The sequence below is a fragment of the Diceros bicornis genome, chromosome 11 (assembly GCF_020826845.1).
Source record: "Diceros bicornis minor isolate mBicDic1 chromosome 11, mDicBic1.mat.cur, whole genome shotgun sequence".
NCBI classification, from domain to species: domain Eukaryota; kingdom Metazoa; phylum Chordata; class Mammalia; order Perissodactyla; family Rhinocerotidae; genus Diceros; species Diceros bicornis.
In genome coordinates, this window is record NC_080750.1 from 44,585,840 (window position 1) to 44,874,197 (window position 288,358).

At 36.3% G+C, this 288,358-nt stretch overlaps 1 protein-coding gene across 1 annotated transcript; it reads right to left on the reverse strand.

The window, feature by feature from the left end:
* Positions 1 to 28,630: 28,630 nt before the first annotated feature.
* On the reverse strand, positions 28,631 to 237,691 carry PDGFC (platelet derived growth factor C). Its single transcript, XM_058550249.1, has 6 exons — positions 236,706 to 237,691; positions 122,788 to 122,983; positions 82,073 to 82,253; positions 40,392 to 40,599; positions 35,539 to 35,756; positions 28,631 to 30,213 (listed from the first exon to the last, which is right to left on the reverse strand). The coding sequence occupies exons 1-6, from the start codon at positions 236,821 to 236,823 to the stop codon at positions 30,097 to 30,099; spliced, it is 1,038 nt and encodes a 345-aa protein (XP_058406232.1). The 5' UTR covers positions 236,824 to 237,691; the 3' UTR covers positions 28,631 to 30,096.
* Between the last annotated feature and the right edge of the window lie 50,667 nt (positions 237,692 to 288,358).

The following is a 288,358-nucleotide window of genomic DNA, read 5'->3' on the forward strand; positions in this document are numbered from 1 at the left end:
AAATCTGCCTCCAAGTCACTTTTCCCTTCCTTCCACTCCTTTACAAAACATCTCTTCTTAAAGTTCTCCTTCCTTCTTGATTTCATTATACAGTAGTATCCTTCACTCTTCCTGGTCTAGTGTTTGGACCCATAAGTGATTTATGCTGTATCACTTCTTCAACATTGCTCACACTGCTTTTGCTGCTTTCTGTTCCCTGTCCACCCTCACTTTCCCCTCAATTCTGTGTCCTCTGAGAAGTCTTACCTCACTATGTCATCCAGCAGGCTTTCCAACATGTGGCTATTGCAATTCATTTGACAGTTTAAGCATTTCCTTTTATCATCATTGTCATGAGTGTACATCTTACCTTTTGAACCAGATTTAACATTTTCTTGAGAGCAGTGTAGTAAATGTAGGTCATTTTCTTTATGCCTCTCCTCCTCCGCCACCAGTGTATAACACAACACTTTGCCTGTCATAGGCCTTCACTATATATTTGTTGAATGAGTAGTAGGTAATATTTAGTTAGAATTTTATACTAATTCACTAAAGAATTGGCAACCATATTTTAATGGAATCCTGTAACAAGTAAAATAAATTTATTATTAAAATACTTCTTAGGATACAAATTGTTGGATTTGCTCCCACCTTCATCATCCCCACCAAATATGCTGCATTTCTTTTTCTTTCCATATGTGTATTTTGTCAGGAGATCTTCTGGGAGCTTAGTCTCTGGTAAATAGCTTACTGTAACATAAATAAAAGGAAATAGATTCAAATTGCTAGAAAATTAAAAGTCTAACTTACCTCAAAGACAACTCTACTCCGGTAGCAAAAATAAAATAAAATGCAAACGTATAAACTTCTTTCATGAAAGCTTACATGAATATTGGAAACAACGGTCTGAAAATGAAGCATGAAGCCAGTTCCTTCCAAAGACAGGTTAGCACTATCATAAATCTTTCCATTTGTTCCTTAAATAATTCTCCATTTTATGCCCCTGGTTATCCAAGTGCTAACATCACGCTCGTCATGTCAGTGCCAACTTACTCTTGGCATGGTTAGAGAGTAGTTTTTGAAAGACTAGGTTTTACATGCTCCATTTGTAAGGCTAATTTATAAAGAATTAGGATACTAAGTAAGCACAATGGATAATAACTGAAGAAGATTAAGAAGGGATCCATGCATTCAAAGAGTTGCAATGAATCCATGAGCATCAATTCTCGAAATTAATTAAACTGTATTAAAGGATAGAATTCTGGATGGAATTCTAGATAAAAAAATTAGGAGCTATTTTCCAGATTGTCAGCTCACTGTGAGATGGAATGAAACTAGAGTCCTTGTAAATCACTCTTAGAACATGTTAGAGAACGTAAAATAGAGTCAAACATTACCACAAATAGGGATATGTCAAATGAGACAGTTTTTTTTTCAATCACATACACTAAAATTAAAGATTACAGAGCAGTGGGACCACTGGATTCTTTGAATGATCTATATTGATTCTGCAAATTATAAAGTATATATTAGATAACAATTCAAAAACTGATAGTAATTGGCATAAATCAAAAATAAATATTAAAATAATCATGATTAAATAATTATGATAAATTATCATCATTTTTATTAAAAAAAATTCTTTTCTGGACCGCTGCTTCTGAAAAGATGGAGTACAAATAATTTCTCTATTCCTCTAGGTAAGTACAGGTAATAACCCTGGATATTATATATAAAACAAACATAAGAATACTCTGAAAGTGGAGAGAAAAAAGTAAAGCAAGTAAGGTAGATCGAGATCTGAAGAATGACACGGTGATGACTGCCCTGGATTTTGTTTTTGCCCAGTGTACCTCAGACTGGGTATATGATGTGCTGGAGAAGCAGATAACATGGAAATGCCAATAAAGTCAGACACAAAAAGCCCAAGAAAAATCTGCTATCTCACCATAGGCAGAGAAAAAGGACATCCTAGAAAGACAGAGAACTTTTAGAACATAACCACGCTGCTTCCAGCCAAATAACACAGAAAAAGCTATGGTCCCTCCCCATTTCTGTCAACAAAGTCCAAGTGAAGAGCTTAGATTTCCACCCTCACCAGGCTATAACAAAACACCCTTCTCCTTTTGGGTGGTGTCAAAGAAGGCCTACTGGGGAGTCTGGATTTCCACCCCACCCGGTAGTGATGAGGCATACCTCCTCATCCTTGCTGGGGTGGTGTACAGGAGACCTACTGGAGAGTCACGACTTCCGCCATAACTCAGCAGTAATAGAACCACCTTCCACAGTGTCAGCGAGACCATGTGAAAAGCAGTAATGAGACGGCCCCTCCCTCCCAGCCAGAGTGTTATAAATAGAGGCCAACTGGGAAGTCTGAACTCCCACCTCAACCCACAGTAGCAAGAAGCCCCTGATTCCCCGGGTGTCATGGAGGCCAAGTGGAGAACCTAGACTTCCACTCCCACCTGACAGTAATGAAGCAGTGCTCTCTTCTCTTCCAAAGAAGTGTCAAGAGAGGTTTGCTAAAATACATGATTTAAATAAGATCCAGAATCTCATAACATTATACCAAAAATGTCCATATTTCAATAAAAAATCATTCATCTTAGCAAGAATCAGGAAGATCTCAACTTGAATGAGAAAAGACAATCAATAGACACCAATACCCAGATGACATAGATGTTTGAATACTCTGAGAAGAATTTCAAACAGCTGTCATTAAAACACTTCCGCAAGCAGTTTTGAACACGCTTGAAATGAACTTTAAAAATAGAAAGTTTTAGCAAAGAAATACAAGATATAAGGAAGAACCAAAGTAAAATTTTGGAATTTAAAAATACAAAAACTAAAATAAAAAGCCTCAATAGAATGGTAGAAATTATCCAATTTGAGCAACAGAGATCAAGTAAACTGAAAAAAAATACAAACCAGGACATGGGGGACTATAACAAAAAGTCTAACTTTTATGTCATCTGAGTCCCAGATGCAGAGGGGAAAGAGGATGGGACTGAAAAAGTATTCAAACAAAAAAATGGCTGAAAACTTCCCAAATTTGGCAAAAGACACGCTTACAGATTCAAGAAGCTGAGCAAACACTAAACAAGATAAACCCGAAGAAATCCATATCAAGACATAGCATAGTCAAACTTCTGAAAACCAAAGACAAAAACAAATCTTAAAAGTAGTCAGAGAGAAATGACACACTATCTATAGGGCAAAACCAACTTGAATGACAGGAGATTTCTCATGTGAAAGCATGGAAACCAGAAGGAAGTGGTACAGCATTTTTCAAGCACTAAAAGAAAAGAAGTGTCCATGCAGAATTCTATATCCAGTGAAAATATCCCTCAGAAATGAAGGAAAAATCAAGATATTCTCAGATGAAGGAAAACTGAGAATTAAAACTGTACCAGCAGACTTACCCTAAAAGAATACCTAAAGGAAATTCTCTAACCAGAAATAAAATGATAAAAGAAGGAATTTCGGAACACTAGGAAGAAAGAAAGAACAACACAAAGAGTAAAAATATAGGTGAATATCATAAATTTTTATTCTCTTGCGTTTTCTAAATTATATTTGATGACTGAAGCAAAAATTACAACATTGTCTAATGAGGTTCTCAATGTATGCAAAAAGAATTCTTAAGACAATTATACTACAAATGAAGGAATTATACTATAAATATAATATAATGACAAGTAGATTTCAACACTTCACTTGAACTAGTAAAATGTTGATACCAATAATCTCCACATGTAATAAAATGACATCGAACTATATACACACCTTGTGCCAATGCCAGTTTCCTGGTTTGATATCAAACTACAATTATATAAGATGTAACCATTGGGAGAAACTGGGTGAAGTATAGGAGACCTCTCTCTACTATCTTTGCTATGCCCTGTGAATGTATAATTATTTCAGAATAAAAAGCCTTTTTTTAAGTGCAAAAGTAGACAAGCTAAATCAAAACAAATGGCCGCAAAAAAATTAAGCTATTAAGGCCAAAAAAATAAATATGCAAAAATTTTTGACAACTATGTAAGTCCCATGGCAACACATATATGTAAAATTTCATAAACATAGTTTAAATGTTAATTACACTGAAAAGTGTACCTACAAAACAATAATTTTGTATTCTGCTAGAATTCCGTTAATTAGAATGCACCCTTGCAAATAACCTTTGGATTCTTGTTCCTCCGTAATCTCATCAATCTCTACTTACTACCTTGTATTAGTCAGAGTAGGCTAGATTCTGTTTCTGTAATAAGCAATCCCCAAATCTCACTGGCTCAAAGCTACAAATATTTCTTTCTTATTCATGTTACAACATGCATTAGATTGGCTGGGAACTCTGCTCTGCATCATCCTTCTGATGCATCTTGCTGGTGGAGCATGCTGATGGAGAAGCAATGATCTCTAATGTTGCCAGTCACTGTGATGGAGGGAAAGAGATGAAAAAGTCACTGGATAGATGGGGCTCCAGGCAAAGGTTTTGCTTGATTCAGTTTCTAAGCAACATCACCAATGTCCGCCTTTAAGCCCTGTTTTCTCCCTGTGTTAATTTCATCCTCAATTTGGTTATATGCCAATTACTATTGCCAGGGAAATAGAGTGAGCAGGGTCCATCCTTGGACCTATGATGGATATCACTTCCAACCAAACTTTAAGATTTAGATGGGGGAAGAATGTTCCCCAAAATAAATTCAAGGTACTCTTACCATAAAGAAGGGGAGATTGATTCTGGGAATAGATAACAAATGTCCACTATGACAAATAACTATGGCAAAATATTACATTACAGAGGGATATCTCTTTCAGTAGAATATGAGGTCCTTTATACCTGTGGCAATGAGTCATTTGTGTATACTTCCTGGCACAGACCACACAGTCTAGTACACAGTAGGTGACCAATAAGTCTTTATAGAAGGGCTGAATAAAGGAAGGAAGGGAGGGAAGGAGGGAGGGGAAAAAAGGATAAAAGGAAGGGGAAAATTGACAATGATTCATGATGGAATTAGATGGAATTTCGGTTTTATTTTTCCACTTTTTTTATTTCTTATGTCAAATTTTATAAAACAAAAGAAACACTAAAACATTTGTAGAAAACAGAAAATGTAACAAGAAATACAATATGTTGAAAATATTCACTTGAAATTAATCCACTAAAACATATACTATAACAATTTGCAAGTTATATTTTATGTTTAAGGTAGCAATTATCAGGGTACTATTCATCTGAAAAAATATGTGGCCAAATAACTAAATTAAATAAAGCATCACACTCGCCAGAAGGGATACTTCGAACACTTTCCCCTTGGATTTTGCATAGAACTGCTGCTCTAATATCACAAATTCACTTAAAATATGTACCATAGTTATAACTCAAATACACTTTTTTAAAATTGGTAACACCCACTACACACTGACAGCAGAAGAAAAGATGGCAATGAGAGCAAGCAGAGAAGACTAGAACAGGAATCTTTGGCCCTTGCAGAGGGTCAGCAAACAATCTAAACACTTTCATTCTATTCTTCCCTACTTAAGCTAGTTGAAAAGGATTCTGTGATTTGAAAATAAGAACGTCAGTTGACAAGTGCCTCCGTGAGATCTCAGAATTTGCGGAGGTCTGGCCACTCAAAGTGCAGGTGGACCACCTTGGACACGCATGTGGAAGTGTTTCATATATTTATTTCTCTTTTTTTCCCCCCGAGTCAGAAGGATGAAGAAGGCAAGCACATTGAAAGTATACCTTCCCAGACATCATTCAAGGGAATCCTTTTGTGTTTACAATCATTTAAACCTCAGCTACCACATTTAAGACAGAACCCAAACTCTGGCACCGTGATTGAGTGTTGCTTTTATAGCCGTGATATGTTAATGCTAGTGCCACAGAGCAAAATATTTATACAATGAGTCTTGTTCATGGCTTTTGTACTAGAAGGAATGCTGCACTGACTTCTTTAAGTGCCATCTTAAAATGATGGTAAAGGGAATTATAATGTACTTTAAACAAACATTTTGCTTTACATTTTCATAGGGGGCAAACATATGCATTAGTATGTTTTAAAGGGGCAAGCACCAAAGGGACTACTTTAAATTAAAGATCCTTTTCATCCTGGATCAGTAAAGCATGTTTGGACTTATGTGGATTTAACTCAAGTGTGCTATTATAGTATGATTAGTGTATAAGCTGACTTTGCACATCATGCCTAACTACTACCTCCATCCCCTAAATTTGCAGAATTTCAGTTAAGGATCACTCTGCTGTGTACATATAATGACTTCTAAAGTATATTGTAAAAGTAATTCGTATTTCCTAAACCTTTTTCTGAATTTCCATCAGACTCATCACTAATTTTATTGGCAATTGTTTCTTTCCCTTCGCACTCAGAGAGATCTCACTTAGACTGATCTTCCAAGAGATCAGTTCAGTCTACATTCCCTCCCCAGAGGTTGCAATGCATAAGCAGTTGACTGCTGAGTGGGCAGCAGGCCAGGGATCCACTGCACTCAGGTTGGACTATGGAAGGGGTATCTGATCCGAATCTGTGTCAGTGGATGCTATAGTGTGGCACCCAGATCCATCTTCTCAGGACTGAGGCACAGCTTACATGAGTCCTCTCTCTGCAATTGTCATTAGCTGAAGAGAACTGCCCTTTCCAAGAGTACATCCCATCTCTGTCATACACTGACTGTATGACATGGGGCAGTAAATGCTTAGGCCCCTGGTCCCGGCTCAGGACAACTGGGAAGGTCATTCCAGGTTTAGTGCTCCCAGAGGATTTGGCTGATGCTTTTATTGTGACTACATCACAGCCTTACTTCTCCCCCTGCACAATTCTGCCTCCTTCTGTCCCAGAGGTGTTGATCCTGAGAACACATGCCAATGAACCACATTCGTATAAATCTCTGTCTCACAGTTCACTTCCTGGAACTTGATCTGCAACATCTAATGTATCCACAACCTTGGGTGGCCTGGCTTTTACACAGATCTAGCCTCATCAGGATTTTTGTGTCTTGAGAATTTGAAACAAGACATAAGGAATTGATGGGTAATGGAACAGAGAGTTCTTGAAAATAGAGAGAGGCATGGGGGCAGCTGCATTGAACCAGTTTAAGTCAAATAAGCCGAAGAAGTCATTTGAGAAAAGAGAATAATGGAATTGATTCACCAAGAGAGACAGTGATGGGAGAGGTCATGTGTCCCCTGCGAGATGGAAAGTCTCTTTTCTACTTTAAGGTCCTGTTGTTCCAGGCTAATACTAATATCCTTTCAACAAATATCTATGAGACTGTAGACCTGGATGACTCCTCTCTTCACTTGAGTCAGCTTGAATCTGTTTCTTTTTTGCAACCCAAATAGCTTTGAGTAAAATATAATCCATAACATAAATATAGAATTTAAAATTTTTGCAAAGCTCTAGGCTAAGAAAGCATTACGTAGTCTCTTTTTGGGTCAAAAGTAAACCTTGAATCAAGGATTCAGGTGCAAATAATTTATGAAGGACAAAACCAGGAGAAACCAGTTTTCACTCAGGAGAAACCAGTCCAGGAGTGAGGAAACCAGGATGGGGAAGAGTAAAAAGCAAAGCAAAGGTGCAATTTTAGATGAAGCCCCAGATTTAGCCCTAGCTCAAAGGGAGTTCTGGAAAGGAAAGTACACCTTAGAGTTTATTCTGCCTCAGGGTAAAGAGACTGGGCTTTTTCATCTTTATACCAATCAGCCACTGGCTACAGATTGTGGGAGTGTGTGGGTGGGTGTGGGGGTGTGTGGGTGGGTGTGGGTGTGTGTGTGTGTTCTTGGGACATAGAGAGACTTCAGCTGGTATTCTGGCTTTCCATATGTGTGACATACTTCAGTGGCCAAGAGCAAACCTCTACATATGGCAAGTGCTTTGGCAGTGAAATGGAAGCTGGAGAATGGGTGCACAAAACTAGAGAAAGGGATCCCAGGGGTTCTGGGTGGGGCATCAAGAGGGGAACTATTTTTCTACTAAAACAAAATACCAGACAAGATTCTCAGAACTGGAATGATTATTACTATGTTGGTTTAAAAAAATGTCCACAACTGTTGTTCTTCGTTTCTTCAGGAAGTGGAGCTTAATTCCTCTTCTCTGAGTACAGTCTGGAATTCGCGACTCTGTTCTAACAAATACAATAAGGCAGAAGTGATGGTTTGTGACTTGCGGACTAGGTCATAAAAGGCAAAAATGGCTTCTTGTATTCTCTCTCTCTCTTTCTTGGATTGTTTGCTCTGGGGAAGCTGGGTATCATTTCGTGATCAAGAGAGGCCCATGTGGTAAGGAACTGAGGGGTCCCACCAACAGCCATAGGAATGAACTTGGAAGTGTATCCTCCAGCCCCACTCACGCCGTCAGACGATACAGCCCAGCCTATATCCTGACTGAATCCTTATCAGAGACTCTAAGCCAGAACCACCCAGCTAAGCCACTCCTGGTTTCCTGACCCCAGAAACTTTCTGAAATAACAAATATTCATTGCTTTAAGGTGCTAACTTTTGAGGGTAATTTGTTATACAGCAATACATAGTTAATAGAATCACTCAGCCTCTTGTTGGTAGGCCTGACTTTCTTTTAGGTGGCAAGGCAATTGATAGGTCATTTATTTTCAAATAGAATGCAGCAGAGCTGCAAGAATAAGCTGAATCCTCAAAAATGCAAGTAACTCTAGCTCTCCTAGTAGCTGACAGTCAAGAACCAATTCTTCCTCACCTAAACAATCTGAAATAGGGGATATCAGGAATTAAGTACTTTCAGAGAGAGAATAGAAAGCACAAGGCAACAGAGTTACCTCACAAGCATCTGAAAATGAGAAGGAACAAGTAAAATTATAGATTCCTGAGTATTGGCCTGTATGATGATAGGATAGCTAGATTAGAAGTTAAAATGTCTATGTGAGGTAGTGTCCTGTTTTGCCACTCAATGCCAGTAGTCTGATAACTTTCTCTATTCCTCAACAACCTCGTCTACAAAATGCAAGTAAGATGAGTTTACTAGGGGGTTGTGAGGATTACATGGGTCAATGGTTCTCATGGAAGGCTGAGGGCATTTGGTAAATGTACGGTGGCAGTTTTTGTTGTCAACTTGATTAGGGGAGCACTGCTGACATTTAGTGGATAGAACCAAGGCTGAGAGTGGTCAGCAGTGTGCAGGATGGAACAATCCTTCAGGAAGCAAAATTTTTCAAGGTCTATGTGATTTCCAATATCCTGTCACTCATTCATGTAGAGGGAAAGCCAGTTTATAATTATCTGAGCTTAGAATATTTTACATTTTATGTACATTTGCAAAGTTATTTTAAAAATGATTTATGAAATACCAAATTTTTCAGAAAACAGTTATAAAAATAAAATATCTATCTACCTATCTATCTATATAGATTTTTATATGTACTTTTTTTTAAGGAATTTTACCAAAAGATCCTTAGCATTTTGGAAATCATAGCCTTTGGAACATCACTCTAGATAGGAGCATAGCCAATAAAACCAACTTTATATGTCCACATTTGCAGCTGGCACAATCATAGTGATTCTAACCATTGGTGCAAATACTGGACTACTTCATTATAATTTCCAGTGGAGTAGAGTCTGAACATTTATATGTTGTTACATATATTAATTCATTATGCTTTTCCTTCTTTTCTGCTTTATATGTTAGGGCATTGCATTGACTTTTTAAAAAAATATTGTTCCTGTAGATAGATTTATTATCTCTGCTTCTTTTCAGGAATGTAAAGAGAATATTATAAATTATTTGTATTGGAAAAGAGGCACTAGGTCTACTATAATTGAGAAACACTGATTCTGGAAAAAAAGATTTTAAAACAAGAAAAAGCTATGCAAAGAAGCTATCATACATCTACAGTTCCTTATCTTCAATTCCTAAATCCAAAAAAATCCTGGAAGCCTTTTTAAATTTATTTGGCTACAAAACCTGACTTGAACTTAGCTTAATGGGTAGAAACACATAACCTAAACTGTCGTGAGGTTATTCATAAAATTTATTTATTTATTATGTACTTATTCATACATTTTGCTACAGAAATTTTAAAGTGTTTGGTGCTGCCTTGGATATTGATAGGGATGTTATGCAATATCCAGAATATGTCCCACCATTTTGTCTTCCAAAAATCTAAAATATTCTGAAATTCCAAAACATATCAGGCTTCTAGTATTTCAGAAAGGAGATTGTAGACTTGCACCATTATAAGTTACTAAGGTGCTGCTGTTGGAGCCCCAGACTTCTTATGTAGGTTTATTAAGAAGATGAGATCCTGAACTTAATCCTAACTTTATGATTTTAGGAGAGAATATTTAGAGTACCTGATATTTTGAATATAGCTAATCAATAGCTTACAGGAATGGAATATACTCAAAAGATATAATAACAGATCCCACCAAATTGTTGGATACATTAAGATCATAAATTAGGAAGGTACATTTTCCATAATTTAATGAGTAAGTTTCAAAGTGTGATTTCACGTTGTTTTTTTGTTTTTCTTTTTTTCCCAATGTTTACCAACTATTTATTATGTGTGAGGCCCTGGGGACGAGGCCCTGGGAATAAGACCTAGAAATCCACTTTAAGAAACTCTTAATTTAATGAGGGATGCATCATGAAAACAAAAGACTGCCATAGAATGTACTAAATGAAAAAATGGGGTCATGTGGATCATGTGCTGGTGCATCATAGAAGAGTAAAGATCAGGTGAGTAAAAACACATGATTCTCATCTAGAAGAATTTAGACTACTTTTTTCAATTTGAATCCTTCTTATTTTTGGAAATAGCCTTTCTGATATTTTCTTTTATGAATCCTAGTTAAAGAAATTCCTTGTTCCAGAAACCATCTATGTTTCAGTACTAGAAAAATAATAAGATGTAATGTTAAAAACAGTGATGTTTCAAATGGGTTCTGAGAATATAAAGGTTCTCAGGGAAGCCAATCATCGTGTATCTGGTAATATTACCAATCCTTGTGTTTTGTAGCCTCTCACATTTGCCCCTCAACCCCTTTGAGCCTAAAGCAAGACGTCCCCTTACCATTCAGTAGTCTTGAAACAATTTCCTAGAGTTTTCAAGGGCTCATCTACACTCTACCTTCTTTTTTCCTTTCAACAAATATGCCTATACCCATATCTCATGAGCCAGCAGGCCTCGTTTCTTCCTTCAAATCACCCCCTTGGTTTGTCATCCACTGACATGACCAAAGAGCTCTATGGCTACTTGGAACACAATTAATTATAAACCAAGATTAGATAAAGGCCTCTAAAAAATCCTAAAATGAAGGCTCAGTTATCTTGAACTTACACCATCCTATCAACCATAGAGAGCTGCAGATATGTGTAGATAGCCTGCACTGGTAGCTCACCATCTGTGATCAGAAGAAATCCCTTCTCAGAAAGCGTAGAGAAGATGCACTAGCATTATACACACCAGGACTCAATTCAATGAGAATATTCTGCAGTTCACAGTGAGAAGAGCAAGCAATTAAACAACCAGTCATGAGAACTTAGAATTCTAAGAATAATACACTAATGAAATACAAAGTTAGGTGTTAGGATACAGATAGCCGTTTGAATCCAATTAATAATAAAAATAATAACTGTGTGCATACAGTGTGCTAGGCACTAGGCTAAGCATTTCTCGTGGATTTTCTCATTTAATCCTTAGAAGAATTGAAAAGGCAGGTATTGTTGCTATCCTTCTCCTTTTTTTAGTTGAGGACTCTGAGACTTAGAGAAGTTAAGTGACTTTCTCAAGGTAATATGGCTGATAACTCATGTTGCTAAGATTTAAACTATTTTCTCTTTGACCCTAGAGCCCTAACTACACACCATTATGCTTGATTGCCTTTCACAATGCCTCTAAATACTGTCACTGGAAATATCTTCTTAGGGTGCAAAAAATTACTACAAGAAACATATTCTCCAAATACTAACAGTGAGATAGTAGTAAAGTATAGACAGATGCTAGACATCAATTTCATGGAAATTGTTAGCCATAAGACAGAAGTGAGCAAGACAGTGAGCCCAATTCATTCATGAAAGTTCGTTAAGAAGGTAGCTTAATATAGGAAATGCAGATTTCAGAGTTGAAAACTATTTAACAGAGGCTCTTTCTGGTTTCCAGACTTTTGTCGAGGGAAATGAAGCAATCTCACTTCTCATTTAGGTACAAAATGGAAAAGGAAATTCTCTTAGAAATACAATATTACTAATTTTACTCCCCATTGTAATGTACAATGATGAACTGCTATAATGGGAAAAAAATATCAGTATTTCCTAATTAGCAAGTGTTCCTCCCCATATTATAGTACCAAGAAACAGGAATAAAAAAAGTTAAATGGATCCAAAACTTTTAAAGTTGCTTTTTTAGGTTTTAGACTGTGCTTGCAGGCTTTAAGATAGGTTATAAATATATTGCAGAAAAGAATGTTAGGTATAGTGGGAGACACCAACATGAAAAACGCCAAATAGATAAATCTTGGATGCAAAGCATATCTTAAACATTTGATCTAATCTGTGTGTTTTATCCAAGGCAAAACTGAGTTACTTAAGATAAAACACAGATTCTAGAAGGTTTTGTCAAGGAAACATTAAACATGAATGTTTTAGAGCATTAAATTTATTTACTTTAGGTATTTAAATTTTTCTTTTGTTAACAGCTTTTTTGAGGTGTAAATGATAAACAAAAAACTGCACGTATTTAATGCATACAATTTAATGGAATTTAACATATGCATACACCCATGAAACCATCACCATGGTTAAAGTAATAAACATATCTGTTGGTTCCAGAAGTTTCCTCCTGCCTCCCTCCTTTTCTTAACCATGAATATTTTAGAGCACTAAATTTATTTACTTTGGGTATTTAAAAGTTTAAACTCTCATAATATTCTTGGTTTATGTTAATATTTTAATTTATTTATTCAGTTATTTATTCAACCAGTCAACAACATATATTGAGTATCCATTAAGGGTCAGACACAATTCCAAAATGTATTCAGCACTTTTAGAAAACAATATTTTATGTGGAATCCCTTCTTTCTAAACTTCATGTTATGCACACTTTGATATGGTGCTCACTTATGTGCATGCTGTGTGTGTGTGTGAAAGCGTGCGTGTGTTTGTGCATGCATATATGTGTCTGTGTCTAGTCAGAGTCTATGAATGGAATGTTAGTAAATCTACAAGGTCGTAAAGCAGTTTTTATTCCTCACTGCTGCTTGTGCAAAATACTGAGATTTTCTTGGCATTAAAAACACAACTTGTGAATGCAAAATTGCCAAGATTCTTGAAGGATGTTTTTCGCAGCCAGCGCCTGTCTTTCATTGTGGTTTACACCATCATTTTCCTCATTCTGCCTGAGGTTTTACAATTCTTCTCTGTTAAGCTATGATAGCCCTTTTAAGTTTATGTTATGGGTTTGTGGTATTACTGGCTAGATTAGGTCTATCCGTTGTTATAAAGGCTACACTAATACAGAATTAATTCCTCATATGACATATAAGAAGAAGAAATCATCTTCAATAAACTTTAGGGAAAACACAGGTACTTTTACTCCTGTATTAATGGCAAGCATCTAGCTACAACTACATGACAAAGTTGATCCATATCACCAATTGAATTACCCTGATTTTATTAAAATAATAATGAAAATTATCAAGCTAAACAGAGAGCAGAATAAACCTGAAGCTTAATGGGCTCCAAACTTGAACTAAAGCATTTTCTAAGAGATAAAAGAGAAAATCACTTATCTGGGCTAACATTCTGCGTACAAGAAACATGTGGATTACGCCCTTATTAGAAATTTATTTTAAAAAATTAACTTTCAACGTAGATAAAATCTTTGTGCAATAAAGACCCTCAAAAGAGGTCACACAACTTTATTTTATTGTCTTTTTGATATTATTCAGATATTGTGCACAATTCAAGTGTAGAAAAAGGATTTCTGCCTATGAAGAACATAGCTTGGACTGATAAAACACTCAATAATGCAAGAGACACCCTCCTCTCCAAAAAAACTACCTGCATTATTCGTATCATTATTATTACCAATAAATAACATACGTATGTTTTGCTATAATTTATTCATCATAGATTTAAAATATTAGCCAATCATCATCATATTTATCATAGGAATCAATTCATCGATAGATTCAAAGATGTTCACCTAATAACAAAAGTTATAAATAAAATTTTAACAAAAGGAGAAGATATAACTAAATGATGGTATATTTATTTTCCAAAAATATGAAGAAACTGTTCAATTTATGAAACTTTAAATGACATGGGGAAAATGATTCTCATATAGTATTAATGGCAAAAAGCAGGGGAAAATTCTTAACATTATGAAACCAAATTTATAAGAGGTAATGGGAAAGAAGTATGCCAAGAGTTAACATTGGGGAAAATATTTTATTAATCAAAATCTAATCAACACTCTGAAATTTGCATTCAGTGATAGGCTTTATCGAGGGAAACTCTTCTTGCTGTTGTCATATGTGCTTCATACTGAAAAATGAAATTTCACATGTAAATTTTGTATTTGAATGGTTTGAAGGATGTGTGTGTACTTTTTGAAATAAGTATGAAACCCAATTCTAAGTTGAAAAACATCCCATCAGGGACACAACTTATTAAGAAGTTAGAAACCCATCGGGGTCATGCTCCAGGCAAGAATTCTTTTCCTATTTTATCCTTTTCTAAATCTGGACTATGTTGCCTGAGCCATATGGTTTTCCTCTGAGCACATGGTGAGGGCTACTATCTTAGGGTTTGGGGAGGCTGGGAGAAGAGGGCCTCAACATCCGAACATGTGAAAATTAGGTGGTTGCAATGTTGGAGGTGAGTCCAAAATTGACCAGAGGTTAATGTGCTTAAGCTTTTGTTGCACTCTCTGTCATCTCTCCCATAATTTCACCAAAGAAGTTTCTGTTTTCTTTCTTAGTAATTATCGCTGACATACATCTGGCAACTTAATCCATGAGAATCTTCCTGTAGCTTTGTAAGTCAAATTCACCTTGCCTTGAAGCATCCTTGAACTTTAAATTTTAAATGTAGTTGGGCTGCTAGCCTGATTCCCACAGGCTCTTATATGTAGGGACTGCTTTCACTGGAACTAAAATACAAATTAACAACTGCAGTGCTGATAAAAGAGATGATCTTTACGTAAAACATCCCACTTCCCACTGTGTGGCCTTTTCCAACAGATCAGGTTTACTGTATGCTTCAGCCACAGATTCAAGCTTATTCCCATCACTATTCTTATAAATGTAGAATTTTAAAAATCATTACCATGTTGTTTGTCTTCTAGCTCCCTCTGTGACATCACTGATTCTTAACATTTTCTGAATTGACAATGTTAGAAAAGGGTCAATAAGTGTGTTTACAAAATGTCTACATACAACATCATGATGTTCACAGGTCATTTCAAGTGCATCCATGGACCTCAGTCTAAGAGTGCTTGCTCTAAATACTAAAACGTATGAACAGATTTCTGTAGCAGAATTTTAAAATAAGAACACACTCCAATTGAGAGCTATGCTGATGTCCTGAGAAAATTCTGTAACTGAATCCTGTTTTCCCATTGATTTACATTGCAATTTCAGAATGCATATCTAAATAACTTGTTTTTATGGAAAGATATAATACAAAGACACTCAGACACAAATATCCCTGAAAAACAGTAACTTTCCAAGATCACATTATCAATAAACAATAAATTCTGAAATTGAAAAGCCTGTTGAGATGCAGGATGCGGAAATTTATCTTAAGGAAGTAATTCTCCATGGATTTTTTTTAAACAAAAATTGAATTTGTTCATTCTTCACATCTATACTGTGTAGGAAATCGATCTCAAAATACATCTGGGTATATACGTTTTACAAGTACTGGAAGGGATCTCTGGCAGGTGGTTTGGCAACACTTGAATAGATTGCAACTTGAGACAGCAAGAGATTAAATAGAAGACTTTGAAAAGTACAGGTAATCTCTTAGAAAGAACTTCAGTGGAGCAAATGCCCGGGAACACAGGTAAGAGTATCTTTTCGACTGAAATTTCTGTATGTGAACACACAGAATATGGCCAAAATGAGGATTGAAATGGTAATTTCAAATAGTAATAGTAAAGAGAAATACAATTTTATGACTATGACAAAAACGAATACAATGATACAGATGAAAGGAGCATGGAAGTACAAGAGTATACTTCGTTTAAAGAAGCAAAAAGAAGGAGAGTATTTCGGCAAAGAAAAGAAGATCAAAGGGAACATGTCGCTGGACTATGCTATAGATGACTGTGCCATCTAAGGGGCTTGGGAATGTTTGTCTTCTGTAGATTACTAAACAGGCGCTGAGGCAAAATGTAATATTGAGGAGGATCTCAATTTAAGAAACATTTACTGGGTGCCCATTCTATGGTAGGCTCAGGACTAGTGCAAACGTTATAGTCAGCGCTCCATATCCAAAGATTCTGCATCCACGGATTCAACCAACCATGCATTGAAAGGTCTACGATGGTTGCGCCTGTACTGAACATGTACGGATTTTTGTTTGTTTGTTTGTTTGTTTAGTGAGAAAGATTGGCCCTAAGCTAACATCCGCGGCCAATCTTCCTCATTTTGCTTAAGGAAGATTGGCCCTAAGCTAAAATCTGTGCCAATCTTCTTCTTTTTTATATGTGGGTCGCTGCCACAGTATGACTGGATGAGTGGTGTAGGTCCACGTCTGGGATCTGAACCTGTGAACCCAGGCTACCAAAGAGGAGAGCATGAACTTAACCACTACGCCACCAGGCCAGCCCTTGTACAGACTTTTTAAATTGTCATTATTCCCTAAACAATACAGTATGACAACTATTTACATAGTATTTACACTGTATTAGGTAGTATAAGTAATCTAGACATGATTTAAAATATGTGGGAGGATGTGCAAAGGTTATATGCAAATACTACGTCATTTTATATAAAGGGCTTGAGCATCCACAGATTTTGGAATCTGTGAGGGTCCTGGAACCAAACTGCCATGGATATTGAGGGAGGACTGTACATCAAGGACAACCAGTGCCTCCTTGAGGCTGGCCACAATCTGCTAAAGGGAGAATAAGTCAAATGTCACAGTCGCAGGTGCCTATAAGGCACAAATGATTACTTGACACCTACTGTGTACCAGCCCTTTCGCATAACATGTTACTTACATAATCTAATTCTCAGTAGTAGTGGTCTTCTGATCTCTGCATTACGCAGGATCAAAGTGGGAAATCAAAATCATTAATAAATTGCTAAAGCTTATGTAGTTAGTGCCAGAACTGAGAGTTGACTCCAAAGCCCCAGCAAACAACACAACCTAACTGTTGTATAAGGCAATGTATGAAGCATACATTTAATAGAAGCATTAAAAATCTATGAAGGCATTACAGGGGAAGTGACATTTGAGCTAGGTCTGAAGTGATAGATTTTTGCAATAAAAGAAAAGGGGAAAGACATTTAAGTCAGAATAAATGGCATCTATGAAGGTACTGAGCTGAGGCAATGCATGGTGGAAGAAGCAACTGAAAGAGTGGATTCAATAGAGTGTCAAGACCAGGATCACCATAAAGCTGTGTGAACTTTACTGCATAATGTGACACAAGAGATTCTTGAGGAAGGGAAGGATCGGTGTTGAGATGCATCTTTACAGAACTAAAAAGTCCTTTGTGTGTTTGGTGGGATGGGGGACTGGAGAAGGGGCAGAGGTAGTGCTGAGAGAGTAATAATGGGCAAGAGGAAAGATCAATTAAGAAATTGATAATAAAGTTTGAAAGACAATGAAAGTCTAGGCTGAAGAATTGAGAGTGGGTACTGAAAGATCCAATTCAACAATGAAATTGACACTGCCAGGTGGTTGATAAGATGCACAATGGGGTTGGAGAGGGAGGTGTTTAGGATGCTTCCCAAGTTAATAACTTGGTAGATACCATTAACCAACTAACAGAAACAAAAGAAGAGAAGGAGGTGTGAGAAGAGGGAGTGAGTAAATATGGAAGTGAGTCATATGGAGTAAAAAATGACCAGCATATGGCTGGTAGTTGAAGTCATGCAAGTGCAGGGTTTGAGCCAGGAAAAGCATAAAAAGAACCAAGAGTGGATAGACAGAAATCAGCACAGGAGACGGAAATGCAATGCTCAGATCACGGAAGAGAATCAAGAATAAAGGTGTACTGGGAAACAAGAAATAAAGCGTTTCAAGAAAGAGGGTGGTTAGTAGCATCACATATGTTTACCAACAGCCACACAATATAATATCTTATATTTCTTTTTTGGAAGTCAGTTGCATCAGCATAGGGTATCAGAGTCCTGACTTGTAACATGGTGGTTGTAGTTGACCATAAGCTCAATGTACACCAGTGCCTGGATGACTCTACCATATCAGAGCTTCTCAAACTTAATGTGGACATGAATCACTTGGGGGCTTGTTAAAATACAGAGTCCAATTCAGTAGGTGGAGCCAAACATTCTGCATTTCTAACAAACTCAAGGTGATGCTAATATTACTAGAGTGTGAACCCCACTTTTATTACAAGGTGCTAGACCAGCTAATGCAAACGTAGGCTGCTTTAACAGGAACACCACATCTGAATCAAAAGAGGTGCTTGTCTCAGCGCTCTTTGTAATTTGTGATGCAATTTTATGACAAGTAGTTAACACAGAGCACAATAAAGCCTTGAGATATGAAGTTTGGTATGAGCACTGGTAATCTTTACTTGCAGAAGGCAATACATGGGAGGAATTGTCTTCCAGTATTTGAAGCAGATAGTCTTAACTGTTACAAAGGTCAGAACCTGGACTGATGAATGGAAGTTACAGGGAAACAGATTCTTTTTCTAACTGTCCAACAGAATCCTGACCCACGGAGTAGTGTCTTTCCTCTCTGTGAATGTTTTCAAGCTAAGATTTCAATGTAAGTGCTAGAAGAAACCTGGAGATCATCTAGTTTAAACTACTCACTGATCGAACAGATGATGAACAGAGGCAGAAGTTTATAGGTAACACTCAAGTTATGTTGTAAAACTAGTTATTATGTTGAAGACTTGATGACCGCAAAGGCCATTTTTAACTCCAAAAATTATCTTTTCCAGGTAGTGGCCTGGTGGGCGCAGTGGTTAAGTGCTCACGCTCTGTTTCGGCCGCCCGGGGTTTGCAGGCTCGGGGCGCGCACCCATGAGCCACTTGTCAAGCCATGCTGTGGCGGCATCCCATATAAAGTAGAGGAAGATGGGCACAGATGTTAGCCCAGGGCCAGTTTTCCTCAGCAAAAAGACAAAGATCGGCATCGGATGTTAGCTCAGGGCTGATCTTGCTCACAAAAAAAAAAAAAAAAATTATCTTTTCCGTTCATAAACTGGAGCAGTTATATACAACTCTTAATTCTAGGAGCCTATTTTATGGTCAACTTGTTAAGCAAACAAAAAGGAAATTTAGTGTATTTTTTGGGGAGAGGGGGTGAGTTTCTGAGCAATATCAGGACTTTGCATCTGTAATATCAAGCCACTGTCCAGGCACTTAACCATGGATTACACAGAAGTAAATAGTTGCAAATCATCTCATTGACCAACTGAAACCATGAGAGGTTTAGAAAAGTAATTTTGATATTGATTTTTACATTTATTTATTCAAAATTCATCAAGCAATTACCTGATGTGAGATCTTAGGCTGGTTATTGAAGTTATTGATGAATTTACATCAGTGAGATGACTGTGGGACTGAGGGCTGCCTGTGAAACTTGGGAAGAGGGCTCGGTTGAAAGGTTCAAGCCATTCCTTGTCAAAGTATTTAAGTACCTTTGAACCAAAAGTTGATCAGCTGTAACTGCAGGATGATGAGTTGGCACATTATTAACTTTATGCATCCCTCATCATGCCGGATGGAAATAGCAATAGTCTGGGGATGGAGGATACAGGGTTTCATGACCTATTTTGATTCCAGGATTTGGCTGGACACCGATGGTCTAGGTTTTCCTAAATTGATACAGGTAAATATCTTTGATACAGTTCAAGACTAAAAATGAAGCTTGCTTTATAGAAAGAAGAGCATAGGCTTTGTCTATTCATAGGCTAATTTTAAAAGCAGAAGCATGTGCGTGCAAAAGAGTTTGCTTTCTCCCATGAATAGAAACCAAATATGAACCTCATAATTTTTTTCAAATGTTTTTACATGTCTGTGTGTGATGTCAAGCAATTATTCAGTCATGTCACATTCCCACTTCCTGACTCGATCTCCAGCTGCAAAAATTAAGATGAAAAACTTTCCACAAAAGTAATCATTACAAAGTATTTAAGGATCTTTGAATAAAAGGCAGTTTAAAAACAAATCATTATGATTTATTACCATGCCCGTTTAGACTGCAACAAGACTTACGTCTTGTTAACAACAATTTGTATGCCTTTATTCCACAATGATGACACAATATATTGTCAAAACAGTAAGCCTTATGTAATACAGTAAGATTTTGATGTAGCAAATCATTCACATTAAGCCATGAAAATATATGATGATAATCAAAATTTATTGGTTGAATTATTGTGTCTTCCAGAAGACTTCTAAAGATATTCAACATAGAATTGGTCAATATAAGTCTCTTCATTTTATACTTTTTGCTTGAGTTCAGTTTCTTCTCACAGTGGTAAAGTACAGTAGTTCCTCTGGCTCCAGAGTTTTGATGAGCTAAGCTGGAGGAAGCACATTTTGTTCCTTCTCTTATACTTTGGTTCAAAAGCTGGCAAATCATGTTTTCAGATCACAGTTTTAGGACTGAAAACAAAGCAAATCAAACTTTAGTCAATGAATTATTCATGTAATTCCTACTCTCCTTGTAATAGATTTCTTTCCTGATATATTTGACATGTAGTTGCTGATCTGTGAATACTCATTTGAAATTAAGATTGCCAGTGTGGAAATTTGGAAGATAATCACTACCATAAGTACTATCTTAAAAAAAAAAAAGCATCTGGATTAGGAGATATTAATTTTATTCCTTGTTCAAGTTAAAAATGGAACAGTAGGAATACATCTGATTTTCCAGATTTTGGAGGGGTTGCTTCTCAAAATTTGTCTATTGCTTATTATTATTAAATATATAGACCTTTTAGCTTTGTGAGAAACTAGGTTGTTTCATACAAAAGATACTTTGTAAACTTCTCTCTACCTGGGGATGTCATTGAAGCTGGTGGGGTATCTGTAAGTCCAGCAGGCACTTCTTCGAATAACTGTATTAAAACTGATAATTTTTTTTCTAGGATCTTTTGGTTAACAGGAAACTCAAACAGTGTTTAGTAGGTTGTCATGATTTTGACTTACTTATATCATAGGTGTCATTTACTGGGATTATACTAAGCTTTTAAACAGAGTTAAATTTTTTACTTCTTAGTAAAATATTTACTTATTAAATGGATTTAAGACCACTACAAAATTTATAATAATTTGATTTTTTTCTAAACAGATGAAAAACACTCATACAGAATTATTTTAAATTTAGCTTAGAAAATTATTGTCTTTTTTGTACCTGAGTGCTGTGGAAGACCTTCTCTCACAACAAATGAAAGGTGAGGTCTCAGTTTTCTCTACAAATGGACAGAATATCCACAGCTTACCTAGTACTGAGTAACGTTAATAATTTTTTAAATTAAATCTGTAACAAGACAAATATAGAATACAAAAGCTTTTATAGGATCATATAATATTTAGTTTCTAAGTATAAAAATGGAAATAGCTTATTTCAGTAGCAAAAAATAAATATTTAAATAAAATTTAAATTGTTAGAATCATAATAATTTTTGATATTAAAATATTTTCTGATACCAGGATGACAACAGTGAAGGGGAGCTGCATCACAGAAACAAAATGCCAAAAAATATACTAATAGATTCCAATGAAAGGGACATACTTCATGCTATAAACATTATAGGATGAGAGTTTAGGAATGGAAGAGTGGCTTATGGTGAGGCTTAGGATAACTCCTATTCCAACGTCTCTTTCCAAATATAGCACTGAAATAAAATTCTAAGCATCCTCACCAATACAGCTAACTTTGAGGAGAAGCAGTCAGAGGAGGTAGCATTGTCTTTTCTCTATTGTGAATAGAAGGGTAAAGGAAAGTGGTTTCTGGAGAGATTAGGACGAAACATGGAAATGGAAAGTGGGGGCTGATGCCATCAGATGAAAGCATAGCCTCAAAGTCTTCATGCTGAGTTATAAATAAGATGTGAAACCTATTTTATCTGTTCCCTTTCCTCACTCCATGAAGAATGGACGCACGCTTCTACCAGAGTGAATCCCTGCAAAGGATATTTTGAGAGCCAGCTGAGCAGAATTCTTTCATCAAAGGTTGCACATTTCTCCAAGTGCTTTTAACATCCTTCCTCCAAAAGACACAGAAAATTAAATAGAATATACTATCTCATCCTCAAACTGTAGTTCCGTTTGGCAAACAAGTTTTAGAAAAGTAAAAATGGAATTAAGACTTCACCCTTCCCACATCAGAGTAAACAGTGGTCTGGACACAAACTATGCATTATGTGAATGATCAGAAAAAAATTTTAAGGCATGGAAATTATGCAAATAACCTTATGTTATAAAAAGAAAGAGGAAGGAAGAAAGGGAGGACAAGAGAGAGGAAGAGAGAGAAGAAAAAACAAGTTTGGAAAGAAAAATAACCTAAAGAACAGAAGAAAATTTCCCAAAGTACTTCACATTATAAAAGAGTTTATTTAAATATCAACATAAAACATTTTTATTAAATGTTTTTAATGTTTTTGTATTAGTTGAATGTTTATTAAAACATAAATAACAAGAATAAGGATGGATGATTTTTTTTGTTTTTGTTTTTTGTGAGGAAGATCGGCCCTGAGCTAACATTCATTGCCAATCATCCTCCTTTTTTTTTTTTCCCCTTTTCTCCCCAAAGCCCCAGTAGATAGTTGTATGTCATAGCTGCACCTCCTTCTAGTTGCTGTATGTGGGACACGGCCTCAGCATGGCCTGACAAGTGGTGTGTCCGTGTGCGCCAGGGATCTGAACCCAGGCCGCCAGTAGCGGAGCGTGAACACTTAACTGCTAAGTCACAGGACCCGCCCCTAAGGATGGTTGTTGAAGAGCTGGGCTAAATTGTCAGAGAGCTTATTTCTTGTTCTTAACAGCGAACCAATATACACTGATTGAAATGAAAGCAAGTGCCTTTATTCACGCCTTTAATGTTTTCAATAACATTTTTTCACAACTTTGGTGGGATTGTTTAGAAAGGTTATATCTTGTGTTGAGGAAATGTTTTCCAAAGTACATTTTTTCTGTTCCATTTCAATGATTTGTCCGTAGTTTCAAATGAAGGTAAATATAGAAGTTCACTAAAAAATAGCATGCATGATATGACCTCGTTTTAAATGAAATAGTACCTATTAGTCAACCATTGCCAAATAATGCTGCATAACAAACACCATCAAAATCACAGTAGCTTACAACAAGAATCACTCATTTCTCATCCAAGTATCTGTAGGTTGCCTGGACTCAGCAGGACTTGACTCCATGGCATCAACTGGGTTCAAATATGCACCATGTGTCTTCTGAGACCAGTGAGATCTCCGGAGCATATTCTTCCCATGGTGATGGCAGGAGTCACAGAGCAAACCCATCTGTGCAAGCACATTTGAAGCCTTAGCACCTGTCACAGGCACTTGATCCTCTTGGTTAGAGCAAGACATATACTAAGGACCAAATTCAAATGGGAAAATATACTCCATCCACGATTAAGCCATGGCAAAGGTGTAGATGTTGAATACTACTACAGGAGACAGAACTGAGACTGATCGTTCCATCATACCACCCATTCATTTATCTATGTACCTATTGCATAGAGAGCAGATAGAAATGATGTACACTATGGTAATAAGAGTTTTAGATGATTTTTAAAAAAATTTTATTTCTTGATTTTTTTGGAGGGAAGGGCTTTATTTCTTAAATTCTGCAGTATATGCACCTATTTTTTAAAAAATGACTTTATCGAGTTATTTCAAAAACCAAAAAATTCACCATTTTGAAGTGAATAATTCATTGGTTTTTAGTATATTCACACAACTATCTCCACTATCTAATTTCAGAATATTTTCATCACTCCAAAAAGAAAACCCGTACCCATTAGCAGTCACTGCCTATTTATCCACTTCTCCCAGACCCTGGCAAACACTAAAATACTTTCTTTCTCTATGGATTTGTCTATCCTAAACATTTCATATAAATGGAATTCTACATTTTATGGCCTTTTGTGAATGGCTTCTCCAACCAGCATAATGTTTTCAGGGTTCATCCATGCTGTAGGGTGTATCAGTACTTCATTCATTTTTATTGCCTAATAATATTCCATTGTTATGGATATACCATATTTTGTTTACCCATTTATTAGTTGATGGACATTTGGGTGGTTTCTATTTCTTGACTATTATGAAAAATGCTACTATGAACTGTTGTGTGCAAGGTTTTCAATTCTCTTGAGTATATACCTAGGAGTGGAATTACTGATGCATATGTTAATTCCATGTTTAACATTTTGAAGAACTGCATAACCGTTTTCCAAAGTGGCCACAACATTTTACAATCTCACCAGTAACGTATAAGTGTTCCAATTTCTCCACATCCTCATCAACACTTATTATTGTCTGTCTTTTTGATTCTAGCCATTTTAGTGGGTGTAAACTGGTATCTTGTGATTTTAATTTGCATTTCCCTAATAACTAATGATGTTGGCTATCTTTTTATGTGCTTATTGGCCATTTGTATATCTTTTTTTGAGAAATGTGTTATTCAAGCCCTTTGCTCATTTTCAATTATCTTTTTATCGTTGAGTTGTAAGAGTTCTTTATATATTCTAGATACAAGACCCTAATCAGATATATGACTTGCTTATGTTTTCTCTCATTATGTGGGTTATCTTTCATTTTCTTTATGCTGTCTTTTGAAACACAAAAGTTTTTAATTTTGATAATGTCCAGTTTATCTATTTTTTCTTTTGTTGCTTGTGCTTTTGGTGTCATACCTGAGATATGATTGTCTAATGTAAGGTCATCAGAATTTTCTATGTCTTTCTAAGAGTTACTTATTTTTATCTCTTACGTTTACATCTTTAATTCATTTTGAGTTAATTTTTGTATATGGGGTCAGGTAAGGGTCCAAACTGATTTTTTTGGATGCGAATATGCAGTTGTCCTAGCACCATTTGTTGAAAAGAATACTCTCTCACCATTGAATTGTCTTGGCACTCTTGTCAAAGTCATATGGACCATAAATGGGAGGGTTTATTTCTGGATTCTCAATTCTATTCCATTGTTCTGTATGTCTAAACTTATTAAACTTACCACACTATTTTTATAGTTTTGTAGTAAGTTTTGAAATTGGGAAGTGTGAATCCTCCAACTTTGTAGTTCTTTGTCAAGGTTTTTTTTGGCTATTTTGGGTTCCTTGCATTTCCATATGAATTTTAGGACCAGCTTTCCAATTTCCATAAAAAAAACCAAGCCAGCTAAGATTGCATATATAATTTAAAAAAATGATAAAGCTATTAATCTTAAAAGATATACTTGCTACCAAAATACTAACTCTCTTCCCCTTTTACATAGATTTATAGATTTGCTATAATGGCTTAGCAGTTATGAAATAAATTGGATTATGCAAATGCTTTCTGAGGCAGAGTACAAAAGGATATAATTAACAATTGAGACAAGAGGAAAATCATTGAAATAGATAAGTGCAGTAACAGTTCTGCATGAAGAGAAAACAGCATGTGCTAGCACAGGGATGTGCAGGAACAGTGGTTTTCAGGAAACTATGAGAATTCACTAGAACTGTACATTAAGTTTGATGAGGCAAAATAAGTCAAAAGAGGTAAATGATGAGGAGATTATGAATCATCAATTACTTATATGTCTATATATTCCCATTTTAAAGATTTTTAAATTCTGACAAAAAATTTAATCATACTACAGAATAAGTATCCAAAATATGAATAATACATAAATGAATTAGTAAATCTCCTTAACTTTGCAAAGAAATGATATCTGAGATAGGATTGATAGGAAACTCATTAACTGGAAAATCCAACATACAGTTTCAAAACATTGTTAAAGAGGAAAATAATTGTACTATTTTACATCACAAAGAACAGAAATTTTTGCTGCACGTTGTAGTCATGTTGGTAGGTGCCTCAACATTATCAGTGGACCGGACTGATTAGAACTAAAAAGTAAGCAGCTCTCATCTACCAACTCTCTCATTTTTCTGATTAGGTAGCTGAACTTCAGAGATATTCAGGAACTCGAGGGTTCCTACTGTCATATTCAGTGCTATATTTTTTTTAAAAAGTCATTTATTCTTTTGTTTATTAGACTAGGAGTCTAGTGAGAAATCAAAATGAGGGCAGGTAATTATAAAACAATACGACAACATTTATAATTGAGATATTCCTGGGAGCATAGGAGAAACGGTCCCTAAGGATGTTGATGGGAATTAAGGAAGAAGAGCTTCACTGAACTGAGCTGAGACTTGAAAGGCTATTACTGAGATAGGTAAGTGTAGGCAGAGTGCTCCAAAGAGAACACAGCATGTGTCAGCACAGAGATGTGAGAGAATATTGGTGTTTTCAGGAAACCGTAAGTATTTACCAGAGCTGTATGTTAGGCTTGATGGTGAAAAATGAGCAGAAACAATGAGATTATAAAGGATTTTTCATGCCATGCAAAGAGTGAAAATTTAATCTTGTAGAGTTCCATTGCAAAATTTCCACCTAAGTGACATAATCAGATTTGTTCCAAGGACCCTTCAGCTAGTGGTGTGGAGGATGGATCAGAGAGGAGTGGGACTAGAGGCAGGAAGACTGGAAAAAGGAGAGTGTTGCATAACAGTAGTGACACATGGGGGTCTAAATTAGAGTAGCAGCTACAGAAATGGAGAGGTAGACACAAATACAAGAGAGGGAAAAGGCAAAGTTAATGGGATGTGCTGACTGATTACATATGAAGCGTGAAGGGAGAACAGGATGTAAAGCAAGTGATCTATTACATTTTCAATTTTCCTAGTTCTTCGTATAAATGTAAAGGATAGTGATATTTATAATTTTAAAATGCATTTAGAATATGTAATTAAAATGGATTAACATATGAGGATCCTTTTGGTGATAAGGGTATTACATAATATCAAGTGTATTATATTAATCGATACTAAGTAAGATTCGTAGTTCCTGCCTTACCTGAAACCCAATCACAAGCATAAGTAAATGTACCTGGATGAGTGATGCCCTGAGGAGAACTAAATCATGCCAGGATGTTACCTTGTACCTTTTCAAGGTGTATATAAGAATTATGAGTTGAGGAAGGGAATGTAGAAAAGAGATGTAGAAATGAAAAATGCAGACATGAAAGCCTGCCTCATGCCAATTAAGTCTTGTGCTTTTATTTTAATAAAAATCACAGGCAAAACAGTCCATCTCTTGGGACAAAGGCACGCATCACAGATAACACATACAAAACAGTTTGTGGTCAATACAGTCAATGCTTTCTGGAATTCTGAGAAATTATGGTCACATGTGCCATTAATGGGTTGATTCTTTTTAGTAAAATGCACAGCAAGATGTATGAGTGGGAAGGTATAAAGCAGGTAGGCCTCACACCCTTCCCACGCAAGGACTGGCAACCGCGTGTGGGATAGCTGCCTTTAGAGTGTAATTTCTTTTGGCTTTCAACATTTGATGAGTAAATGAAAAATAAATATTAAAAAAATAAAAGGGAAAGAAGGCATTCCATTCAAGGGTTGGAAATGCTGGATTAAACACAGTTACACAGGTTATTTACTGTAAGATTTAGTAGAGTCTTTACTATGCTAATGAGAGTTGTAAATTGCTAAGAGGAAGACACTGCATAGCATTTTCAGTGGAGGACAGTTAAGCTATGTCTAGTAGGCCTCTACAGGGTAGGGACAAAACGATGAAAAGGTAAGTCAGTAACATATATGTTCATTTTATTTATTTGTTTTTCATGTGGTTGGGTGCACGGTAGGACTGCCAGGAAAAGTACTGAAAAGGGGTATCACCTAGAACAGGAGTCTGAAGACAGCATGGCTCTGGGCCTTAGATATCACTGGCAAGTTGAAAGGTAGGGATTAGAGTGCTAAAGATACCAGCCCTGAAAAGAAATCTACATCTGAAATTGAGGATCCACACCTTGAAGTGTGTTATGTAAAATATGTTAGTCCATACACCAAATCAATTTATGCTCACTCCATTTAGCATTTGCCATTGGAAGTGAAGATATGAGTGGAAAGTTAGTTTTTTTCCCCGTAGTTTCATGCTACCATATAAGCCATCATTAAGCATTTCATAAATTGTAACTTCCAAGTCATTTGCAATTTAATTTACCAGAAGTCAGTATCAAGACCAGTGGGAAAAAGAAAACGACTGCTCAAAAGCACTAGAGACAAGAGGCCTCAACAGAAATGTTACATTTCTACCTGTCTTTTGAATGCCATTGGCTTTTGAATCATGAAAATCATGGTAACACAAAACTGTATCGCTTTCATTTTCTTGGAGTTCAAAAGACAACTCTTGCACACACACACTCAGTTTCTCCCCAAAATAGCCACGTTCTTTTATTTGGTGATTCAATACATTTTTAATCCAAATAGTCACCAGATATCCTAGGCACAATATTAAGCATTTTACAAGCAAAGTATTTTACTGATTTTCTTTTCAATTGCCAAAGAGTACAATAAGTGAATTGGTTAAAGGATATAACTTCTGTACATAAAAATATCCATGAATTTATACAAGTGTATGGAACAGAGTTTAAAGGTAATAAAACCAGAACATCACAATAAATAGGATGTGTTCCTACAGGACAGTAGAGTACGCTTTGTCAGGAAGCTGTCAAGTCTCTTTTTCAAGGTGCTTTATGTTCTTCTGAGCTAGGCTCACATTTCCCAAAATAAGGGTTAGGGGTTAGTAATGACTAGATCTGAACGCCTACTTTCATACGTTGCTTTTTATTTGCACCTCCAATAACAGGAGTGGAAGATATGATCATTTATTTTCCAAAAGTCTTTGCAACTTACCAAATTCTATTGATTTCCCACTTCAATGTTTTAAAACGCAGATTAATCTAAGCTCTAGCACCATACGAGAATGAAATACATGTATTTTTGTCAGAGCAACAATATTTTATATCATCTTTGTTCCTCTGGCTATAACAATTCTGTTTAGAAAAATTTACCAAGCTAAAAATAGTTGATCTAGGTTGTCATAAAAAAGAATATTAAATACCTTTGGTAAAAATAGATATATTTAACAAGATTAGAAAAGCAAACAGTTATAATGTCAAAAGGAGAATATAAAAATGTACACAATAAAACAAATAAACCAACTTATAGATAAAGTGAAGATAAGGCCACTCTTCTTTTCAGGTTTGTCTCTTCCAAACCATGAATGTAGTTCTTTTCTTCTAAATGGTAGAAATTTTAATAAGAAATATGGAAAATCCAGTCTTTCCTACCAGCATGACACAAGTTTAATTCATAGCAACATAGTTCCTTTTAAAAACCAAGTTTGTAGAACATAGAACACTCTGGTTTATATATGTGAATATAAGGAAAAAAATTCCAGATTTCTGTGATTTTAGGCCCAGAACATGGAGCTTGAGAGTTAAACAAGGCAACAGAATCAGGTGCTCATTTGCACAGTTTTTCCTGTACTGACATTAACCTAAGTCATATCAAGACAACTGAGACATAGAACACAGCTAGCTGAGGAAGCACATGGTAACTCTGTAACTGGCTAGTGACCTACAGCATTTCATTTTTTTCCACCGAAGACCTTTTTCTCCCGTCATGTGGGCCTCCTCTCAAAAGAGCTGTTGCACAACTCCTAATTACGTTTGGTGTCTCCTCTTAGAACACACTGTAAATCCTGAAGATGAAAGGTCCCTGAAGCAAACAACTGAGATTATGGATGAAGATAATGCGTAAGTTCTACAACAGGATCAGCCACTGAGCTGTACTGCTCTGGGAGAGGGCTGTGCGTGGTGAAGCAGTTATCCTCCAGAGTTCCCTCTGCACACACAGTCACACTCCTCATGGTGCTCCAGGGCCACGTCGGTGAGAGATTTATGCAATCCCCTGACACCATTCTTTGGTCTCAACTGAAGGACCTGAAAGGGAAGAATGTAAGCCACTTTTAAAATCAGCCAATGTCTGCAACTTTCGATTTCATGGACAAGTAAAATTTCAGAAAAGAGTCTTGGGCCCAACAAAGACTTGTAAATTGTAATTTCTTCCTAGTGAAGGCAGTATGCACACATTCCCCCATCCCTCAAGAAAATCATAAATGATCATCATTTCATGAAAGAAAGGACATTTTACTGCTAACAACTTGGAAAGATGCTGCCTCAGAATAAAGAAAAGTCTTTAAATTGACAGACTCACTATCTACTCTTTATTTTGCTCCTCTAATGATATGAGAGAATTACACCTTGATTAAGTACTTTGGAACCACTACTGCACAATTTGTTTTTCTGTCTGTTGCTTCCTTTCACTCATTCATTTATTCACACACTTAACAATATTTATACTTGAAGCAAAATGCACACAAGGACTGCAATACTGTGAAAAGAAGCATGACCACTCCACAGCTGAGTTTGCTCCATTATGCCACTCATCAATTTTCTTGGCCACACTTCAAGTCCTCTATAAACTTGATGAGATGGATTAGATGTACTTCATAGACATCAGCCTCCGTCACAGCTAACTTTCTGCAGCTGGATCCTACTGTGCAGTATACGGAGGTTTGGGAATAATAACAACACTGTCTCCATTAAATGAAGCTATTTGCAGCTTGGATTGTTGAGATTTTTAATAAAAACGTAGCAAAACAGACACTGATACTACTAAATACTACACATATTTCCTTTTAACACTGTGACAAAAGGACATAGCTATGTATTCTATTAAAGATTATCTGAAGCATTTGATAAGAACTACCTATTCAATGTGTATTACACATTGGTGAGGAAGATCAGTCCTGAGCTAACATCCATGCCAATCCTCCTTTTTTTTTGCTGAGGAAGGCTGGCCCTGGGCTAACATCCGTGCCCATCTTCCTCCACTTTATGTGGAACGCCACCACAGCATGGCTTGACAAGCAGTGCATCGGTTCACGCCCGGGATCCGAACCCCGGGCCACCAGCAGCGGAGTGCGTGCACTTAACTGCTACGCCACGGGGCCGGCCCCCATTTTATTTCTTATAATAGAAATGATAAAGTTTCAGAAGTTATATTTGTTTGTATTATGAACAAAGGCCAGAGCACATAATGTGAAGTCGTCTAGTTTCTCTTCTCTCTGGGTATGACGCAGATAACTTCACAGAGCAACTTCTAAAAGATATCATTCCTGGAAATTTTCATTAATCCAAAAAGGCACAAGTCAAGTCTTATGACTGCTCTATTTGAAGATTTAAAAAAGAAAAATAGAGAATGTGTACCTCACTTAGAGGATGTGGTCATATCAAAGGTTAATTAGCTAATATTTTTTGAATGCTTACTGGGTGCCAAGCACTATAATAATGTTTTTATATACTTTAACTTACAAGAATTCTATGAAGTAATTTACAGTTGTTACCCTTATTTTACACATGAGTGAATAGAAGCTTAGAAAGAATAAGTGACAGAGTCAGTATATGTACTTTGGCCAAATATGAATTCTTAAAGTTAGAGCGATAGATAATAATTTTACAGAGACTCAGAACATTACTAGTCATACATTCTATTTATTTAGTAACTTTCTTCCTAGAGACATAAACTGCCAAGTTTTGTCATAACTATGAAAAACAGTAAACTTTTAAAGTAGATTTTCTATTACATTTCACAATGTAGAATAAAAATTGCTAAGACTATGTAATTATAATGTGAAACTTAACCCAATGACAATTGAATATTATCTTATGTGTCAGTACTGACTTACTGTTTTTGAACAACTTAAGGTGGCATCAAAACTAACTACTCAAGACACTTTGTTACAAATAGTTTCTGGAATGAGGTTGGGTGGATAGATAAATTGCAATACTGGCATAGCCAATGTCTTTAATTCTTTTCTCCACTTGTATACATTTTCCCAGTTGGTAAGGGACAAAAATTACTATAAAAGGTAAAGGTTACAGAGGCCACCATATGTAGTCCTAACAGTCAGTCATGCCAGTCTACAATCCTACAATCCTTCCTTCCTCTAGCAGTGCTTACGTCAAGAGGCACTCACCAAATAAAAGCACCCCCCCCCCACAAAGGTTGACCAAACTCAATGAAAATGCTAAAAAAAATCCGAAAGGGTCAGGCCCGGTGGTGTAGTGGTTAAGTGCAGACGCTCAGCTGCGGCGGCCCGGGGGTTTGGACCCCGGGCCACACTGACGCACTGCTTGTCAAGCCATGCTGTGACGGCGTCCCATACAAAGTGGAGGAAGATGGGCAGAGATGTTAGCCCAGGGCCAGTCTTCCTCAGCAAAAAGAGGAGGATTGGCGACAGATGTTAGCTCAGGGCTGATCTTCCTCACACACACACACACACACACACACACACACACACACAAAAGCAAACGAGGGAATAATTCAGTTTTATTTGTAGTGACACGATGAATATAATTCAGCTTAACATTTAGGGAAGCTGGTATAATTGATACAGATGGAAAGAAAATTTAGAATTTCTAAGTTCTATCTTTTTTTCTGCCTTCTCCATGAGGTGGAATAATCTTCAAACTGAATACTGGAACAATGGTCATCGAAAAGAATCAAAGCCCAAGATGGGCTTCACTTTAAATGAGTTAAGTATCTAGATCCAGATTAATGGTATTCAACGGCAATGATTTTAGAACTATTTTAAAAAAATAGTTTCATTTATTTAGAAGTAGTACTAGACTCAGAACTTTTTTCCAAAATATAGGACTGAGAAAAATTTAGGCTTCAGGAATTATGAATTACACCAAACAAATAATCCTTTTGCATAGGGTAATTTGATTGTTAATAAAAAGACTACCACAGAAAAATTAATGATTCTCATAAAACAATTTAAAAAATTAAGACATTATTATGGAGATATTTGTGAGAAATGTGGAGTAGGTGACCATACAGTTACATTTCTACACACCCATACTTTACAGATATTTGTGGGAAACTTGCACTAGATGGTCATATAATTAGATAAACATCCATAGTTGTATGTGTGTGTGAATATATATATATAAATAAATAATGTATGTATTATCAACCCCACTCAAAGACTGGAGAATAATGGATTAATGTCATGCTGGAAGAAGGCCAGTGAATCTATAAGTACTGCCCCTGGCCTTTCCCTACACAAGAGTTTTATCTGAGACTTTAAAACAGATATTGCACACTCTGTGGCAACTTTCCGGATAACCCTAAATCTAATGTTATTTGAAAAGAAAGTTACAAGTACAGGATGGAGGAGGATATGCTTGACCTGAGGACAGATTTAGCTGACCAAAAGTATGATATTGATTCAGCATCTGATAAGCTTGTTTAAAAAAGCTAATAAAACTACTCTGGATTTTATAGCTCTTAGAAGGGTGGTTATAAACGCAAGACTTGTTAGCTAAATCAGGTCCCCAAATACACTTTGTTTAGTTAGGATCTGCTTTAGAAAGTTCAAAATTGAATGATTTTAGGTGGGAAAAGATCACCCTAGTTTCATTCCTATTCTCATGATATCCTTTTATATTATGCCAATCAACTCTAATATCTGCCTAGATATTAGGCATTTTTTTTTTTTTCGTGAGGAAGATCAGCCCTGAGCTAACATCCGATGTCAATCCTCCTCTGTTTTTGCTGAGGAAGACTGGCCTTGGGCTAACATCTGTGCCCATCTTCCTCCACTTTATAAGGGATGCCGCCACAGCATGGCTTGTCAAGGGGTGCATCGGTGTGCATCGGGGATCCGAACCTATGAACCCCAGGCCGCTGCAGTGGAGTGCCCGCACTTAACCACTGTGCCACCTGGCCAGCCCGATATTAGGCATTTTAATTCTAATCTGTTTTAGAACTACTATATTGAGGGTTTTTCCTTGGCTAGATTCCCTGTTGACGGAGTAGCAATAAGGCTGGCTGCTGGGCACAGCCTGGCTGGGGCTCCTTGAGCCGCCAAGCTCATGATTATCTACTTCCTGAAACTGGAGTGGAGACTGTTCCCAGCAGGAGGATCTTCAGAAGCACGTGGTGTAGAAATGAAAGTAGAACACAAGTAATGGCAATAAATAGTCCTATTTTTAATCACAGACTGCCAGTTTTGGATGTTACCTTCTAAACATTGCAATCTAGTAACGGTCATGGAATACCACAGCCAGGAAAAAACTGAGAGATTATCATATTGTACAGAGGTTAAGTATCCTGCTGATGGTAGATCTAGGATGTAAACAGAATCCCCTGTCTTCTGGAATCCAGTGTCTTTTTCCCTACTTTATCAGCTGTCAATACAATACTGGTGAAGGAGAGGACAACCAACCAGAAATGCAATTTATGACACTGTGCATGCTTAGATTACCTAATAGACAAGGGTTTCATTGATGTCTTCATGCACAGGAAAACTCATTTTATTTATTAAGTAGATATTTATTCTGCATTATTCTTTAATTTAGTGGAAAAAATAAAAAATAATGAAATGAGATCATATTGAAATGAAGTCAGAGGGCAGTTTTTGGCTTGGTATAATGTAAATGTGGTATAAAAATTAAAGTTGACTCCTCAAGAAGGGATTGCTTCCTGAAGTATGAATACTACATGAAGCTGTTGGAGAGAAGATGGGATATAATTAGGAATATTCCAGAACTAATGAAAATTTCAAGTGTATAAATTCTAAGGTTCCCAAGGCTCTGAAAGACAATAATTACTAACATTTAATATTATATTTTCCTTAATTCCATAGCATAGAGATAAAAGGATGAAGAATCCATAAAAAAGTTTAACATGTTATTTGGGGCATTTTGAATAGGAAGATTGGTATAATTATGAATATGTCTTGGGATTTATGTACCCAAATTGCCCCAAATGAAAAAATAAATATAAAGGTCTCCTTTCTCCAAAATAGACAACAATTTACCTCCAAGTTTGTCTTTAAAATATTTTCCCTTCATAATCCGAAAAGTTGAAAAGTTTCACTTATTTTTTTTCCCCATAGAAGAACACATTTTCTTTTTTGTATGAGAGATAAAAACTTCAGTGACCACCCATGATGTACTATCAGAGGACAGTACCATCAGAGGATAAGCTTTCCAAATCCTTAATGCCTGAGTTTTTGAATTAAATGTCCTAATTTAAAAAAATGAACTATTTCAAGAACCTTTTTTTCCCCATGAATGCTACATCTCCTTTCCAAACAAAAATCCATTTCAGGTACATTGTTTTATTATTTTTTTCAACACAAAACACCTGAAAAAGAACCCAAAAGGAACCCAAAACGAAAATGATATACCTACCTCGTGATATTTTTTAGTAACTTTGCTGGGGACACACTGACACTCATTGCAGTTGTGGAGACAACAGGCACAGTTCCCACCACAGCGTTTCACCAGGAGACAACCTGGCCAGAAAATGGTATCGGTTCTCTTTAGTTCTTCCCTTATGGACACCGAGAAGTTACGAGGTGTGCAGCTGTATAATCTTACCTCCTCTTTTAGAAGGTTCAGATCCACCACTACATGGCACAAAAGAAAGCAAAGGAAAAGAGATGTTCATGCTTTGAGCCTGGATGTATTTCATTAAACTCTTTTCATAAAGAAATCTAGCAATCTCATGAAGAATAACCCTCACAATATCCCTTCTTATTTTAACTAGGTTTTAAGGCTATGCAGCTTGCAAGTTGGACTTTGTATTTTGTAGTAAACAAAGCTTCATTATGACTTAGCGACCAATAAAGAGATGCCATTGTGCAATAAGAAGAACAGAGCCAACAAAACAGTTGAGAGCTATAAATAGGAAACTTTAGAGAGAAGACGAGGGCTACACCTTTTAACCTTAGGAAAAAAGTAAACAAGGAGAGCATTGGAGGGAAGAATAGAATGTGAGACGAAGAATGCTTTGACTAAAAAACAAATGCAAGTTTTAAAATGATTGCAAGCTCATGCAATTAATGAAGAACAATTTACAGAAACTTGTTGACAGAATGTTCTACAATCTTCCTGGCAATAAGAATTATAAAATGTAAAAAGAGAATGAAGAAAACGACTTTTTGAAGACAGCTGAGGGGACCAAGAGTGAAAAAAATGATACATTTTAAAAGAGCAGAAGTTGTTGGAAAGCACTGCTTTTGGTGCATTGAGTAATTTATGGTCTTTAAAATTTAGTTTAACTAGACTCCTTAAGATTTCTATTCTTCTCCTTCTATAGGTTAGAAGAAATGTCTAATTTATAACTATTGTCTCTATTCTTTTAGCAAGTTGGTTAACTATGTTGTGCTTTATTTTTTAAAAGAATACCTACTTGTGAAGACCAAACAAAATATCCTTTCATCAGATTGTTGCAAGTGAATTCTCAAAGAACCATTGTTTTTAACTACAAAATGATATTGCCTCCATTAAATTATATCAAAATAACATATCATGTTTAATATTCATTTATATATACCATACGAACAGTAGTTAAGTATGCTGAATAACCTATAATTCATCAGAGCTTTTTTTCTTCAAAAGTAAAGGTTTTATTAAAATTTAGAAATATTATCTAAAATATAATAAATCTGGTTAAATATCTTTTCACTAATATTAGAAACATTATAAACAAGAATTAAAAGAAAAGAAAAAATATATTCTGGTTAAAGATGGATTCAAATAATATTAATCACTATGTAATCTAGTTTTAAAAAAATAAGTGCCAATATTTTTTAACAGTTTTAAAATGACAAGGTAATTAAGAATGAAATGCTTATTTTCTTGGCTATGTTTTACTTGTATATGTGATCAAGTTTTTCTAAAATGTCAAAGGGAGTCAAAGTAAGTATTTTCAAGAAATATATGATAAATTATGTATATGCAATTGTAAATTATAAGCACATGTAAAGTATATGGTTGACTAAAACCTTGGTCAAGTACAGAGATACACCAAGGAAATGCTAATTCAATAGGTTTATTTCAACATCTGATTCTGGTAAAAATTATTTCTTCCAACTCAATAGAAAATCACTGTTTTATTTGAGCATTTAAAGAGCTCCTTTTCATCTGAAAAATAATCTTGTGAAAGGAAAGCTTTTAAATATTTAAGGGAAAATGAGTTCATTCTTTTGAGTGCAATAAAAGACCAATTTATCTCTAGTAAAATTAACGAGATAATTAGGTTAAATGATGTCATATATTTTACCTGATTTAATTTTGCTGAACTAATAGTATATGTACATATTGCTCTTTCCTTCTTAAAGCTATATATGAACTCATCTGAATATCTTCTCTAGATTTTACATATCTGGGCAAAGAAGGAGAAAACCTAAAACATGCACACACACACACAAGCTGGTTGCCAAAATTTTCAACGCTTATTTAAGATTTATACTTCTTTAGAATGTGAATGAAGCTCTTAGCTTTCAAAGGATATTCATCTACCTCAAATAGTTTTAAACACACTATTTCATGAAACAAGAAAATGAGACTGTATATGTTCTCTTTAAAATGTTTAGTTAACCACAATAAAAGGTTAGATAGATTTCCCAAGTGAACTAAGTTATGATACCTGCTACAATGTGAAAATTTAAACACACTTTCAACTTAGCTTCCACTCATTTATCATGTTTGACACAAAAGTCAAAAGCCCTTTTTAAGTACTAGTTAAGACTGACTTGCAAAATATGGTATTTTTTCTGCAGTAGTAAGGTATGAACGAAAAACTTGAACCAGGAGAAGAAAAGAAAAATAAAAAAACAGAAAAGCATTAATGCAGTCCACACTAGACTAAAAATACAATTAAGGATTTTAAATTTGGTATACATTATTTGAAATTTACAATTCCTACTTCTAAGGCTTCAACCTCATCTAAGCTTCATTAAAATAAGTCATGTAACTATAACTTCGTGTCATAAATTGTCCAAACATTGTGCGCAACTTCTAGGCAAAAAAAAGAGAGAGAGATGAAAGATTATGTCCCAACACATTTTTTTATAACTTAACTATAATATTATGGAAGCTTCCCTCTGCAAAATATTTGTAAAGTAAAATTCAGCCTTCAGATTCTTTATTTCCTTTTCATAACTACTTTCTGATACAATACATGCATTAATTTATCTTGCTGAAGGGTGATTTTGAGCATGTTACCAATGAAAGTTGTTATTTCTAATACAAATTTTTTTGTTCAGGTTCATCAATATTGCAAGTTTTACTAAAAAGGATAATACTAACCAAAAAAAAATTCTGGTAACATTTTACTTTGTTAATTGTTCATTCTTTTAAGATATTCAGCCCAAGGTTATTCCATTACTATAACGCAATCTGAGGGTGGTCTTTCTAAGATGAATGTGGTAACACTGTGATATGTTTATTCTGTGGAAAATCTATTTCGATGTCTAATTAGAAGCTTTTAAATGTTTTACTCCTCGTTCCTTTGTAGAAAGACTCTTGGGAGGGGAGCTGCTTTTGTCTATATAGATGTTATCCCACACCTGCATTTTAGTTTATGTAAAGTTCTAAAAATATACACTGCTTTTCTCACACTTACTGTATGCTTAAAAAGTTAATAGTTTTGGCAAACTGCAAAGGGCTTCAATTTGGAAAGTGCTAAATGAATATTTGAAAGATCTGGTTCAGTGCTGGATGCTTTTAAATACATGCCAGCCGCTGGCCAAATCTTCATTGAGCACCATGTGGAGAGGTACAGGCATAAAAGCATGGCTAGAAGGGAGATTTTTAGGCTGGAATCCTGAGATCAGCCGCCAAAAAACAAGATCTGAGTTTAGAACCCGGTTTACTACCCTTGTTTCTTACAGATCAACATGATAATCTACTTCAAATTTGCTAACAAAGGCTTTATTCATGGGTATTTCAGCTAGCCTTGCAGATCTTCATCTTCCTGTTCCTAAATGGGAAGGAAGGGAAGTGTTGTTCATAAGTTATTCATCAAGTTATTCATCAAGATCAAATCTTATAAATATGTAACAGCTTTCAGCATCTGGACAAGATTCCACTACCCATGTATTTGAACACTGATTTCAAATATTGCTGAAAGGAAACCACGACTGTTGGCAGAGCAAAATACCGTGGTTGGGCAAGTCTGAACATGACCTGCTGAGATTAAAGCTTCTGATCCAAACGGGCTACAGGGCTGCAACTCTTAGCAGGAAAGGGCAAGAATCGGGTTTCTTTCTGACAAGATTTAGAAGAACGAGTCTGGTGCAATCTGCCCTTGTGAATTGCTCAAATTAACTAAACATTGTTTCTTCTATATAAATTCTCCACACTGTCATTCCATTCTCTAAAGTGACCCTGGGTAGATTTCAACGTTTCTGACAGACTGAAGCAGATTTTTTGAGTGCATTATAATTATCCAGTTATTTCTATTACATTTTCATTTGTGTCTGATATGGATGCTTTTCAATTCGAATGTTACTAGGAAAATTAGCTAACCTTGGAGCAAACTCAGTTAACATTGTTTCCAATTTCTTAACCACATGGAATTAAGTTTAATTATCAACACTCGCACTCTTGAAGGGAGATATGCTCCCTGTCAAAAGTGATTATTTCAGAAGCAAATTTATATAGAGAAAAATTATCATGTTTTGGGTTCCTTTAGGTCATTACTTTCTTGCTATGAATCCTATCTTGAAAACTACTAGTTCTATTTTATGGTGAGTCATTATTTCCATATTATTTAGAAAAGTTTCTAGGCTTAAGAAATGAAAATTGATATAATCCCAACCCATGGGGACAAGGTAGATAATGATTTTGATAGAGCTTCCCCCTTTTCTAGCCCCAACTCTGGATTAGGAGCTATAATAATCTCTCTTGAATCTCTAAATCAATATACCCCAAATATTAGGTTTGAATAAGCTATGATTCCTGTGAAATGTAACAGTGGACTTCACCAGAATGATATTTTTAAATTAAAGAAATGATATGAATTTTCAGCAAAAGTATCTCTTTTAATCTTCCAAACCCAATGAGTTATAATTAAGTGCCTCCTTTTGTATGTATTCTTATTTAATACGTAAATATGCTCAAATGTTATGTAAATGGATTATTTAATATATCACTGAAGAATTTTAAACTTGACTCATTAGAAGATATGGCAGAAGAATCTGAAACACTAGCTGCTAAGAAATTAAATGAGGTTCTAATCTGAAGAGAGAGCTTACCTCTGGATTTTCTTCCAAAAACAAAAGCCTTGCCAAGAAGTTGCCAAGTTGGCCTATACAGATCTTCTAAGTCCAACTGCCATCTATCTGGTTCAAGATACCGAATAAGATCTTCCAAGGTACTAAAGGCAGTGACCGCGTTATTAAGCAGGTCCAGTGGCAAAGCTGAAGGGGGTAACACTGAAGGACTCACAGCTTCTGTGAATTGCTGAAAGTAAAACGAATCCTATGTTAACTATTTTAAAAATGACAATGTATTCCTTCTGGACTTAGGCACGAAGCTAGGTAGACCAAGGCCGAAAACACATGGGAAGTGAAACTGTATTCAACCCAAGTTAGAAGTAATTACTTTGCAAAGACTTCATGTAGATGAACTCTGATAGATTTTCTGGGCAGTCAATGCGAAAGACATTAACTTTCATTACCACAAACTATGGTGAATGTGGATATCTGTTGCTTAAATAAAAAAACAAAATGTTTCCATGGTTCAATTATGGACTTAAAATGGAAATTATAACACAGTTTACCAAATTTTTCTTTTGTTTTCCTCAATCTGGAAAATCACCTGGTAGTTATGCAAATGGCTGTCAGACAAATTAAAAATTTAAGGTAAAATAATAAACCCACAAAGAATTAGAACAAAATATAAGTGAAAAGCCTTTGACACTGGAGAAGAACATGTTAATCAAGAGAGAAAACAACCAAACCATAAAAGATACCTTTGATAAATTCGCCTACAATTTTTTTTAATTAACAGGATTAAAAGACAGGCACTGGGAGAACACCCTGGCAAACTATATAACTTTGGTCAGGTATCCAGAGTCAACAAAAAAAGACAAACGACACAATGGAAAATGGGCAAATTCCAGATAAGAAGCTTGAATGGCCAATAGGCATATAAAAACATGCTAAAATTCATTAGCTATCAGATAAACGCAAAACAAAGTGAGATATTATCTCGCATACAAAAAAGAGATACTATTTCACATACATGAGATTGGCAAGCATTTAAAAGAAAGGACTGCCAAGGATGTGGATAAATTGGAATTTCTCTGCTCTGCCTGCAGGAATGTAAACTGGTACAATCACTTTAATTGATGTAACTGATGTACACAGGATGCTAGAGTTGAAGATTTATATGTTCCATATCCTGTAATTCACTTTTGAAGTTTATATCTTTTTATTTTTTTTGTGCACATAAAAATATCTTCAATGATATTCATCAGTGTTGTCTGAAATAGAGAAAAACTGAAAACAACCTAAATGCCCACGTATAGAGCAATGGATTAAAATACATCATTTTAAATGGCAAGCAACTAAATGAGACAATAATTTCAATAAAAGTGCAATAAGAACATCCCTCCCCCCAATTTTTAAAGTGGACTAAGGGTAGGGAGTGGTGGATCAGACCTGAAATCAAAATAGGCAAAATAAATACATGAACAAATGCTAACTTTTAGTTTTTCATTATTTATTTTTATTTTTTATTTTTTTTGCACAGGAGGGGAGAGAAAGAGTATGGAATAAAACATTTATGTTGATTGATATTCATTATAGCGGTATTTACAATAAAAATTTGGGAAAAATCTAAATTTACAATAGAGGAACAGTTAATTACATTGTACTCATCAACTGAAATAGTGTACAGCCATTGAAAATGAGGTCCTCTAGGAGTTTACAAAATTAACAAAAGAAATGCCTATTACGTAGTAAATGACACAATAAACCAAGCTGTATAAATACAGCTCAATATACCATTATGTCAACATACATAAATTGAAACAAAAGAAAAAATCAAAAGTGCCTGAATGTCAAGAGTCTTCATCTATGGTTTAAATGAGAATATACATTCCATATATATTATTATATATGTAATATATAATATTATACATTCTACATATCTATATTTTCGACACCATCTATAATAAATACGGATTTCTTTTGGAGATCAGGTAAAAATAATAGCATTTGTTATAATAAAAAAACCTATTGTATCAGCTCTTCCTTTTCATCCTTATTACTTGGATCCTGGGCTAGATACTAAAACCATGTACTATATTTAGCAGCTTCTAACTTTGTCTCCTTGCCTCAATCTTTCCGTATTCCTTTTACTCTATGCTGCATAACCCTGGGTTAATCTACCTAAAATAAGTTATCACTGATCATATGATGAATTTGGACAAATGCCTAGAATGATTTCTCATCTGCAGGATAAGGATCCTTATAATCTGACCTTTGCTACCCTTTCCCTTCTAATCCTCTACTCATCAAAGACATGCACATTTTGTTCCAATCAATCTAGTCTCTTCACTAACTACTGCACATGTCATATTCATCTCAGACCTTGTACCTCCTCCCATGCTAAACACTGCAACCCTTTCCCGTATGCAAAACTCTCCCTCCTGTGATCCACATAATAAATCTTTACCATTTAAAATGTCCTTTCTTGAAACCCAACTCATCCATGAAAACCTTCTCAATAACAGGGCCAACACTGTCCCATATATCTCAATTGTGTCAATTGGAAAAAGATTCCCTCTCTGAGCTATCTTGTGGGCACATGGCTTGAAAAGCAGAAGCTGCTCTACAAATGAGAATAAGGACCACTGTTCTCTGGGGCAGGCACAGCCCCTGCTGGGGCTCAGAGCTTTGTGGGCACAGAGCCCCCTCTGCCCACGAGGGAGGCCATTTTTACAGAGCATAATCAGTAGAAATGAATGTGGCAGCCTTGGGTCAACACTGACTTCATTCTTATTTTAAAGATTTAATGTCAATAATGTCAAGATTCTGGCTAAAATACTAGTACTAAGATGTTTTCAATTATTCTATCCAACTTTTGAGTGTAGAAACTAAATTTAATATATTCCTATTTACTCCTAGTATTTTGTCCATGAAATGTAAAATTGCTTTAATAGAGAGTACTATTATGATTGATAACAATATGATGGATATAAATAAACAATTATCTAATAAAAGTTTTCATTGTTAATTTAACCAACTTGGTTAATATTGATTAAATTTATCATGTGAAAAGGTTAATGCGAGTATTTTGCAAACTTTTAAAATATAAGCCAAATGTATACATTTACATAAAGTGAATATTAAGGGTCAGTAATACTCAAAGAATAACTGAGTTATTACTCATGAGTATGACAATACAAAACTAGTCGAATGTGTCAATCTGCACACAGAGAGTAAAGGTATAGAAAGCTAACACAAAAAGTATGTATTATTCATTAAAGTGTCAGAGTATAGATGTATATTTAGGCATGACGTAAAATTGTTATTTGAGCTATTTTCAATTAGACAATAATCCAAGAATGAGTTTGCTTATTTTGCTTCCTCTTTGTTGGAGACTCTGCATAGAGCATTCCTTTTGAAGCAATGAAGAGTTTCAACCAAAATCAATATTGCTGCGATAAAGTTTAAAGTATTTATACAAAAGAAAAAAAACAAAATAAACCTGTAATATTGGACAAACAAAACATGCACATCTTGGGTTTAACAAAATATTAGAATATCAGTCCCTCTAAATGACAAAGATTAGAAGAAAACAACTTGGTCTATGTTACTCCATGCATATATTGGTTGATGTGATAAACCTCCAAGCTTTTAAATGTTTAAATTAAAATAAGATAAATTTAAAAAGGTAACCACACACACACACACACACACACACACACACACACAGCAGTCTCCACCCAAAAAACAGGAGGGGAGAATCAACTCACTTCCCCGGGATTCAAAGAATCAATCCCTGGACAGAACAGAGGAAGCAGTGCTGCTATTTAAGGGCTTTCTCATGACTGCCACCTCCACCCACTGGTTCAAGGAACTACCAAGTTGTTCACTTTCAAAGTTCTGCTTTTCTAAGTCGTATAAAGGGATTTGCAGAAAAAAGGGAGAGTAATGGAAAAAAGAAGTTAGAGGAAAAAATATCCTCTAATTTTTTTAAGTTTTAATTTTTCGTCTAACCCAAAACTGCTCTTTTCAGTACAGGCTCATTGCCTTTTCTCCCATATTTAGTGCCTAGAAAATTCTAACAATATCTTTGCTATTTAAAAATACTTATGATTGGGCTAAGTGCCTGGAATTGAAACGGATTTGCACATTCCCCACCTGCTATCTTTTTTTAGTCACCATGAAAATAGATACTTATTACTAAGTTATGGATTGCTCCATGACTATTTAGTGGATGACAATGGTCAGAAATGGAAAGCAGCGTTTCTTGGTGTTCTGTAATGTAAATAACTAAATCAACACCCCCATTTCAGTAAGCCAGAAAAAGGCTTTTCTAATATTACCTGCAGGGTAGCAGTGATAATCCGGGTGGATAACCTAGTCCTAGCCTAGACTCCATCAGGTACATTGCTTTGGAAGGAGAGATCACGAAAGAACAGAAAAGGGATCTGATATCTCTAAGCAACAAAACGTCATGTCAAACCACGCATTTCTAAAATGTCGGTACCATGTGCTAAGGATTCTATACAAAATGAAGTCTTTTAAATTCTTGGGTGAAAGTCATTTCGAATGACAGCATGATATGAGAGAAGAACCCTGATCAGGAGTCAAGGAACCTGGGCTGTAATCCTGGAGCCGCTCACATTTAGGAAACAGAATTTGGGTAAATACTGTAACCCCTCAGAGCCTCCCTTGCCTCCTCTGTAAAACACAGCTGCTAAACTCAGTGACCTTTAAGTTTCTTTTCAGCTTTTAAGAATTCTATGTAATTGCCAGATACACGAGGGTCCATTTTCTCCACATCCTCGCCAACACTTGGTATCTCTTGTCTTCTGGATGATAGCCATTCTAACAGGTGAGGCGATACCTCATGGTAGTTTTGATTTGCATTTCTTTGATGATTAGTGATGTTAAGCATCTTTTCATGTACTTTTGGCCATTTGTCTTCCTTGGAAAAATCTCTGTTCAGTTCCTCTGCCCATTTTTTAATCAGATTGTTTGGGGTTTTTTTTAGTTATTGAGTTGTATGAGTTCTTTATATATTTTGGATATTAACTTCTTATCTGATATATGGTTTGCAAATATTTTGTCCCATGCCACAGGTTGCCTTTTCATTTTGTTGACTATTTCCTTTGATGTGCGGAAGATTTTAGGTTGAGGTAGTCCTACTTGTTTGATTTTGCTTTTGTTGCTGTGCTTTTGGTGTCATTTCCAAAAAATCCTTATGTACTGTTGGTGGGAATGTAAATTTGTTCAGCCACTATGGAAAATAGTATGGAAGTTCTGGGAAAAATTAAAAATAGAGCTACCATATTATCCAGCAATCCCACTTCTGGGTATATATCCAAAGGAAATAAAAACAGGATACCAAAAAGATATCTGCGGGGCCGGCATGGTGTAGTTGTTAAGTTTGCACACTCCGCCTCGGCGGCCTAGTTCACCAGTTCGGGTCCTGGACACAGACCTACACCACTTGCCAGCCATGCTATGGTAGCAACCCACATGCAAGACAGAGGAAGATTGGCACAGATGTTAGCTAAGGGTTAATCTTCCTCAAGCAAAAAAAAAAAAGAGGAAAATTGGCAGTAGATGTTAGCTCAGGGCTAAGCTTCCTCAGCAGAAAAAAAAAAAAGAAAAAGATATCTGCCATCTCATGTTTAGTGCACAATAGCCAAGATATGGAAACAACCTACATATCTGCAACAGATGAATGAATAAAGAAGACATGGTATACATATATATATGTATATATATATATACATACATACACCATATTGCGCATATATATACCATATTGCGCATATATACATATATATACCATATTGTGCATATATACATATATATATACACACACAGTGAAATATTATTCAATCATGAGAAAGAAGGAAAAATCCTGCTATTTGTGACAACATGGATGGACCCTGAGGGCATTATGCTAAGTGAAGTAAGTCAGACACAGGAAGACAAATTCTGTATGATATCATGAATATGTGGGAACCAAAAAAAGCTGAAGTTGTAGAAACAGAGAGTAGAATGGTGGTTACCAGGGGTTGCGGGGGTGAGGGAAATGAGAAGATGCTGGTAAACGGGTACAAACTTTCAGTTTGAAGATAAGTGCTGGAGATCTAATACACAGCAATATGATTATAGTCAACAGTACTGTATTATATACTTCGAAGTTGCTAAGAGACTAGATGTTAAATGTTTTCACCACAAAAAGAAATGATAGGGCCGGCCCTGTGGCTTAGCGGTTAAGTGAGCGTGCTCCGTTACTGGCGGCCGGGGTTCCGATCCAGGGCACGCACCGACGCACCGCTTCTCCGGCCATGCTGAGGCCGCGTCCCACATACAGCAACTAGAAGGATGTGCAACTATGACATACAACTATCTACTGGGGCTTTGGGGAGAAAAATGGAAAAAAAGGAGGAGGATGGGCAATAGATGTTAGCTCAGAGCCGGTCTTCCTCAACAAAAAGAGGAGGACTAGCACGGATGTTAGCTCAGGGCTGATCTTCCTCACAAAAAAAAGAAAAAGAAATGATAATTATGTGATGTGATGGAGGTGTTAGCTAATGCTACGGTGGTAATCATATTGCAATATATAAATGTATCGAGTCAACACGTTGTACATCCTAAACTTACACAATGTTATATGTCAATTAAAAATAACAGAAAAAAAGAGTCTAATACAGTTTCAGCAAAATTATCTGGAAAGCTGCAAAAAACAAAACACACTACTTAGTAAGTGTGGCAGGGCTGAGCTCTCCATTCTTTTTTCTTTAAATCTTCCTTGTTGCTCCAGATTATCAGTGAATTTTGGGAAACACTGCCCTATGGTACAACCAACATAATTCAACATTGACTTTTTTTCTGCCCTGAGAGTGCATACAAGTTTACCTTGCCTTTTGAGAATCTAAATATCCCTAGAAAGGCGTATCTAGCTTATGAATGGAAGCTGTGTGGCTCTAAAAATTGGAAGAAAACAGGTTCATGTTTAGAGAACTGATATCAACATGTTTTCAAATACATATAGATACATGTTGTGTTATGGGCTGAATTGTGCCTCCCTAATATTCTTATGTTGAAGTCCTACCCTCCCCAGTACCTCAGAATGAGACTATATTTGGAGACAGGGCCTTTAAAGAGGTCATTCAGGTTAAATGAGGTCATTAGGGTGGGCCCTAGTCCAATATGACCGCACCTTGCAAGTAGAGGAAATGTGAACAGATACGCACAAAGATAAGACCACGTGAAGACACCAGGAGAAGACAGCCATCCACAAGCCAAAGAGGAAGGCCTCAGAAGAAACCAATCCTGCTGACATCTTGATCTCAAACTTTTAGCCTCCAGAACTGTGAGGAAATAAATTTCTGTTGTTTAAGCCACTCAGTCTGTGCCACTTTGTTATAGGAGCCCTAGCAAACTAATACATGCTGTCATCAACTTCTCAACTTAGTATCTATTATAGTGTTAAGGAAAGGTTAATAGGTTAATATTATACTATGTCCATTAAATCATTTAACAAACATTTATTAAAAAGTCGATGAGGTGGGCACTGTGAACAAACAGATCAAAATTCTTGCCCTTATGAAGCTTAACCTTTATAAGCCAAGTATTCTGTATCACAGGAGAGATTTGTCCCTTGCCAAAACAAAGCCAAATTGAGAATTTGCTATTATGGATCACACAGCCCAACAAGTATCACACAAATTCTGGTGAGCATGGACCACAAAAAGTGGACTTAATATGAAAGAATAACTGAAAAACAAATATATTTCTACTTTTATTACTGAAAAATAACTAGCAGCCCATGTGTTCGGACAAAGAAATGGCCATATAAATCAGTGTTACAAGCTCATGACAGCAAGTTTGGCTGCAAGAGTAAATTCCCTTATTGACTTCTCCAGCGTTACTTTTGAAAAATCAACAACTTAGTGTTTTTGTATTTTATTATGGCTACCTCAAATATTTTATGAATTCATTATCATCTTTTCCTTTTTCAGAAAAAGAAAAGCTGACTTCCTGTTTGGAATAGTACAATCTGAACTGCTTATAATTTCACAATAACCAGTTACTTATCTCTAAAAAACCATAGCTTGTCTTTTTATTAGGATTTTTGTGGTGAGTGCAATTTTAAAAATACAACGTTTACAATGAATCTTCCCTGGATAAATACACGCATACAAATGTTTACCTTGAGTAGCATAGCAACTGATGCAAAACTTTTGGGGCCTGGAAAGATTTATGTTGCAGCTTCCTTAGCCAATTGCATACAGTACATTTCAAACTGATAGGGAGCCTTTCATTTCGTTCATACCTAATAGAAGGGTTAGGAATGCAGATAAGGTTTTATTGTTGTAGTTATTAAAAACAAAACAACCAAATAATAATCCAGGTGTTGTAAGAGAAGAAGACAAGTGCGGTCTTATGTTACATCACTTCTTAAAGGTGTCTCCGATCTCATTTATATAATGTCAAGCTGATGATATATTGTATATAGGTCTGACTTTAAAGAGCTTAATAAGCAGACGGGGCATGCAGACAAAAATGCCTGCCAGGAACAACTGACGGGAGGTTTTGTAAAGACACAAGAATGCCCTGGAACAATTCATTAAAACATGCTTCTTTGTCCTTCCCTCTGTTCTTATCTGAATTCATCCAAAAAGTTATCTGGGTTGTGTTTTTAAATTATTTTTAAGCCAGCAGAGAAAAGCAAATGCTTGCATTCTTACTCAGGAACAGATGTTTTAATACTGTGTGGGCAATGCAGATTATACATTTAAGTGAGAAATCTTAGGGAAGGTGGCCAATTGCGTTCATCTCGAGTCTTAATATCGAGAGGTTCTTACTGAAAGAGCATGGTAATTGAATAAAACTTGACATCTCTATACAACCAATCACAGTGACAGTCCAGTATGAAAAGCGAACGATGTTTATCATCCAGCACTTAAAAGCAGTAATTTCAAGGCTCAAACCTGAAACTGACCTTCAAATGCCGTGAGTTTCATGGTTTCAGGCAAACCCTGAGTAGCCGCAGTATTCTGCCTGGGCCCAAATATGGAAAAAAAGATGACTAGCTTTGCTGAAAACGTTGTCTTAAAAAAAAGAAATGTTTATGTTCATAAGCACAGCTTCTTACTAAATTAGTGGAGAAATAACTGCTACCGGCTCCATTTTCCTGTCAGCACGAAACTTGAGAACTACCACATTCTGACTACATTTACAAATCATGACATCGTTACCCACAAATCCTCCTCGCCTAAAGTGTTAGGGGTCTGCAGACACCCCAGTTAAAAAATTTCACCCTAATGCCAGTGCCTTAGGTTGGAAGGTCTCAGTAGAAGCCAACCCTTTACCAGGGAGCAGGCTGATTGCGGGCTGGTGAATCAGAGTCAGTACACAGAGTTTTCCACTTCCTAGGTAAAATTGGGGATTAGAAGTAATAACCAATATAGAAAACTAGAATTCCTCGGGATGGCAAATAACATAGTTCCAAGCACATTTTCCACAATGGCATCTGCGGGAAGCCAAAATTGAGGGTTTTTTCCTACTAAGATTTTAAAACTTATTCCTCTGAATCAAAAAATGTGACAGGCCATAAAAAAGCTGAAACAACACCTAGACTTTTTTCCTAATCTTATTATGTCAAATGCTTGTGGATTTGCTTTGTTACAGTGCTCAAGAAATGATCAATAGTAAGGAATTTCAAATGAAAGAGAATGTAAACCAAGAACTGTTAGAAGAAAAACACACTTTCACTGAAACACTTGAATTAATGTGCACCTCAAACCAGAATCCCTAAAGACTCTTTCTTACAGCAATTTCTCTTTTAGTTCAATATTTATTTAACGTATCATTCAACAGCCATTAAGGGAAATTTGTGGAATGTTTTGTGGGAATCTAGCTGAGAAGTGGTGCCTATATTGGTATATATTTTCAATTATGTGTTCAATAAGTTGAATAGTCAGATAAAGAACCTCAACATCATTCAAATTTTGTATGGGTGGAAGACTTCATTTTGGTTAAGAAATACTAGTATAGTGTTATTTATTTTAAAATGGCTTGACAGTATAAAAAGTGTGAACAAGTAGCTGAAACTTGAGATAGTAATAAAAAAAATCCTTCAGCAGATTGCTTTGAGGGGAAAAATGAGATAATCTAATGGAAGTAATTAGCATATATGTAAAGTTTAAAGGTTACCAGCGGCCCCCCACACGGCTGAATTCAAGGGCCCATTTTCTCAGTCTTCATTCTAAATGACAGGTGATTTTGCAGGTTTTCTTCCTACCTCAATAGATGCTTCTCCTTAGCTCTGTTTGCTGCTTCCTCTTGATCACCTTACATCTACATGTTAGAGTGTTCCAAGGTTCATTGCTTGGACCCCTTCTATTTTCTGTCTACAGTCTTTCCTTTAGTAATCTCATACAGTTTCAAAGCACTACATGTGATTTACATGCTGACTACCATCAAATTCCTATTTGTAACCTGTATCTTTTTGCTATCTCAGTAAATGGCAACTCCATCATTTGAAGTCATCCTTTGCTCCTCTCCTTTGCTTACATCCCACGTCAAATTACCTTGGCTCTACCTTCAGACTAGGGTTAGAATCTGTGATATTTGTGATTTATAATAAGAAATATGTATTTGGTCTTTGTTCTTTCTGCATACAGCTCCTAAAACCCTTGTAATTTCCTAAGTGACAGAGGAATAAAGTTGTTTTTTGGTTATGTTAGTGACATGACTTTTGGACCCCATCTAAGGATGGGCGCTGATTGCCAGGAGAACCAGCCATGTGATTAGAGGGCTGGAATTTTCAGTCACCACCTCCCCACCTCCAAGGAGGGGAGAGGAGCTGGAGGGTGAGTCAACTGCCAATGGCTTATATTTAGTCAATCATGCCTATGTAATGAGGCCTCCACAAAAACCCAAAAGAACTGGGTTCAGAGAGCTTCTGGGTTGGTAAATACGTGGAGATTTGGGGAGAGAGGTGTGCCTGGAGAGGGCATGGAAGCTCCACATCCTTTCCCCATACCTTGCCCTATGCATCTCTTCCATCTGGCTGTTCCTGAGCTATATCTTTTTATAATAAATGGGTAATCTAGTAAGTAAAATGTTTCTCTGAGTTCTGTGAGCTGCTCTAGCAAATTAATCAAACCCAAAGAGGAGGTCCTGGGAACATCTCATTTATAGACAGCAGTATAGGTAGCAGCCTGGACTTATGATTGGCATCCTGAGTTAGAGGGGGTCATTGGAACCTCCAATTTGTAGCCCATCAGTCAGAGGTAACAGCCCGGGCTTGCAACTGGCATGTAAAGTGGGGGAGGCAGTCTTGTAGGAATGAACTCTTGACCTGTGGAATCTGATGCTATCTCTGGGTAGAGAATGTCACAGCTGAGTTCAAGTGTAGGACACCTAGCTGGTGTCTGGAGAATTGCTTGTTGGTGTGGGAACCTCCACCCCCTACAACATTGAAATTGGTCTCAGAATGCCGGAAAGAGAATCCGATCACTTTTCACCACCTCCACTGCTACCATCTTACAATCCAAGCCACCATCTGCAACAGTCTTGTAACTGGCCTCTCTGCTTTTGCCTTTGCCTTTGTTGACTGAATTAAATAGAGCTTTACACATTCTACCACAAAGAGTAGATAGAGTATAGTAAAAAACTATTTTTATTATTTTTTTCTAGAAATACATATCTGCTTTTAAACATTATACTAAAAAATGGCCTTTATTTTAAACATTCTGTAGATTACTCACAGTGGAACCTGATGGAAGAGATTTGTACAGATTTCATAAACTTCTGTTAACCCATTATGCTTTCTGAAATCTTTCTTGGGGTCCATTCTATATGGTCAGATAGAATTCATCCTCTCTTGGGGTCCATTCTATACGGTCAGAAGGCAATCATTAGCCCTCCTACAGACTGCAGATGACACCACCAATGTTCTGTTCTTCAGAGTAGGGGACCCATACCCACTAGCCAAAGAAAATTGAGCGTTTCTGTAAATTACATGATGAACAACTCATTTATGTGTCTATAGGGATAACCGTTCAAAGCAAGGATGATACCACCGACCTTAGAAAATTGTTTAAGGATTAAATAAAATAGTATAATTGAAAATTTTAATAAGCATTATACATACCTAGAAATTATCACACACATTTTTATTGTCTATTTCATTATCCCCATTATATCAATTTTAGTCAAGATAAACAATTATTTTTAAAATTTAGTTCATGATTTATGTTGGTTTGTGCTGTATGGAGTGACATTACCTATTTAGTCAGTGTTCATTGATATCCCCGCCCAACATTCTTATAACACTGACATGGCAAATCAGAGCTTGTCCTGCCTCACAGGGAAAATCCTTGTGCAAACTTCTTTCTCTGCTAAAACAGATTTATATTCAGTAGCTGTTCTAGGGGGAGAAACGGGCATTTCACAACAATGAGTTTAGTAAATGCAAGTCTAGGTATGTTTATGGCCATGAATAGCTTTATACTGAAGAAGTTTTAAAAAAAAATAAGTATAATAACATCCTTAGCTCGCATCTCTAATTTCAGTTCTTATTCTGAGTTCTTATTCCCTGCCTACAAAGTCTTTATATGTAACAAAACAAACAAAAACCCCACCAAAAATGTAGGATTTCACTAGTCAGGCTCACAGTGTAGTTGTTATCTCAATTACAGTATATGGGATTGTGTTAAAACATACTTCTATAAAGTCACTAGTCAGCATGCTCATTTCAATGATGGACGAAAATATGAACTTTTATTTTATCAAGTGCTAGGTCATTTCCTTTTACATTCTTTTTTTTTTGTGTGTGTGGAAGATCGGCGCTGAGGTAACATCTGCCAATCCTCCTCTTTTTTGCTGAGGAAGACTGGCCCTGGGCTAACACATTCATGCCCATCTTCCTCTACTTTTACATGGGACGCCGCCACAGCATGGCTTAATGAGTGGTGCGTCGGTGCGCGCCCGGGATCTGAACTGGCAAACCCTGGGCCACCACAGTGGAGCGTGTGCACTTAACAGCTTGCGCCACTGGGCCAGCCCCTCCTTTTACATTCTTAATCACTTTGTGATATTCCGATTACACTATAAAGTCTTCAATGCCTGTCCACAAATATGAACACCTCCAAAAAATAAAAGTATAAACAGTTATATATCCTTTCATCATGTTCTTTCATGCTGGTCACTACACTAAAATGAAATTGTGTCACATGGTCAGAATTCTGGGCACGTCAAAAAAATCACCCAAGGCAAAAAAAAACAAAGAATATTTTTGTGAAAAGTTGCTGCCATTATCCCCAAATATACCTGAGAAGCCTTTTCCTTCTGTTGATATAAGCAAAATATAGCTTTGAAAATAGAGGCAGATCAAAGTACAGTAGTCCCCTTTTATCCGCAGGGGATATGTTCCAAGATCCCCTGTAGATGTTCAAAACCGTGGATAGTACTGAATCCTATATAGCATATATCATGTTTTTTCCTATACATACATAACTTTGTGATAAGGTTTAATTTATAAATCAGGCATGGTGAGAGATTAACAACAATAACCAATAATAAAGTAGGATAATTATAACAATATACTGTAACAAAAGTTACTGTAGATCTTAGTAACCTCAGCATACAATTTTTTTTCTTTCCTTATTAAATGGAGAACTTTCACCATTTCACTTGAAGGAAGCACATCACTACTCTTGCGCTTTTGGGCTATCATTAACTAAAATCAGGGTTATTTGAACACAAGCACTGTGATACCATGACAGTCGATCTGATAACCCACCACTTCTAAGTGATCAATGGGCAGTAGCATATATAGCATGGATACGCTGGACAAAGGGATGATTCACATCCTGGGCAAGATGGAAAGGGAAGGTGTGAGATTTCATCACGTGACTCAGGCTCGCAATCTAAAACTTTTAACTTGTTTATTTCTAGAATTTTCCATTTAAAGTTTTTGGACTGCGTTTGACCATAGGTAACTAAAACTACAGAGAGTGAAACTGCAGATAAGGGAAGATTGCTGTAAAATCATTCCATGAACTGTATTATACTCCTATTCTGTGCTTGCACTGAGGTGATGAAGATGAATAACAGTCATTGTGGAGTTCTTATCTCTTGATAGACAAATCTGTGTCTCTGGGATAAGAACTAAAACAGTGGTTAAAAACTAAGTGCTCTGAGAGCAATTAGTTCTGCCTGGAGGAATTAAGGGGGACTATAAAGAAAAGATGAAAGTTAATCTAGAGCTTGGAGAATAAGAAAGTACTAATTATACAGATTAGAAGGGAGAAGCACTTCAGATTTTTACAAAGAAGCTGAGTTGAGAAAAAGAATGGTGTTGGATTAAGAGTAAGAGGAAGCATGTGGCTGAAGCAGTGCCACTGGGTAGGAGAGGGGAGGAGGGAGCTGAGGCTGGGGTTTGATGGGGGAGCCTTCGCGTGTGCCAAGCTATGGAATTCGGACTTTGTGTTCAAGTACGTGACTGTGGTGGAATCAACAGGAATTGGTAGCTGATGGAATAAGGAATAAGGGAGAGAAGAATCTAGCATGAAATTAAATATTTCTAGCTTGAGAGAATGGGTTGACAGTGATCTAATTATCCAGCACAGACAAAATAGGTAAGGATGGAAGAAAGAAAAAGTTCAGGTTGGGTCATTTTAAGAGGAGTTGTGGGTATTGACATGGATATGTCCAATGGACAACTTCAAACACTTCCCTGGCATTAAATATTGAGGACCGGCTAGGGATAGAGATTGATAGTCATTAACATATACATGTTAGTTAGAGCCATGGACTAAGACTACAAATAAAATGAGAAGATACTCAAGGAGAGAATGGGGATTTCCCAATATTTAGATGCTAGGCTGAGGCACAGGAGCCAGCACTGGTGCCTGAAATAGATAAGTCAAAGGGGCTAGAAGAAAACCTGCAGGCCCTGGGGGCATTAGTGATTTCACAGCCAAAGGAGAAAAGAGCTTTGAGAAGTTGAGAAGGGTAGCAACATTAAAATGATGGAAAGGCCAAGAGGAAAGAGGAATACAAATAGGCTACTATAGTTATTAAATAGGTAGTCTTTTGTGTCCTTAGATATAGTGAAGTTTCTTTCATTGGGGTAGGTAAGGAAGAAAGAGGGCCTTTAAGAAAAAGAAGTATAACATGGAGGAAGCGAGTAGAACTTATTTCATTAAGTTTGACTGTGAGAAAAAAAAAAAAAGAAGAAAGAATAATGGATTGATGGGAAGGAAAATTAGAAGAAGTTATTATTAATATAATAAGGGGAGAAATCTGTGTATATTTGCAATCAGAAAAGAAGAGGTCTAATGAAGAAAAGGAATTTGAAGACAGAGAAGAGTTAATATCCACTGTAGATAAAGACAGAGCAGGAATATCCTTCTCTGGGCTGGCCCGGTGGTGTAGCAGTTAAGTTTGCACGTTCCGCTTCGGCGGCCTGGGGTTCCCAGGTTCAGATCCTGGGCGCGGACCAATTCACCACTCATCAAGCCATGCTGAGGCAGTGTCCCATATAGAAGAGCTACAACTCCACAACTATGACACACAACTATGTACTGGGGCTTTGGGGAGAAAAAAGAAAAAAAAAGAGGAAGATTGGCAACAGATGTTAGCGCAGGGCCAATCTTCCTCAAAAAAAAAAAAATTAAAACAAAAAAGACCATCCTTCTCATAAACTGTATGCAGGAGCAAAATGTCACAGCATTTCTGAAGGACAATTGGACAATATTTTTCACAAACCTTAAAAACACCCATTTTCTAAGATTTTATAATTTCATATTCAGAATTTTATCGCAAGAAAATAATCACAGGTACAATGCAAGGATATTCATTGTAGCAATATTAATAGAGAGGCCTAAAAATAAAATAAAATAACAACTTAAATGTTCATAAAAGGAAGACTGCTAAATAAATGATTATACTGTGTGTATATACAATGGTCTACTATACTGTCAATAATTTTCGGTGTACATGGGAACAATGTAGAAATGAGCCTAAGAGCTTAGGGATATGATTACCCCTCTGAGCTAAACTATAAATCAAACAAGACATTTACGTGGTGCATAGGCAAAGAGACTAAGAACAATCAGCCTAAGATCTCCTTTGTCATTCCCTAACTTTAAGCTAATGAAGATCTAAAAATAGACCCTTCAGTCTCCACTCTGATATGCCAGGCACCTACTGGAATCATAACAGTCTTGAAAGGGAGCAGCTAGCATTAAGTAAAGGGATTATTGGACAACTATGTCAGTACCAGTGAGTGATTCTAAAAAGTGTAACATTCACATATTTACAGAAGGTAAAATTCTCCCAACCAGAATCAACTAACTGGATTAATAAAACAACCAGTGTTTTCTGTACGTAGAATTTAATGCATGGTCTGGGGAGGGTCAGAATACTCAGGGGACGCAAACTCAGTTAAGTTTAATAAAGTTCAAGTCAAATTTATAAGTATCTTCCCACACTTTTTTCTTTGTCTTGCTCTCTTGCTCTGGAATCACCTTTATTCCTCTCACCCCTACCTTGATCTCTAAAAGTCCTCACTGCTCCAGCAGATTTGAGAGACAGTACTGAGAGAGGAGACGTGAAACTGTTACTCTGTAGATAAGTAGGCACATCCATAACTAATAGGCTCTTTGATTATCCAACGTCATTTGCATGATATATAAATTCATTCAATGATTCAACATAACTGAGCACCTAATATGGGCCAGGCACTATTCTAGGTGCTGAGGATACAGTGGTGAACAAAATCAATAAATATTTCTGCCTTTATGGAGTATATACGTATTCTACTGAGGAGAAACAGACCTTAAACGAAATAAACAAAACCTACAGAATGTTAGCAGAATGTTAAATGGTGAGATGTATTACCGAAAAAAGTAAAGCAGGGAGGGCACAAGAGAGACGGAGATGGCCTCAGTGAGAAGGCGATAGTCAAGCACAACTTAAAGGAGAAGAGAGTAAGTCATGTGGCTTTCTGAGGAAGGTTACCCTGGGTATAGAGAAGAGCAGGGCAAATAATCGGAGGCAGGAAGAATGTCTGGTATATTCAAGGAACAGCAAGGAGGGGACACTGTGGCTGGATTGGAGGTCAGACTAGCAGGGGGCCAGATAATGAGGGACATTGTGGGCCACTGTATGGATTAAGAACTTACTCTGGGTGACTTGGGAGCAGAATTATCAGATAAAATACAGGATGCCCGGTTAAATTTGAATTTCAGATAAACAAATGGTTTCTTAGTACAAGTATGGCCCACATGTTACAAAATCATTCATTGTTTATCCGAAATTCACATTTAACTGGGCATCCTGTATTTTTATTTGCTAATTCTGGCAACCCTAGTGGGGGACCATTGAGAGTTTCAAGCAAAGGAGCGATATTATCTGACTTATGTTTGAAAAGGGTCATACTCACTGCCGTGCTGAAAAGAGACTACAGGAAGGCAGAAGTGGAAACAGGGAGACACTTAGGAGGTAGTTCTGATAATCGAAATGCAAAGGTCGAGGAAGCAGCTGGATATTCAAGAGAGGATTTTAGGTTAGATGTACTGGCTCGATGTATACGTTTGGGAGCCAATGGCTTACGGATAGTGTGAAAAGCCAGGAGACTGGATGAGATCGCCAGACGAGTGAGTGTTGAATAGGAAGAGGTGAGTACCATGGTTTCCAAATCTGGATCAAGTAATCTTGATTTAAAAAGGGAATGACCCTAGGAACAATCCCATAATTCCAGGTCAGAGAGAGGAGGAGGAACCAGTAAGGAGGCCTGAGAAGGAGCAGTCAGTGAGTGAGGTGGGAGGAAAATGGGGCGAGCCTGATGATCTGGAAACCAGATGAAAAAGTGTTCAGCGGGAGGAAATAAAGGAGCAGCTGTGTCAAACACTGATGACAGATCTGATAGGAGGAGGACTGAGATTTTCCACTGGATCTAGCAATATGCATTCATTAGAGACCTTAACAGGTGGCGATTTTGGTAGAGTGGTGGGGACGAAAACTTGACGAGTATGTGTTTAGGAGAGAATAACAGGAGAGCAACTGGAGACAGAAAACACAAAGAATTGTTCTGAGGAACTGCTGACAAGGAGAGCAGAGAAAAGGAGTGGTAGTTGGATGGGGATGTAGGATCAAGAGAAGGACATATTTTTATCAAGATTAAAGAAATAATTGCATATTTGTATGCTGAGGGGAATGGACCAAAAGAAAATCCAAAAAATTAAGATGGTGCAGGAGAGAGAGAGAAGCGTGGGAGAGCACCCCTTTGAGTAGAAGTAGACAAAGTAGAGACCGAGGAGATGGAATTAGCAGGCACTCTTATTCCCCACGGCTCAGTCAAGGTCGCAGGAAGGAAGGTCAGATGTTCGGGTACAGACGAGATAGGTGGGTAAAGAGCGTGGTGACAGCTTGTGGAAGTCCTTTTCTGATTGCTTGTATTCTTCTCAGGAAACAGGAAGCAAAATTATCATCTGAGAGTGAGGATGGGAGAAACGATGCTAAGAGGTTTGAAGAGAGGGAAATTGTAAAATGGTAGTCTTGGAGAGTGGGAGAGAGGATGGACAAAGAAACTGTAGAATGATTGTCCAGCAGCACTACAGTACATTTAAATAAAAAATAAATGTAATTTCAGTTAGAATGCCAACAGGATTTCATTCGTGGACACCATTCATCCTGTGGGGGCATGGTTTTGTGGTTGGGTATTTCAGGCGCGCTTGCCTCAGACGAGGAGTCTCAGAAATAAGGGTTCAAAGTAGGCAAATGCTGTGGTGATGAGGGCAAAGAAGAGCCCAGGGCAAACATTGAGCACAAAGGAAGACAAAGAAATGGTGAGCTCAGGGAAGAATGTCACGGCGTCCATATAGAATCACTACAACCTCCAAAGTGTCCTGAGATCAACGGGAACTTTCAGAATGTTGTTGCTGAGGCCCTTTAAGAACTTGACTATAAGTCATTCAACAAGAGTCCATACCAACCTATTTTAGAGATTTTTAAAGACAAAATGATACCAAAAGTTTGTTATAAAAAGAGTTAAGTTTCAATATCAGAAACTCAGCCAGACCAAAAATCCTTACTTGAATTGAGCATTTGGCTAATTTTGTCTTCACAGTGAATTCAATATGTTACTTCTTATTCAATGTGAAAAAATGCTGAAATTAAAATTCTAATTTTAACCATTTTCTAATCAATTAGCCTCAAAGAATACTATTTGGTCAAAAGTATTAACTTCATGAGGAACTTGAAACTTTCAGCATAAGCAGTAAAGTTTCAGACGAATCAGTTCTAAAGAAGCTTATTTAAGTCTGATAATATGAATATTCACTTTTTTGTCCAATTGTTTTTCACAAATGGTTACTTTAAAATAATTTATCTTTCTAAATGTCTTTCCTATTCACTGATGTGGAAATACTTTCTGGCTTCTGATGATTTTATGCAGAATATATGGAAATAATTATATACTAGTACCAGCAAAACTGTGGTTTTAGATGCTCTGATCAACTGTGGTTTCAGCTTGTGCTGCTGCTATTCACAATCTAGGAAGTGGTTAGTTTTGTTTTGGGGTTTAAAGTATAGAATTATATAATTGTTGACACTGGGCTAACCTCTTTCTTTGATATTCAGAGCATGGTATAATCCTGTATCAACCGGGTAAAGCAGCTTCTGAGTGAACTTTGGTAATACTTAGGTTTTATGGAGTCCACTGCTACAACCTGAAAGCATTTATTTCCTGTGCTAGCCAGACGGAATAAAGTTGGTAAGTTGTGAGGTTTTCCCTTTAACCAAATACAAAGTGCACACAGAAAAACTTATGAATCTTGAACAGCTGTCGAAAAATGTTTTTCTGATTTCACTACACAGTAATGTACAAAATAAGGGTGAGGTCCATAATTCTTCACTTAAAAACTATGCACTCTGAAATGGTAAATGATGCACACATTTGGTTTTGAAAAGTTTTATACAAAATTTTACATAAGACAAGAGACAGATAAACCAAAAGTATGTATGCGGTGTGTGGTGATGGTGGTGCAAAGACTGGCTATAATTACAAAATACTTTACGAATATAACCACAGAAGTGTATAACTTTTTCTAAGCTCTGCATGGGCACATATGCACACACACACACAAACACACACCATCTAGTACCACAAAAGCTGTTCTTACTGAAAATTACGTCACTTGAGGAATGGCTGACAAAATTGAGAATCCGAAGAAGCTGAGGGTATACAGCCTGAAGGAGTGAAGAATTTATGGGACATCACTTAGACTTGGAAAGGATATTTTGAGGCAAAACGGTATCATGGAAGGAACACAGAATTTTGAATCAGAAGATCTGGGCATGGACCCTGGATCCACTATTTATTATTTGTGGGTGTGATCAGGCAAATGACTGATTTTCTCTGTGTTTTAGAGTATTTATCTGTAAGACAAAGATAATAATGCATAAGCTACCTAATTTACTTGATTGTTTTGAAGCTCAAATAAGATGATGTGCATAAAAATATGTTATAAAGTAATAAGTGATTATGCATTATTAGTAATGGAAAAAGTCATAAAATTATTGCATGCAGTTTCAAAGGAAAGATTAGGACCAGTAAGAGGGAGTTAAGAGAAGAAAGATTTTTGTTTAATACAAGAAAGAAATTTCTAAAAATAATACTGGTTAAAAACAGAGTGGTCTCAACAGCTAGAAGACAATGAATTGACAAGTTTTGTGCCAAAGTTACAAAATCATTTTGTTTGGGAGGCAAAAGGATTGTGAATCACGTGGAAGATATGCAAAATTAATTTAAAGATTTCCTCAATTTTGGAACTCTATGAATTTAGATAGAGTAAAAATACTCAAATATTAATAACACAAAGATAGCCTTTGCCCTAAATTGGCCACCATGATCCATTGCTTTGTCTATTGCAAATTCTACCCACCCCAGATTTTCTAAATAAAAATATTAACTTTAAGAAGTAAACACAGGAATTTGTGCCAATTATTTACTCAGTTTTTAAAGATCATAATTACCTATTAAAAAAACATGTTAATGCATGTGAAAGTATTATGTAATTTGAAAGGCATGATATAAACTTAGGTATAGATATTGTGGTGCTATACTTAAGAAGAAATATCTTAAGAAGAAATATCAAGAATCTAAGAAATGCAGATGACATCATCTCATTGGCAGAAAGCAGCAATGACTTTTGACGAAAGTGAAAGAAGAAAAGTGCCAAAGCAGAACTGCATTTGAACACCAAGAAGACAAAAATCACGACTACAGAAGAACTACATAACTCTAACATAGACAATGAAGACACTGAAATTGTTAAAGATTTTGTTTATCTTGGTTCAGCCATCAATTTAAATGGAGACTGCAGCAAAGAAATTAAGAGAAGACTGAGACTTGGAAAGGCAGCAATGAAAGAATTAGGAAAGATCAAGCGTGAAGAGGTGTCATTAGAGACCAAGGCCAAGATTATCCTCACCCTTGTATTCCCAATTACTATGTACGAGTGTCAAGCTGGAAAGTGAAGAAGGTTGACAGGAAGAAAATTGATTCACTTGAAACACGGTGTTGGAGGAGAGTTCTATGGACTCTCTGGTAGCCCCCGACTGCCAGAAAGATGAACAAGTGGGTCCTAGAGCAAATTAAGAATGAACGGAGACAAAAATGACAAAACTGAGGCTGCCCTACTTTGGGCACATCATGAGAAGGCAAGATTCTTCGGAAAAGAAAATAACGCTGGGAAAAGTAAAAAGCAGCAGGAAAAGAGGAAGACCAAATACGAGAGGGATTGACTCCATAAAGGAAGCCATAGGCATGAGTCTACAGAAGCTGAGTAGGGCTGTTGAGGACATGACATTGTGGACATCACTCATTCACAGGGTCACCAGGAGTGGGAGTCGGCACACGACAACAAATACTTAAGAAATGGGTAATTCAATTAATCAACAGGGTGGGAACTTGGACATTCTTTATTATTTCATATGACCTGAATCTTTTCTCCCGTCTAACTTTTAAATTTTAGTTCCTATGCAAGTGTCAATTGCACATCTTGAAGGTGGCAGTGATTTCTCAGTCAAGCCACCAAGGGTTTTCCCAGGATCAGCGTTCACACTGGGCACAGGGCTGCTGCTCCCTGGCTTCAGGCTCCAGGCCTTTGGTTTATGACAACAGAGCAGCAGAGGCTGGCATTTGTCCAGCCGGTGCTACATATGACTGTGCTATTCGCTAGCAGAGGAACATTTGTCTGCCGCCAGAGCACCCATGAAAGATGTTATTTATCACTAATTCATTCACTTAAAATGTTGGAGTGCTTACTACATGCCAGGTACTCTGCTAGGAAGAGAGAATACAATAGTGAATAAGACAGTCTTGCATGGCTTAGATGTACTGCAGTCACTCCTGCAAAAAAAAGTATAAACATTATTGTTTATGTTCAATTTATGACACATTTGTTGGGAACTTGAAAATTTAAAAATGACTGTGTTGAGTTTTAAAACACCTATAAGAGCCCTCAACAATGAATTTTCTTTTTTATCAAGAATATAGTAACATCAGCTTTAGGAAATCAAGAAGCAAAACAGAGGAAATAACGTGAAAAATTTACTAAAATGACCTAAAAAAGAAAGGTTATTTAAAATAAGGCTTGAATTCTAAAACACTGATTCACATGTTAACTGGGGAAAAATCTGCTAAGTATAAAGCAGTGCAAACAAAGATTTTATAGCAGTTGTATAAGTCTTAAAAACAAAGTTCTACATATTAATTATTTAGTTTTAATTATTTAGCATTACATATACTGCAACAAAATTGCTCTAAAAGTAATAAAATATGTTACAGGTGGTAACTTAGATGCAATACAAACACAAGTCTTAAACATATTAAAAACACGTACTAGCTGCATGTTATACGTATGCACTGTAATACATATAGGTACGGTAGCAATGCGATAGCATATAACTGCTAGGATGGGCCAGAAAGCCTAGTCCCCATTTGGCCATTAACTTTCAAATCTGTTCTAGGAAGGCCTGGCAAACTTTGATATGCCTAATGAAATCCCCAGTTTATTATTCAAAGAGATCAAAAGGGATATATGAAAAGTGGTTTCACTATGGTTAACATCTGTAAATATTTTCTTTTAATCCCAAGGGTCAAGGAAAAAGCCTAGTGTCTTTGTGCTTAAAACAAATGTGACAGCAGACTGAAATTCTTAATGTTCTCAAAAGTAGAGCATCGGGGATGGGTGGGTGGGTGGGTAGGAAAATGATTAAATAAACATTAATTTCTGTATGATTTACAATTTGGATAGAAAATTTAAATATACAGATTTCACTTCAGCCACAATCCAAATGTATGAAGGAAAATACAATTATATTAATATAATTTATTTATAGTATGAATAAAATGGCAGTGTATTTGTGGGACACTTGAGCCAATTTGGAATTGAATTAAAACCTAAAAGTCACATTCCACGAGAAATATTTAATATTTAGCCTTACGTATATCCCAATGAAATTGTTCTAAAAGTAATAAATACGTTAGTAGCGGTAACCTTACACAGATGCAATACAAAGGTAAAATCACGGAGCAGATTTTTAAAAACAAAAACAAACACGTCAAGATCAGAAAACATAAGAAGAGCAGGGACCCGGATGAGCATGCACGAGCAGAGAAATGCTTTGAAACTACAGCATTTTACAAGGAAAATGTTTCAATTGAGTGACAAGGTATTTGTACCCAAAATGCTTTATCTTCAGGCAGAAATACCATTAATACACAGAGAGTAAATACCACTAAGGGCCCCATTTCATGCAGTGTGCATAGTTCAGGAAGCCTAGAGACCTGTCTAAACAATGAAATTTCCAAAACCTTTAAGCTGTGTTTCCAAACATACCATGGAGAGCACAGAGAACAAATTTCACACTCCTGCATTTTATAAATACTACCAGGAAACAGTTATCCATAAGCTGTAGCTCTAGCCTCTTCTGCGGTGTCACTGAAAACATAAAGCTAGCTGAAGGGCATGCAGGAGGCAATCTCTTTCACCTGTGCTTATGGCCATTGGCACCAGTTATGGGGGACAGGTGGATTCTAGACTGTTGATTCAAAACCCACTAATCGAACCTCAAATTCCTGCGCTAAAGGATTGATGAGTTCTTTAAAAGATAACTGGGAAAGCAAACTGAATCAATTATTGCAAACAAGTTGTCCATTTTAATATCATACAGTATAAGTAGGCATTCAACGAATAGTTCCTATCACCATTAAAGTATCAGTACAATTTCAAAAAGTGATCACCAAGGACAAGTTCCTAAAAGGAATAGGTTTTGAATAGGTCAACATTGATGGAAGACCTTCAATCTAGATTTTCCAAAATCCATTTTATGTTTTGCAGGAATCAATTTTTTAAAATCAATTTTGGAGATTACAAGAATGAATTTTTACATATTTTAGTATAATATGATATTTTTCCACAAAGGCATGTAAAATGGCCAAAAAGTGTACTCTTTCATTTACAAATGATACATCTTTTATAATCTAGGTCAGATTTTTCAAACTCAAGTTGTGACATATTTAGTGGGTTGTGAAATCAATTCAGTACTTCTTGACTAGCAGTCTTTAAAAAAAAAAAGAAATGGAAAAGAAAATATAACAGTGATTTCATATATTAAGGTTAAGTATTATTTCATAATATATACATAAACATATATATCACACTTTAAAATGTAATCGTGTGTGTGCACAAGCATGTGTGTAGGCAAGTGCATCATGATCATACTTTAAAATGTTTTCTTATTGTGGGGTCTTGGTCCAAAAGTTTTAAAAATATCAATTTAGAGAGACACTGGCTTGGAAGCAGAACACACCAGTAAATGTGACCTTAAAATAAAGGGAACACATGTTTTGTTGATTACCGCATGCTAAACCCTGAGCTAAGCATTTGGTATTTAATCCTCACAACAATGCTATATGGCAGAAACTCTTGTCATTCACATTCTGTAGGTAGGAAAACGTGCCCAGGGGTCTATAGGCAGATTAGCAGAAGAGTGAGAATTCAAGCGAGGTCTGTAGCACTCAGGGCCACAAGAACACAATCCCTTTGCAGTGAGGCTTCAGTAAAAATTTTTGGTCAAAGTCAGTGTCAAGGAACTACGGACCTTGACCACAGAACTTAGCACCCAAGAACTCAGAGGAGTAAACACTATTGCTAACATGGATGACATAATTTGTATCACAAAACCTTGTTATATTCAAGCATTAATGACTGTGTGTTGTATGTGGGTTATGACAACTTGTAAGGAAAATAAACCAGAGCTCACTTTAAATTGTATTTCTTCAGCTTGAACTGTTCAGTCATCGGGCAGCTGATACACCAGGGAAGTTGAAGCAGCTTAGCTACTTATAGCTTACGGACTCAACCACCCTTTCTCTTTAGTACAGGGAGATGATCAAATCGGAACATACCCTACATTAGAAGATCATGCTATATATCAGAAAGAAGCATACCTGATTTGAACTAAGGACTCATTTTAACTGAAAAAAGAGTTAAAAAACAAAAAAGCATAGCATTTTCCTAAGTAAGCATAGGATGGTAAAGTATAGACAAAATTCTGAAATATTAACTTTGAAAATACAAGTCAAGAAGTAGTTTAGGATAAAGGAGCATTTAGGGAAAAAGCAAAGAAAGAAAGGGTTGGGGGGAAGGAAAGAAGGAAAGAAAGAAAAAAACAAGGAAGGAAAGAAAAGGAAACTCTCCTCCTCCATTACTTTGCTGAATAATATTTTCCATGAGCCATTTTGCTTTTTCACTAAGATAAAAATATCTCTTCATACATCTTTGTCTGGAGTTCTATACAAAGGATGTTTCTCTAGTAGAAAACTCACTCTTTCAAACTCTAAGTAACTTCTAGGTAGCCATGCTATTCGCTGCAGCTTGAAAAATAATAAAGCCAAATCATAGGAAAAATTACAGAAGAGAATAAAAATGTATTAAATGTCTACACTGTGCCAGGCATATTGTTACCTACTTTGATATACATACCAAGGCACAGTTACCAATTACCTTTCTATTGGCCACATACATTTAATTTACAATTTTCCAATGATGCACTATCAGCAGTATCAATATTGAAATTGAACAAAGGACAACAGTCATTATCTTAACTGACCTCGTAGTAGTTTACCTAACTTTCCTATGTATGCAAAGCATGCTGCTTAATGATACCCATAACTCAGTGAATGCTATCAGCATCTTTTCTGCTTCTACCAGTTGAATTTTATACTTTCCAAGAGATAATTGTATTTCTTCCCCAAACTACTGATATCAGTAGTACATGTTATTGTAATTATCCTTATTTGAATATTATGTAACCCAATCAAATATGAGTTGTTGCCTCTTTGAAAACTTAGATGAATGGTTTGGAAGGACTCTATACAAAATGAGTTACTATAAAAAAAATGGCTATTCAATTAGAAATGAGAGAGACAACAGTAAAACATAGGAGGAAAAACCCCAGGGAATTCCTAAAGGAATTCTGTACTTAGAGTGCTTGAAAAGATACTTTTGAGTTTTCATTTTTACTTAAAGAAACCCAAACTGAAAGTCATAATTTAGGCATTACAGCTATGATTTTCAGAAGAAATACAACAAAACTCCAATCAGCATATCCCTACTTAAAGAAAAGGTCTTGACCCTACATGAAGAGTGGTGAAATTAAAATTAAATGTTTACAGAATATGTGTATCATTTTTATGATTCTCCACCTGAACTACTCTAGTCAACTAATGGAGCACTCATCAGCCCCTGATGTATTCATGAACTGGCTTCCACTGAATTGTAAACTTAAAAAATACCTTGAAAATATCTCACATATATTATCTTTTGCTTTTGAAATAGTTTAACTTATACATATTATACAGTTACATTTAATATGTAAATACTCTCACATACCATACCTGTTGGAACCAAATTATATAAATTTTGCATGAGAAGAGATTTAGTAGCATTAAAGTCATCAATCTACTCTGGAGAAATGAAGGGCTTTTTAAGCAATCAGTTCTGAATCTTGACATCCGTTTAAAGCTGTAGATTATATCTTGAGCTCTTAGCATCCTAAAACTTCATTAATCTCTGTCTCAGAGGCAGCAAAGCCTTATTCATGGATTTATTTATAGTGACTATTTATGTTTCACACATTCACTTTGAATCCCACATCAAGAGGAGTGATTTGTGGTATTATTTTTGATTTTGTAATCTGTAATCTATGATAGATGTTCTACTCTAAACTGCAAAAATGGTTCTGCACCACACTACAGAATTTTAGATGAAGACGATTATGAGGTCACCTAGGTCAGAATAAAAATTTCCCTCCCAGCCTAAGCTGATATTCTGAAGCCATTTTGTGATACAGAAATGCAGGCTCTCTCTTGCTATTCTCGATTGGGCCATTTTTAAAACTATGTATTAATCAAACATCCTTTTCACTTTTATTTATGAAAGTCTTTTCATATAATACTTTCATTTAATACCTCCTATGGTGGTGTGTATTTTTATATTATTCAAACTTCTCTTTGAGGTTGGTGGATTGCATTAATGTCACTTTCTAGGTTGTGATATTGTACTATATATAGTTATGCAAGATGTTACCATGGGGGAAAACTACGTGAAGGGTATACAGAATTTTCCTTACAAATGAATGTCAATTTACAATTATCTCAAAATAAAATGTTAAAAAGAGTTCTTATTGAGCAAAAGTTGATAAGAAGATATTACATACTATGATTGAAATTCATGGTTTGACTATAATTTTTCCTATTTATTTTCTCTAAATCTTAGGCAAATTGCATTCTTTCTCTGAGCATACTTCCTCCTAGGTAAAATGGAGATAATTTCTCATAGAATTATTATAAAGACTAAATAAGATAACACATATCAAGAACTCAATATAGTAGTAGGTATTAAAGAAATAGTGTGTACTATTATTATTTACGTAGGTAGTCTCGGTTTTTTTTTTTTTTTGTCAGCTTAATACAAACTTACAGTTAAAATACAAAATCATATATATTTCTAAGGCACATGACTGAATACTTACTTAAGCTAAATTACATCAAGCCACAGCCTTGCAACATAAACAAGGAAGTAAAAACCAGATGCAAAGGGCACCACAACAGAAGGTCCAAGATCTGACCAAAAGGCTACGCTCTCTTAAAGAGTTAAGATGCTTAAATTGCTCAGTGACATGGAATTCTACCATGCCAATCATGCCAAATAAAGACTGTGGCAAGCCAGAGGAAACAGTGAAGCCTTTGATGTAGGAATTGTATTAGAAGAGAAAACATAACCTGTGGATAAATGAAAAGCAAGATCCCCAAATTTGAGGAAATCAATTTAAATATGCAGTATGAATTCACACCTTCCCAATTAGTACTGTTCAATGACAAACTTTAGTCAAACGTACCCCTCTTGACACTTAGTCATAAAATACTAAACTTTTTTTGGAATTCCAAAAGGTGACTAAGCAGCACGTAAACAAATTCAAAGAGAAGTCAGTACCCTGCAGAAGAACAAATCTGAAAGGGATCTCCTGCCTTTCAAACAAAACATTGTACGCCTGGGTAGACTTGGAGTTCTTTCTATTACTTTTATCGCTAATGAGATTAGAATACCACAAAGCATCACTCATCATATTCCAAAAAGAAAGGAAAATATTCGTGTCAGAATGTTTGAGATGACTCTAAAGAATCTCATCCAAAGGATGTGTCATCTGTTTTAACACTGCCTCACTCAGGTATTGGAAATCAAGTCTTGGCATGCAGGGTTTCTCTGTTTCTCTAACAATTCAGGATCTTTCATGTGTCTTTTCCTAAAACAACCATTTACACTTAATGCTATTTCATTAATTTCGACCCGGCAGGAAAGTGCTTTTTTTCCACACTATCAGAATGTTATTCCCCTGGATGAAGGCATTTCCACTTTAGCAATGCTATAAAAAGGTAAAGCACAATTTCAGAGGAGGTATTAGACCCTTCACAGGCTGAGTTGGAGCTATCCACATTTATTTCCAATTCCTATCTCGGATTTTATTTTAGAGTCTTAGATAATTGCCACTTCAATGTCTTTCCTTCCAAAAGAAAAAAGTTTTTAATATAAACCTTGGCTTTTTTAAGCAAACCTGCTTTGGAAGTACTTAAGGTAATTCATACAGTCTTTTAAAGCAACAGATGACAGCCTTAATCCCTCTTCTGAATAACTACTTGCAGTGAAGAACACAAGGAAAGGTACTAGCCAGGTATTTCCACAATGGCTTTTATTCACACTTAAACAAAAGCTGACTTGACTTAACTAGAGTGGAAACACCTAGGCAGACACAGGATCTTTGCCCTGGAGCCATGACACAAAGACATCCTGGTGCAGCAATTTCCTCCCTTAGTTCCCCGGGGCCTTTGGTGTCTACAGGTAGTCACCCTGCAAACAGCTGCAAAATGGCATTCCCCATATATATTAGTCCTTAGATTTGTGCTTCCTTTTCCTTTCATTTTAAATATTATCAAGTGCCTACTATATTTCAGATACTGTGCACAAACTGCATAATTTCAAAGTAAAAATGCTATGGGTCTTTTTTGTGTGTATGTGTGAGGAAGATTAGCACTGAGCTAACATCTGCTGCCAATCCTCTTTTTGCTGAGGAAGATCTGCCCTGGGCTAACATCCGTGCCCATCTTCCTCCACTTCGTATGGGACACCGCCGTATGGGACACCCCACGAACTTAACTACTACTCCACAGGGCCAGCCCGTTATGGGTCTTTTGTATTCCGGAATGGTCCATTAAGTAGTTGTTAATAGGAGTCTTCCAATTAAGTCTTGTTTTCCTGGTTATGCTTGTTTTCTAATTTTATTTTCCTATTTCTTTGTATTAATTTTAGCCTTCAAAGTTTCCTTAATGACACAATTTTGAAAAATTCTTTGGCACTCAAAAGATTGTTAAGATACTCATGAGTAACTATAATTTTTCAGTGATGGAATTTGACTGATAAGTGAAATATGAGCAGTGAAATATTGACTCTATTCGCACTTTTACTTTTTTTTTTAACCTTGTGTTTACTTTGAAAATGACTTAAAGGAGCTATGTCTTGTTTGCATTTCAAAGGTAACTGTGTGGAGAAAGTACAATTTAACTCTCAATATTTATTACCACTATCATTTACTAAAAAAAAAAAAAATTGCTAAATTCTAATTTAGTTCACCAACTTCGCAAAACTTCTAAAGTATCCATGACATCTTAACCAACAGAAATAATACTTAGGTGTTTTAATAGGAAAACAAAGATGGTGACAGAAAATCTTGCATTTGTTTTTCCTTCCTCAATGATCTTTCTAATATATTTCCCAAACCAGTCCAGAGACAGCCTGGCTTTAAATAGAATTAGGAAAACCTTAATTAATATCCTCACTTCTAAGTACGTGACCTGCTCTGCATTTTAATCTGTAAAATGGTGGTAAAATTGCATTATGGGGATTAAATAATATAAAAGCACCCATCACAAGGCCTAGCATATCTTTCAACATATATTCATTCTATTCTGCCTGACTCAACTATTTCCAAGTTGGTTTCATTAAGCACTTCCTTTCCAAAATATGTTAGAATATATTTGCCTTCCAAAAATTAACCTCTTCAGAAATATATAACACTAAATGCACTTACCTTCTAAGACTGTCAAAGGATGTAAAAATTGATGGTTACATTATATATAAAATCAGATTTATGTGATTTGAAAGTAATCTTAAATTACAACACAAGTGTGTCATCTTAGTTAAAGAGATAGGTAAAATTTTCAAAGCTCTTGTTTATTTATTTATTTATTTTTTTGCAAGGAAGATCAGCCTTGAGCTAACATTTGATGCCAATCCTCCTCTTTTTTTTGCTGAGGAAGATTGGCTCTGGGCTAACTTCCTCTACTTTATATGGGACACCGCTGCAGCATAGCTTGACAAGTGGTGTGTCGGTGCACGCCTGGGATCCAAACCTGCGAACCTTCAGGCCGCCAAAGCGGAGCGCACGCGCTTTAACGGGTGCTCCAGCGGGCCAGCCCCAGAGCTCTAGTTTTTTAATGTTCAAAGCATTCAAATACATTAATAACATTACTCAAATAGATGAATATTTGAAGACTATTTATGAGGATAGCATTTTCTCAAATATATGGATCATATGATGAGTTACTTGGTTACAACTAACATGTATAATGAATGAGTCATGGTTGGTACCCTGGTGGATACTACTAGACATGATACTAATATTAAAACAGAGTTCAGGATATGTTAAACAGCTCTAATCAATATCAAGTCCTATCTATGCCTCTCTAATACTGAAAAAGTAAACATAATATTATATTACCATGCAGAGCAACTTCTAGAGAGGTTTATTTTATCTGCAATGGAAGGACAATGGAGAGTTGTTCCTGAAAGCCAATTACAGAGCACGGCACCTGACACACACTGTGTCCTCAATATATTGTGCAGTTTCTGAATATTTTGTTAATCAAATATAAACTTAGTCTTTGATAAGGACATTGTTATATGAACAAAGGAAAAAAAATGAAAAGATCATAATTTTAGCTCTGTTTTCTCATAAAATAATTGATTCTGATCGTAGTTTTAAAACGCATAATCTTTTAAGGCCAAAGAAAATTGGAAAGGAGCCAACAGTGATAAAATTTTGAAAACTAAAAAGCAGGCGGATGTGTAGTTATTGAATCGGTGAATCTGACAAAGTTTGGCAGAGGGCAAAGCCAGGAAACAACCTCATTTACATGACAGAACAACCAAAAAGCTCTAGGATCTGGTGGCATCGGGTACCCATGGAAGCGGGAATGACAGTGAGGCTAAAAGTAGGAGGGTGGTTGAAAACCATGACGCCATTTGGTTGAAAACCATTTGGGGTCAGACACCCCAAATCTATTTCCCTGCTGTGGTAGAAGACTTACTCCCTGTTCATATTTGCTCCCTGCACAGAAAAAAACTGAGGATTTATGGACTGGGGAACCCAAGCCGAGTTGGGAGCAGTGATAATATTCTGAATATGGGGCTATGGAGGAGGCTGAGTAAAAATGTTTATACTTAAAGCTGAGACTCTCAGTCTTAATCCACTCAGCTCTCATTTCAGAGAACTGGCAGCCAGAATTATCCCCTTAGAAAAGAGATTAAGGGAATCAGGGGGTTTTCAAGGAATTGACTCAGCCAGCTCACAATACAATAAAGACCATAGTCAGCAAGCCCATCCACATGCACAGAATGTCCAGTCAGCTTTCAAGTGGCCAACTCGAATTCTAGCCCTAGCCAAGTATTCATTTAACTTGGAGGGTTAAATAAAGGCATTTTCAGTTACGCAAGGTCACAAAAATTTTATCTCTGATGCTCCTTTTTCTCAGTAAATTCATGGGGGTTTTATTCTCTTCCCAAACAAGGAAAGAAACTGAGAGAGGAATACAAAAGATCCTGCAAACAGGGATCTAATGCAAGAAAATGGCAAAGGGAATCCTCAGGATAATGACGGAGGGAGATGCCCAGGATGACAGCTGTGCGGCAGGTCTAACGGGCAATCAGTCCAAACTGAAGCAGACCAGATTGTTTCAGCAGAGCTTTCTTCTGGAAGATAAAATTATTAGAAAACCTAATGTGTCTGATTGTATTGACAGGAGATTCACACAATTTGAGGAATGGTTTGGGGATGAATTGGTGACAAATATATAGAAAGCTAAGCAAATCAAAAACAACAAAATTCTAGGGAATACAAAACAAAAAAAGGGCAAGAAAGGAAGTGTAATCGTAGTATACTTCATGGCTCAGCTGTGAAAAATGATTACATACATGGCCACCATAACACAGACAACGAACTTGGATCTTGATATAATTAGGATATTAGAAGATGGGGTGATGGGGAGTATCTATAGGTATGGGAAAGGCAGGAGGGTAAAAGACAGTGAAAGTCTTATCTTTCAGAGTGTGAAGTCAGTCAATGAAGTCCATAGATAGTTCTTAAAACCAAAGAATTAAGAAGCAGCAACAAAAGCATGATACATGAAGGTACAGAGGTCAATTCTAAAAGAATCTGTTAAAAGAACTGAAAGTGCTTGCCTCCAAGGAGCAGGAAAATAGTTTGGGCAGGGGAAAGTGGGGGCAGCTGCTATTTTTGTAACAAGCCTAAGAGAAATATTTGCCTTTTAAAACTATGTGCAAGTATAACTCTGAGAAAAATTAAAATTACATGTAAAAAAGAGTGTGAAGAGAATGAAAGAATATTTCTTGATGGTTGGAACTGTCTTGTTTTACTCATAGTGTCTTAACACCTTGTAGAACGAATAAATGTCTAGTCTACAACTATGCCTCAGTACTATGCCATCTGTGAATTATCAGACAAGCTTAGTGTTGAACTAGAAAAGAAGGCAGATTGTCATTTATCCTAGTTCCATGGGTAACAGATACTGACAGTTGACAAAATTGGTAGGCTTTAATATATAGCTTAGAAGAGTCAGTACAACACATGCAAGAATTAAAAATAGAAATCTATCCATCTAATTCTATGAGAAAGTCCCATTCCTTTTGCAATCTTGAAAAATAGAGAACACATGGGCATGTCAGCTATTAAATATGCATGCAGAGTTTCCAATCTGTTCCATAATATATTCATGTTTGTTTGAATATGAAAAATATTTCCCCAACATCTTGTAGGAAAACTCAGCATCCTGCTCAGCTTTTAGTTTAGTCATTTCTCCTCCCAAATTCAGTGTGAGACTGTCTTGTATCAGAATCTCCAAACATGTTTGATGAAAACGCAGCTAACTGAGCACCACTCCAGACCAAGAGAATCATAATCTCTTCTCTGATAATATGCATTTTTAATAAGCTCGAGAGATTTTTATAATATAGTTGATATCAAATTTAGTATACTAGGTAACTCACAGGGTTTTTGTTTGTTTGATTGCTTATTTGTTTTTTCTTTGAGAGTTATGACATCCCTCTGCTCTCAACAATTGCCTCTCTTCCTTCTCAAAATCTTTCCAAACCACTTACATGACACTTATTCACATACTATCTTTATATAGGTATATTTTCTCCAAAATAAGGAAGTTCTCAGAAACCCTGAGGGCAATACCATTTACATCTCTGAATTTTCTCACAACAAAGCAACTCATCAAATATTCTTCAATAAATGTTGAAAGAATTAATGGGAAAATGGATGGGGCTAGTGAAGAAAAAGCATTCATTTTATCATTTTAAATTGCAACAAACTTACTTCTAGAGAACAATTCTCTCCATCAGGTTTAGGTTGCCTTTTCAACTCTAAACTTTTAAATCTTTGTGGCCTTAGATATAAAATATGAATCAATCAAACTTCAAGCTTTCAATTAGTCTAAATTCTTATTTACAATCCCCTTGCATACCAATTTAAAATGGTCTGTTGGCCTTTTACCATTACTGCAGTGGTACCAACTGCCTTTTTCTTTCTAACTACAAATCATACCATCTGTGCAATTCTTTCTTAGATAGCCAGGAATTAACTGGAACAAAAAAGAACCAGTAGAAATGGAAGAGAGGACATGATCTTCACGTGAAAGAAAGTACTGTGTCCACAGGGAAGAAGTTGGGTTGAAAAATGTATTAAACATTTCTTAGCCAAGTAAGAGTTTAGTAGCAGCAATTGTGTAATTTCTTTGATGCAGTGAAATACTGTCATCTCAAGACTCTCTGCATACATATACAAGTATATCACATATTTTAATAAAAATCAAATCATTCAAAAAGTGTTTCATACTATAGTATACACATACAGTATTTGAAATATTTCTTCCATTCTCTAAATAGCACCAAAAAAGTCTGAGAACAAATTTTTCTCTTAACTCTCTCTTAAGGTAAATAAAAATCTATTTTGAAAGGTTTAAATCCAAATTTTCGCTTGTTAAAATCAGTTTATATAAAAACATAGGAACGCAGTGCAATTTGTCATGAAGACATAATTTTTAAAAATCCTGAGTACATTCTGACACGTTTTTTTCTATGGGATTAGTGTTATGATATTACTCAAAGTATTTTTATTCCAGGCATGTTGCTTCTTTTCCTAAGAAAGTGAATCAATGAATTTGATACATTGTTTGAGAGCTGGTTGGAATTTTTCTTAACCGAAACAAAAAAGCAGATTTGGCCTTCAGTTAAGACTTTTCTTTACATGATATTAACAGTGAAATAATCTACTGGCATACGCCGGATGGGACGGAAAAGATATCCTCCCTCCTCCTCTCTCCCTCCAACTTCAAAATTCACTGAGCTGCTTTGTTCTCAGTATCCTGCATAATTAATAACTACTTTGGCAATCAGTCATGCATTCCTTAATGGCACCTCAGGCATCAAGTGTCCTTCTAAGCCTTCCCCCCAGAAACCATACACCCTTCTACAGTGCGCACTCCACGCACTGACTTCGCTCTGGACAAGTCATTAACAGAATCACTATTAAGGAGAAAACACATAGTTGAGGTTATAAAGTGGCTACCTTACTTAAATACTATTCTCTACTATTATTTAATGTCTGGATATAATTTTACTAACAAGAATAAAAAATATGTGACATCCAAACAACTGTCACTGATTATACATATTAAAAAAGGAAAAATAAAATCATAAAAATAATAGAAATTTGGAAGCAACATAAAAGAAGATGAGTTTCACTGAATTGTTGTGAGTTAGAGTCCAGTTCATTCATCATCCCATACTCCCTTGTGCAGGCAATAAAGACAAGAGGATTAAAATATATGGAGTCAATTGGCATGGCAGCTACAACATCTATTTCTCTCAATCTAAACTGATCCATTTATTAAATGGAAAATGAGAGTAAATAAATTGTTGAAAATATTATGTTGTTACTTCTTACCAAAACCCTTAGATCAAAACTCTTTAAAAATATAATAATAAAACCGTTTTTAAAAAAACAACTAAATGGTAGTTTAACTATCCTTCAAAATGTTAACCAGATTGAAGAAGAGGAAGAAAATACTCAAATCTCATATGTATAAATACATTTATAAATATATACATATTATAAGTAATATTATACTCAAGAAGAATAGTTTTATATATAAAAAAATAAAACCACTAAAAATTAAGATTTAGATTTGTATATTTTATTTCAAAAATAGGTATGGTTTTTTTAAGTTAAGTGTCTGACAAAAATATGCAATATTTTTACATTAAGGCTGAGATTTTTTTTTTAAATAAAACTTTCAATAAGGTCTTTTGATACTAGAAAAAAAGATGTTATTTTTCAGCCTTTGTAGGTTTCTTAACATTTTTAAATAATGGTGCTTATGCTATAGTATACAGAGTAAAACATACATAATCTATTATAAATTACTCCAAAATTAAACAAGAAATTTCCTTTTCTTTCTAAGAGAACTGAAATGTGTGCTGGGCTCTCAATGTGTGTGGCCTCCAAACAGAAACAAGCTTGCACTGTTTTATTTCAGTTTTGCTTCATTTCTTCCCAAACAATCTCTCACTGCTAATCTACCAGGTCTTTTTTTCTCTTTTAGCACGAAGGAAAAAAAAAAAAATCAAAGACATTATTAACTCCTTATGCACAATCACAAAAGCTGAATATATATCCTTTGGCATCAATTTGCATGAATTTATTTTTCATTATCTATCAATGGGGCATGACTGGGGAATATATATTTCCATAAACAATTCTCGAAAATAGCATTAAAATGCTAAAATGTAAAATTTATGTAACAAATCTAGTACTATTTTTTTAAAAAGCTACAAACAACTAGCTAGTTTTTTCTAAAGTAAAACTTAGCCTATAATACCAACTTAAAATAGTAAAATGGAAAGATAAATTTGATTTATATCTTATTCTAAGGTACCTGAGAATCAAGACAATTATACTGAAATCATAACATTACAAAGGAAACTATATCTGTAATAAAATATATAAAAAATTGTTAAATATTAGATCAGCATCACTTTATTCAAAATAATAAGTAATCCCTTGTTTAACTACATGCTCTATTATTCATCAGTTGAGGGAAAAAGAGTGGGTAAATCATCTTACACAGGTGAACATAATTTTTAATGGCAACATGTGTGGCAAAGACAGTTTGTAGAATTTTAACTAATGTATTAGAACTCTACCACTAAGACACATGGTAATCAGAACCACGGGATCTTAAAGGTCGGCTAGAATCAAATATCCATACACACTCCCAAAGAAGGCTGCTGTTATCTCCCTTTCTTGTAAAATATACAGAATATTAAAATAAACTTTTTCTGTAATTTGCCCCCGAAAAAACGTAATTAAACTCACTTAAAGTTTTTTTCTGTGTATGAATAGATGCAAAATATTCACTGGGTTAATTATAAAAAGCAGGTGAGGATGATTACACACATTAATGGTTATAATGTCATAAGTATGCACTAATTTCTTTAACTATCCTGGATGTTCCACCCCATCCCCCTCCCCAAAAGAAAACACCAAACCAATTTAATTCTTTATGTAGGGCAAGAATGGGTCCTTGGTAGTATAGCCTAATGTATCAGGACCAGGAGAATATCTGGTGTCATTGTGATTCTTCAGTTTTGTAGTTTATGAATCATCACCGTTGTGCAACAGCAAGAAAGATAACATACAGTAAATGAGAAGTTAGTGCAGCTCCACATGGGTTTTAGACCACTTTAAGGGGAAATGGCTGAATTTCTATGGAATATTAATGAGCAGCTGTAATGCGTCTGGCATTGTGCTAGGCACTCAGTAACAAACCTCAAAATAGGAAGTCAACAGTCTACTAAGGACTTGTGGTAAATATTAAGAAACCAAGACCAGTGGCCCCTAAGGTCCTATTTTGCAGGCGTGGGTTTGCAATCAGTGAGATCATTGCCTCTGGGGAACTGGATGTGCTAATTATGAAGTTCATCCCCGGCAAAAAAGAAAAAAACAAAAGTCTCAGAGATGATCCAGGGGTTAGAGGGGCACTTCCCCCTGAGCAAATGCCACAAGAACTTTTAAGTCTGCTCTCCAAAAGGCAAACTTTCTTTCCTTAGGCTTTCATTTATTGATACACAGATAAGATTGATGGATTGCTGCCCAGCTTGTAAGTATTGTGGAGGGGAAGTGGAGGGAGGCATGTGGGTTAGCAATATACAATGATAACTCAAAACACTCTGTAAGGCTTAAAAGCAAAATCACTTGTCAAATGTTCACTCATCAAAGGGCAGTGTGGCTGTGTGGGAGGAGAGATGGATATATGAAAATAAGACAAAGGATAGGTGAAGAAATGGCAGATAAACTGTCAAAGCAAACTTAAACCCAAAAGAATCAAAGCTTGTGAGAATGTAAAATTCATATATAAGTAATCACTCCAGAAAGCTATCTGGCAAAATTAAAATCACCAAGTCACACTTATAGGCAATGTAGGACCCTACCGTCATGTTCTCTTGTTTCTTCCAGCCCAAAAGCCTACTGTTTTCCGAAGCATAAGGCAGATTAATATAAGAACTCCTAGGCTACTACTCCACATATCTCCATTTCCTGCAGCCCATCACAGACTAATTTACTTGCCACACAAAACATGCATGGCTCAATAGATGTCAAGAGAATGTCAATCCTCAGGCCACCAAAGTCCACATTTACAATTTATCAAACTATTTCAATAACCATTTAAAAGTGTATTGAATTTAATTTTAATAATGCAACCAGTGATACACATTTTACCTAAAGTCTCTCAGATGCAGTTTCAGGTCTTAGTGACGGTAAATCTCTGGTAACAGGTCAAATCCAGGAGGCAGGGCCTTTCTCAGTCAAGAGGATGGGTGGTACTTTCAGTAGATCCTTGTGGTTTGTTATCTCATCACAAGGCTTATGAATCAGATATACATTTACAGATAAAAATACAAGTGTCAGTGAATCTTCTATTAGTTAAGCTGGGGTGACTGAGTTATATGATCCATCCAGCATTCAAGTATTTATTGAGAGCCTACAATGGGCCCAGAACTGAGCCAGGCACTATAAATTTCCTGTGTTTTTATCTTTACATATCTTATTTAATCCACACAACTCTTTGGGTTACACAACCAGATAACTATGCGGTCATAAAATCATAAAAAGACAACCCTTAGTGTCAGCATATATACATTTTAGCTTTCATGTCTTATTATGGAGCATGATAGTGGATGGCCATTTCTACTTATTTAAATTAACATAATATGAAGAGAATAGTTCGTTTAAAATACAAATATTTTCTCAGTTTAAAGTTTATTTATGTCACAGGTTTGGGATAAATAAAACCTCTGTTGTGATATGAGACCTACCATTATGTTTTATAGTAAAATTTAATTGTTTCATATTTAAGTATTGAAGAACATCAGATGTGCTAAAACCCAAACTGAAAATGTGGACTGTATAACTTTGTGAAAGTATAACCATGGCTCCCAAGGCCATCTTAGACTTTAAAAAAAAATTAAACTCATAAATTCTGTGAAACAGGATAATGTGAAAGTGTGTTAAATAGATTCTTAGTGGTTTTATTCAGACAAATAATCACAGTATGAAAGCATTACCTATCAATAGTACTTTTAAAAAAGTCCATCCTTTTCTACTATTAACATTTTTCATTTCTAGGTAAAATTATTAAATTTTATTAAATTTAAATAAAATATTAAATTAAGAAAAGTTTTGGAAATTAACAAAGGCAATGGTAGAGAATCTATACCGGCAAAAAGTACTTCATAATGGAACAGAGATACAGATAGCTTAAATAATCTATATGAGGAAATTGATCAGGAGTCACAATAGAAATTTATAGTACATATTTTAGAGAGATCTCCCTTAATGAATGATTCTGTTACTAAATGAATAAGTTATCTTTTTCAAACTTCAGTTTGCATTCTATTGTTTCTTTTTAGCTGAATCTCAAACAATACTTAAATGTCTTCATTTAATCAGTTGCTTAAATAATGTTCCACAGACTTGAGTTTGGGCACTCAAAAAGGGAAATTTCTGCTTAACATTATATATGAATATAAGATATAAAGTTAAATACTGATTCCATATTTTCTAATTTGCCATGAATTGCTAGCTTGCTGTGTGCATCATTTTTATACCCCATAAGAGTACACATGCTCATGCACACAGCTCACACCATGTTGTGTTCCCAGTGCACTTACTGATGTGCTAAAACTCCTGTCAAAATCATTAAAGGTATTAATTTTTATATTCTTCTAAATGGTGATATTATTGGTCATATTTAAAAAGTATACTAGATGACATCATCATATTTGTATAAGTACTTTTGAATTAGTATTACAAGCAGAATGTGATAAAAAGAGCAAAAGAATTTTTAATATTTGTGTTGTAATACAACAAATAGATACAAATGTTTGAAATAATACACAAAATAATGGGTACAAACAAAATGATACAACCAAAAATACAGTCACGTGTCACTTAACAATGGGGATACGTTCTGAGAAATGCGTCGTTGGGTGATTTCATCCTTATGTGAACAACATGGAGTGTATTCACACAAAACTAGATGGTATTGCCTACTATACACCTAAGCTATCTGATACTAATCTTATGGGACCACCATTGTACATATATGGTCCATCATTGACCAAAACATCATTATGTGGGGCATGACTGTACAATAACAATTATAATTAGACAAAATAGATTTCTTAAATTCCAGTGAGAATTTCAAAACTTCCTTTTTGGGGCACAAAGGACCATAAATATTATCTAAGCAGGATAAATATTAAGATAAATAGGAAAACAGAAATAACTACATTTTAAAATATATTTTACTAATACATTGATTTGAAAAGAATGAGTATTTATTACAGTTACCTTTACGCATAAAAAGATAAAAATAAAAATGTTATGTACATATTTATAAACAATACATCCAAAAACATAAATTTTTGATATGTATAGAAAAAAATGATGCCACCTTAAGGGGGAAAAAAAGTAAAACATCACATAAGATCATGGGCTTTTAGTACAATACTGACAGGAATTTAGCTAAAATGGTGTTAATGTCAAATAGTGCTGGCTTTCTAGCTCTGCAATATATTAATCCCCAAAAATACATGTGAATTTGAAAATACGAATGATCAGAGTACTGTGTAAGCTTTAAAATTAACATCTATAAAGTAAGAGTAACATTTAGCAAAATGCAAAAGAGTATTAAATAAGGAAAGGTCACTGAAAATGCTAGAAAACTAAAATCATATTTTATTATTTAATCTGATTCACATTTGAAATTAATTCAGGAAGACATTATATAGTCCAAATTTTGATGGCGATCCCTAAGTGGTAATAAATTTCCCAATTTTTTTCAAGAGAAAATGCTATCTAAAGTGTGTAATTTCTCATCAACACTGAAATACCAGACACTGAGTTGGGGGGTGAGGGGTATATTACAGTCTTCTAAATGTTGTAAAAAATATATTTTATTTCATTACACTGATAAGGTATTTAACACAGCTAATGAAGTACAGTGATGATATTCAAGTTATTTGTGATAACTACAGTGACATTTATGAAAAAAAATTCAAACGAGAGAAAGGTGTTTGTTTTTTGGTTTTCCAGATTCTCCTGTGTAGAAGGGAAAAAAATAAACCAATAACCGACTCAATTAAATAAGGTGATTTCTAAGTGGTACTTACTGGCATGACAATGTTGTAGTGGATGCAGAAGCCCGGTTCAGAAGGAAAATATTCATCTGATACAAATCTTATCCTGATTTGATTTCCTTTAGAAATCTGTTTCCCTGGCACAGTGCCAGAACCACACCAGCGCCCTAATATAGTTCCATCACTGGGTTCCTCAATTTCTACAAAATCATACCTGCAAAGAGACAAAGAGAAAAGAGACATCAAGTCTTGATCTGTTATTCTGGCAATTCAAATTCCATGTCTGTGAAAGCAATGAATCTATGGACAATGGTTATGAGTTCATCCCAAATTTAACTGAGTAAACATAATCAAATATTCCAAAGAAGAGACACAATTGAAAATGCATTCCCAACTAAAGAAATATATTTTCTATTCTAAGCCTTCCAGTTTTACTGTTAATGAACTCCAAATTCACTAAATGGCCATCTCAAAACTTAAATATTTTGTATAGAGCAACCATATCTGACATTCAATTCATGAATTACTCAATTTGACTTCCATTTGGACATGAGAGCCTTACTCCAATCTTATTTTCTATTATTATTGCCCATTAATTTCTGAGAGTAGCTCTTTTACCCTAGTCAGGCTTCTTGGCTCCCTTTTCTCATCTGTGATGCAAGCTTTTCTAGAACCACTTCATTATATACACATCCTTCAAATCTCACTTTGTGCTGTACTGACTCTATGAGACCTTTCTGGGTGTTCTCAGCTCACCATCATCTTTCTGTTTTTGATAAACACAATATTAACTATATATATGCAACTGATCCATCTTAGTCCGGCTGTTAAATCCTTGAAGAAAGGAATCCGTTCTTACAGACTTTTATTTATTTTATTTTATTATTTTATATTTTATTTTATTATTTTACTTTATTCTATTCTATTTTATTTTTTTAAATTTTATTATTTTATTTTATTTACTTTTTTGTGAGGAAGATCAGCCCTGAGCTAACATCCGTGCTAACCCTCCTCTTTTTGCTGAGGAAGACCGGCTCTGAGCTAACATCTATTACCAATCCTCCTCCTTTTTTTCTTTCCCCCAAAGCCCCAGCAGATAGTTGTATGTCATAGTTGCACATCCTTCTAGTTGCTGTATGTGGGATGCGGCCTCAGCATGGCTGGAGAAGCGGTGCGTGGGTGCGTGCCCGGGATCCGAACCCGGGCCGCCAGTAGCGGAGCGCTCGCACTTAACCGCTAAGCCACGGGGCCAGCCCAGATTTCTATTTTATACTGCACTACACACAGTATCTTAAACACAGGGAATAAATGATTGATTTTTTCTTAACAAATGTTAACTTTGGTTTGGAAGTTTTAGATCAGTGGTACTCATCCAGAGCTGCTGTACTGTCCCTTAAGAGAATGTTTCAGAAATCTGTAGAGGCATTTTAAGTTGTCTCCATAACTGGGGGTGAGAAGGGCATTATGAAATGTTGTGAGCAAGGTCCATGGATGTTCAACAATAGAAAGCCTCGAAAATGAGTATTTGCCCTATGCCCTTCATGCCTTTTAAACAGTTCAGTGGACATTCGTGTAGGTGAAATTTATGCTATCATTCATCTGAATCTAGAACTTAATATTGTCTCACATATAAATCCAAATACGTTTCGCATTTTTCATTTAATCCAAATTTTCCACAAATTCAACTATCAAATAAGTTGAAAAAAGTTTTAATACTTTGGAACTTTACCAAGAGTTACTCACTATTTTGGAAAAACATATCACTAACAGGAACACTGCTTATACGATTTGCATCGTATAAGTGTTTTAACAATTAAAACAATTAAACATATCCAGACTAGTCTATATCTATAGCTGTCATATTCACAACGAGTCTACTTAAAAGATGCAAACGTCTTTTATTTTTCTAGTATAGTATAATTGTGCATATGTATTACACGTTGAAATACATTATTTTAATATAAATTATTTTGTTATTATTTCAGCTTTAAATAGGATGCAAGCCATTATATTTGTTTTTCAAACAATTGCACACATAAATAGATGCTTGCTTGCTTCTATGAAGTGCATTTCAGAATACTAAAGAAGACATGGCAAAACTTTTCTTAAAAGGGAGGTCTGACATGGTTGAAAACCATTGATAGATCAAAAAAAAAAAAAAAAGTCCAGGAGGCAGGTTCAAAATGGCAGCGTAGGAAGACTCTGAACTCACCTTCTCCCACAGACACAAGTTTAGAGCTACATGTGGAATAATTTTCCTCTGAAAAGGACCTGAAGACTAGACGAATAGCACCTCCACAACAAAAGATAAAAGTGATGCATAGAGAAGGGTAGGAGAGGCAGAGAACGGCCTCGCAGGCACTCCACCCCAGGCACGGTGACCCACAATTGAGCGGGACCCCAAAAATATTCAATCCCCCCCCAGAAGTGAAGGGATTGTTCCCCACATCAGCCAACTTGAGGACCCTTGGGGATGGCACTGAAAAGACGAGCCCCTCAAATCTCTGGTTTTGAAAATCAACAGGGATTAAGATCAGAACTGTAGGGAATGGAGAACTTGCCCACAGAGCGCTCACGCATAGACCCACCCACCCTGAGATCCAGTGCAAAAGCAACAGTTTAAAAAGTGCCTAGACCATAAGAGAGGGAGATTCACTCACTAATCTTAAAGGGGCTGCCAGACAAGCAGGAATCTGCTGGTACTTTGTCTGCAGACAGAAGCACTGGTGGAAGCCATTTTTGCAATCTCATTGTAACTTGCTGGTGACAGAGCAGACAGGCTCTCCCTTTAGCCTTCATTTTTGATGCCCTCCCTCTAGCCTTCAAATGCTAGTGTTTGTGCTCTGCTCACTCTGTGCCATAACCAGGCTGGGTGAGTGCCCTGTGCTCCACCCACCTGGCACAGCATCCGAGCCACATGTGGGCCCAGAAAGTGCCCTGAGCCCAGCCCTTCTCAGGCAGCAGCTGAGCCATAACTGGGTGGGGAAAGTGACCTGAGTCCTTTTCACCTTGTGCACAGACCAAGCCACAACTATGACAGGTGAGCACATCGAGCCCCGCCCACTGAACACGGAGACCGAGCTGCAAATGGGATGGGCAAGCACCTTGAACCTTGCCCTCTCTACCCAGAAGCCAAGTCACAACCAGCAGGGAGAATGTCCCATGACCCGCCCACCTTGCACCACAACCATGGCCCTACCTCAGCCTGCGGGTCCTCGCAGCCCAGATGAGGGACACCCACTGAGTGCCTGGCTCTGGAGGCCAGGGAATATTGCACTTCTGGGCCGCACAGGAACATCTACACAAGACCACTCCTTTAAGATGGAGAGAAGTAGCCAGTTTGCCTAATACATATAGACAAACACAGAAAGCAGGTAAAATGAGGAAACAAAGGAACATGTTACAAACCAAAGAGGAAAACAAATCCCCAGAAAAAGACTTTAATGAAACAGAGATAAGCAACCTAGCTGATAAAGAGTTCGAAGTTATGGTCATAAAGATGCTCTCCAAACTCAGGAGAAGAATGGATGAACACAGTGAGAACTTCAACAAAGAGATAGGAAACACAAGAAAGTACTAAACAGAAGTTATAACTGCATGGAAAAATACACTAGAGGGGTTCAATAGTAGACTGGATGAAATGGAAGCATGAATCAGCGACCTGGAGGACAAAGCAATGGAACTCACCCAGTCAGAGCAGCAAAATGAAAAAAGAATCAAAAAGAGTGAGGACATATTAAGAGACCTCTGAGAAAACATCAACTGGAATAACATTCACATTATATGGGTCTCAGAAGAAGAGAGAAATTGTCAGAAAAAATATTTGAAGAAATAATGGCTGAAAACTTGCTTAATCTGTGGAAGAAAACAGACATCCAGATCTAGGAAGCCCAGAGAGTTCCAAAAAAGATGAACCCAAAGAGAAATACACCAAGACACATTATAATTAAAATGGTAAACATTAAGGATATAGAGAGAGTCTTAAAAGCAGCAAGAGAAAAACAACTTATTATGTACAAGGCAAACCCCATAAGGCTATCAGCAGAATTTTCAGCAGAAACTTTACAGGCCAGAAGGGAACGGCATGACATATTCAAAGTCCTGAAAGAAAAAAATTTCCAACCAAGAATTCTCTACCTGGCAAGTTTAGCATCAGAAATGAGGGAGAGAATAAGAGTTTCAAGATAAGCAAAGGTAAAGGAGGTATTACCACTAAACCAGCATTACAAGAAATGTTAAAGGGACTCCTCTAAGCTAAAAAGAAAAGGGACGAATCAATAACAAAAAAAAATACAGAACTAAAAATCTCACTGGAAAAGGAAATAAATAATAAAGGTAGTGGATTAATCACTTATAAAGCAAGTATGAAAGTTAAAAAACAAAAGTAGTAAAATTAACTAAAATTACTATAATTAACTAAGGAATACATAAAATAAAAAGATGTAAAATGTGTCATCAAAAATACAAAACGTGGGAGGTGCAGTAAAAATGTAAAGCTTGGGAATGTGTTCAAATTTAAGTTGCAATCAATTTAAAAGAAACTATTATATACTTAGGATGTTGTATGTGAATCTCATGGTAACCACAAAGAGAAAACTTACAGTAAATACACAAATGAGAAAGAAATCCAAACATAACACTAAAGAAACCCATCAAACCACAAGAGAAAAAAGAAATAGAAGAAAAAAGAAACAGAGAAGAACCACACAAACAGCCAGAAAACAATTAACAAAAAGCTAATAAGTACATACCTATTAATAATTACTTTAAAAGTAAATGGAAAAAATTCTCCAATCAAAAGACATAGGAATGGATTAAAAAAATAAGACCGATCTATATGCTGCTTACAAGAGACTTGTGTCACATCTACAGAGACACACAGACTGAAAGTGAAGGGATGGAAAAAGATATTCCATACAAATGGAAATGAAAAGAAAGTTGAGGTAGCAATACTTATATCAGACAAAACAGATTTTAAAACCAAGACTGTAACAAAAGACTAAGAAGAGCATTACATAATGATAAAGGGGTCAACACAACAAAAGGATATAATATTTTTAAATATCTATGCACCCAACATAGGAGCATCTAAATATATAAAGCAAATATTAACAAACATAAAGGAAGAAACTGACAGCAATACAATAATAGTAGAATAATTTAATATCCCACTTCCATCAATGGATAGATCATCCAGACAGAAAATCAGTAAGGAAACATTGGCCTTAAACACATTAGACCAGATGGACTTAAACATATACAAAACATTCCATCTAAAAACAGCAGAATATAGGGGCCGGCCCCATGTCTTGGTGGTTGGGTGTGTGCGCTCCACTATTGGCAGCCCAGGTTCAGATCCCGGACGTGCACTGATGCACCGCTTGTCCAGCCATGCTGAGGCAGTGTCCCACATACAGCAACTAAGAAAGATGTGCAACTATGACATACAACTATCTACTAGGCCTTTGGGGAGAAAAAGGGGAAAAAAAAAGAGGAGGATTGGCAATAGATGTTAGCTCAGGGCTGGTCTTCCTCAGCAAAAAGAGGAGGATTGGCATGGATGTTAGCTCAGGGCTGATCTTCCTCACAAAAAAACAAAAAAACAGCAGAATACACATTCTTTTCAAGCGCACATGGAACATTCTCCAGGATAGATTACATGTTAGGCCAGATAACAAGTCTCAATAAATTTAAGAAGATTGAAATTATATCAAGCATCTTTTCTGAACACAAGAGTGTGGAACTAGAAATCAACTACAAGAAAACTGAAAAAAACACCAACACATGGAGACTAAACAATACAATATTAAACAACCAATGGATCAATGAACAAATCAAAGAGGAAATCAAAAAAACCTTGAGACAAATGAAAATGGAAACACAATATTCGAAAATCTTTGAGATGCAGAAAAAGCAGTTCTAAGAGGGAGGTTCACAGCAATAGAGGCGTACCTCAAGAAAGAAAAAATTCTCATATAAACAATCTAACTTTACACCTAAAGGAATTAGAAAAAGAAGAGCAAACAAAGCCCAAAGTTAGCAGAAGGAAGGAAATAAGAAAGATCAGAGCAGAAATAAATGAAATAGAGACTAAAACAACAATAAAAAAGAAAAATAGAAATGAAACTAAGAGCTGGTTCTTGGAAAAGATTAAAAAAATTGATAAATCTTTAGCCAGACTAATTAAGAAAAAAAAGAGAGAGGGCCCAAATAACTAAAATCAGAAATGAAAGCAGAGAGGTTGACCAATGCCACAGAAATATGAAGGATCATAAGAGATTACTACGAACAATTATAAGCCAACATTTGCACAACCTAGAAGAAATGGATAAATTTCTAGAAACATACAATCTTCCAAGACTAAATCAAGATAAAATAGAATATCTGAATAGATAGATTAGTAGTAATGAAATTGAATCAGTAATAAAAAAACTCCCAACAACCAAAAATCCAGGACCAGATGGCTTCACAGGTGAATTCTACTGAACATTTAAAGAAGAGTTAATACTTATTCTCCTCAAATTATTCCAAAAAATTGAAGAGGAAAGAATACTTCCAAATTCATTTTATGATGCCAGCACTACCCTGATACCAAAACCAAAGACTACAAAAAAAGAAAATTTAAGGCCAATAGCCCTTATGAACATAGACGCAAAAATCCTCAACAAAATACTAGCAAACTGAATTCAACAATACATTAAAAGACCATACACCATGATCAAGTGGAATTTATTCCAGGGATGCAAGGGTGGTTTAATACCCACAAATCATTCAATGTGATACACTACATCGACAAAATGAAGGACAAAAATCATGATAATCTCAGTAGACGCGGAAAAAGCATTTGACAAAATTCAACATCCATTTATGATAATAACTCTCAACAAAGTGTGTATAAAGGGAACATACATCAACATAATAAAGGCCATATATGACAAACAGACAGAACATAATACTCAACAGTGAAAAGTTGAAAGCTGTTCCTCTAAGATCAGGAAGAAGACAAGGATCCCCAACCTCACCACTTTTTGTCAATATAGTATTGGAAGTCTTAGCCAGAGCAATTGGGCAAGAAAAAGAAATAAAATGCATCCAAATTGGAAAGGAAGAATTAAAACTGTAATTATTTGCAAATGACATGAAACTATATATAGAAAACTCTAAAAACTCCACCAAAAAGTTACTAGAACTAATAAATGAATTTAGTAAGATACAAACTAATATACGGAAATCTGTTGTATTTCTATACACAAATAACAAAATATCAGAAAGAGATATTGATAAAACAATCCCATTTACAATTGCACCAAAAAGAATAAAATACATAGAAATGAATTTAACCAAAGAGGTGAAAGACCTGCACCCTGAAAACTATAAGACACTGATGAAAGAAATTGAAGATGACACAAATAAATGGAAAGATACACCATGCTCATGAATTGGAAGAATTAATATTGTTAAAATGTCCGTACTACTCAAAACAATCTACAGATTCAATGCAATCCCTATCAAAATACCAATGGTATTTTTCACAGAACTAGAACAAATAATCCTAAAATTTGTATGGAACTACAAAAGACCTCAAATACAGAAAGCCATCTTGAGAAAGAAGAATAAAGCTGGAGGTATCGCAATTTCTGATTTCAAACTATATTGCAGAGCTTTGGTAATCAAAACAGTATGGTACTGGCATAAAAAAAGAAAGACATATAGATCAATGGAACAGAATAGAGAGCCCAGAAATAAACCCACCTACATTTGGCCAATTAATCTATGACAAACGAGGCAAGAATAGACAATGGGGAAAAGACAGTCTCTTCAATAAATGGTGTTGGGAAAACTGGATAGCTACACGCAAAAGAATGAAACTGGATCACTATCTTATACCATATACAAAAATAAACTCAAAATGGATTAAAGACTCAAATACAAGACCTGAAATCATAAAACTCCTAGAAGAAAACATAGGCAGTAAGCTCTTTGACATCGGTCTTAGCGGTATTTTTTTGAATCTGTCTTCTCAGGCAAAGGCAACAAAAGCAAAAATAAACAAAGGGGACTACATCAAACTGAAAAGCTTTTTCACAGTCAAGGAAACCATCAACAAAACGAAAAGGCCACCTACTGAATGGGAGGAGATATTTGCAAATGATATATCCAATAAGGGGTTAATTTCCAAAACATATAAAGAATTCATAGGACTTAATATCAAAAAAAACAAACAATCTGATCAAAAAATGGGCAGAAGACTCAAAGAGACATTTTTCAAAAGAAGATATAGAGACGGCCAAGAGGTGCATGAAAAGATGCTCAACATCACTAATCATCAGGAAAATGCAAATCCAAACCTCTATGAGATATCATCTCACACCTGTCAGGATGGCTATTATCCAAAAGACAAAAAATAACAAGTGTTGGTGAGGATGTGGAGAAAAGGGAACTCTTGTATACTGTTGGTGGGAATGTAAATTGGTGCAGCCACTATGGAAAACAGTATGGAGGTTCCTCAAAAAATTAAAAATAGAACTACCATACAATGGAGTGATTCCACTTCAGGGTACTCATCCAAAAAAAATGGAAACACTAATTCAAAAAGGCATTCTTTTCACCCCTGTGAAATATTTTCTCCCCTTTGTAATTTGAGTTTTCTTATTTATTGCTTTCAAACTCCCATTGCTTTTGAACACCCCTGTGTTCACTGCAGCATTCTTTACAACAGCCAAGATATGGAAAAAACCTAACTGTCCAATGATAGATGAACTGATTAAGAAGATGTGGTATATACATATAACAGAGTATTACTCAGCCATAAAAAAATGAAATCTTGCAATTTGTGACAACATGGATGGACCTAGAGGGTCTTATGCTAAGTGAAATCAGTCATACAGAGAAAGACAAATGCTGTCTGATTTCACTTATTATGTGGAATCTAAAAAACAAAACAAATGAACAAACAAGACAAAACAGGAACAGACTCATAGACACAGAGGACGAACTCGTGGTTACCAATGGGGAGACGGGTGGGAGAACGGGTGAAACAGGTGAAGGGGATTAAGAGGTACAAACTTCTAGGTTAAAATAAATAAATTGTGGGGATGTGATATACAGCATAGAGAATATAGTCAATAATATTATAACAGCTTTGTATGGTGACAGAAGGTAATTAGACTTATTGTGGTCAGAATTTCGTAATGTATATAAGTATTCAACCACTATAAAACTAAAAATAATATATTATTTTGTGCAGTATTGAATTTACAGAAGAAAAAATTGTTGAAAAAGGACAGTGTATAAAACGAACCAATTATACTTATAAAATTTTGTCCTGAGGAAGTATCCAGAACTCCCTTATGGCATATAACTCAACTTGTTTCAGCTTCATTTTCCTCATCCTTAAATTGATGACAATGCTACGTAACTTACAGGGATGTTTTAAGAAAGGAAAAATGAGACAGCAGATGTGCAGTGCCTAAAACATTGTTGGCACACAGCTGCCACTCAGTAAAGTTTGTCCGTCATCTCTATCCTGCATCCCTTGCCCTCAACCCCCACATCTACCTTTTAATATAACCTTGGGAGTTTGAAAGCAATAAATAAGAAAACTCAAATTACAAAGGGGAGAAAATATTTCTACTATATCATGTGGCAAGTCTGGGTTATAAATTACAAATGCATAAGCCAGCCAGTATAACTTTTCCAGGAGCTGGTGGATGTGTGGTGGGACCAGGAAGGGGTGGAGACAAGGGTAAGATGGGTTGTGTAGAACAGACCTAAGTAGTTATTTCAGATATACCTGGTATAAACGATGATAACTACCATTTTAAATCAAAGGGTAATTTTTATATCAAGACTGTTTACATGTGAAACAAAGCTTCTATTCATAGAATATCTGTTAGTTCTGTACTTGGCAGGTAAACCCATCCGATGTTGGTTACCACCACTGTTAGTTTGAAGAGAGCCAGATTCAGGTCTGGTCAATCATTCTACAAGTATTTATGAAGCATTGACTTGGTGCAAAGTGCTATGCTAGATTCTCAGGATACGAAGATGAAACTATAGCTTTGGGCTCAGGGTCTATAAAACACTTTGGCGAGTGCGCTAATGAGAGTATGTAGGAAATACTGTGGAATACTGGCAGACTGAGAGTAATTCTATACAGGGAGATTAGGGTCAGTTTACAAAGGACTTGAAATTTGGGCTGTCAATGAGTAGTGATTGACCAGGGGTGAAAAAGAAATGCATTCTACCAAGAAGTACAATACGTAAGATGTAATAGAAGAAAGAAAGAGCCAGCCATGTCAACAGTGAATAGAAGAAGGGAAACAAAGAAGTAGATGGAGATCAAGCTGGAAAAACAGGTGTAGGTGAGAAGGCCTTGGTATTTCAGAGCCAGATGTTAGAATATCATTTTGTAAGCCAATGTTGCAAACAGGTAGGCACAGTTTTAACAGGCTCTATGTTTCTTTAAAAATTTTGTCAACATTTTAAAAAGTGGAATTTCACAGAAAAATGTGGATTTCTGGCTTTTTTTTTTAATTTGAAAATCTGGTAATACTAAATATTATTAGTTCTAGTGTAACTCCATGAGGGCTCAGATCTCCAGAATTGGTGTCAGCTCCAGGAAAGGAGGTATTTTTATTTAGTTTACTGTCATTCCTAGCACCTTACGTGTGCTAGGCATATAGTAAATACTCTCAGTATTCGGTGAATGAAGGTATGAACACCGGGCCTTCATTCCTTGGCAGCAATTTAAGCAATTCCTCCTTCAAAAAAAGGAGGAATTCCTTCATTCCTCCATAGCTGGGATCAAGTGGAAATAGCTTTTTAAAAATCCGTATCTATTTTCCATGCTGTTTTTTAAAAAAATACCCAGATATTCATTTATTTACATTATTTACTCCTGCAGGCATCTGAGTTTGCCATCCTTGCAGCCTACAAGGCACAGGCGTGGAGGTTTCAATGAGAAGAGTAACATAGACGTATAATCATCTCATATTTGAGGAACGCCAGGAAACAACAACATTTCAAATGTGGGTAGAAACAAAAGATCCTTTTAACAAAAACACCCTGAGAAGGAGCAGTCAGGGAAACAAGAGGAAAACCATCGTGCGTGCTGGCACAGAATTAAGGGAAGAGGGAAGGGAGACTGTCCACCAGAAGCAGAACTAGTCAGTAGTGCCAAGTGTCAAAGAGAGATCAAAGAAGACAAAAACCAAAAAGATCCACTGGGCTTTGCAATTATGAAGTCATTTTCAATAAACTGGTTGGGCAGAACACATAGCATCAAAAATTTTCTTCAGACCATTTTCAAAATAACTCATACTCTTTCTAATAGAAGCACTTTAAGAGAAAAGAACATCATATATGCAAGAAACCTAAAACTAACTCACATACCTATTTTACTGTATATAATTTTCTTTATAGTTCTGTTAAAAAAGAAACACTCTTATGCGTCTATCTGCTTGGTAAGCTCTTTAAAGTATTTAAAAGGAGTTGTTAACCACACATGTAAATATCTGTATTATAAATGTAAAGAACTTATTAAGGGACAAATAAGTCTTCTTGGCCTTATCTAACTCATATACTGATACAAAATCACTGTGCTGCAAATAAGAGAAGAGTGACAAGTGCATTATTACCTTTTTCTTGAAGATTTTCTACTGAATTTGATGCCATAAAAAAAAATCCCTAACATTTATAACAATTTCTGGATTTGCAATTAGACAGCTGGTAATTAATTCTTACATGCTCACATAAGTCTAGCACATACATTTACCATAGTACTTCAAAAACTTAGATAATTTTGCGTTCCATGAAGGTTAAATGAAATGAACATCTAAAAATATACTATTTTCTTTGCCTACAAAACAGTAGAACTTAACACATGCTACTAGCTGTTTCATGGTAAATTAGGCATTTTAAGATTTTTTTCAGAAGCAGTGTCATATAACAATATAATTCTATATTTCATCCAATTATTCTACCATTCACTTTTATGCTCATACTCAACAACTCTTTAGACATCTATGGAATTGAAAAGTATTAATAAAATCATTATTTACTAAGGCTTAGTTTTCCCTCTTAATCAAAACAGTAAATTCCCTTGGCTAAAGGATATTAGTTACGAAACTATCAGTTTTTTAGTTAAGTCATATTTAAGATTATGCATGATAGACCAAGTGAAGGTCTATCTGGAAAGTATTCTCATGCCTCATTGTTGCTATCTAATCTTCAAAAGAGAAAAACAAAACAAAACCAAAACCATTTTCACTTGATTCCATACTTCCTTTTGATTTGTTTGAAACTATAGAGTGTGGCTGAAAAAAGACTAATGCCTTAAATTCAGTCATCTTCCCTACTAATTTGAAGTTCTTCTTTTTTCTGATAAAATGCCATTTGCAGAATACGGGATTCATTGCAGAAGTTGGTTGGTCGCTATACTATCACATAGCCCAAAATATCAAGAAGAAAATGAAGAGAGAAAACAATGAGGAAAGATATCTGTAGGTTGTAGCTGAATGAAAGGGAGATGATAAAACCTAGCAACATTTGACACATAAAGTGAAATCACAAAACCATCATCCTTAAATGCAGAAATCTACATATGCCCAGGTGACTGTTCTGGAGACATGGTAATCCTGATAATACACTCTCAGGTATTAATTTCCAACATGCACAATTGCTCACATCAGTATTTAAAGGATTTACTAAACCTATTTTATGAACCAATCAAACATCACTTTCTCACGGCAACATGATACAGAGCACACGGCGCTTAAGTGGTTTATAATGATCACTCCCTTTCTCTACCACACCCCTGTGGACCCATGGAGGATTTATGTTCTTTTATGTTTAACAAACAAGTCTGGTATTGTAGAGAAAATTTTCATTCTCATGTGGGGATTTAAAAACTGCGAGGACATGAGGGCTGCTTTTCTTACTCCTAAGAATTGTAAGGAGTTAACCAAAGAAATAAATTCACTGGTAAACATAATTGTCAGACGCCCAACTTCCTTCAACAAAAATAAACCAACCCTGCAAAACAGGCTGTTTCTAGTTCATACTAACTAAAACCCTGTCAATTAAATCTACCCCGTGAATTATCGAACCTGACGGTGGTGTGAAACCCTGCCAACAAATGAACGTGGATCTGGCTCTGCAAGTGGCAACTAGATCCTGAGCTTGTTGGGGAAGGTAATAAAACTAATGAGATGACAATTATTCCGCAATGCTTACTGGCTTATACTTCAGTTTAGCAGAATACAACTCATACACAGAATAGAAGTTTCAGATCCTTATTTGGACTCCAGAATGTGTACCCATGCTTTAACTTACACAGAAAATAAATTTAAAAATAAGTTCATTTATTAATTGCTTTTTATACGTTAATTCATTCAATCCTCACAAGAACTATAAAAAGTTGATACTGTTATTGTGCCCATTTTATAGAGTATAAAATATAGAAAAGCTAAGTAGCTGGCCAAGGTTACATGGCAACTAAGTGTAGAGCCAAGGTTTCCATTTGGGCAGTTGAACTCCAGAGCCCATTCTCCTAAAGGCCAAGCCATACTGCCTATTATATTTAAAATATGCCTACATAATTATATTTGCTTTATTTTGAGGCCTAACTGCACAGAATTTGTGTGTCTTTGTTCAAACTGGCCAAACGGTCTTGTTCAATGGCTGGAAAAACATTAAGTGTCATTCAAATAAAATCGATCAGTCAACTTGATAATTTGGGTATATAAATTTTACAGATATTTATTTTAATTAACTCGGTACTATTTATTTTTAGGCACTCCAGATTCTTTACGAAGAATTTCAAATCTACATAGGAAATGTGTAAGTCAAACCAACAAGCTCGATTCAGAGGATTGACAACACATGATGGAGTAACTCTCATGAAAATATGCGAGTTCCACCTGTGAGAAATGGCTACATTGTACATGTACATGGTGGGATTGTACATGGTAGGAAATTAATAGCTTAACATTATCTTATTACTAAATAAAAATATGGCAAATAGATAAGCCATGAATTCAATCTACAAAGCTATAAAAATCAAGAAAACCAAAGGAAAGTATAAGATGAAAACTAATGAAGACAAAAACTATAAAAGATATATTAAAAAAAAAAAAAATCAGAAATTAGAGTTAAAACCAAAAGCTCATTCTCAGAAAGGAGGGAGAGGGAGAGGGAAAAGGAGAATGAATCGAGAATTTATATAGTTAGGAATGAGGGAAGATACAATCACAGAGGAAAATGTATTTAACATTTGTAAGTATGTTATATTTAACTTTATGCTAATTAAATCTGAAAAGCTAAATGAAATAGATGACTTACTAGGAAAACATAAATTATCAAAGTTGACTGAAAAAGTAGAAAAAATGACTAGACTAATAACTCTAAAAGAAATTAAAAAGATTGTCAAACCTTTGTTAATAAAAAAAGACACAACAGCATGGAGTTTTATAGGAGAGTTCTGTTTGACTTTAAAGGACCATATAATTCCAATTTTATATAAGCAATAGTAAAAAAAATTTGAAAATGGCAGATATCCACCCAATTAATAATAAAAAAAGCTAGCCTAAATCTTATGAATATAGTTAACATATCATATACTGTATCAGATACTTGAAAGAAAGTAGATCTGAAATACTCTCACCACAAAAAAGAAATGGAATTATGTGGCATGATGGAGGTGTTAGCTAATGGTATGGTGGTAATCATATTGCAACATATAAGTGTATCAAATCAACTTTTTGTACACCTTAAACTTGCACAATACTATATGTCAATTATATCTCAATAAAGCTGGAAAAAAATTAAAATATCTAATAAACGAAAAAACGTATCAAAGTTCTTTAAAACGGCCATATCAAATATTAAAAATTAAGACCAATTTGACTCATAAATTGAGGGAATGCAAAAAATTTAATCAAATATCATCCATCAGTGGATTAAAAGATATAATACTTCATGAGAGAGTAGGGATTTAGTTTATGAACATAAAGATGAATATAAGAACGACCTTTTACAATATTAAAAAGAGAAAACTACATAATCATATTAATAAATGCCGAAACAATACGATAAAATCAACTGCCTAGATAAAAACTGAGTAAACTGAATAGCAGGAAACTTTCAAATCATGGTAAAAAATTATTTAACAGAAACTAACTGCAAGTATAACATTAAATAAAATTGAAAGTCATTCTCATTAAAGTTAGTAAGATAAGATCATCCATTCTCATCACACTATTTTCAGTATTTTGGAGGGAGGTTCTAGCTAACAAGAAAAGAAAAAAAAATAAATAGAAATAGAGGAGAAAAGGGATCTTTGGTTGATAATAGATTTCCTTGAGAACAGACTGTAGGGTAAGCAGAGAGACTAGAAGAGCTTGGAAATATTGCAGGTGTGGGATAGGGCAGCTTGGAGTATGATAGGGGAGTATGATAGGGATATGACAGAGGTGAAGAATGGTTACATGCTGTATATATGTTGAAGGTAGATCTGCTAGGAGATGGTGTGGGGTATGAGAGAAACACGGGTGTCAAAGATGATGCTAAAGTTTTTGGCTTTTAAAAACCATCTGGAACTAAGAGCATTTAGTAAAGTGTCTAAATATAAGATCAATATACAAATATTAAGTTTTTCTTTATGATAGCAAAAAACAAACTGAATAGAGAAAAAACCTCTCACAGTAAAATCAGAAAAATATGTACTAATAAATTAACCAATAAAATATAAACACTATAGGAAGGAATGCATACAATATTACTAAATGATAAAAAGGTATGAATTTAATATAATTTTTGTCAAAATCCCAAATCTTCTAAAATATTTGTATAAAATAATAATCATAATAAAGCAAACAATATGTAGTACAGACTACATGCCAGATACTTTATAAATACTAACTCAGTCTTCAAACACAACCCTATCCACAGCTGCTTATGATTCACCCACATTATAGGCGGGGAAACTGAAGTATAAAGAGGTAATGCAACAAGGCAAAAGTCACACAGCTAAGAGTAATAGAGCTGAGGCAGGAACCTTGCTCTAGGCTATAGAGCCCATATTCTTCACCATTACACAATACTCTCTCTAAGAGAGGACACAACAAAGACTTATCCAGCCCAAAATCCATTGTTGAGAATTCTGACTTAAACCCTCCAGATCCTCTTCTTTAGAATGGGGATAATATTCACTAACTCTTACGGCTGTTGTGAGGATCAAATGAGAGAATGTATATATCACTGGAGACTGGCGTCTAAAAATAAGCTGTTCAGCAAATGGTAGGCTTTTCTTTTTAATAGTTGCTATCATGGCAACCACATATGCAAGCCATGGAAGACTTCACCCAGTGGAAGAGTGAACCCCGGAGCTCTTCATTTAGTGATAATTTGCATGGAACACTACTTGTGGCTCATGGCAGATCTCAGAACCAGCCCCCTTGGCCATTCTTCCCTGTGGGAGTAACTGTCCTGAATCTAGCCTGCCTAGAACAATATAAGCATATATGTGTTTGCTATTATTATTAACAGTTGCTCTTTTCATTATACTAGAAGACAGATTTATTAAAAGATTGTGAAAATATTGAATGCTTAATTTTTGCATCTGTATTTTTATACCCTATAAAATAGGCACAATAACAACTTTATGATTGTTGTGGGGACTAAATGATTTAATGTATCAAAAGTACTCACCTATCTGCTCAGCATTTCTTCCAAGACTGATCGGCCCTTTAAATATATGATTACCTGTCCTCAGTCAACTACTGTGTGTATGTATGCATTTTTACAAAAACATCACCTCATATCATTGTACTATTACTAAAATACCACCCAGATTTAGGCAGCTGATGTTACTATGTCAATTCAGAGACTGCTCTCCAGACAAGGTATAGTATTCATGTCCCTCTCTCCTCTAAGGACCACTTCTCTTACTCTTCATTACTATCTTGTAATTAGTTTTAAAACAAAAATCTCATTAACATTTAGGCCTGCCTAGTGTGACGCTTTGTGGTGTGTGGCTGTTTATTAAACACATATTTAGTGAGTCACTATTAAATTAGTAATAATTAAATAACAGTTCATATAAATGATAGACAATATACCTTTATTACATGTGCCAACTGAACCACTGTAGTATTGAAAGAAAGTTGAGGAACTAAATTTAAGAGAGGAAATTAACATCCTATTTAGACTTAAGCAAAATTTTTCTCTCATGGATTATCATCTTGTCATTTTCCCTTCTACTTTCAATACATAGGGTGAGAATAAAGGGACAGCATGCCAGTAGAGGTAGGTGGAGATAGGAAAAAAGGAGGGCTTCCTATAATGCATCCCAATCACAGTACTGAGTTTAGGATATTTAGGAATATTGAAACAGGAATGTACATATCAAGGCTTACTTAAAGGGCAAAGTTTAAGATAAGAATGAAGGGCTCAGAATATACTCTCGTCTACCCAGAATAGACTCTCATCTACCCAACACCAAGACCATTCCAGGCCTAGGAAACCCACAATTAACCATTCCCGAAAGGCACCCTACAGGCTGCTCTTTCTGTATGTTGTTTTCCCACCAACCAAATATGTTCTTTGAATAGCTGGATTCCATGGCTTAAATATATTTATAAAAGGCCATCATATCATTCATCAAGGCATCTTTAAAGGATTACTATACGTTAGGTTCTTTCATTTTTTTATCTATGCTGTATTGTTGCTACATTTGCAAACACCAAGGTGCTCTAGATTTATCTAAAGCTGAGAGAAAGATTTTTTAAGTAGTGTGATGATAAAATTTGGACAGGACTCACCAATGCTTATCAAAGTATTATCATGAGTTCAGTCTGATTTTAACAGATAATATTTAAATGGTTGATCAGCAGCATAAGGTGTTTTAAAAGGCTCATCTGTTTAGATACACAAATTTACCTTTTGGTGATAATGTCTAAAAATGATAAAATGAGTTTTTTTTTAGAATATACCAAAGTGAAATGAAAATATTCTTCCTTTTAGGCTATTAGAGAATTTCAGGTACAGTTCCTGAATATGAATGTTTTTAAAAAAAAACTCAAGGTATTTATTTTGAGCATTTATACTTATTGAAAATTTATCTCATAATGGAATGATTTAGGGAAAAAAATACTCTCAGAGTTTAAAAGAAATTTCAGGTCATCCAGCATAATTCATTATTCAAAATTTTAACATCAGTAAGAATAGATCCATAGACTAGTACTTTAACAAACATAAACAGATGAGCAGAGCATTTCAATCCTAACTGGTTAACTGGTTATTTTAAGGAAATAGGTGTTCAACATAAAACAGCTCTAGACTTCAGGTTCCTCTTCGGTAAAACAAAGGACTGAATTAGATAGTCCAGAAGGTCATTTTAAAAAATCTTAGCTTTTCTTTTAGTTTAAGAACCAAATGGCATTTCTTTTGATGTGTGTAGTTATGTCAAAATATATGCAGCTTAAACACAGAACATATAATTAGAACATACCCACTACTACATTTTCCAGAAAATTTTATTATTTCCAAGGTCTATATCGCACTGTTATCATCAAACATCGTAATTTTGTACAGGCAATATCTATGGAAACCAACCTGTAAATACTAATGTATTCTGAAGAGGAAAAATATATACCAATAGAAGTGTTGAAAGGCCAAGCAAATGCACTACACAGTGGAGTCCCACATTGTGCAGGCCTGCCCTCTGACCACGCAGGCCCAAGATTAGAAGCTCTAATCCCATCAAGGAAAGTGAAGCCGCCTCCACCGGAAATGTTATAATACCTCCTCCTCCTCCTACATCACTTTCACAAAAACTCTTCCAAACCACCGACTGGTAAATGGGAAAGACCTATGGCTACCATAAACTGCAAGTGATGCCTTGCAGGACAAAATCCCTTTTCTTATTTACTGTGTAGCACAAATCACACCTTAAAAGGTCACCCTTTAGAACCCAAAAGCACATTTCAGAATTCATTTGACATTCCCTCCATCTGACTCTTCTGATAAGAGATATATCCAAATGCTTTATCAGCTATAATACCAATCAAGAGTGGGTCCAAGAAGTCATAATAGAATGGGATCTGGCATAAAGAAGATGCTTAATAAATGGAAGAAGTTTTTATTACCTATTGAAAATTCTATTAGTTTTCTAGACTTTCCAGTTTTTCATTCACCTGTGTTGTCTAATTTAAGTTATAAGAATGTTTCAAACAACTAACAGGAATTTTACTGCTATTTTGTTTGCTTTTTCCATGTTTTCTTCAGTAACCACTATACAGAATACATGTATATATATACATATATGTGTGTGTATATGCACCCCACATATATGTAAATATGTACTCTAAATATCTATGCCCTAAATACACATATATGTGTGTGTGTGTAGATACATGTGTGTGTATACCCCCATAAATATGTAAATATATATACACATATACACACACATATACGTGTGTGTGTGTTTAGGGTACAGATATTTAGAATATAGGTAGATTAGGTAAAATTGTACTTACATCACTTTCATTTTTATATTACCCCCTAAGTAAACATGTATTTATTTTAAGGATGTTCACTATCAATCTTTGCAATTAGCCTCTTGGAATACTATAAAAACATTAAAAAAATATGCAAACTCCAGAGACAGAATTAGATAAAGCTGGTATAAATTTTTTTTTAAAGTTTACTTAGCAATTTTGAAACAATCTTCACTAGAGAATGGAATTCTTTGGAGACTAAAATAAACTATTTAATGGAAATTTAGTGAAGTATAGACATTAATAACATTTTCTAAGACTTCAAACCTTGACAAAAGAAAAATAATTTAACCTCTTTCATGGGAAATTTAGAATATCAGAAATTAAAGAAACAAGTCATCCTATTCATACTGCATGTTAAAAGTCTGAAAACTTTTGGCATCCTGTGTTTTGCTAGGATCATCATTTTTATTTCCAATGATAAAAAATTTATGGGATATATGGGATTATATTTTCCTCAGAACCTGATTATAGAATCAGGTGAAAAAAGAAAAATGACTGTCATTTCTCAAGAAACAAAACAAAACAAAAATCTCCACATTAAAGGAAAGATTTCAGATTGTTAGGTGATTTGATCACTGTAATATGTTCTGCTAAGGCAATTACTTCATATTTCGTGGCATGAAAAAGGAAATAAGAAATACTAGGATTAGTGCCCACTTGGCTAAATCCACCTTCCTGGGCAATATCCCTAGGCAGGGTTTTTTTGGTCTTAGGTTTGTTTTATTTTCCTCTTCTCATTTTTAAAATTTTCTTCTTGCTCTGTATTTCTTTCCTTACCTTGTTAAAATTACCCCTTCAAGGTGCTTGAATATCCAGGATTCCTACCATAGCCTTAACCGGTTCCTGTGCTACCAGAAAATTTAGTAGTTTTTAACAGTTTCAAATGTATCACTCACTTCATTTTCTCTTTTGCTCCAAATAGTCTCTCTTAGATTTCTCACTCCTTGAGAGAAGAGTCAGAATAGCTTTTTTTTGTTATTATCTCATGACTTCTAGGCACATATTCAGAAATTTTTATCTACCTACATATTCCACTGAGCCTCAGTTTCCTTCTCTGAAAATGACAAGAATCAATCATGTGTTTTACTTCTTAATTTTATTAATCTTATAGATAAACAAGGAAATAATATAAATAAAGTACAAGAATACCAAATCATTTGGTAGTGTGAGGAACCTCCCATTAATATTACTTCAGTAATTTCATAGAACCAAATAGAAATTAAACCTCATTAGTTCAGAAACTTATCTGGAAACCTGCGTTAATTATCACACACACAGGCAAAATTGAGGCACAACAAACAGCCACTTGCAGCAATTTATGTACCCTAGGTTCATACACAGCTGTTTATATTTTCATTTAAACTAGTTTACAATATGAAAATACACATTTAAATGTCTTTAAACTATCGTGATAGCATAGGACAATTTTAAAAATAAACTTGGAATATAAGCTCTTTGAAGGCAGGGACTGCATTTTTTTTTTTTTTAATCTTCCTGTCCCCAGACCCTATCTACTATGTGACACTGTGGCATGGACATTGACCCCTTCCATTTGGTTGATATGAGAACTGAAGTACTTCAAACTACAAAGGAAAATAAAAGGTAAAGCAATGTGCCTCCTCTCCCTGCCCCCAGCCCAAACTTCAGTTCCGGGATCTGATGAAACACAGATAACTTTCCATTCTACTTGTGGGCCTTTGGGTAACTGAGTAATTGTGGGCTTAGGGCTTTAGTCATTTGTGAACCTCAACCTGGGCGAGACAGCATATTTCACCAGATGGCAAATATGATCACAGCAGCTCCAGCAATAATATTCCTGTCATAGGTCAAGAACGTACTTTATATCACCAAGTTATGACTAATGAGCTCCAAGCACATACGGCGGTAGATTTCATTAGATATACTTAGAAATTGCCTAACGGCAACTTTTTAAATATTGAGCATAGAATCCTTTAAAATAAACACTTCCATGCTCAGTATTTAACAAGTTGATTGATTAAATCTCTTACTACCAATATTACCTCCACAACTTCACTTGGCACATTTTCATTTATCCTTCAGGTTTCAGCTAAGTACGACTTCCTCAGAAAAACTGTCTGTGAGTCCCAAAGGCGAAGATTGCCAAGTTTTTGCAGCATGGTCTACACCACACCCATTACTATTTGAATTATATCTTTTGCACGCCTGTCCCCTTACTAGTCAATGCTCTCTGGAGACCAGGGGCCCCTCTAATAATCTTTTTATTCCCAATATTTAGCATGGTATTGGGTCCAAACATAGCAGGAACTAAATAACTGTTAAGTGACGGAGTGATGGATGATTTTGCACATACACAATAAGCTAACACACATATTTATATACAAATATATGTAGACAGAGTAGGCTACCAGTCACGATTACACATATGGTGTTGACTATATAACTAATATGTCTGTTCTTGAACATTTTTTTTCCTTTTTCCTCTAATTCTGGCTGTTCATAAACAAGCATGACTAATTTTCTCAAAAATAATTGCAAGTGGCTTTTTAAAAACGAGGAAACTAGACTTTATTCAGAGCAACAAATTAGGCACTAGTTTTTAGAAATTCATTATAATGTTAATCACCCTTCATTTTCCCACGTGCTCACCATTACCATGGTGAGCACTTCGATTTGCTGTGCACACTCGGCACACTAGCTTAACACTGGTTATGCAACTTGCTGTGTTTTAATTCTATGGTTTAGGTATCCTACTGTTTCTTTTTCAAATGTTCTTCCAACTAAGGAGATTTTTCAGACCCCACAGGAAGCCCAGCTAACTGAGGTGACATACTTGTATACTTCATCCTCAGGAGTGGTTATTATAATGAATAAAGGACTGGAAAAGCAGTATTAATTACATATTCTCAAGTAAACCCAAATCTTATTTTTGTTACCAATCATTCTCTTTGACTGAACATTTTACCTTTTTCAAGGGAGTAATAAGCAGGACTGAAGATGAGTTTTTCTCTCTAGCTCTTCCCACCTGCTTTCTTAAACAGGAGATTAATGAATTATGAAGTGGTCTATCATCAATCCTTCTCCTTTATCACACAGCCCATCCCATAAATTGTTAGTTTGAATATTTTTGTCTGTTTCAAAATATTTTGTCTGTTTCCTCTCCTCATACTGAAATCCCATTATTTCAGGCCCCCCTTAACGTAATCCAGATTATTCCAATAGCCTCTGTAGCCTGAAGCCTCTCTAACCTGCACTCTTTCTCCTCCTCCTTCCACACACCATTTCTTTGAACCACTGTGAGGCTCATCTACTTTAAAAATAGGCTCTATTATTATTATTTTTTTGCTGAGGAAGATTCGCCCTGAGCTAACATGGGCGCTAATCTTCCTCTATTTTGTACGTGGGTCGCCACTACAGCATTGCTGCCGATGAGTGGTGTAGGTCCACACCTGGGAACTGAACCTGGGCCACTGAAGCAGAGCGTGCTGAACTTAACCACTAGGCCTGGGGCCAGCCCCCCAAATAGGCTTTATTTTATCTTGCACTTTCATAAAACACACACTGGCACACACGTCACATACACCATATACAAAACCATCAGTGGTTATTGATTTTCCTCTTTGTTAAATGAGAACCTTGAACATTGCATTTTTCATTTGAATTTAATATATTTAATTCTGGTTTATAGGTTGGCATTTTGAGAGTTTGGTTCATATTAGCCTGTCATTGAGAAACTGATCACTGTTCATTGTGCTTTTCAAATCAGAGTTTGAGTCATCTCAGCTAAAGGCCACATTCTAGTGGTGAATTCATGAAGGTAAACATCAACTTTTGGTGTCTCTTGGCAGTCACTCTGCTGGTGACCTCCTGCTGGGCTGTTCATTTCTCTTCAGACTTTTACACTTTGCAAATATGTTCTATTCCTCACAATTTAGCATTTAATTTCATATTATCTTGTTTCTTTCAAGCAAAGGTATCTGGCTAGTTTAGATTTTCCCTGAGGGCAAGGACTAGATTAATGCTTCTGCTCTGTCACTCAGGCCTCCTTACACTTGGTGGATGTTCAATAAGCACATATTAAGTATGATTATAGGAGAGTAAACTCACATCATCTAACCACAGCACAATAAACCAGAGCATAATTAAACCTGAACTTTGCACCAATTGTAAAAGATTTGATGACCATAAATTCCTATTATTAGCAAGCAATTTTGGGATGGAACTGTGTCGTAAACCATTGACTACTTGATTATCAAACCATCAAATAGGAAGTAAATTGTTTGTGTGATTATGACTGCATTACTTAACGATTTACACTCTTGTACAAGGGGTTATTTTTATTTAATTTTATGATGAACAGGAAAGACAGATAATGATGTTTTTCTTGCCTAGTATAATATAAGAGCTAATAGAGACAGTGATAATTCTATTCTTATATAATACTACATGTTAGAGCAAAGATGTGAATACCATATCTACTATTTACCAGCTCTGTATATTTGGACAATTTTTACATCCTCTTTCAGCCTGTATCCTCCTTTGTAAAATAGGAATAATATCAATGGGGAAGGATTGCTGAAAGATTAGAGTTCACGTGGGTAACTAACCCAGTTCAGGGCTTGGAAAACAGTAGGTGCTCAATCAATGGTAGCATTTATCACATTGCACCTACCTGCTTGGGTTCTCTACCCAGGCACTCAGTAACTTGAGTGCATCAGAAAAGCAAGGTAGTCTGCAAACAGCTTGCAGCCTTCAGAGGTCATCTTCTTCCCTCCCTCCTTTCCTTTCTACCTTCCTTCTCTTTTTTCTTTTTTTTCCTCCTTTTTTTTCTTTCTTTCTTTTCTTTGCATGTCACATGGAAAACTCTGACTAGATTTTTGAGCCTTCCTTTTTATCTTCTAAGAAATTCCTCATATTAAAGTTCTTGAGAACTTCTTGAGAATTTTGCTAAGCTTAAGAGTGTCATAATTTGTAGCATGATGTCAAACTATTTTAATCTCTTACTTGGAAGTTCTTAATCTAGATAAATAGTAGGTAAACTGTGATTAGAGATTTTTTTTTCAAAATACCCTAGGATAACATACAGTGCAGGCCTCATTTCCACTGAGATTAACCTCAATGCCTCAGCAAATACAGTGCCTACCACAATCCCATGAAATAATTTTAGAAGCAATAAATTATGACTGGTTTCATTTACACAAATATTTTGATATCATGAACTAGCTTGCTTATTCAAACTTATGGACTGAGATGGAGAGCTACAGATAGAAAGGTCAAGAAGTAGATGATGCTTTTGAAGTTAGTGCATGGGGTTTCTGGTGAGAAAGGAGTAGGGGGTTAAATCAGCTGCCATATGGGGAAGCAATCTGGGTCTCGGCAGACAGGGAGCACAGTGTACTTGAGATTTGAAAATTTATTCAAATATTTTTCTAAGTGATTGAAACAGCTCTTAGGAATAACTTTTTTGGGGAAAAATCTTTGGGCAATGAAGTTTCAAAGTGTATTGTATGTAATGGCTAAGTCCTTTGTTACATTATAACTATTAGCAACATACTAAATCAAAAAATTTCTTGGTTCCATTACATTTAGGAATTCTTCATGGTCTTGAGTCATATAGTTAAGAGTTTGAAAATGACAAAAGAAACAGTTGAGCACCTGATAGATTTCCAAGCAGTGACATTTTTGTCATATTAAACTTAATTTAAAGGAAGCTGAGTCTTAAAGGTCAAAAATGGGAAGGAATGGGGCCAGGCAATACTCAGGTAACCTGTTACATTACTCACTTAGAAGAGGTGTGGGATGATGAAAGAATGGATAGGACTATGTTATAGTAGTGCCATTTCCAGAAAAAGCATTTACTGAACTGATTCAGAGTTCAGAGTTCTGAATACGGAGTTGATCAGAACTTGAAGCATTTACCATTTTAAAACAAATGTCAGGCTGGCCCTGTGGCTTAGCGCTTAAGTGCGCGCGCTCTGCTACTGGCGGCCCGGGGTTTGGATCCCAGGCGCGCACCGACGCACCGCTTCTCCAGCCATGCTGAGGCCGCGTCCCACATACAGCAACTAGAAGGATGTGCAACTATGACGTACAACTATCTACTGGGGCTTTGGGGAAAAAAAGGGAGGATTGGCAATAGATGTTAGCTCAGAGCCAGTCTTCCTCAACAAAAAGAGGAGGATTAGCATGGATGTTAGCTCAGGGCTGATCTTCCTCACAAAAAAAAAACCAAAAACCAAAAAAAACCCACTAATGTCAAATTAAAAATGAATCTTAATCCAAAGGATCATGTGTAAAACAACAGTTTAAGATATCTAAAGTGATTTTTTTATAGCAACAGAAAAGTTATAATATTATCTTATACGTTAATATTTTAAAGAACTTTTATAAAACATTACTCGTTTGGATAAAGCCAAAACAAAGGTTAGTGTCCCCGTATATTTGTGGCTATTCTGGGGAAAGACAGATCTTTTAGTTGAATCTTCACCTGGAACCCAATCCCCTTATTTCATTTTATATTTTCATTATATATTTAAAGAATATAATGATAAAACAGGCCAAGTATTTAGCCAAGGGCGGAAAGCTAATAGTAAATGACAGAATTGAATCTGAAACATGTTAGGCATTCCAAGCCAGCGTTCTTCCTAGTAATTTAACTCTCTCATGTAAATAAGTTGCCAATTCATTCTACTAAAAAATCTAAGTGATCAGTATGGTACCTGGAGCAAAGCACAAACGGAATTTCTTCATTTTCCAAACTAGTAGTCCGAATACTGTGTGAACTGAAAAATGCATTCAGAATTTTACCTTGATGCATGAGGAAAAATCTCTCCTCATGGTCTCCTTCGGGATTTTAATAACAGGATAGGAACATGCAGCTCTGTGTACCAATAACTTGAACATTTCTATTGACAGAAATTAAAGAGGGTATACCTTACTATGGACAAGAGCACATTTCTATATCTACATAAAAGAAGCATCTCCCTAGATCACCCACTATCCTAGTGCTCTGAATTGGAGTTCACAAAGGCAAAGTTCACTCCACGGGGGCAGGAACCTCTGGCCTCCTCCTTCCTCCTTGCCCACCTTTGAGTGAGTATCTATGAATACACAGAGCTCTTGCAAATGATTCTTAAGCTAGTGGATGGCTTATACAAGCATCTATCATGGCCAATACTTGTCGATTTCAACTAATCTGTAGGCAAGCCATAACCACCACAAACCCTTGCTTTAGAGTGCTGCACTAAATTAAGATAAGGTTCCCTTGATTTAACTTAATGAAATGTTTAATTGAAGTGAGGTCCTTTCCATAGCACTTTTCTTTAAATAATTAAATCCAGTAAAGGAACTTTCTCCTCGATTTCCATGAAATCATCTATATACCAATAGAAAATCCTTTTTTTCTCTGTTCTTACTATAAGTTTCAGTGAATGATAATAGTTGCTTCCGCCTTCACAGAATCAGTCTCCCAGGGCTCACAGTTATGCTACCTTACCTGCAGTAAACATGGACTAGGAGAAAATATTCATACCATTCCTTCTGCTGAAAATGGAGGTCTAAGTATGGACAATATTGCCAAGGAAGCTGGGAAGGTGGCCCTCAGCTTCCCTTCTGTATCTCCACATGCGAATCAGATGCACTGAAATCTTGTAAGCTTAACTCAGAAAAGTTTTGTTAAATAAGTTCATTTAACCTTTGTTAACTACATAGCAAAACAGTAATCCTTTTGTAAAAGTTAGGTTTTTTTGAATCACTCTGGAAAATATCTTACAGGGGAAATCAAATAATGATTAGAAACAATTTCATCAATCAATTAGAAATAAATCCTAAGTCAGCATCTGCCTGTATTATAAAAGCCAAAGGACATAGCCTATTCAAAGACCAGCTTCTTCAGAAAGTAGGCGCTTCTATAAAGATAGCTGGGATCTGAACACTGTCTGCCTCTCCAAGAGTCAGGACCAGGTGAATTGAAGAAAGTGTGTTATTTGAAAGCTCATATAGCAAAATGATATTAATAATTTAATATTGGAAGAATAACTGCATAAACATTGAATAAGCTGAGAAAAGAAAGGCCAGTGCAGAATCATAACAGTATATTTAAGATTTGTACATGTAGACGTCGTCATTATTATTATTTTTGTGAAGAAGATTAGCCTTGAGCTAACATCGGATCCCAATCCCCCTCTTTTTTTGCTGAGGAAGATTGGCCCTGAGCTAACATCTGTGCCCATCTTCCTCTATTTTATATGGGATGCCGCCACAGCACGGCTTGACAAGCAGTGCATCGGTGCGTGCCCAGGATCTGAACCTGCGAACCCTGGGCTGCCGAAGTGGAGCGTGTGCACCTAACCGCTAAGCCACCAGGCCGGCCCCATAGGTGTCCTCATTATTAATGACTGAGCTCTACTGCTCTTGCTTGGTTTTTCTTTTTGGGTAAAATTGTGTAGATAGATAACTGGCTAGCTAGCTAGCTAGTAATATGGATATTTCTTTGGTTCTAGAAGTTGTCCATGTAGCCAGGTCAGGTGTGCCAGGTGGACAACTCAAACAAGAGATCTCATCATTACTCCAGTGGCAGCAAGGCAGCAACTGAAAGCAAAGACATGGCATAAAGAACGGCATTCCAACATTTCCCAAATCCTCACGAAGTGCCAACTGTAAAACTCTTTATGAATCAATGCAGGAAAGTGATATCTGGGCAATAATCAAACAGAGAAGGTGGGAAAAGGAAGGCAAAAAAGAGAGGGAGGTATTGCGAGCAGAAGAGGAGAGGATAAGATGCAGGAAAAAAGGTGAAGGGTTAGTGAGAGACAAACATTGGGTGAGCCAGACATGAGTTTTGGGAGTTACAGGATACATTCTTTCTCTACTTGGAATGTTGATTTTGAACATTTCAAAACATAAAACCAAAACATCTCATTAGCCAAGGGCAGAGTCCCTTGATCTCAGACTTGGTCAGATCCCCACCCTTCATTTTAAGCCCTCTTGGGAATGATTTTTTTTTTAAGTTACAAAAGTAATTTCTCCAGAGGTCAAAGGATAACAAAACTATAAATTATGCCACTGAGTTAACTACAGTCAAAAGAGTTGCTGGAAAGGGCACTGGCAAAATCTTCACTCTAAAGAGAACTTTATTCTGTGGCCAAAAGTGCAGGTAGGAAAAACACTAAGTGTAAATTTGAAAGCTACACTTCAACTCCTTTTGGTTCTTAACACCAGTAACAGAGATTGTTATTTTTGCACCACCAACACCTCTTCTTCCTTCTGATGGAAAAAGAAATAGTTTTGCTCTCAGGGACCATTTCTCCACCAATTACAGTCCATCACTTGGCTTCAGGAAGGGCACATAATCCAAATTTTGCCAAGCACAGTAACACATGCTCCTGGCTCCCCCTATAGTAACTGGTCCAGGGATGGATACGTGGTTCAAACAAGGCCAATTAAAACTCTTCTGAGAACTTTTGCAGGAAAAGTTCCTGCCTCCTTCAAAGCTTGCAAGTGCTAAAATCTTGGCACTTCCATGGTTTTCTCTGCCATTTTATGAAAACAAACTGATTGAGAATGAAGTCAACCACAGGGAAGCAAGTCTATAAGAGGCAGAGAAGAAGAGACAGAGAGCTGATGGCATCATTCAGAACCTTGATAAAGCCTATCCCTGAAATTTTCAGAAACATAATCCAAACATTTCCTTTTTAAGTCAGTTACAGTCACTGGCTAACTATTTGTGGCTATTTGAAACTAAGAATCTTAAAGTTATACTTCCTTGTATGAATCCCACTATCTTTCGACTTATGCCATTACCTATTTGGGAAACTTATTTTCTTATGGCATACCTGTAGCAGAATTGCAATATTATTCCTAGACACCATGCAGTATTGGTTTGCGTTGTCTGCTCTTCTCAGAGTCCATGTAAAACTGGCCTAACCCTTGGAGAAAAGAGGAAGGTCATCTCTTCTCTATAATAGAATGAACATTTAACATTCTAAGTTATTCCTTGGTTTGTCTTTAATATACATATTTCTAACATCAGCAATGTTGAAATTGGTTGTTTTTTCCTCCCAAAACTTGTGCCCTGGGGCAAAAGATAATGTAGCTTTGAAATAAAAAGCACTTGGATATCTGCAGATTTTCTTTGCACACACATGCGTGGGCACCCACACACCCACACACCCATTCCCCTCACCCACACAGAGCTTTAACAATGAAGAGGGTAATGGTAAGAGAAGAATATGCTTTCTGCTATTGCATCAATCAGAAAATAATTAGGCAAAGGGTAGGTATGAGGGAATATCAAACTGTAAAGTTTTTTGTTTGAGAAATAAAATTCCTCCAACTATTCCAATTGCCTTCAAACTCTCCTCCAACCTATTCTGCATGCTTCTGTCAGTATCCTATCCCTAAAATGTAGTCCAGTACATGAGCCTGTTCACAACAAAAGTCTTAGCTTCTGACAGCATAAGAAAGGAAGTCCAAATGCATCAGCTTAGTATTCAAAGTTCTTCACAATTTGATCCTATCCACCAGCACAGCCTCACCCCTTACCACAACTCCACCACATCTCATGCTCCAGAGAAACTCACTGTTCACTTTCACCATCTTCAGTCTAACTCTGCCTGGAGTACTCATTCCTCTTTAACCCACCTATTATTTTATTTTAACTAACTTTTACTGAGTATCTACTAGGTGCTAGTAACCTAGTGAAGTCTTACCTATTTTTCAAGGCCTAATACACATTGTATTCCCATACCTCTCTGGATTATAACTACTGTGTGCTTTAATACTAACATCACTTCTTAGTCATGACAGAGCTCTGTAGCAGACACTCCTGTTTGCCTACATAGCTTCCTCTAATACACCCTTCCCTTCTTCCTTAAAACAGAAGTGATCTGTTTAGGTAACCAACCTGCAAGTGCTTCGGCACAGATGGGCCCCTAACACAAGTCTTGGGCATGAATAATGAATGCGCTAAGTCAACCTGATTCCCCTTCTCCATGCCAGTGGTTGAGGGAGGCATACCACAGAAAGTAGCCATACCATCATCTATAACACCAGGAAAACCTTCTCATCTGGTCTTACAGCAAGGTTCCCACAGTGTACCTTAAAAAGGTACTGATTTTTTTGTTTAACCTATCTTTTTCTTGCCATCATGTACAGGACTGAAATTCTGAGTTATAGTCCAACACCCAGCTACTTATTCTCAGGCCCAATTCTGTAGATTCACGCTGGGATTTTGCAGCTAAGGGGCTTCATGTGATGTTCTTGGATCTCTCAGAGCTAAAATTGAAGATCACTTATGCCAAATAGTAACTTGAGGTACCTTTTTCTTCCTTCATTCCTTTTACGGGGTTCATGAACAAATCCTGCTTGGAAAATAAATTTTTATGATACACTTATGGGTTTCTAAGGTCATTATCAGCTAAATAAACAATACTGCCTTCCTTTATTTCAGTTGGATGGCCATGCGACTAAAGAATATTTTTATATAGTTTCATAAACAGTTGTTTCCTTAAAATTTTATCACCCACAGCTTGTACTGGCACTGTAAAATTGATATAAGAAATCTGTACTATCCTTGAAAGTTATATCTACTAGAATGAAACATAGAAAATGAGTATTTGAGTTTTTGAGCTCCTCATGGCAGGGTTAATTCGTGCACCCCAAGTTCTCCATAATAAATTAATAATGATTATTTCTAGACTGTTGCTGGTAAGATACACAGTTATGGTATGAATTAGAAAATGATCAACAAAGCAATCTAAACATACTCAGTTACAGTAATAACTGTACTCTGTATTTACCATATTCTGAGATTGTTGCCGTTTTGTTTTAATTGCCTATTTATTTGTCTGCCTCTTTCCCCAGACTATGAGCTACTTGACGTCATGAGCCACCTCCTACTCATTACTATTGTCCTATTTACCTACCACAGTGCTCAACAAGTGCTTGTTGAATGTAAGAGTAAAGAAATGAGCAAATAATAATGTCACACTAATTTATTATAAACAGTAAGAAGAGAGGAAAATGTTCAAAAGACTTTTTTTAATTTTAAAGAAAAACTAATGTTGATCATCTTAAATTCTAACTATTAAAAAAAATCTGTTTATTTCAATTAGCATATTCAGCATTTCTATCACTAAAATTTTTCCACATTGGACCAGTTATAGTATTTCCTCTAAAAGACACTCTGTTGTTTTGGTGAAAAAGAGGCATTATTTTAAATAGGACAGATTGATTGACCTACCCTTTTTCAAACGCTGTCCTTTACGGTCTTTTTCTTCATAAAATTTTATTTATAATATGTAGATTATTTACTTCACAATAAGAATAAACAAAAAAGATTTTAAAAAAGAAGTTTTCCACGAAAAATGTACTCTCCTAGGGACCCCATATGTCACTAACATAAGAGCCACACACACACAAACAACAATGAAAAAATGACATATTTTGGCATTTTCTACACCTAAGTGTATACACACATACAATATGCATTTTTTTCCTCTTTGTCCCACCCCAATACCCTCTATCATATTGCCTGGATATCCTGTCAGCCTGTAAAAGCAATAAAACCTTATTCGCACATGACTTGTTTTCCTCTTTGTAATAATATCAATCTTCAATAGCATAAAAACACAACTCACTCTTGTTTTTAATGATTTTTTGCTGAGGAAGATTCACCCTGAGCTAACATCTGTGCCAATCTTCCTCTATTTTGTATGCGGGTCGCCACCACAGCATGGCCGCCAAGGAGTGGTGTAGGTCCACACCTGGGAACCAAGCCCTGGCCACTGAAGTGGAATGCGTTGAACTTAACCACTAGATCATGAGGCCAGCCCCACAACTCACTCTTTATCTTAAAGATGATTTGAGAAGTCAGTAGAGCTACAGAGAAAAAGTCAAACATCTCAACTGACTCTGTCCTCTTTCAAAGATACAGCTAAAATAGTGATTCAAATTTTCTAGACTCCTAAATTTCAGACTTGAGAAAACATTTACAATAGGGCAGTTTAAATTCTCAAACTGCATTTTAGGGGGTTAAGTTTGTATCTTAGTTCCGTAGCACCGTCATGGAGAAGAGTCGATTTTGCCATTTTTTTAAAAAACAATTTTAAACTTGAACTTGAGAGTGTCCAGCCTTGTTAAGAAAAACTTTATTTTGCTTGACAACAATCTACATTCCATCACATTATGGACAAAGTTAGGCAGAGAAACTCCTCTTGGTACATTACAACAAAAATTGCTGAAGAAATGATTGAAAGAAAACCACTGTTTTTAATGCAATACTGAACTGTCAGGAAAATAAGAGAATTCTTTAGACGACAAATAAGCACAAGATATCAGAATTTCAGTGAGGTAAATATGCCCTGGAGCCCTCGGGGGACCTGCTGAGCCCTGGCGTACAAGAGCAGAGGAGTTTAATGGGCCACGAGTGGTATGGAAGCCCGGGGTCAGATCCTAACCCTGTCCATTCCCTCTCACCCCTGCTGCCCACACGTCTCCCTCTGTAAAATGTACCATACAATGGGAAACTACAAGGATATGTCAGCAATTAATCTGATGACTGAATTCTCAACAGCTGTAAGACTGCGGAATGGTATTTTCAAGGTATTGAGAAAAAAATAAACACACAACTTAAAATTCTATATCCAGTCTGACTAACTTCTAAGAATGAAAGTGAAATAAAGAAATTTTCAAATAAAGAAGAACTGAGTATTTACTACCAACAGGGTGGTTGGTACCTACTTAAGAGACCTTTAAAGACTGTACGTAAGGAAGAAGTAAAATAATCCTACAAAAAAAAGAATCTGAAATGTAACAAGAAATGGTTAGCACCAGAAGTAGACATGTAGATATAGCTAAAGAAACACTGATTTTACAAAATAATAAAAACAATGTCTTACTCGTGAAATTAAAAAATGCAAAACTAAAATCCTCAGTAATGACCACATACCAACCAGGAGTGGGAGCAGTTGTAGTGAGAACCAAACCAGCTGGGACAATAAGGATGAAACCACCTATTCCACCCAGTTAACTATTCACAATAACATCACATGACTATTTTATTGTCTTCATTTTTACCCAGGCAAATAACTACTGTTCGTTACAGAAATTTCCCCAAAGAACCATTTACTCCTTTAGCTGAAAGCACGAACAGTTTACTAACCCTGCTGAACGCGTAGCCTGAAAATCCTTGCCTTGTTTCCACCAAATCTAAACTATTACATCCTGAGCTTACCCAACCCTAATCAGGTCTCCACACGGCAAGATCCATTTTAAACCAAACTTCAAATTCTCAACAAAATCTGTTTTTTGCTGCTCATCCCCAGACACCATTAAAGCTGTCAAGGTGGTCTTCTCTGTCACCATGGTAAGCAATAAACTCAGCTCTGTCTTATCAACATAGTGTGGTGATATCTGGGGAGTTAGCATTCCACAGTAGTTAACATGTTCTCAGGCAATTTTATATTTTGAGGAGGGTAAACATTGATTAACTTTAGATATTATGTTAAATATGCATTTCTAAGGTAGCCATTTGAAAATAGAAACTGATGTATAGAAATTCGTAGAAAAGAAAATGGAAAGAGAAGACAAACTAAATGAACACAAGAAAGGAAACCAAAGAAACAGAAAAATGAGTATAAATAGAATGTACAAAATAGTAGCATAGAATCTAAAACATGCATAATAAGAATCAACGTACTAGGTTAAATTCCTAAGTGAACGTATAAAGATTTTTTTACTGCAGTTTTCTTTTTAATGTTACTCATGTTCCTTTCACGTGAGACAACCCAAACACACATAGACACACATACTAACATGCACACATGTGCACAAAGAAGGATACAGGAAAGTTGAAAGTAAAAGAATGGAAAGAATGTCATGCTAATAATAACTGCAATTACCTGATGCAGCTTTATTAATATTAGGCATAATATACTTTAAAGCAAAAAGAAAACATTAATAAAGATTAAACAAGCTCACATCTCTGAACTTGTGTGCACCAACTAGCATAAATTAAAAACATATAAAGCAAAAATTGACAGATCTACAAAGTGAAACTGAAATCTATTTATTCTCTATCAGGAAAATTGAACACATCTCTCTCAGTAATTGACATATCAAGAAGAAAAAGAAATCAGGAAAAGTACAGGTGTTGTAATCAGCACAATTGCAAAAATTGATGTAATGAACATACATAGACTTGCTCCACACAACTGAAGAATACACTTCTTTTCAAGTACATTTGGAGAATTTAAAAATATGAAGTCAAGTTTTAAATTTCAAACAATTACAGACAAACAAGACATATTCTTTACCTAAAATACAATTAATTTATAAATCTATAATTAAAAAATTATACAAACTATATTTAAAAAACCTTATACATTTATATGGAAAATGAACAATATGCTTCCATATGACCTATGGTTTAAAAGAAGAAAGCAACAGATATTATAAAAATCTTCAAATGGACAAAAATAAAAATACCACATTATCAAAATTGGCAGGATGCATCTAAAACAGGATTGAGAAATCAAACTCATGTCACTGATGATAAACCGACAATACAAGCAATCAGAAGCACCCATTGCCTAGAGAACATTCTAGCCGATATTTTTAAGCAGGACCTAATTATGAAGACATATTCAGACAAATTAATACTGAGAGATATTCTGCAGAATAAATGGTCTGGATGGTTCAAAAATATCAGTGTCATGAAAGCCAAGAAAAGAGTTACAATAACCAAATGCAATATATAATCAATGACTTTTTACTGAATCAAAACATAGTAAGAGGGGCCGGCCCTGTGGCTTAGTGGTTAACTGCGCGCACTCTGCTACTGGCGGCCCAGGTTTGGATCCCGGGTGCACACCAATGCACCGCTGGTCCGGCCATGCTGAGGCAGTGTCCCACACACAGCAACTAGAAGGATGTGCAACTATGACATACAACTATCTCCTGGGGCTTTGGTAAAAAAAAAAAAGGAGGAGAATTGCCAATAGATGTTAGCTCAGAGCTGGTCTTCCTCACACACACACACACAAAAAAGCATAATAAGAAAAAAGAAAATTAAGGAGTGAAAACATTCTGGGATCATGGGAAACACTGGAAAATCAACTATATATTAGTAGTAGTTTCATATTAACCTTAAATTTCTTGCACATGAAAATGGTATTGAAATTACACATGAAATATCCTTGTACTTAGGTGATACATGGTGAGGTATAAAGTGTCATTATGCCTGTAACTTGTTTTTAAATGCAAAAATAAAAAGAATAAAAATTTTTTCCCAAAGGGGAAAAATGCCTCTTAGCAAAGTAAAAACGAAGTACTGCAGGGGTCAGCCTGGTGGCGCAGCAGTTAAGTTTGCACGTTCCACTTCAGCAGCCCGGGGTTTGCCAGTTCGGATCCTGGGTGCAGACCTACTCACCACTCATCAAGCCATGCTGAGGCGGCATGCCATATAGAAGAACCAGAAGGACCTACAACTAGGATATACAACTAGGTACTGGGGCTTTGGGGAGAAAAAAGAAAAAGGAAGATTGGCAACAGATGTTAGCTCAGGGCCAATCTTACTCAAAAAAAAAAAAAAAGAAGAAGAAGAAGTACTTCAAATAATAAAGAAAAAAAGTCTTCATTGATCATCATACTCAATATTGATCTGTTAACTGCAAACTCTTTACTCCCAGTGGCCAAAGATGAAACGATTTCAACAAAAAAGTAAATAATGATAGCATTGGATTATAACACAAAGAATAAAATAAACATCCATGAGTCTATACTGACTGATATAAATGATAAAGAAACAAAGAGAAAGAGGGGAGGGAGGGAGGGAGGGAGGAAGGAAGGGAGGAAGCAAGGAAGGAAGGAAGGAGAAAAGAGAAGGCACAAATTTTCTTTACTGAAAAATTCCAAATACTATATGTATATATTCACCCCCAGGAGGTGGAACTTAATCACTATCTCCTTGAATGTGGGCTGAACTTAGTTGCATGCCTCCAATACCAGCACATGAAAGGGAGATGTATTATCTTATCAAAGGAGAAACTCACCCTAACCAAGTGATCAAAGTGATCAAGGTTTCCATCACCAGTGATAAGTGAGGTTGATAGTATATAGCTTCTGATATGATATGAGAAGGCATATCACCTATTTGGAATCCTTCCCCCAAACTCATAACCTCAGTGTAATCAGGAGAAAACACTGAAAAGCCTAAATTAAGGGACATTCTACAAAATACCTGACCAATACTCTTCAAAACTGTCAAGGTCATGAAATACAAGGAAAGGGAGAAACTGTCACAGATTGGAGGAGACATGAGACTAAATGCAATATGCTTATCCTGGAAAGGATCCTGAAACAGAAACTAAGGACATAAAGTGGAAAAACTGCTGACATCTGAATAAAATCTGTAGTTTAGTGAAAAATATTCCATGAATGTTAATTTCTTAGTTATGCAAATGTGCCATGGTTATGTAAGACGTTAACATTGGAGGAACCTAGGTTAAGAGTAGATAGAGGGGCTGGCCCCATGGCTTAGTGGTTAAGTGCGTGCACTCCACTACTGGCTGCCCGGGTTCGGATCCCAGGTGCACACCGATGCACCGCTTGTCCAGCCATGCTGAGGCCACATCCCACATACAGCAACTAGAAGGATGTGCAACTATCTATGACATACAACTATATACTGGGGCTTTGGGGAGAAAAAGGAAAACAAAAATAAAGGAGGAGGATTGGCAATAGATGTTAGCTCAGGGCCGGTCTTCCTCAGCAAAAACAGGAGGATTGGCATGGATGTTAGCTCAAGGCTGAAATTCCTCACCAAAAAAAAAAAAAAAAAAGAGTAGATAGAAACTCTCTGTCCTATCTTTGCAACATTCTATAAATCTAAAGTTACTCCAAATTTTAAAGTTTTTTTTTTTTTAAAGAAAACTCTAAAATCAGGAAGAAGACAAGGATACCTACTAATACAATCAACAGCTTAACAAGAGGTGAAAAATAAGGAGTAAAAGAACTGAAAGGAAGAAAAATCTTTTTTCACAAACCTTAAGACTTTTTGCATAAATCCAAAATAATTCCCAGAACAGTTATTAAAATAAATAAAAGCTTAGCAAGCTTGCCAGATATAAGATCAATACTAAAAAATCAATTGCATTTCTATATATCAGCAATGTACAATTAGAAACGTAACTTTCAAAAAGGGATTTTAGCAACAGTCTATAAAGAATATAGAAATAAATCTAAATAATGATGCATAACATCCCTACAAAGAACATTTTTTAAAACTGTATAGACAATAAGGACGATCCCAATAAATGGAGAAACGTAAAGTTCTCAAGGATAGGAAGAATCCTTACTATAAGGATGTCAATTATCTTCAAAACGATCTATACATTCAATTTATTGTAATAAAAATCACAACAGGAGTTTGGAAAGAACTTGAAAACTTATTTCTTAAAAATATATTAAAAAGAAAAACTGTCTTAAATATATATTAAAAAGTAAAATAGTGAGGATGCTTCAAAAGAAGAAGAAAATGAGGTGAGACTTCCCTATCACATAGCTTCTATAATGTTACAGTAATTAAGACAGTGTCATTTTGGTACACCGACTGATACAACTGACCAAAGTAACAGAACAGAGAGTCCAGAAACAGAGCAGCTCATATACAGAAATCAGTTCTGCATGTTAGCTGGCTTTGCACATCACTGGGGGAAAGAGTGACCGTTCGATAAATGATGCTGCGACATTACTGGATACCCTAATGAAACACATCACACCATAGACAAAAACAAATTACAGATGGATCAAGGACTTAAATATGAAAAGCAAAATTTAAATAGCCCAACAGTCCAATAAAAACTGGGCAAGAGATATGAGCAGGCATTTCACAGAAAAGGAAATATGAGTAGCCAATAATAATATGAAAATTTCTCAATCTCATTAGTAATGAGGAAAAACAAATAAAAGTTAATATCGAGGTACAATTTTACACTTACCATCGTACCAAAAATTAAAAGAATGACAAATCAAAAGGTTGGTGAGAGTGTAGTGCAATAGAAATTTTTGTATATTGTGGGTAGAAGTGCAAACTGGTCACTTTTAAAATCATTTTAACTGTATCTACTCAAGTTGAAAATATAAATATCTTAAGACCGCAATACCATTCTTAGATACAGATTCAAAGAAAGTTTTCTGGAATTTTTGGACAATGAGAACTGGAAACAGGCCAAATGTTCATCAAAGTAGAACAGACAAAAAAGTTGACTATTTACACAATGGAAGACCAAACATGAAGGAAAACAAATGATCTAAGCTATCTGCACCAACAGAAACTAACTTTAAAAATATCATATCATATTGCCTGGTTTTGCTTGTTTTGAAACACACATCAAGTCACAAAACTAAACACAGTATTATCCCATTGATATACATTTCAAAACAGGCAGAAAATAATTTACTTTTTATAGGATAGCACATAGAGAAATACCTATATTTTATCAAATTATAGAGAAAATCAGGAGATCAAGTGAAAAAAACTTAGGACAATGATTATATTTGTAGGAATAAGAAGGTGTAATCAGGGAGGAACAAAGGGAAAGGATTTCAGAACTACTGGAAGTCACTTTTCTTAAGCTGAGTCTCGTACTGAGTGAAGTAGGTAGGTAAGGCATGCTGGACGATGGTTTAATTTTTATATTGAACTACTAATATACATTACATACATACACACCTAACTATATACATATAGACACACACATATAATGCTTCGTCTCCTGTAATACAACCCATTAGGTGTGCAGGCACCATGTGGCCCTCTTGGTATTGACCTGTGGGAACTGGAACTCAGGAAGAGGGACAAGAAGTGCTAATACTCTGGCTACTGCTGTTATTGTCATACAGTCCTTTGTCTCTGACCCAGGAGTCTCCTGTCTTCTATCAGCATCCAGGAAACTGTAGTACACTGACTTGCTACTTTGCAAGTAGGACAAAATCTTAAACCCTTCACAATTTTTGACAATATTATGGAATCCTATATATGAAAATAAGACAAGAGGTACAGTATGGCATGGTGAAAAACTACCTGTACAGCTGTTAGGAAAAACGTGTTTTAGCATTTGTTTAGGTACAAAATATGAATGAGATCTAGGGCAGCTACTTTACTTCTCCGGCCTGTTTCCTTATCTATAAAATGAAGTGTTGAATAACACCATCTCTAAGTGTAGCTAGGATAGCTTCCATTCTCAAAGTCTAAGGTTATAGATGTAAGGAAAAAAATAACACGAAATGCACAGTCACAGAAAGAAGAAATGTGGAAAAAAATGTAACTACATAAATGTTAAAGATACAAACTGTGATGACAGTAAGTACAAAGTTTATTTCATTTGTATTGAAACATTTATCTGTATTATACCAGAGAATGAAAATCCTCCTTTAACTTGTATATCAAAGAGAAAATAAAGAACCCTACAAAGAAGCTCAAGTAAAATATTTTCATGATATACAAGTGCCATTGAAGTGAAAAATCTTCAATAAGACCACTCAACCTTGACAAGTGTATTCACATAGGATTTAAAGAGTAATATTTGTATGACATACAGTAGGTGGTCTTTTGCGTGGGTGAAATACTCCAGCTGACTTTTGCCCATGAATGCTTCCAGAAGAATTATGCTGAATATCTACCTGGCAAACCATAATGTTAGCCTAAATTTCAAATTTTCTTTCAGAACTGTATTTCTTCCTTGTGATGAAATATTCAAACTTCTTAGTCCTGTGTATGTGTATGTAGCCATATGTGTACCTATGGATACTGGATACTATGGATAATATGTACCCATGGATACTGCTTTTTCTTTTAATAGTTTATTGTTTATTTGATTGATTTGGCTATCAGGAAGCTCAAATGTAAAATTTTTAGTACTAATGGTAACAGATTTTTTGGCACAACTGCAATCCTTTACTTGGCTTTTTATTCTTTATTCCTTATTTTAAATTTTCGTCTACACAGATTTTCTTACTAAAAATTACATCAAATTATTTTCAGTAGTAGATAGAAACATAGCTTAAATAAGGTTGTAAATTTCTTGGATCATCAGAAAAACATCACAACAAAAAATGCCATTTAAAATCACATCATCAAAATGAAGCAACTTGAAAGACTGTAACAGTTATTACACTCTGTTAAAATTTCAAATATGATTAACTTACTTGCATATGTCATCTTCGGGGTCTTCAAGCCCAAATCTTTCATCAAATGTAAGTTGTATCCATACATTTTCTTCTACTGCTACTAATCTCCATACCAAGACCATATTTCTTGGATAAGTATGAGGAAACCTTGGGCTGTGAATACTTCCATTAGAAGACACAGTAATAATTCTCTCATGCTGGGGATCTTGTACTCCTAAAGCAAAAATAATAGGCATAGACATACATTTAGAACAGACATGCCAAAAATTATAGGTTTCAAAATAACTTCAGAAAGGTATCTAATACAACCCCAAAGTTTCACATGAACTGAAATTACTAAATGATCTTAAACCTTAAATGACCTTGAAAAGAGAAATGAAGTCAAAATAATGGTCTCAATTTCTTGTTGTAAGGGAACTATGAGCACTCTAGGAAGATTATAATTATAAGAAATGTTGCAGAACTTCTCAGTGACTTTAATATGCTAATATGAATTTTAATTTTTATTTTATTTTTTTGCTGGGAAAGATTTGCTCTGAGCTAACATCTGTTGCCAATATTCCTCTCTCTCTTTTTTTTTTCCTCGCTAAAGCCCCAGTACATAGTTGTGTATTCTAGTTATAAGTCCTTCTAGTTCTTCTATGTGAGCTGCTGCCACAGCATGGCTACCCACAGACAAGTGGTGTGGTTCCACGACTGGGAATCAAACCCGGGCCGCCAAAGTGGAGGGCACCAACCTTTAACTGGCAGACCATCAGGGCTGGCTCACTAACATGAATTTTAAATTTCTAAGAGGAGAACATAGTATAAAATAGCTTCCAAGTTTCTTAGGCACGGCAACCTTTTACATTGTGAAATGCTAACATATGTTGTTAATAATATGCCTTTTGATTAGAAGGTTGGGGGCAGACTTGAGGGGGAGGGCAAATTGGTATTGCTGAGACAAAAGTGTTCTTATTCCCACCCACTTGGGAGTTAGTAATGAGAGCAAACCCATAATTGATATTTGTAAAATGAGTTGCTGTTCACCTACACAAAAAATCTAAGAAGTAAGATAGTTATGCTCTTTTACGCCATGAAAATCCAATCCATTTAAGTATGCTAAATTCCAGTAAGAAAAAAACCTTTAAACTATCTTTTATTCAATTTCTAAAATAATTTTATAAAAACATTTTAAAAGTCCTAAACTGGACTTTGAACACATGAAGTAATGTGCATGGCACAACACCCGACACTTAAATTTTTTTGTGTGCAACTTTTATATGCTTATAATATCAAGACAACAATTTTAAATTATAGGAATAGCTCATTAGTTTTCATGATTTCTTGCATAATATTAGAAAACTAATACATCTATTCTGCACAAAGCTATTTGGATCACAAGGATTTCTTTTAGCACCCATTCTTTTTTTTTTATGTTTATTTTTTTTTATTGACGTAACATTGGTTTATAACATTATATAAATTTCAGGTGTACATCATTATATTTCGACTTCTGTATAGCATATGTTCACCACCAGAAGTCTAGCTGCCATCCGTCACCTTACACATGTGCCTCTTTACCCCTTTCGCCCTCCTCCCACGCCCTCGTTCCTCAGCAATTACAGTAACTTCAGCAACTTTTCAGTTAGTATTTATGATACTCAAAACACGTTATTCCACATTGATAAAATGCAATTTAAGAATATTGCTCTAAGAAACTTATTGAATTTAAGAATTAATGGCAAGGGTCATTTCTTAGTTAGAATATTATTAAGATTAAAGAATAACCAGTTTTACTGTTAAAATACCCAAAATAATTTTAACAAATTGTAGTTATGATTCTTAAAGCAGCATTTTCATTCTCTTCAACTTGGCTGTTTCAACAATCAGTCTGGTAAGTATCATTTTATATTGTCTTCCTTATAATTAGGAAGACAAAGTAAAGACAAATATAATTTCCTTTGAACATATACAGTACACATTACGGTTAGTAAAAACACTTTAAGTGCCATAGGATTTTTAAATTAAATAAATAATTTAATGCCGTCATTCTTCTCAGTGCCTAAACTTCTCCTCAGCAGTAAGTAACCTATGCAGAAACATGTTCCCTCTTTGTACTGGATGCTAATATTTGATACTGCTATTGGCTATATTAACAAAATCAATACCTTCTTTATGCACTTTTAGCACCAGTATACCCTCTAAGAACACAGAAAGATCTATCAAGTTAGATGAATTCTTCTTTATACTGACAAATTTTATTAAGAAAATGACAATAATTTACTATTAAAATTAAATTAATATATTCTCTATTTTCAAAGATTACTTTTAAAAATGAGATCTCTAAATTTTCCCCAATCTTTAAATTTTCTTCCAATAATCTACATATTTCAGAGGTGTTTATACCAACTGTTTATATCAAAAGTCCTTCTCATTTTGGCAACTAATACTTTTTAATGAATTAATATTTCTAATCATATTCATTAAAATTTAATATTCACGGGCCAGGCCTGTGGCCTAGTGGTTAAGCTTGGAGTGCTCTGCTTCAGCGGCCCAGGTTGGGTTCACGGGCATGGACCTACACTACTCATTGGCGGCCATGCTGTGGCAGTGATCCACATACAAAATAGAGGAAGACTGGCACAGATATTAGCTCAGGACGAATCTTCCTCAGCAAAAAAAAAAAAAAAAAATTTAATATTTGCCCCATTTTGTCTCAAAACAAATGCCTTATATATCATCCAAGGCACTCTACAAATATAGCAGTGTTTATTCTTTCATATACAATCTAGAAAATTACATGGCTACTAAAAGCACTGAATTCTATTTTTATATCTTCAGTCAAAAAAGCTCATGGCTAAAATGTATACTTAAATTGTGTTTACATCTTTTTTTTTTCCTTTATAATCCACAATTCCATTAAACTATAATTAAACATAATTTAAAGACTGAAAATCTAGGCCTTATTTGTGGTAAAAGAACTGTAAATTTCCTTTCAAGTTAAATTGCTGCTCCCAAAAATTCATCTCAAAATGCAATGAGGTTTGCCACCAAACACATATGATTTGCACATGACTGTCAAATTTTTATGTAAATCTCAAACAACTAGGCCTATAATCAAAAACAAACAAAAAAAGAAGCAACAAACATTAAGTTCTAAAACTCTGCATTATAGTTCTGTTTTTTAAAATATCATCTTTCCAAACATACAACTTTACTACCATTTTAGGGATGAGACAAGTATATATTTCGTGACTATTTTATTGAACTTTTCCTTTTCCTATGTCCAATGGACAGTATACTTAAAGTACCAATGAAATAAAACAAATGTCTGTAGTCAAATCACTGAAGTATTTGCAACATGCTCCTTGCAATGCATCCTAAACAAGAAAAAATCTTGTTCATCTCAAATAATGAGTTTATCATGCAAAATGAAAATATACATAAACACTACATTTTAAAAGTTATAATTATACATCATTTCACATTATCCTGCCCAACCTCCCTTGAGGTAGAAGTACTGAAAACTAAAATGAAACAAAAATAGAAAAGAAAAGTAAAAGAAGGGAGATTAGTAATGTAAATGCTGTAAAACTGTTGACTATATATGTACACATACAATTCAGTTATATAGAATCTGACATATCTGTATGTATTCAATAAAATTAGCATTAAAATCAAAGCAATTTCATAATATTTGCCATGCATTTCATACTGTTAGTCCCTTTAAAGATATATTTACTATGAATGAAAGAGGATAAGAATAAGAGAATCATAAAAAGCAATAAAAATTATAATACTTGAAAATGTTATATTATTAATACGAGTAAAACTGAAAAAGAGGTTTCTGGATAATGTATAACTCATAAAGAAAGATAAATCCTCCAAGTCCTTCTCCATGCTAAAGGTTTAAGTTGACTGTAGCAGAAAAGAACTGTAGCAATAAAGAATGAGGTAAAAAGAAGTCTCCAGTCTTGGTCTAGTTTGAGAATTCTGAAGAATTCTGGTTCCTGTTTCACACAGGCAAGACTGTAGCAATGTGTTACCAGTAAACTGGTAGACTTCACAGATGTCCTGTGAGATTTTTGATGTGTTTACTTCCAAATATGTTATTTTCAAATTGTGTTTTAAAAATAAGTATTTCTGGGGGCCGGCCCGGTGGCGCAAGCGGTTAAGTGCGCGCGCTCCGCTGCGGCGGCCCGGGGTTCGCTGGTTCGGATCCCAGGCACGCACCGACGCACTGCTTGGCAGGCCATGCTGTGGCGGCGTCCCATATAAAGTGGAGGAAGATGGGCACAGATGTTAGCCCTAGGGCCGTCTTCCTCAGCAAAAAAAAGAGCAGGATTGGCGGATGTTAGCACAGGGCTGATCTCCTCACAAAAAACAAAAAACAAACAAAAAAAAATAAGTATTTCTGTAATAGTCAGTTGCATCTGTTTCCAAACCCTTACTTGATAAACACACATATTCACTAGTCTTATTTGTGCCTTTCTCTGCTCACTGCTTTTTTCACCTGTGATAATCCTTCTTTATTCTAATCTTGCTGGTTTGTTTATATAGCTATTTCTGCTTTCATTTTAATTAACTCTCAATTAACAATTAACACATTTCACTTTTAACAAGTTGCTTAAAATCATATGACATATATATATATATGTATATGTGTGTGTGTATATATACACTTCATATATGGTTAGTTTCACTGGTTCCATGAGTTGGCACCTTTTTGCCTAGAAAATCCAGAGTAATCTCACCTTATCTTATTTACTTCTATACAGAGACGATATACTTGAACCCCACAGCACAAACAAATCTCTCTCCATAAATTCCAAACTATATAGAAATACCAATTTCATGTTTAATATTTTAAATTCTGACTATTAGTACAAAAGTACAATAATATACTGGACAGAGAACTAAGACTAGTTTTTGTTTTATCATTGGCTCAATCTACTGTTGCCCATACCTTTAAAACATAGCAAAATAAAGCAATCAACAAAGATAGTGTTGTCTACCTCAAACTGTTTCAAATTACAAGAATAAATATGCACTAAGAAAAAATAACAGACTGCTATATTAAGCCATTAAAACAAATATAATTATTTAAAATACTCCCAATTGACGTTCTTGCATTTATCTCAGAAGATAATCATTTTACTCTTCAAGGGAATGAAGAGTCAAAAATCATATATTGAGAACCTATCATGTTTCATGCACTGGACCAGGAGATTGGGACATCAGAAACAAAACAAAGCCTTGTCCCCTTAATGTGACAACTCCTAGGACTGTAATTTAGTATCATTCCTTTAGACTAGGTACACTAGTAAACTAATATTCAACTATTGAAACCCACTTCAGATGTTGCCTCTTTTAGAATGTAATCCTTGATTCTCATTGTATATTCCTCTAGGACTGCATATTTTAATCACAATGTATGGGTTGACCTTTCTTTTCTACCATACTACGAATTCCTAGAAAGCAAAACTATTTTTATTGAAGTCCGTAACTAGTACCTAGCTTTGTGCCTGGCACATGGCACTACCTAATTCATACTCATAGTACAGAGAAATTTGATACCCCAGAATACGGCAAAAAACAATTTTACATATTATTTCAACATTTCATCTTTCATTCCTAAGTTTCCAGACACTGTACCTAAAAGGATAAGATTTTACAATTTATACTCCTCCCCAATTAAAGTCTCTTAATTCATACTTGATATCTTACTCAAAGTTCATCTATTATAACTTACATATATATTTTAGCTGAAGGTGATAGGTCTTAGAGTACTCATTATTGAGATTTGCCATTTTCTTAACATTCTTGCTTATTTTTAAAAAATAAAACATGTTCTGTAATTTTACCACACTGAGAATGCCTAAATTATAGTCATTATTTTATCTTAACTCTGAAATATGAATCAATTGATGATAAAATTTGTTATTTTAGGCAAGACATTCGGTATCAAGGTTTATTTTTTATAAACTAGAGATGATCACAGGCTGTTTTAAAGTTCAAACGAAATGATAATTGTATAAATTAACCACCTTGATAATTACAAATCAGTATGTATGTGACGGAGAAACTTTGTCCATCATATTCTGTGTAAGTCAAATACAATGAGAAAGAAAACTTATTATCAGGTATCAAGTTTTTCTGATGTCAGCAAATAGGACATAGCTATGTAACATAATGCAAAATTGGTCAATATATAAGGATTCCAATTTCACAAAGATCAAACTGATTAACCAAGAAGCAGTGACTTTCAGGCAGTGATTTCAAGTTTTTGGTTGATTAAAGGAGGAGGAAAAGGGCAACTTTGTAGAAATTTTGCCATTTCCTTGACCTGACACTATCTTTAAAAGCAAGTTTGAATTCTTTTGTATCTAATGAGAAGTACAAGAAATCAGCCATTAGCCTTCTATCTACGAGCAATGGTAAGAAATAGGGGCCTGTGTTCAGGAAGTTCATGGCAAACCTTTCATATGCAATGAGAGAAAGTTAACATAGTGAGCACCTTCCCAGCATCCCCGATCACCACTGTGAAGCAGCCACTGGATAAAGAAATGCTGGATTGACCGTACCCAGAAGTATGTCTGGAAAATCAACATAAGTCCATTTCCCTCACTGCATGGATGCTCTAACAGGCCAATCAGAGTGAATCCAATGGGTTTTTTTTCCCAACAGTTGAGAATTAGACAATTTTGAGTACAGAGGTATGGTTCAGAACTACTGTAGCCATTAAGTTGTCATAATATAATCCAGTCTGATGAAAAAGTTATTGCACAGATGCAGGCAGACACACAGTAGTACACAAAAATGGAGCTAGATCCCAGCTCAAACCACACAATAAATTCATCCCCTCTCTGGGCTTCTCAGGTACATGACTAAATAAATCACTTTTAGTATTTAAGCTAATTCGAGTTAAGATTTTTTATACATGCAACCAAAATCATTATCTAGTGAATGTCTTTGGGAATGCCTGGGGTGGCCTTGGTTTAGGCTTGTCATCCTGGCGTAATTATTATTAGTGTTCCTTTTCATGCTCTAAAATATCCACATTGGTATCACAAAGGATACAGCAAGTAAGATCTATAAAATTCTTCTAGTATTGAGGCATAAGATACAGAAATGGTAAAGATTTGACAGCCTGGTATTTTAGCCTTAAGGTAGTGGTAAAAATAACCTATTTTGGTTTTATACAATGGGCTATAATATTTTTAAATGAATGCTCAATTATGGAAGACAAACTGGCAATAATCTCCTTACCTATTATGCTGCCAAGTATGTAAACACAGAATCTCCTTAAAGCCTCTATCACACACCAATTAGTAATGAATATAATTGTATACACACACAACTACACACACCACTATAGTCAAACATGTTTAGGCAATGCTATTATTTTTTATTGTGATAAGTTGTGCCTTACTTTAGATACCACAAAAAGGCCAAAACCAGAATGTAGAATAGAAACAAATTAGGAGTAATTCACATTACCAAAAAAAATTCACTTTAAAGATTCACTATTGATTTCATTTTTGCAATATTTAATCAACTCTCTTGTTGAATTAATACTATTTTCAATGAAGAAAGTTTACATAAAATATTAGGAGCTCTGAAATATTTTAATCAGCAAAACACATTTACAGAAATAATATTATTATGACAAAAACTGGCTAATGTGATTAAGCACAAATTCTTATTATATAACTTGAAACAAACGAGTAAGCTTATTTAAGAAAAAATATGTTCAATAAAGAACCTCATCTGTTTTGGAGACTCAATATCTGTCAATTTTCTATCTGCACTGGACATATGATTTATAACATTCAGATTGGAATTTACCAGCAGTTTCAAATATGGAAAGTAGCTACCTATGTCTTTATGAGCAACACAATGTCTAGATACAGTACTGACATTTTGATGAGAAGATGTTTAAAATTCATCAAGGCAAATAATAATGAAAAGGTAATCAATACAAACTTTCTCACAGAAAAAAATGTAAATAGGGCCATTATTTTATGTCCTTAGTGAATATTTAAAAAATGCTTAAAATTCTCTCTTAGGTTAGGGACTGAATTAGGCAAAATAAATGATTCCTAAGAAACAATGAAATAGGAATATATTTATTTCAGTCTTAATATATTCAGCAATCATTAATGTTGAAAAATGAGACTTTATTGCTCCCGACTTATATTTAGCATTTTATGTTCAAAAGTGAATGTATTTAATTTATACACAATGAGCCTATGAATTTCTTATGAATAATATTCAAAGACAGGAAAAATAATAAATTTGGTGACTTTTATGCAAATCATGTCCTCCTATCTTATGTTTTAAATGATATTAAATGTTGTTAATAAGTGATACAGTGTTTGCATCTTAATAAGCAATATTTGAGGATTCTAAGTTATATTTGTAGCAAGATCTTTGGTTTCAGTAGTAATTCCACATAACGATATCGGGAATAAATGAAAAACAAGTGTACTGGGACATAATTACCCCTCATAGGCTAAGTTTAAAGAAACTTATGCTCATGAATGTTCTAATCATTCTGCTCTGCTGGAAAATGTCACCTCCCATCACACACCTTACTCACAACAACTCTTCTCAATCTTACAGTGATGTTAAAATATGAATAAAATATAAATGTGAGGCTTTTAAAAGAAATGAAAGCCATAAATTAATAATAAAACACATAATGGTGGTGGGAAAATCAGTTGCTTAAATTTTATTTCTCAAAGCAGACATTTTTAATAACGATCACAAGAATTCCTAATCATGCCAAGCTTTTTCATCTCTGCTCACATTATTTTATCAGCTAGCTGGTCTATTATAAAAGAGTGAGTAAGCATAAACATGAAGATGTTAAGTATACTTCATTCTAGAATTGGCTTGAATAGATCCATTAGCTGAATTCTTCAGCAACAACTAGCTTTATGACAATAGTTTTAAAATCAAACCAAAGATCCAGAGGCAAGAAGTCTTAAAAGAGGAGCTGAAACAGAGGATGGAACAGATTCAAGAAGATATAGATTTTGAATTTTGAATAAAAATTCAAAACAGGGACTGAATTGGACTTTAAAAAGTTCACCACAAGTTTCATTTGTGAGGAGAGATTATTCTCCAACACCTCATTATCACTAGTTCCTTCAACATTATTCAAAAATACCTACTTCCCTATCTTCTGATCTCAGTGAAGACTCTGGGGATATGTCTGTCAGATTGGACGCTGTCAGATGCCACAAGAAGATTTGAGAGTACTTCTTGACGGTATTTGCACTGTTTATAGGAGTGTAATCCCCCAGCCAGCAAATGGACCAGCTGCATTCATGACCTCCCAGCAAGTGAACAGACTTGTTCGAACAGAGCATGTCCTTGAAATTTCTTGCCCACGAAATCCAATTTTGATGTTGAAAACTCTCATCCAAGTTCCCTATAAGTCCATCCATTCCTCTTCTGAAAGAAATGGAACATTGTCCCCCAAAAATCGAACAAAGATATGGAAACAAAATGCCCAAAGGGTGAGGGAGAGCAGGAGAAAACTAACAGGAAAAAAGTACAAATTATACTTAATTACAGCAAGTGTAACAACAGTAAGTATCTTGGCAAATGGTTATTACTCTTATTCTTAAGTTGAGATGGGGCTTTTTAAAGAAAGATATGTATAATATAAGCCTTAAGAACAACTGTACTAATCTTTTAAAATACTTGATTTAAATTCACAGAAATCTATTTCTGCACAAACACACACACTTGAAAATTTTTATTTTATAGCAGCTATCATACTTCAAAATTTGATTGCAATATCGTAGTCTTGTTAAAAGTCAACCAAACGAAAGATTTCTGATGGGGAGCAAAATACCAAAATGAAAAAATACTGACATAAATACGTCTTAAGACTTTTACAAATTAATTAACAAGAAACTTTTATTCAGTACTTTGTGCCAAAAGAAAATACTATGAATGAAGGATGGAAAAAAATGTCTAAGAAACACCAGAATAATCAATTACACTTTGAGAGACATACTTCTACTCTGTCTCTGTTATGTTACACCATAACAGTCAAAATAATCTGCCAGGGGAAACTATCTTTAACATATCAGAGAATACAGAAATAAGAATAGAGACATTTCAGTAAGCACACTGCAGTCTGAAGATTATGAGGAATATGAAAACAGCACTGGAGTATTGGAACGACTAGACAGAAATGTAGAAGTGCAAGGATAGAAAAGACTCCCATTATGAAAGAAAGGCATTCAAGTCTACACTTATTCACGCTGAAAAATCAGATAAGAATATTATACCACCTAAACAAATTCTCTTCTTTAATATGGTTCATTATATCAACCTTAATTATGTGAGAGTATGTTAGAGTGTATAAGAAAAGTTTAAAAATTCAGAGTAGATAAAAATATATGTTTTGCTTACCTTTTAAATGTTCTTTCTCCTCTTTTCTATGCCAGTCCAGATGCTTGGGTATAGTTCCTCCCTGCCAGTAGATGGAGATAGTAAAATTGAGTCTTTTGGTGACCTCAAATCCTAATCTAGGTGGTTCAGAATCTTCAATTTCAGATTTTGGAAGTAAAAAAAAATTTGAATGATTGAAAAGACACATAGAGCTTGTAAAAATGATTATCTGAGTCAGTCAAATGAACTTTTATTCATGGTCATTTGTACCAATCTTTAAGGGAGAGGGTCTTGGCTGGCATAGAAAAAAATAAAAGAAAGAGCATTATTTTGTAGGATATATTCCCTTGACTCTTCAGTCTTCCCAGATCTTGCTCATTTACTCAACTAATATCTACTGAGTACCTACTCAAAATTGCAGGTTACTGGCCAGATGCTTTCATATACATTATCTATTTAATATTTTTAACAACCCTGTGAAGTAGTAATTATCATCCCCAAACATCTCATCCCAGAAACTATATTTTTAAAAGTTCCATATGGTGAGCTGACTCTTGCTTGCCAAGTTTCTGTAGTCCACAAGATGTTCAGTTAACAGCTTCTCAGATTTAGGCAGAATTAGTTTCTTCTTCCTATTGATAAAGGGACTTTGAAGTTGTTGAAATCTCATTTGCTATTGGTAAAAACCGGTTTTGCTTTATTTTGTTTCAAATTAAGTCCTCTACTAGCTTCTTGGGAAGAAATTCAAAAAGCTATGGTGCAGCCATTTTATAGAGATTAAGTGGATCATCTGAAATAAAACAGGGTTCAGGAGTAGAGCCGCATGAAAATGTTTTTCTTTGAGAAATTGCTCAGTTAAGATTAAATTCATAGGGATAAGCATTAAAATTTGTGATTATTAATAATGGCTTATGAAAATAATAAAATTACTATCAGTTTCCAAAGCTAATAGGACACATAAGTACCTCTTAAAGATGATAAAGAAGCGAATTATAAGAACATTTAAAATTGAATTGCTACTGATAAAATTAAGAAATAATTAGTAACATTTTTCTCACTCAGTTTGGTCAACCCGTTGAAATTTTACTTAAATGGAATCTATCCCTTCTTATCATCAAGTCTAGGTTTCAATATTCCTTGTAATCATGGTCTGTGACTTGATTTCAACATGACACACTTCGGAAAAATAGGGCATTACACTACTACTGAAACAGGAGAAATACCAATTTGTTCAAGAATTAAATTAAAATTAAATTAGATTAAAATAAAACTACATTTTATTTTATGTATAAACCATAAAACTTATGTATAAACCATACATAAGGTTTTTCTGGTTATCACAACAACCTTAAAAACCAAATGTATCATGCAAACTTTATAATTGTGAGATAGAGTTGGTTGTCACAGTAAATTGACCATAAAATTTCTTGTCCAAACCAATACATTTTTAAGAATGAAAGAGGGTGGCATTATTAATTGTGTCAGGACAACAGACATAAACCATGATGGGCCCCAGGAAACCTGGACATATGGTTACCCTAATGACAAATGACAAAGTTAACCTTCAACCCAGATCTTTTAAGTCTAAATCCTATTCTCTTTCCACTACATCACACGACTCCAGGAAATCTTTCAACCTGGACATCTGTGTGATTAATTCTTAAGTGTACGTTTTCCTGTTAGCATCCTTATTCAACTTAACCCACTGTGTAGAACTTTTTTCTTTGTTTTCATAAACTTGGTAATATCTATTACATTTACAGTACTTTATTTCAAGGTAGGTTAAAACAACAACAGCAACAGAAACAATAATCCTAATAACTTTTTGTGTTTAACTGCTTTTTAATGAGTTATTTGTGAGGTGTTTCTAATACTAGCAACGAAGCAGGAGACATTTTTACTAATTATCACTGATTTGCTGGATTCTGGCTCCCTTCCACTGCTTGGAACAACAAGGTTGACATGAATTCTACTTCTAATTGTAAACATTCTTCCAGAATTTGGTACTCCTTAAAAAAATGATAAATTCCATATCAGTTTAGAGAAAATAAGAGATCATTTAAAATGTGCTTAATCATTAGGGTTAAAAAACATGGAAAAATGAAACTGAACTAAAAGTAAAAACTGCTTATCCTGTACGATGGATTCAAGTCTCACATACATATTCATTTACTTACTTGATTATTTAGTTTTTAAAATATCTGTGTGTAATTTAATTAACAAACTCTAAAAGATCATGGATTTTGCCTAGGTTTTCATTTTGTTTGTTTTCATTGTTTGTTTTTTACTACAGTATCACCCAAAACATAACAGAGTACCTCACACATAATACACACTTCATAAACATTTGTTGACTGGCTTAACTGCCTAGGAATAAAGCTCATGTTTCACCTACAAACATTTACAAAGAAAATTTAACAGATAAAAAGGATGACGTTTGGGTTGATTCCTGGCCTATCATTACTGTCTGAAGATCACTGGCTTAAGAAGAATTGACCAAAATCTCTCACATTATACGAAAAGACACCAGCAACCTATTGCTATGTCATCAAATATGTTTCTATCGAATAGAGTTATATTAACTTCATGTTTGGAATTACTTCGCCATGATCTTTGAGATCTCCAAATAAAACTTCTAACAACTGTGAGATTTCATCTAAAGAGCATCGTATTCAGGGAAGAAATTACTTTTCCTTTCTGCAGTGAAAAGTAAGTGTCTGTTTTAAAAAAGATAATCCCCATTCACTTGGCCAGACTTTGGAAACACACATATATACTAAGCAATGACAAATTTGAGATTTTCTCCTCACAATTCCCTTTCTTACTGTAATTCCAAGATCAAAACTTGTTTTAGCCTTATGCTTTAATTTTTCTGTGCCAGATGACGGGCAGAATAGGTAATGTTCAGAATTGACTGTAAGTATTATGGTATAGTGGAATAATACAGTAGTACCATTATGATAAAGAGCACCCAGCAGGATGATCTAGACACAAGAATATAATAACGTAGGAAGTTTTGGAGACAAAAACAAACCTTGACAGGATTTGCTAAATAATGTCTATAATTCTCTGTTCCTTTATAATTGTTCCAATTATAAAACTAGGCTTCAAAATTCCTCAAGTGTGTTAAACTTCTGAACCAAGTATTTAAAAACACAAACTATTTTTTCCTTATCCTTTTAAACCAATGGCTTGAGAAAGTTCTGAGAATCTGATGAAAGGTATGGATGCCCAAGCCAGAAAATTATATATCTAGATACATACTGTCATAGTTTTCACATAGTAGCATACAATTTCAGAGTATTCATCCGGCTCCTAGAAACCATCTATGAACCCTTTTATCTATGAAATCGGGGTTAAGAGCACTTTCCTAAAAAAGAACTTGTCCATTATAAAGCGAAACAGTGAATTCTTCACTCCAGGATTAGATGGGATAACAGTGCCATTTTGGTAAAATAACATCAGTGTAATAGCGTAACCAATTTAGCAATCAGGGATTAAGAAAGAAATGGATCCTGAAAGACTAACTGGAGTTTTGAAATGAGTTGGAAAAAAATACATATATATATACACAAATATATATATATAAATATTATAGATATAGCATATTTTTCACATAAAAATAATAATATTTCACAGACTTCCAATGCAATTGTATAAAAATATTTAAAATATTTTCAGGAAAAATGTATCTAAAATGTGTAATTTAGAACAATCTAAAAATTCTTTACATTCACTAAAAAAAATGGTCTTTTCTGGAGAAAATTTAAAGATTTATTATCAAGAAATGTATATATAAAATAATATAGCATATAATTTAATTGTCCTCCTATATTTCAACGAGAAGGATTTATTTACTATGATAGTTTTTCAGTGCAATGACAAGAGTAGTGACCAATTTTTGAGCACCAATAGTGGGCTAGAAACTGTTAGGCACTCACATGAACTATCTTACAGCAATGCTGTGAGGGAGACTTTATCACCACCACTCTATCAAACAGAGACCTTCTAAAGGGATTAAGACATGAACAGAGAGAACAAAAAAGTAGTAACAAATGTGGACCCTACCAGAGAAGATGCTCCAAACTGCAGACATGGACATGGATTGATAACAAAACTGTTTGCTTCTATGGCAACTATAAACAGTACCCTCAGGGTGAGGAGTAGCAGGAGTTCCTGTGTTTTAAAATGGCAGTGGTTCTCCTGAGCCATGAAGGTGGGTCAGATAGCACAAAATACATCCAATTTGATCCTAGTTCTTTTGTGGCTGAATTGATAGTGATTCATTTTCAGAAGCTACTTAAGACAACATTAGAAATTTTCCTCTACTTTTTTTTTTTTCCCCATAGCAAAAAAGCCGGTTCAGTCAAGTTGAAAAGCAGTAACACAAGGATTCCATATGTTGTTATTTTTTGGTTCTTAAAGAATTGTTACAACAATAAAATATAACAATTAAAATCTTTCATCAGACTTTATATTTCATAAAGGAGATTAAAGAACATTTAAAAAGATAACAATACTATCTATAGTTAAGTTCTATATAGGTAATTGAATTTTTCACTCAATATTAACTAAAAGTTTTTTCTTGACAATTGTACAGTAAATAGGTGCTCTCTTTTAGTCCTTTAGTGAATATAGTACAGAAAATTTATAGTAAAATAGTGTACACTAAGTACATTTTTAATCATCCTTGGATTCAGGCTCATATAATGCTGTGGAATCACCATCATTTCACTTGTAGTTGAAGAGTGTAAGTGCGATGGAGAAGACAGTCAATAACTGTGACCTCTTTTTGTATTTTTCACTTACCCCTTTCTCCATAAAAAGCATAGTACAACAGTAGAGTATAGTATAAAAAGTCCAGTATAATAAAAGTCCTATAGAGGTTAAATTATAATTAAAAAAAATATATTTCTTCACCAGCTGGGAGAAAATATTTGCAAAACATATATCTGACAAGGGGTTAATCTCTATAATATATAAAGAACTCACACAACTGAACAGCAAAAAAACAAACAACCCGATCAAAAAATGGGCAGAGGAAATGAACAGACACTTCTCCAAAGAAGATATACAGACGGCCAATAGGCACGTGAAAAGACATTCAACATCACTAATCATCAGGGAAATGCAAATCAAAACAACACTAAGACATCACCTCACACCTGTTAGAATGGCTATAATCACTAAGACAAAAACAACAAATGTTGGAGAGGATGTGGAGAAACAGGAACCCTCATACACAGCTAGTGGGAACGCAAACTGATGCAGCCTCTATGGAAAACGGTATGGAGATTCCTCAAAGAATTAAAAATAGAAATACCCTATGATCCAGCTATCCCACTACTGGGAATCTATCCAACGAACCTGAAATCAACAATCCAAAGAGGCTTATGCACCCCTATGTTCATTGCAGCATTATTCACTATAGCCAAGAAGTGGAAACAACCTAAGTGTCCCTCAACTGATGACTGGATCAAGAAGATGTGGTATGTATATACAATGGAATACTACTCAGCCATAAAAAAAGACAAAATTGTCCCATTTGCAACAACATGGATGGGCCTGGTGGGTATTATGTTAAGTGAAATAAGCCAGAAAGAGAAAGACAAACACTGTATGATCTCACTCATATGTGGAATATAAACCAACACATGGGCAAAGAAAACTGAATTGTGGTTACCAGGGGCAATAGGGGTAGGGGGTGGGCACAAGGGGTGAAGGGAGACATATATATGGTGATGGACAAACAAAAATGTACAACCCAAAATTTCACAATGTTATAAATTATTAAAACATCAATTAAAAAAAGAAGTCCAGTATAATAAAAGTGCTATAGGGGTTAAATTATAATTAAAAAAAAATATTTCTTTAGCCACAAAGTTCATCACAAAGTTAAAATAAAAGATTTTAGCATGCATATTAAGCTGAAATTTTTAGTAAATCATGTACAGAACATATTCTAAGTAGAATTAGATTTCAGAACTATGCCTAAATAATGCAGTCAACAAATATTCATTGACTGCCTGTGGAGTTAAGGGCATACCACATGGAGCCAGGCTGCTGTACTGGAATCCTGGCTCACTGTTACATACTCAAGAGTTAGCTACTTGAGCTACAAAACTCTAAGCAATAATACTAGGTGACACTTCTACCTCTAGAACTACGTGACTGTTAAGTCTCCATATTCAAAACCTTTAAGATTTCATTTTGCTTCAAGAGATGGTGGTGGTTGGTGATGATGCAGGTGGTAGAAAGCTAGTGTATTAACATCACGGCCAAGGCCAAGTATACTTATCTATCAATTCAAGTGAACTTATTTATCAGTTCTCCTACACGTTGCTGTTACCTTAAGAAAAGCAGCAAGTTATTTACAGAATGGTGACAGAATTTAAAAATATTCAACATAACCTCACGAGGTTCACATTTTAAGTGATTTATCTCTCTTGCTGTTCACAAGCATGTGATTATAGCTAGTTTTAATATTTTTCTATGTTAAACAGAGTTCCTAAAATTAAACCATAAACCCCAAATACAAAAGAATTGATGAGATTGCTAAGAATCTACTTAAGTGTAAAAGAAAAATATGAAGGTTGGATTCAAGCAAAAAAGACCAAATCACTTGATTCACTGACAAAATAAGGTCATGTGAGGAAATTAAATGAATAAACATTTTGGCGAAAAAAAGGCAGTATAATAAATACTATGAATGTCATGCATCTAAAAGTTTTAGTGATAGTCATACCTGTCACTAAAAAGACAGGGAAGCATTTTGGAACTTCAAATGAAAATTTTTTTTTTAATCTAATGTAAAAATAATTGTTGAGGGGCTGGCCCAGTGGTGCAGGGGTTAAGTGCACGCGCTCTGCTTCGGCGGCCCGAGGGTTCGCAGGTTCAAATCCCGGGCGTGCACCGACACACTGCTTGTCAAGCCATGCTGTGGCGGCGTCCCATATAAAGCGAAGGAAGATGGGCATGGATGTTATTAGCCCAGGGCCAATCTTCCTCAGCAAAAAAGAAGAGGCTTGGCATTGGATTTTAGCTCAGGACTGATCTTCCTCCCCACCCCACCCCCCCAAAAAAATAATAATTGTTGAGCTGGAAACTAAATCTTTTGTGGGTCACTTTAAAGTCAAATAAAATTTTAGTACTGTGAAAATAAATTGTTCTAAAAATTATTCCTGTGCAACCGTTCCTATTTAAGGATTATGTCACCAGCATTGAAAATGCAAAGGATGGGTGAGTGCATCTGGTAGAGAATCAATCTAATAATGTTTTCCAGTGAACAAAAACACCCAAGAAAAAGGAAAAAGGATATGGAAAAACAACTCTCCAAAGCTAGAAGCATATGTGTTTTTTCAGTACAACTAAAAAGGTAAGCAATACACACATTTTCAGAGACTGATTTTATAATTGTTTTCTATCAGTTAACCACCAACCACCAATGGGAAGATATGACAGTTACTGACTCATCTTTTAACTGCTTCATTTTTATCATGTTATCTGGCACCACTTTCTACTTCCTTTCCTACCTTAGATATCTTAGATTCTACAGAACTGCCTCCTTATTTATACCTGGAGTTGGTTCTTCTGCAAGATTTTATCCTCAGTCTTCTTTCTATATTCTCAAATCCTTTGTGACTTCAAGTACTTCTTGGGTTTAAATAAATATCTTCCATAAACATATGCTCTTTAAATCTATAGCAATAGCTCAGAACTCTCTTCCAAGTCTCAAAGTCACATTCCCTAGTGTCTCATCTGCCCTTTAAATCAATATATCTTACTCCAAACTCATGATCATTTATGAGGTCTAGTTCCTCTTCTACTTTATTTTCTAATTTCTATTAATGGAATCACCATTTCACCAGCCAGTCAGCCTCAAAATCTCATCATTTTTTACTTTATTTTTTGCTTATGATGTTACAGGGTCAATTTAAAATGACTGAGATGAGTTTTAGATAAAACATGGCCTAGCACATGGTTAATGCTCAATACATATTGGTTACTGTTGTTTTGCAACTGTCTTCAATATGGATTATTCAATTTGCTCTTATGTCAATCTTCCTTTTCTTTAAATAAAAATTCAGTTTTCCAGCCCTTTGACTCAACAATTTTGTCATCTTCAAGCAACAGTATATTTGTGTACTACTAGGACATATTTACAAGTGAAACAAATTTTCTATATTAAAATAAATACTGATAATCTCATACCTCCTCAAGGAATAAACTTAGAAACTAAACATATTTCACCAAATATGTCTATTCATGTCTGATTTTATTAGAGTAATTTTTTTTTTTTTTTGGTGAGGAAGATTGGCCCTGAGCTAACATCTGTGCCCATCTTCCTCCACTTTGTATGTGGGACACCACCACAGCATGGCTTGATAAGCAGTGTGTAGGTCTGTGGCCAGGATTGGAACCTGTGAACTGCAGGCCGATGAAGCAGAGCATGTGAACTTAACCACTACACCACGAGGCTGGCCCCCAGAGTAAATTTTTAAGTGAACAAAATTGAGAGGAAGGCTGGTTCTGATTTGTTTTTTATTTTTTAATCTTTGGTATGGTTTTTGTCACACATACACAAAAGTTTAATTTTAAGAGTCAAATTGTGTCTTGTGTCTTATTTAAGAAACTATACCTTATAATGTCAAAAAGATATTCTTTTATATTTCACCCCTGAATGTTCAAAAAAATATTTTTGTTTATGGTATGAGTGGTGTTTAATTTTACATATTTTCCCCTTGGATGACCAAAATTCTAAACATCTCATATTATATAGCTCAGATTTTCCCCATTCTCTGCTTCATATATCAAATTACTATATGTATGTGAATAAATTTCTGGTCTTTTTGTTCTTTTTCATTGTACTATTTGCCTATCCTTCAACAAAAATACCGTCTAATTACTATGTCTTTATAACAAGCTTTAATGCCTTGGCTACTCATGGCTCTTTAGTTTTCTACATCAGTTTGCAGATTAGCTGATCAATTCCCATGAAATTCTTTAAGAATTTCATTAAAATTACATTTAATTTATAAAATTATTTGGGTATACTTTACATAATTGTAGTATTAAATTCTCCCACCAGTAAAGATAGTATTTCTCTAACCATTTATTTATGTTTTATGTATTTTTTCTTTTTAAAACTATTTGAACAACTCCAAAGACAGCTACTGAAAATAAAGAGAACCAGTATAAAACTTCCCATAGCAATGAGCAATGGCAATCCCACCGGGCCCCTGTCAACTGGGAAATGCCAATATCAGATTTGTGACAACATTCCAAAGCCAAAGGGTTATGAAATAAAAACAAATGCACAGTGGGAAAAGTAACCACTGCTATATTCCTCAAAAATTTCAAAATGTTTAAATTTTCTAAATCTCCGTTCCCTCATCCATCACCAGAAGAGACACCACCCTAGTTTAAGTCATGTTTGCAGCCTCTATCAGTTCTCCAGCTACTAGTTCAATAAAATTTTAATTATCTTCACAAAGATCTTGCACATCTTTTGTTAGATGAGTTAAAAGGTAGCAATTTTGTAGTTGTTACGAATATGACAGTTTTTTCATTATATTTACTATGGATTCTTCATCACATCGCTTTGAGTTTTTCCTTAGTACTTACAACTCTCTGAAGTTGTCTTACGTAACATGTTTGCTTTACTGTCCTTCTCTTCCTTCAAGAACATAAGTTCCTTGAAAGCAGAGATTTCACCTGTACTGTTTATTGCTGCATTCTCAGCAACTAGAATAATACATTGCCCATAGGAGGTGCACAATACATATTTGTTGAATTAATAAATTCATATTTATTTAATGATGTGCCTTAAGTGTAAACTACACAATAACAGTCAGACTGTTTGTCTTAACTGTTTATGATTTTGTAATCCTCTTATCCATTAAGAGGACACCAAACGGACTGGAATCATACCCAGGAGCCAGTAATAAATTAGGTGCATCTACTAAACAAAAATGATTCACTTACTTCCCCTTTTCATGCCTCTACCTATTTCTTCTTCCTTTCACTCTTTCGACATTTATTATACTTTAACAAGTCATTTTTCCTCTTATTTTACCTTAATAGGATATTCTTTTTCCTCTGCTCCCAACTCCCATCCATTTATTTTACCCAAAGTAATTTCATTAGAATTAAAGTTTAAAGTGTTTCAAGACAGACAATATTTCATAGTGTTATAAAAGCACAAGGCTGAAGTGAACTTAAAGAAATGTATTTGTCTTAAATCTTGAATGAAAAGATGACCACATGACATACTATCTTCTACTTCTAAGAAAGCTTCCTTTCGAGTATGCTGTCTCTGTGACATTAACTCTTCTTCATAATCTTCTTGAAGAAGGGGTTATCCCAGCTGTATTTAAACGGTTTTTATCCTCGTCACCTATAAGTAAATTGATATTACAAAGTTGTTTCCACTAGGCTTATTAATCCAAACTCATTTTTTAAAAAAATATGAAATGAATGCTTCAAAAGAATGCTCAATCCCTATGCAGTTGATATGTAAACACCATGAAGATTAAGAAATCCTTTTAATACAGAGTCATTTCCTAAGAGTAAATAAGTGACTTCCTCAGTGGGACATGTTCACACAGCATTCCCAAGTTTAACCCAATTTTAATGCAATTTATTTGTATATTATATCTTGCTATAGTTATATGACAAAAAAAGCTATGCTTTGTAAAATTGTTGGAAAGTTTCATTAAAGAAACTGTACAAAGGAAAAGGTAAAGGCGAAAAGATAATAGAAAACATTGAATGCTGAGTGATTCTAAAGACTAAAAGGAAATGTGGAGGGAAAATCCTATAGGCAAACAGAATAATTGTTCACAGCAGGAGCTTTCTTGTGTATAGTGTATCGTGCAAAGAAAACCAATGTGGGAAGGAAAAGGCCATAATCCTCAGTATTCTTTCCTGTTAACTGCTCAGTTTGTAGGAGCAGCTGCAACTTCTCTTATGTAGATGCCAACATAGAGGTTTTAACCAGCTTATGATGGGAAGTGCATAAGAAATTCCTTGCAAATATTAGCACTAAAAAAAGAGACAAATGGAAGGAACTGGAACAAATCTAGGCAATTTATAGATGAACATGCCTAAAAAGGATTAGATTTAAAAATATTTTCCTGGCAAAGACTGGAAATCAAGAAAACAAACAAGCTCACAAGGATCCAGTGAGTCTAACCAAAAAGTGAATGTGTCATTCCAAGTTTTGATTTCTAAATTTGACTGAAGATAAGCAATGGTGCGGGTATAATAAAAAAATTAAAATGAATGAAGAAATTTACTCTTTTAATGGGGCTTGCATAAGAGACCTCGTCTGTTACTTCTCCCAGCTACATGATAGCTTTCAATCATTTTTGCTCAATATGTACATATTTGTGTTTTTGCATATGGATTAATATAAACTGTGCTTAAAATAGTAAATTCAAATGAAAATGAGTAAAGATAAACTCCAAGAAAATCAGTTAGTCAGGAAAATATACTGCTTAGAATATACTCCTTAAGTACACACTTTAGGCAAAAGCTTAAATAAAAACTATTTTAAAAATATTATCCCAAATTAAATGGATTCTATGGATGATTTATAAAAGTTATAGGCTAGCCTGTAACATTGAAGTATTATTGTAAATAAACATTGAAATCTTGATCATGTGTTGTGCCAGAAAGATAAAGGTTATTACCCAAAGATGCATTGATTTTACGCTTACAATTTTGTACTACCACTTATTATATAACTCTGAAGGCTATTTATCAAATGGTTTTTCTAATAAATCTACACTTTTTTGGTTCTCAATAATTCAATGCCACATTTTAAGGGAAAAAAACTACTAAGTTAAAGAATGAATAACAAAAAAAACTAACCTAAGATTACAAAAATAAAACTCTTAAGAAAAAACACGCATAATATAAGATCACCAAAACTATAATCTACTACTGTAGATTATAACTAATAGTTTTGTCCACTTTGGTTATAACTGGACCACTCTAACACAACAATAACAGCTGCTGTCATATATTGTCATATATTATCATATATGAAATGTATCTGTACATATATATATATACACACACACTCACACATATCACTAACCCAAATGTAAAACAATATGCCACACGTGTGGATTTCTGGGTAACCAGAGCAACGAGTCTATGGCCTGGAAGAAATGCAAACAAGGCTAGATCCTCAAATTCAAAAAACTGATTAAAGATTTGTTTTTTCTAGCACATACATTAGCAAACATTATTGGTGGTATCGCTTTGATGCACTCCAATTGGAATACCCTTTTGACTCAAGGCTTCAAAGAGCGGGCAAGAGTCTGACTTCTTGCCCAAAGCCCTGGACCTATAACACACCATGATCTCACCCGTCTGAACGCCTGAGGCACATCTGTCAGCCTCACACATTTTGCACTTTAAGCTTACAGGCCTTCACTGTTCTTTAATTGAAGGATATGTTTATCTCCTTAACTAGACTGGAAATTACTTAAGGCCACAAAATATATCTTCTTGTGTTTTTCTTTAAAACATTCCACATTAATGATACTGAATATGGAATTTCAAATGATTTTATCTTTAATAAGAAACGCCTCTGCATACAATAAACGTTTAAGTACATATGCATTTTAGGATTGCTATGAATCACTAAAGTCATTTGTACTCTTAGCCTTTTGTTAAAAACTCTTAAATTGAAAGAAAGTGTATATATAATGCTAAATGGATAATGAGATTTACAAAATAAACAAAACATTTACTGTTTATTACAACCGCCCTCCTTCTGAGATAAGTTTTTTGCAATTACTTTTTACCCAGCAATATTAGGAGCTCACTAGGGACAGGTTGAGGAAGAATAGTTCGACCATAGCACCCATCCGCTTACCCCCAACTCCCAGAGTGATTATGATAGCCAGCCTCCTTCCAGGCTATCCAGTTCAGAATCCTTGTTCTGGATCACTGTTTCTAAAAGTGTGGTAATTGTAGCACTAGTAGTTCTTTTTTTTTTTTTTTTTTGTGAGGAAGATCAGCCCTGAGCTAACATCCATGCCAATCCTCTTTTTTTTTTTTTTGCTGAGGAAGACTGGCCCTAGGCTAACATCCATGCCTATCTTCCTCCACTTTACATGAGACGCCGCCACAGTATGGCAGTATGGCCTGACAAGGGGTGCATTGGTGTGAGCCCGGGATCCAAACCCAGGCCGCCAGCAGCGGAGCACGTGCACTTAACCACTATGCCACGGGGCCGGCCCCAACTAGTGGTTCTTAATGTGATTTTGTTTAGTATACAAAAAAGGCACGTTCTTTATTTTAATAATTGATAATTAATTCACTTTAATCTCTAATGAGTATATATAAATTATATTTTGTTTCATGGACATTTCCTACCATTTCTTTAAAAAATCTATTTATTTAAGAAAAGAGTTCCTCAATGTAAGGAAAAATATTTAGTGACTAATAGCACAGGTGAATACGATTTAGCAAAAACTGTGAAAGTGTGCAATGTACTGTCAAGGCTGGGATAAAGGCTGTAAGGTCATGAAGATGAAACCAAGGCTGATGCATTCATTGTTTTATACCAAGGGCCTAGCACATTCTTTGGACTTACTACGCTCTTCACAAAGCATTTGCAGAAAACATAAAATGGATAGGTCTTGTTACTTTAAAAAAATGAAAAATGTCAGCTTTGAGCAAAAGACAGCAAATTACATACGCAAAGTAATTCAAAGAACACTCAAGTCTCAGTGCTCCAAAGATCGTTTGTTACTTACTAAATTGTCTAAAACTATCACAACGTCATTCCTGGTCAAAATGCTGAAGGCCCAAGCTCATCCATGAATTATAACTATATGACAAATCTAGTGTTTATGGGTACATATGCTTATATCATCATTTGCAGTAGTAGTTCCAGGGCAATTTATACGACTGACGAGGGTATGGCTTGGCTTAATACTAGACACGAAGTGCCCTCCATGTTAAAATAAAAATCAACAACCTAATAGCTTTTGAGCTCTGATATGAGACATTAAATTATAAGACGTTCACAAAATGTGATAAAGTATAGCTGTGTGTTATACAGTAACGTGTCTTAACTATAATAAACATGAAAAGAAAAATTAATATATACCATAAAGATGACCATTTTCAAAGAATTTTAAGAGTAAAATATTATAGATCACAGGCTGTGTAACAATATTTATTTGAATATTTGAAATACTTATTAAATATCCAGTTTTGAAGACTCAAACATAAGAACAATTTTAATTTAAAGTGGTTTCTAAGACAGACCCTGGAAAACAATGAAAACTCAAATATAACTGAAAACGGTCACTAGCAAAACAGATCTTACACAATCTAGGGAGAATTTCCACAAATGATAACATCAATGCAGCTGAAATGAAAAATAAATCAGTAGCTTATCTATGATTTAGCTCAAGAAACAAAGCCAATACACGTGATAAAAAGGAAGGAAGACACTACATCTTCCCTTCAGCTGCCTCTTAGTCAAAAACATCGGATTTATGCCAGACAAAATAAACATTCCTCTATTTTATAACTTATTTTTGAAATGGCCAGAGACATTTTAGGTGTATTCACATCCTTTTATGTGTATGACCATTCAGATACTGCAATTATCAGAAGACAAGGCAAAAGTAATTGATGAGTGCAAGACGAAGGAAGAGAGATGGCAAGTGTTAAAACTGCAGTCCAGAAGGTGAACTGTTACCAGAGGGGAAGAGGGGAGGGAGGAGGGTGAAAGGGGTGATTAGACACACATATATGGTGACGGATGGTAATTAGTCTTTGGGTGGTGAACATGATGTAATCTACACACAATATCGAAATATAATGATGTACACCTGAAATTTATATAATGTTATAAACCAGTGTTACCACAATAAAAAAAGAAACCAAAATAAATAAATAAATAAACATTTTAAAAAATAAATAAATAAATAAAACCACACAAGGCTGGACTCTTTTACCACCATCCAGGTTATCTTATTATCAGACACAGTGCTATGGACTTGTCACATGAAAAGCATTTTCATTGACATTTCAGTAATTTAAAAACTGGCTATAGAGCATTTAACTCAGGTACTGACCATTTTCTTGGTTTTTCTTGGAACCATTGCAATTTAAAGGAAAGAGGCCTAAACCCTGGGCACACTCTCTATTTCAGAATGATGATAATTCCTTTCTATCGATCATCTGAATGGTCTACTTCCATGTGTTTTCAGGTTAGACTCTTTATCAGGATTCTTTATCCTAAAAACTAGTCAATCTACATTACTCTGTTTACCTTTGTTATTTTGTTGACTTACTGCTACCACATCACTTCAAAGTATAGTGTCTTAAAGCGTGACTTACAGAATTAACAGTTGTAAATTGGCTGGAAGAGACTATGAGAAGTCTACCAACATCTGTTCACTTAAACACAGTGCCTGAATGATGCTGAAAAATGGATATCTGTTCATATTTTAATAAATCTCAGATGTTTCTAATATCAAAAAAAAAATAAAGAAGAACTGTTATGAGCAGGGTGCATTCGGAAATCCATCTGCACGTGGAGGGATTTATAGATGTCTTTGATGTCCTCTTTTGGATCAGAACAACAGAATCTGAAGCAATAAAGATTAAAGATACTCCAACCTCACTGGGAACTGGGCTGGATCTAAGCATATCCACCTTCCCTCTAGCTACAGAGTTCCAGAGAGAACATGACCATCATTGAAGCGGATGACGAGCCATTGAAAGGAAGTCCACACACCCTATCTGCCCATAAAAACAACGTCTCACCAGATGTCTCTGCAGTCAAACAAGGTAAATCGGAAAATAAATATATGGACACTATGAAAAAAAATACTGCACCACAAGCAAAAGGTAATCTCATCCTGACAAATCAGAGGAAATATGTATCTCAAAAGCGAGTTAGCACAGAAACTTGAAGAAATAATTTTAAAACTGTTTTACATTATCAGTGAAATGCTGAGGAACCATTAACCCTGAGATGTGGGAGAAGTTAATAGATTGAGAATACAAAGAATAGAAATTCAGTCTAAGAATGACAGATACTACTGAGGAAGAAAATATAAAAGTTGGAACAAAACCAGAATCAAGCACAAATACTTTGTTGTACTGAAAAAAAAAAAAACGCAAAACAATGACCTGAGTAAGCAGAGAACAAGTTTCCCCAGGTCCTTCACAAACTTAATGAAAGAAGATCTATTCCTAATTATTTCTTCATAATATTTTAAATTATAAAAATATGGGGAAAAATCCTGAAGTAAAAACTTCAGATTACTTATTTTGTCTACTCTTCTCAACACACTTTTGAAATAGGTACTGTTTAATCTCCCATTTTACAGATGACAAAACTGATTCAGAGAATTACACACGACCATGGAGGTGGCGTTTATATACTGTACTAAGACTGATGAAGCCTATAAAAACTTTAGTCACTGTTCACATTCCTAAGGGTCTTGGTTACCAGGATTTCTCCTTATTTCTCTGCTTAACTCTTCTTTAAATATGAAATTATAACATCAGTTCCCTCCTACATAATATAGAATTTCTGATGAGAACTTTGAAATATTAAATGCTTAAAATATAAAAATACATGTTATTTTTCATATTATCTGTTAGGATAAGAATATCTTTATTAAAATTATGAAACTTTGACGTTTTTCTCATTGTTAATAACTTATTTTCATTTGTTGAAACACCATCAAAGCAGAAAATGGCAACACAATTCCTAAGCACAAAATCCTGTCCTCTTATAACAATATAAGCTAAGAACTATATCTTCAGTTAACAATTCAAATATATCTGTATTCTATTTTTCAACAGTCAAAAACAATATGTAATCTAAACAAGAGTGGTCCATTTGTCTAAACATCTCAAATTAATCATTTCAATGTTACCTAACAGTGATATACCTTTCTAGGTATATAAGAAATAGTTTCATTTTCAACATTACTCTCTTTTAATCTAAAATTCCCGATGATGGATTTTAAAAAGCACAATTTAAATGACCATAACTAAGTCATTCTAGGTAAATTATGAGATTATAATAGGATAAGTGATGCATGTATAGGTTATTTTTATAAAAACTTTCTTCCTTTTTGATTCCATTCCAAATCTTGCAAAAACTAGTAGTATATTATATCAAATATCAGTTGAGCAAATACTATATGCAAAGCATTGTTCAAGGCACTTTAAGGTGCCTTGAAGTTTAGGGTGGTTAAAGGGTAAATTCCAATATTCTAGGAATGTACAATCAGGAAGCAAGGCAAAGCATAATGTACTACCTCATATTTTTATTTAATAAAATCTAAATGACTGGTACAAACACTAAAGTGCTAAGAAATTCAGAAGAGGCCAAAGTGGAATAAAATGGAATATGCTGTTTTCTCTTCTAAGATCATCCCTTTGGAGGTCCCCAACCAACTCCATCCCCTTAATCTACACCCCAAATTTTCTTGCTTGGGTAATTCTATTCACTCTTTAGATCTCAATACAAATGTCATTTGCCCATGGAGACTTTTCCTCATCTATCACGCTAGGACAGGACCCCCTGTAATATGCTCTCTAAGCAGGCTACACTTGTCTTTCATAGCGCATATAATAAATGCAATTAGCCTAATTGTTGTTTGCTGTTTGCCTACCCAATTAGAAGGTAAATTCCCTAGGAATAGGACTATGTTTGCCTTATTCACCACCACACTCCAGGGCTTCCCTCAGGACCTTGCATGTGGAAAGCACTTAATAAATATGTATGAAACTAGTAAATGGGTGGGATGGGTGCCATAGATAGACGGCTATCTGTGATTTAGATCTGTGAAAGGAAAGGAGGTAAAACTGAGATTTGTTGGGGAGAGTGTGAGCAAGGGGCAGTCAAGTCCATTGTGATGCAATCATCATGAAATGGTTAAGAAAAGTAGGAGGGAACCAAAATATGGCAGACTGAATTTTACTAGCCATAAAATTCACCACAAAAATGATAAAAAAATCATAATTAACAAATCAATTTAAATAATGTCATTCCTTTGCTCAACAACATTTATGGCTTCCCAGTAGAGACTGAAGTAATACAAAACCATTGGTCTTGTATTCAAAAACCTTCCTGCTTCCATTTCCTCTGAGATAGAATCTTTACACAATCGATAAGTTCCATCTCCAATATCCTTCTATAATAAATGAACAGAGCTAGAACTTTAGAATTAGATAACAATGGCTTACCACTACAAAGAATTCCTACAAAGCAGTCCTATGTCTAATTTATTTTAGCATTTCCAAAGACTAACATGGAACTTGACACCTTATAGGTCCTAAATAATTGAAATGTGTCTGATTTTGAACCTTCCCAACCATTTGCTAACTATGTGATCGTGAGTAATTCACAACATATCTGTGCCCCAGATAATCTGTCTGTAAATGGAGATAATATCAGTTGCCTTACAAGGTGTTTTATGCATAGCATATGCTCAAACATTAGTTCCCTCTTTCCACATTCTTCTTCCTTCTGGAGGTTTCCTTACTGCACTACACTGAACAGCCTTGATGAGCCTTAGGAGTTTACTTTGAAAAACACAACCAAATTTAACCCTTAAATCATTCTCTCTCTGGATATCACAATATGGAAACGTTTGTCCCTAACGGTTGATGAGAGTAACCAATTTTTGTTATCTTCACAAAGTATTTTGAAAGACTTACTTTCACATTCATAGGTAACAAAAATGATCTACGAAAATATAAAATCAATTATCCAACCCCACAGAGCAAAGGCAAAGCCAGGTTGAGAAAAGAAAGCATTGTAGATTTCAATTCCTTGTTGCCTCTCTTAAATTGTTTAGTTTCTTGAATCTCTCTCTTTAGTAAAAAGCCTAACAGTGACAAAGATAACAAAAATGAATTCTCCAAAGGCACAAAAAACACCAAACAACTGGATGTCACCAGGAAATACAGTACATTAATAATAAAGAATAAAGCTGCTGACCAGAGTCCTTGTCTAAGCCTTTATACAAACAATGGGGCATTTACTCCAAATTCCAGTATTCTAAAACATGATTTATGGACATTTTCTAGCTACTGAATGACCATACAGATTTTCACTATCCGGATTTTAAACAATAACACACTATTTTTCCTTTCCTGAAATAAATATAGTTCCTTCAAAGCCTCCAGTAATCGGCAAAGTAAAATTATCAATTACTTTTTTTTTTTTTTTGTGAGGAAGATCAGCCCTGAGCTAACATCCCTGCCTATCTTCCTCCACTTTATACGGGCCGCCGCCACAGCATGGCCTGACAAGCGGTGCGTCGGTGCGCATCTGGGATCCAAACCGGGGCTGCCAGCAGCGGAGCACGTGCACAAACCGCTATACCACTGGGCCGTCCCTCAATTACTTTTATGATCACACATTACCAGGCAGAATTTCCAGGCTGGATTTTTATATCTCAAGTAGTAAATCTCCAAAGTTTTATGTATCCTATTGTTTCAATATTCCACAACTGAAAAATCTACTCTTTAATTTGAAAGTTGAGTCTTCAACGCTTGGCATTCATTATCTATCTTTTAATTTCTTTGTAAATTCTAATAAAAAAATAATCTGACAAAAATATTTTAAGGAAAACACATTGCATCAAGACTCAAAAATCTTAATTGTCTCTCTGTCTCCAAGAAGGCATAATAATACAGAAATATAACTAATCATAATTCACTGAATGGGGAGAAAAAGTAGAACAAGATTAAGCAATTATCCTTAAATATGCATTTAATGCCCTAAATACAACAACCTAAAAAAGATTTCAAAAGCATATTGTAAAATAGTTAAAATTACCACCTTAAATATATAAACATACAGAGTTCAGAAGGCTAATATATGCCACACGTAACACTTACAGAAAGTCATATATTGTAAGGATTACTCTTCTCTCTTCTAAAGTTTAAATTTTATTCAGTGTTGATCTTTTCACTAAAAGTAATCTGCAGTAGATTTTGAAATAGATTTCTTAAACCATTTTAAGCACAAGTTTAAATGAATAGTTACAGTATTATTAGATACCTGCACCTTTCAGGTTCTGTGATATAACTTAGACACTATTACTCAGTAACTTGGGCTTGACGTCATCACTGGTCTAGCCGTAGTATCATTTCTAAGCACTTTTCTGAATGTGTCTTTGTGTAGATCAATCAATACAGCATTCTTTTATACCTTGTTATATTTTTCTGTAATTTCATAATATTGTACTATTGGAAAAGACCTTAGAGATCATCAGCTCCAACTCTATTAATTTATAGATGAAGAATATTTGATCAAACACAATGAAATGACTGGATCCAAGCCATTTGGGTTTTTTGGATACTGACATTGAAAATGTACCCAGGTGATCTTCAGACTCTTAGTCTATTTCTCATCCTAGCCCGCCGTTACTACCTTCTCTTTTGCATGCTTATGTTTAGCCTACTCCAAGAATGACAAATATTAGGGGCAGGGGCTATGTTAACCCTTTTTGTGAAATGTCTAAAAAATGCAAACATCCAAATATAGTTGCCTTGATTGATTACACTGCCCATTTATCATATGCAGAAGAAAATAAATTAACTAGAATATTGTCAGTGACCATTTACTATTATATCACTGAATTACAGCAGTGTTGATAAATTTTCTTAACTCACTTCTTAACGAAGATAAGGAGGCCGGCTCCATGGCTTAGCGGTTAAGTGCGCGCGCTCTGATGCTGGCGGCCCGGGTTCGGATCCCGGGCACGCCCCAAGGCACCACTTCTCCGGCCTCGACCAACCCGAGGCCGAGTCCCACGTACAGCAACTAGAAGGATGTGAACCTATGACATACAACTATCTACTGGGGTTTTGGGGGGAAAAAAAATGAATAAATAAAATCTTTAAAAAAAAAACAAAACAAAGATAAGGACATCTTTGATGATCTGGGACTTCTTTTTCTCCCTCTCAGTATCTTAAAGAAAACTCATGTAGCTGCTTACTTAAACTGTTATTTCAATTCATTGAAAATTTAGGGGCCAGCCCGGTGGTGCAATGGTTAAGTCCTCGCGCTCTGTTTCCGCGGCCCGGGGTTCTCTGGTTCAGATCCTGGGCTAGAACCTACTCACGGCTTGCAAGCCATGCTGAGGCGGCGTCCCACATAGAAGAACTGGAAGGACCTACAACTAGCATATACAACTATGTACTGGGGCTTTGGGTAGAAAAAAGAAAAAGAGGAAGATTGGCAACAGATGTTAGCTCAGGGCCTATCTTCCTCAAAAAAAAAAAAAAAGAAAAGAAAATCTAATTAATACTATCATCATATCTGAAGGGTGCCCCTTAGGGATTCTGTGTTACCTCTCAACTAGCCTTCACTGTTGCTGAGAGCATCTGACCTGAATCCCAGCATACCCACAAGGTAAGGGTCTCCTTCGGCAAAGACTACTCACACACCAATCTTGAGGGGGAAGTTAAGGATCTCCATTTCTATAGGCCATTTAGAATTAATCCACTTCAACTTCTAGCAGAAGAATTATAGGCATGTATTCTATTGTGGATCCCTAAGGATCCCTTCCCTTCTTTAAGGTCACAACCTACTTGGAGATTGCCTCCAAGAAGGAAAGCTAAACAAGATCAAGAGGAAACCTACAGGAAGGCAAACACAGCAAGCATAGCTTGTGCCTTCCCTATTCACTTGGGAGGGGCACTTCCTATCTTCTCACCTGACTTTCTTCTTTCTCAGCTAGAATGATAAAAATCTATAAGATCAAGACCAGGGCTCATGCCAAGGTAAAAGAGAAAAGAAACAGATCCCATATGCAGGCACTTGTCTGGGCTTGTGGGAAAGCCTTTTTACAGTTTCCAAAGTCATTATGCAGAAATTCACTGAGCTGATAATAAAGAATGTGCCTTTTTCCTGGAGTGTCTTGTGCTAACAGATCACTCAGAACCTAGCCTGGGAGGCAATTACATTTTATCAGACTAGAGGAAAATCTGACTCACAGATATGAGTTTCCGGCCATTTCTCTTTCCAACATGTAATACCTTACACAGTCAATGATAAGGCTAGTTAGAACCACTAAAGGAGTACCTGGATTCCAAAAAGTAAAATAACCACTAGGTGTTGCCTCTTCGTACTTCCTAGTAAAAGATACAGAAGTAAAAGAATGAGAAATTTCAATTTTTGTGTATTTTTATTTGTATAAGCATCTTCTAACATTTTTTAAGCTGAACATTTGTGTACTAATTTTTTAATTATTTACAACAGTGAAAAGAGAAATTTTAATATTTAAAACACATTGTGAAATTCAATTTGTTAATATCCAAATGTACCCATATCATATACACATTAGGAAACTAGTTCAATGGAAAGTATTTTATTCATTAATCTGTTTATTTGAATACATAAACAGATTAACGAATATGTGACTCCATCCCATAATGGATCAAGTTTCAACCTTCTTTACAAACAGGTTTCAACAGTGATAAACATAACATCGCATCCAGTCTATTAGGGACTTCATTTGTATTTCCATAAAATAAAGTAATTGATAAAGTCAATCATTACACTGGTAAATTTCCCACTTTTGCCCTTTAATTTCTTTTTCTTATTTTTATTTTATAAAATAAGCTATACAATAAATATAATACTTATTACTTGAATAGGTAGTTTTTGATTTTTGATTGTTTGATTTTTGTTGTTTTCATTTTTAGGACCATTCTTTCAACATTTAAGTTCTTGGCTCTAGTCAAAATTCAGTCTTGGCATCCATACAGGAATACAGATCAAAACTCTTTATCTATATAAACAACTGCAAATGGATTAATTTCAGAGGTTAGTGAATGCTCCCTAGTTCTCATGTATTTTTTACATTCAAATGTATTTAGATTCCACGAATGTCACCTTTGTTTGCTTTATATTAATTAGATAAAATCAGCTGAAATAATGTGTATTTAACATGTGTGAATTTTGAAGAATTCTTTACCCTTATTTTTACCCTTTTCCTTGTAATAGAAATAGGTCATAACACCGAAGACTGTAATAATTATTTTAAATGCATATACATTTAGGAATATATAAATACACGATACTGGATTTTTTATTGGGCTTAAATATTTGTTTCTGTAGCTGACTTAAACATATACATATATCTTTATGGATATAATTTTTTTGGATATAATTTTTAATATCAGAGGTCTATCGTCTACAGAAAGAAAGTTTGTATTTGTATTTAAAAAATGACTATTGCAGGGGCTGGTCCAGCAGCGTAGCAGTCAAGTGCATGCATTCTGCTGCTGGCGGCCCGGGGTTAAGTCCCGGGCACGCACCGATGCACCGCTTGTCAGGCCATGCTGTGGCGGCGGCCCATATAAAGTGGAGGAAGATGGGCACAGATGTTAGCCCAGGGCCAGTCTTCCTCAGCAAAAAAAAAAAGAGAGGCGGATTGGCATGAATGTTAGCTCAGGGCTGATCTTCCTCACAAAAATAAATAAATAAATAAAAATAAAGCAACTATCTTTAAAAAAAAAAAGAAAGAAAATGACTATTTCAGATGGCTTTCTACAGCTGTGTAGGCTACATAATGTCTACTTCAGATTAATTTAAAAGTTTTAGTTCTCTCAAAACATGAGAGAAAGAACCCACTGATTTAACTGAAAAATCATGCTGAGTTTGACAAGTACTTTCATGTAGCTGTTATAGGCTAAAGAGATGCTTATCTGATCCAACCCTCAAATGCAGGCATGCCAAGGCTTAGCAAACAGGGAACCTCAGTTCTCTGCAGCAAATATTTTACGTGACAGTGATTTTACATATGTACTCATACAAAATGATTACCTTGCTGTCATAAAACACACTAAATCACCTAATGGATTCTACAAAAGTAGAATCTTATCAAGGTTTTCTTAGAAAAGAACGATGGGATCTGTAGGCTTCAACTTGCTGGGAGTTGAGGTTTGGCTTAGGCAAACCACTCAGAAAAAGAAACTTTCCAGTCTAAATATATGTATTATAAACCTTTAGATGAAAGACATTTTCATAATATTACTGGCACTGTTGCTTCAGGTGTTGCATATTTGGAGAGACCATAATAATAATATTTCTTGTGTTAGACATTTAAGAATCAGTGTCCTAACCTAAGCAGAAATAGAATATGAGGAGAAAAATGGACTCGTGCATGCACATGTGTATCTGTGTGCATGCGCGCACACACACACCTCTTACATAAACATTTAATATCTAAATGTTTTACCATCATTTCTGCTCTGTAAGTACAAGATACATGTGTGCTGATTTTATCTCGTCTCTTGCATTTTAAAGGCATCCAATGAAATCTTGAATTATACATATGTCCTAAAACAAATGATTGGGATTACATTTAATAAAGAGGCCAATAAAAACGCAGTTTCAACATTTTTTAGACTATAATAATTATTTAAAATGCATATAATGAGGCTTAGAATATTTGTGTACCCTTTAAAAACAGTACGTGTCTTGGGGCCTGCCCGGCAGCGTAGCGGTTAAGCGCATGTGCTCCACTTCGGCAGCCCCGGGGTTCGCAGGTTCAGAACCCGGGTGCGCACCGACGCATCACTTGTCAGGCCATGCTGTGGCGGCGTCCCATATAAAGTGGAGGAAGATGGGCATGGATGTTAGCCCAGGGCCAGTCTTCCTCAGCAAAAAGAGGAGGATTGGCATGGATGTTAGCTCAGGGTTGATCTTCCTCACAAAAAAAAAGCAGTAAATGTCTTTATGACTTTAAATTTCTAACAATTTAAATATGAATGTCATATAAACATAAATTTTATCCTCTAATTATTGTCAAATTGCTGCCATTTCATTTTGTGTAACGAGAGGCCTCTATACTCCTTATCTTCAGCTTCCAATATAACAAAATAATTTTGGAAATTCTTCTTAGGTATTCTAGCACACTTAGACTAATATTTACTTTTACATTACAGTTCACAACTCCTGGGTTGATAATTATCACCTAGAACGCTTGTTAAACTATTAAAATTTGGGGGGCCGGCCCCATGGTGTAGCAGTTAAGAGCATGCGCTCTGCTGCTGGCGGCCCAGGTTCGGATCCCAGGCGCACACCGACACAATGCTTGTCAGGCCATGCGGTGGCGGCGTCCTCCATAAAGTCGAGGAAGATCAGCACGGATGTTAGCTCAGGGCCAGTCTTCCTCAGCAAAAAGAGGAGGACTGGCATGGATGTTAGCTCAGGGCTGATCTTCCTCACCCACACAAAAAAAAATTATTAAAATTTTGCATTGTATGGAATACTACTCAGCCATAAGAAACGATGAGATCCAGCCATTTGTGACAACATGGATGGACATTGAGGGTGTTATACAAAGTGAAATAAGTCAGGGGGGAAGGTCAAAAACCATATGATTTCCTTCATTAAGTAGTAGATAATAACAACAATAAACAAACACATAGAGACAGAGATTGGATTGGTGGCTACCAGAGAGGAAGGGAGGAGGGAGGAGGGCGAAAGGGATAATTCGGCACATGTGTGTGGTGATGGGTTGTAATTAGTATTTGGGTGGTGAACATGATGTAATCTATGCAGAAATAGAAGTATAATGATGTACACCTGAAATTTATACAATGTTATAAATCAATGTTACTGCAATAAACAAAAAATTAAAAAAAAAAATTGCTGCATTGTAAAAGATAAGCTATAGCAGGTTCAGCAGGAAATGAGACTTGGGAGTAGGTGGACATGGAATAGGCCTTGGATGGGGATAAGAAGTGGGGGAGGTTATATAAAATAAAGCAAGAGTAACTAACAGCAAAATCTCTTACATAAAATCATAACTGTTGATGTAAGAATCTTTTGGGGGGCAGTTTTTTAGAGACTTCACTTGTCTGTCAGTAAAATGCCAAACAACTTGACATGAGTCAAGTATTCATAGAAGACCAAAAGATTAATTGCTAACTTCATCCTTAATGATTGTTCCCACAAAACTTGTAGTTAGTTGAGCCTTTTTTTAAAACTCTGTGTTAAAAAAATAGTTTTCATTATTTAGTAGATTATATAAAATATTGTGAATTGATATTTGAGAGACACAATTTGGTTAATAACCAAACGGTTACCCTACACTCACTATATGCTATTAACAGACTCTTGATTTTATTCTTCCTCCTCAAAGTGACAGGTCCTTCAGGGGAGGCTGAACACCTCCCCAACGCAGCAGTGAAATCATAAATGAACTGATACAATTAATGGTGGTCTCCTTGCCTCTTGGCTAGTGACTGTTTTAAGCAGGGTCATGAGACCCAATTCTGGCCAATGAAGAAGAAGCTGCACTTAGATATAGTTGTGCAGAAGCCTCCCTTTTCTGTGTCTGGACACAGTTATGCGAGGAGGTGACACAGGGACAAGCCTAAGGTCTAAAATCTACAAGCTGGGAATGCTCGAGAAAAAAAGTTTAAAGAACCTGCTGATGATGTCACTGAGCCCTCGAATTAACCAAGCCTGAAACTGCCCTAACTCTAAACTTCTTGTTAGATGAGACAATACACTTAGTATTTAAGCCATGAGTTCAGTCCTCTAATATCTGCAGCCAGAAGTATCCTAAATGATAACACTATATTAGAATTTTTGTAGGTATATACATATAATATGCATCCTAAAACAAAGCCATATGACCTACTATTAAGCAACTTATTTCTGTATTCAAACATTCATTAGACCATAGATTCATTAGAATGTGAGGAAGATGACCATGTATGTTTCACAGCATCATAGTTTAGTGTAGGTGTGAAAATCTGATTTAGGAATACATTTAGACCAATTATTTATTTAAAAGTCTAACTGTTAACTTGATAGGAAGACTCCCTCCAGATCTGCTATTTAATAACAAGCAAGGCAGACAACATACTGAGCTATGCATTTCAATGCTACTATGCCATCCTCCTTTTTTATTTTTTTTTCCTGGGGAAGATTCGCCCTGAGCTAACATCTGCTGCCAATCTTCCTCTTTTTTGTATGTGAATTACCACCACAGCATGGCCACTGACAAATGGTGTAAATCCATGTCTGGAAACCGAACTGAGGCTGCCGAAACGGAGCACACCAAACTTAACCACCGCGCCACCGGGGCTGGCCCCCATCCTCCATTTATAACCTTCGTGTTTCTTTTTCAGCAATAAGAACAGGTTGTATGTCATCATTAAATCTGAGCATTAGGATTCTGCCTGAGATCACATATTTTATCTGAACTCTCTCTTAGTAATGGGTTAACTGGCAATGCCACAAAAGTAATAACATTCTTCAAAAAACAAAATGAGATCAATCAACTGTTAAGGAAAATTTTGGAGTCCATGTTGATAACTGGACAAGAATAGACAAATGTGTGTTCAAGATTAAACTAGTAGAGTAAAAGCAGAAAACTGACAACCTATTCCTAGAATAGTTCCAAAGCTTTCTAATAGGAATCTCCCTTATAAATAATACCCTTTTAAAATTTCTTCTTGATAAATATCTACAGGAAATTTAAACATGGCTATCGTGTACGTGTACTACAGGTCAATCAGTCCTAAAAGGCTGAAATAGTTTAAGTTCACATCAAACCATGGAGGGACCCATGGAGAAGGCACTGAGTTGGTCAACAGTAGTATTTGTTTTCACCACTGGAGCATGAAGTAATGAAAATGCAGCTCTGCCTGTTGCCACAGTTCTGTATTGTCTCCTTGTTATAGATTTATCAGAAACATCACACTCATCCTGGTATTTAAAGAATAATAGAGGGGCCGGCCCAGTGGCATAGTGGTTAAGTGCACTCGCTCCTCTTTGGCAGCCTGGGTTCGCAGGTTCGGATCCCAGGCACGCACCGATGCACCGCTTGTCAAGCCATGCTGTGGCAGCGTCCCATTTAAAGTAGAGGAAGATGGGCACGGATGTTAGCCCAGGGCCAATCTTCCTCAGCAAAAGAAGAGGAGGATTGGTATCAGCTGTTGGCTCAGGGCTAATCTTCCTCTCAAAAAATAAAAAAATAAAGAATAATATAAAGAAAAAAACTTTTAACATTGTGATAAGTCATTTAAGGTTGCAATTAATTAACTGGCCACTGCATGAATACTGTTTTAGAATCCAACTTTGTGCACATGTTTACATCATCTAAATATTTATAATTTAATTTGGTTTGAGAGAACCTTTAAGGAAACAAGATCTTTTCTGATTATAAATTCAAACAAAAAATTAGGGTTGAGATCAAAATGTTCTCTAAAGATCACCCCCCATCATCACATGAAGCTTTTCCTTCTTCTTGATCCATCACCCAAAAATCCTTCCTCAGAAGTCCCTTTCCTGCATATTCTGCCTAAATTTGTTACTGATTTCTTTGACTTATTGCTTTGATTTCTTCTCACAACCAATCTTGCTTCATCTTTTGTTTTTTGTTGCAATTCACATCTTCTTTCTTAGTATTTCACTCAATTTTTTCTCCAGTGTCCTCCTCAACATTGTATGTTTATTATTTATTGGTCAATTTTGCATCATTTACCAATTGGTGTGTGAGCCTTTGGTAGCTACCTCCATTAAGTAGTCACAATATGGTGTGTGTGGGAGGAGGGCACATACAACTCGCACACAGAGAGGGTAATTGTTCATCTAAGAACTACAAGTGTGAAAAAAAAGTTTCTTTCAGAGTCAATCTTATAATGCCTTGAGTTACTCACTCTTTTGGGATGTGTTTTAATATTGAACTACACAGTATGCAATGATTCCTTTGTGAACAGCCCTCAGAACTTGGGAGAACAAACACACTGTGTGTCTACTTCTGTGTGATGAAGGATTCAGACACTCATTATTCTGGATGATTACAAACCTCTCATTTTTCACTCAAAGCTATTATCTTCAGAAATCTAGTTTTCTTGCCCAGACAGACGCCTATCCTCTCCTCAGCCATGATTTCTTAACTCAATTCACGGTTATTATTTTTTTCTCATTTTTTCATCTACTCAAATACTCAATTGTGACTACAAAATCTCACATACAGATCTAGTAGTTTCCCTAAATATCACACTTTTATATTATACATCAACCTAATTTATATCCAGTTTACACTTTCCAAGACATATACATATATAAGATGTCACCTGATCCTCATAGTGCCCCAGGGTTATTAAGAAAGAACAGGTATTATTGCCACGGTACATGCACGAACACTTAGGCTTAGTAGAGGTAAGTAACTGTCCAAGTGTTAAAACTGGGATTGCAACTTGTTTAACTTTCAAGGCCAACACTCTTAATTGCCAACCTGCCCATAAAATTCATCATCACCTGTCCAGGTGTCTATGATGCCAATATTGTAACTTGGAGTTCACATTTAAAACCTGAGCCTTTTGTTCATTGGCATGAGCTCTTAAGGCAACAGAGCTCCACACTACACACGCCCACAGAGTGTAAATGGACCAGCCTAATATGTCAACCTTCAAAACTAAAAGGAGATAAAGCTTACAGGTACTGTTTTGTTTTTATTTAATCTTGGAGTTTGCCCAGTTTTCAATAGCAGCCAACTGGCTTTCTCTATGAATGGAATCTAGTTCATGTGTATATCTAAATAATGCCTTGCAAGCAAAGCTATGTTATATATAGCTATTTTTTAAATGTTGAATGGTCCAAGTGTTGGTTTATCATGGGAAAAGATATGTGGTACCTGGAAGTTGGTTACTTACTTATTTTTAACTAAGTAGGTAGTGTGAGTCAATACACGCTGAGTGCTCTATATTTTGTTAGCTCCTTGGATGACAAGGAGAGCAGGCACTGGTCTGGAAGCTACAGTGTCAAGTGAGGTGACTGAAGCATACAGGAAGGGCAGTGACAATTAGAAGTAGTGACCCATGGAGTGGCACAAAGACAATCAACTGGGAACTTGATCTCAAGGGAAGAGGAGCCTGAACATTCACCCAGAGAGTGGAGAGACCAGGAAAGCAGGGGGGTTGACTACGCAAGGGACAGCATGCTCCTCTTGGAGGTTTGAGGTTCTGCTAGTCTGCAAGTGATGATCTGCCTCATGCACCCATCATTCCGACTGAGCCAAATTACCTCGTACCTCTTAATCTCAGTCGACACTGCTTCAGCCTTTGGCACATGCTGCTCCCCCTGTTTGGAATGTCCGTTTCCACCTAACTCATTCCTCTTAACTTTCCAGACCCGGGTAAAGTCTCAGCTTTTTCCTTTAGGAATAGTGATTTCCACCTGGCCGGTAACCAAAGACAAATTGAAACGACCTCAGATTAACCTTTCAGCAAACTTTTATAGTGTTCAGTTAAATAGTTAAGTGCAGATTCAGACAAACAATATAAACCTTTCTCCTCTCTTTAACATGTGTCCTAAGACATGGTGGCTGGCCTTATGGCTGAATAATTCACTATTCCTTTACACAAAAGGGAAAGCTTTAATTAAAAGTTTGATGATTCCCTAGTAAAAATGAATTTTCTATCAGCATCAACATACATTAAAGATTTTCATAATTGAAAAACTTGAACACAAACACAAACTAGTACTCTTAGTCTAAATGCCACTATCATGGTGAAAAGAGTGTTCTATTTTACCTATCAAACTGGCATTTACTGAGCCCTACTGTGTGGATTTAGAAGTCTTGCAGAGGCTCTGAACACAGTCAACATTAGACTCAAACGCTAGCTCGACCAGGTGTATAACCTGGAACAATTAAAATCCTGAACCTTGAAGTTCTTATCTATAAAATGGGGGAAAATAATATCTACTCATAAGACAAATGAAAAAACATAAGTAAAGCACCAGTAAATGCCAGAAACCACTGAGACATCAATAGTGGCAGATATCGTGGCAATAATGATAGTCACTCTCTTTAAGTAGATTATATTCTGGTTGAGGCATAATTAACAAAAGTGATATATATTTCTCAGCTCAGCTTTGAAGTCCCACTAGCAACTAAAATGCAACACATTTAAAGCAGAATTAATGTTCTCCTCCCCAGAAACAGTTCTTAGGGTTAATTTTTGTTGTTGTGATTTTTTTTTATTACTTTTTTATTTTCTCTGATGGCACCATCATTTCTCTTACCACAAACTCTCAAACAAAAATAAAACATAATCACAGCAGAATACTGTCTTAATCTTTGATGAATGGTAAACCGGAAGTCCAAAAAAGGATATAAAAATCCCAAGGGACTATTATGGTGGGGAAAGTTGGAGGAAACTATAAATACATAATAAATTAAAATATGGATGGAAAGTTAAACATGCTTTAATACAGGAATTCCATAAATGAACTACTCAGCCAAAGGATTTCAGCTGAATTTATAATTTCTCAGCTGATGATGACACTGATGACATAAATTGAACCGCACACGCATACTGGACCACAGCACTGTTTGCTAATAGTCGGAGCACTTAATTGCTATCACTCGAGCTATTTACTTAATGCGTCAGTCCTCTAAGGGAGCGCCCTGGGCTCTCACTTGACCTGCTTACTAAGTGCCTTGGATTAAAACTGTGTAGATATCTGGCACATGGCTGACCAAGTCCTTACTAAGGCCTACACCACACAGATTTATTAGGTAACATCAGACAAGTCTTAAAAGGACCTTATAACACCCTTTCTCAGTATTTTCTATTGCAATACTGTCCATTTGGAAATAGGATAACAGTATTTGTCATAACTCTTTTAAAATATTTTACAAGTCAACAAAAGAATTTTAGTGAAAAAAGGTTAAGATACGAAGGGTCTAGTTTTCTTAATGTGAAAAGAGCTATTTTGTTCATTACAAAAAGCAGTAGCAATGCATATGTTAAATTTCAGTTCTATGATTTATGGTGAAAAGTCCCCTACAGATACAACAAACAAAAAGAGCCCTACTAGATCTATCTACAAAATCATTCATCACCATTAAAAAGCAACTTCTTGAGGAAGCAATAGGGGTCACAACCGCTCTCACTGGTCTGTTGGTTTCTATGCTTCGGTAACCAGCAGAGGGGTACACTAAGAAATTCAAAGGGCAAGCAAAACAAATATAATTTAGAAGTTCAAAATGTTTTGACACCTTAGATGGAAAATATAAATAAAAATATATGTAAGTATTATATTTTAAAGTTATTCATATAAAGCATGCCAAAGGTTACATAATTTTTTTCCCTCCAGTAAGTTTTTGCTCTCATGTAACAAGACGTTGAGGCCTCCCCTTAGACTATGAGTTCCCTGAAGTTCACAACTATGAATCATTCACCTTTTACTCCTAGCATCTTCCAAGATGCCTGATATATAGCAGGTGCTCAAAAACAATTGTTGAACTAATTACTCATTTATTCACATCCATGATTCCATGGCTAAAAGGACATTCATGTCCAAATTTATTACTTTATCATCATAAGTATATTAGCAACAATTTCGGTAGCTTAACTCTCCCCTTTACAATTTCGATGAATTAATATTTTACTTTAATGATCTTGACTTTTTTATTGGAGACTGTTTTAAAATCTTTTAAGCAATAAGTAGCTTAATTGTAGTCTAAACATATAACGTAAAATCTCATAACAAGATTATCACTCTAACTTTACAACTGGGCAACTTAATTATGTAGTTCTCCCTTATAATCATGTTAAAACCTAGGATTTAAGTCTTTCCATAAACGTGTCATAGACCATTCCAACACTTGGTTATCGTTCTGCCCATTATGAAGAATCTGCTCCAGCAAGGCTGGTACCATCACTACTATAATGTACACAATAGATGTTTAAACACAACTGTTTAAAAATACAGTCTGAACAAATCTGAACAAATATATAGCAATAATTCAACCTCCAAAACTTTGTATTCAAAAGTGATTAATTCTCTAGTCCACAGGCAAGTTTAACAGGAAATCTGTTAAACAGAAGATAAAATTGATAGCATGAGATTGCAGACTAATTGGGATTCCACCAATTAGGAAATTAAAAGGACTCTGTGGTTAATAAGCCAGAAGACAGATATTGTGGCTGAAAAGTTAACAGAAAAATGAACAAAAACTAAACAAAAGGCTCTTCAATTGTTTTAGTCTCATTTTTCTAGATTTTGATTCATTCCTATATTCTTCAATAAACCTTCTCCAGTTATTACTACCTTCAGGGATTTTCACAGCCCCTGGAAAGTGCATTTTTACTAATTCTGCATACAAACTAGTATAAAATTACATCAGTTATGAATTATCCATTTTATATTTGTTACTCTTGCCTCTGCAAGTGAAGTGGAAGTTCTCTGAGTTGAGATCACATATCCTATTTTTCCTCTACCCCTCACAGAACCTACTACTAGGTTCTATGATACTATGTGTATCATGTAGGGGGTACTCCATAGGATGACCATATGAGTTATTGTCCAGAGATTTTTTGATTGTAAATGGGGGCCATACTGTTAATAAGATGAGACAACAGACCAAATCAGCATGTAGGGTCCACTTAGTTCTCAAAATCTCCTATTTCTAAAAAACCCATAATGTTAACACACAAGTACCATAAAATATATAAAGATTACGAAAATTTAAATGCTTTTATATCTAATTTGGGATAACAAATCAACAGAAAAACCATGAATGCCATGTGGAGTTGCTGAAAGTGGTAAACTCTACCTTTATTCCAAAGAGATACAAAATCTATGTATATGTGCGTAAGTCTGTCTGTGAATATACAGTACAATATATTTGTAAAATGCCCAAGCGGTTTTAAACAAAAACATGACTAAAACAAGTCACACAGAAAAGCAAAAGAGAGTAAGTAAACAGGGAAGAATGAAATACTGAAACAGAAAAGTTAATAAAGTAACAGAAGAGCTGAAAATCTTGATTTTCAAAAAACAAACATGACTAATATATTAAACATTAATGTTGCTACGATAATAATTAATCCACTTTCATTGAGTGAACCAAAAGAAGGTAATTTAGTCAAATCTCCACAAAAATTAAGTAAGATTAGACATGATTATAGCATTTCAACTACAGATTACAAAGAAAATGAATAGTAATGAAAACTTGATACCAGAACTAAGGAATTCCGGTTAATTAAATATTAGTCAAAACAATTAATACATCAAACATAACACACCTTTTTTACCAAATACACAATTCAAAAATATACAGGACATAATTTAATCTTTTTTAGCATAACAAAAAATACCTAATAACCCTATGGTATCTAAAGATTAGATATAAAAGTCATTGTTGTCTTGAAGAAGTTTCTGAGGATCAACAACTCTCAACCAATGTTTATGAAAACCTAACCTATGACTAGAAGAATGCTAGATGCTTTCACACATTCTCATTTACTCCCAAAAACAACCATGAGAGGTAAGTGGTATCTTCATTTTACAGTTTAAAAATCTAAGGATCAAAGAGTTTTACATGCTTCTGGTCACACAGGTCTATAAATTGGACTGTAAAGAGAAATACCATCTGACACGGATTCCTCCAGTCCTATATCATAGCTACTACTTTCAACATAACCAAACTTTTATCACAATTTTAAACTGGTAAATTTTAATTAATAGATTGATGCAATATTGAATATGAACAAATCAAAATTTCAGTTAAATATTTGGAAAAGTTAAACATATAGCACATCAAATGTGCATTAAGAGGTGAAAATACAGAGAAAACTATGCAGATTCCACTGCGCTATTTGAACAGCAAGTTACTATAGCAACCAAAGTAGTTAGAAGGTAGAAAGTCATTCAACCATTCAGGTACATGAAACTCATGAAAACAAGGCAGCCAACGAAAGACCCTTCATGAGAAAATTGTGCAAGCTTTAAGTACTACCAAGTATCGTATCTAGAAATAGATTTTTTTGGAAGAAAGATATTCTATTAAGATTTGAAATGGAGCCAAGAAGAGACTCCAAGAAGTGGGTCTCTCGACCATCTGCCAAAGTGATGGCATCACTTTTGGCAGAAAAGATCTCACTCGCTTTATGAGTAATATAATTTAATATTTACAATAAAAAAAAACCCAGTCAATATCCCTCTGCAGTAATAAAGAAATCTTTAAATGTACAGGCCTCTATGCAAAATAGGAAGTAAGAAAGAAAATTTTGGGGGGATTTAGAAGCAGTGAGATTAATGTTTTAGGTTTTATTGAAGTAAACAGAAAGGCATTTGACTCAAAAACAAAGTGAATAAGTCTCACTTTTTTAAAGTTATTTGAAAGCTACATTTTCTTTAATAATTTAACAAAGGAAATTGTTTCAATTAACTATATTATAGTCAAAATCATTCTTTCAAACTCAACACACTTTAGGTTAGCCTTCTTTTACTTTTCATTCTGCCCTCTCTCCCCCTGCACATACACATACTTTCTGCCCTAAAATTACATGATTCTTTGCCCATATTAAATTGACTGAAGGAGCTCCACCTTACCTATCAGAAGACAGCCTAGCCAGGATGCAAATTATACAGCTTTTTTCCTACATTAAATATGAGTTGAAAATAGAAAAATATGAATCAACTGAAACTTAATGATCTATATAGATTTTCAGAAAGCTCACAATCAATATTCACATTAATGAACATTAGTATTTTTGTTATTACATTATTACAATATTTGTTATCACATTACAAATAATTGAAGTTATTTCCATTTTTAGATTCCTATGAGCAAACTCAATCACCGAACAGAAGAGACTGTCGAATGAATAAGACACATAAAAATTACATTCTGAAGAGATTTGCTTTAACCCTTCATTATGATTGAGACTTCAAGTAATTAATGCCGGTTGTGGCTTTATCACAAAACAAAATTACGAGCTTCACACCATAAAGCTGTTACTCTGCCTGAGATGGATGAGATGAAGCTCTCTGGTATCTTAACAAGCAAGTTAAATACACTATTGAAAGTCAGCAAAACCCATAATTGAAGATAAGATAAATGAGTTTGGCATGGACAAACCTTCCAGATCCTATGCTCCTTGTTCTCTCTTTTCTATTTCTTCACAAGCGTATCTCCAACTGCAGCTTGTGTTTCCTCTTTCCTTTTCACTCTACAGGAAGAGGCACTTGTCCCCCTACTAAAGTCAAAGTTCCTCTCCTTATGCTCAGGATAATCTACCTTCCCATTCTTCTTAATATCAATAATATCCAACCCTCTTGGTTCTTAAGGAACTTTTCCTTTTCTAAGAATTCCATCTCTTTGGCATTTATACTTGCTCAAGTTACACCCATCATAATTAAAAACAAACAAAACAAGTAAATACAGTATTGCCTTACTGTCCTACTGGTCTTGTTTAAAGCTTCTTGAACGTGTAGTTGATTCTCATTGTCGATGTAGCTTCACTGACCATTCACTTACTAACCCAATGGCTTCCACTCCCACTGCCCCATTACAGTTGCTTTTCTTATGGTACCTATTGATGTCCTAATTGCAAAATCCAAAAGATAATTTTCAATCCTCAGTTCCTTTGACCTTTCTGCAGCATCTGACACAGCTGACCACTCCCTCTTTCTATAAAACCTCCACTCTTCTGCTGCTCCTACTATCTGGTTACTCCTTCTCTGAAGTCCTTATTCCCAGCATTTCTTCAAATATTAGTAATCTCTATAATTTATATCCTATGCTTCCTATTCCTTACTCTAAATGATAATCTAATCACATTGACTGATATCTTCCAAATAGTTCATTTCCAGACTTAAGATCATGACTCTGTATCTCTAAATAAATATTGGCCATCTTTATTAAACAAATAAAAAGAAAACTTGAGCCAAATATGTGTAAAACTTCAAGCCTCATCCTCTCCATCCATCTGGCTACTGCCCTGAGAAGTCAATCCTCTCTACTTTCTTCTAATGCTAATCTCCAATCCTGATCTCCTAAACATCTAATTTTACAAATTCTTACTAGAATTCACCATCTCCAGTTTTGATCTTTTCTTTTTTATGTAAGTCTAGTGATCTACCTAAAATGCAGGCTCAAAATTCATAGCTGGCTCTCTGTCAACTAAAGAGCAATGCCATTTACTTAACAATTTTTTTAAAATGCCCACCTTATGCCAGATACCTTGCTACATGTGATGTGAACAAGAATCTCTAGCCTCAAGACCATCATCCTTTAAAGGAAGGGAGGGGTTGAGGAACTAAGATAAGTAGATTGATAGAGATAAATGTGTAGTTGGGGTGGGTAAAAGGTAAGACTTTGAGATGAGATGCTACTGCATTTGCTCTTAAAGGATGAGCAAGAATGAACTAACTAAAGAAGAGGGCAGGGAAGTGAGTGTAGAAGGCAGAGAATGAATATAGATGAGACTGAAGAGTGAAGAATGTGCTTTCCATATTCAGTTAAAGAGCTTATATTTTTTCTAATAGATTGGTGAACCTCAAATTGTATTATGCACATATATCGTCTGGGGTGTTTCTTACAAATATCCATCCAGGACCCATCCCGAGAGATTCTGATTCATCAGACCAGAGTCTACACCAGGTCATTTGCCTTTGTAACAAGGACCACAGGTGGCTTTGATATTGGGACATTCATGGATCATACAAAATGTTCTTACAGCCAGTAGGAAGTCATGAAAGAGTTCTCAGCAAGCACATGTAATGGTCAAATTTACTTTTAGTGGGTCTCTCTAGAAGCTACATGAAGGTTTTATATGAAGAGAGTAAACCCAAGAGAGGGACACAGCAAGGACACTGCAGCAGGCCAGGAAACAGGGACTGAGGGCCCAGACTCAGTTAATGATGGCAAGGGCGGAAAGAGAATGCATAATATAAATCTATGGGAGATGAAATAGGTAGGAATAAGTGAACAATTACATATTGATGGTGAGGAAGAGAGAATAATGGCCAGGTATCTAAAATAAAGTAAAAGATGTCTAGTTTTGGACATGATATATTCATAGTGATAACAGGAATAGGGCAGTAGGGTACAGAAATCTGACATGCAGGGGAGCAGGCTGGGTTGGGTTGAACGCAGCGATTTCAGACTCATCAACAAAAAGATCAGTAACAAAGACCATAATAGTAGATATATTCGTATGGGAAATCCAAAAATTTAGCATGCCACATAAGACACTTTACAACCTAACTCCTGACTACCTCTTCAACTTCTTATTTTTTATTTACTTATTGTTTTTGCTGAGGAAGATTCGCCCTGAGCTAACATCCGTTGCCAATCTTCCTCTTTTTGCTTGAGGAAGATTCACCCTGAGCTAACATCTGTGCCAATCTTCCTCTATTTTATATGTGAGTCACCACCACAGCATGGCTGCCAATGAGTGGTATAGGTGCGCACCTGGGAACCGAACCCAGGCCACCAAAGCAGAGTGCACCAAACTTAACCATTAGGCTATGGGACCGGCCCCATCAATTTCTTATTTTTCAACTGCTGTCTAATATCATATCTTGTCATAAAATATAATTGTGATTTTTGTCATAAAATATATCAAACAAAAAAAAGTTCAGAAAATAGTATAATGAAAACTTAGTATCCACTACCCAGTTTAATAAATCTTAACATTCTGCCAAATTTGCTTCAGAATTTTTTTATAATTTTTTATTTATTTATTTATTTATTTCCCCAAAGCCCCAGTAGATAGTTGTATGTCATAGTTGCACATCCTTCTAGTTGCTGTATGTGGGACGCGGCCTCAGCATGGCCTGAGAAGCGGTGCCTCGGTGCGCGCCTGGGATCCGAACCCAGGCCGCCAGCAGCGGAGCTCGCGCACTTAACCGCTAAGCCACAGGGCCAGCCCGCTTCAGAATTTTTAAAGAAATTAATTATCGAAGACTCTGTGCTCTCTTCCATAATCCCATATTCCTCCTTGCCTCCCTAAAGATAACTTCTATCCTAAACTTGATTTTAATTATTTCTTGCATGTTTTTATACTATTCTTAATACGTGTATATTCATAAACAATATATCCTATTGCTTTGCCTGTTTCCACACTTTACATAAATTCTGTCATACTATAAGGATCATCTGTAATTTACTTTTTTAATTCAATACTATGTTTCTGAGGTTTATCCATGTAAAAAGGGTTCTAGATTATTTAATTGCTGTATAGTGTTGTATAAATTTATTGTAGTTTATTCACACAATTTCCTATTGATGGGCTTGCAGGTGGTTAACAATCCATTTACATTTTCTCCCCCAGCCAAACCAACCACTTATGGTACCTGAACATTCACGTGCATTGACATCTTGCCTTGGTTCATTTCATCTCTTTACCTAAAGTATTCTTCCCAACACTAGCACATTAGCACACAATATTTTTTCCTCTTTGGCTTCCTTCAAACTTCTCACTCTTCAACTATGCAGAGCAAAAACTAGGCACTCAATAATTATTTATTGGATGAATAAAGCATCTAGTTCCTGAAGATTAATTTACTGAGCCCCTACTATGTTTCAGTTGTTAGACTAACACAAAGTAGTTTCAAATACTTCCCATCCTCCCAGCACTAATAGTGGAGAAAGAGAACAAAAACAAAATAACAATGACAAAAAAGTGTTTCTATGTGTTTGTAATACACACACACATATACACATATTTATATGCATCATATATGTGTGTGTGTATATATACATATATATGATACAGTGTGAAAGGGCAGTTTAATTTTTAAAAAATTAAAAAAATCTTAATTTTTTAGAGAAATGAAATATTCAACCTACAAACAAATAGAGGGAATATGATTTTGAAATAAAATAATTTATGGAACAAATTAAACATCAACTTTCTATAATCAAATGATGCATTAATGAGCCACATTATACATGTGTATGTATACACCTAAGTCTAATGGAGGAACATATATTCAATGAACACAACAATTAGAAGACCACATCAAACTAAGCAAAAGTGATAGAAGAGCTTATCACAAGAATTTATAATGTTTCCAGATAGTAAAATTAAGTACTTCTTCTACATCTATACTTATTACGAATAATATACACTAGCAAGTAAACACGACAATTTTCACCCAAGAACAGTAGAAAAAATCCACCCAAAATTTAAAACTAAAAAATAACACATAGCAAATTCAGAAACAGGTATTAAGAATGAAAGTGACTCAAAAATGAAAGAATGAATTTTGACTGATAAAACTAATTGGATAGACATGGAAATTCAAGACAATACTCTTTTCAAATTATCAGAAATAGAAATAAATCCAAGTGTGCAAATAGTGTGTCTTACCAAATACCAGCAAACCGATTAGACAATCCATTTTTGTAAGACAAATAATTCAGTTGGATTGCTTGAAATAATTTCAAGATTAATTTAAAAATATAGCGAAGTATAGGTAAAGAAAATAAACAATTACAGAGATTTGGAAGGAAGAAGAAAGAAAGTAAGACTCTGGACTCAAAGATGATGCAAGTTTTTTTTAAGCCAATTTTAATCTCACGAGTGTGATCTAATGTTCAAAGTAATAACTGCATTTAAGAACTCTAACTCAATCACGCTTTGTTAGTAACCCCAAACCAGGTTACCTATAAACTTAAAACAGCTACAAAAAATGTAACAATCAATTTTGTTAATGAAAGTGAACTCAACTGTCATACTGTGGCAGTGAGATTACAACCTAAAATTTACAGGTAAAATTGAATTAAAATGGAATGGTGGAGCTAGGGAAGGATCATTAGTCTTTATTTGAACAGAAAACTGAGTTCTTTATCAACTGACTTAGGTTTTCATCCCTATCGTGCTCCTAATTTAACAATGTAAAGTAATGGATGAAAGCTCATGGAAAGGAAAGACATCATGATTCAAATCCTTTTTCCATCAGCCATTAATAGTGACTTTACGCAAATTACTTAATTTTACTGAGTCTCTAATCCTCTAAAACAAAGCTAATTATACATTCTTAAACCACTGTGAACATTAAATAAAATAACCCATGGAAAGTGTCCTGCACTTACTTCCCTTGCCCATAAAAACTCATCATCTTGTTAGTAAAAATGGCCACCATTTATCCATCTCTAGAAACAATAATTCCATCATTTATAAGATGCAAATAAGAATTAATTATCTTTTAAGATTTTTGTGTGGCATAAACTTTAGGGGATATGAACAAGCTTTAAGAAAATTTTATCCATGCGTTCATGTGCTTTACAGTTATTCCAAATAGTAATTCTTACCTGAAGCTCAAATGTACCTCCACTGAGAGGTCTTCCTTGGCAACTAAAATAGCACCTGCCAACCAGCATATCGATCTCTCTCTAATCTGTTACTCTTGCTTTATTTTTCTGCTTAACACTCCTCACTTCCTGACATATCTACACTTTTATGTTTATTGGTTGCCTCCCCCCACTGGAATGGAAGCTCAATGAGAGCAGAGACTTTATCTGGACTATTTACTGCAGAATTACTAGCATAAGAGATGCCCAATAAATATTTGCTGAATAAAAGCATGAGTTAACAAGAAAATTACCTACAGACATCTCTTAAAAAGAAAATTATCTTTAGAGCAAATGGAACATTGGGAGAGGGTTATCATCCTCACTTAAATTCCCATATCTTAGCAACAGTTGTATCTGGAAACTGTGGGGCTGGTAGAAATAGATTCTGCGCCTCCTTTGCATATGAGTGATATATAAAAGGATTGAGATACTGAAGCTGGAAAAGTCTTGGAATAGGCTTAGGGCCAGAAATAAACACTGATTTCAAATGTAACCTTCAAGCTTTATTGAATGAATTAATCATAATTTCTTAGCGAATAAAAGCATGGCAATCTGAGAGCACCTGCTGAATAATGATGACCTAATTTTGAGTGTCTACTGTATGTCAGACATTATTTTAGGTGTTTTATATTTATGATTTCATTGAATCCTCACTACAACTCTGAGCAACTTCAGTATCATTCTTGAATTCTGCTTATGTGCCAGACAACTTGCTAAGGTGTTTCACATAATCGCTTATGTTTGTTTCTCGGCCTATAATCTGCAGATATGTAAACTGAAAGTGTGACTCAAAGAGATTAGTAAAATTTACCCAATTAACACAGAGACTTAGATACCAGGGCCAGGATTCATATCTGAGCCTAAGACTTCAAAGCTTCTTATTCTAAAATACTACACTTCCACTCCAAATTTTTATAAAAGAGATCTTCTAAACTATGTAGTGGTTCAACATGGAGTAGAAAATATATATCTAGTTCCCCCGTCTCGGTCAACCATTCAGAAATATCTGCATCCAATCTCTGATTCATTCCCAAAGAAATACTACTTGCCCACATGCCAAAGTAAATCTGTTTAGGGTTTAAAGAGCTCAGCTTTATTTTAATTACATTAGAAAAGTCTTTCCGCATTACACAAGGGGCATGCAAAGTATTCATTCTATCTCTGAAATGAAATAAAGGAACAAAATTGTCATATACTGCCTCACATTTAATATAGTGCAGATATACCACCTCAAACATACATCTTAGCTCTGCTTACATGTCCACTACGCAAATGTGTGTGTGACCAAAGATGAAATCCAGCATTATTTGGAGAAAGATGCTCCGTCCTTTGTCTGCTTGTGTTGTGTGATGTGTGTGTATGTGCATGTAAGTACATATAGAGATGCACATTTGTAATCTACACATACACATTTACACTTATGTCTATATGTATACACGTAACATATACATAAAATACACTTTACATGCTGGCACTCCTGAAGTTATAAGGTCAGAAATTTTAAAAATAAAATTTTAAAAACGAGTATTTCATATGCTCATTGTACCCAAATGATACAAATCACTTAAAAATATTGCTTGCTTAGATTTCTTACTGTCCTAAATTTTGAAAATGCTAAATTTAAGTTTTTTCTGCTCCTTCTTTTCACTAAAATGATATCCAATGTTAAAGATAATAATTGAAATTCTATTTCCTTGCTCTAAAATTCTAGAATGTTTATGGCTCATGGAAGGGGGTGGTTTGGCCTACACTTTTGAGTAACATAAAGTAGGAATAATCACTTTCTCCCTTTGATTTACTATATTTTTTATAATCACTTGTAAAACATGCGATACAATGGAATGTAAAACCATAATCTTAAGAGTAGACAGATGAGTAACGGGAACTGACTTCCTGGTTTTTCACTATGTTGTAATTAAGAATTCTTAGAAGGTAGCTTAGAGGGACAGTTTTGAAAAAAAAGATTTATGATATACTTGAAAACATTCTGAGCATGGACAAAAGTTTATCTTTGAAGTTTGGGGATGTAATTAAAGTAGAAATAGACTACTGATTCATAAGGCTCTCATAATTTCCTCTTTGCAGACTTAGGTTTCTGGCTAGCCTTTGGCATTGTTATGAGGGAACCTCAAGGTGAGCAAAGTGGAGGTATACAATGCGCTCTACTCATAGCTCAAATTTGGCAACTGAGATTTTTTTTTCCTTAATTATATGTAATTACATACAATTTTTAAATAAATTTTTTAATTTTAGAAAAGTTTTAGATTTACAGAAAAATTGTGAAGACAGTAGAGAGGACCCAATCTTGTTTCCTCTATCATTAACATCTTAACATTCCTACGGTGCATTTGTCATAATTAATGAACTAATATCGATACATTATTATTAACTAATGTCAATATCTTATTCAGATTTCTTTAATTTTTACCTAAAGTCTTTTTTCTGTTCCAGGATATCACATTTACATTTAGTCTTATATTACCTTAGGTTTCTTGTTACTGTGACCATTTCTCAGACATACTTTTTTTTTTTGCAGATCTGTGCAGTTTTGAGGAATACTGGTCAGGTGTTTTGTTGAATGTCCCTCAAATGAGATATGCTTGATGTCTTTCTCAAGATTACGGGGTTATAGATTTTTAGGAGCAAGACAACCAAAGAAAATGTCATTCTCATCACAGTATATCAAGGGTACATACTATCAACATGACTTATCACTGTGGATGTTAATCTTGATCACCTGGAAGTGGGATTTTTAAAGTTTCTCCACTGTAAAATTACTCTCCTTTTTACTCTCTTCTTTGGACGGAAATTATGACACACAGCTCACACTTAAGGGAGTTATGTTCCACTTCTTTCAGGGTAGTATAGCTACATAAATTATTTGGATTTCTTCTGCATGGGAAATTTGTCTATCCTCTTCATTTATTTATTTATTCAATCATTTATTTATATCAATGTAGACTCGTGGATATTAGTTTAAACATTGGGTTTCATATATACATTTTTAAGTCACTTCTACTTCAGGCAATTTTAATCTATTGGAAACTATATTTTTCAATTAAAAAATACAGTGACTATCAACAGCTTTCAATGTTGTCCACTATTTAATCTATACCAAAAAACTTGGTAGAAAGCTTCATTGTAAAAGAAAAAACAGGGGCCAGCCCGGTGGCGCAAGCGGTTAAGTGCACGCACTCTGCTGTGGCGGCCCGGGGTTCGCTGGCTCGGATCCAGGGCGCGCACCCACACACTGCTTGATAAGCCATGCTGTGGCGGCGTCCCATATAAAGTGGAGGAAGATGGGCACTGATGTTAGCCCAGGGCCAGTCTTCCTGGGCAAAAAGAGGAGGATTGGCAGATGTCAGCTCAGGGCCAATCTTCCTCACACAAAAATAAAAGAAAGAAAGAAAAAACAACTTGTATTAAAAATTTCTTTAAAAAAAGATCAATCTTATGTAGTTTAAATAAATTCCTTCTTAAATTATTCCATAAAGAGAATATTAATAAAATAAATAACTATACAGAAATTGGTTCAAAATTCTAGCACCAATGACTTTTACATTAATTAGTGATGACGGTATCTAGCAAATGAAAAATCAAGTATTAAAACAGATAAAAATTCATTTCCATAACAACACTGGAAATCTATAAATTTAAACACCTCATCAAATGTAATACTCAAGAAAAGAATAAAATAGAAAACAATACTTTACATGCTAACAATTAGAGGGATAAAAACCTTCCCAACTTCCTGAAATGGCTAACATAGGGCAAAATTTATTACAGTCATAATTATATTACTTTTGCATGTATACATAATACATCCATATTACTTAAGGCAGCTTTTTGGAGATATTAGGAATTTAGTCTAATGCAGTAATTTCAAAGTTGAAGTATTAAAGAGTACTTTATTGACATTTAAATAGTGAATTAATATTGTGTGTTTCCATTTGTAAGAAGTTCAAGAAAAAGCAAAAATAATCAATGGTGATAAAAGTCAAAATAGTGCTTACAGTGGAGATAAATATTGACTGATTTGATGTATACATGTAACAATTACCAAGCTGTAGACTTCAGATTACTACACTTTCACACTTTATTTCATGTATTTATTCTCTTCATAGAAAACAAAGTGGTAGTGCATCGCCAAATCCATCATCATAACTATCTCATGATGCACATGAACCCTACAAATGGCATGTGACCTGTAAATGTTAATAGCACTCATTGTCTTTGCTATTTTTCATACATTGGCTCAAATTTGTGGGACTACATGTTCAGAAGCCTATTTCCTTCAACTCAGAGAAAGTGACTGAGGGCCTAGGTTATATAGAGTGTTTCCCGTATGCCTAGTTTGCTTCCGGCATCTCTGCTAATAATCTCACCAGGTTGACCAAAATAGACCACATTGGTAACTATATTTCCCTTGAGGCAGATAGGATTTTTAGGTAAACTGGTGAGAGGAACGTAAATGCTTTGACAAAGAAACACAAACTCTTCTGGTTTTCCATAAAAACTGTTCAATGATTATTATCTTCCTACTAGGCACTTGATTATCTATGTTTTCTTCATGTAAAAAAAGATGTTGCCCCAAACCTATTTTCCAAAGTTATAAGGGTATTTCTGAGTTTATATAATTTGTTATTAGTGCCACTGAGTTAATTCCAACTCTTAGTGACCCCGTGTACAGCAGAGCAGAACCCTGCCTGGTCTGTTTGCACCATCCTCTCCCCTTCCAGCGCTGTATCAGACAATGCTCCCCTGCTCTTCACAGGGTTTCATGGCCAAGTTTTCAAAAGTGGGTGGCCAGGTCCTTCTTCCTAGTCTGTCTTAGTCTGGAAGCTCTGCTGCAACCTGTCCACCGTGGGTGACCCTGCTGGTATTTGAAATACCCATAGCATAGCTTTCAGCATCACAGCAACATACAGCCACCACAGTTTGACAACCGACAGATGGGTGGTGTGGTTTCCTGACCGGGAAACGAACCTGGGCCACAGGGGTGACAGCGCCATGTGTTAACCACTAGACCACCAGGGCTGGCTATTTTATATGTCATTGCAATTTGATAATATTTATTTTTGGTAGCAGTTATATTACTAAAGAGTTGAATGCAAAATGGGACTTTTAACCATGCTTTTCTTTTAATTTCTGGATAATTTCTAATATGCTTTGATTTTATATTCACTTCCAAAAAGGAAGAGAGATCAGAGCTCTTTCTTTCTTGGCCATGTGAGGACACAGCGAGAAGGCAGCTGTCTGCAAGCCAGGAAGAGAGCTCTCACCAGGGAACTAAATCTACAGCCACCTTGATCTTGGACTTCCCAGCCTCAAGAACTGTGAGAAATAAATTCCTGTTGTTTAAGCTTCTGGGTCTACGGTATTTTGTTACGGTAGCCTGAGCAGACTAAGACAGCTATCAATTCTGTCCCATCCACTATGCTGTGCAGCAATAAACTGACGTGGGTGTAGCAAACATGTTTGCTACAAAAAGAAATTAAGTTTTTGCTGTAGGAAAAAAATGCACGCTTATTAGCTGTATTTATGTTGCTCAGAGCACACGCATATTTGAAGTCCATCATCGTTCACTATGAGAATTTGCTACCACAAAGACTTAAAAATAAAAATGGACCGAAAGAGATTAACAATAAGTTCTGAAAGAGATTTTTTGAGATTAAAAAAATGCATGATTTGTTAAGTAATACCTGTCTTTAATATTTTTGTAATGTGAAAAATAAAATCATTTTATCTTTTCATACATTTTTCTTTTTACAGATTTTCTTAAACTAGTACCTAATTCTAATCATAAACTACATATGCTTGTGACATTATATAAAATGAGTGACATTATATAAAATAAAACACAAGCCAAAAATGCAAACGAAAGAAAATCCAAGTATGCCTAAAGCTAACTTCAGGAATCTACACTCAGAGAAATGGAACATAAAGCTTTAGAGGTTTTGTACTCTAAAATGGATGAAATGAAGACTTTTTTCTTCTTATTTTGCATCTTTTAATTAATCTCAATGTCTGAAGACTTCATTTCTTTATATCTCATTTCACAAAATAAAGCTTAGCTTTAAAGCAATAATAAAATATTAATAGAGCAACAATAAAATATTAAGTGATTTATAGTGCACTGTCATCACATTATTCTAATTACCTAGAATAGTGGATGAAATATATAATATTTCATTAAAGGCAACCTACTAAACAATTTAACTCTTTTAATTCTGTTCACTTATGTAAACATAATTATTTATTTCAATCTCAAAATGCCAATTCAGAATTAAAATATTTATGTAAATGACGCCAGCTGCTAAACAGCACAACAGGAAAACTTTTAATTAGAAGCATAAGAGGTATGGTATTTTTCCTTACTTTAAGTAATAAAAAGCACAAAAATTGATTGGGTAATTGTTACCACAAGAAGTAACAAATTTTAGTAGTACTGTGAAGGTATCCTACTTCTGTTTCAGCAAACCCCAATCCTTCGAATGACTCCTCCCATCCAGTAACTTCGAGTTGATTTCTGGCTATCTAACCTACCATATAGTTAATCACCCCCATCCAAGCCAGTTACCTCTCAAAGGGACCTGTGCTTGAAATTACAGTTCCAATAGCCAGATAACAATCCGACAAATATAGCAGCATTATTCACAATAACCCAAAGTTGGAAACAATCCAAATGTCCATCAACTGACGAATGGTTAAACACAATGTAGTAAATCTATACAATGGAATACTATTTGACCATACAAAGGAATGAACTACAGATATATGCTATAAAATGGATGAACCTTGAAAACATTATGCTAAGGGAAAGGAGTCTGCCACAAAATCATATATATATCTAATACATATAATATATCACATATAATTCCACTGATACAAAATATCCAGAATAGGCAAATCTCTAGCGACAGAAAGTATATCAGTATTTGCTTAAGGATGGGGAGAGGAGAGGATAAGGAGATGATAGCTAAAGGGTACAAATTTCTTTTTGAGGTGATGAAAATATTCCAAAGTTCATTGCGGTGATGGTTGCACAACTCTGTAAATATACCAAAAATCATTGAATTTTAAACTTTAAATGGATAAATTGTATGGTATCTGAATTATATCTCAATAAACCTATTATAAAAAAAGAAGTTTTTTTTTTAGGTACAAGTTCATGTACCTAAATATCTCCAAAGTCGGGACATGCAAAACTCTCTCAGCATTGCAAATTTATGACCATAAAAGAAAATTCAAAAAAAAAATCAGACGAGTCAGAGGTATAAACATATTTTGTATAGTGTAATTTACAATTATCTGTATAATTACAGTTACATTTCTTTCAATGAACTATTATATTGACCTGGAAAAATGTCCATGATACGAAGCTAAATAAGAAAAGAAAGATATAAAACATCAGATATAATGTATTTTCATTTACACACACACACGTATTTTTCCGTAAATACCTATATACAAATATATTCCAATATTAAAACAGTGGTTATTTTCGAATGATAGAATTATGAGTGTTTTTCTTTGTTCTTAGATATTGTAGTGGATTGAATAGTGTTCCCACAAAAAGATTTGTCTAAGTCCTAAACCCTTGTACCTGTGAATGTGACCTTATATGGAAATAACATCTTTGCAGATTCTTAAGTTAAGGATCTTGGGATAAAACTCATCCTAGATTTAAGGTGGGCTCTAAATCCAATGACTGGTGTCCTTATAAGAGAAAAGAGAAGGAAATTTGACATATAGAGACACAGGGGAAAGCCATGTGAAGACAAAAGTAGAGACTGGAGTGATTAATCTACATGACAAAGGACACCAAAGGATGGCCAGAGACACCATAGGCTAGGAGAGAGGCCTGGAACAGATTCTTCCTCAGAGCCTCCAGAAAGAACCAGTCCTGTCAACATCTTGATTTCAGATTTCTGGCCCTTTGAACCGCAAGAGAATAAACTTGTATTATTTTAAGCCTCCCAGTATGTGGTAATTTGTTACTACAGCCCTAGGAGACTAACACAGTTATATTTTATAATTTTTACTTTTAAAAATTTTGAAATGATTATAGACTCATAAAGTTGCAAAAATAGTAAGTGCCTAGTGTCCTTTCAACCCTTCACTCACTCAGCTTTCCTGAATGGTGACATCTTATATAATTATAGTACAATATGAAAACCAGGAAATTAGCATGGGAACAACACTGTTAACTACACTGCAGCCCTTATTCAGTTTTCCTCATGCACTCATTTTTGCACGTGTGCGTGTTGTGTTTGTGTGTGTGTTAATTCTTATAATTTGATCTCATGTATAGATTCTTCTAACTACTGCCAAAGTCAGGTGTTCCATTGCCACAAAAGAATTCTCGCATGTGACTCTGTTATAGTCACATCCTCCACCCCTGTCTTGTCCTTTGGCAACCACTAATCTGTTTTTCATCTCTACAGTTTGGTCATTTAGAGGATATTATAGAAACAGAATCAAGCACTATGTAGCCTTTTAAAACAGGCTTTTCTCATTAAGCATAATATGCTTTTTTTTTTTTTTTGGTGAGGAAGATTGGCCCTGAGCTAACACCTGTTGCCAATCTTCCTCTTTTTGCTTGAGGAAGAGTGGCCCTGAGCTAACATCTGTGCCCATCTTCCTCTGTTTTGTATGTGAGATGCTGCCACTGCATGGCTTGATGAGCGGTGTAGGTCCGCGCCTGGGATCCGAAACCGCGAACCCAGGCCGCCAAAGCAGAACATGCTGAACTTAACCGCTATGCCACTGGGCCGGCCCCATGAACTATTTATTTTATATCTGCAAGTGTGTACCTTTTGACTCCTTTCACCCATTTGGCCCCAGCTTCCACCCCCTACCTAATTTAAAAAATTTAATTTGAACATATGAACTTTATCGAGGGTAAGACTTACTCAGTGGGCTGAAGACCGGAGAAGTTCAAAGAGGCCTGTTCTCATGTCCTTCCTCCGAGCTTCTATAATACCCAAGCATACAAAAAGCCTCACACTTACTACACTATGCAACAATTACAGTCACACAAGAAAATGGTCAAATGCTCTCTCTACACCCAGGGTGACACATAAGCGCTGTAATAGAGATTCTAGTAAATATAATTTGAAAAGCACTTTTAAATCATCTTAGTGCTGTCAGACTTGTATACTAACTACGGTAAAATTTAAATATAAGGTGAAAAGTTCAATTTAAGCCTTGGGTCTGATCTTGCCTTACATATTAAAAAGTAGATATGAGGAAAAAAAAGGAATCTCCTAAACAGAGTTGTAAAGTAACAGCTTCAAAACATTTATTTTGCAAAATCTTTAACAAATTAATTTAATCCAATTTTTAAATCACTAATTTCATATGAGTTATATTCAATGGAATATTTTGGTTATATGTGGAGTTTTTAGCTTTCAAACTTTCGGAATGTTAAAAAATAATTCTGAACAAACTGTAAATAATCCTTTTTTGTTTTCATCAGTTTCTCAAGTAGATCCATACTTCAAATCACTTGTCCGTTCCAACTTTAGAAGAGTTCATTTGTTTCAAATCTAATTAAATTCCATTAGCAAGAAAAAAATGCTTTTTAAATTTTAGATTCATGCTTAAGTGCATTTAGTTTCAAATACTGATCTCCTTTACAAAGTTGACATTGCTTAAATCAAACGCTTCTATCACATCATCTTTAAGTCATAATTGCACACATTTCATTACCTTTTTGTCTTAGCGGCACTTCTTAAATTTGATTATTTTTAAACTTATGTTTCTCCTTAGAAATAACCATTCTTGGGGAATTTACTCATAAGTATTTTAATACTGAAGATATGCAACAAATAGGGAGTTAAAGAGAATACATGCTCCATTTACGAAAAATAAAGGACGAAACAGGAATTAGAAAGGTCATATTTATAGATCATGTCCCTTAGACAGTTATTGAGTATTTCTACACTAACTTATTATAGTGAACATCTTTGAAAGGTAAAATTCATAAAGTTATCAAAAAAGATATTACTAAATTTCCTAAAAGAAGTTTCTTTGAATGTACATTTTATAATGGTTTCTGGTATTGTATTAATAAATTGTATGATACTAAAGTTACTGCCAACAAGTAGTAATTTTACAATATCACTTACTAAGTATGAACATGTTTCCAATGCTACTTAAGTGCCCTCTTTTCAGACCTATAAAAATGTTCATTTGTTTCCAAATATACGTTCAATCCGATATAGACAATAGAAGTTTGTAAATGAAGAATGTAAAGTATACAGTTTAAAAATTGTTTATATCAGGATATCTGAAAAAGGTAAAGCAAAGCAGTATTTTTTAAGCAGGCCTGCTTTACAAATCATATTTTCTCACGAATCTCATTATAAATTAAAAAGGAAAAACAATTCAATACTGAAAATCACATTAGCTTCTTTCTACATACAAGTAATCCCTAACTTTCCTAAATGACCCCCAAATTTAATAATCTTTTTTTTTTTAATTTTATTTATTTATTTTTCCCCCAAAGCCCCAGTAGATAGTTGTACGTCATAGCTGCACATCCTTCTAGTTGCTGTATGTGGGATGCGGCCTCAGCATGGCCGGAGAAGCGGTGTGTCAGTGCACGCCAGGGATCTGAACCCAGGCCACCGGTAGCGGAGCACATGCACTTAACCGCTAAGCCATGGGGCCGGCCCAAATTTCATAATCTTAATGTGAGTAGAGAATTTGTTGGTATAGAAAATGGAGCAGTCCAAAGAACTTATTTAGAAGTTTTCCAGAGGCCAGCCCGGTGGCATAGTGGTTAAATTCGCACACTCTGCTTCAGGGGCCCAGGGTTCATGGGTTCAGATCCCGGGCTTGGACCTACACACTGCTCATCAAGCCATGCTGTGGCGGTGACCAACATACAAAATGGAGGAATATTGGCACAGATGTTAGCTCAGGGCCAATCTTCCTCAAGCAACAAGAGGAAGATTGGCAACAGGTGTTAGCTCAGGGCCAATCTTCCTCACCAAAAAAAAAAAAAAAGTTTTCTGAAACTCCCAACTGAAGAGGGAAAGGTATTCCAGAGAAGGAAACGGCCCAAGTCACAGTCTAGTTCAATTTGTCTTCATATGCAGTCTGTTCTACTCTATTCCTCTTCACCATCCTCTCTACCTGAGATCCTGCCCATCAGACTGTAAATTCCCCTCAAGCAGCTGCCTAACTGGGCCCTGTGCTCTAGGAGGAAGCACAGAGGATGAGAAGAGAAGCTGAGGACTGGAGAGAAGGCTCCCCAGGATGTGTCGTTAGCCCCTCTGTGGATAATGTGCACAGAGAAGACACCTGCACCTGAAGCAGACTACTGTAGTCACTTAATAGTGACATAGTTATCTGTATGAGGCTTAATTGGAATTTCAAAGTACCTTAGCTTTCTAAAAACAGAACTGTTTTTATTAACATGAAAGCCTATGGTCAACTTCCCTGTTTTGAATTTTTAATACATCTAAGAAATGCATTACATAGGAAAGTAGGCCACTGCCTAAACATTGTCTTTAACAGTTCTGTGAGGTCAACATTATTAACATCATTTCTACAGATGGAAGATCTGTAGAAGATCAAATAACTAAAGATGGTAGACAGAGGGTTAAATACAGAGGAGTCTGGCTCCAAATTCTATACTCTTTCCAAACTTCTGCACTACCTCAAGAAAACTGTCTTTAGTTTCAAGACAATTTTTAAATTAACTTAAATCAACAGATTTCCCCAGTTAAAAGAAAAGTCAAATCTCTGAGAAAGTGTTTGCATTTTGAGGGTATATGAACTCTGCTTTAGAAAAGCTTAAAAGAAAGGGCAAACTCATACACACACACATTCACACACACAAAACACCCGTAGTTTGTCCCATGGGTGGGGAATGGTTCTGCCTAAGAATTTGCTCTGGCCCAACTTAAATGAAAACTGTAACTGCAAATCTTTTTCTGCTTTTTTCTGGTTCTAAAAGCGTATGGTCTGGTAGATGGTTCTTTTGTTTGGGAAAATATGATGAGCCCTGTTGTATATACCAAGGTATGTTGGAACCTAGTGGTTGGAGATTGAAAGTTACATTTCTCTTTATAAAAAAGTATTGTAGCTTTTGGGAGACAGAAGTGGAGATGGAAGATGGATTGCAGGACAGAATGGACCCCTCCAACAGTAAGAACATGACTAGAAGCTGGGCCTAAGAAATGAGACAACCAATGACAGTCTCCGTGAGAGGAGCAGTCAAGAAATTTCAAGATTCCTAAGCAATTTTAAGTTGTTTTCTTCCCATACCACGCTGAGTCGGCCTTCCTTATTTATCCCCAAGACTGCAATTAAAGTCTGTACCATAGGACACCTTTGAGAGAGTAAAGAAGAAAGAAACTGATGATCAAGAATCCAATCAACCTATAACCAGGTATTCAGAGCAATAGATAATCAGAGTAAGTACTCATACCCTAGCCTCAAAAACACTGAAAATGGTGCTGAACATCCCATAATAAATAGGATGGGGTATTTTTGAGCATTAAGGGGAATGTGATCCCAGAAGTCTAGAGAAATTTGGTGGGTAGGTAAGAATTTTCAAAAAGAAGAGAGGAGAAGAGAGAAGGAAGGAGGGAAGGAGGGAGGGAAGGAGGGAGGGAGGAAGGAAGGGAGGGAGGGAGGAAGGAAGGAATGTAGGAAGGAAGGGGGGAAGGAAGGAAAAGACAAACACTAGAAGGAACTAGAAGTTTCCTTCCTTTGGTGATCAAGCCAAGGGGCAGAAAGATGTTTCCAGCGTGACACCTGAATTTTTAAATTTACAATGTTGATCGAAACTGAGTGATTTTACCTCTATGATCAAAGATCACGGAATATTAGAGCTAGAAGAGTCTTGAGAGTTCATCTAGTTCAATTCCCCCATTTACAAAGAAGAAAGCGATTTCCAAAGAAGTGAAGTACCCGCCAAGTCACAGCTCTTTACTGACAAGTCTCCTGATTCCTATTCCAATGTTCTTTTCTCTCTACTACTCATTTTTGGAAGCTTATCATAAAAAAAAAATTAACTTAGGAAAAACACTCTCAACTTAGTGCTCACAAGCCTGTTAGGGAATGCTGTTATTAAAAGAAATACAGATAGATATTTCTACTGATTTGAGTTTCCTCGGTTGATATCTCTAATTTTTCTCTGACATACAAGCCGTCACCTCAAAATTCTTCCCTCCTCAGCAACTCTCTTTATACTTCTCATTCACAGACACACACACACACATACACACCTTTACACTCCCAGCATAGTGATTATTACAATTGCCAATTGATCAATAAACTGTTAATTGTGCTAATAATAGGTATGGAGACAATTGTGATGAATATGGCCCAGCTTCATCCCTCATGAGGCTTCAGCCTAGTGGGAAACCAAAAAAAAAAAAAAAAGAAAAATCAAAAGATCAGAGTAATGCAGGCTAGTTAAAAATATATTATAAGGTGACCAGACGAGAGGCACCCATAGGGTTGCATCTATCTCACAAGGATTCATACTTTTGAGGAGTGGAGTGTGTTGTGTATGTGTGTGTTCTTCTGGTTCCTAGTTCAGTTCCTGTACAAAGTATGTATTCAGTTAAACATCGTTCACTGGGACTGAATTTTGAAGGACAGAATCTTATGCTTCACCTACAATCTGGAAAATTCATTCATTTATTCATTCAGTGACTAACATATCCAAATAACATAGCAGGCATTGAGAATACAACATTGAATAAAATGGACTCAGATCTGTTCTTCTAGAAATTTCAACATACTAGAAACATTTAAAAGTAGCATATAATTAACACGGTGTAATACATGTTACTGTGACAGCAAGACAAGAGGCAAAGGCTAATATGATAAAATGGCATGAACCTCAAAAGACTAATGGTTTTCAATAAGGTAGGAAGCGTCTTTGGGCCTTGATGACTATGACTCTATGTTTACACGCAGAGGTGTGGGAGAATGAGTTGCAAGAGAGGTGAACTGGTCAATGCAAGAAAGTGGAGAGAGTATTCATAGAAGAGGATCAAGGAGACAGGACTTGAATCCTCAGGGAAAAGTGTGGTGGGGTGGGGGGGGATGCTGCACGTGGGCCACTGACACAATCTGAGAGGAAGAGGAATGTTGAGAAGTTGGGTCAAGAGAGAGGAAGAACAAGGAAGAATGGATGAGAGTGTGAAGAAGGACACATCATAGTCACTCTGGCAGTGAGAAAAATGCCAAGCAATTCCATTCACCCCAACTATGATGGCCCTTGTACAAGTTATCACATTCTCTTACCTAAATTACTCAGTGGCTTCCTAACGGCCTGCTCTACCCTCTGTTTTTACTCTTGCCCACTCTTTGTCTATTTTCCACACAGAAGCCAGATGATTTTTTCAAACATAAATCAGATCATCTTACTTCCCTGCAAAACTCTCCAGAGGTTTCTTATCACTCTTAGCATATAATCCAAACCTCTTATTATTACCTGCAAAGCTCTCCTACATGATGTGGCCCCTTGCCAACCTTCCCAATTAATCTGTTTGCCCCTCAGTGGATCCCCTGCAGTCACACAGGCCTTCTTGCTGCTCCTTTAACAGATCAGGTTGGTCTCTACTCAGGGTCTTGATCCTTCCTGTTTGCTCTGCCTAGAAGCCCTTGCCTTTAGTTTTGGTAGGGCTGCTTCCTTTTCATTATTCACGTCTCCAGCCAACTGTGACACCCTCTCCTGCCCATCCTCCTCCCCAACTCCTCTCCCATCTACCTGCAATCCTCTCTGTTCCCTTCATCTTGCTTTATTTTATTCACAGCAGCTACCATTACCTAAAGGTGTATTTTTCTTTTTCTTTTGTGTGTGGGGTCTTTATTTATTTATTTTGTGAGGAAGATCAGCCCTGAGCTAACCTCCATGCTAATCCTCCTCTTTTTGCTGAGAAAGACTGGCCCTGAGCTAACATCTATTGCCAATCCTCCTCCTTTTTTTCCCCAAAGCCCCAGTAGATAGTTGTATGTCATAGTTGCACATCCTTCTAGTTGCTGTATGTGGGATGCCGCCTCAGCATGGCCGGACAAGCGGTGCATCAGTGCGTGCCCAGGATCCGAACCGGGCCGCCAGTAGCGGAGCGCACACTCAACCCCTAAGCCACGGGGCCGGCCCCTGTGTGTGGGGTCTTTATGTTTATTATCTTTCTCCTGCACTAGAATGTAAGCTCTTGAAGGGACTTTGCCTATGTTATTCACCTTTCCATTCTCAGGGCTCAGAACAATGCCTAGCACAGAGCAGACACTCAAAAAATATATATATTTGTTTAAGAATTAAAGATATTAGGGGGCCGGCCCAGTGGCGCAAGCGGTTAAGTGCACGAGCTCCGCTGTGGCGGCCGGGGTTCGCCGGTTTGGATTCTGGGCGTGCACCAATGCCCCTCTTGTCAAGCCATACTGTGACGGCATCCCATATAAAAAGTGGAAGAAGATGGGCATGGATGTTAGCCCAGGGCCAGTCCTCCTCAGCAAAAAACGAGGAGGATTGGCAGATGTTAGCATAGGGCTGATCTCCTCACAAAAAAATTAAAATATGTATATATATAAATAAATAAATAATAAGGAAGGAAGGAAGGAAGGAAGGAAGGAAGGAAGGAAGGAAGGAAGGAAGAAAGAATTAAAGATATTAAAGATTGAGTGTGAGGAGCTAAAAAAGAGATAAGCCTAGAGGAGGGCAACCTAAATGGGGCAGGCAGGTCAGAAAGGTTTGCTGAAACAGTGACATAGAAGATGAAACCTAAAAGATAAACGCAAGATAACATAATGAGTGGAAGTTCAAGGGACAAATGGGGTATTAGAATACAGGAGGAAAACAACTGTAATAGCCTCAGCCTGAAATTAAAGCCCATGAGAAAGCAAGTACAGTACTGACACTCCCAAAAAAATGATGACAAGGTCCATCCTGAGACTACAAAAGCAAAGACAGTGAAATCTGGCCCAGCAATGTTCAGATCATCAACTGAGTAGCTCAAAACAGTAGGTCCTTCATGCCTAAGAAAGTGTCCAGCATATAACAGAAGTTCAATAAATTGCTATTAAATGGGCTAGCAAACCAGTTCATCATTATTACAAGAGACATGGCTCAACTACAATATCAACATTAAAGGAGTCTTCTTAGGCATCTACTCATTCTTTCTTTCAATACTTTGTCATTTTTCAAACATCTATTGAGCACCTACTATGTGGCAAGCACAACACTGAAGATACAGCTAATACTATGTTAATACTTCATTCTCCTGGGAAATTGCTATAGACTGCTAGCTCTTCTTTCCACTGTTGGAACAAGTATTAAAAGCAGCCTTCTGGAAATACTGCCTTGTGATTTCTAATATAATGACCAGTTCTTATGTTAGGAATTTCAGGCCTTTGAGGAGGTGAAGACAGCAGAGCAAACCCATGGTAAGGAGATTCGGGGGCTTAGTAGAGTCTTGCAGGCCTCTCCAGCCCTATCATGTAGGCATACACAACCTTCTGAAATGAAATATGTATAGAAGACAATGAAAATGTCTAATAAGAGAAACAATCTCCCACAAATGAAGAATCCATTCTAATGGATTAAAAATATTTAAAACATTTTTAATATTAATGTCCTCTCTCTTTTTCCTTCAAAGCTGTTATTAAATTAAAAATATTCTACTACCAAAGTTAGAATTAATAAAGAAAGAAACAAGTTTCCCAGGGTGTGGATAGACATTTGTTCACATTATGTCTTAATAAAACTCATCTCTGTTGGGTGGCTTTTTTTTTTTTTTGTGAGGAAGATCAGCCCTAAGCTAACATCCATGTTAATCCTCCTCTTTTTGCTGAGGAAGACCCACTCTGAGCTAACATCTATTGCCAATCCTCCTCCTTTTTTTTTTCCCCAAAGCCCCAGTAGATAGTTGTATGTCATAGTTGCACATCCTTCTAGTTGCTGTACGTGGGACGGGGCCTCAGCATGGCCCGAGAAGCGGTGCGTCGGTGCGCGCCCGGGATCTGAACCCGGCCGGCCAGTAGCGGAGCGCGCACACTTAACCACTAAGCCATGGGGCCGGCCTTGTTAGGTGGCTTTTAAGCTTTAAAGGTGATTGCCTAAAGGTGTCACTCCAATGTAGCTTCCCATTAGAACTTTCTGGAATGAGAAATATCTGCATTCTCCAATACTGCAGCCACTAGCCGTATGCTGCAATTGACTTGAAAGTGACTACAACTGAAAAAATGAATTTTAAAAAGTTTTTAACTTAATTTAAATTTTATTCAATTTTAATTCATATAAACTTACATAGCCACATGTGGTTAGTGGCTACTGGTATAGCTCTACGCCTAGCACTCATTAATAGAAGCTGGTATGTTAGAAATGATGTTGCCTCTTTGTCTCCCACCAACGCTGAACTGAGAATTTCCCCCAACCCAGAACGACAGTTAAAAGAGTATATTATTTCCAATTGATTAGGTAATCAACGTTATGACTGAAGCCCCCTTAATTCCACTCATAAATGTATTAGCTGTTTGACTTTCGATAATTCTGTAATTTCTCTGAATCTCAGCTGCCTTACCAGTAAAATAAATAATTGAGCATTAGTGAACCATTTGATACCTTAAGATCTTTCCCATCTCTAATATATATGATTTAAATCATTATACTTCACACTTTAAAAGGGTCACTCTCTATATATATAATTAATATGCCTAAGATGTCACTGACTTTAAGATGCACCATTGATTTAATAACAGCTCTAATACATTTAATGTCCTCTTTAATACATTTAATACATTAAATGTATTCCAACTGTAAGATATATTACAAACTTAGCAATGGAAAATTGTAAAAAATGAGCATAGTAGAGTCATGGAAACACAAATGTTCAAAAGAGATGTGATAAACTATTATAATAGCATCAATCAGTTTTATTGTTATTATTCACTTAATCAGATGGTATTCTTATAATAAAAAAGGACAGAAATATCATATTAACCCCATCCAATAATGTCCAACAAAAATAATAAATAATGTACACAATAAATGTATACAAAGGGTAATTGGTAATGTCTCCCATAGCAAGACCTACACATTTTATTTTTCTTAATAATGGCTTAAGTTAAAGACAGTCCAGAAGAATGGCATTTATTAATGATGAAATGTCAAACTGGGCTTTGAATTTACTAGCTTTTTATATATAAAAGCCTCTAACGGTGGCTTACAGATTGTAGCAATATTGTACATTAGACAAGAAATTCCAGGCCATTGTTGCCTGTTTTGACTTTCTAAAACCTTTGTTTAAAATATCCCAAAATATGTTTATTTTGTTGTTTTTTAAAATAATTCATGTGGCTGAAAGAAGTACAGAGTAATTAATTTCTTCTTTATATAAAATTTAAATTTATGAGGAAAATTAACATATATTCATAAATGGATATAATTATTAATTCATTATGTCTATGTCTCATATTATTCCACAATTACAGTATACTATTAAACAGGCTAGACCTAGTTATATACCAGCTAGACCTAAAGAAGATTATTTTAAATCTATGAATCAAACTCAATGCTCTGTGAGTCTTAAAAAAAAATAGCTAAGAAAACTAGCTCAAAAACAATAAAGAGAAAATAACCATACTATTCAATTTTATTCAGTGAATAGACTTAGAAAATCAGGACTGGATGTGGTTACTAATTGTTGTTAAATACTTTTAATTACTAGCACTGAAGGCAAATGCCGCAGAAAGAAACTAATTTGTAAATAAACAAAGAAGTAGTTTCAAAGAAAACTCAAAAGCCATTTTCTTGAAGCCATCTTTTTAAATGAAATATAAAAGCAAAGATTCTTCTGCTGAGTTCCATTCAATGTCATTAGAATGACCAATTGCTACTAGCTTCTTCTAAAGCAGCTATATAATTCTCAAAAAAGGACCATGAAACACATAAACCCACACTCTAACAGACATAAAGTCTAATCAGTTAGCAAATATTTATTCATCATTTACTAACACATGCAAGGAACAGAGGACAAAGAGCTGAAAAGAAAATCAGTTCCTGCAATTCTGCAGCTCACAGTCTGGAGAAAGATACAGGACAGAAAAGCAGCCAATATGGATGTGGAGGGTGGGGTCAGAGAGACCAATGGGAAGACAGACAGCTGCGTGATGGGGGAGGGAAAATGAAAGAAAAGATGTGCAGCTGAGAATTACTGATGCCTATTCCTAAAAAGAAATGTAAAGGATGTCCAGACAGAAAGAACTGCTAGAACAAGATCAAGCTTGGTGTGCTGGATGGACTGTATGGAGCAAAGGGGAAGACTAGTATAAAATCAGATCACAAAGGGCTCTGGAAATGCCTGGAGTTTATTCTAATTGTGGTGGGAAGCAAGGGCTTGACAGGACATTATTTGCATTTTTAAAAGATTACTCTGGTGCAAATGAGTAGTGGGGTTATGAGTGGAAGCAAGAAATTCGGGACACTGCTGCAATGGAGTGGTGGTGGTGGTAGTAGATGTGAAGAAAGGTGACTTGCTGATGAGCTGGATGTGCAAAAAGGAGTGGGGGAGAGGCAGAAATCAAGGATCCTTCATACTTTCTTCCTTAGCAACTCCGCCTATGGCAGTGGCAGTGGTGCCTTTTACGAAGAAGCAAGAAGACTAGGGGAAAAGTGTATTTGTGAAAAAAAATGAAGAGTTTGTTTTAGTCATGTTAAAGTTAAGATGCCTATTAGATATCTGCAGATAGATAAATACACAAGTTTGGAATCAGAGAAACATCAGAACTAGAAATAGATCTAATGGCGTCATCTACATATATTTAGCATTTGAAGGCAAGACATTAGATGAGGGACAGTATTATAAAGAAGAAACAGGCTCCCAAGACAGACTTTTATATTGCAAATAATAAATTTATGTCAATAATCTTTTATTGTATCACAGCAAAATATACCTTAGTAAGCACAGCCAAATCTTCTTTCATTCATTCACCTAATATTTATTAAATATAAAATACACTGATGGCATTATGCTGAGAATTGTAGGAAATTAAAGATATATCATATATTAATTCTCATTTTTAAGGTCTAAGGGTCTACAAACCCTTAAAGATTAAAGATTGACCATGGTATTGTTCTAAGAGAGATACAGAAAAAGGACCATGGAAACTCAGGAGAAAGAGATTATTTCCACCTGGCAAAACCATAAAAGGTTTTGAGTGGAAAATAGCATTTAAGCTGGGACTTAAAGCCTTTTCAAATTTGCAAAACTTGCCCTGTAAACACTTAGGAAGTGGATGCATTTCAAATGTTAAAGACTTAAAGAACAAAAGCACAGTGACAGGACATTGGAGGGAGTATAATTCTGGAGTACTATGTAATGTATTAATTCAATATTTAAATATCTGTGTACTTCCAAAGAAAATTTATCATCTGTTCAAAACTTAGAAATTATGAAAATATACTACTTTCTATGTCCTGAAATATCTAAGTGACATGCCAGTTGGAGAAGGAAAGAGAAGCAAAAGGAAAGAAAAGGGAGAAAAAGTAACTACCATATCTCATAAAAATAATTTTTATAGTTCATAAAATCAATTTTTCATAGCAGAAAAGGGCAATAAAATATAGAACTATGCTCCAGTTAAAAAAACAAAATTGATTTTGCCCCATGGCATCTGCACATGTAATTTCTATTCTTCCAGCCTTCCGGAAAACATCAAAACACAAAATAATTACCCAAAGAGACAAAATCTTTCCTCTTTCCCCTCCTCCTCCTTCAATGAATGATTTACTGTTCAATAAGGGTTAACTCAGGTCAGCTAAAAAAAAAAAGAGGGAGCTAGTGCTCAATCTTTATGCAGAACAGAATGGAAAATATTCCCTGGTTACTTATCCTTCAGTGACTTATGGATATTAGGAATAGCTGATAACATTTTTAAATACTTGGTTTCACATCAAGTTACCTCTCCTACTTTCAAATGCCCCTTTCAAGATATCTGCGTTGACAGGCCAGAACTTGTAGTGTCCCAAAAAGTGCACAGCCCTGCTCACAAGGCCCACACAAGTAGAAATGTGGAAAAAAATCCTCAGTTCACAGATGGTAATATGCCAGATGCTAGAACACCAAATGGGTTGCCATTTGATTTTGGATTTAAACTAAATGAACTGAGTTACTAACTAGATTAATTTGTCATTCAACTCACATTTCTAACCTCACAAAAGTACACTTTTCATTTTTATCTCACCTGTATGCTGTTGTGCAAATACTGGGTAACTTATATGCATTGCATGCAAATATTTCTTAAAATTTGTATCTTAAGAAATAATCTTGTTCAAAAGCAGATTTAACTAAAAAAATTCTATATAGTTCACCCTTATTGCTGTACAACTTTCCAAGTAGATACACTGAAAAAGAATTTCAGGCAATAGAAAGGCAAGAACAAAATCATGCAAAAATCATCAAATTTGGGGAACTGAAAGGCTTTGAGCAGACCTAAGACTGAAGATATCTGAGGTGGATGGATGAAGGCAATAAGGTGTTTGAGCTCAATCAATGAAGGATTTGTAGAATAGGAAATTCTATTAGATTTTTTTGGGGGGAGAGGCAATGTACTGAATGAATTGTTTACATTATCTTAAAAGACATTTTATTTACCTAAGACATTACACATAATTGTACACAAAAATGAAATCCCATTATAAAGCTGAGACTCCTTCTAATAAAGACCACAGTGAAGAATCTAGGTTTATATTTTTATTATACGTGAAAGTCAGCTTCACTTCTTTTCCCTTATCACCTTATTATTGGTTCTAATTTCCCTGCCCAGTAATCCCATAATGGTATTTTAATTTTCTTTCCCTTCACCTACTGGGGGGGTGGGGGGTAGGCGAGGCAGCAAAGTGTGGAATGCATCAAAGTTGTTATGAATAGACAAAATTGACAAGAATTGTGAAAGCAAAGATGTGACAGCCTCAGAATTCTGACCTTTAGAACTTGAAACCAGATGTATGACTCAGCTCCTCAATACACATGAATTCTTTTGTATTATGGGTAAAATGGCAAATATTTCCTGTTATTAAAACATTTTTGGATTACCTTCCCAAGAGTAATGTAGAGCTTCTGAAGAGATAACTGCACAGTGACAATAAAAAGATTAAGAGTGCCTCTAAGCTACGGGACAGAGAGTATTATATTTCTACTGAGAAGAATACTTAAATTATAATTTAAGTAAAGATCTATGAAGGCTTAAGTTGCCTGGGATCACATTAACCTCTTTGGTTAGTGCATATGCTTCAGGACACATGACAATCACAGGGCTGGCTTTCTATGGGGGAGGAGGGTCAGTTGAGATTCTTTTTCATTACTATCCAGGAAAAGTGGCCCAAGGTAACCTTGAAGCACATCAGACCTTAACTGTTTTTTACAGCTGGGACAACTAAGGCCACAACAATGGACAAATTCAAGGCTGTTAATATTAGAAATGAAGCTACTGGCACTTATTCCCCAGAATGCTCAAGTCCCGTGAAACCTTGGACCACCCAGACACTCGCTATGCTAACTATCCTCTTTAACTAAAGTGGAGATATTTATTCAGAATTATGGTTTATACTTACAGTGGAACATATCTTTGTGCAAATTTTAAACATCACATTGATGGGAATTTTTTTTTTTTTAACTACATCTGTTGAACAGAATACTCTCAGGTAGTACAGTACACTTTAAAATTATTTTAGAATCTTCTTTCCCTTGAAAATTGTTTCATACATTCTTCATAAAAAGTATATTACAGCAACATTTAAAAAGCACCTACAATACCTGGCCATGACATTTATAGTATATGATTTGGCTTAGAAGTAGCTCAAAGTTTTAGAAAATGTATAAATAAAAGGAGTGAGAGAGGAGTATTTATAATGCAATGTTAATTTAATCTATTATTTGGAACTTGTAATATGCCAAAGAGTCTGTTTTGATCAGGAGTCTGACTGTGTTAAATTCCTCCTCACATTTCCTACAATTTACATTTCTAAGAGCAACATTTTTAAAAATTTTATAAATGAGTGCACTTAGGTTTAGCTTTCAGATATCCAGCCAGGCATAACATTTACTTTATCTAGTTAAAGGAAGTAAACCTAGAAACAGCACACTATATTTGTGCTCAAAGAGTGAAGAAAACAGTGTGGAATGAGAGTGAATATTTAATCATAGTCATCAATCACCTGGTGGAGTCAGACAAGCCTGCTGAGAATCCAGACTCTGCCACTTCATACCCAACTGTAAGACCTTGGGAAAGTTCCATAACTTCTCTGAGTCTGAGTTGCCTCACCTGTACAAGAAACTCAGCTAACTCAAAGGTTTGCTTAAAGACCTAAAAGAAAGAAAGCTAATCAAATGCTGGCCCACAGTAGAAACCACTAGATATTAGCTGCATATCCTTCTCATAAAATGAAATGCTGCTTATGCATTTAATGAAATATTCAAACCTACTACAGTAGATTCTCATTGCTTGTGATTTCATATTTGCTAATTTGCCTGTTGGCTAAAATTTATTTGTAACCCTAAAATCATTATGCAGCACTTTTGTGGTCATTCAGGGACATGAGCATGTGCAGAGCAGCAGAAACTTTGACTCATCCAAGGTGCACGTTCCCTGCTGAGATCAAACAAGGTGATGCCTTGCCTTCTTGTTTCAGCTTTCATACTGTAAACAAGTGTCCTTTTCACAGTGTATTTAGTGCCTAGTTTCTCAGATTTTTGTGCTTTGTGTTGCTGATTGCATGTTTTAAATGGCCCCAAGCACAGTGCTGAATTGCTGTCTAGTGTTCCTAAGCATAAGACAGCTGTGATGTACCTTAACGGAGAAAATATATTAGATAAGCTTTGTTCAGGCATGAGTTATAGTGCCACTGGCCATGAACTCAATGTTAATGAATCAACAATGTGTATTAAATAAGGTGTTTTTAAACAGAAACATACATAAATCCAGGTTATGCATCAATCGGTTGATGAAAATGTTGTGACCAGGGGCTTGCAGGAAACTGATCCTATATTTCCCCTAGGAGCAATAGTTCAGTATTCCCTAATTCAGGTTTGCAATGACTTTATAGAACATAACTACCACAAATAACAAGAATTGACTGTATATGCTAGATCTTCTGTTAACAGGAATACAAATTAAAAAACACAGATCCTTGCTCTCAAAGAAATTAAAATGTCAAGTACACACTTTGTAGAACATTAAAATTCAAACATAATTTGTATCTTTCCTTTTCCAATTATGTAAAATACATAAACATCAAATCATTGGAGGTTAATATTAAAATATAAATTACCACCCCCCTTGTCTGGAGTCAGATAATACTAAAAACACCTTGCTAGCTATCTGACTTCTCTCACAATCTGACATGTCTTATTAGTTAAATTCATATATGCTCATCATCTCCATAGGCAGAGTTTCAAAACATATCTGTCTTTTGTTTCTCCAAGATGGGAAGTGTTTCCCTTGAGAGTATTTAAACTTCAAGCCTTGACGGCATCTCAAGAATAAGTCATAATTTTAGGAAGTGGAATCCTTAAAAGAACTTAGATTTTCCACCATACTTTAGGTCTCTCTCCTCCTCACAATCTCCACTCCCTCCCCAACTCACTCCTATTCAAGGGAGGGGAAGGAACTAATACTATTAACTTGTCTAATAGGTGGCTTACTGTGTTTTTAAAACGAAACAGTAGGAGCCGGCCCCGTGGTGTAGTGGTTAAGTGCCACGTTCCGCTGCTGGAGGCCTGGGTTCGGATCCCGGGCGCGCACCAACACACCGCTTGTCAGGCCATGCAGTGGCGGCGTCCCACATAAAGTGGAGGAAGATGGGCATGGATGTTAGCCCAGAGCCAGTCTTCCTCAGCAAAATGAGGAGGATTGGCGTGGATGTTAGCTCAGGGCTGATCTTCCTCACAAAAAAAAAAAAAAAGAAGAAGAAACAACAGCTTCCACCCTTTCTCCTTGGCCTACCAATGCCAGCACTCAGCTTTTTGATCTTTTCTTCTTATTTCATCCTGTGGTAGAATAAACAAAGAAAGGCAGGGAATGTGTTGACTCTTCTCCTCATCCATTCTGTACCCTCTCTGTCTTGTTCTGTGCCCTCAGGGTGTTGACCTTTACATGCTACCAGACCAGGCTCGCTTGCCTTCCAGCATCTGGTTGAGTTTGGTCAACAGAAGGCACTGGCAGAAGTTCAGAGAGCAGAAGGAGAGAAAGGTTAAGCCATATCTTTCCTCTACTCCCTGCCTCACTCAAGTCCTGGAGTGCATTTATTCTCTAGTCAGGTGACCTCTCTTCCTCCAAACCCCAGTCTATAAATTAATGGCTCTCAAAGTGTGAGTCATGAAATCAAAGTTATTTTCATAATAATAACACACGTTGCCTTTTTCACACTCATTCGCTCGAGTGTACAGTGAAGTTTGTCAATGGCAACATCATGTGATATCACAACAGACTGAACGCAGAAGCAGATATGAACATCAGCTGTCTTCCATTATGTCAGACATTAAGGAATTTTGCAAAAATGTAAAACAATTCCAGCACTATCAATAAAAAAAAAATCTTTCTTTATGCTATTTAGGTTAACGTGTAATGTGTTTATTGTTATTTTTAAAGTTTCTTCACTATTAAGTTTCCATCTGTTTTCTGCCAGCACCCTTCTAGCCACAGTGGGCATTTCCTTCCAAACTCCTTCCACAAAGGCCCACCATTCTAACTGCGTGGGTAAAATAGGTTAGGCTATGGAAGCAAAATCTCCATTTTGGCCTCAGGTGCAAGTCCTGTTCTCCAACATAATTTGTCTGAAGACTTGCATTTTGCAGAGTTATTGGATGACAGCCCCATCTTTAGCAAAGCTGTTACTTTGGTTATCATTGGGCTTTCAGTTCTTTGTGTATATACTGTATCAATCAGGGATGATGAGAGGGGTAAAGGGATGTCTTCCATCCAAAAGCACTAACAAAGGAAAGAGATTTAGGGAGCTGCAGACTCAGGAGGGTATGTGATGAATTAAGTGGCCCTGCTGAACTTCATTCATCATTTCAAAAAGGGAGTCTGGCTCAATTATAGTAGTTTTATATATAACAATCATTTTAATAATCACATATTTGTTACTAAAAAGAAAACCTTTCAAATGAAAAGAGCCTCTGTTCTTATCTTTAGGAATAGTAAAGGGAGGAAGAACTGGAGGGGTTACATTCCACCATGTCCTTCAATGCAGCCAGGCTTATGGGGCAGCAAAACCTAAAAGACAAAGTGGCCGATGGCCCACTCCAAGAAGAGAGGGAAGCAGGGTCTTCAGCCAAAAGGAAAAGCAAGCAAGAAGGAACCTGACCTGGGTTTAGTACAATCAGTCCCAACAGTTTTGGTTCCTAAACAAAAGGAGCCAGATCTCATTCATATTTCATTCAAAAACCATTTATTTTTTTCATAAGGTAGAAGATAAAAACTTTTAAAAAATGATCCCTTTAATTACATATTTTTCATCTTTTGTGTGCAAACTGAAAAGCAAATTATAAACTGGAGAATGCTTTCACTAGATATGTGTCAATGTATTAAAATCCTTATTGTAAATATCTTCTTACACATAATGACAAAAAGGCAAATTGCCCAACCGAAAAATGGATCAAGGGTATGAAGATGTACTCATCAAAAGAGAAATGCAAATGACCATAAATTTATGAAGAAAAATGTTCAACTTTACCAGTACTAAAAATATGCTAACCAAAGTGAGAAATTGCTTTGAAGTGTTTTAAGACAAGATTTAGTTAAAAAGGATAATCACCACATCATTGCTTAGAGAGATACAAAAAATTGAGTCAAAATTTATACATTATTCAATAGAAAATCTATTGAAGGAATTATAGAACATGAACTGAAATGAACAGCCTATCATGGACAAAATAATGCTGTCGACTAATATTTAATATCTATGATATTTTATTATTTAGTGAAAAATCCTATTACAAAGCAGATGCATGATGTGCTTCCATTTTTGTGAAAACAGATATGTAAATACACACAATAAGATGGAAGGTAACACATCAAAATTTACCTTGAGTAAACGTGGCCAAGATTCACGAAAGCAAGGATAAGTATATAACACAGCCTAAAAGATTCAAGGAAGGCTTCATGGACAAGACACATAGAACTGAGGGATAAAATAAAAGCCATCATGGAGAAGAAGGGTGCACCATGAAGAAGGCAGAGCCATGAGAAGGCAGGATGTTCCAAGTCTGCCATTTTTCTCCTGTGGTAGGACCATGAGGTAAACGAGGGGTAGAGGGTGAAAGAGGAAGGACTAGTGAGGACTACGGACAAAGGCAACAGGGAAAAATGGAAGGATTTGAAAGTCACACTAAGGAACTTGGATTTTATCCAAAAGGCAAAGGGAAGCTGTGGAGGACTTTTACAAGACTGACCTTTCTGACAGCAGTGTAGAGGATAGACGGGACGGACTGCATGAAGGGAAGGTAAATGACAAATTAGAGGCTATTGCAGTAATCCAGGATGCTACGATGTTGGCTAAAACTCAAGTAGCAGCAGAGAGGACTACAAGGAAGCTTAAGATATACCTAGGAAGTAGAAACAACAGATCCTGGAAAACATTTAAATATAAGGATAGAGAGGAAAATGAGCGATTCAGATCTCTCTTGAACAATTTGGTGAAAAGTGTTATTATTCCCGTTATAGACTAATGTTTGGGTCCCCCCCAAAATTAATATGTTGCCAACTAGCCTCCAGTGTGATGTTTTAGGAGGTGAGACCTTTGGGAGATGATCAGGTCATGAGAATGGAGTCTTTATAAATGGGATTAGTGCCCTTATAAAACAGACCCCAGGGAAGTCCCTTGGCCCTTCTGCCATGTGAGGACACAGTGAAAATATGGCTGTCTATGAACAAGGAAGCAGGCCTCACCAGACACAGAATCTTACCAGCACCCTGATCTTGGACTTCCCAGCCTCCAGAACTATAAGAAATAAATACTTGTTTAAGCCTCCCAGTCTATGGTATTTTTGTTATAGCAGCCCAAACAAAGACATTCCCAGACGATGGAATTCAGGAGAAGAATCAAGTTTGGGAGTTAATATCAGTTTTGAACACGTCAAAATTAAGGTACTAAGGGAATATCCAAGTAGTTACGACCAGCAGGCATTTGGATATACGGGTCTGAATGACAAAAGCAAGAGGTGTGCTGACAGATCTGGAAATTATCAATAAATATAAGACTTTTAAAGCCATAGTCATGGAAGAAATTTCCCAAGAAAAGGTTATAGTAAGAGAAGAGGGACAAGGATGTAATTCATGAGAACATCACCATTTAAAACATTTGATTCTTGTTTCTCAAGAATTAGTGTGCATGAGATTCTGTGTGCAGCTGGATAAAGTGCTATTGCCTTTCCATTGCAAATCCAATAGGGGCTATTTCTTCTGCATATCTCCACGATAAAACCTACAGAGAAGCACCCATGAAATTACTTAGTTTAAAATAAGAAAGGCATATTCACCTATCTGAACATGGTGGGCAAAATATTTTTTAAAGTGTCTGAAATTGAAATAATTTTCTGAGTTCACTATTACCACACAATCTTTAACATTCATTGAAAGTCAAATTTCTTTCTGTAGCAATTTTATTCCTGGTGGGAAAAAAAGTCACCTAAGATAAAGTTCTTAAAGAATAATGAAAAATTGAAAGAGCCATAAAACCAGGGCCTGAAAATTCTTCTCAATTTTAACAATGCACTTAATATTAATATACTACCAAATACTAATTATGAAATTAATATATTACATTTGCGTATCAGGCTGGCACAGATTAGAGGAATTATACCAAATAACGTAAAGTGGTAATTTTACATACTTCTTATGAAAGGACATTTTTATAACTTTTTAAAAGCAATATGGTAATGTATGTCAAACATATTGAAAAAAAGTAAAATTTTAATCCCATAATTCAACTTTCTAAGAAGTCATTCTAATGAAATAAATAGGAAAATACATAAAGAGGTATGTATCACCAAAGTGTTCATTGTAGAGTAGTTTATAAGAGCCAAATTTAACATACTCTTAAAGTCCAATAATATGGCACTAGTCAAACAAAAAAGCTGTCCACTGGTTGGAATCCTATAAAATAGTTAAGAATGATATGATCAAGGTTTCTTAATCAGAGATTCAAGGACCTGAAACCCCTAAAACTTTATATAATATTTTCTCTATATGCATTTTTATCGGGGAGAGAGAGAGAGATGTTCCACAGATTTCTTTATAATATCAAGGGTGTTATAACAAAAGAGTTGAAGAATCACTGACAATAACAAGCAAGTATTTATATAGAAAGACACTGACAATATTTTGTAGAGTGAAAAAAAGCAGGTGTAAAAATATATATGAGATCTCATTTTTGTAAAACATAATTTGAAATGCATAAATATTCGTATGTAAAAAAATTATAAAAGCTATGAAAGAAACTATTAAAAGTAGTTATTGGCAAGTAAATTTGAACATTTTTATTTGAAAGATGGAAATCAGCAATGATGTGTATATTTAATGCTTTATCATATAAGCAAACTATCAATAATGTAAGTATAGCTTATTTGATGATATTTTTCAATACTTAGGAAAATAATCTAGATACTAGAATAGGTACAATGGTTTTAAATGTTTAAGTCAAATTTGATTTGGGGTAAAGACTGCATTACTATCAAATATTAGATTTTCTATTAAACAGATGTCAAAACCAATATAGAATATACCCCTTTAAGATCTGGTATTTGTGATTCAGTACTACCCAAGAATTTACCCAAACCATATAATGGCTCCTCTCTCAGCCTTTGGATGAATAAAGTCTAGGCCTACATAATTAATTAATTAAAGATCCTTTGATATTTAATTTACATATCATTATTCTTTAGGCTCAAAGGGTATGCCAAGCCACACACCCTACTCCAACCTCTACTGTAGTTACTACATCATCACTTTCAAGTTAAGTTTTTTTCTGATTCCAAATATTATCTTTAATTATATTATACAAGAACATGTGTGTCAACTTGTAATACTGACATCATGAACAATGTGAATTTACTAGAAAAATAACTCAATGAGTCAGATATAGAAACAAGAAATAACAAGCAAGTTCAACCATACATGAAAGTAAATTCTATAATCAGCAAAGCCTAATTCTCACTGGATTTTTTCTCATAAATCTGAAAAATAAAATTAGGCTCATAAAAGAGGGCTTGAAGAGATGAGTCTATACAAATCTCATATATAAAAAAAAAACATGATTTTCATTTAAATGGCAATGAGGAACTCACTTCAGAATTGTATTATGAGCCAACTGAAATATATGAAGAAAATATTTTATCACTGTATATTTAAATCATGGCTTGTTTAAATAAAATACCTTTCAAAAATATGTTATGACTTCAATGTGTCTTCAGAAGAAATCAGTTTAACACATCCTTCGAAGAAATATTAATTCTAAGCACTTATTGTATAATAATTATAATAATTTTGATTCCTAACTCTGATCTTTCCTCTGCAAACTTTACTTCTTAGATATTACCCACATGATATAAGACTGTTAACACTGATATCAGTTACATGTTGACAGAAAGCAGAATCAAGATGGAACTATACCTACTAGGATTTATAAACTATAAAGCTGTTAGTGGCTTATTGGAAAGAGAGTCATGGAAAGTGGTAAACAACTGCAGCTGTTCTACAAGACTACTTTCTAGAAGCACTATTCCCTACTTACAATCACATGCAAAGAGAAAAGATCTGATTTTCTCATTTCCTCACAATATCTGATACAATTAATAATAATTCAGATAGATTCCTCACATATGAAAGGCCTTTATAATGCTGAACAATGTGAACTACTAAAAACACATATTTAAACAATCAAACTACTGACTTGCAGTCAAGGAACTGTAAAGGAAACCATCTTATTATTATAAGTCAATTAGTTTCCAATTTGAAGATAGCATTTCCTTCCTAAGTACTTTAGTATATATTTCCAAGTATCCTGAAAAAGTTCAAAAAGTACAGCACTTAATCTAGAGAGATGTAAGCCAGTCTTCCCTAAGATTTTGGAATCACGTCTATACTAGTAAAGCGAATGCCCTAAATACAGGATTAGAAAATATATATTCAACACTATGAACAGTTGATTTTTATCCCCAAGGTTACCTAATGTGTAGTATCAAAGTAGACTGAGTGCAGAAACAGATACGAGAATTCATCTGTCTTCCAGTAAGCCAGACACTAAAGATATATTCAAAAAACGTTAAAACAATATTACTCTTCTTATTAATTGTTTTTGCTTTGGAAAATATAATTATGTTTTTCATAAAATACATTAATGTTAAAATGTTTATCACTGCTATTTCTAAATTAATTAATAAATACCTTTAAACTGCCTCAATTTTAATTTTTCATATGATAAATATCAATAGATATAATCCACACATACAAAAGCTCTTTCACATCGTCAATAGTCTCACAGGCGTAAAAGGATCTTGAGACCAAGAAGATTGAGGACCAGTGGCCCAGAACATAGTCCGAGCTCAATGAGTATTGAATCGTGACTTAAGAGGGAGGGCCATACTAATGCAGTGATTATTGAGCTGAGATCTGAAGAGACGGTAGAGATCCGTGAGGTGCATGAAAGATAAGGAGGTGGGACGGTTGGAGAAGAGCTTTTCTTTAATAATGTACACAGTTTATAAATAGTGCTATTTAAATGTTTTACAAGTAACCACTCGGAACTTGTAGAAAATGATTAAAAACAAAATGTTCCCTAACAAAGGAGAAACTGGACAGGATGAAAGGCCAGTGGCCATGGAAAGTTAATACCTCTCAAAAGACTCTATTCTGTAGTTCTAGAGAAAATCTTGGATCAGAAGCTGGACATTCAACCATCTTTCAAACGTATATTGTGCTGAGGGAAAGAGGGTGGTTTATCATTAGGTCTATCACTTTCTAGAATGTATCAGTTTTAAAATAATGTTATTATGATCAATGTCAATACTATTTGCTATTAAAAAATAATGTCAAATCAAAAGCAAAATATCAAATATGTGTTTGCTCAATGATGTTTCCTAAAATTACTCACCCATTATCCTTTTTTCAACTTTCAGGCTGATTAATAATTTTTTAGGGTATAGGAATGCATGAGACTCTTCATCAAAGATAAATTTTGAAGTTACTTAGGTGATAAAATAAAATACCATACATTCCTTGAAGGAATATCAGCAATTCCGAACATAAGATATGATCAAAATAATAAGGTGATATTGCCTATTTTGCAAGCAAAACCCATTAACAAAACTAAAAAATTGAACAGGAACAGAGGTGACTTTGAAAAAAAAAATTTTTGACTTTTTACATAAAACCCTTCACAAGTTCTTGGATGACCTATTAGTGAATAAAGGCAAGTATAACCAAACCATTTCGAAGATTTTATAAAAGAAACCCAGCTTGTGAAACCATTCTTATGGACGGTATCAAAAATACACTCAAGCACCTAGCTCTGTGGTCTGCCTACAGGCCAGAGGGAAAACCCCTCGTTGACCATAAAAGGGCTGCCTGCATGTTCTCAGTGGAAAGTATACAGGATCTTATTTACACAAGTATAAATACATGCCATTCCTTTCTGCTCACAGGCGCTCCTGAAGGCTGGCCAGAATAGGAGGGTCCAAGGGCTCAATGCAAACAGGATTCAAAAAGTCTATGACATTTTTCCAACATCTAATGTACTTTAGTTTTCTAGCTTATCTTCTTTCATGATAAAAATATCTACAAAGCATAAGATCACTATAATTAACAGGTGGCAGCTCTAGAAATACTGGAAAATAAGCCTTTAAGATTCAGCAGGAGGAGAAAAAACACATTTCCCATAAATACGCACTTTTTCCTAGCAACATTACAGCTGTGTGAAAACTGAGGACTAAAGAAGAATGTATTTGTGGTCAATACCAATGCCCTATCCATTTACATTTCTGAGTAACTAAGAAGGCTAATGTTTGAAAACTTCTAAGAAACAGTAAGTGTACAAATTACCATGACCTAAAACAGACAAAAAAATACTGGTAAGAATAAATTAAAGGAACTGCATAATGCAGGTACACGGTACGTGGTGGGGTGTGTGTGTGAATAATTACAACATTGTGATCAGAGAACAAACAAGTGGATATGACTATGAATACAATTAATAGTTTCCATTTAAAACTCTTAGGAAATTCAGAGATTTCAGCTTAGTAACGTGTTAGAGAGACCATATAGATCTTAGATAATCACTCTCAACTGGAGTTACTGTTTGATTTAAAGACCCATCACGCGAACATTAGCAGTCATCTAATCTGATTATCTTTTCAGTGAGTGAACTCTCTCTAAAACATCAGTGCTTAGCAGTCTCACGGTTCAAACTCTTTTCCCCATGAAATAATGCTTAAATGCTTTCCCCACTTCTATTTAAGGTTAACTCGTATCAATGGGTAAAATAAAATGCAAGTCTGGCTCAACCTCCAGAGTATGAGATGTATCAATAGTACAGATCAGCAGTGACTGAATGCAATACAGCCTTGGATGGGAACTAACACCTATGATGTAGCTCACTTCATCTCTGAGAAGCTCTGGTAAAATGTTTTACTGATATTGACCTGAATGACAGTCACTATAACTTCGCATGTTAGATGTACTTCATACATCTATTTCGATAAGTCCTTGCTAGTCAAAGTGTGGTCCACAGACCAGCAGCATCCACATCACATCAGCTTGTTAGAAATGCAGAATCTCAGGTCTCACCCACAGCTGCTGAAACGGAATCTGTATCTTAACAAGATCCCAGAGGGTTCAAATGAACATTCAAGTCTGACAACACTGATCTAAGTAAATGCACACAGATTATTTCTTTAATGTTCTCCTGTGGAGCTACACTGAATTGTTTTGTTAGCCACCCTGAGTCAAGCTTTTTCCTTTCATTCTATTCAGTTTGTTTTTAGAAACCTCTGTGTTCATTTTCAGCCTATCTAGCAAGGAAGATGGGCAGAGAAAGTAAAATTTATTAAGCAGACTAGACATTTTACTAAGAGTTTTCATTCATGTTACCCTGTTAAATAGTCCTTAATTCTAAAATTTTACAAATTAGAGATTTAGGCACTCAGAAAAGTTAGGTGACTAAGTTAAGATCATGTAACTAACAAGTGGGGAAACCAGGATTTAAACTCAGTTCCAAGCTTCACTAGGTCATATTTTCACACTCTGCCTTTTCTTCCTGTATGGATTCTTTGTATCCCAAATGTCCAGGTTTTTCCTTAAAACAAACATGTAGTGTCGGCGAGAAAAAATTCCAGGGTATTTAGAGCCCTCATTGACTTCTCCACATTTAACAAGTGAAATCATAAACTGAGCAAGTCTGCTCAGCTCCTAACCAAATTAGAGCTTTAGTTCTAACAAATTAAAGTGGCTATTAGAGGCAGTCTAACGTAGATAAATTAAGGGCATGCACCCTGGAACCAGACTGCCTTTGCTGGAACCCCTGCTCAGCCACCTGACCTTAGCCAAGTGGCTTACATTCTCCTTAAATTGGGAGTAATACAAGTAATTGCCCTCATAGGTTTTTTGTGAGGATTAAAGGAATTAATGTATGTCAAGCATATATTAATGTATTTCTGGTGTATAGCAAGCACTCGATAAGTATTAACTTATTTATTATTAAATGGAATTTGTTATTCTCGTACAACCTGCCTCTGTTAAAAAAAGCCAGTCTTCCACTTAGCTAAGCAATTGATAATATTCTTCCAAATCAATGCAACCTTTGCTTTCTTCTCTTCTATTATCTTAAACTCACAGACATTGATCGTTTATCATTATTAAAAATGAACAATAAAATCCATCACCAACTTGTATCTTTTACATCCTTTACATTCTTTCACTGTCACAATCAATTCATGTGTCCACTGGTATCCAGTTAGAGCAATTAACAAGTAACCTGAATGTTTTTTTTTTTTTCCTGAGGAAGATTAGACCTGAGCTAACATCTGTTGCCAATCCTCCTCTTTTTGCTGAGGAAGATTGGCCCTGGGCTAATATCCGTGCCCATCTTCCTCTACTTTATATGGGACGCTGCCACAGCGTGGCCTGACAAGCGCTGCGTAGGTCTGTGCCCGGGATCCGAACCTGCGAACCCCAGGCCACCGAAGAAGCAGAGATTGCAAACTTACTTAAACACTACGCCACCAGGCCAGCCCGTAGCCTGAATACTTTAAAGACATAAACAGCAGACCAAAGACCAAGACGCCTGTCCAGACCTACAGGGGAGAGCTTCAGGCTTGCTCCTTACAATCCATTCACAACTCCCAATTTCCAGTCTGCTGGCAAATTCTAACAGCTCTAATTTCAGAATATATCCAAAATCTGACCACTTGACTACTTCATTCTCGTCTAATCCACCATTATGGCATTTCCTCCCTTCCTCCCCTACAGTCCATTCTCAACCCAGCAGAAATAATAATCCCTACAAAATGCATCACTCATCTGCTCAACCCCTCCAGCTATCCCCCTTGTGGTTCCCAATCGTGCCAGGCACGCTCCTCTCTAAGGACCTTGCCTCTCCTACTGGCCCCACCTGGAAGGCCTTCTCCCCTCATCTCCCCAGACCTACTGAGGGCCATCTCAGTGAGGCCCTCATGACCTATTTTAAACTGCCACAACATTCTCTAACCCCACCCACACCCTATCTCCCAATACCCAGCACTGAGCGGTTCTGTCACAGCAACAGTCTACTTCTGTATGTTGTTTGTCATCTTTCTCTCCTCACTAGAGTGTAAACTCCACGAGGCCAGAGGTTTGGTACATTCTGTTCATTTCTGTATCGCCTATGTCTAATATCTTGCTGCATATGTAATAAATGCTTAATAAATATTTATTGAAAGAATGAATGAATGGGGGACTTTGTGGACATCTAGTATTTCAACATAGAAATATATATATATATATAATCTCGATAGTGAAAACTTAAGACAGCAATATGCATTCTCTTGCACAAAAATGTAAATCAAAAACCAAAGATATAAAAGAAGAAAGAAAAAAATAAACTCCAATTTATAGAAGCTAAAAAACTACTGTCTCTTTTCCCAAGGCAGAGGGGAAAAAAACCTGATAAATTTATGAGTTTGTTAATTAAAGAGATCGCCCCTTCTCAGCTAAAGAGGCCACTGTCGTTTCGTGTGACAGTTTAGCTCAGGAAGTGGATGCGATGACCTTGTACAAATGAAATTGCAGGGGCCTATTTGACAGAGCAATTACTCATTTGGCCAGGATGCTGGCTAACAACTCATAATCCTGCAAAAAGCACCTTGGGAATTTTAATGACCATATAGACTCAGCAGTTTAGTTTCAATTCTAATCTGAAAAATATCCAATGCTGTACCACTCTCTCTCTATTATGATATCCACTCATGAGTTCAATCTGACTCCTGAATCACCTGGCTCATTATCAGAAGGACTCCAGCCCTCTGCTGCCACAAGTTTATCACATATTATCCAAATCCACCGCTAACAACTAAGAAATTAGAATTCATATTCTGTCCTCTTCTCATATTTGGCTTGGTAATATTTATCATTCCAACAACAAGATGCTTTAGTCTTGATATTTGTTCTTGTAAACCATAGAGCATTTATTATATTTATGAAAAAATGGAGAAAAGTACATTATGTCCTACCTATTAAAACAGTCTACAGAATATGCAAAAAAGGAATGTTGTGAGTTCTGCAGAAAGTACTACTTATTAATATTATTCACATCTGACAGAGAAGATATAGAGAAAATAATTTTAAAGATCAAGAAATTTAAGGAGAAATGCTGAAATGTCTCCTTATCTACTACCTAGAATATGGAAAATGCAGTCAGATAGAGGCAAAAATAACAGCCAGCCCAGTGGCTGAGTGGTTAAAGTCTTGTGTGCTCCACTTCAGTGGCCTGGGTTCACCGGTTGGGATCCCTGGTGCAGACCTACACCACTTGTTGGCAGCCATGCTGTGGCGGTGTCCCACATACAAAATAGAGGAAGACTGGTGCAGACGTTAGCTCAGGGCCAATCTTCCTCAGCAAAATGATAATAACAATAATAATAATAATAATAATAGCTCTGGTTTCGCAGCATATGGTAAACAAACTAACCAGAAATACAAAATGTATAAATCAAAAAAAGAGACCAACCTGTTTTAAAGTATATATACTATATAATATACCCAAGATGATTTCATTGACTTATCAATGAAAATTATAAACAAGTACATTGGAGCAAGGTCTTCACCTGTTTTGGAAATGACTTTGATATTATTTCTTCATTTAATGAGCATGCTATTTTTTTTAAAGCAACAAATCCCTTTTCTGAGGCAACAGTGAGCTCAAATTTGCCAAGGTCACTGCAGGAAGAGCTCCTGCCTTTTCTTAAGAGGTCACGTATTTATCATTAAGACAACATGAACATGTCATGACATGTCATGATGAGGCCGACAAAGCCCAGAACTGAGAGCTAGACTCGCGTTCTAGTCCTCCTGCCAAGACCTCCATGACTAAGAAAATGACTTCACTTCTTAGAAAACAAGATGAGGAGGGCTTGACCAGACCATACCTAAATCACTGCCAGTGCATGTTCCCTATTTTTAAAGACTCTGTTAGCCCTGAAACTTTCCAGAACAAAAGCATTAAAAATACATCTTCAAGTTTATTTCAGAATGCTTGAAATAATTTTTAAAGTTACTTCAGCGAAGAAGGCTGAGGATCAGAATAATCTCGGTTTCAGTGCTGAGAAGGCTGGAAGCAGAAATGGGCATCACTCCGCTCAGACACTCTAGCGGCTCAGTGGTAATGAGTCACCATTACAAATCTTAAACCACAGAAGCAAAGGAGGTCAGCCCTAAGGACAAAAGGAATCGCCCTCTGATCTCTTATAGAGCTTGCCACTAGGAAGTAAACAGGATAGAAGACCAAAGGGAAGAAAGAGCAGCAAGGCACACAAGCCTCTAACTAGCCATCTCTTGTTAAGGATCTGGACATACACACAGCTGTGGCCCCCCAACCCTCCACCAAGGATGTATCCTACCCTCCACAGCTTAGAGGGTTGCTTCGGCACTTGCTTCCCTATGCAAAACAGCAAATTTACTTCCCTACTCAGAACTCCCTTTTATTTTTTTTTATTTATTTTGTGTGTGTGTGTGAGGAAGACCAGCCCTGAGCTAACATCCGATGCCAATCCTCCTCTTTTTTTGCTGAGGAAGACTGGCCCTGGGCTAACATCCGTGCCCATCTTCCTCCACTTGATATGGGACTCCGCCACAGCATGGCTTGCCTAGCGGTGCGTCGGTGCGCGCCAGGGATCGGAACCCACGAACCCCAGGCCTCTGCAGCGGAGCGTGCGCACTTAACCGCTTGCACCACCTGGCCGGCCCCAGAACTCCCTTTTAATTTAGAGTTCTCCCCTGAGATGGCCTAGTTTCAGAGGCCAGTGCCCTTTGCGGGGTTCCAGACTCTGCAGACAGAAGTTTGCATTTGAAACACAGAACCATAATAATTAAACATCGAAATGAAGACATGACAATGAAGGATGAGGTCAGCATGATAAAAATGAGATTTAGAAAACAAAACATCTGTGTAGTTTTTTGTTATTTTGTTTATTTGGGCTTGTTTATTTGTCATTTATTTCATTACTTATGTGTTAGATAAATTGATGAAAGGTGATATCCCAAAATGAGTGCCTTAGTCGAGGTATAATTGCAATCACAGGCATAAAAAATGAAGTCATCACTACTAGTCTTTTTTTCCATTTCCTTAACTGAACCTTAATACACACACACACACACACACTCTCACGCACTCTCTGTGCTGCAATGCTTCTTTGTAAAAAACCAGCCTCAGGGAATCATTAATGAGGGGTATTCATGAGTATTCCTTAAAGCAGAATTTCCTACATACTTTATACCTGGAATTTGAAATAACTTTTATTCTTGATTTTCTAAAAGGTAGTCACAAAACAGATGAGCTTATACACTGCAAAGTGTGTGAGCGTGCAGCCCCAGGGTCAATGCAGCACTGGCAGAAGCTGCCAGATTTCAATACAGGACCAGGCACTGGTATGTCTGAAGGATATACTGTACTAAGAAAGGCAAGTCATGTACAATTTCTCAATCTACTAATCTTAATAAATGTGACTAGCAGGAATCTATATGGTCAATACAGACTTTAGATCATCGTGTGCTACAGAATGCAGCTGCTAAAGAAGGCAGGGTTTTGGGGGGTTTTTTTTCCACAGTTTATATCACACATTTGTCTGTAAACAAAGACCATAGTGTGCAACCTAATGGCATGTTCCAGATGTTTCCAACAAGTGTACAAAAAAAACCTCCACGATATTTTCTTGATCTTGAAGGCTTAAGAGCAGGATGTACAGACTACACACTAAGCTTTAAAAAAAAAAAAAAAGGGAAAAAGAAGAAACCCCCATATGGTGCCAAATGTTGGCAGCTATCTTCTTTCTTCCCAGACAAAACTCTTAGGTCTTGTGAAAACAACATTTCTTGTAAAGTGCCAAAAACAACACAGATAATTGTTGTGATGGCTCTCCCTTGCCGACTGCTACAACAGCCTTATTGCTTTGACTATATCCACATCTAGCCTCTGGGATAAAAACGAAGAGCCAACTTGAAATCTTAACCCCAAAGGGCCACCTTTAGGAATGCCATCTCCTAGGCTTCTCAAAACAAGTCTTGCATTTTAGGTGCTTTCCTTTAGAAGAAATTACTATTGTTTGTCTTTGCTCCCCTTCCCCACCATTCAAATTAGGTTAAAATATTAGTGCAGCTTTGTTTCTACTACAGTAGTAATATAAGATTATTACAGAAAATTCAGAAAACACCAGTGTATCTTAGGAAGTAAAATATCAACACCCCCACTGCTTCTCCATAAGCCCTTGTAGATAAAATACTAATAACATTTTAGTATATTTATGTGGGCATGCATAAAAAAATTTAAAATCCTATTTTCACCCTGCTTTTTCACTTAACATTACAGTGTGAGCATTTTCCCATGGGGAGACAGCATTTTGATCACTACCCCGTATCCCATGAGTAATGACAGCTTTGTATAATTCACAGCATTTCTCATGGGAGGTTTATTGCTCTACTGGCCACCACGGGACCGGTGTTAAATTCACTGATGGCATGTGTAGCCGAAATATGAGACAGGTGAGAACGGATTATAGTGTAGAAGAGTGGAAGCCCAAATGCCCATCTCCGAACACATCCAGTTCCTTGGTGATTTCTTCAAAAAAAGAGAGAGGAACTCTTTTGTTAAGAATCAAAAAGAGACAAATTTATTCTTTGGTATCCTAATATTAAGAAGCCTTTGAAAGATTCGTGATTATTCCTTTAAATGCTCAAGCCAAGTAAATGTGTGTACAATATAGAAAATGAGCCATTTAATTTGAATAACGGAGAGAAATTAAAAGGCATTCATTACCTTCTGCCTAAGGATGTGGTCTCCTTGATTAACATGCAAACTAATGGGGAAAAAAATCTAATGTTCACTTGTTTTTTCCTTCAGAGCTTTAATACCATTTAAGTTGGTCATTAAGGAGTAATCACACATACACACACACACACACACACACAAACACCCTCACACACTGTCTGTGCTGCAATGTTTCTTTATAACAAACCAGCCTCAGGAAATTATTAATGAGGGGTTAGGAGGTTACACAGCAGCTAAGCCCAGAAGAATGTCTGTGCAAAGAGAAAACTACCTATTCAGAAGGGAGGAGAATTGTTTGGGGAGGACTGGGAGTTTGAAAAGGAATTCCTTCCTAGTCAAGAAATTTTCTATACTGTGCAAAGCCAAAATAAAATGAGTCATAACACTTCACATTTCCTGTGTATTACTAGACCTCTGATTTTCTACAGAAATTAAGAATGGCACAAATGAGGATGCAGAACTGCTTCTCCTTGCCCCTCCCCCCTACCATGTTTGACGAAACAGCTGAGATGGTATAGATCCAGTCCTGGAAGAAGCTATCAAGAACTGGATGACACATTATTTGTAACTTTCAGCTTTACCTACAGGAAGAGAAGTAAGAAGTGTACCAGAAGATGAACTCAGAGGGACACAGCACCAGCATCCCCAACCACCACTAGCACCACGATGACCTTTTTTCTAGGCTATGAATGCTATTAGAAAACGTCAAATGTTGTAACCAATGGTTACGAAGGGTCAAGAATATGCCACTCAAAATATGCTACTTTGGGGGCCACCCGGTGGCGCAAGCGGTTAAGTGCACGCACTCCACTGTGGCCGCCCGGGATTCGCCGGTTCGGATCCCGGGTGTGCACTGATGCACCGCTTGTCAGGCCATGCTGTGGCGGCGTCCCATATAAAGTGGAGGAAGATGGGCACAGATGTTAGCCCAGGGCCAGTCTTCCTCGGCAGAAAAAGAGGAGGATTGGCAGATGTTAGCTCAGGGCTGATCTCCTCACACATAAAAAAAATATGCTATTTTGGCATAAGGATTATTTTAAGCTGAAGGCAAGTGAGAATCAACAAACGCAGAAAAAGTTCTTGCCCTCCCTTTAACTCCTAAAAGCAGGGCATAAATTTCCCCTCTTTTCCAGTACTAGGATGAAGAGAGCTACCCTCGTCACCAGAGATGGAGAGCTGGCACTGAGATGAGTATGCATAAACAGACCTTACTAAAATAACACCTATCTTCCATTAGCTTCCCCTATATATTTCTTAGTCACTTTTCCACCATATAGCCCTTTGTTAAAATAGTATATAAGCCCCTGAGTCTAGTTGCTTCTGTGGGTTTTTCATTCCTTTCTGTGAAGCCCCTGAGCACATAAAATTTAAAATATTAGCAAAGTTTGTATGCTTTTAATCCTGTTAATCTGTCTTTTGTCAGTTTAATTCACATATAGCAATCACTGAACCTAAGAGGGTAAAGAAGTTTCCTTTTCCCCTCTCCTACAGTTAAATAGGAAATTTGAAAAGCAGTGTTGAGTTGGAAAAATCCTATCTATGTTCACAAACACATAGATCTCTGAAATGTTTACAAATGTTGAATTGCTAAATGATTATAAATTTGTGAAATGCAAAATTTAAAAATTGATAATAATGGGCAAAAGTGGCAAAAATGCCAATTGTTCTGTCATTACAACAAATAAAATCAGTAGTTCACATTTATGTAGTTTTAAAAATTCAGTTAGTTATTTCCATTTCTGAGTGCCTACCACAATCAGCATAGGCAAACAGTTTAAAGAGAACGCATGACATACATGTTTCTGTATTTATATATGGTTGCTTGTGAATATGCCAACATCAGATTATTTTTTTAATTTTTGAATCACCATTAACCACGCAAGTTTTGACTAGTGGACTGTGGGGTTCTCAATGTTTTTGTTTCTCACTTAACAACGTGTTGAAAGGGCTATTTTCTCCTATGAGACTGCCTCGCAGGGCAGAAGTTAACTGGGACTCCTGAGTAGTTTCATGTTCAAGGTCATAATACTAATCTATCAAATACAACTCTAACGGTATATGACAATGAAAAGAAGGCAACCCCTGCCTCTATTCCAGAGCCAGCCTTAGTTTTGTAATACTCCTCTAGCTGGAGAAAGGTCTTCTCACTTTAGCCAAAGTCTGAGCCTGGAGATCCACCCTCCATCTGGTTGGAAAGATTAAAACCCTTACTTTCTACTGCAGACTCATTGCACGAGGGGTCAAACTCATTCCTAAATCCAAAAATGTATTCAGGCCCCCAAAATATCCCACATTTAAAATCTCTGGGCCATTTCAAGCATAAATGTTAGAGGCAAAGAGACTGCCAGTGAAATGTCTAAACTGGTAGAAAAAAAAAAAAACAAATCCTTCCCCCAGGAATATTCTTCTGCTTCAGACTTCCTTCCCAAAAAATAGTAAAGTGACAACTGCTGGTCACATTACCTTATTTGCAGCGTAAACTGTTTTAGTGTGTTCACTGAAATTAAACAAAAAATGCCCTGCTTATAACATAAGACACAAAATATTTAGGCAAAAGGATGAATCTGCTGGATTTTAAAATACTGAGTGTTCCAAGTAAGCATAATTTTTTTCTAGAGCTTCTATTAAATAGCTGATTTCACCAACATCCTCTTTGCACTTAAATAAGATATTTTCCATAAAATGTAAGAGGAGTCATGAAATAGTTAAAAACAAAGAATTTCAAGTCACAAAATAATGATGGAGTTAGCCTAAATTATAGGTTAGTTATTACAGACATATGATGATACAGTCAAGTTTCTTAGTAAATGTAATATTTATTGCCAATTATCATGAGATAGATATCAATATTTATTACCATGTAGAAAATCAAAAAGGAATCTTTAAGAACATTTAAATGAAAGTGTATTTTTTGTTATTCACTAAAACTATTAACAGCATTGAAACTTAAATCTATTCATGTTTTGAGACCTGAACTATTCTTTAATCTGGCATTTATTCCAGTACAAAGACCTAAGTCACATACAAAATGGAAAAATCAATTTTGGCAGCTAGACAAGAATAAATAGCATAGGCCAGTTCTTCCCAATGCCTAATACAGTGCCTGATAAATGAGATACCTAATACTAAATATTCAATAAATTGATGTACTAATGGAATGCAAAAGCCAGTGAGCTTCCTCAACCTTCTAAAAGTTTGTTTTCTGTTTCATCTATGTTTAAGACAATTATTTACAAAGGAAACATGCTGAATTTTGTCTTTTTAAGGAAACACCAAGAGAAATCTTAATAATAAACGTTTGAAGTAAAAAAAAAAAAAAAAAAAAAAAGCCTAAGCACAATGTTTAATTTACTGAACTTAAAAAAATAAAATAACTTCTTAAATACCTTGGATTCTCTCCCATTGTAAAGGAAAGATTTACATAGTCAAGCTTCATTTGCTCACATGGGAGTTACTCTCAAAAAATTTCTTTTATCCTATAAATGAGAAAGCCTCCCCACTTGCACAAAAGATTGTCACTTGCAGTCACCAATTGTTGTAAAAAACTTTCACTTGACATTGAGTTATATGACTATCTCCCAAGGAGCCAAAGAACCAACCTATTAAAGACATCTAGCAATCTGGTTTCTGTCCAGACTGTTTTCTAGACGACAGAGTCTCAGCTAACTATAGAATCAGAAGTAATCTGGGAAGAATCTAGGACTTTCAAAAGGATCATCAAGAATGCATTCACACTCAAATGTCATATCCACTAGCAAATGTGATATAATATTTTCTACAAAACCTATCTCCAATAATACCACTATAGTTTTTGTGTTGTCTTTGTCACTTACAATGCTGTACAAGTACATAACAGTGTTATTATAACTTAAATTATTAGATTTCTTTGTCTTGTAAAAGTAGAGAAATAAGATATACTCCCAACAATGCTTCAGAAATTTTACTGTTCTGAAAAATTTACCAGATGGTAATACTTTAAAAGTTGTCATAAAAAGATATAAAATATGTCTTCTTACCAAAAGTATGCGTGTCTGTTTTTTTCCAAACTGGTGAAATCCAGGTTCTCGAATAGCACGAGTAAGACAGTTAGGAAAGATAGAGAATTACCTGTGTAAGTAGTCCATGTTCACTATCAGTAACCAATACATTAACTCCCCCCAGCTCTGAAAATAAGAATACTAGAACACAACTGCCTGAATACATTCCATATGAAATCACAAAGCCAGTCTGCACCTCTGCTAAATGCAATCCCTTCTAATTCTGGCTGACCTCAAAACGAACACAAGTGAAGACAATTGACTCTCTCTCACAGGGAGAAACAAAATGAATGCGAAAAATAAATAGTCTAGTCTCGAAGAGTGCTGAACATTTCTATTGCCTGAAATTTACTGAGAAACATGGGCATAAACTTGTGCAGTCTGGGTACCGTACTTATGTAAATAGCAGAGGGTATGGTTTTAATTTGGTTGTGACACCATAAATATTGGCATACTGAACATGTGCTTACTGCCATGAATTTTGAACTCTCTCTCTCCAGGGTCTGCTTCTGTTTTGTCCACATGCCAGAGCTAAAGACTACTTGCCCATAATCTCATATGATCAGAGCTGAGAAAATCAACTTTATTTCCAAGAAAAAAATACATTCTTTGAGTGACTTTTTAAAATAATGACTTTTTCAAGATTTTTGCCTTCCAGGGGATAAATCACAGTTGTCAATCTCAAAACCTCAAAGCAAAAAAAAGAAAAACTAAAAATAAGAAAGCACATGAAGATATATCTTATGTTAACTAGAAAGAACAGAAGGGGGAGATAATTCAAAACAAAATCAAGCTGAAGCTATTAAAAATGGACTTTTGATAGTCATGCTCTTCTTATAATAAATTGATTGTAGTAAACATTATCATAAAGTTCTCTCTTTAAAAATAATTTTCCTGGAAATGATACATTTCTTTTTCTTATTGAGGAAATAACGTTCTAAGCAGTCATCATAATTTTGGCAATAAGGTTCTTTGTACATTCATTTTACTCAGTCTAAGCAGAAAGATTAAGAGGCCCTCCAGTGTAACCCCTTTTAGTTCCTCAAAATGAAACCCAACATCAGTTGCATCCCTCAGTTGTGAAATAAGGCAGATGACTTCTTTAGAGCCTATCAGTAATGACCTATGAGGCCAGATGGTAACACTACAGCAGAACTGGCTGCACCGAGTCTAAGTGGGCTGTTTTCACTTCACTTAAAAGATTTACCACCCAATGGGGCACTAAGCTAAAAATTATTCAACATTCTACTCTCTGATGCTTGAAAATTATGGGAGATAAGATATATAATTAGAATCTAAGGTAGAAGTGGTGAATTCTGCGATATTCTGGGAGTTTACAGAAAGTAGACATGCCAGACTGAGAGACACAGGAAAGCCAAGCTTTAAATACATGTGAAGTATCTGAACGTGCAGAGTAGAGGAGAGATGATGGTTAACCTTCCCACAGGCACTAACTGGTCCATTTACTCATCATCTGGCACCTGAACTGTTGCAAATGCCTTCAAACTGGTGTCCCTGCCTCTAGCTTCTTTGTCCTTTACAATCATCCTGATGTACCTTTTTTTGGAAAGCAAAAAACAAAACAAAACAAAAAAACCAAATCTAATCATTCAATGGATTGTTATAGGAGTAAGAATATGAAAATAGAGGGAAAGACAGGCCCTCACCATTAGGAAGCAGTGCAGAAGGCATACAGCCTTCTTCCCATATTATCTTACAGGTCTAAACACGTTCCTTAGTATGTCAGAGAGAGCCCTTCATACTAATGAAAAATTTTTTCGATTTTATTTCCCACCAAACTGAGCTGATTTTTTAATAGACTTTGTGCTCTCTCACAAGTCTATGCCTTCTGCTTAGAACTCTCTTCCTTTTCTAGAGAATTCTCTTCATCCTTTAAGACCCAGCTTAAATGATGGCCTCATGAGAAGTCTTTCATGACAGGGAAAGGGAACATCTTTTGGGTTCCTTTAGCATTTCAACTATATCTCTAGCGTATCACAAGCCACACTGATGGAAAACATCAAGGACTCAAAGAGCTGCATTTTGTTTATCTGTTTTCAGGATGTGACATAGTTAACTAGAACACGAGGCATTTGATATTCATCAGATCAAACTGACTTCTTGGTGAAAAGAGTTGCAAGGACAATGGCATGGAGTCTTCTCTGCAGTGAGCAGAGATCAGCTTTGTGCAGTCTTTTTATTAGAAAGACAATAAAAGTGAGGTGAGATCACAGCAGACCTTGAGCACACTGGAGTAGACCCTTGTCACTCAGAGTCTGGTCCTCGGTCCAGCAGCAACAGCATCACCGGGGAGTTTGCTAAAATGCCATCTCTCTGGACCCACCCTCAACCCACAAAATCAGAATACATTTTAATAAGATCCCCAGGTGATGTGTATGTACATTAAAGTTTGAAAAGCACTTATCTAAGCTTGACAGGAGTAAACACAACCAGAACTCTCCTGTAGGAAGATTATCTGACCTTAACCTCCTATATATGATCAACTGGGGGTGAGAGAGCATGGGAAAAGCCTGGGATGCAGAAGGAAGAATAAGGACACTTTTGCCACAGCTTAGATAACCAGCACCTGACTTGGGGTGATGGCAGTGAGAATGCAGAAATTACAAATATAATTACTTTCCTTAAGAATAGAAATGTTAATGTTCATTCATTAGCTTAACAATAATCCTGTACTTGTTTAATCTACTGTATTAAACATTTTGAATTTTTCTGAGGAAATGATATTTAAACAGAATAAAAACTATTAGTTTTAAGCTGCATTCTCAGACTTGGAGCTCTAAAAGCAAGCCCGAACAATGAGAAATAGAGAATCCTCTAAACATATGTGCAACTGGATGCTAAAACGGGCCTGAGGTGCCAGTAGCACAGGTAAAAGGACACCAAAGCAGCAGTAAGACAGATGCCCTCGATATGCAGATTTTCAAGGGAAATATCCAGAAGCTGTTCCATGAAAGCTGAATCCCTCAGATGCATCAAGGCTCCTGCCCCCTCCAGCCCACCTCCTTTCCCAGACAGGCTCCCACTCAGAAACAGGCCTGGGTAACAAGTGAAGAGATCTACTGTAGTTTTCATTTAGAGTTTTAATTATTCTAAAAGACTGGGCAACTATTTCTAAAGTGTCAGAGGGTTTATATTTAAGGTTACTCTAGAACTCTGTAACCCTTAAGAGTGAGCTGAAAAAAACCATGGTCTTGCAGAAATATTCATCCTGAGGTAGGGGAAGATATTCCCTGCTCAGTAAAATTCATGAGCAACAAAAATAAAATTGTATTTTGATCAAGACCCAAGAGTCATGATTATTCAACCAACCAGTTCCAAGTACACGTCACCAATGATTATGGAAACATGAAGGAGGATTCCCCACAACAGGAGCACACACAATCCCCACTCTGCAAACGTACACAGATGACAGCCCTCTCTAGACGGTGTGGACTATGCACGCCAAGGTATAGTCTTCCCTTGAGCAAACAATTGCTATAACTTGAACCCCCCCCCAACAAATTTCTAAGTGGCTTTAACAGCTGTTAAAAAACAAAACAAGGGCCAGCCCCAGTGGCCTCGTGGTTAAGTTCGGTGTGCTCCACTTTCTTAGCCCAGGTTCTGTCCCCAGGCATGGACCTACACCACTAGTCTATCGGTGGCCATGCGGTGATGGCGGCTCACATACAAAAAGAGGAAGATTGGCAACAGATGTTAGCTCAGGGCAAATCTTTAAAAAAAAAACTTTAGTGCTTGCAACAGAGCCTAGAGCTTCCAAAGTAGAGAACCCAGACGGCTTACAGTGGTTTCCCCCCACCTTCTATGACTTCTGAGGGCACACTTTTTAAGGGCATCAGCACCAGAAAGATAAAGGTCATTAAAGCAGTCATTTAATTTGAATATCTATGGTACTTTTTTACATCTCTGCAGCTTTTTCTAGGTTAAAAGTCCTTGCTAATTCGGGTTTACATGTGTCTTTTTAACATGCATTTTTCCACGTCACTCCCTTCCCTGTAACTATTGTCTACCACTGCATATGATTCTAACTCCTGCCACTGCATTCATGAATCTTCTGTGCCTACCAATCCCACTCTCTCCTCCATGTCCATATCCCAAAAGCTATCATCTCATTATCCCTCTAGATGGACTGCCCAAGCAAAAACACCTCTTTTTGTTATCTTTTCTCTCACATTATTTATACCTCTACTTTAGACATTTGGCTGGACTAAAAACAACCACTGTAGGGGTTTATCCAACTCCTCTGCTAGGGAACGACCCCTACAATTGCTCCTGCATCTCCTCTCACTCCCTCACTTTGTCAAAAACTGTTTCAAGGCTCACTTCCTCCAAAATTTAATTCCTGCTTCTCTAGGAGGTATGCTCAGTTCTTATAGCAACAATTTGACATGATGCCTAATGTTCTGAAGTCATTTCACCTGTGTTCCATCAGCAACTGTACAGGAACTTTCTAGGCCAGAAGTCTCATCTCTTGTTACATATTTAACCTTTTTCTCTCCTCTGGATCTCTTCCAAACCCAAACAAGTAAACAAAATGTATTTATTTCCTCTTCCTTTCTCTCCAGCCTGGAACCACTTGAAATCTTCTTCCTTGGATCACTAAAACTTTCCCCAAAGTCTTAAAAACTTTATGCCTAACTTCTTCACTTTACTCCATAACCATTCTTCTTCCCACTGCGACACCCCTCACTACACTGAAGTGTTTTTTTGTTTTTGGTTTTGGTTTTTGTCAAAGTTGAAAAACATAAGCTGTTTATTCATTGGACCTCATTTTCTTGAAACTCTACTGTATTTTATACTGTCGGCCAATTTCCTTGACTTTTCTCTCTCTCCTTCCTTGGCACCTTGGCACTTCCTTGGCACCTTGGCATTAAGGCTTCTCTCTCTTTCTTTTATTTTCCTCTTTTTCTTTTTTTTTCTCTTTTTTCTCCCATTTTTTTCTTTTCTTTTTTCCCCTTCACTGATTCCTCTTTGTAGTTCTGGATCACAGATGTGGGATTTCCTTTTCCTTCAACTTTATTCTTTACTTTTCAGCAACCTTCATGCCATCTCTATCTGTTATACACCATGAGGGATCGGATTTAATTCATAATTTGGCCACATAAATAGCTGGGGTGAGAGGGCCAATAACGGAGTTCACAATGAAGCATGAAGAATCACTCTCTAATTATTCAAGCCTAAGTAATATATCAATGTTCCTCCCTTTGTGCCTCCTATTGCTAATTACTTGCCCACTCAATCTATTTTTAAGGTCTCAGTCAAAACAAACTACACAGGCTGCATGAATTTCCTGTACTTCCTCATTCTGCATATTTACTCACTAGGTTCCCATCTCCTAAAATCCACTCTACTCTCCCTTTGATTCTGCATGTACACATGTTACTCATCTCTCCAGGCCCCTTTGCTCAAAATACACCTCTCTCCTAGCAACTTTTCTCAGCCTTTTCTAATGGCTCTGCTGTAAATAATCTTGCTTTTTTCTGAATTCCCACCAAACACTGTATTTTATTCTGTATTATAGCTAGCTTCATGTCTTATCTCCCCTTGTCACTATAAACTACTTGAAGGCAATGACTAAGTCTATTTCCACTTTGCATCTTCCACAATGCCTCACAGTTTCAGGCCGCTACTAGTGTCAATTTGTGGTATATATCTCAATTCAGAGAGTTTTTATTTAGAGCATATACAACCATACAGAACTCTGTTCTTCATAAACAAGGTGAATGGGTTGTGAATTGTTGCTTTCAAGATCACAGAGAATCCAATTTAAAGGCAGATCTTAGGTTTTTCATAAACGTAAGGGCATCTAGTCCTAAATCATTCATTTTAAAAAAAAGGAAATAGCAAGTCACACATGACACAGAAACCATAATATCCACCATTGTCCCTTGTTTTTTAGGCCTGTGGAGCTGGAGCAGCTACTTCCGCTGCCAAACTCCCAGCAGTAACACTTGCAAGTTGCCAGTATGGTATGATGCCATCAGTTTTTAAGACTTAGAGAGGCTCATTGATTTGTACTGAGGTTTCTTACACAATCCACTTCCTTTAAGGCCAAGTGAGCCAACCCTGATCGAGAGAAGTTACAGAATGAATAAATGTGATGGTATCAACATAGAAATTATTTAGTTTCCCTTCCTCACTTCAATTTCCAAATTTATTTCTGGCTTCCACTGTCACCAGTCATCACCACCAATGCCCAGCGCCACATTCTTATAATCCCACCCCGCCTCCTCCCACTTACTGGACGGTTCTGGCACAACCCTCATACCAATTTCCGAGGAGGTAAATTAATATCCTAATGCAATCAAGTGGCTCTCTAAAGCAAGAGAACTTGGGATAGGACTTTTTACCTACGTCTCAAGTAAGACAAATGAATGTCAAGGTAGGCTGGTTATAATAGTGGTTTTATTACAAAACTGGCAGTTACAGTAACTGCAAATCACAACTGTTGTTGGATTTCTACTTTACATAGCTGTAGTTATGAGTCTACTCTTGTAAGCCAGAACAATTATTTTACAATTAGTTTAGACATGTCTGAGCCAAGAAGGAAAACTTCAATTTCAATCATCTTATTTTCCTTGAACAGAACCCAGTGCTACCAAAAAGCAGGTCAATTCAACTCTTCACACATGGGTTTCTAGTCATTTTTCAAAGTTGAACAATCTTATAAATGTAAATGCTCAAAATTTTAAGTATTTTTTCAAACTGCAGTATAACAGAGCAATAATGGGTTTCCACGCACTAAGAAAAACAAACAAACAAACAAACAATAAGCTCACAACCCCGTTTTCAAGGGAGAACATGGTCACGATCCTATAAAACATAACACACATTCCGGACTTTCGACTGCAAATCTATCACTTAAACATCTAGTAAATGACCCAATTTGTTTACACGGCCCTGTACCTTTTTATGGCCTTTCCATAAAGAAGTTATTACATCCATTCCCTTTATTTTGTTTAAGAGTGTTTGAATGAGCCCCAGAACCACAAGCCAGTTAAAACAAGCACTCTTTAGATGGACGTGGTCTCATATAATTCACCACTACCGTGGAAATTTTCAAAACAATGTTTGTAGTTTGGAAACACCACACATTCCCACACACCAAAAGTATTTCCTGTGCTTTATGCAGTTTTAAGTGTTCCGCAGATATATTAGAATAAGTCCTATTTTTCCACTTTTCCAAGTAAAAGTGTGGCTGGCATTTGCACTTCTTCCAGAAGATTTGCACCTCTGAGTGTTTTGCTATGGGAGGGTGGACATTCAGAAATGATTGCAAAGGAAGATTGCAAGGGAAATGTAAAATCCAGACACCCTAATTGATTTCCTAGGATGTAAATGTTAGTTCTAAAAGGAAACCATTTTAAAGCAGTTAGTTTAATGGGGTGCCCAGCGGATGTCTATTAAAAGTTATCAGTACAGATTAAAGATAAACTTTCTACCATGAAGCAAAAGCTTTCTTTAAAAAATAAACATAAAGATTATTTAATGCCTAATTTTACATTCTTAATCATGCCTACAAACCTCAAGCTTCCTAATATTCTCAAAAAAAGAGATTAAAACCACTTTTTCAAAGGTTAGCATGTATCAATTAGGTATCTAGAGTCTCTCAAAATCTCTCAATATCTAGGCCAGATTTTGACCTGGGAAACACCTGCTATTTTTAGACTGTTGATTTTTCTAGAAACAGTCAGACCGTTTTGATTACAGTGACTAACACAAAGTAAAGATACAGTTGAGCCTATCATATATATCTCTAACATATATATATAACTGCATCTGAAACTATAAAAACAGTAGTGTGCTACGATGTCTAGGCTCTTGTAGAGGCAATTCGTTTTCACGCGACCTCCAGAAATTGAGTGTTCTTTTGTTGGTAAATAAAAGTAAAGTCAGTAACCAAATGCATACTTATAGAGACACTGCTACTAATTTAATAGGAAGCGTCCCCAATACCTTTTATTACCTACGACATAGATGCATTTCCAGCAGAGGAGATCTGCCTCCAGCACACCCCATCTCTGGCTCTGGATGTGCAGATCTATGCTTTTCATACTAACACTATGCAACTTTTTTTCTTGTTTTTATAGCGTTCATATATCCATGAATTATTACAAGAAATACAGCTGAATTTTTTCTGTCCTTTGAATAGGTAATCTGATGGCAAATCACATTCTAATAAAAAGGAGTCTCAGTATATTTTTACAGACCAATTGAAAATGCTGAAATCATTGTGTACTTCCTATGTTCTTAAACAATTTGCACCCTACCTGTCATGTCTCGGGTTGAAAGTACGATAAACCAGAAATGAACACTGCAGGTTCCTCTTTTTTCCAAACCCAGCAAGAAATTTCCAGTGAGGAACTGAATATTTCTTTCTTCTCATTTGCTCACATCTTAATCACATTTTAAGCAAATGTTCCTTCTTAGTACACTGATTTTAAACATCGCCTGCTGCCATAGAAAAAGAAATTATAATGCTTTAATGACTCCCAATTTGCATTTCTAATCACCTCAGACTATGAATGTGTGTGGTAGTATGGGAAACAAGCTGTGATTTATTCCTCAGTGGAAACAAAAAGATAAATAATATGACTCTTTAAAAGACAGATGTCCTTATAAATACCCAGCAAAAATAACTGCCAGAAACAACATGAGATAAGTACCACATAAGTCCAACTGCTGTTGTTAATGGTTTCTGATCTCTGTGGTGACTCAAAAGGCAGATGCGATGGCCAGCTGGGCATGTTTAAGCACAGAAGCATATCTCCATCTTGCGTACACTGAAAAGCTTAAAATAGTACCCACTCACGAACAAGGCTTTCCTAGAATGCAAATTGCTTAGCTTCAAAAAAGATAGCATGGCATCTAGATAGCACATCCACCAAGAGAACTCATTCATTTCAAATCTGTCAATAGCGCCAAGTATTTCTAGCATTGTATACCAGGGACCAGAACAAACCTCACTAGAGAAATGACGCAGTTACTCAATGTAGAGTAAGCTCATAGGCATTAATTTTCCCCGAAACTTGAAAGCCTTTCCCTTCAAAGTGTGAAGGCTGTTTTCTTTGCTTCTTGCAATGTAATAGCTTCATTACACTAATTCAGTGTGCTGGAAGCTGCCTCCCTTTATCACAATCTCCTGATCCTTCCCTCAGCCTCATTCTGCATGCCATCCATTTTGTGAATGAAGTGTGAAAATAGCTCTTTGTTTACATAAAGAAGGCAATAGAGAGTAGTGTGGACACAGGCTTAGCTTATTTGAGTGTAACTGAGGCTGTGCAGCCTGCCCTTCTACCCAGGTCAGAACTTCCAGACATGCCTAATGACTGGGAGAAAATTCCAGCAATAAGCAGGCAAGTACACCCACCAAAGCAGAACTCTGCTACTACATGCCTGCTTAGAAAATAACTGAAAATAAAGGGGTTTGACTAAATCTGAAACGTGAAGACAACCTTTTCTTTTATTCTGTTTATTAACCGCAAACTCGGCAGGAAGCATGCACTGCAGACAGCATCGGGGTCTTTGAATACATCCACCAAGGACATCTTTCCACTTTTTTCCTGCCTCTACTCATACTCAACACTAAACTCTTCTTGTCTTTCACACAAGTGACCTTGACCAAGTCACTTCAGCTCTATAGCCCTCACTTTACACATTGGTGAGGGTAGGCTCTTGGGATCCTTCCAGTCCTAACATGCCATGCACCATATTTATTGCTGAGTTCTAGTCCATGAGCCACAAGCAAAAGATGCAAATAGAGGCATGAAAACCCTTTTCATGCCTCTATTCTTTTGTGCAGGCTGTTCCTCTGCCTAGAATGCTTTCCTCTTTTTCCCTCTCAGACCCACTTCGAAATATGTCACCACCTCTGTGGCAACTTTTCTCCTTGCATTACTTTTCTGGGCAGAATCAACCACTTAGTCAATCACAGAGGATTTCTGAAGCAAAATAAAGCACTCTGTGTTCCCATAGCGCTTTGAGCGCAGAACTAATAGACCATGAGATAAAAGAAGGATCTGCCATCCTTCTTGGACAGAGCTTCTCAAGGACAGGGACTGCATCTTATTCTTTGTGGACCCAGCACCTAGGGCAAAGCTTAGCAAAGAGCAGATGCTCATAAATATTTGCTGAATAAAAACAATGTTCTAATAAAACATTAGACCATTTAACTCATGAAGGAAGAGGCACGTGGCTCTGAGTCCTGGCTTGGAGTCAGACCCAGGTCCAAACATTTACCAGCTGGAGGACCTTGGCTAAGCTATTTCGCCAGTGAAGCCTCAGTGTTTTTCCTAATACCCCATGGGTAGGTTATAAAGATAAACTGTATACAGTCTGCAAACATTGAGCACAAGTGTGGCACCTAAACGCACTCCTGGGGAGTTATTACTCAGCATTACAAAACCAGAGACCCACTTAGAGCTCTTTAGACCCATCCAACCACTCGCAGAGAGTGCATCCAAACACTGCCCTTCCTATGTCCTTCCTGGGAGCTTTTACTGCTTTCTTATCAGTACACAGTGTACATAATAGCAATGCAATCCTGTATCCTTGCACTTAGCATCACTGTGCCTTGCACTGCTTCGGGATGTTGGTTTCCCTCAAAGAACCAGACATTGGCTTTGCCTCTGCCCCCCAAACTCCAGCAACAACCCAATATACACCTCACTTGATTGAGAAATGGCTCAACTACTATTCGATAGAGAAAAAGCCAAGTATAAAAAACATCATAGTTTGAAAATAAAAGAGGAATTAAGCCCAACACCAAGAAAGCAAAATTAGTGAAGCCAGCCTGGTGAAGACAGTTTGGTTTAGAAACAAGGCAAATGTCCAGGGAGGAGGCTGCTCCTTCATGAAGGGACTGAAAATAACTGCCCGAGGATAGCACATGAAGTCTAATGGGAAGTCAGATAACAGACGAAATTAGCTAAACTCGACTTAAAACATATTTTCATCAAGTAAAAGACAAAATGAGCTAATGCTACCAAGAAATATCACTCAATAACTTGGCTTTAATGATAAATGTAATTAGTATAACTCTTCTTTATAATTTTTAGCTCCTTTTGTTCTCAGACTTAGGAACTTGACAAATAAAATTTTTAAAAAGTAAACTAATTCTGTTTTAGGTAAGCCATTCAAGTCCACAGCTATGAATTTATTTCCCGATGTTCTTGACTTTAAAGAGAAATTTGAACCTCTGAATAGAATATCCTACATAATACAGTGTGAATAAAAGTTAAGGTCACTCATTAAATCCATGTCAAAGGAATAAAAGGCTGTGCTTTCCAGAGCTCAGTAAACCATGCTTATTCACTCATTTCTAGGGTACTTTTACCTCTGAGACATCCTGCTAAATAAAACGTTCCAAATTAAAAAAAAAAAAAAAAACCCAAGCGTTCCAATGTCAGCCACCCTCTCTTCATCATCAAATAATAAACCAAAATTTTGAAATAAACATCGTTCATCCGTGGATCTGGTACACCTGCTTAAAATAAAAGTCCCAACATGTAATAATAATTCTAAAGGTCATAGTTCAAGTCATTTGCCAAATTGTCAGGTTTCTACTCCAACAGAAGTATTACAATATATACATTAGCCAGAGTATCTGTTATATTTAATTAATGTGATTATTCTGAGATTGGTTTCCTTAGTGTTCTTGGAAATAAGGTTTCAGGATCAAGGCAGTCCCACCTCCCTCCACAGCCTGCAAAGCATGCAACCCTCTAAAATAATAAAGAAATGCTTTTATACAAAGCACCCAAAGAATTTTGGAACTAGAATTCCATTTGGCCTAATGAGTTCTTACCTAAGGAAAAATATATCACCACATTAGCAGTTTAATACTGCTGCACTCAACAGTGACCTTGACAAAGTCACTTCAGCTCTCTAAGCCTCACTTTACACATTGGTGAGGACAAGCTCTTGGGATCCTTCCAGTCCTAACATGCCATGCACCATATTTATTGCTGAGTTCTAGTCCATGAGCCACAAGCAAAAGATGCAAAGCACACTGATTTTGGAGGCATGTCAGCCACTCAGAATTCACCATTCTTAAGAGTTCTTGGTCCATATCAACAACAACCCTATCTTATAAAATACAGAAGTATGCATAGCGATGCACTTTTAAGACAGTAACTAGGCACCAGCTCTAGGAAACCTACTCACTTGCTTGGTACATACTCACCTGATAACATGGTATATATTTACTAAGATTATAAAGTAACACTCTGATTGGCATATCCCATCACAACCAATAAATAAACAAGTTTATCTTCCTATGAAAAAAGTCAAACAATGTAGAAGTTCCAAGACCAGAAAGACATCTTCAAAGATGGCCTCCTATTATAGTCAACACCATAGTCTTACTCTAATAAGGCACTACATCGAGAACCATTCAACAAATATTTCTTGGGCAAGTACTATATACAGCCTCCTGTTCCGGGTGCTGGAGCTGCCACAGAGAGCAAGTTGGACAAGTTCCACGCTCTCAGGGAACTTACGATCTATGGGGGGGGTGGTCGGGATAGGTTGACAACAAACTAACTAATGAACAACAAGAAGAATATCAAAGAATGATACGTGCTATGCAGTTAATTAACCTTGGTATGATACTGAGGGGTGGCTAGTTTAGATTAAGCGGTCAGAAAAAAGACCTGGCTGAGAAGGTGATCCATTCGCTCTAGATAACAGGAAGGTGCTACACATGCCAAAGCAGTTGAGCAGTGTTGCCCAGAGAAGCAGGAACAACCAACAGAGGGCTGCAAACTCAGGCCATGTGAGTCATGTCCCCATTCCTCATCTCACCTCCCAGGCCCCAACCCTTGAGGAACTAGAACCAAAAGAGCTGCAAGAAGGAGGCTTGAAAGAGGCCACACCCCTTCCTTACTTCAGGTTCCTTCAAGCCTTGGGTTAGGCCTGAGCTGCCAAGCAGGGAGGAGGAGAGAGAAGGGTTTTAACTCCAATATGAACCAAATTGTCTGTAGCTAATTGTCAAAATGTTTAACAATCAATATGGCAGGCACACTGATTGATCAGGAAGGAGGCTAGAAAGGCTGGAGTCATGTCCTAGAGGTCCTGAGCTGTGCCAGGCATTAACCCTGTAGTTTCTGGTTCACAGATACTCCATTTGTCCTGGAAGAGTAGCACCAGCTTCTCCCCAATCCACTGGGAATATTTCAATATTTTAACAATCTGCATGGTAGTGCTGGTGCACACCAACCAAAAATCAACCACTAGAGGTATCCTCAGAAGATAGGAAAGGGAGATTTTTTTAAAAATCACAGTTGGAGGCAGTGGTGGAGAAAAATAATTAAACAGAGAGAGTTTAATAAATGAGTTATATAGAAATTATACTATGTTACATAGACATATTCTGGCTCTGTAAAATGCTTTCAAATAAAACAATCAGAAACATAAAAATTAGACTAAATAAGTGAAGGGACTTTCATTATGACTTCTACCATTTTGGTTGATAGAAATAGAAACGTATGGGGAAAATTTTAGCAGACTTGGAAACATTTGGGGGTGGGAGGTATGAATATTATGAATTCATGAATTCAATTATTATTTATTTCACACACATCACATTATCATTAAAATTCTGTTTCTACAAAAAGTGTACAAGTTTGTAGACAAAACAGAATCTTAGCACTACAAAGGTTGAAAAAACATGAAATGAATATAAAGAAGATGCGTAAGAAATAAGTTTCAGGAAGGATGAAATAAGAATAGACAAAGCTAAAATTTCAGTGCCTGAGACAGAGCTCTACAAAATAGCACCGTTGGGGAAAGTTTAGTATTGGACCCTGGCGTCTATTTACAACTATTTAGCAAATGATCCTAAAGTTGCCCACAGCCCACTGTACTTTCCGAACACCTTTTAGAGGTAAATACAAAGTATATTAGATTAAATGTAAACGATAACAGTTGGTAGGGGAGAAAAAGTTACCGTAAAACAGAATGGGGCTTTTTTGTCACCTATTATGAAAAACAATATTCATCATTACATAATGTCACTTTACTTCTTCAACTTCCTCAACCATCTCAAACAGAGCAGAGAACTAAGAGGAAGTTTAAAAAAAAAAAAAAAACCTCTAAACAACAAAAATAAATGTCACAAAGGTCATGCACTACAACTTATAGACTAACTCACAGGAAAGTCCCTTTAGTCTTTAGTCAGAGCCTATTTACTCTTGGACACTATTCTAAGGATTGTGATTATGTTTTTCAGTAAAATAGAGCTTTGGAGCTGCCACCTATAAAGGGTGGGAGAGTGGGCACAGTTTGGTTAGACACAGGCACATTGGCAGCAGCAGGAGGACAAAACTGGCACTGAAAAAAAGGGGCAGAAAAGCCATAAACACAAGACACATGTACTCAGAAAGGCATTACCAGGGGACCGTTTGTCCCCAAAGTAAATGGCCCCACAGACCACAGAAGTCCTTGAGGAAAAGAGCGCATACAATAAATGATGTTCTTAAGGATGACCCTAACTAATAGAGGCATATTCCAAATCTACACTCAAAATAGTTAAAGAAAATGAGAACAGGAAGAAGCTTGTTTCAGGTCCATGGGTAAATTAAAATCACTCTCCAGTGACACAGGTAGATGAGGCTGACTCCATCAACAACTTTGTGATTGGTGTCTATTCGGGCTACACGCAATAGATAAAGTAAGCTTAGTTTCGTTTTGTTTTTTGATGTATATGATTCCTTCTGCTACAACTCAGAAGAACCATTTCAGAACTTAGTCATTTCACAGTAGGCATTCTCTTTAAAATAAGAGTGCACACAGATATTAGTAATTTTTCCCACGTTCATACAGGAAGTGTAGGCCAGAAACCCTACGTAAGTCAGTGTTCTTATCTTTATCTCTTTATTAAGTTAAATGTGGAGCCCCTTGGTTTTGGGTGAGACTTGAGGGTTAGAAGTCAGGTTAACAATGAAGGATACAAAGACAACTTACAATACCCGCCCAATAGGAGGATAAAGCTATTTGTACCGTAAAGTGGCAAGAACTGCAATACAGTTTTAAGTCAAAAACCAGGTAACTGATAGCAGAGTAAATGACACTGATCCCTCAAAACTAATTCTGAAGCACCTCCACATGTTCCAGTCTAAATCCAAATACCTAGCATTGGCTATAGCAACCAATTTCCATTTATAACACCTCTTGGGACACCAACTTAATATTCAAACGGAGCAGGCCTGGGGATTTGATGGAGTCAACACCATTTGAGACTGGAATATTCGAGGAAAGAGTATCATTGGGGAGGGGTCCTTGAAAGTGGGAATGAGCTCCTAAAGTCACAATAGATCAATTTGAACATTTCATATTTAGCACTTAAAAGACTTTTGACAAAATAATGCAATGTACGAACTGGACCAATGGCATTTTCTATGTAGCATTGTCAGGAGGGTTGGTACTTAACAGAATTGGACAATCGTCAAAATTGAGAAGAGCAATAGGGCAATCAAAAACCAATCATAACTCAATATGAGCGCAGAAGACACCCACAAGGGAATGGAAAATTTGAATGCCAAAAAAAAAAGAAGTTGTTCCAGCAAATGCGTTCACATTCCAGGGAGATCTTCTTTAGCACCTACCTGTTATCCTCAAATCTTGGAACCTTGAAGCATAAAAATCAACCTGAGCATGTGCAGGAAAATAGCTCTATATTGCCCCCTAGTGCTGCCCAGTCCCATTTCTCCTGAAGCTAAAACTACAAGGTGAGTAGTTCCTCTACCTCTAGTTACTTCCTGCTGCCAACCTCCCAAGAGCTAAACATAGCCCAATACTCTGCCCACAGATTAGGAAACAACCAGGCTATTTTTAACACCATGCATCTTAGGAATGGCAATGGCCCAGCCTCTGATGGCAACAGAATGTGTGTGGTCAGGCTTAATGAACTCACCTCTTCAGAGGGTGTGGACCTACTCAGTAAAGTGGCCAACGACCGTATGAGACCTCTGGGACCCATTACAAAGGGATGATGGTATGTGGATCACAAGAAAGAACAATAAGGAAAGGACAATGAGAGGCACAAGTAGCAAAGGGAATCAGGAAGATGACAGATGCCAGGACAGACTTGATAAGACAGAGCAGTAGGGAAATGATATGGGACAGGAACAATAAAAAACAGAACACAGAAGCCAGGAATATTACGCATTGTCATGCTGGAGAAGCTTGTCTAGTAAGAAGCAATATTTTGAACTGGACATTTATTTTACATGAGAAAGAACAAAGGTTGGTCTGATCTGTTTCCTGCCTGGGTACCGCTAGTGCTGTGGCTCCTTTGATTGCTTCTCCCAGTCCTCTGCAGCTCCTGTGATTACAGAATAGATCCCTAGGCTGCCCTTTGATCAGCAGCTCAAGCAGCCTGCAGGTGCCATGTGCGGTCACATTAGCAAGTTGTAGGAAGCAACCACATTATTATTGGCTGATAAATGTGATACTGTGTATTGCTGCACATACAACAAATATAAACAATCTCTACAAAAGTCCCAGGAATCCTTATTTTGTCTACTTTTGTACTCTAGAACTTTCTGTACTTTCTTAAAGGTGAACACTTCAGAGAGTTTAAATTCAAAGTTGAAGCTTTGAAACACCCCAACACATAAAGAAAAAGTTGCTGTGACTTAAAAATATAGTACACACCATTTTGATTTTCTAGGTATGCTGTTTGTGTTCATTTCGCCTGGTTAATGAAGTGACAGCATTCTTGCATTCTGAATAGATGACATGCAAAGCAGTAAAAACATGTACATTTCCTTTCAAAGAACATTTAGAGCCACCACTTGTAAACAGGGTGTTTAATATTCTAATTTTAGACAGTCTACATTAACATTGTGGTTTCATGTGCAGTATAAAATTTCTATTTACAAAGTATTCTCAAAAATGACTTCATAATGGTAGATCAAGAGAAAAAGAGTTTAGAAATTGAATGATGTAAATCATATGGGGTTCAGAGGCTAAGCAAATTACACACCCTGAAGCTGCCCTGGCTTTATGAAAGAAGCCTTTCTCCAGCTCTGTGCAATCCCAACCCAAGGGAACTTGCATCTGAGAGTTTTCTAAACATTTCAGGTACACTTGAAAGCTGAAAGTAATTCTCATTTCCTATGCAGGATTAAGTCGTTTCCAGCACACACAAAATAGCAGTCATTCACCAACACATAGAAAAACACACTACCAGAAAGGTAAGGACTTCAGAGTACAAAGGCACATTTTTAAAAAAAATAGAGCTCAAGAGAAGTACACTTTTTTAATTCCCCCTAAAAACGTCCACACGGCCTCCTGACCTCTGTATTTCCTATCTACTTACTGATTAATTGATGCCTTTCCACTTAGAGTGCTGCAATTAATGTGGCTGATACATTTCCTGAAACACCCACCTCCCCAATGGGAAAAAAAAAAAAAACCTGAGTGAAGTCAAACATGCCAGGACTCATTCATTTTGGATTCGTTTTTAGAAGCAGCTCTTGAACTTATAACTCTGGCAACGAGAGGTCCTGCAATGTGAGTTTGAACTGACGTTCACAATCGCTCCCAGGGTGTCCTCTCTCTAGCTGAGGCTGCAGTGGCACTCACGTTGCCCTGTTAGAGCTCTGTAGCAGCTCCCGAAGTTGCAAACTGCACGTAACCCCCAAAAGTCCACGCCAATGAACGCAGCGCGTATTTGCATGGATAGAGAGACGATTATACCCTCGCAGGCTGGTGTACATCACACACCAACGCACAATGCCAACGTAACGCACACAGCGAGAAAACAGAAGGGGGAGTTGGGGGGGAAAGACTCACCGTTCTGTTCCTTGTTGCTGGAGAACTGGAATTTACTACTCAGGTTGGACTCAGCCTGAGTCCCGTGTCTCTGGCCGGCCAGGGCAGATGTCAGCAGGAGAAGCCCGAAGAGGAGCATTTGGCTGACTGGGGCGAGAACTCACTCACGGCGGGCACTTTGGAAGCAGCGACTCCCGAGTCTCTTTCACCACCGCCAGGGGAAGGCTGCACTGGGGTGGAAGCGCCGAGCCTGCTCTGGCAGCAGAGAATCGTAGGGTAGTTTCCACATAATCCCATCCAAAACTTTTTCCTAGAGCCCTCTTCTGTGTCTCCAGTTTTTGAAAAGGATCAAAGCAAAACCTGGACCTGAACCAGTTTCCCAAGGTTTAAACAAATCCTGAGCTGTGCCGAAGTGGTGGGGGTGGGGGTGAAGGCGAGGGAGGAAAGAGGGGGTGGGGACGCGGGGGAGCCGGGGGAGCGGCGAGAAGTCACCAGCAAGTTGCTGGGAGCACCTGTCAGTTGGGGGGACAGGACAGAGGCGAAAACTCAAGGGTCGCGCGAAGCCAGCCTCGAAGCCAAGTTGGCGGCAAGCAGTGTCTGATCAATAACAAAGCTGCCAATAGATGCGGCTCTCCGGGCGCCCCTCTCCCCCGCCCCACCCCCACCCCCGAAGGGGGAGGGGGAAGAAACAAGGCGAGGGCGCCGCGGCGGGTCCCCGGGGCCTCGGAGCCGGAGCGGGGCCGGGGGGCTCCGGGCCGAGGTGTCCCGGGCGCGGGCGGAGGGAGGCCGCGGGGCTCCTGCTCCCCAGCCCGGCGCGCAGCCTGCGCCCGGTCCCCACCGCCGCAGCACGGATTCCGGCACCTGGCTGGAGTTTTCCGCGACCAAAGTTCACCTTGTTCGGGTGCGTCCCTCGCTCCTCGGAGCCAAGGGAATTTCGGCAGCTCGGGGTCACCGCGGGGCTCCGGTCCTTCCCCGTCCCCGACTGCCACGCCTCGGGCTCCGCGCAAACCTCGGAGCTCCCGGCGCGGCGTCTCGGCACCGGGTGGAGAGAGAAGGCCGGGCGACCCAAGGCTCCGGCTTGTCCCCTCCCCTTCGCTACCTTCCCCCAGCCCGGCGGCAGTCGAGAGGAGGGGGCCGTGGGCCGAGCCCGGGCGGAGCGCGGCCGGCGAGCGGGGGAGGCTGAGCCGCTCTCCCGCGGGCGGCCGCAGGGGCGGGCGGGGGTCGGCGCCTCGGGGAGGGGCAGCCCCGGGCCGCGTCGCTCCCGCCGGCTAGGGCCGCCAACTGGCAGTCCAGCAGGTGCTGGCACAGACAGGGGGTGCTGCGGGGCTCGCTACAGGCGGGACCCCAACGACCCCGGCGAGGAATGCAGCCAGGGCGGCCCCTGGTTTCCTCCACAGGACACCCCTCGCCCCAAATAAAGAGCAGAATGGGTGGCAAAGGATGCTGCAAAAAGCAGACTGAAGTGGGGAAGAACTTCCTGCAACTCTGCCTCTTCCCCCGCCCCCCGTGGCCGTGACTCGTTATTAATTTCCGAGGGGATCCCCATTCCCAAAGGGCTTGTCCGGGACCCTTGGCCAGAGTTTCTGAAGCGAAGGAAGAAGGGAAGTTGGAATTCAAGGATTTCTCTCCATTCTCTCCATTTTCCAGCTCTCTGAAGCGTGATGGATAAAGCAAAAGTCAAGACAAACGGCCAAAATAACAACAACATTCATTCGTTTAACAAGTACGGTCTTTATTGAATGCCTACTGTGTCAGGCACTGTTGTAGGAGCTGGGGCTGTGGTGGTGAAAACAGAGGAAAGTCTCTGTCCTCTGAGGCTTGCATACTAGTTGGGCTACATTAAATTAATATCAAGCAAGTGCCATGGCAAGCAAATCAGAAATATTACCCAACGTCTTGTGAAACAAGTCAATGCAAACAATTCGACCACGTGTGGTGCTCCCTACGGGATTGGAAGGGAGGCTACACCCTTAAGGCGTCTGCCGAAATAGGGGTGGAGTCTCAAATGCCTCTTTTTAAGGAGCTGCCTTTCCTGGCCTTGCAAGGCTGTCTACTGAGTATCGAGGAGCGCTGCCCTGAAAAAGGATCCAGGAGTGCTTAGGCAGGGACACAACACCTACCGGACCAACCCGGCAGCTGACCCTTCCTCAGTCATGCTGAAAATACCACGCCCTCTTCCTATGTTTGGGCACCGACTGAAACCAACCAACCTGAGCTGTGTTTGTAGTAACTAGTCCTCTTCTTTTTTCCTCTCTTAAAGTTCTACTAAGCTCAGCTCCTCTTTGAAACCTCTACTCACCTATTCCATTCATTCTTTCTTCTTCTTTACCACTTCTGTCTTCAGAGTACAGGATATCAAGACAAATAAGGCCCAGTCTTTGACTTGAAAGAATTTAGAGTTTAGCCTTGTTATTTTATTCCCTTTAATAGCTCCTCAATACCAATGTGAATCTATATTTGCACAAAAAATATGTTCCAAAAACGTTGTGTAGCTTTTTGAGGGAGAAGGGGAGTGTTCCCAATTTTAATAGCATAATGAGACTTGTTATGTAAAAGACATGCGTTATGAATGCATTTTAATCTATGCGTAATAAAAGTAATTACTCCCCAGTTTTTCTCATTTTGTAAGTTTAATATTCTAATCAGGATTTTTCTAAGTGAGGCTGTCATATGTTTGCATAGTTGAGTTTTTTGGCCACCCACATAGAGAGTGTGTGTGTGTGTGTGTGTGTGTGTGTGTGTGTGTGAGTATGTGTTTGCAGATGTAATCCATTTGCTCTCTGGAGATTATAAGCGTGATGACTACTCTTTATTTTGTATCATTTCATATTGGCTAGAACAGTGCCTGGCCCAGGGGGATAATGAATAAACACTCTTGACTGACTGACAGGTTTCTTTATTGGAGTCACTTACATTCTCCTGGGAATTTCAGCATGAAGGTTGTATTTGAAAAGTTACAGATGATGTAGAATAATACTCTACCTCTGTGTTTCACCTCATCCATATTCTACAGATTGATTTGACAATTGCCTTATAAATAAAGCCAGCCAGGTGCTCCTGCATGACCTCTAGACAAAATCATGTCCACATTGCCCAGTTTCCTTTCAACGTACTTGCATTGTTGTTTCTTGAACTGCTCCTGCCGTTGGTATAGTTGATTCTTTTAACACTTTATCGTCTGCCTGTCTTCCTGCTCCATTTTACTTATAAACCTTTCCTAGGAAAGCGCAATCTTTGCATTAAAAGTAAATTTCATGTAATCCAGAGTCTGCACAGTTACTAAACAATATATTTTGAATGAATATTGCTTTGTTTTGGCCTGAAGCATTTTCCTTGAGGAAAGGCATCTGTTCCGACAACCAAGAGAAAATAATTGCAAACATTCTTTGTGGTTTTCGTGTTTTTTTAAACCTTAGGAAGGAGTGCCCACTCTGGCTGAATGCATGAAGAGCGTTACCTATAAATTCTTCTTGAAGCGTATGGTAGAATGTACTCAGTTATTAACAATGATAATTTCAGGGAGGGAGGGTGGGTGTCACTACTAAATTTTCTTTTATGTGATATAAAATTTTAAAGCAAATTACACCTTTAGCTAGTTACTTAACTGTGGAAAGCAGGAACTACAGGGACATATTTTTGCCTCAGAATATCAAATATTATAAATTTTCCTGCTCTCTTCTTCTGTTTCAATGTATGTTTCAGGCATACACACACACATAAAGGTATACCAGCAAAATTATTTTAAGACTTTTCCCAGAACTTTTCAGTTTTTTAGTGGCAGAAAGTTGAGCATGAGTTTGAGAAGTTCAGAAAGCTCTATTCTACCTAAATGTCTATTATGTTTCCAGAACGGCTAATAAACAACACTTACACATACATATATATGAGGCGAGGGGCTGGGGTATCATTAGTAAGCAAAGTAAATGGCCACAGATCACCACAAGAATAAAAACTGTTCTGCGGGTAAAAAAGAAAAAAATAAAGTAGTGTCTCTTAGAGTTATCCTTTTCTCTCTTCACTTTCTCCAATTATCTTATCTTGAGAAACATACGACTGTACTATTTCTAAGTATCTAGGATATAGTAATACTCTGTTTTTCCAACCTAGAAATAGTAAAATATGTTTTTTCTTATTTTTTATTCTTCTACATCAGTCTGCCTTTACTTCCCAGTGTTAACAACTACTAATCTGAGAAAGGCTTGCTTCCTGTGGCAGATGTAGAGGGTTGTGCTAAGGCCCTGCTCTCAAAGGAACAGATGTACTTTTTAATTTTAACTTTTTTGGGAAAGGAAGTTGGGAAGTGGGAAGTTAGAGGTGTGTGACCGTGAGAAATGGGTGGCAAAGACTGGCCTTTGGTGGCCTCTTTGGCTTTTCCCATTGAAGTAAAGCTGCTGTTCCCTTTTTGAAATCATGGTTGAGTATGCATAGATTTTTTCCAAAATCTTGGAAGTGTTTGTCTGACTCAGAACTCAGAGAGAGTAAGTAGCCAGAAACAGTCCCAAAGAAAGAGAAGCCATGGTAACCTTTGAACCACCACAACAAAAGATCATTTCACTGGGAGATGGGAGACCAGGGACTTAGTCTGGCTTTACCACTAACAAACAGTGCAACCTTGATCTAGAAATCCTCTCTGCCCTTTTTCTTTACATGAGACATTTCCACTGGATTCTGTCTCAATCCTCTTACTGCTTTAGAATTCTTTGGGTCTCTGAGCTATTCTAGGTGGTGATGGCAATACTTTTTCAACTTAATTGTACTTCTGTGACAATACTTGACTAGAATAATGGTTTCCTGGCCTTGACTCAAAGGTCTCTTGGTGGCTGGCAAGAGAAGATGAACAGGTACTTCTCCCTAAACTTCTCCAATCAAAGTAGTCTTCTTTTACCTGTTATTATTATGGTTTGGAAAAACAAATTCTATTGGTAACCAAAAAGAAGGGGAAAAAAAGTTTGGAAATCACTGACTAGGGCAAGTATCAGGAATTTTATTGAATTCAAGGAAATTAAATAAATTATGTGTGGGTATCCAGATTTTAATTTTTACTATTTGTTTGGTATCATGATAACAATATCAAGAGAGGCAAAATGTGGTCCCAAGGTAAAGAAAAATAGCTATAGTGCATAAGTGAGTTGTTAATAATAAGGAAATAATATTGTTTTTAGCCAAGAACAGATAACCAATCTCCTACTGTTCTATAGAGTCACACTGGTGGAATGTAAAGCAATCCTGGGAGCAAAGGGCACCCCTTAAGAATGTGGACAGCAGCCGAACACTATGGTTGGTCATATCCTCCAGTCAATAAGATGTCATTTTTCTCTCTCTTGAAATCACGTATAGGATATGAGGGCTGTTGTCCGCATGGTGACAAATCATCGTAGAGAGGTCAAGACACAGCTACAGATCCTCCTTTTTGAGATAGTGACCCTCTTATTTCAAAGGTCATGGGAGAAGGAGCCTTTCACTTTGTGATCATTGTTTCAAATGCAGTCCTTTCCTTGGCTACCAGCCTTTGTAAAAGAGGTGGATAGCCTCAATACACTACTTAGTGAACATTAAAAAAGCGTTGATGGTTAGCAGAAAGGAAAATATGGCTTAACTCATCTAATATTAAAAGTGTTCTCAATTGCTTTTGAAGTTCAAGAGATTTTTATACTCCTTTCTATTATGATTACTACTATTTGCTGTCTTGATCGTCTTTATAGTAAGGAAGGTGCTCACTCTCTTATTCTAAAACAGCCTTGAAACATTTTTAAGGCATCATTCTATTTTTCCACATTTTATTTTTATCAGCACAATTTGCATTGATGTTTCCCTCATTTTCTGTACCACCTTCTCTCCTTTCTCATCATCTGATGTACTTTCACTTGTCCTCTAAGGAGTTAGGAGAGTAAAAAGCATGTTTTCCTCTTACAGGCAGCTCAAAAAGACTTATAGTTAAACAAAAACCAACCAAGAGAAATAAAAATGAGGGGAGAATTGTTCATACTTAAATTTACTTTTTGAAGCACCTATCATATCCCAGGAACTATTAGATACCTTAAGATATATTTTCTCATTTAATGTTCCCACCAATCCTTTGAGAAAGGTCATAGTTTCCCTGTGTTACTGCAGAGAAACTGAAGCTCAAATGGGAGAATTTTCCCAGAGTGATGCTATTAATGACAGGTACAGTTAATGTTTGACTCCAGGTCTTCTCTCTCTACTCTTATGCTTTTAATTTGACACTTTTAGGACCTGGATTTTGGACAAAAATATTCTTATTTGAAGTTTTCTTATGTTTCTCCTCTACATTTTCTTTACAATGACAGCCGCCTTGCCTATGTTTAATTTGAGGTATACTATACGATATGTAGACAAACTTTCCCACATGTTCAAGAACACTAATACAACACTAGACAGTTATCTTTCTGGAACACCCTAAATAAAATATTTGAGCCAGAGTGAATATGGGTTACTTGAAGCAGTGGTGGTGACTAAGGCATTGGGAAGCTGGCCTTCGGGTTGAAGCCCACCCAAAGCGTGGGCTAGCATGAGTATCCTGTTTATCCTGGCCAAAGTTAGTCATCCAGCTAATGCCTTAGCCTAGACCATCTGTGGGCAGTTATTTCAAAGAATCTATCTCCTTGTCTTTGAGGACAAAGGGAATGAATTATCATTCCTCCTTTCCTACTCATGATTGCTACTGAATTAAAGCATCAGGGCTGGGAAGAAATACACTGTTTTCCCAGTTGCTCCTTTTGAAGAATGAATTTATGATTAACTATAGATGTCAGAGTCTAGGCCTTTCTTATTTATGCAATTCCTATATGTATTCCTCCATATGTTTCTAATTTAAAATTCCTGGTCTATGGGTTTTTTAAGCCATATGGAAAGGCAAATTCGTATCTTCATTGATAATTTACAAAAGTATTTTTTAGATTAGTTGCAGTTACTAAAAGCACAAAGACTGCTACATGAATTAAGTAGTGACTTGTTAAACACTCAGGCAAGCAGAAATCTTCAATTAAAATTGTAATTCCATAGATAGATTCCATTTGTATTTGAAGAGTATACCATATAAAAAGACCCTAGTGGTGTCATTTTTGTCCCACTGGACAGTAAATGGAAAAAAATTCTTTGCTTTCTTTTCTCTCATGAATGGCTTTTTAAACACATAAAACTAAACAGAAAAATGTGATAATGAGCTAATTATTATAGCTATTATCTTTCATATTTATTGAGGCAAATGATTATACTATGCATCTGTAAAACACAGTATTTTAAGAATCCAAAGTACTTCTTAATATCTTTTTCTTTCTGCCTATCTAGATTTCTGTTTAGAGATTATTATCACTGTACGCACCTACTTTCAGCATTCTCGGCCCTGCTAAGGGAAAAAATTTCTCATTTCTCAGAATCTATTTAGTCTAGTATTTGAATCAACTCTCACCTATTCGGGGAACTATGGTAGCCTGCCTACTTTCATTTTACATCTTGTGGACCTGGAGTCACATTATTAACTTTTTTATTTAAATCTTCACAATAAAGTCCTCTACAAAGGGATCCTCTACTGCTCATTAAACAATTGATAAATTAATTAACTAAACAACTACAACAGCTCTATGAGTAGATATTAATATAATCTCCATTTTAAAGATGAGCCCCAAGTTACAAGTTTTGTATCTTGCCTAAGGTCACACCAATTATAAGGATTGAAGTCAGAATTTGGATTCAAGTAGTTGCTTCCAGAGTTGGCACTTTTAACCGTTATGTTTCATTTCCCTGCACCTAGCACAGCACTGAGCATGCAGTAACTCATAAAATACATTTCAAACTTATTAACTGAACATTTATATTAAGTATTTGGTGTTTATTTTATAACTCCACAAAATTCTAGTCATAAATATATAACTTAAAATTCTATTGCCAGCAACAAGTAGTAAATCATTCTGATTTCGTCTGACATCAAAAGGATGGTGCCCCAAGCATACAGGAACTAGGCATTTAGTCAATGAAAACGTCACTGTGCCTTAGATTGAATACCCTTTTTAGTGGATATAGAAATGAGAAATGGATCCTCTGAAACCATATGAAAGAAAAAGGACCTGTTGTCCTTATCCTTAGCACTAAAACCTTGCCGTAAAATCGCTGTTACCGTTTTGCTGGTTCTGACAACCTATGATGAAGGAAACATGTAATGTGTATTCAGATAAGTTTCTGAAGGACAATAGTAGGAAAAACCAAAGTTAGTGAGATGACTTACTTTTTTCTTGGTGAAGGTAAGAATTATAAGCAGGAGACAGAGTTTCTGTTACCACTAACCTTGAGATTATCATGGACTTTACCAAAATAGCAATCTGTCAGGAACATTAATGCATGCTGTTGGGCCCAGGAAGTTATAAGGTAAGTAAAACTACTTTATTGCTGCCCTCAATGAATTCCTCCTTTTTTTGTGCATCCAAACAACCTTCATTTGTGTTTATTTCTACCTCAAATATAACCTGTGTCTTCTTGCATTATCTTTTCCCTACAAAAAGCCCTCCAGACTGCTCTCTGCCTAGTCTACTCTTATGTTCCTCCAAACTGTTCTCAGACTACCAGCTTGATCTATTTAACACACATATCTGATCACAATCGGATCCCCTACTGTGAAAGTTTGAGCCCCTCCTTTGCCTGCAGAATAAAACCATTAGGCATGATCTGTTCTTGCTTTCATGCTCAGGTCTCACACTGTCCAAGTGAGGTTCTTGTAGTTTTCTGACACACCACAATTCATGTACTCATACTTAGTGTTCTTCTTTTCTATGCTCTCTCCACAATTATACATAACCCAATATAGAACTTATTCTATTCTGTTTTACTTTTCTTTTCATCTTCTTTTCCCCAGCACTTAACACATGACATTTATCAAATAATAATAGCTAACTCTTACTATGTGCCACGCACTATTTTAGGGACTTAATGTATATTCACTCCTTCATTCTCACAACAAACATGTGAGATAGCTATACTTGATAGATTTTACAGAGGAACAAAGTAAGATATAGAGAAGCTAAGCAATTTGCCCAAGACCGTACAGGTGGTAAGTGGCAGAGCTGGGTTAAACTGTTGAACTTGAAGTTGAACTTGAGTAGTCTAACTCTAGAATCCAGGCACTTGACCATCACTCTGCCTCTAATAGAGGGTGTTCAACCAGTATTTGGAGGCAGTGTAGACTCCCAGTCATGATCCAAGCACTGAAGTCAGAGTTACAAGCTAACATCTTAGCCAGTTACCAGTTGAGGAAGCATATATCAGCTACCTAGTATTCCTAGCATTAGATTCACCATCTCTATAAACAGATAATAATAGAACCTATCTCAGAAATCTGTGGGAATTAAATGAGACAAAGGGTGAAAAGCCTTTGGCAAAATGCCCCGCATGTTTTAAACCTGAAGTACATGTAATCGATTGTGTAATTGTATTTTTTTTAATTATGAGATAAACTTTTTCTTTCTGTTTAACATTTTTGAAATTGAGATGTCTTACATTCAATGTCAGAAGAAACTTAACAACTCTTTCTTTCTCTTCTCTCCAAAAAGCTGTTATTAATTCAATAGGGAAATTTATAATTAATGGTATCTTAAAATGAAGATAACATTAAATAATTTTTTGGCTAAATAAAGAAGTCTTTCCCTGGCTTCTCTCTTTTCTTCATCATCACCAATTGCAATACCAGGGTAAGTCTCTCATCCTTCTAAAAGCTTTCTAGGACAATAACCTCACTGCCCAACATTAATGGTTATATTTTATGGTTTTGTTGATACACCCTCTCTGCAATTGATTAAAAATTCTTTGATGGCAGAAATATTGCTTTCTCCTTTTTTTTTTTTTTTAATCTGCTAACTGTCCCTGCCCCACCTCTGCACTGCAGTGTCTAACTGTATGTGTGGAATTTGTCAACCTTAAAAATAAAACAGCCGGCTATTTTACCAGTAAAATGGGTTTATTCAGGAATAGCAGAGGAATTGCAATTTGGGACAAGCAAGCTATGGCAAAAACCATAGGCAAGTCCAGTAAACAAAGGAGAGGAATGCTACTTTATAGAGAAAAAGAAGGAAGTTGGGAGAGGCTGTTTTGAACAAAAGTCCATTGGAGGAAAGAAAGAGTCAAGATGATACACTGTGTCACATTGGCTGGGCTTGTTGCTGGGCAAAGAGAATTCTTCCTTTTGGGGTCTGTAATTGACCTTGAGTGGTAGTGTGTGAGGGCTCCCCCTTCTGGCCTCCCAACTCCATTTTAAATGAGGTTTTCTTTACAGTATTCAGTTTCACAAGTTCCACCTTTAACATGTCTTTTAATAGCTGATGAGTGAAATTAACAAAAATACGAAGTAGCCAAATGCAGATACATCTGTGATAAATCTTCATGGAAGAAAAATAGAATGAAGAGCAGCTCCTTCTGACATAATTAGGGTGCCTGGAGCCATGTGGAGTTGATTTTCTTGCTTGGCTGTCAAAGTTGGGGATCTTGTAAAAGGAAGAGCTAAATTATGTAGAACAGTAGTCAAGCTGTTCTCATCTCTAAGCTCACTCCTAAGTGAAAATTATTCGTATAATTTAATGTATTTGATGAACTGAGAAGAAGACCAGGTAGGCACTTTCCAAAATGGAAGCAATGCAGAATCTGTCTTTTCCCAGATATTGTGGTAACATTCATTCCAATATTACAAGGTTATTTCTAAGGCCTGGCAAAAAGCCCATACTCATATTGCCTGACTGGTTTAAAGTTAATTCTTTTTGATAGAGAAATCTTACGTAACAGATGGTTCACAAGACTCTATTTAATAGCCAATCTATTATATCCAAGATGTCATCATTTTGGAAAATAACTTTTATGAAAGTAACTTCTTCATATTTTAAAAATATGATGCCAACTGCATTTTTTTTCTTTTTTTAGATTTAAAAATTTGTGTGTTACCATTTAAAATGCATATGTGTGAGAAAGCATGTGGTTTTGAAATAATAATTGTGGACTGCTGCTGCCTGGGTAGAAGAAATTTTAAGAGCCACCAAGCTAAAATGGAATATGAAGAGTCATTGTTTTATGAATATTCAAATGTAAAGTAAAGTAATGAAATGACAATTCATTTTGCATCTTATGTGCTTTGGACAATTAATTTTACTATAAAATCTTTGACTTCAGCTCTGAATTATTATCTTAAAAAATAAAGAAATCACCATGGAATGAACCAAACATGCCACATTATATTTTTTTGTCTTATCTGGCACCAATTCATTGCTTTAAAAACAGCATATATGCTGAGATTTTTCTTCTAAGAAATAAATTAATTCCTAACACAGTAATAATAGACTTCTTTAATGAGCTCAGATAAAATATAATTACTATAATGACTCTTCAAGCTCATTAAAATTGATTCTATTTATTGTGAAATAAAAGTGCTATTTATGATGTTTTCCTTATCCCTTAGCAGGTTTCATCTGATACATTTCACATGCTGAAATGATGCATTTGCAGCTGATATGGTATGGAGTTTTCAACACTGCTCCATTTAAAAGTCCCTCATGAAATCGATCAGGCACAAAACTTCGTGGGAGAAAAGTAGCATATACTTCTGAAACTAGGAGTTTTCATTAGTAATTTAATTTTGAAAGATTTAAAAATGTTTTAAAATATACCAAATGCTGGTCCAGGATGTTAATTTATCGTAGGACTTCATGGTACAATGGTAAGTTCTCACAATCAGAAATTTTGTGTTCTACCACAATTAGATATGTGACTTTAACAACAACAACAACAAAAAGTTAATTTTTCTGGTCCTCAGTTTCCATTACTGCAAAAATGAAAGCTTACCTGGTTGATTTCAACATTCCTTCCATTTCTGACATTTTCTGATTCCATATCCAATTCTTTTATTTTCTACTAGAAAAAATACACATTATCATATTCTTCTGTGGGCAGATAATTGTTCCTTAAAGAATCTTTTTTCTTTGGAGGAAAACAGCGTGAGTCCAGAGAGCTTTTACTTAGCTGGACATCCCATCAAAGCAGTCATTATTTCTTAAAGACCTTCCTACCTGGGCCTTAAAGACATTTCTGACCAGAGGCAGAGTATAGGTAACTCTAAACAGATTTAAAAATGTTTAAAACAAAGAAACAAACAAAAACTTACTCAGGAGGCAGGAAAAGAATGTGGAATCTATAAAAGAAGAAAGGAAGGAAGCTCCCAAGGGAGGAAGATAAAGCTCTTATAATCAAAATTTCCATGTGTTTAGAAAAATCTATTGTCCAAATTATTCCTCACATGTTTAACATTTTAGGATTTTTATATTGCCTTTGGCCGGTATCTTTTTATATAAATATGAGTTACAAGATGACAGTGCCCAATTTTTCTCTTGGCCTGTACTGGTGGTTCTGCAGTAAGAAGACTATGTTGTTTGAACTCTACAGGGCATTATAAACGGATATTGATTGATGGCTCTGTCTATTCTTCTATACATATGCAAATTGTATTTGCATTAATATTAATATTTTCCACATACAAAAGGAAACATTTTCTTTATCATTATATAATGCCATAATAATGAATATTAATATTTTCTAGATTTAAATGTAAATTAAAAAACACTACAATTATTAAAACTTATCTCACAGTGTTCTGCTGTGGATTTGTTCTTTGCCTTTCTATGAATCTAATCTTGTGTTGTTATTCACATTGATAACACCAGGAAGCACATAGAGGAGACTCTGCATTTGTTACTATGGTGACAATTAGACATATTTTAAAAGGAAGAGCCATCATTATATATGCATAAATTTAAAAATTACTATCCACCTTTTATAGAATTGTTGAGAATTAGACATCACATTTTAAAAATTGTTTAAAATCATATGCTTCCTATTTTTCTTTTCAAGGAAAATATAGCTAGTGTCAACAATACAAACAAATAAGCTGAGTTTTTATGGATAGTAAACAACAACTTTTTTTCTTCTAAAAACACTTATTATTGAGTACATAGGCTCTAGAGACAATCTGATCTGGCTCAAATCATAGCTCTGCCACCAATTTGATGTTTATTTCCATCTGTAGCATAAAAGGAATCATTAAGAGAAATTGGAATATATAACAGATATATTTGATTCGAGTATACTAAACAAAATTGTTTTTAGGATGAGAGGACAGAGAAATAAATTTATCTCTTTTTTTTTACTTGACTTAAAAGTGCTGTTATTATCTTAGAAAGATATTCCTTTCCAGATCATAAATCATAATACTATGGTTGATACAGATATATTCTGGGCTTGTATTTTATTTACTCTCTTTTTGAACAAATATTAGCTATGAATATCAGGCACTGTGTGAGGTCCTGGGAGACAACAGAGAGTAGATGGAGAAAAGAAAAGGACCCAAGAAGAAGCCTGAGAATCTCTAAATGTAGACTTTGGGTAGAGAATGAATGAGAAAAGGGGACTAAGAAGAACCAATCTTGTGAGGTATAATAAAAACAGGAGATGTTGTCATAACAGCTGAGAAAAAACTATATTTTCAGTGGCCAGAGTTAAGGAATTTGGCTAATGGATAAAGTATAATGAAACTATAAAAAGAATACGTTGGATTTGGAAACATGGAAGTTATTGGAGACCTTGGTAGAAGCAGTTTTAGTGGTAAGGTAATGGCAGGAGCTAGAATGGAATGAGCTGGAGAGTTAATTGTAGATAGTTTTTTAATTTAAAAAATTCATTGTACTATAATTTGTATACAATTAATGCTTTCATTGTAAACATACAATTTAGTGAATTTTGCTAGATGTATGCACTGATGATGTGGAACATTTCTATCACCTCCAAAAGTTTCTTTGTGTCATTTTGTAATCTATACCTCCCTTTACCCTGTCCCCAGGTAACCACTGAGCTGCTTTTTGTCACTATAGATTAGTTTGCATTTTCTAGAGTTTTATATAAATGGAATCATACAGTATATACTCCTTTGTTTATGGCTTCATTCATTCTGCATGATGATTCTGACATTTATCCATGTTGTTGTGTGTAGCAGTAGTTTATTACTTTTTATTGTGGATAGTTATTCTATGGATCATTATACCATGTCTTGTTTATTCATTCACCTATTGATGGGCATTTTGGAAGTTTCCAGCTTTTTTGCTATTATAAATAAAACTGCTATGTACATTTGTGTAAAATTCTTTGTGAGGGCATGTTATGTTCATTTCTCTTGGGTAAATACCCATTAGTGAAATTGCTAGGTTGCATAGTAGACCTATACTTAACTTTTTAAGAAATTGCCAATTTTTCAAAGTAGTTATACCATTTTATAATTATACCAGCAGTGTATGAGAGTTCTAATTGCTCCACAATTGATATTGTCAATATTTTTAATTCTAGGCATTTTAATGAGTGTGTAGTTATATCTTATTGTGATTTTAATTTGCATTTCTCTAATGAGAAATGAGAGATGATGTTGATCGTCTTTTTATATTTTTTTGGCTACTTGTAACTCTTCTTTTGTGAAGTGTCTGTACAAGTATTATGGGTTGAATTGTGCCCCTCTCACATTCCCCAGATCCATATGTTGAAGTCCTAACCTTTAGAAACTCAGAATGTAACTGTATTTGGAGATAAAGTTTTTAAAGGGGTGATTAAGTTAAAATGAGGTCTTTAGGGTGGACCCTAATCCAATCTGGCTGTTGTCCTTATAAGAAGAGGAAATTGGGACACATAGAGAGACACTAGAAACATGCACAGAGGGACAACCGTATGAAGTCACAGTGAGAAGGTGGCCATCTGCAAGCCATGAGGAGAGACCTCAAAAGAAACCAAACCTGCCCATACCTTGATTTTGGACTTTTAATCTCCAGAAATGTCAGAAAATAAATCTCTGTTGTTTGTCACCCAGTCTATGGGTTTGCTGGGGTTACGGCAGCCCTAGTAAACTAATGGAATAAATTTCTGCTCCTCCATCCCCTTGGGCTGCTTATCTTGTTAATTTTACGAGTTCTCTATGTATTCTAGATATAAGGCTTTTGTAGGAAATATTCATTGAGAACATTTTCTCCCATTCTGTAGTTAGCCTTTTTAGCTGCTTAAAGGTGTTTTTCAAAAAGAAAACATTACAAATTTTGATAAAGTCTGAGTTATGTGTATTTTGGGGTTTGTGGAGTTTTTATGTCTTATCCAAGAAATTTTTACCTACTCAAAGTTACAAGATTTTCTCCTATGTTTTCTTCTGTAAGTTTTATAGCTTAAGCTTTTATATTTAAGTCTATGATCCATTTCAAGTTAACATTTGGGTATGGAGAAAGGCAAAAAAATCAAAATCTTTTCCCAATATGAATATCTAATTGTTCCAAAACTATCTGTCAAAAAGATTTTACTTTCCTCATTGAATTACCTTGGCATTTCTGTTGATAATCAACTGAACATATATGTGTGGATTTACTTCTGTACTCTTTGTTCAGTTCCCTAGATGCATGTTTTTCTCCTTCTGCCAATACCACGCTATCTAATCTATTGTAGCTTTATAGTAAGCCTTGAAATCAAATAGTGTAAGTCCTCCAGTTTTGTTCTTTTTCTTTTTTAAATTGCTTTGACTATTCGAGATAATTTGAATCAGCTTGTTGAATTCTACTCAAAACTCCTGCTAGATTTTTTGTTAGGATTATTTTAAATCTATAGATAAATTTGAGAATTGACATCTTAATAATATCAAGTCTTTCAATCCATGAGCATATTATGCTCTCCATTCATTTAGGTATTTATTTACTCTCAGCAATATCTGGTAGTTTTCAGTCTACAAATTTTGTACATATTTTGTGAAATTCACCTCTAAGTATTTCTTGTTTTTAAATGCTATTTTAAATGGAATTATTTCTTTTTATTTCTTTTTCCAATTGTGTGTTCCTAGTAAACAGAAATAGTATTAATTATTGTATATTGATCTTGTTGATCTAGCTAAATTTACTTATCTAATTCCAATAGACCTTTTACAGATTCCTTATGATTTTCTATGTACACAATCATGTCATCTTCTTATGGGTATCCGTTCAAAAGATGTGTTGAAGTCCTAACCCCCAATACCTATAAATATGACCTTATTTGGAAATAGGGTCTTTCCAGATTTAAGTAGCTTAAGATGAGATCATTAGAGTGGGCCTTAATACAATATGATTGATGTCTTTGTAAGAAGATGGCCATGTGAAGACACAAACATACAAAGAGAATACCATGTGAAGATGGAGGCAGATATTCAAGTTATATAACTACGAGGCAAGAAATACCAAGAATTGACAGCCACCACAAGAAGATAGGAAGCAAAAAGGAAGAAATCTCCCTCTAGAAGTTTCAGAGGGATCACGGCCCTGCCAAAACCTTTATTTTGGACTTCTAGCCTTCAGAAATTTTTTGGTTGTTTTTCTCCACCCTGTTTGTGGTACTTTGTTATGGCAGCCCTAGGAAACTAATATTCATCTGTAAATAAAGACAGTTTTATTTCTTTCTTTCCAATCTCCATGTGTTTTATTTCTTTTTCTTGCGTTATTACACTGGCTAGGATATCCAGTAAAATGTGGATTAAAAGTGAAGAAAATATACATCCTTGCCTTGAGCCTGATCTCAGAGAATATGTATTCAGACTTTCACCATTACAAGTGATGTTGACAGTGGATTTTCATTAGGTTGAGAAAATTTATTTCTATTCTTAGTTTGCTGGGAATTTATTGAATTTTATCAAATGCATTTAGATAATCATATGTTTTTTCTTTTCTGTTCCTTTAAGATTGTGATGGATTTTCAAATGTTAAATCAACCTCGCATTAGAGGAATAAATCCTACTTTGTCAAGATGTATTTTTTTTTTACATGTTGTCATCTTCAGTTGGTTAATACTGAATTTATTAAAGATCTTTCTCTCTATGGTCTGTAGTTTTCTTTATTTGGAATGTCTTTTTCTGGATTTGGTATTAACGTAACATTGGCCTCATAAAATGGTCTAACTGGGTGAATGTTCAAATTTGAGAAGACTATATGTCTTACAGTTTTTAGTTAAGGTGACTGATAGTGTCATTCAGATTTTCTATATCCTTACTGAGTTTTTGTCTAGTAAGGGCTCTGTATCCTTACTGATTTGTTTCTAGTAAGGGCTCACAATGTCTGGTTTACTAATATCCTACAAAACATCACCTGAGTCCAAGGGACCCCTTTCAAGGTAAAGGAAGTGAGACAATGGACATATGATAATGGAATCCACTAATCTTGCCATATATAGAATGATCTGGAAGCTGTTGGTCTGATAGAATGCTGGAATAGCCTCATAAAGATGTAACTAAGGTTCCAGCTTGAAGGTGATACCCTGTAGGCTTGATGCTCTAACTTTCAAGATGCAATATGTATTTTAAAACTATAGCCATTGTATGGAGCTGTGTCTCCAGTAGCTAGAATATATGGTTTCAGGATCAACGGTGGAAGTTAGTGGGGCTCTGCTGGATTAGTGGTCTTAGGTACCTGGGTGTTGGGGTAGGGGAAATCATCTACCAGAGGCAACGACAAAAGTTCTACTAAAGTATAACTGCCTCCAGATCCATTTGGGCTCATCATGCCCACATACCGAGAGTAAGGAAAAGGAGTTTCCTATACTAACTGGAGTAATAAATTGACACTAATTACCTTGAGGAGACAGGATTGCTGTTCCATAATGGAACAGGAAGGATTAAGTCTGGAACTCAGAATATGCACTCCCGTGCCTTTGGTACTTCCATTGCCCAAAATAGCACTGAAAGGACAATTGTAGCATTTAACAAGGGCATAGTAACCAGAGTCTCCAACTTCTCAAAGACGAGGTCTGTTTTACTCCACTGGGAAAGCAAATTAGACCATAAGAGGTGATGGCCATGGCTGAGAGGTACCTAGAATAGGGGGTAAAGGAAGCAGTTAATAAACAATAGTTAATCATTGAGGCCAATAGATGCAGCAGCGACTGTATCTGGTTCCACAAATCTATCTACTATAATTCTTTTCATGAGAAATTTTGATCAGACACCACCTTGAAGAAGTAGTGCCAGGGCAGAGCGAACTTATCAGGGGGCATAAGTGGATATGAATGATACCCCCATCCTTATATCAGCCTTCCCAGGACTAACTTCTTTTTTTTTTTTTTTTTTTTTTTTTTTTTTTTTGTGAGGAGATCAGCCCTGAGCTAACATCCGCCAATCCTCCTCCTTCTTTGCTGAGGAAGACGGCCCTGGGCTAACATCCGTGCCTATCTTCCTCCACTTTATATGGGACGCCGCCACAGCATGGCTTACCAAGCAGTGCGTCGGTGCGCGCCCGGGATCCGAACCAGCGAACCCCGGGCCGCCGCAGCGGAGCGCGCGCACCTAACCGCTTGCGCCACCGGGCCGGCCCCCCAGGACTAACTTCTAACTCCATCATATGCAACCCTTTGACTGGTGCTTTCTTCATGGTCAGAACTGCATGAAGGCCAGAAGTATTGAGGAATTAACTCCTCATAGTTAGTTCTTAACTAAGCACTAGTGGAAGTTTGTGTGTAAACAGCCCAGCTCCTTTGCCCCTCAAGTGGACCAACAACTGAGGCTTGATTTCAAGCCTCAATGGCTGCTAGAGTTCCCATGGGATTAAGCTCCACTTATGCACAATGGTAATTTGCTTGTAAAATATTCTTATTTGGTTTAACTTTCCTATTTCCCTATTGATCCTCCTTGGGATCACTTTCCAAATAAACTTGTTGCACTTTAAATCTTTTTACAGGGTTTGTCTCTAGGGGAATGTAAACTATGAAAATACGTCCATTGCCTTGAAAAGAACATCATAGCCTGACTCAGACCACTGGACCCCTACAACTTCACCAATGTACCAGGCCCCTGAATCTCTTCAAGCTTTATGTGCTAGCACACACATGTCTTATTACCAGGGCATCCAGAGTACTTGCGAATTCCTGCTTACCAAATCTGATTAATCAGCCCCATCATCTCACATAACAAAGCACTTTTTATTACTTTTGTCTAATATAAAATGAATGTATGTTATGAGTCTTATATCAAAGGGGGCTACTCAAAATATTTAACAACTTGTATAGCACCTAAATATTGGCCATAGTGCTAGAGCAGATTCATGAAGATCTCATGCTGGGCTGGAGGCAAATCTTCATTACCGGATTTTGGAGAGGCCCAACAGCCCCTGGAACAGCAGTGTGTTGGCCAGGGCACTTGGGGGGCGGGGCTCAAAATGGGGGGAAGGGGAAGGACAGAGATACTAAGCCTAAATCACATATCATTGAGCCTTTGTGCTTGAAGCAAGAACTACTTCTAAACTTTTTAGTATCATTTCTTTTTAAGCCAATTGAAAATGGAGTTTCTGTCACTTGTAAAATAAAGTCTTGTAGCTTGTTATTACCCAAGCTAGAGTCTAAGAAATCATCCTCAATTTCTCCTCTCTCCCTCACAGCTCAGATACTGCCATTTGATCTTTTAAATATTTCTTAAATTCATCCTCTCCCTTCTAGTCCTACTATTATTACTCTATTTAAAGCCTTCATTCTCTTTGCCTGAGCTATTTTAGCTGCCTCTTAATTGGTCTTGCTGTTTCTGGTCTTATCTTTCTCAAATTCACACTTCTTTCCAAATTTGACCATGTCATTCCCCTTCTTAAAATTCTTCAACCGTTCTGCATCACTACAAAATAATGTGGCACCATCTTTGTGATAAAATTGTCTACCTCTTTTTCATCATCTCTCAACACTGCTGCTTTGGCTTCAGGTTCCAGCAATATTAAACTGCATGTATTTCCTCCCACACATCAGCTTCTTTCTTGCTTTCATACTTTTACTTACAATTTTCTCTTCCTTGGCTAGTATCTATTTACATATTAAGTCACAGCTTAGATACCCTCTCCCTCTGGAAACTTTCTCTAAACCCTTGGGTTGAGTTAGATGACTCTCCTCTGTGATCCCATAAGATTTTGTGAACATCTCCATCACTTAGCACATTGTGTTGTGGTTATCTATTTATATATCTTTACCACCCACCCTAATCCCAGATTCTTAAGACAAGAGTTGTGTCACAATGTTAGGCACAAGGCAGATGTTCATTAAATGTTTGCTAAGTAAGTAAATGCATGTACATGTAAGCTAATATACAAATGCGATATGCTTTAATACAAATATAATATGCTTTAGAAAGTATGTTTTGAGTAATGTCAGTCCTATTGGTATATGTCACTGATATCCCAAAGACTCTTTTGAGTATAACAAAGTGCTTTTGGATAGATGTTTCTTAAAAACTAAATTAGCCATATTAATTTATGGACATAGTTGTATTAGAAGCATAAAATAAAAAGTAAATTACTATTATATGATGAAACTACTAGAAAAGCATTTCTTGAAAGTATATGTAACAAGTATGCAAATTGGAGTCACTCGTGTTTTATTTCCTCCTCCATCCCCATGTAGCCAGTGCAAAAATTGCAGAGTGTATTTGATCAAATAACAACAATTTTTCAACAACTGGCAGCCTCCACTCACACGAAGAGGAGAAGATTAAAAATATACATTTTTTGGAAGTTCATAGCATCAAGTCAAATGTTAATAGGCCAAATCCTATGAATGCATCCCAAATCCAATAGATTCCGAATAGGAAATGTATATCATCGAGCCATCACGTTCCCTGTTACCAGACACATGGTAATGTAGGAAAAGCAATGAAATTATTTCATTTTTTGATGGTAAACATATTTTATTTTAAAATGTGTACTTATATACTCACAAATATTTGAAAGCATTTTCTTTTGAAATGTTAATTAAATAATTATTATCACTTATTAAGCATATATTAAGAGATCAATCAATATTAGAATGTAATGAATTCTTATTTTTAAAATATTAATAAAGTCTTTTCCACATCTTTCCCCTTTCATCAATAAAAAGATGTGCAAAAGACAGGTATTGCTGATATCATATAATAAGATTGGTAGACCAAAATTTAATTCTCACTTCATATATTTTGCTGAGTTGGTTCATAATTTAAAAGAGATTCATCAAAATAAAGATATGTATTGATGTAGGGTAGCCACTAGAGAGATCACTTTTCTGAAAGGATTATTTTATATAAGAGGTTCCATTAAATATTAATGAGCACTTATTAAATGCTTGCAGTGTGAGTAACTCAATACCAAAATAAAGAAAACACTTTAGTTCTTATGTGTTGAGAGTCTAGTGGGGGAACACATTCATAACTAAATTTTTAAAATAAAATGTAGAAGTTCTGTAAAAGAGAAATATAAACAACTGTGGGAACAGAGATGAAGGTCCTTGTAGCTGATCAAATGTATACTGAGATCAAACTCTAGAATTACATTGGTTCTGTTTCAGAAGACAAGAACCTCAATTCTTGATTTTAGTTTCAACAATCCAATGAGTCTTCCAGTAAACTTTGATAGTCAACCATTCACTGACAGTTTACTGAGTGTCTAATAGGTGCCAGGCTTGTACTAGGCATTAAGGATCAACCAGTGAAAAAAAAACTCCCTGCTCTTACAGAGCCTGAGGGCAGTTGGAACATGCAGGCACATACACAGCCACTTGAGTACAACAGACCAAATCCTATGAGAGAAAAAGAGCAGGTTTCTGCAGAACATAGAAGGGGAAGGAGTGGCTTCCCCAGAGGGAGGTACTTCTAAGTAGAGATATCAAGAACTTACAGGAGATAGTCAGGTAAATATGGGGTGGGAGAAAATTCTAATCAGAAAAAAAAAAATCATGTGTTAAGAACTGGAGGCAAGAAGGAACATGGTTTATGGAAGGAATTGAAACAAAGATATGCAGTATTACTGGCACTTGAGGACTCAAGACAGGGAGGGATCAACACAAAGGGTGGAGAAGTAAGCAGGCTTTATAGGCCTAGTCTAGAGTTTGGACTTTGTCCTGGAGGCAAGAAGGAGTAGGATGAATGACTGGATTCGAAAGGTATTTTAGGAAGATACTCTATTTGCCATTTGGAAATTGAACTAGAGATGGGTCAAGAAGGACAACAGATAGATAGTTTGGCCCATAAAAGTCCAAAGAGAGCCAGAGACTTTTGAGTGTTCCAGTTTCTTTCTACATTGTTCTTGATCAGTTTCCAGGCACGGGACCTCTGTTCTAGGAGTGTGACTTGTAGCAACTACAAGTGTAGAACACCCCTAGTCACTTCCCTGACCCTCCCTTTCCATCTCTTGTCCCACCCATTCCCCAAGACCTCTGAATCCCTTCATAAGTGGCCCTCCTGGCCTTTGGCCATCCTTTCCTCTTTCCCTCTCCCCTGCCTCCCAGGGTGGAGGAGGAGGTAGGACTGAGAATTTCAAAATCATCTGGCCTCTAGGTGGACTATTTAAAAGAAAATCAGATCTTGAACATAAAATTTAACCTCTGGCTACAGCACTTTCAACAACATGTGGTGCCAATATTATGTTAAACAAGTGTCTGTCTCTTCCTCCACCTTCAATTTATTTTTTAAAATATCCCTGTTTTGATATTAATATTTCCCTCCCACTCCCCTGTTTGTGTCCCAGTCTGGAAGTGAATAGAGAGTGGAGTGTCATTGGTGAAGGATGTGGTCAAGGAGGAAGAAAAAATTCCTCCAGCCACACATCAACAGATGAGTTAAGCTAATGTTCTCAAATAACTAATGTCCAAAATTTATTACATTTTCTATTTCAAAAGACGAAGACAGAAAAGAGGGAAAACTTGTGTACCCTACTAAGCTATGAAAAGAAGAATTTCTTCAAAAATTTAAATCTGTGAGCTCTGTGTTAACTGAACGATACAAAATTCAAATCATAGAACGGGCCATTTTAACACTAGATCTATACACAACTGCGAAGAGTGATCAGGAACGTGGACGGGAAAGTTTGCTATGACAACTGAAGCAGGTTCGTAAAATTAGCTGCACTTGGTGTGGTGCAAGCTGAAACAATGTTTTTCTCCCACCTCAGCTCTACAGACCCGCCTTTCGGGCTCTTCTCTCCTGCTTCGGCACAATACATTAGGCAGAGGCCCTGGTCTTCAAGGGCCTTTTGGATACTAGTGCAGTCTCATTTTTAGTTATTAAAATGTTGCTCTAATCTAATGTCATAATTTTAATCTCTCAAAGCTTCTCTCTGTCCCAGCTCAGATCCAGCCCATGAATTCTGCAGTTTAGCATGGGGGATAGTAGGTTGCCTCACTCTTTCCCCAGCTTGCTCCCCCACTACCCCTTCTCTTCTCACCATGTGATGATGGCTCCCTAGGATGTGGAAAAGGTGGAAGAATGAAAGGGAAAGGACACATTCCTTAGGGACTGGTGCTCTTGCAATGTGGAATATGGGCCTTCTGTCACGGCAAATGCCCAAATGTTTCTTTCCTATTGGATTTGGGAACCCCCCTTTCCAATCTCCACCCCCCTGCTCTGACACTGTACTGTTTCCTAACTCAAGCAGTGAATTTTTTGGCTAACATTTTCCTTACAATTGCCACTCAACTCTTGCCCCAACCGTATTCACAGAGGAGCAGTCACTGCTGCAACATTCTTTCCTGATGACTCACACCTGGCTACCATCCAGGCTATTGCCTCTGGCTTTGGGAAATATTATACTTCTTTTGCCCACCAAATTCTTTACGGATTGGCCCCTCTCCTGGCAGCTGAAATCTTTGCTCTGATTTCCAAGTAACTCCAATCCTAGACTTTGATTCTTCCAGGGAAGAATCAACCATCACTGTCTCAACTGACCACTCATTCCCAATCCCCAGGGATCACAAACTCCCTAGTACTTTGCTACTGTGTTTGGAGAGAAGGTCTGAGTTTTTGCAGCTTCATGAGTACCCAGTTGGGTACAGAGATATATTTCTATGTTTCCAGCAAGCTGACAAGCACTCATTCTCTACAAATGACTATTTTAAGTCACCCACATCAAGGGTTCTTGTCATGCCTTGTCCTCAGCTTTGGGGCCTGAGCCAAAACTCCCAGACAGGAAAAGCCTCACCTTAACATTCCAGTACAAAAAGATGAGTTTCAGTAACTTTAGGAGAGCATTTTCAGGCTGGTGTTAGTGTTCCAGGAGCTCCAATCCACATACACAACCAGTATCAAATGGAATCATGAAATTAGTTACTCTGAGTTGAAATCCTCCACATGGCATGAGGTCCAATTCTATAGCGAATAATTTAATCAACAGTAAAAGACTCTTAATAAGAGTTTGTCCAAATTCTGCTTGACTACCCCTGGAGACAAAGAAATCCTTATATCTCAAAGCTGCCTAAATCATTTCTATATAGTTGTAATTGTTGGCAAGTTTGGATTTGCATTGAGTCAAAACTGACCTCTGTGTAAATTCCACCAAATTTTTCAGATTCATCCTAGGAAAACTTGTAAAACCTGACTAGTCACTTATCCACGTGGCAGCTCTTTAGGTTTTTTGAGAACAACGATTTTTCCCCTTTAGATTACTCTTTTCCAACTTGAATTTCCCCCAATTTTTCAAATGTTTATTGTATGGAAGGTTTTGAAATTTTCCTATATTTTGATGATCCTTCTCTTGTTGTTTTTCCGTTTATCCAATGTCCTACTTATAGTGGGTTGCCAGAATTCATAACAACACCAGGAAGAACGAAACAGTGACTCAATTTTCTTAAAAGTTAATTTTTCAAACAAGGGTAAAATCATTACTCTCATACAGATATAAAAATAAATACATGTTAAAGATTTCATTAAACTCATAATCAATGAGGAAACCAGGCAGATATTGTAACTGGTTCAAAAGCAATCCAAAGAATGGACACTCTTAGAGATGAGAAATATTGAAATGAATGTGCAAATAGAGGCAAAACTGTTTATTCCATGATGGTAGGGGTTTGTCAGTTAAACCTCTGCTGGACAGGACAGAATTTGCGTGTATATAGACAAGAATTATTTTGCATTGATATCGGTTATCTACAATTTATGGAGTTGTAAATAGCTTTCATAGTTTCCATAGAATCAGAATCAGATAACCCAGAGGGTATTTTCTGGAGTTTCAACAATGCAGTTTTCCGCTGAAGCACAAATTTTTTCCCTACACTTCTCTTGATCTAGATCAAGATCAATTCTTCTTTGAATTTAGCAAAATAATGATAAATATAGAACCTAACATCTACCTAGTCATAAAACTGCCATATAGCTTTTTAAAAAGTTTCTACATGTTTGCAAAGATTAATAGACTATCCCAATAAACACTGAAGTTAGCCTTAGCTTACTTAAGAAAAAAAAAAAGTAAGTATTGAAAGCACATTTGCCCTTCTGTGGGTGTGCCTTAAATGAGGATGGCATCAGTAGTTTGCTAATCATGTCCCTCCTCCCCCCAAGTTTCCAACTTTACATAGTCTCTGGATTTATCAGTTCCAAATCAGTTAACACATTCAAGTTAATTCAAATGCCAACTTAATTCACAAGTCAGCTAGAGGCATGACAAATAAGAGTAAGTAACAGTATAGATTTGTTTCCAGAGAAAGTACATTCTAGTTGGACAGGGCAAGGGGAAGACATGTATAAATATACTATAAGACAAAATAGAACTCATTTAAAGGTAGACAAGTTACTGGATTTTAAAAAATGAGTTAATATTTTAAGTTGGAAGAATCAGAAACAACTTAATGGAAAGATTGCATTTCCACGTTGTAACAATACAGAATACTCATGGAAAAGGAAACAGAAAGAATGGATCTTAGATTAGAACGTTGAAAATATTGCTGGGTCATTCAAGGATCCTGAATATCAAGCTGAAGAATTTTTATTTAACTCATAAGCAGAGGAGAATCATGGGAAGTTTTTGAAAGTTTTACTTACATGATAAGAGCAATGTTGTGATTTAATCTGGCAGAGCTATAAGACGATTGTAAAAGGCAGAGACTGAGGAAAGGATACCACTAGGAAAGTAACACTTATATGACTTGGTAGCAATTTTTTGCCACGGAAGTAGGCGAGATGAGAATGGACAACTGAGTGAAAGAAAAAAAAGATGATTCCAAGTTTTCTAGTTTAGGTAAAAATCTGTATTTGTTTCCTAGGGTTGCCATAACAAATTACCACAAACTTGATGGGCTAAAACAACAGAAATTTATTCTCTCACTGTTCTGGAGGCCAGAAGTCCCAAATCAAAGCGTCAGCAGGTCCGTGCTCCCTCTGAAGGTTCTAAGGAAGAATCCTTACCAGCCTCTTCCTCGCTTCTGATGGCTTTTGGCAATCCTTGGCATTCCATGGTTTACAGATGCATCACTCCAGTCTCAGCCTCTATCTTCACATCACTTTCTTTTTCTTTTTTTTTTTAAAGCATATTTGATTTTTTTTGTGTGTGTGAGGAAGATCAGCCCTGAGCTAACATCCATGCTAATCCTCCTCCTTTTGCTGAGGAAGACTCTCTCTGAGCTAACATCTATTGCCAATCCTCCTCCTTTTTTTTTCACCCCCAATGCCCCAGCAGAGAGTTATATGTCATAGTTGCACATCCTTCTAGTTGCTGTATACGGGACGCGGCCTCAGCATGGCCAGAGAAGTGGTGCGTCGGTGCGCGCCCGGGATCCAAACCCGGGCCGCCAGTAGCAGAGTGCATGCACCCAACCGCTAAGCCGCGGGGCCAGCGCCTTCACATCACTTTCTTCTTTGTTTTTCCTCTGTGTCTCTGTATGTCTTCTTCTCTTCTTATAAGGACACCAGTCATTGGATTTTAGGACACAGTCTAATCCAGTTTGATTTCCACTCGATCCTTAACTATCTGCAAAAAACTTATTTCCAAATAAGGTGATATTCTGAGGTTCCAGGTGGATATAAATTTTGGGGAAACACTATTCAATCCCACTACAGGTAACTTGAAGAAAAGTGGGATCATTAATGCAAAAAAATGGCCTGCCCTATCCTCTTGGAAAAGCAGTTATCTGGGAAGGTAGACTTAAGTTGGAGTTCTGAGAGCCAGATTTGTGAATGGTAGAGGCTGGAGTAGACTGACTCTTGGCTACAAAGTGTAGAGCCAAAGATGACAACGATGATGATAATAATAATAATAGGTGGAATCAGAAGCGAATTTAAAATCATGAAAAAAGAAAACATTTTTAAACAAAGATGCTGTCTAAATTAGTGAGGCAAATAGACAGAAATCAGATAAGAAAGAAATAGTTTCCTGGCTCCACAAATATTACCAACATCATCCGTTGGTAAGGCGGAGTTAAGTTTATTGCTTATTGTGTAAGGGAAAGCCCCACCTCCACAGAGCTTAGGCAGTGTCTAGAAGCAAGAAAGGTAAGGTCAGAGTTTATTGACAATGGGAAGTTTGGTTTAAGGTGCATCTTTCAATGCAGGGTCTTGGTTAGGGTTCGGGCAGGATTACATACAACAGTCTAGGACAGCTGGAAACAGCAAGATAAGGATTTGAGGACAGGGATTCAAAAAATCTTTGGGCTCAAACTATTGATGTTATCCATTGAAAAGTTGATGGATTTTTTGGAAAGTTCTTGTAAAAAACAAGCAGATCATTTGCCTGGGTAAGAGTCTCCAAAAAAGTAAAGTAATGCTAATGAAGACAATAGAATAATAAATTGCTGTTAACATACAGAGTGAGGTGTCATTTCTGTTCTCAGTGTCTTTTCTGAGTATGAGGGTAGATAGCTTCAGTTCTGTGCAGCAACCCGAGAGACGAAGTCGCAGCCAGTAGGTTTAGAATGAGGGATCAGAAAAGGAATCTAGATGAATTCCTTGAGGAGCAGACCATAGAGGGCAAGGTAAATTTTGTCTTTTTTTTAAAAGATGCCTGCAACCTTGACCAATGGTTAAAAGGAGTTCTGGGTGTACCCAAATTTTGAAACAGAAATAATGCAGCAAGGAAATGTTAATAAAATTAATACATATAAGACATTAGGAAAGTATTGTTATATTTAAAAATAAACAGAGTGGTTTCAGTGAAGTGGTATGGTAAACGTTACTAAAGCTTCCCAATACCTGATTCTTTTCTTTCTGAATTTGTGGAATGCCATACTTATCAAGTCTCTTGTAAATAGGTAAAGCCATGTGGTTAGTTATGACAAATAACTGTGAGCAGACATAGCTTCCATGTGTCACTTCTGGGCTGAGCCAATGAAAATCTGTTGCACAACCCTACGGCTCGCTTCTTTCCAACTACTGTGATTGCGGTGGCTGTATGTTGAGATTCTGGAGCCACTAGATAGAACTAGTCTAGATCCCTGACTCATTTGAAGGGAGTTACTATAGCTAGACTTGCAGTTGACTTTCTGTTGGCAAGAAATACACCCCGTATGTGTGTGTGAATCTTTTACAGTTTTGGAATTTGTTTATTCCTGCAGCAAAGCTTATCCTACTCTGGCTAATACTTGTGGTAACACTATATGCCAAATTGTAAGAGTGACAAAAATGGACAAAATAGGCATAGATTATTGTTTGAATAATTTTGATGATGAAGAAAAGGAGGGAAAGAGGGGAGTTTTCAAGGTCCTAAAAGAAAAAGTACATTTTTGATGTTCCATTTAACTTTCTAAAATTTGGACGATAGAGGAGCATTAAAAAATTCCAAGTTAACGTTTAGATTTTTAGATGATAAAATCAAACCCCTGTTAGCAGATAATGTCACTCTTTACTTTCTGATCCCCATGTTTGGTTAAAAACTCATATCATAAGTCACACATTTGGTGATTTGCCAAGAATTTGACCTCATTGCCAGGAATTTGAGCTCATTGAAACTAAGGGCCTACACTAAGTCATTTTATTCTTTCCAAAAATATTCTCTGCCACTGTATCCTCCAGATTATTGAAATATATTTAGATAGCATTTGATATAAGAAATACTTTAAATTGTTTTTAATTTATTTTACACTATTTTCTTGGGAAATTATTTTTATACTTCTTCCATCAATTGCCAGTTAAGTACAATGAGTTCTCATAATTCCAGGAAGTAGTGTTATGGCTGTCAAAAATGATGTGTTGCGTAATCAGTAACAGTAAATAGACTAATTCTTTGAAGCTATTCCTGCTGGAAGGTGTGTAAGAACATCCACTGGAAAGTGCCAAAGTATACCAGCCAACAACTGAAACCTAGGAGTTGAAAGAGTTAGGGAGATAAATAAGGAAATGTGCTATAACTGTCTTGAAATATTGAAATATTAGACTGGGAGGCATTGTGAAAGTACACAGTGATTCCTTGTTTTATGTGGCAAAGTGTTCTGGTGGGGAAAAAAGTTATATTATTAATCCAATTTTGCTGCTGGATCCTGAGAGTGAGTTTTGTAAAAATATGTCAACATGGAGGAAAAAGAATCCTCTGCCATTCAATGCCTGGCGCATGGAAGGTACTCAATAAATTTTTAGTAATAAGGGAATCAAAGAATAAATTAATGTAGTCACTGAGCAAGTGGTCTAAAAATGAAAATCTGCCCCTGTGTAAAATTTAGAAAAAGCTTGGAAAACTAGTGTTCTAGTTGACATTGTAAAAGCTTAGACTATTAGTGGATAATGTCTCCTCCCAGAAAAGAAGGGAGCCAGAGAGTTAGGTTCAGGCTTGAGTAGTAACTAACTGACTTAGGCTTGGAGATGGGGGACTGGATCACTTGAATGCAGGCTTAAGTGGCTGAGCCAAGATGACGCTATGATTTGAGAGGCAGTCTTGGGAAGAAGCCAAATCAGAAGTAAAGCAGATGTTCAAAAGAATCACCAGAAGTTCTCTTCCAAAACAGAAAAATCAGGTTAAGGCAATGGAGTAGAAACCAGGAAAAAATTAGAGGGCCAGGACCTAAACAAATTCTTGGAAATAAGGGTATTAACTGCAATAACTACTTTGAAGGTAAGATAAACGTGCTGTTGCAGAGATTGGTAGCAGTATACCAATATCTGTCTTCTTTACTTTCTTGGCAATAACAACCTTGATGTTCAGTGGACACAATGCAGTCCAGGAAAAAGTAAGGACATTCTCCATCCTTCCTTGCAGCTTTTTGGCCAATGAGCTATAGCAAAAGTGTTGTGCTATTTTTAGGAAATCTACTTTAAAGGAGCTATATGTACCCTTCATGGATTTTCTTCCATCCTGCTACATGAAATGCAAATATGATGGCTAGTGCATTAGCAGTCATTTTGGATGATGAGCATGACTCTGGAGAAGGAAGACTAGAAAGTAAGAAGGAACCTGGGTCTATAAGGATTTCATGAACCTGGATTGCCTATCTCTGGATTTCTTTTACATGGGAAAAAAAATCTACCTTAGTCAAGCCACTGTTTTTGGAGCCTATGTTACACCTGATATAGAGTACAGTTGGCCTTGGTAATTGCAAATATTCCTCCATTTACTCTCTGAAAAAGAAGTCATCTTGAATACGATAGAAAATTTTCCTAAAATATGCCTATATGGGAGTTTGCAAAACATTGATACTGACTGATAATGCTAATCATTGACTAAGCTGTTACAATACTTGAAATTTTTAATTGGTTTTGTGTCACAGTGGAAAGCAGAATGCTTTGTAACGATAATTTTTATATATTCTGGTGAATTGATGATAATAGTCCTATAACTTTAGAATAGCAAGACACTTTGGCCAATCCTCTAATTTTTCAGATGAAAAAACTGATTTAAAGACTTGATCAAAGTAAGAAAAAAAATCTAATTTATTGTGGAAATGAGCCTAACAACGAGCTATCCTGATTTTCAATCTGGTATCTTTCTATTCTACTACAATGCTAGTATTTCAAAAGGGATAACATGTCCTCATTTTTGTCAAAATGCAATTGTTTTAGTGCTCTCAAAGCCAATAGATACTATTTGGTATACATACTGAAAGCCTAAGAATTTCTCCTTCAAAAAACACACACACAAAAATAAAAATTTTGAGTTTTATTTCAGTGAGGTTATATTAATTTATATTCCCATCAGGACTATACTCTTATATTGACATCTTAAAACACAGACAGGGGCTGGCCCAGTGGCATAGCAGTTAAGTGCAAAGTGGCGGCCTGGAGTTCGCAGGTTCAGATGCTGGGCGCGCACAGACGCACTGCTTATCAAGCCATGTTGTGGCGGTGTCCCATATAAAGTAGAGGAAGATGGGCATGGATGTTAGCCCAGGACCAATCTTCCTCAGCAAAAGGAGGAGGATTGGCATCAGATGTTAGCTCAGGGCTAATTTCCCTGACCAAAAAAAAAAAAAAAAAAATCCCACAGACAACACTCCGTATTAATATTTTTAAAGTTTTTGCTCTGGCAGATATAACACGTAGATGATGCTAACTGCCTGATACATACTTGTATTAGATTTTTCCTACATTATTTTGATGCATAGTCTAATCCACCTCTTCATATGATTGCAGTTTTATAATATTGTCTGCTATAGAGAGAATAGAGAAGTAGTTTCTTCTTTCCTATAGCAGGGTGGGTCAAAATTTATTTCTTATTATTGATGGTTTAGAAATGATTGTTTCAGATTTTCAACTTGTTGTTGGAAGTATGCTGTAAAGTTTTAGAATTGTGGTCATATTTAAGAAAACCTCCATCTAGTTTATTTCAAACGTGAGCTGTGTGATTTTAGGACATTTTAAGTTTTCTTGTACAGTGACTAATCTTAACCAGAATGTCAATGTCTTTAATTGTAGTGTCAGTGCCCTCATTGTAGTGGCGTTATATGAATTGTGTTTTATTTTTTATTGATCTTAGTGTTTCATGTTAAATCAGCAATAAATTAACAAGGTTCTGAGTAGATATGACATGGTCAAGCCCATTTCAGGCCAAAGGAAGACTGTGAACAAAGGCATGGTCTGGCAATAGTAAGCCAGTCAGTTAGAACAGGATGTAGTATAGAGCGGGCATCACCAAGTGATTACATCAGAAAAGTGTGTTGGAGCCAGGTAGGAAGGTAGGTAGGACATGGTGTCACATGCTGGAAAGTCATTGTGGATAAACTGTATTGCCTGTAAGTTGAGTATTAAAGGCCTGTTAATGGATCACAAAGACAGCATAAGATAATATAACGCACTGTTAAGATTATGAGAAGGTGAAAAGTGGCTCTGCTGGCAGCAGGTCTATGAGGTTCTTAACTCACAGAAACAATGCTCAGACAAGAAAAGGTCACTCTGCAACCATAAAAGGGACCAAACATCCCCCTCTTCTGACTAGTACTAGAGGTTGCTGTTTCTTTACAAAAACAATTCTAGCCCTGCTTTAATCCTCTTTCCTCTTAGATAAAAAGTATTAAGATGCCTGTGACAGCCGTGATGGTACACCCCTCAGACCTCCCCACTGCAAGGAGAGCAGGTAGCCGATGGCCTCCAGCTGCCCATCTTTTGGATTTACCACAATGTTCACACCAAAGCCACATTGGCCCTGGGCTACTCCAAACCAGTGACTACACGTGACAGGGGTACTAGAGCTGGGACATTTCTGCCTGATGTGGAACTCTTCTAATAGACAGTCTGTGTTTCCCCACTGGCCTGGCCAAGATTTTCTCAGCACAGCACTGCAGTCAGAGGCTCTTCCTACCCAATCTCCTTTCATAAATGTCACACCAACACGGCGGTCCGTAGGCTCTCCCTGCCTACTCCTGCTTCCTCTTCCCTTTATTCTTCACAGATATTTCCCCTAAGAAATCGCCCATTTCTAATTCCCACTTGGTATCTGCCTTCAAGGGATAATCTGACACAGTTGGAACTGCAAGTAGACTGAGAATGTAGGAGGAAGGATAGCTTTGTGAATTGGATTACTTATCATCTAACTAGCAAAGAGGATGCTACCTGAAGTGGTATGAGGATCACAGACAATCCTTGGCACAAGATGGTGGCCCAATTGAAGATTTCACCAGTAGTAATCTGGGACAATGTCCTGGTGCAGGGGAACACCCTTTGCCAGCATGTTGATTCTGATATGTGAAAAATATGGGTGATTAGCACATACGTGAACAGTGATATGGGAAAATCTTCCCAATGCGGGGACCTGCGAGTGGTAAATCTGGACATTCACTTTTGCGGAAGGAAAAGTACTGCAAGGAGAGAATATATACAAACTTTTAGTTAGTGACCAATGTCTTGGAAAGAAAAGTACTAAAAAATCAGAGACAAAGAAATCAGAGATAGAGGCATGTAGGTAGACATATAGGAATGAGCATGAAGTGTGAATATATTTTTAAAATCACATGTTCATACACACCAGAAAGCATCCACCATGGAAAAGGCACTTAACAATGAACAACTGTGCTTATAAAATGACTTGACCAGTCTTTGTCATCTGCCATCCAAGAACTGGCACAATGGGCCCAAAGATAGGCTGACCATAATGGCAGAGATGGAGACTATGCATATGACTAACTGTATGGATTCCCACTTACCAAAGCTGATCTAGCTACTGCTGCCTCTGAACATCTAAGTTGCCAGCAATGGAGACCAAGTTCTGAACTCCCAATATGACACTCTTTTCTCAAGGAGACCAACTGTCCATGGTGGCAAATCAACTACACTGAGCCCTATCTGCCCTGAAAGGGCCAGAACTCATCCTTACAGAAACAGATATCTATTCTGGCTATGGACTTGTCTTTCTTGCCTTCAGAGCCTCAGCTAGCATCATTTGGAGGCTGACAGAGTACCTGATTCAGAGACAGGAAATCCCACACTGTCTGACCAATGAAGATGTGGTAGTAGACTCATTTTCATGGAATCCACTGGTTGTATTACAAACCACGCCAACCAGAAGCAGCTGGCATGATAGAGCATTGGAGTGGCTTTTTGAAGGTGTACCTGAAGTGCCAGCTTGGATGGTAGTAATTTGCAAGGAAGAGGTATCACCCTTCAGGATGCAATATATTCACCAAATTAGAGACTTCTACATATAGTTCTGTATCTCCAATAAGCATAATACGTTGGTCCGGGAATCAAGTGGTAGAAGCAAAAGTAGTCCCATTTACTATCATGCCAATGTCGCACTGGAGGACTTTGTGCTTCCTATTGTTGCAACTCTGGGTTCTGTAAGGCTAGAAGTCATGGTCCCCAAAGGGGATGTACTCTTACAGCGGGAAACACAAAAAAGAATTCCACTGAACTACAGTCTGTAGCTCCTGTGTCCAAGGCCCAGCAGGCAAGAAGAGTAGGTATGATTAACATTGATCAGCAGGATGAGATGGGGCTGCCTCTACACAATTGGGGCAGAGAGGAGTATATGTGGGACTCAGGCAACCCACTTGGGCATTTCTTGGTACTCCCTTTTTCAACTGTAATGGTGAAGGGACAGGTACAGCAGCACTGGCCGGAGAAGGGTATCATTTCTAAGGACTCAGACTCTTCAGGAATGAGGATCTGGATTACACTGCCAGGTAGGCCAGTAGGCTCTGCAGAGGTGATAGCTGAGAGGGGGTGGAATTTAGAGTGGATAGTAGAGGAGAGAGAAGATGAATATCATTTGTGACCCTGAGACCAATTGTAGTCACTGGGTGGTGTTATTATTCCACCAACTCCGTCTTCCAAGTTTTCCCTCAGGAAGAGAGACCAATGGGAACAACGGAGGAGCTTCTTCCTGAACATTTGTGGGTCTGTGCAGTGCAAGGAGAGGACAGTGGGAACCATGAAATTGTACCACTCAGATTTCCCTGCTGTGGGGAATGTGGGTAGCTGATAGCCTCCAGCTGCAGCCCCTTTGGGATCTACTGCAGCATTCATGCTGAGGACATGTTCTCTCTAGGCAGCCCCAGTTCATGATTGAGCACGGTGGCAGTGCTAGAGTCTGGCTATTTCTTTCCAACATGGGACTCCTCTAATGGACAACCTTTGCTGTCACTCTTGTTCCTCCTTCCCTTTATCCTTCATAAGTCTTTCTCTCAATTAATCTCTTGAACATAAAATCTGTCTTATCTGCTTCCCAGAGGACCTGGAATGACGCAATAGCCAATCACCAAGTTGCTGCCACTTTTTGAGAGTATCCAATCTAGAAATGGCCCCTGTTTCTTAATCCAGGATAAACTCCACTCATTTAAGAAGCACATCACATCCCAATTCCTCTTTTCTGTGATATATCATGCTTCCTCTGAGTTACATTCTTCCTTTCTGCAACTAGCCAAAAAAAGCTAACTATTTGACTACCAGTGTATCTAGCAGTCTTTGATTAATGTGTTTCAAGAATTATTAGCATTAGACAAGCTTTAGTTTGATTTCCAACTCTGCCATTTATTAACTTGTGAGATTTTGCTAGAACTAATTTATCTATATACAGCAATGACTAAGAATCCCATAATAGATTTCGCTAGAACCAAATCTAAACTAAATGTATCTACTTCCCCTCAGACAGATCCCGAAAATACTTGTGGCCACTCCAGTCCTCCACCCACCACTCCCAATATAAGAGAATATGTGTTGGAGGGATAGTCAAATGGAAAGAGAGTGTATTAATAAAAGATTACAGTGAAAATACCTAACAGTTGCAAATTTCACAAAAATTTATGAACATCTGAACATACTGCTAGGGCCCTTCCCAAGGGCCCTGAAGATTAAACTTCATTAACTTAAATGTGAATTGCTTTCTGTGTAAAAGAATGGATGATTTATTCACCATAAAACCACGGTATCCTTCAAGAAAAGCTGACTCTATTTCCCAAGTATTCTGGCATTGGGATAGTAGATGCAAAGAGCAGCTTGGCTTTGAGGCTAAGGGAATTACAGAGAGAGAGAGAGATTGACAGAGACGGAGACACAGAGAGAATCTTAGAAATTGAAAGAATACCTACTTAGCACCTGGAAAGAGAGAAGCCTAAAGAGTAATTTTTAGGAAGCTTTGTTACATGGTGTGTGGTCGCCCCTTCAGTAAAACCTGAATTATTATTAAAAGTTTTGTAATGTAATGTATTTATATTTATTTATTTACTAATATCAACGTAGCCCAGGTTGGCCCAGTTATATTCAGGTTACACATTTATGCCTGGAGTTGACAATAGTGGAAATAATGACAAAAATATATTGCATGCTTCCTTGATGCAGGCACCTTTAAAAGGGTTTCGCACGTATTATCTCATTTAATCCCCACAACAACTGTGAGAAGTAGGTACTATGATTATCACCATTTTACAAATGGGGAATTGAGACAGAAAGTTTTCCTAACTTGCCCAGATTCATACAGCTGTTAAATGGTGGGGCCAGGAGTCAAATCAAGCCTGACTCTGGACCTGCCTTATCTATACAGCACTGAGAAGAGTGTTCATTCACATTCAGAACACTGTAGCCGTGAAAAGCCTGCTCTACTAATCTCCCCTAGTAAAGGACAAATATACTAGATTGCATTTGTTCATCACACCCTCGTCTCAACTTAATTGAAACAGAGCAGATTACGTTATTCCTTATACTAATTAACTATTAGTCTTTCTCTCCACTAAATATAAATCTTGGAGGTAGACAAGACCTGAGTTTGAATTTTGGCTGCGTTACTAAGAAGCCATGTGAACTGCAATGGGATATCATTTCCTTATTTTTGTTTATTTATTTTTTTTGTGAGGAAGATTTGCCCTGAGCTAACATCTGCGCCAGTGTTCCTCCATTTTGTATATGGGTTGCTGCCACAGCACGGCTTGATGAGTGGTATAGGTCCACGCCCGGCATCCCAACCTGTGAATCTGGGCCACCGAAGAGGAGCGTACCGAACTCAACCACTACACCACCAGACTGGCCCCTCATTTCCTTATTTCTAAAACTAGTGATAATAGTACTTATTTTACAAGTAGGGTTTATATTAAATAAGATAATGTGCATGAAAATGCCTAGTATATATAACAAGGGCTTAATATATGATAATTTTCCTTCCTTCTTTACCAGGAAACTGGCTAATATCACTTTCCTAAGATACTATAAAGATGCAGGTTTGTTTATATAATTCTCATATTTCCTTAAACAATCAATCTGCCTAAATAGCAGTAACCTAGGTAATTTTTTTTATAATAAATTTCCCATATTGAAATGATAAGGTAAGTGTGCAGTAGAAAATAGCTTGTGCAAGGAATGGGAGTATATTAACATAGAATTTTTGTCACGTGATTTCTGTAGAAATATGAATAGCTTATTTCTCTTTTAAGAGTGAGTAATTATGTTTGATTTGCAGATCTTTTCTACTCCTTAATTTAAGACGTATTGCTTTTATGTGCTGTTCCACCAAAACTATAAATATGTGACTTCTAATCGGTTATTATGACTGTGGAGTAATATTATTCCTTAGCTCAAAAATACTCAGTATAAAGATCTTTCTTTATTAATTGTTATTAATTCCTTCCACTCTATGGATGAGATTATAAAATTTTATATCACTTGCTCTAAATAGACATTTTAACATAAAAAAATGTGTATAATTTTAGTTAGAAGTCTATAATTTTAAGGAGCTCACAGCTATAAAAATGTTTGCTTTAAAAAAAAAAACAGTATACCATTGCAAACCCCAGATAAACAGTTACATACATAGCAAAATGTTAGTATGAGTCAATGACACAATTTATTAATATTATGCAAAATAAGACGTTGCATTGAAAAAAAACAACAAATTAAGAGTGTGTTATTTTTATGAACTGCCTAAATCAGTATTAAACACTAGTCTCATTTCTTTTAATAAACTTCCCAAAAGTCTAGTAAAATCCCAGAATAAAAGCAAAAAATACACTTAAGTTCATTTTAACACATTGCTTAACAGATATTCATCAAAAGACTATTATAAAATTGTCCAAACAAAGATTTCAATGCAAATTTATATTTTCTATTGATGAGCAAAATAAAATTTTGATATCAAGGGAATCAGTTTATAATTATAATTTATCACCAACTTAAAAAGAAGTGAGCAGTGCCTGCTGATAATAATTAAAAAATAAAATTTAATTAAGCCTGTCATTTGGTTGCATGAATTATGATGAGAAATGATCATTCTTGGAGTATGAAGGAGTAAGCTACTGATGTGAGAAAATTCTCTCTTGGTCTCTCAAGTTTCTGAGTATCTTGAAAGCAAAGGCACTGATAGCTTTTGTTTTGGATTATCTTTTCACAGATGTTTGTATAGCAAACAGCCTTGGGAGATAGAGGTACTGTCTCCCTCTGGGACAGAGAGCAGTTTTGTTTGTTGTTCACTAGCATAATAAAGATAATGTCTCCCTCCCGAGCAAAGGTTGTGCGCAGGTTTGCTTTAGTCTTATATGAGATTAGAGTATCCTAAAGCAGAGAATCCTTTCCTGTAACACAACCACTATGTGTATTGGCATCAATGGCCCTAGTCCATTGCCCTGTGGTAATTAGGGCTCATGGGACTGGTGCAAGAAAATGAGGATACACAGGCTATTGCTATTACTGTGGGCAGTAAACTTTCCTTTCTCCGACCCAGGAGTATTGTGTCTTCTGCACGGCCATGAACCTGTGGCAGTCTAGCTTAGCTTGACAGCAAGGTAAAATCACCCCCTTCATAGTTCTTGGCAGCTACTACAGATCGTTTAAAGACCTAGACACTGTCTACCATATAGCAGTGAAACACATACATCCAAAATAATAAATAACAACAAATAATTGGGGTAAACTGTGATGTAGGAAGTAGCTCATGACTGCCTAAGGAGTTATAAGAAATCATCTCCCTATTGGTTTGGGATAGACCAACACTCCTGGAACACTTGGAATGTTTTCAGCAGCAACTGAAAGAAAAGGTGACTCACAGAGGCTGAAAACACAGTCTTCAGCTGTGAAAATTCCTCATTTTGTATCTATCATGAAAAGGTAAACTGGATCAATAAGAATCTTTCTCTCAAGATTTTGAATGGGAAATAGAATCAGACAGCAGCAGGTACTGAAGCTGAAAAGATGAAAAGCAAGGTATTGTTAGAATCTAGTCAGAGCCATGAAATCTCGGGCACGTCAGACTTTTGAGGAAGAAAAATGTGAGTAAATAGGTAGAAGAGAGAGCTACTTTATGAAGTTGAAAAGTTGGCAAGAGGAAAAGTGTAAAAGCACAGAGAGCAAGAGAGAAGCAATGAAGCCACGTGCCTGGAGAGAAAGAGAGGGAGAGACAGAGGACGGCTCCTCCTTGGAGCTGCTTGGATTCCTGACGGATTTTCGGCTTCAGTTTATGCTCCCGCCCGGGTGTGTTCCCATGGTGAAACTCAATTCTCTTTGTACGGTCTCAATGACTTTATGTTCCTTGCCACAACAACAACAAAACTCTAAAGAGAACATATCTTATACCAATAACACTAAGGTACTCCTCTCTGTTTCCAGCTTAATTCTGAACCCCAATAGGAAAAAAGAACTGAGTAGTTCATGAAAGGTCACACATGCATACTAAACATCATATACATGACTTAGAGTTGATAACTCTCCAATATGAATCATTATGGAACTATGCATTTTTCCCTGGTAATCATCTTAAACTCACTTAAAATAAGTGATTGAAAAGGATCTCCTATACATTTATAGTTTTTACAAAACATTTCGTCCACATACGTAAAAGTTTCCCGAAGTCTCCTTTTGTCTTGATGATGTCAAACAAAAAGGATATAAAAATCTGTGATTAAAAGGCTTACTTGTTTGTTTATTTATTATTTATTAATTCATTTACTCACCCCTTCAACAAACATTTCTTAAGATGCCTTTTATACATCTGGGCATGGGAAAAAGAAGGGGAATATTCAAATAAGAGTAAGATATAGGCTTTGTTTTTTGAAAGTACACAGTCTAGTGGAGTCAACAGAGAGCAAAACATCACAGCACAGTTACATCTGTGGAAGCAGAGAAGAGTCAGATTTACAACAGGGCTACTGTGGTGAACAATTTCAGGAAGCACCATTCACCCAGAACCCAAGATGTTCTATGTATTCTTTATATTCAACGAGAATAGTACCCTGAGGAATTGAGCAGTGTTATGGTCTTGACTTACAGCCAGTTATATCATCACATAGAAGGAAATACTAGAGTTGGTTGTTGGAGTGGGTATTGTAGAAGGCAGAGATTAGGGGTGGAATGCAATCCAGGCATGAGATAAGTTCTATGTTCTGGATATGACTCAGCATTCTTTCCTACTTTCGTCTATGTGCATTCCCGAACTACCAGAAAGCTTAAAACTGTGTTTCCTAGGCTTTCTGGCAGCCTAGGTCTGAATGCAAATTAGGTTATGGTAATTAGATGCATTCCTGTGAAATTCAGAGTGTGGCTATGTGGTAGAAGCCATTTTCTCACTGCTATTTTACATAGCAAATAATGCCACAGAGATGTTGGAGTTTAAAAATAATTGTAGCAGCTAGACTGAATATTCCAGTGCCTGGTGAATCTAAAGGCAGTTAGGTAATTGCAGGGGCCAGAATCAGCATACCTGGGTCTGTTATCAGCATCAAGTGTGTCTTTGAACTCATCAGTCCAGTAGCAGCCCCATGAATCCTTGTCTTCCAGCCCTTCTAATCATTTTGTAAGCATTTAATTTCCTATGTTAAATCCCTTTCTGTTTGAAATATTTATTTACTACACCAAACTCTGGCTGATACCGCATGTTCAAAGGCAAGGAAATATGAAAAAAAAAATGCTGTGATGAGGGAATGACTAGCTCGTAGGTAAGATGGAGCCAAAGATGGATAGTGGTAGAAAATACGAATGAAAGAGTATGTTTTGCAAAGATTGTGAAGAGTTTTAAAGTTTTGTTTCTCTCAAATACTTGGCATCTAGTAGATTTTCATTAAATGTTTGTTGTATGAGATCGTATTTAAAATCTTGAGAATTTTAGCCTTTGTCTTATAGGTAGTGGAGCCAGTGGAGTGAAAAACTATCGAAGGCTTCTACTTAAGGGAATAACATCAGGAGGTTTGTGCTTCTCATTTATAATTCTCTGGGTATAACGTGGGGAAGGAATTGGAAGTGGCTAAGGATAGAAAAGCTATCACAGATTAGTCAGTAACTTACAAGGCTATTGGAAAAACAGTTTATAAATTTGGTCACATTTTATGCAAAGTTTATGTGATTTTAAATAGTTAAAATGTTAATAATGCCACACCTTTAGATATTGAGAATCTGAAAAATTTTTAAATATGCATCAAGATCACATACTTTTAAAGCTATCAGGCAGAGGAAATTGTAAACTGTGTTAACATTATTACCACATGGTGACACCAATTTGGCTGGTAAACAGGCATGCCTTTCATCCATATTTAGTCAGTATATGTGAATTTGTTTATGGGCCTCAGATTGTCTATGGGTGATTTGGGGATATGGGGCTGTATTTTATCATATGACACTATGTAAGGTGTTTTTATATCCTTTAATAGTGTCATCTGAAGGTCATTTGTAATGGTGGCATTACTGTATTTGCTGAAAAATATGTCCCCAAACTTTGGAATGGAAAAGTTGGATGGGTGGAAATGTGAAGAAGGCCAAACACTGTATGACGTATCTTGCTAATTTACTTAAAAGGGGGAAACTTTAAAATATTGGATATAAGTTGAGAAAATTGAAATAGAACTTTCAAGCAAAAAGGTACTAAAATACTTGGAAAGTTACAATATCTAAGAAGACACCTCCTCTAACTTACATTTATTTGTATGAGAAAATTAGTTCAATTATGTGAGTTTTCACTTAAAGTCTTTGGAAACTCCCCCTTTGAATAAAATATGACTGCCTATACATATCTCCATTATATCACTTACCACATTCTATGATAAATAAATTTTCTTATATGTCTATGTGACAGAGAAGACACTATGTTCTTTATCATCCCATTTCATTTCTTCCCGGGCAAATACATAGATTCTATTTCCCACCCTCTTTTACAGTTAGGTTGGAACCATGTGTTGTACACAACTAGTAGGTGTGGCTATAAAATCCCCTACACAGTCTTCCACATTCTATTTTCCTTTTCCTCTTTTATGGCAGTTTTTAAGATCACACGTTTAAGTTAACGGAGCCACTAGACAGAAAGAACCTGAATTTCTGGGTCACTGTGTGGAGCACCCGCCCTCCCCCTCAACAACTTTCACTCCCTCCCACACACACATCACTCCACATTAGACTGTGATATAAACTGGAAATTAACCATTATTGTATTAAGCTGCTGAGATTTTGACATTGTTTATTACAGAATCAAACCCACTTAGTCTCATTAGACTGTGTGTGCTCCCTGAGCTCAGAGGTCTTGCTTTATTTATCTCTATCTCTTGTGTTACTGTCATATCTAGGACAATGTCTAGCACATAGTAAGTACTCAGTAGATGTTGAACAAATAAATGAATGGGTATTCTAGACAAGAGATAATAGGTACCTTTAACTAAGGCAATGGCAGAAGAGTAACTATTTAAAGATGTCTTCGATTTCAAAATTACTTTAAAAGACAATGTTTACTTTTTAAAATATGTGGTTCTTTAGAGAGCAAACTATATTTTAAAAGTATACAGCTTTTAAATACATTGTAAGTACCGTGTCAGTATTTATACCTCTTTTTCATATTTTTTCTAAATATCTCTGGGATTGTCATGAAATAAAAAGTAATGTGTAACGAAATTTATTTTCATGTATAATTTTGGGAGTCAGTAGGTTAATTTTAACTCATTATGCCACATACTGTAACCTAATTAATTCTCTTTATTATGTGATGTAATTTTTTTGAGCAGTTTTAAGTTTACAGAAAAATTGAGCAGAAAGTACAGAGAGTTTCCATATACCTCTTCCTTCCCCACAGTTTCCCTATTATTAACATCCTGCATTAGTGTGTAAGATGTTAGAATGTGAAAGATATGTATAATTATTTCTTATAATTGATGAGCCAATATTGATACATTTTTACTAGCTAAATTCCATAGTTTACATTAGGGTTTACTCTTTGTGTTGTACATTGTGTTATGTGCAAATGTATAATAACATGTATCCACCATTATAGTATTATACAGAATAGTTTCATTGCCCTAAAAATTCCACTGCTCTACTTATTCATCTCTCCTACCCTTCTTCTGTCTGAAGCCTGGCAACCACTGATCTTTTTACTGTCTCCATAGTTCTGCATTTTTCAGAATGTCATATATTTGGAATTATATAGTATGTAGCCTTTTCAGATTAGCTTGTTTCATTTAGTAATATGCACTTAAGTTTCCTCTCCGTGTTTTCATGGCTTGAAGCTCATTTCTTTTTATCGTTGAATAATATTCCACTGTATGGAGGTACCACAGTTTATATTATCCATTCACCCTTTAAAGAACATCTTGGTTGCTTCCATCTTTTGGCAATTATGAATAGAGTTTCTTCATATATTCATGGGCAGATTTTTGCGGGGACATAAGTTATCAACTCATTTGGTAAATACCAAGGAGTGCAATTGCTGGATCATATGGTATGAATATGTTTAATTTTGTAGGAAACTGCCAAACTGTCTTCCAAAGTGGCTGTGCCATTTTGCATTCCCACCAGCAATGAATGAGAGTTCCTGTGGCTCCACACTCTTGCCAACATTTGCTGTTGTTAGTGTTTTGGATTTTAGCCATTCTAACAGGTATGTAGTAGTTCTTTTTAAATTTTTGTTTCATGGTACTTAGTTCTGTCATTTGTTTTCAGACAAAAGCCTGCCTCATTACATATGAAAAGTGGGAGAAAATAGTAGAGAATTTGGATTTACATCTAAGAGTCCAGGATGAATTTATTTGGATCTTAGATCACCTTTGGGTCTTAGACTCAACTTTGGTTTATGAACAGGAGGAGAATTCAGGTGAAGAACATGCCTTTAAGAATTAAAATTTTGTGCAATTTACTTTATCTTTCACTCATTCCAGTATTTTCCGGCTCACATGCAAGTGCAGGTCAAACCACTGTGATGAGTGAATGAAATGATACTCTATCCTTGAAGAACTGAGGAGACAGTCCCAACTCTGGAACTAATGGCCCCACACTTTGCCTTGAAAGTGGTTATACATCCCCTCCTTATAAATTGGAGCTTGTTATAAAATGAACAGGTGGAAAATTGACATCAGTAGCTGATATAAAATTCCTTTAGTAGCACTGAATCTTTTCTTCTTATCTCTGCAGTTATGAGATCTGACAGATGGATACCATAATGGTCATAGAATGGCTGAAGGTTAAGACACGTGTACAAAGCTAACAGCACAGATGCAGTTGCTTATTGCAGAGTGCCAGAGATCTGTTAACATTCTGAAATGACTATCAGGTGCTGAGTGAGATTTTTAAAGGTGCTGAGAATGGATAAGCTAAATTCTTCATCAGCGAAACACATTCTGCTATGGTTCACACTTCCCTTTTGGCAGTAAGCTTCGGGATGACTGTTCTAAGTCTGACCCTTGTATGTAAATATTATTTGAAGGATACAGGCTAAAAATTCATATATTTCAAAAGAATTTCACCCCCTCCCCACTACTGATGTTGAGAAGAGAGAATGGAATGTGGGTAGTAGAAGAAGTTTTACTTTATGTCTGGTCATGTTATAGAAAAATTTATTTTTCTTGTTTTTCAAATGGAAAACCAGGGTAAATGTGGCTGACAGGCAGACTGACAATATTATGGTGGTACTAAAAGCCAATTTATGTGCCAAATACACTCAGTACAGAACTCTAGTGATTTGATGATATTAAAATTTGTCCAAAGGGGTGATAAATTCACTTTTATATATTTGACATTATAGATAAAGAAATTACTGTCACATCTCACTGATATTTTAATTATGAGTTACACATAACTTGTGCAGTACCAGATCTAAATGTCATCACTGCCTTCTCATTTACTTCAGGATATGTACAGTAGGAAAGTTAGTACACTATTTTAATAAAGAAATTTATAGAGAGAGCAAGGAGTAAAAGTGTTTCAGCTTGATTTCAAAATAATAACTGGTATATCAAAATTCTCTGTAAATACCAGACAAGATGTTTTAGCATCTAATCATTAGTTATACAGTATGGATGCTTATACATCATCCCTTCTTTTCATCAACTCACATCATAGTAAGGCCAATAAAAGTTTAATAACTGTGGAATTGTATTATTCTTCAACAATTATTCAATATCCTTCTCTTTTGCCACTGAGAGAAGCATACTTCCCCACCCCGTCAGTGCTGGGCTTGGTCATGTAACTTGATTTAGCCAATGGAATGTGGCAGAAGTGACATTTTGACAACTCTGGACTTTAAAAGACCTTACAAGATTCCGCCAACTTGTCGAACACACCTAAATCCAAGTCAAAGCCTAAAGCACAGCTTCAGTACACAATCTATAGCCAACACAAACAATGTGAATAAGATGTAAGTATTTGTAACGTAGGTCATTAAAGTAAGAGATTGTTTTCTTTTTATTTTTTTGTAATGGAGTGTAATATACTTAAAGCTGACAAATGGAGATATTGGCACTTAGAAGTGAAGTGTTTTTCATAGTAACAACAAAGAAATGGATAGTTCTGTCATTAGCTTGGGGCTAGTTGGTATGTGGTAAGGAAACTTATAAGAGTCAGGAAAAATGGCAACCCATGTTATGCAATAAGGAAATATTTGGCTAAACTTTTGAATGAAGATACCTGGGAGGCTGAGAATGTACTTAACATATTTGATGTTTGGAGTTGGTTGTCATTTGATATATTTGTAAAGCTAACACAAGAAAGAATAAGCTGAGAAAAGATCTATGCTGTTTGCCAGGGAACTGGAGGACTGGAAAATGAAATGATTTCTCATTTCTAGTTAGGCAAAGATAAAATTGAGAAATCCCTGAGCCACAAATGCTGGCTAATACTCACGAGACAGCCTCAGGGCAAAACCAAATCAAGGTTGTGACAATCACAGATTTCTTTAAGACTTCTGATTGGATTCATGTGGCCTACAATAATTCCTTTCATGTGGATAAAATGACTGAGGAAAAGTGACAAAGGACTTGATCCCAAGGAGGACTGATAAGCATAAAGCACTTGTAACTAAGTCTAGTGAGAGAGACATGGTTCCAAAGGAATTTTCATATGGCTATAGTCCCAGAATAAAAACATAAGTCAACAAAGTTTCTGAAAGAGTTGTGTTACAAACAATACTGCCAGCCTGGATTAAAAAGGCTGTAACTATATTAAACATGATCTAACGCTTGGGCCGCCAATTCAATGGGCTGGATGCAGGCTGAGAAAGCAGGTCAGACACCCGATGTCATAAACCCCTCTAGCCCCTTAAGGTATGAGCAAAGAAATAATGATGAAAAAGAACTTCCCAGAAGGTGGTTCCAAGAGCCATGGAGAAAATGGACTGGGGAGCTATTCCCAGGGAGCCAATCTGGGACCTAATCAAAAAACATTTCCTACCTCTAGGATTAGCGGAACCTTGCAACATTTGCCCAGCAGGATTTCAGCATTGCTATGGACCTTTGACTGCTTTGTGTCTCCCACTCTTTGCCTTTTCAGATGGTAGTATTTATTGCGGTTAACTTGCTTTGTCCTGCAATTGTGGGTGTGTATGTAGACAGATAAAGTGTCTTTATTTCTTGGGTCTCAAAATCCAGAGGAGCCACATTTAGACCTTATGTAGAGCCTATCATGAGTTCCTGGACCTGGACCCTGGTGCCAGGAGTAGATGAGAATTTTGAGTGCCTTCTTTTCTTCCAGAAGGGGTGAGTAAATTTTGTGTGTAAATGGAAACAAGGGAATGTAGCCAAGATGGCAGACTGAGTCAGACTGTTTTATTGTTCAGCAAATATTCACTCTCCTCATTATATTTCCCCATCCTACTGATGGTGGGCTTAGCCATGTGACTTTCTTTTGCCAAGAGAATAGGCATGGAAATGACATTGCAATAGATCTGAGATGAAGCTTTATGGAAGTATTGAATTCCCACCAGCTCTGTTGTGCTCTTGTCCCTCATCACATGAGGATCACATCCCAAGTGAGGGTGCTCCACACCTGGTCCCTGGCATAGCAAGAGATGCAGGGAGCATACCCGAACCTGACCCATAGTCTTGGAGCAGATCCACCAGCACACAATGTGAAAGAGAAATAAATATTTGTTGCTAAAAGTTCCTAGGATTTTGAGGAGGTTTATTACTCAGATAATCCTAGTGAAATCTGACTAATACAGTAATTTTCAAGATTACGGTTTTATAGTGGCAGAGCTAGAAAAGATACTAATTGCCTAATGACTGGGCAATTACTTTAGGCAAATACCGTGATCAGTGGTCCTAAAGAATAAATAAAATATATTTGCCAAAGTATTAGAATCTACTGACTAAAGGAGCTAGAGGAAAGTATTAATAAACAAAATCTTCCCAGTTTTTCTTATTAAAGGACAGACTATGTTATTGTTCAGCAATATTCACTCTCCCAATGATTGGCTAAGGGTAGAAAAAATGAAAAAATGGTTGATATTTATAATGACAATAAGCTTTCATTTTTAGGCTGGAGGATTTTTGTGATCAGTGGAATCATTTTTATGGAAAAAAGAAATTGAATCAGATTTTTTCTCTGATTTTATGTACTTGCCTTTTATTTCTGAGCAATAATAACATACCACATTGGAAAGGGGGAAAAAAACCCAAAAGCAAATTTAAACTCTTTATTGAAATCTATGAAATATCAATTGATTAGAAACAATCTTTCGAGTTTCCTTTTAAAAATTATTTTTCTTTGACATTCTAATGAACTCCACCTCTAAGCTGGATTCTCTGAAGCAATGATGACTGAGTAGATGGTTAATGAATTCAGTGATACACAAAATACATTTTTTAACTGTTATTTATTTAAATATGTTTTCCCCCTCTTTTGTATAGAAAAAATCAGACACATTTAGTTAAACTGATGAAGGAGGAAAGAAACATCGTACATCGGGGAGCAGAGGATGCTTTGATACCCGTGGGAACCTCAACCTGGTCTGGGGGATTATTCAGGCTTGTTGTTGTTGAGTTTATGAAATAAAACCAAATGGTGGAGGTAAAGATCTGGGATGTCTCAATCTGGCATGCTCATTTCATTTGGGCTTGGGCTGATACTAAAAATAGCAGAATGACAGATCCAAAAGCTTTTAAGATCAAAGATCTTCCTAACATGATGGTAGTAGGTTTCATACCAACTTCTTGAGCAATTTTGAGTAGTTTCTGTTATTTGTTCACAGGAGCTGCATTGAGATTCTCCCTAGGAACTTGGAAGCAAGGTAAATGAAGTTTCCATCTGAAAGTTAAACAGTAAAGTAAGTCTAAAGAGATGGGTAGTCAGTGGTAGAGGCTAAAAGACTCAACCCCGGGCCAAAAGTACCGCATAGAATATATTAATATAACCACAGAAAGGATGGGTCAAGTCAGAGGAAGATTAGTGCCACAAGGTAACATAGATAAATTCTCAGAAGCAAACGTTGACTGTACCTGTCTAAACACTATCTAGGGCCCCCCTGAGTTCACACTGGACTGCTGTGCTGCATTACAAATGTTCAAGGGAAGCAAAGCGACACTCAACATCCATCTGTTGGATGTTGCACAGACTACTAGGCAGCTCACAGTTCAAATATTAGACTGTACCACATTCCTTTGAATAATGTCATATCCTTGAAAAGCATTTCATGTTTTCAGCAGATTCTATGATTAAAATTAAGTACCACGTGAAAATCAACATGGAACAAAAAATGAGGATGATGTCGTCCAATCTGATTTCAAGGTTTGAGAAGTTGTGTAGTGTCCGACAGGAGCACACAGATTAGTACTTGTGGTTATTTAAGAATGAAATATAAATATTAATTTTAAAAATTTATGTGCATTATTTTTTGTAAATGGTTACTAAGTTATTAGGAAATAAATACTTATTAAATTGTTTGGCCATGGCTACTTAATAAAAGGAATTGTTGGGTATTTCCTTTGTCTTATAGACACTGTGAAGAAAATTTTTGAGGCACTAAGAGCATCATGAACTGAGAAAATTTGGAAGCCTCTGGTCTGGACTGAACACGGAGTGGTGGTCCACTTGAATATTGACTGTACCTGATAGACATAATTCTTATTGTGGAGATGAGATCATTCTACTCACTTTAATGTGGATAAACGATGGATTCACATAACTAACTTCTCCTAGTCCCAGTTCCTCATCAGCAACCATCTTTCAGGTTCACTGTCAACTTCCTTGTTGCTCTGGTCTGAGAACTCTGGTGCTCAGGTGACTTAGCAGCTGTATCATTAATTATAAATTAATAAATAAGTACCTTTGTTGTAGTTATATTTCTCTCACAGCTTTCCTAAACAAAGAGAATGAACTTCTTGGAAGATATGAGAGCCATAAAAATTCTCATTATAAATTAATACAGTGGCGTTCTGATTATATATCAGTCTCAAGTCAGTCCTGAAAGTCCATGGCAGGTGGGATGATAGATGTTTCTGAGTTTGGAAGGCTGAGAATCAGATGCTGGTCCATAGCATTTCAATATGAGAATGGTGCAATTCTGTGAGGCTTTTTGGAAAACAACAGTCTGGCTTGATCCTGGTGCTACCCTCTGATTTTTTTCCACTTTAGCAAAACCTGGAGCCAGACTACCTGGATTCAAATCTTGTCTCCACCACCAACCAGTTGTGTCACCTCAGGCTAATTACTCAACCTCTCTGTACTTCAGTTTTCTCACCTATAAAGTGTGGATTCTTTCTCAGCAATTCAGGGAGTGACTGGACAAGTAAAGACATCTCTTTCACTATCAGAAGTATTTTTGGGTTGGACTAAGGGTCATGGTGACATAGCCTTGAAAGGAGTCCATGAATGGGCTGTGTCAACAATTATAAAACATTCCTGTAAACCGTGGGGAAGAGCTTTCTATGGAAAGGAAATGAAGATGTGTGTTTTTATATTAAAAACAAAACAAAAATAAAATAAAATGGGGATAATAAAAATAACTCCTTTAGAAGGTAGCTGTGAGGATTAAGTGAAATAATATATTTTAAGTTCTTAGAACATGCCTGGCATATCCTAAACGCTAAAAACTTTTTTTTTTTTTTTTGGTAAGGAAGATTAACCCTGAGCTACTATCCATTGCCAACTCTCCTGTTTTTGCTGAGGAAGATTGGCCCCGGGCTAACACCCGTGCCCATCTTCCTCCACTTTATATGTGGGATGCCTGCCACAGCATGGCTTGATAAGCAGTACACAAGTCCGTGCCCGGGATCCAGACCTGTGAATCCTGGGCCGCCAAAGCCGAGTAAATGAACTTAACCACTCCGTCACTGGGCTGGCCTCTACTTCTTATTTTTATTGTTCTTGTGTTTTTTTTGTGAGGAGATCAGCCCTGTGCTAACATCTGCCAATCCTCTTCTCTCTCTCTTTTTTTTTTTTAGCTGAGGAAGACTGGCCCTGGGCTATCATCCATGCCCATCTTCCTCCACTTTATATGGGATGCTGCCATAGCGTGGCTTGCCAAGCAGTGCATTGGTGCGTGCCCGGGATGCGAACCTGTGACTCCCGGGCCGCCGCAGTGGAGTGTGCACAATTAACCACTTGCGCCACCAGGCCGGCCCCTATTGTTCTTGTTTTTAACATTATTATTGCTATTCTTGGTCATGTTTGCCTTATTTCTTTCCTATTTCAAGTTTCTACATTTTCATCAGTTATCCATGTCCACATTCAACATTGAACATGTAAGTTGGATGTTTCCTGAAAGTCCTGACTGCAATTCAAGTCTGTGAGCGTGGACACGTCAGTAATACCACACATATTCCATCTGCTCATCTGTGTTTGCATGGTCCCCTATAGTTAGGAAGAGCCTTGGGGCTAGTTCTGGCCAATTAAATGTGAGTGAAGGTGATGTGTGTCACTCCTGGTGAGATTGTAAAAAGGGCTTTTTTATGTGCCTTCTCTTCTCCCTGACTCAGCAAACAGGGAGAACCTGTGTTCCAGAAGGTGTAGCTATGAGATAGTGGTTCCTCTATCAACCTGGATCCCTTTATAACTTGGTGGAGTAGAGCCCCCTGCCAACTTATGTTGGATATGTGCTACGACCAAGAAATAAACACTTGATGTGTTACGCCACTGAGATTTCCCAAGTTTAGCTGTTCCACACCATAAGCTAAACTAATTCAGTGGGAGTAAGTGACCACCAGGCACCTACTTCCTGATGGGGAACTAATATCAAGGGAATAAAATTATATTTATAAATACTTCCTCAAAAAACTGAAAGTATATTATACCCTGGTTCTGATTTGGGGTCTCTAGTGCAGTTGCAGACAGATGTCAGGTGGGGTTCTGGTTGTCTGTTAAGATCTGCTAGTCTGGATGTCCAATATAGCTCATTCACAAGACTGGTAGGCGATGCTGGCTTTCACTTGGGAGCTGATTTGGGGCTTTTGAGCAGAGCACCAATATGCGGCCTCGCCGTGTGGCTTCATACTCTCATTGCAAATCAGCTGGGTTCTCAGAGGGAACAAACTCCCAAGACTGAACATTTCAAGAGAGTCAGGGATGAAGCCAAAGTCATTTTATAGTCTAGACTTGGAAGTCCCATATTGTTACTTCTGTGCATTATATTAATCAAATGTCAGTAAAGGTAACCCAGACAAAATTAGAGTTCACTTCTCAAAGAGAAGTGTGAAAAAAATTGCATTAGCAGCCATCTTTAAGCTATCATACCTCCCCTCCTCTACAACACACATTTCTACTTACCCACAGGAGTTAACACCCACATTAAAATGCACTCACACATTAAAATTCTTGCAAGCAGCAGCCATGCTTTCTCGTAATTGGATATCTGTACTAGTGCCTATTTCTG

What these genes read in the sequence shown, in the direction of transcription:
- PDGFC (XM_058550249.1), bottom strand. Translation starts at nt 236,823, where the DNA reads ATGCTCCTCTTCGGGCTTCTCCTGCTGACATCTGCCCTGGCCGGCCAG. An exon ending in CAGCAACAAGGAACAGAACG is followed by an intron (nt 122,984 to 236,705) that starts GTGAGTCTTTCC and finishes TTTTTGCTTTAG; the next exon opens with GAGTACAAGATCCCCAGCAT. An exon ending in ACTACAACATTGTCATGCCA is followed by an intron (nt 40,600 to 82,072) that starts GTAAGTACCACT and finishes TTTTACTTTCAG; the next exon opens with CAATTCACAGAAGCTGTGAG.